Genomic DNA, 254,783 nt, shown 5'->3' on the forward strand with positions numbered 1-254,783 from the left:
ACTACTATATGCCAGGCACTGTATAGAGCTCCTAGAATCAGCATTGACCAAAGCTGGGGAGATCCTTGAGTTTTGTTTTCCCAGTCTGACAGGGAGGGCAGAGGCTGAACAAATTTGGTAGGTGGAATGTTGAGGAAGAACAGTATAGGTGCTGTGGGAATGTGTGGTGCTTCTGGAATCTCATCCATTGAAAATATGAACCAGGAGACTGAGTTCCCCAGGGAACATCTCTCTCAGGACACTTGCCTCAGTCAGAAAGGGAATTAATCCTCTGGCCAGACTGATTTATGCCCTCGATTTAATATTGCTCAATGGCATCCCCAGAGATAGCCTGATGGAATTTCACTTGTATTGCTAATCAAGGACCTGTCTTGTAGATTACTTAATAACAAGTCCCACGCTGATTATTTCTGACCTGAAGATGAATGTTTTAGGCCCAGTTGAAGTCCAGGAAATTAGTTTCCTGATCCTGAAGTCTGATCCTTATAAATCACGGGGATGGGAGCAGGGTGTGTTGGTGCATGCTTGTAATCCCAGTGACTCAGGAGGCTGAGGCAGGAGGATTGTAAATTCAAGGCCAACCTGGGCAACTTAGTGAGATCCTGTTTCAAAATAAAATAAATAGGTCTGGGGACATAGCTCAGTGGCACCAGTAGGTTCAGTCCCCAGTACCATATGGACAAAAAAAGAGACTCTTAAACAAACCGGAGAAAGATAGGGATAATTTTGACCACCCCATGGATAGCATCAAGAGTCTCTTCATCAGGCTGGGGAGATAGCTTAATTGGTAGAGTGCTTGCCTTGAATGCACAAGGCCTTGGGTTCAATCCTCAGCACCACAAAAAGAAAAAAGAATCTCTCTATCCTAGTGTTGGATATTTCTACAATTTTGTAAGATAACTGTAGGATCTCGAAAAGCTGTTGCTGCTATTGATGCATAACATATTGCTCTTATTGATCTTTTTATGTAAACATACACATTTTATAGATAGATAGATAGATAGATATACAAACACACACACATAGATATATGACTATAATCTCAGTGACTTGGGAGGCTGAGGCAGGAGGATTATAAGTTCAAAGCCAGCGTCATCAACTTAGTGAGACCCCTGTCTCAAAATAAAAAATAAAAAGGGCTGGGGATGTAGCTCAATGGTTAAGTGCTCCTGAGTGCAATTCCTGGTACAAAAAAAAAAAAAAAAGGAAAAAAAAAAAAAGAAAGAAATTAACAACCATATTGGTCTAGACACATTAAACCTAAATTTTTTCCCATTTGTAAAGGGGTAACTATATTAAATATGTAAAGTCTTATCTATATGGGTTTGATTATAGAAAATAAGAATCTCTCTACCTCTCAACTCAGCTTCTGAGCACATGAACTGATTTTCTCAGGCTCTGCTCCAGGATCATGGACATGACCATCTGCACCCTAAAAGGGTAGAATTTTTACAGCTTTTGATCCACAGGAAGAAAAACTGAGTCAGTCTCTCCCTGGCTCCCTTCTTCCTCTAGGGAAGATAATTGATAAGTCCCATGTGTCAGTTGTCCATCCCGAGGCCAAGACCTGAAAGCCGGGGTGGGGGGGTGGGGGTGGAGCCATATGATTGGCAGACCTGGGACACACATACCCTGCTCTTATGGCCCAGAGTGAGAGGAAGGGTAGCTCCCTAAAAGCAGCTGGGTACTATCACTAGGAGAAGGGGAAAGGAATGCTGGGAAGACAAATCCAACAGGTTTTTCATTACAGCACATACAGAAGGCTTCATATACACATTTAAGGACTGATTCCTTTCAAGCTGACTAAACTTTTAGCACAAATTAATCTCTTTTATGCATTAAAGCTTTGGAGACTTCATATATCAGTAAAGATTAAATTCTACAGGCCAATATAAATCATTTAGAATTTTCCATTCTACCCACCTCCCCTGATCTCATCCTTGACTCCTGTTCCTTCTCCCCTTCCCATTTTTTGGTATTGCATATTGAATTCAAGAGCACTTTACCACTGAGCTACATCTCCATTCCTTTTATTTTTTAATTTTGATACAGGGTCTCACTAAGTTGCTGAGGGTGTCACCAATGGCTAGGGCTGACCTTGAACTTGCAATCCTGTCTCAGCTTCCCAAGTCACTGGAATTCTGGGATTACAGGCATGTGCCACTATGCCTGGCATCTCCAGCCATTTTTTAAATTTATTTTGAGATGGGGTATCCAGCAAGTCACACATCTTTCATTACTAGGACATTGGCTAGATGTGCCCTTGGGCTCCTGTTCTCATCCAGGTGCTCTGTCCAGCATCTCATCCTTGCCTTGTGATCTATAGCTCCCATCTTTTTTTAAAATTTATTTTTATTGTAAACAAATGGGATACATGTTGTTTCTCTGTTTGTACATGAAGTAGAGGCATACCATTTGTGTAATCATACATTTACATAGGGTAATGGTGTTTGATTGATTCTGTTATTTTTTCATTCCTCCCCACCCTCCCACCCCTCCCACCCCTCCCACCCCTCCCACCTCTCTTTTCCCTCTATACAGTCCTTCCTTCCTCCATTCTGTGTCATCATCTGCTTATCAGCGAGATCATTCGTCCTTTGGTTTTTTGAGATTGGCTTATCTCACTTAGCATGATAGTCTCCAATTTCATCCATTTGCCTGCAAATGCCATAATTTTATTATTCTTTATGGCTAAGTAATATTCCATTGTATATATATACCACAGTTTCTTTATCCATTCATCAACTGAAGGACATCTAGGTTGGTTCCACAATCTGGCTATGGTGAATTGAGCAGCGATGAACATTGATGATTTTAAGTCCTTTGGGTATAGGCCGAGGAGTGGGATAGCTGGGTCAAATGGTGGTTCCATTCCAAGTTTTCTGAGGAATCTCCACACTGCTTTCCAGAGTGGCTGCACTAATTTGCATCCCCACCAGCAATGTATGAGTGTACCTTTTTCCCCACATCCTCGCCAACACCTATTGTTGCTTGTGTTCTTGATAATCGCCATTCTAATTGGGGTGAGATGGAATCTTAGGGTAGTTTTGATTTGCATTTCTCTTATTACTAGAGATGTTGAACATTTTTTCATGTATCTGTTGATTGCTTGTACATCTTCTTCTGTGAAGTGTCTGTTCATTTCCTTAGCCCATTTGTTGATTGGATTATTTGTATTCTTGGTGTAGAGTTTTTTGAGTTCTTTATAGATTCTGGAAGTTAGTGCTCTATCTGAAGTATGAATGGCAAAGATTTCCTCCCACTCTGAGGCTCTTTCTTCGCATCGCTGATGGTTTCCTTTGTATAGCTCCCATCTTGATCCTATGATTCTTTCACTGTGGCCTAACCCTTCCCTGGGGTCAATAAGATACCATTCTTATAGAAAATTCTCACATTTCTTTCTGTAACTGCTCCAAGTTCATTCTTTAAAGTGAGGACACATCCTGTCCCAGCTACTCACAGCTCAGCAAGTACATCTCCAGGGCCATCACTTTTTCTCACCCTTTGGCTCAGTCACTTATAATTAAAATTTAATGATAATTTATATTTTTCAGTTTACAAAGCTCTTTTCTATCCATCATCTCTTTCAGTCCTCACAGCATCTGTGAGAAGGATGTGTGTTTTCATTTTTTGCATTTTCCAGAGGAAGAAAACAAGGCTCCAAAAGGCAGCAGCAGTGTCTTGGGCCACATGGTTAATACAGGCCAGAGGCAGATCTCCAGTTCTGGTCTTCTGGTTCTTATACATGAGGAGTAGTGCATCCGTTCAGACATTCTTCTATAATATAAATAATACAACACGCAAGTTCTCACTTTTGGAGGAATATAGGTAAGTGATTTAGGTCTATTTTGATTAGAAGAACAACATAAATCAACTCACAAAGCATGGTGGCATGTGCCCATAGTCCCAAGAATTCAGGAGACTTGAAACAGAAGGATTGGAAATTCAGGGCCAGCCTGAGCAATTTAACTAGACCTGGTCTCAAAATAAAAAATAAAAAGGACTGGGAATATACTGCAGTGGTTGAGTGCCCCTGGGTTCAATACTCAGTACAGAAAACAAAACAAGGGCTGGGATTGTGGCTCGATGGTAAAGTGCTTGCCTGGCATACATGAGGCACTGGGTTCGATCCTCAGCACCACATAAATAAATAAAATAAAGGTACTGTGTCCATCTACGACAAAAAAAAAAAAAAAAAAAATTAAAAAGGAAACAAAACAAAAATCTAACTTGAAGCAGTTTAAATAAAACTGAGTTTATTGGCTCATCTCAAAAGAACAATCCAGAAGTATGATTGGACAGATCTAAGTGTTCAAACCTGATTTCTTAGTTTCGTTTTTTTATTTATGTTATTTATTTGTTATTTTGGTACTGGGAATTGAACCTAGGGGTGATTGAACGCTGAGCTACATTCCCAGTCCTTTCTTTTTCTATTTTGGGACAGGTTCTGACTAAGTTGTCCAGGCTGACCTCAAACTTGTGATCCTCTTGCATCAACCGCCTTAGTCATTGGGATTACAGCTATGTACTACCACACCCAGCTTCTTAGCTTCCTTCTGTGTAGACCTTATTCTTACACAAGCTGTCTGCATGGGGTTTCAAAGGTGGTGCCCAATAGCTGCAGCTTACAACAAACCCACCACAAAGAGAGCACCTCTTTCCTGTGAACTTCAACAAATGACCTGGCTAGAACTCTCAACTATGTGGCCTGAGTTGAGGACCAAATCTAGAACCAATCATTGTATCCAGAACAATTTAGTATTCTCATTGCCCAGGCTTGATCATTTGCTCCCTCTGGAAAGAAGTATGGTGTGTTTATGTGTGTGTGGTGTGTACCATCAAAACCAGGGACTGACTAAGTGAATGAGGAGGAAAGAAAAATTCTTTTTTTTTTTTTTTTTTTTGGTGCTGGAAGTGGAATCCAGGGCTGAGCTACATCCCCTTTATTTTTTTATTTTTCGCTATTGGGGATTGAATCCAGGGGTGCTTCACCAATGAGGTATGCTCCCAGACCCCTCCCTCCTCTTTTTTAAAAAAATTTAAGACAAAGTCTTGCTAAATTGCTGAGACTGACCTCAAACTTGAAATCCTCCTGTCTCAGCCTCCCAAGTGACCAGGATTACAGGTCCATGTCCCTGCACCTGGCAGGAAAGGAGATTCTTCAAAGGAAAAGCACTGTTATCAGAAGTGTTATGGGTGGATCATCAGAGGGCCTTTGCTCTGCAGAGAGAAACTGGGGGACCATCTCAGCAAGAATTCACTGTAGATTTTCTTGTGTGTTTTTTTCCAGGACTACCTAGCTTGGCTCAGGAGGCTGGAAAAAGCAATAATTCATGGCATAGTAAGGACTAAAAGTAAAGAGTAACTTGGTATTTTGAGAGAGGCGTGCAAACCAGGAGCATACGTAATAGGAGACGTGGAGATGCTATTTGAGGATGACTACTTTCTGTCCCTCTTCTCAGCACCTTCCATCTCCCTCTTGAAGCTGTGAGCTCCACATGTCTATTTTACCCACTACTTTCTCCCCAGTGCATGGTGCCTGTGTCCAGAACATCAAAGGGAACTCACATATTTTTCGGATGGATGAATAAATTAATGAATTAGGTAGGTCAGTCTGACAGGCTACTTCTCCCCTCTGGATTAGTCAAATTTTCACTTGTAAGGTGGCATAAAGTTTAGAACAAGACTGTTTCTCCAGCTCTTCCTGCTCATGATTCTGGGATTGCAAGGCTCACAGGAATCAGCAAGATTGTCCTCTCCAACGAACCAACAGAAGGGAAACCAAATTTATTGAGAATCCTGCATTCAGACCTTATGTAAGATGAATTCAGATGAGTCTGAGATTATGGGATTTCATGGACTTAATTTTTTTGAAACTTGGAATTGAAATAAGTCTGCTTACTTCTTATTTTGCCAAATAAAGTCGTTAAATGAAAAATAAACTCCCATTAACTATCGCTACCATAGTTTTTTTCTTTCATTCTTTCATTTTTTTCTTTTTCTTTCTTCCTGCCTTCCTTTTCTGGTACTGGGGATTGACTCTAGGGACACTCTACCTCTGAGCTACATCCCCAGTCCTTTTTATTTTTTATGTTGAGACAGGGTCTGACTAAGTTGCTGAAGCTGGACTTGAACTTGTGATCCTAGTGCATCCTCCCAAGTCACTGGAATACAGGTATGTGGCAACAAGTCTGGCTATCACCACTGAATTTTTACACTAAAAAAGAAGTACATAATCAATTCCCCTCCCACTGAGAAAAAAGACATTTGTAATTTAACATGAATTTTCTTTTTTAGATAGATGTAAATTTCAACAGACAGACCAATCCCTCTGTGGGGTCCAGTGCTTGGGACTCACTAACGTGAATTAATTGACACACACACACACACACACACACACACACACACACACACACTCCTTGAAAAGGGTGTTTAATCTGTTCACTTTAAAGATGGGGAACAGAGGATCAGAGAGCATAAGTGAAAGGTCTCAGAGATAACAAGTGTTAGCTACTTATTATCTGGGTTGTGTGGGTTCCAACCCAGATCACCTTGACAGATCCTATGCCAAAGGTTGTATTCCAACAGGAAAAGAAATGATTCAAACTGGCTCCTCCTAGTGCCCCTGGGGTGTTCTCAGGCCGAAACCACAAGACTTAACTTTGCTACTTTGTTCTTTGACAGATCTTTGTGGTGAGTTCTTTTCATGCCAGGCACTGGGCTGAACGCTGGGGAGAGAGAGAGAGTAACTAATAATTTTTCAGTCCCTTTCTTTCCTGTCCCTTGGTCCATTTCCCCAGGCCCAGCTCCTTGCTCTGGCGGCCAAGGAATCCCCACCACAGGCGTGGGTTGCTAACAGTTTAGGGGGTTCCCTCTCCCAGGGGTGTTGGCAGTTTCCTAGGAGACTCGGGGAACCTTCAACGCCTCCAAGACCCAAAGGACTGGAGCGTACTGGTGTGACTTCAGGCACTGCAATAGATTGTAGGGAAAGTAATTTGGAAGCCAGGGATTCAGTTTAAACCCTATCAAAAAAATCCCGTTAGGCCCCTTCCGCATTCCCATGGGCTTTGTGGGGACACACAGACCTACAACTCAGACTGGAAGAAGAGAGTCCCTGAATCAAGGGCCCTGTTGCAGAAAGGGCTTGATGCTTTGGCCGAGAGACCCCAGGGACAGTGCCTGCGCCTCCCTCTGGCTGCCAGAACCAAGAGGGCCCCATCCCCCGTTCCGCCCTGCTTGGTTTCGCACGCCCGCGCGGGAGTGCGCATCTACCGCGCCGAGCCGGTGCACGAGAGCGCGCGCCTTGGCGCGGGAGCGCGCCCCGGGGAAAACCCGAGCAAGATGGAGGCCGCGCAGAGGCCGCCGCCTGGGCCCAGGCAGCCGCTGCTTGGAGCGACGAGCCCCGGTGCCTAGGCCGTGCCAGTCCCGGACCTGCTGCCCCGGACCGGGCCCAGGTTGGTCTCCCCGCATCCCTTCCCTGCGGCCGCAGCCTCTGCGCGCACCCGGCCTGGGCGCGGGGCAACCACCCCCCCAATCCTGGCCCTGCCCGGGCCCTGCTGCTTCCCAGCGTCCTGGGGACAGCCCCTGCCCACCGCCTGCCCTTCGCGTCCCAGTATGCCTGCTGGCCCGGGTCCCGGGTCCCTGTAGCCTGGAAAGCCCCTCTCTCCAGTCCCGGCCCGCCAATCCTAGGCTCCCCCAGCCAACATCCAGCCCTGGCTTCTGAGGAGCATCCTCTGCCCCCCGCCCCATGCCCAGATCCTGCGGTCTCAGCCCCGACACCACTCTAGCCTCATCCCAATTCTGCCACTTCCACCTCTTAGACCTCTTACCAGCCCCCATTTCCTGCCCCGGCGCCAGTATCAGCTTCCTGGTCCCCCACTACCAACCCCATACATCCTTTTCTTCCCGGTGATAAAAGCGCCTATCCTTTCCATAGCCCCTTTCTAGCACCCAACACCGACCTCTTACCTCTAATAGCAGCCCCCAGATTCCCTCCGAGCTCTCAATATACGGACCCCCAGTTCATCCTCTAATTTTGGCCTCCGGCCTCCAGTCCATCTCCCCACGGTTCACCTTACCCCCAATACCAGTCCCAAAACCCCCTCCCAACTCTCCCATGACCACTTTCTAGCCTCCCCCTTCTTCCAACTCCCATACTCTTGTCCCAGCCCCCCCAACTTTCACATGACCGCTTCCTAAGCCCCCAAATAGGAGATCCTTGCCAGTTTCCCTAGACGCCGCCCCAACACTCTCATGACCCCTTTCTAGCTTCCCCATACCAGCTCCCGAGCCCCCCAGCTCCGCCCCAGGCCCCGCCCTCGCGAGTTCCTTGACTCAGGGCCGCTTCTCGCGTGCGTCCCCAGCTCCCGCCGGCAACCCAGCGGTCTGTCCCGGGCCGGCGGCCCCCGCCTGCCGCCGCCGCCGGCCCCGCCCCCGGGCACCATGCTGCCCTCGCAGGAGGCCTCCAAGCTCTACCACGAGCACTACATGCGGAACTCGCGGGCCATCGGCGTGCTGTGGGCCATCTTCACCATCTGCTTCGCCATCATCAACGTGGTGGTCTTCATCCAGCCCTACTGGGTGGGCGACAGCGTGAGCACCCCCAAGCCTGGCTACTTCGGCCTCTTCCACTACTGTGTAGGCAGCGGGCTGGCGGGCCGTGAGCTCACCTGCCGGGGCTCCTTCACCGACTTCAGCACCATCCCGTCCGGCGCCTTCAAGGCGGCCGCCTTCTTCGTGCTGCTCTCCATGGTGCTGATCCTGGGCTGCATCACCTGCTTTGCGCTTTTCTTCTTCTGCAACACAGCCACGGTCTACAAGATCTGCGCCTGGATGCAGCTCTTGGCAGGTAGGGGAGGGGCGGGGTTGTAACCCCCCAGAGCAGGCGTCAAGGATGGGGTCTCCTTCTTGGAAGAGTCAGAGAGGGATTCTGCTCCTCTGTGCTGAGATACATCCTTGCCCACCTTCAGCAGCTACTGGGGAGGAGATTCAATGAGAGACACCTTAAGGAAAGGGGGAGAGCGTTAGAATCGGGTGTTTGGGTCCACATGAGTGGATATGTGCACACTGCATTTATTGATGGGTTAGCGTTACGTTAGGGCCTGAGTCTCTGTTAGCTGTCTTTGTGGAAATATTTTTCTGAATCAGGGCTTCCTCTAGGTGTATTCGATTTCCATTATGCTGAAAAAAGCATGAGACACAGAATCAAGAGATCCAGCTTCGACCTTAACTCGCTGACATTAACTTGAGTGTTTCATTTTGTTTCTCTGAGTCCTGGTTTCCTCATCTGTAAACAGTGGAGAGGATTACAGAGGACAAATCAGAGAGTATCTGGTAAACTTGAAAGTTCTGTATCAAGGGGAGGGGGATGCTGTCTGTGGTGTCTGTCCAGTCCTGGATACTGGATAATTCATAGCATCTAACAACAAGGGTCTCTAGAGAGAAGGTCTCCATTCTTTAAAACCCCCACACCCCCATGCAGGAAGTGTTCTGGTGGCATTACAGATGGAAATGAGTCCCTGGGACACTCTGACATGTTTGGCTAAGACAGTCATCTTGCCCTAAGTATTAGCAAAGGGACTTTTGGGAATGAGAAATGCTGAGACAGTTTTCCAGGATCCATTAGAGTCTCCTGTCCCCACCCACCTTTCGATTCAAGGCAGATTTTGAAGGTTCAGCAACTTGGGCATTTGCCTAATTGCAGACAGGGAAGAGAGTTGGGTGGGGGAAAGTGGCACGAGGGGGACTAGATGGGGGAGGAGGACTGGTGAAGGTTAGGATAAAGTTGGAGCCCTCCAGGGATGAGAAAGAGAAGAGAAAATGTGATAATCATGAATCAGAGTGAGTTTTTTACAATAAGTACCTCAAAACATTCAACAAGTGTTCAACCTTGCAAAAGAGACTACTTGCTGGAGATGCTCAAAGCATTTGTAGGAAGTTGGCTTTGTAGCATGGGGTGTATTCTCTTGAATATCTCCTTTGAGGGGGAATCTCCATCTTTTAAAGAAGGAATGTGATTTTTTGGAAATGACTGGAAGTCACTCAGGGTCAGGTGTTCGGAATATGATGGGGGATCAAACTAAGCATTGTCACTTGGGATGAAAGCCAAGATATGAGGACAAGGTCATAGAGCTGGTTTCCTTACTCTAGAGGACTTAACATGTTGGGAGGAATTACTGCCCCTTTGGAAGAACTGTCCAATCTCCTGAGAGGACTGATTTGAAGAAGACAGTATATTTGAAGAAGATAGTATATAGTATAAATTCAGATGTAGAATTTTTTTTTTTTTTTGTAGTACTGGGGATTGAATGAGGGCCTCTCTCATGTGAGGCAAGTACTGTACCACTGAACTACATCCCCAGCTCTTTTTATTTTATTTTGAGGTAGGGTCTCTCTCACTAAGATGCTGAGGCTGGCCTCAAACTTCTGATCCTCCTGCTTTGGCTCCTGGGTCACTGGGATTATAGACATGGGCAATTGCGCCCAGCCCAGGTGTGGACAGTCTAATGACTTGCTTCAAATCCATCTTACCACACTCAACTTCAATGTGGGGTTTTTCCCCTGATACTGGGGATTGGACCCAGGGGCACTCTATCATTGAGTCACAAGCCCAGTCCTTTATATTTTTTTACTTTTTTATTTTGAGACAGAGTCTTGCTAAATTGACAGGCTGGCCTTGAACTTGTGATCCTCTTGCCTCAGTCTCTCAGGTAGTTGGAATTACAAGTGTGCACCACCATGCTTGGCTCTTTTCAAATCTTTGAAGAGAGGAAAATTGTAGGATATATGGGTATCTCTCTGTATTTCTTACTGGTACTCATGCAGATGATATTTTGTGTTTCCATTCTATAAGTCTTCCAAAGGCAAGCTGGAAGACTATATATTCAGCTGGAACCCCCCGTTCATCAGCCTAAATGTGGAATCTGCAGATGAGTTGCTGACTGACCTTCAAATTCTCTGTAATCCATGTGGGTTTAATCTTGGGGATTTGATGAACTGTTCAACAACCCCCACATAATCATTGAATTTCAGGGATCTTAACAATCCCTTTATTCTACTTTCCCCTCCCTGAGAGAGAGGAGACTGAGTGTAGAGAAATGAAGGTCTTACAAGGCCAGCAAGGGAGTATATGGGATCTAAGGCCTTGGGATTCTTAACTCCTGACCCAGGGCACTTTCCCTTGTGTTACTGTTTCATTCCTGAGGGTTGAGAAGCTGAGTTGAACAGTTTATTCCATTTTGCTCAGAGACCTCTGAATTCTCTTGGTAAGCGACTCATTCATTTTGTTTAATCAGGTGACACCAGCACAGAGGCCAGAGCACTGTACTATGAGTCATGAGAATGGAGCTCTTGCCTGTGTCTCCCCAGTGTTAAATTTTTTTAGTTTAACTCTCAGTTTTCTCATCTGTACAAGGGGGACATGGGGACAGTTAGATTAGTTGATTTAAAGTATCTTTTTCAGCTCCTATACAACTCTTCCACCAAGATCATTCCATTTGGATCTACATCCCCAGCCCTTTTTATTTTATTTGGAGACAGGGTCTCACTAGGTTGCTGAGGCTGGCCTCAAACTTGCGATCCTCCTGTTTAAGGAGGGGAATCCTGCTGAAGTGAGAAAGTGAAAGATCTGTCATCTCCAGAGGATCTGCAGAGAAGCACGGGGCTTTATTTATGTCATATGAGAATTAGAATGCCAGGGGCTGGGGTTGTGGCTCAGTGGCAGAGCACTTGCCCAACATGTGAGGCACTGGGTTTGATGCTCAGTACCATATATAAGTAAATAAAAAAATAAAAGATCCATCAATAACTAAAAAAAAATTAATAAAAATAATTAGAATGCCTGTTATGTGATTCTTACTCCTGTGAACTTTTTTTTTTTTTTTTTTTTTTAATTTTAGTACTGGGGATTGAACCCAGGGTTGTTCTACCACTGAGCTACATCCCCAGCCCTTTTACTTTTTTTAAATTTTGAGACAGTGTCTTGTTAAATTGCACAGGCTGGCCTCCTGCCTCAGCCTGCTGAATTACTGGGATTATAGGCATGTGCCACCATGTCCAGCTTCCTGTGAACTTGTATTTTGTGTTTTAGAATCTTCTAATGCAGAGCATTGGCCTCTGGGAAAATACAAAGAGATATTTCTTTGTTTATCCATCACCTGTTCTGTGATCATCCTGGTGCCAGAGGCTGCAATACTGAAATACATAAGGCACTATCCCTGATCCCTAGGATCTTAAGTCTATGAAATGCAATCTCTACTCTCAGAAAGTTTATGGTCTAGTTGGTTCCTTACATTGGTCAGTAATCTTGCAATGACAACTGACAAACTCAACTCAAGCTGTCTAAATAAATTAAAATAAAATGAAGAGGGTAGAGTTTATTGGCATACATATTTTGGGAGTCAAAAGTATCTGGCTTGCTGAGTGTGATGGTGCATACCTGTAATTCTAGCTACTCTCAGGGGGCTGAGGCAAGAGGATCACAAGTTCAAGGCCAGCCTGAACAACTTAGTGAGAACTTGTCTCAAAATAAAAAGGGCTAGAGATGTAGCTCAGTGATAAAGTACTTGCCTAGCATGCATAAGGAAGCCCTGGGTTCAATCCCCAATACCTCACACACACACACACATACATCCACAATATCTGGCCTTCCAGGAATGGTGGCATACTCCTGTAATCCCAATGACTCAGGAGCTGAGGCAGGAGGATTGCAAGTTCAAGGCCAGCCTTGGCAATTTAGTGAGATCATGTATTTAAATAAAAATTTAAAAAGGACTTGGGAGGTACTCAGTGATAAAGTGCCCCAGTACTAACCAACAAACAAATAAAAACAAAACAAAAAATCCCACCAAAACCCAAATTGAAGCAAAAAAGTCAAAATAGGAGCTTCAGGCATGAATGGATCCAGATGCTCAAATAATGCCATAAAGAATCTGTCTCATTTCATTTCTTGTTTCTCTATTTTGGCTCACTTTAAGTCCATTTTCCTCTCAAAGGTGGCAAATACTGACAACTCTGGATTTACATTGCTTCAGCTTAGCCATGCCCGTGGAAAAAGAATGATTATAGCAAAAGTTCCAGGGCAATTCTTCTTGGCCCAGCTTTTGCCAAATATCCACCTTTTTGTCATGATGACTTTTTCTAAGGTCTGAGCATTTGTCTGTCCCTGGAAAAATAAGAGGACTGCTGGTGGAGAAAGTCAGTTCCCACAAAGGTAAATCAAGTGTGACAGCTGTAAGAGGCAACCATAGGTAAGAACACTACAGACAGAAGCTCCTTCTCTGGGCAGTCTGAGCCCTAACACATGCCAGACTGTGCTGTGGGAACCCAGAGCAACAGAGGGAGCTACAAGTTAGTCAGGAAGTGAGACAGGAGCTGGAGAGGGCGTTGACAGGCATAAGGTAATGGACAGCATTCAGAATAGACAAGAAGATCATGGTGGAGATGCAGAGCTAAGGAAGCCATGTTTGTCTTGAGTGTGGCATCCACATAGGGGAGCAGCAAGAGATGCCAGGAAGTAATCATGAGGGTCACTGTGTGCTGGGTTAGGGAATTTGCACTTTAATTATCAGGCAGTTGGGTGCTACTGTGGCTGCTACTCTAGCTCAAGAAAAATGGTGCATGAATCCTTTACTCTGCATCAGATGATGTGTTATACATTTCATGTGGATATGATTTCACCCTCATAACAATCCGATGGAGCAGGTAGCATTATTCATATTTTATAGATGAGAAAACTGAGCCTCAAAAAAGAAAAAGTCGGGCTGGGGATATAGCTCAGTTGGTAGAGTGCCTGCCTTGCAAGCACAAGGCCCTGGGTTCAATCCCCAGCACCGCAAAAAAAAAAAAAAAAAAAAAAGTCACTTGTCCAAGGTCACACAGGTGGTAAAGCAGTGGACCCAGGATTGTGACTCAGTCTAAATCTGTCGCCTGTGAAGCACAAGCTTTTGGTTAACAGCGAAAGAGTGGTACAGATAGAGGCAGGAAGTTTCTGCTGGAATGCTTGTTATGGAATGCCGACTCAGTTTCTCAGGGATTCTCAGGATATCTCTGCCATTCATTTACCTGGTTGTTTCCATTTACTGAGAACATACAAGGATCCAGCTCTGTGTCTGACATTCCCACATTCAGTGTGGTGATTTGCATCTGTTAAAATGACTTGCTCTGAGCTGGACGTGGTGGTGCGTGTCTGTAATCCCAGCAGTTTGAGAGGCTGAGTAAGTAGGATTATAAATTTGAGGTCAGCCTCACCAACTTAGTGAGATCTTGTCCTTTAAACAAAACAAAACAAACAAAAAAATGACTTGCTGCAAGGTCACACATCAAGTAGAAGGTGGAGCTGGAACTCAATGCAAGTCTAAATGGATCTAGACCCTGTTCTTGCCACTGGAAACCTGGGAATACAGAGATTACATATTAGAGCTGTAAGCTTTCTGTACTAAATGTTGCAGATGGGCTGGGTGAGGTTGGCAAAGATGAGGTTCCCAGATGGGGTAGAGACTCCAGCTGAAGTATGGTCAGGGCTAGAGAGGGCAGTCAGGTAGTTGTTTAAAAACAGAGGACATAGAAGCTGCACCCTGCCACTTCCCAGCTGTGTGGCTTTGGATCAGTCAGTTTGCCTCTCTGAATCTCAGTTTCTAGGTGTGTAAAATAGAGATTGTTACTATATCTTCAAAGGGTGATGGAAAGAAATAGCTGAAATGATGGGTGTAAAATGCTAAGTATAATTTCTGCTCTATAATAAGCACTCAATAAATGGCCGCTGTTATTCTTATGAAGAGCAGTCTGGGAGGAGTCCCTGATGCTCTGAGTTTGCCCTTGCTGGGATGATCAAAGGGCTTGAGAAGTTGCAAACTAAACTGTTAGTCCTACCAATCAGCTTGCTCAACTCTCATTTTACAGATGAAAGACCTGAGTCCCATAGAGAAGAGACAAGTTCATGGTCATGGAGTGAGACTTGAAACTAGGCCCCTTCCCTGTCCATCAAAGGGTGATGATTCTGACCGTGTTTTGCTTGATATTGAGTGCTTACGATAGGCCAGATGCTGCCCTGATGTTGGGATCACAGCAGAGACCAGAATGTGTGAGGTGAGGGCTTGGAGATGTGGCTCTTACGGGATGCTGAGGATCAAACCCAGTGCCTCACACGTGCAAAGCACGTGCTCTACCACTGAGCTCCAGCCCAAGCTCCAGCTCCATACTCCGTTCCTTTCTTTCTCACATCAACCATTTACCAAAGGCCTCTCAGGTGTGCTAGTTCTGGGAATCCTGCGTAAGAGTCATCCTCCCAGGAGCCTCATAGTCTAATGGGAGAGATAAGAAAGAAAAGAGATCATTGCTGTGTGGTGCAACACAAAGAATGATTGAATCTTACACAGGGTAATCTGGGGACACGAAGGGGACTTCTAACACAGTTAAGGACAGCCAGGGAAATCTTCCAAAAAGGGCAACATTTAAGACGAACACCCCCCTGTTTTTTTTTTTTTCCCTCCCCTGTGCTGCGGCTGGAAGCCAGGGCTTCAGGCATGCCAGGCAAGCACTGAGCTATACCCCCAACCCCAATTTGAGCTGTATCTTAAAGGATGAGTGGAAAGAGAAAGGCAAACCTTTCTCAGTATGATCAAAGACTTGGAGGTGGTGGCAGCCCATGAGTTTTGGGAGCTACATGCAATTAGGGAAAGGAAAGGTAGAAATTGGGACCAGGGAGGTGGGCAGGAGCTGGATCATAGTGAGCTTGTAAGTCATGGAAAGACTTACTTCGGGTACAGGCAGCAGATAGTTGAAGTATTTTTTTTAATTGTTAATTTTTTTTAATTTTTTTTTTTTAGTTGTAGATGGACACAATACCTATATTTTATTTATTTTTATGTGGTGCTGAGGATTGAACCCCGTTCCTCATGCCTGCTAGTCAAGTACTCTTCCACTGAGACACAACCCAAGCCCTAATTGTTAATATTTTCCAGACTCTTACGATTTGCTAAAGTTAACACAACACTTGATAAACAAACTGAAAAGTAAAAAGGATATACAGTTCTACATGACTCCTTCCTCATCTCCCATTGTTTCTTCTAGAGACAAATTTATCTGTTTCCAGGAAGCTCCGTAAACATACAAGCTAATGCAAACTCTTGTTTTATATATGCCCGTATGTCAGCATTACATATGCTAACGTTGTATATGAGTTATCTATTGCTGCATAACAAGTCACCCTGAAACTTAATGGCTGAAAGCAATAGGAATTTATTCTCTTTGTTTCTATGGTCACAGGAGTTTGGAGGAGCTCAGGTGGGGGCGGGTAGATCTGACTCAGGGTCTCATAAAATTGCAAGCAAGACCCGAGCTGGGGCGGTCGGTAGTCATCTGAAGGGTGACGAGCCTGTTCCTGTGCGTGTTGGCAGGAGACATCAGAGTGAGATAGAGGAAGAAGCCACACCACCTGCCCCTTCACCCCATTTTTAGTGACAATTTAGATATTGAGATTGAATGCTTATGTCATACCATTTATACATACAAAGCAAAGAAGTCAGTGGTTTTTAGTATATTCAGAGTTGTACAACATCACCACAATCAATATCAGGATATTTTCATAATCTCAGGAAGACACCCTCTAATTCCTGACTTTTTATTCTGCCCAGCCTCAACAACCACACTAATTTACTTTCTCTGTAGACTGCCTGTTCTGAACATTTCATGTTCTCCCCCCACCCCCCCGTTACTGGGGATTGAGCCCAGGGATGATTTACCACTGAGCCACATCCTCAGTCCTTTTTATTTTTATTCACTAAGTTGCTTAGGGCCTCACTAAACTGCTGAGGCTGGCCTCGAACTTGAAATTCTCCTGTCTCAGCCTCCCAAGTTGCTGGAATTACAGGGTGAGTGCCCCCGGGCCTAACAGGGCATTTCGTGTTATGTGGTCTTTCATGCTGGCTTCTTTCAAGGCTCATTCATGCAGTAGCATGTATGAGCACTTCATTCCTCTTTGTGCCAAATAATATTCCATTGTGCGGATATATCACATTTTGCTTATCTGTTCATCCATGGATAGGCATTGGGCTTGCTTCCACCTTTTGACTATTGTAAAAGATGCCGTGCACGTTTGTGTACAAGGTTTTGTGTAGACACATGCTTTCATTTCCGTTGGGTACATACCTTTAAGTAGAATTGCTGAGTCAATGGCAACTGCATATGTGACATTTTGAGGGACATCTAGATTTGCTCTTCAAAGTAGTGGCACCATTTGACAGTCCCAACAGTCGTATATGAAGTTTCCTTTCTCTGGATACTTTCATCCTACTGAGTATGAAGTGATGTCTCCCTGTGGTTTTGAAATGCATTCCCTTAATCATTGGTTGCCTAAACACCATTTATTGAAATGTTTTCCTGTACTTATTGGCCCTTTGTCTATCTATCTTCTTGGCAGAAATGTCTGTTCATATCCTTTGTTCATTTTTATAGGTTATTTGTCTTATTATTGAATTATATGTTTTAAAAATATATATTCTGGATAGAAACATCTCTTTTTTTATTTTTAGATTTTGAAACAGGGTCTCACTAAGTTGCCTAGGCTGGCAGAGAAGCTGTGATTCTCCTGCCTCAGCCTCACCAATTGCTGAGATTATAGGCCTGTGCCACCACACCCAGCATATTGATCATGTCCTTTGAAGCATAACAGTTTTAAATTCATGCAAAGTCCAGTTTGTCTATTTTTTTCTTTAGTCTTTGGTGTCCTAAGAATTCACTGCCACATCGAGTGTAACAGATTTACTTCTTTGTATTCTTCTAAGAGTTTTGTGGTTTGGATTCTTACATTTAGGTCTTTGACTCATTTTGAGTTGTGTGTGCATGTGTATTTGTGTGTATTTGCATGTGTGTATGTGTGCATGCCTGTGTGCATTGGGGATTGAACCCAGGGCTTTGTGCATGCTGAGCACACATTCTACTACTGAACCATACCCCCAGCCCCTTGAGTTAATTTTTTTGCATGGTAAGAGATATGAGTCCATCTTCATCCTTCTGCACCTGGTTATCTAGTCATCCAAGCATCATCTATTGAAAAGATTTCTCTTTTTATTTTTGTACTAGTGATTGAACCAAGGTGGTTAAGGTGTGCTTAACCACTGAGCCACATCACAAGCCCTTTTTATATTTTAATTAGAGACAGGGTCTTGCTAAGCTGCTTAGGGCCTCCCTAAATTGTTGAGACTGACCTTGAGTCTGTGATCCTCCTGCTTCAGCCTCCTGAGCTGCTGGAATTACAGGCCTGTTTTGTGGTGTCCAGCTGATTATTCCTTCTTCATTGAATGATCTTGTTACTGTTGTAAAAAATTGACTGCTGGGCTGGGGAGATAGCTTAGTCGGTAGAGTGCTTGCCTCGCAAGCACAAGGCCCTGAGTTCTAATCCCCAGCACCGCAAAAAAAAAAAAAAAAAAAAAAAAAAAAAAAATTGACTGCTGGGCACTGTGGCTTATACTGGTTAATTCATCTACTCAGGGGTTGAGGAAGAAGGATCATGAGTTGGAGGCAGCCTGGGCCTCCTTAGTGAGATCCTGACTCAATATCAAAAATAAAAAGGACTGGGGATGTAGCACCCCTGGGTTCAATTCCCAGTACCTCACCCCTGCCTCAAAAAAAGGTCCCAGTTCCCAACACCTTCATTATTAGGGAACAGGTTTCCTACCCATGAACTTTTCAGGGACACATTTAAATCACAGCAAATAAGTAATCACCTCATGCAACTCTTTAAAGATTAATTATGAATATATATACATACCCTGGCACAATGGGCACATTCAGTAAATGTTTACAATTATTATTAGTTGTTGTATGATCCAAATCAAATCAGTGCTAGAACAAGGAAGGAGCGGCTGAAAAGGGGGACCGGTTAGGGGGTGAGCCTGCAAAAGTAATTAGGTCCTGCTATGGAGAGCCTTGGGAGCTGTGCCTTGGCATCTAGGGTTATCCTTAGGCAGTGCAGTCATTTTTGGATGTGGAACTGAGCAGGGCCAGCTGTGGGTTTGGAAAGATGGCTCCAGCAGCCTCAGTGAAGAATGCACTGGATGGAGGCTTGCTTGACTGGTGGCAGGAAATCCAGGAAGAAGCCCGTGGCAGTGGTCCAGGTGAGCCATGCTCGGGTTGGGGGCCGGCAAGCAGGAGAAAGATGGGAGACCTGTTTAGGAGACTGATGGGTGTGTCCAGGGTGAGGGCGAGGCAGGTGCTGTGCGTGACACCGGATTTCCTGCATGGATGATTGGGTCTCTGAAGGGACATTCACAAAGGCCTCAGGAGGAGGACCATGACTGGGAAATGTTGAATTTGAGGTCTGTGTGGGCTATGCAAGAGGAAAGGCCCAACAAGCAATTGGATGTTTGGGGTGTGGAGTTGAGCAGACAGTTCTGGGTGGGAGATGGACACCATCGTAGTGAGGATTCACCTGAGTGAGGATGGAATCGCCTGGGGAGAGTGTGTGGAAGGAGAAGAGAAAAGAGCATAAGAAATCAACCCTTGTGGGGCAGGAAGAGGAGGAGCCAGAAAAGGAGAGGAGTCAGAGCAGTAGGAGGCAAACGAGCAACTGCGAAGGATGGCTTTAAGGGAGACTACCTGTTCTGAGCAGAAAAGGGTGGGCTGGGAAGGAATGGAATCACTTGGAATGTGGGGGAAGGCAGCAGAGACTTGGTGCTGGGGATGGAACCTGGGGCCTCAAGCATGCTGGGTAAATACTCTACCACTGAGCTACACCCCCAGCCCTAGAATTTCATACCCTGTGAAATGATGCTTCAAAAGTGAAGGAGAGGCCAGACACAGTGGAGCACGCTTGTAATCCCCGTGACTGGGGAAGCTCAGGTAGGAGGATTGTAAATTCAAGGCCAATCTCAGCAACTTAGTGAGACGCCATTTGAAAATGAAAAATAAAAAATAAGAAAGGACTGAGAAGTAGCTCAGTGGTGGAATGCTTGCTTGCCCATCAGGTATGAAGCCCTGGGTTCCATCCCTAGTACTACAAAAAACAAAAAGGAAAAAGCTGATCACTGCAGCAGGTGCTCATAATCCCGGCAACTCAGGAGGCAGAGGCAGGAGGTTGGCAAGTTTGAGGCCAGCCTGGGCAACTTAGCCAGATCTATCTCAAAATGAAATTTAAAAAGGGAATGGAAGCTGGGCAATAATCCCAGTGACTCCAGAGGCTGAGACAGGAGGATCAGAAGCTCAAAGCCAGCCTCAGCAATGGAGAGGTGCTAAGCAACTCAGTGAGATCCTGCCTGTAAATAATATACAAACAAACAGGGCTGGGGATGTGACTCAGTGGTAGAACACTTGCCCGGCATGCGTGAGGCACTGGGTTAGATTCTCAGCATCACATAAATAAATAAAATAAAGGTATTGTGTAAAATAAAGGTATCTACAACTAAAAAAAAAAAAAAAAAAAAAATTAAAAAAAGAAAAAGGAAATGGGAATGTAGCTGAGTGGTAGAGTGGTTGCCTAGTATGTCTGAGGCCCAGAATATTCAATTCCCATTACCCCAAGAAAAAAAGTTAAGATAAAAATTTATGTTGCCAGGCACAGTGGTGCACACCTGTAATCCCAGCAGCTCAGGAGGCAGAGGCAGGAGGAGCTCGAGTTCAAAGCCAGTCTCAGCAAAAGCAAGGTGCTAAGCAACTCAGTGAGACCCTGTCTCTAAATAAAATACATAAATAAAATAGGGCTAGGGATGTGGCTCAGTGGTTGAGTGCCCCTGAGTTCAATCCCTGGTACCCTACTCCCCCGAAAAGTTACACACACACACACACACACACACACACACACACACACACACACACTAACAAATAGTTTGTTTAAAATTATAGCAACAATGTATTCAAGAATACATATGAAGTGAATGATAGCAGTGAAAGGGGCACAGATGGAGGAGTTGGGGTTATTTTGTTATTAAAAGGTATTCACACTGCCACAAAATGATATAGTGTTTTTTGAAAGTGGATTTAGAACTGGGTGCAGCTGTGCAGTCCTGTAATTTCAGTGACTCGGAAGGCTGAGGCAAGAAGAGCACAAGTCCAAGGTCAGCCTTAGCAACTTAGTGAGGCCCTAAGTAATTTAGTGAGACCCTGTCCCAAAATCAAAAGTATAAAGATCAGGGGATGTAGCTCAGTGGTAAAGCACCCAGGGGTTCAATTCCCAGTACCATGTATATACATACATATATATATATATATATATATATATATATATATATATATATGTGTGTGTGTGTGTGTGTGTGTGTGTATACACACACAGACACACACAAACACACAATATTCTAAAGAAGGAGAGAAAATGGAATTATATATGATAGTACATTTGGTGTTCAGTTAAAATCAAAAGAGGCAGGAGAACAGAAGAGAAAAACAGGAATAAATAACAAAGGCAACAAACAGAAACCAGTAACAAACCTGGTAGGCAATAGTCCGGCAGTATCAGTAATCATTTTGAATGGCAAGGCTTAAATGCACCTGTTAAAAACAGATTGTCAGAATGGATCAAAAAACAAGACCCAGTTTTATGTTGTCTTTCAAGGAACACACTTTAACTCTAAAGAAGCATATGGATTAAAAGTAAATGGATGGGGCTGGGGAGATAGCTCAGTTGGTAGAGTGCTTGCTTTGCAAGCACAAACCCGTGGGTTTGATCCCCGGCACGGGGAGCGGGGGGGGGGGGGGGGGGGGGGGGGAAGTAAATGGATGGAGCTGGGCACTGGGGCACACACCCAAATCCCAGCTACTAGGGAGGTGGAGGCAGGAGGTTTGCAATTTCAAGGCCAGCCTCAGCAATTCAGTGAGGCCCTAAGTGGCTCAGTGGTCAAGTGCCCCTGGGTTCAATCCCTGGTACCAAAAAAAAAAAAAAAAGGAATTTGCCATGTTGTTTCTTCTCCCTCGCAAAGGCTCTGTGAAATGGGTAGTGCAGCTGTTATGAGCCTCATTTTACTGGTGAAGAAACTGAAACCTGGAGAGGTAAAGTGACCTTGCCTAAAATTGCAGTGTAAAGGATGGAGCTGAGCCTCCTGTGGAGGCAGGAGGCAGGACAAGGTGGGATGTGTTCCTAAGTATGGGACATGTTCAGGATGGCACCAGGCACACTGTTCCATTTGCATTCCTTTATAACTTTGGAGAGAAGGTGTTGGTTTGGCGCTAATGTGTCTTCAGCTCCTCTCACACTTACTAATAGTCCTTTAAACAAAGAGATCAGCCCTAGGGCTCCAAGCATTTCTCAGGGAAAAGTGTCTAACTAGAAACTAAGAACATCATTTTGGTTTCATTATATTTATAGTGTCTTTCTATTTATGGCAAATGATTTGGGTTTCTTTTTCTTTGAAAGTGATTAAATTTACTTATTTTTCTCCCCATACTGGGGATTGAACTGAGGGGTGCTTTACCACTGAGCTTTGTCCCTAGCGCTTTTAATTTTTGGGGGGGGGGGGTGGTACCAGGGATTGAACTTGGGCACTCGACCTCTGAACCACATCTCCAGCCCTATTTTGTATTTTATTTAGAGGCAGGGTCTCACTGAGTTGCTTAGGGCCTCGCCATTGCTGAGGCTGGCTTTGAACTTGTGATCCTCCTGCCTCAGCCTCCTGAGTCACTGGAGAGGCATGAGCTACTTGCTCTTTTTTTTTTTTTTTTAATTTTAGTTGTAGGTGGACACAATACCTTTATTATTTTTATTTATGTGATGCTGAGGATCAAACCCAGTGCCCCATGCATGCAAGGCAGGTGCTCTACCACTGAGCCACAGCCCATAGACTCACTTTTACTTAAAATGTGAATGGAATCCCTGGTACCCTGTATCACAAAAAAGTGAGTCTATTAAAAGAAAAACACAAAGGACCTGTCTAGACTTGAATACTGATCCCACCACTTACTGTGTGACACTGGATAAGACAGTGAATAAATTCCTCCAAGCCTTGGCTTTCTCAGAAAATGAGGGTGATATTTTTCCCATATCACAATTTTTTTTTTTTAAGATTAAATGAGATGCTGACTGTTAGGAGTTTAGCAACCTGGCACATAGTTAAGCACTCAATTTAAAAAAAAATTTCTTCCTTTTCTCCTCCTCCTCCTCCTCCTCCTCCTCCTTTCTCCTCCTCCTCCTCCTTTCTCCTCCTCCTCCTTCTTTCTCCTCCTCCTCCTCCTCCTCCTCCTTTCTTCTCCTCCTCCTCCTCCTCCTCCTTTCTTCTCCTCCTCCTCCTCCTTTCTCCTCCTCCTCCTCCTCCTCCTCCTTTCTTCTCCTCCTCCTCCTCCTCCTCCTTTCTTCTCCTCCTCCTCCTCCTTTCTTCTCCTTCTCCTCCTCCTCCTCCTCTTCTTGGGTATGCCGGGAGTTGTATCAGGGCCTTGAGCATGCCAGGCAAGTGCTTTACCACTGGGCTACACCCCCAGCCCAATGTTAATATTATTATTATTTTTATTTATTTATTGTTTTTAGGTATACATGACAATAGGGTGTATTTTTTTCTTTTTTTCTTTTTTTTTTTTTTGGTGCTGAGGATTGAACCCAGGGCCTCATACTTACAAGGCAAGCACTCTACCGACTGAGCTATCTCCCCAGCCCAATAGGGTGTATTTTGACTATTGTACATACATGGGATGCAACCCATTACAATTTTGATGCATTCTTGTGGTTGAGCATGATGTGGAGTTACACTGCTCATGTATTCATATGTGAGCATAGAAAACTTATGTCCAAATCATCCTACTGTCTTTTCTATTCCTCCCTTCCCATCCCTTCATTCCCCTTTGTATAATCTGATGAACTTCTGTATTTCCTCTCCCTACCCTCCCTTGTTAAGTGTTAGCATCCACATATCAGAGAGAACATTTGACTTTTGGTTCTTGGGGACTGGCTTATTTCACTTAGCATGATATTCTCCAGTTCCATCCATTTACCAGCAAATGCCATAATTTCATTCTTCTTTATGACTGAGTAATATTCTAGTGTGTATATGTACCACATTTTCTTTATCCATTCATCTGTTGAAGGGTACCTAGTTTAGTTCCATAGTTTTGCTATTGTGAATTGAGCAGCTATGAACATTGATGTGGCTGTGTCACTGTAGTATGCTGATTTTAAGTCCTTTGGATATAAACCAAGGAGTGGGATAGCTGGGTCAAATGGTGGTTCCATTCAAAGGTTTCTGAGGAATCTCCACACTGCTTTCCATAGTGGTTGCACCAATTTGCAGTCCCACCAGCAATGTATGAGTGTACCTTTTCCCTCACATCCTCGCCAACATTTATTGTTGCTTGTGTTCTTGATGATTGCCATTCTGACTGGAGTGAGATGGAATCTCAGTGTAGTTTTGACTTGCATTTCTCTAATTGCTAGAGATGTTGAACATTTTAAAATATATTTTTGACCATTCATATTTATTCTTCTGTGAAGTGCCTGTTCAGTTCCTTTGCCCATTTATTGACTGGGTTGTTTATTTATTTATTTTTGGTGTTAAGTTTTTTGAACTCTTTGTATATCCTGGGGATTAATGCTCTATCTGAGGTGCAGGTGGTAAAGATTTTCTCCCATTCTAAAGGCTCTCTGTTCATGCAATTCCCATCAAAATTCCAATGACTTTATTCATAGAAATAGCAAACACAGTCATGAAATTCATTTGGAAAAATAAGAGGCTTAGAATAGCCAAAGCGATCCTTAGAGAGAAAAACAATGCAGGAGGCATCACAATACCAGACCTTAAATCATACTACAGAGCTATAGTAACAAAAATGGCATGGTATTGGCACAAAAATAGAGTTGAAGACCAATGGAACAGGGTAGAAGACACAGAGACATACCCACATACATACAGTTATCTCATGCTAGGCAAAGGCCCTGTAAACATATGTTGGAGGAGAGATAGCCTCTTCAACCAATGGTGCCAGGAAAACCGGAAATCCATATGTAGTAGATTGAAATTGAACCCCTATATCTCACCCTGCACAAAGCTCAACTCCAAATGGATCAAGGACCTAGACATTAGACCAGAGACCATGCGCAGACTAGCAGAATAGGCCCAAATCTGCATCCTATCAGCTCAGGAACAGACTTCCTCAAAGGCTCCAGGATGGAAGTGTCCGGGGTCTCCTGAGCACTGATGGCCTTCAGATCTGGAGTAAAAGCTTCAGTGGCCGTCACGACACACATTCTCAGGAATCGTCTTCCTTTAGACACTTCACAGGAGCTCAGTCACCAGATAAAGAGCTTCGTGTCCCTATGACCTCTTCACTTTTGTTCCAGTAACCCGTCCAGCAGATTCCTTACCACACCACCGGGTTCTTCTCAATGAGCTCCTGGTTGTGGGGTATGCGTTCCCTTTCTTCTCTGATGTTACTCAGGGATGGAAGTGTCAGGGGTCTCCTGAGCAGTGCTGACCTTCGGGTCTGGAGTAGAAACTTCAGCAGCTACCATGACCCACATCCTCAGAAACTGCCTTCTTCAGACATTTGATATCAGTCACCAGATGAAAGCTGCTGGCAGGACCCTGTCTACTCACCAGAGCAAGACGGTCTCCCCAATATTAATGTTATTAATCTTAATTTTGCTATAATACCTCCTGCTTGAAGCAGGGAAAGTCTGTGGTCTGTGGTGTGTGGAGCTACTGGAGGGAAATGCCTCATCCTAGGACTCCTCTGCCTACACTCAACCAAGGATAGTCACCCCTCAGGGGACATTTACCAATGTTCAGAGACTTTCTTTCTTTCTTTTTTTTTTTTTTTTTGGCGGTGCTGGGGATTGAACCCAGGCCTTGTGCTTGCAAGGCGGGCACTCTACCAACTGAGCTATCTTCCCAGCCCTGTTCGGAGACTTTCTAAAAAACATTACAACATGGGATTGCCACTGGGATCTAGTGGGTAGAGGCTAGGGACGATGCTAAACATCTCAGGGTACACAGGACGAGTTCCCTGCCACAAAGAATTCTCCAACCTGAATTTGGAAGATGCCGAGGTGAGAAACCTTGCCCCACCGCATCCTGCATCTGTGTCTGTGCCACAGTGGCAGCTGGCTCTTTTTTTTTTTTAATAATAACTTTATTTAATTTTGTATGTGGTGCTGAGGATCGAACCCAGTGCCTCACGCATGCTACGCAAGCACTCCACCACTGAGCCACAATCTCAGCCCCGCAGTTGTCTCTTTTGCCAGCTCCTAACCTCCAAAAGACACTTGAACTTGGAACCCAAGGACCTCAGCCTGTTTCTTCATCCAGCAAATGGGAATGCTGGAGCCTGTCTTGTCTATGACATTGCATCTCTTGATGGTTGAGCTTCTTGGGCACTTTCCTGACCTGATCTTTTCCTTTCTCCCTCCAGGTTCAAGGAAACCCATCTTTGTGTGTGTTTGCGTGCTCGTGTGTGTGCTGGGGATTGAACACAGAGGTGCTTTACCACTAAGCCACGTCCCCAGCCCTTTTCATTTTTATTTTGAGACAGGATCTCAATAAGTTGCTTAGGGCCTCTCTAAGTTGCTGAGGCCGGCTTCAAACTTGCAATCCTCCTGTTTCAGCTTCCTGAGAGGCGCATACCATCAGACCCAGCAAGGAAACCCAGCTTTAACTTTTCTTCTTTGGTTTGACTTCTGGGTGCTTCCCATTCTTGGAGTTGCTTTTTTGGCCCCATGGCCACCATCTGAAATCCTACGGAGCAAAGGATGACAAGGGAATGCTCCAGCTTTCTCCGACCACCTGTGTCCTTCTGGGTCTTGCTCCTAGTTGGTTTCCTGTGAAGCACTCCTTGACGTGTATACTGATTCTGTTTGTGTGTTAACTTGATTGAATTTCAGAGCATGGGCCTCAGACACTGTGCTTATCCCCAGCATGCCGCATAGTGAAGGGCACGTGACAGGCACTCAGAAATTTACTTGTGGAATGTATGAACTGAGATGAAGGAAGGGAGAGGGAACGGCGTGAGGGGATAAAGAGGGAAGAAAAGCAAAGAGGGGGTGCTGAATGAATGTTAAATGTTGAGAGACATAAACGGAAAAGGGAGAGTCTAAGCTCAGATTTGAGCACAACCTCAGGGGAAAGAAGGAGAGGGAAAGGAGGGAGAGAGAGAGAGAGAGAGAGAGAGAGAGAGAGAGAGAGAGAGAGAGAGAGAGAGAGAGAACCAAACAATGTACAGGGAAGGAACCCCAGGTTTCCATGCCCGGGTTGCAGAGGGGAGAGGTCTGCCTGCAGTTAAGATTAAGCTGCAAGTTGGAAGGCTACAGTGCTGGGATACAGGAGCAGTTTCCATGGAGACAGGGATGCTCCAGGGAGCGAAAACAGAGTGTGTGGCGGTGGCCTGCCACTGTAGCACTCAGGGAGAGGAGGGCAGGAAAGGAGATGGACAGGCAGATTGGCCATGTCGGGGCTTTTCCCTACTGCCTCTTCCTGGAGATTCAGAGGGTGTCAGGGGAGGCAGGAGCCCTTGCGTAGGGCCAGGGAGACGCTGAGGGCTGAGTGCAGTGCAGGCACTGAGACCACTCCTCCTTTCCTTGCTCCTGTGTTTGAACCTCTTCCCCTCTCCATTAGGGTCTCCAGGTCTGGCAACGTGTCCGGGGTCTGTGGGCAGAGGGGTGGTCAGTCCTTCCCGGTAGGCTCCTCCTCTTCCCGCACTGTCAGTGCAGGAGTGCCCGAGGGCCAAGTCCTGTGCCTTCCCTTGGGTCTCCACGACGTCCAGTCTCCAGAATTTAAATACCCACAACTGCCCGCAGCTACCAAATTTGCCTCTCCAAACTGTTCCCGAGGTCCAGACTGGCTCTCCACGGGGGTATCCAGCGGTCATCTTCAGACTTGTTTAATTCTTTAACTTGCCCAGCTCATTTCTGCCGTAGGGCTTCTCTATTTTCCATTTCCTTTGCCTGGAACTCTCTTCCCAGTCTTTGAGGAGCTGTGAGTGCCACCAGAGCAGAGAACTGCCTTGGAGGAGGCACGCGTTGGAGTGCAGAGGAAGCCCCCTAGAATGCGCACATGCGCATTCTGGTTACCTCTGGGGAGCCCTGCATCAGGATGAGGTGCACGTGTGGGGAGTGGAGTAGAATCCCTGCAGCTTCTTGGGGAGGAGGGGCCCCACTCTGCTGGAGGTTTGAGGATCTGGGGCGTGGGGAGCGCTTCCTTGCACAGGAGATGAGGAAGTGGCAAAGCTGAGGGCCCACTTCCCACCCTGGGCACCGGGTGGGCCACATAGATCGTGGACAGAACTGACCACCACCCATACTTAAGTCACCGCTGACATCTGAAACGCAGGTTAATCACCCTCTGGGCCTACCACGGGGTCAAGGGCCCCACACTTCCAAACACAGCCCTGCTCAACCTTCAGATCTCAGACATGGTGACCCAGAGGCTGGCGAGACTGACAGATGTTACAGGGCAACAAACCTTCAGACAGAGCCAGTCCTCCGAGACCAAGTCTCCACGTGGGCCGACTAAGTCCCGTGGCTCTGATTGGCCTGTGATGCAGCATGTGCCTCTCTCGCAGCCAATCACTGTTACAAGGAACTGATTGGCTCAGGCTTGAGCCAACCCAGTCTAAGTGCTGGAAGAGCCCGCCCTCACCGCTAAGGCTGGGATTGGCAGAGGTAGGTAGGTCGCTTAACCCAAATCAGGTGCATGCCAACCAGGGAATTATTTAGAAGTCCCCTCGGCCTCTTCTCCTTTTTTCTGTCAAGTCTCTCCCTCCCCACCTGAAAACACCCCCACATTATTTATTTGCATAATTATTATTTTAATCATTATGACTAGTTTTACTACTAACAGCTAACATTTATCCTTTACATTTAACACTTACTGATGCAAAGCACTTTACTTTGTCATCTCCCTGTAATCGTTATAACCGCTTGACGATATCCTCCCCGTTTTATAGATCTGTAAACTGAGGCACAAAGGTGAAGGAATTCACTCCAGGGCACACATCTAGCAAACAGCAGAGCCTCAGCCCTCTTAACCATTTTGCTATAATATTCCTCTCCTCCACTGCAAGCTCCATGGGACACAAATCCAAGTGCCCTTCCCCTAACTCATCTGGCCTGGCACACATAGGCCCTCAAGAAATACTGCCTACGTGAGTGCCTGCCACTACCCGATGTGTCTTACAAGAGTTATTTCACTTAATCTTCCTCATCACCCTGTGAGGTAAATACTGTGCTTTCTACTGTTTCAGCGGAAACAGACCCATTCAGCCTCTGCAGCACCCGCAAAGTCGCACAGCTAGTGAGTGGAAGAACTAGGTTCAGCCCTGCAGTTGGTACTCAGTGGCTTGTTCTCTTAGTGCAGTTGCTGGGATGGGCAACTCCATAAACGGGAATGCCGGGACGGGAGTGACTCCATAAACAATAGTTGAATGAAAGACAAAACAAGAAGAAAACGAAACAAAAACAAAACAAAACAAAAAACAAGGGTGGGAGAGGGTAAGAATTTAAGAATGGCTAGGATGTTAGAGGGACCTGGAAGAGGTTGTGCTTTGCTACTTTCTCTTTTTTATTCTTATTTTTTGGTACTAGGAATTGAACCCAGGGCGCTTTACCACTAGCGCTACATACATCCCCAGCCCTTTTTAATTCTGATTCAGGGTCTCCCTAAGTAGGTGAGGCTGACCTCGAATTTGCTATCTTCCTGTCTCAGCCTCCTGAGCCGTCGATGGGATTATAGGAGTGTGCCACTGTGGCAGCTTGCTATTTTCTCGTGTTTCCCAGAAGGTTTTTGGAGGAGTTGATTTTATGGGGGGTGGGGAGGAGGGATAAGGCATTGAGGGTTCCAGAAAGTTCCTTGTGTCATTATCTGTCCTTGGAACCTACAGGACAGTTAACAAGCACTCGCATTGATGGGCTTAGCAGCAACCCTGAAGCCCAGACTGAGGGGGGACTTCTAGTGTCCCCAGGATCTAGAGAGTAACCATCCCTTCTCTCTCCCTTCCTGACCATGGCGGTGGGCCCGGCTCGCGCCGCCAGCTCTGTGCCTCGTTCTGGGCTGCATGATCTTCCCTGACGGCTGGGACGCCGAGACCATCCGGGACATGTGCGGGGCCAAGACGGGGAAGTACTCCCTGGGGGACTGTTCGGTGCGCTGGGCGTACATCCTGGCCATAATCGGCATCCTCAACGCCCTCATCCTCTCCTTCCTCGCCTTCGTGCTGGGCAACCGGCAAACAGACCTGCTGCAGGAAGAGCTGAAGCAGGAGAACAAGGGTGAGTGCGGCCGCCAGCGGGGCGGGAGGGCGAGGCCTTCGGCCCGGGTGGGGGCAATTTCAGGTAAAATAACCAGTTATGCAAAAATTAGAAACGCTACAGACAAGACCGTCGGCTTGAAAACAATTTGATGAAATCCCTCAGATCCGATCATTTTCATGCCCACCACCTAGCAAACCCACCTCGGGCTACAGCCCCTTAGAAAGCAAAGAATGCAGGTTCACAACGGACCAGCGGGTGGGTCGGTCACATCGCTAAGTAGTTCACAGCTGTGAAAAGGAACGCGCTTCAGTTACCTGTAACAGAATGGATGCAGCTGGGAAGCATAATATCGACAGGAAAAAATAAATTCCAGAAGATGACAGAATGATATAATTATTGTGCTCAAAACCACGCAAAACGAAGCAATGTTATTGTTTAAACATATGGTAACAGTATGTGTTTTGTTTTTTTTTAAAGCAAAGAAATGATAAATACAAAAGGTAGGATGGTGGTTATCTGTGGTTGGGATGGAAGGGGAGGAATCTGGAGCATGAGATGGGGGCATGTAGGTATATTCAAATTATTGGTAGAATTATAGGTTTTTTTTTGTTGTTGTTTTGTTTTTTGTTTTTCTTACATACTGGAGATTGAGCCCGGGGCATCTACCACTGAGCCATACCCCAGCCTTTTTAATTTTTTAGTTTGAAACGGTTTCACTAAGTTGATGAGCTGGCCCCAAACTTGTGCTCCTTCAGTTCTTTTTTTTTTAAAAATTTTTAGTTGTACATGGATACAATACTTTTATTTGTATGGGATGCTGAGTATGGAACTCAGTGCCTCACATGTGCTAGGCAAGTGCTGTACGATTGAACTACAACCCCAGCCCTCCTCCAGTTTTTGAATGGTATGGTTCTCAGGTGGTTATTACAGTATGCTATATAATTAGTATATCATAGATTATATTAGTGTAATATATGTTAGTATAAACTTTTATATATATCAAGTAACAGTAAAATACCATATAGAAAAAATTTACACATAAGACCAGAGTCTCAGGGTAACTGCTGTTGTCAGACCCTTTTCTGTGCAGGTACACACATCATAATGTAAGAGGAAGGAACTGTAGTTTATTTTACTCTCTTTTCAGGAGCTATCGCAGAGGTTTTCAGGTCTCTGCTGTTATTGACAATTTTACAATGAACACCTTTGTTCTGCCTTCTCATACAGATGTTCAATTTTTTCTTGGAATCTCAAGAAGTAGAATTGCATGCTTAAAATTTTTAATTATAAGTTGGGCATGGTGGCACATGCCTATAATCATAGAGATGTGGGAGGCTGAGGTAGGAGGATCAGCCTCAGAAACTTACAAAGATCCTCAACAAAACTTAGTGGGACCCTGTCTCAAAATAAAAAGGACTGGGAATGTAGCTGGGTAGTAAAGTGTCTTTAGGTTCAATCCCCAGTACCAAAACAAAATGAAACAAAAAATGATAGTGTGAGATGATTCTTTAAAGGGGTGGTATCAAGCAGAGATTTTTGATCCAAAGGTCCACCTGCCCCCAGAGCTGGGAGAGACTGCATCAATGTGTCTGTCAGGGTGTTCATTCTTTACTCTGAAAATGGGAGTAGTAATTTTCATAGTTCCCCTCTTCCTTGAGCATGTGCCAGATCTATGTGTAGCACTTTGCATGAATTATACTCATCTCTTGGGGGGTGTCTCTCCTCTCCTATACAATAGAAACAATGGTAGTGAGGATTAAATGAGATAATGTATGCATCCTGCTACTTCATTTGGCAGGAGATGACAATTAGTATCATGGTGGAAGTCTTAGACTGTGAAGGCAGATTGCATTGGAAGCAGTTTGATCTTAAAAATTACTTAACCTGCACTCCATAAAATGAGGTTGAGGAGAATACTGCCACCTCCCAGGGCTGTCATGCAAAGAAGAAAGACTGCTCCTGCAAAGAGGTGAGCAGGGTCTGGCATATGGGGAACCTGCTCACCAACACTGTCAGTCCTCACCCAGACATCATGACCACTTTTACCGAGAAGAAAGCAAGCCCACGTTTAGAGAGGTGGAGTAATTTGCCCAAGGTCATCTAAGTGGTGCAGTGGGATTTTGAAACACAGGCCCTAGTCCAAAGTCTAAGCTCTACTCTGCTCTCAGCCTGGTGAGGCTCTTCTTCTATCCCCTTTTCAGGACCCTCTTGGGACAGTGATCTGCTAACCTGTCTTGAGAGTCCAAGGGGTTTCTGTGGTCTTGGTGTGAGGTCAGGGCCTGCCCTCTGGTGGCAGCTTCTAGAAGTGCAAGACCAAGACTGCTGTGGGTCTTTTGTGAGGGACTTTGGGCTATGACTAGGGCCAGGTGAGCCCACTAGTCTTTCTTCCTAATGCTCTTTAACAGTTGACAAAGAGGAGCCCTGTTTTGCCTTCATTCAGTGCTTGGGATCTCCATCCCTCATTGGGAGTTCAAAATGAGCCAGCTTTTCAGTTTAGTTCTGAGGAACAAAAATCAAAACCAAAATACATTACCACAATTTCCAAGATTTACTATGTGCCAAGTCCTTGGCTGACTTTTTGTGTGTGTGTGTGTGTGTGTGTGTGTGTGTGTGTGTGTGTGTGTGTGTGTGGTGGTACTAGGGATTGAACCCAGGGAACTTTACCACTGAGCCACATCCCCAGCTCTCCCCAGTCCCCTTTTCTAAATTTTGAGATAGGGTCTCACCAAGTTGTTTGGGTTGGCCTTAAACTTGGCAATCCTCCTGCCTCAGTGTCTCAAGTCACTGGGATTCTAGGTGTGCACAACTGGGCCCAGTTGTCAAGTGGCGTGTCACCACTCTGTGAAGTAGGCTGTTATCCCCATTTTACAAATGAAAATTGGGGCTTAGGGAGGTTGGATGGGGTGTGGAAGGGCATCCTGCTAGTCAGTGGTTTGGTTGGCATTTCAGAATCTGCGCTGTGTCCCCTCACTTTTGCCCTGGGGAGTGGCCACGGGGAGCCCTAATGGCCCAGTGGTCTCTGACTTTTTCCGTCTCTCTTTCTCTCTCTCTCTCAGATTTTGTGGGCTCTACAGTAAGCTCTGTGTTGCGGCCAGGGGCTGACGTATCTGGATGGGGAGTCCTTCCCTGCCCTGTGGCTCACTCACAGGGACCCTGAAAGCCAGGATCACAGCCCAGGGATTGGCCTGACCTCAACTTGTCCTGTCTCCTGCCCTCTCATCTGTCCACTCAGGCTCCGAGGGAAGACCTGATCTCAGACTGACTTCTCACCTACGGCCAGCCTTTGAGTTCCAGGCTTTGAAGAGAAGATGGGCCTGTCCATACCCTGGCAGAGGGGAGAGGCACTCTAGACCCTAGGAGGGCCTGATTCAGGCTCCTGCCTCAATTTGACCTAAAGGAGCCTGAACGCCACCGTCCCTTGGGTTTCTCCTCTCCTCTCCAGACTGGCCTGGAAGTCCCTGCAGATCCCTAGGGGATGGAGGCGCTGTGGTTCCAGCTCTCAGTCTGGAGGGCTGCTGCCTGGCTGTAACCTCGCCTCCCTAGTCCCTGTCTACTACAGAAATTTATTGAAGACGCTGCCCCAGGTGGGCATGTGGGCTGGACTTTTCCTTCTTCTTCTTTTTTTTTTTTCTTTTCTCTTTTTGCCGAGGATGGTTCCACCATGTCTGCCACAGAGCTCCAGGTGCCAGGTCTCCTCTGCCTCAATTCTAGCCTGCTCCCAGCACTCCCAAAGGAATCTGAGCTGTACCAAGGGAGAAAGCACAGGGCTTCCCTGTCAGCCACGGACTGTGGCCCTGGTCAGCCCAGAATCTGAGAAAAGACAGGCTCTGGAGGCAGCTGGGGCTCATGAGCTGCCTAACCTGAGCCTGGCCTGGCCTCTGCTGGCATGTCTCCTCGGTGACTGGACCCTTGACCCTGGCCTGTTTTGTACAGCACAGACTTATGGGCCCTGTGGTCGGGGTTGGGGTAGGGGAGGGGGGCCTGAGGTGGGGAGTTAGGGGTGCATTGCCCCTTCTGCCCCTTCTCATGCCCCCCACACCCTGGGCATCTGCCAAGGGCAGAGACTGTCTTGCCTCTTTGATACTTTTCTGCATAACTTGAACTTGCAGGTCACCTCTGAACAGGGTACCCTTGTCCCCATCCCTAGGCCTTGTTACCCTGTCCCTGCCTCTTCCTCCTCCTTGCCCACTTCTCGCCTTGCAATGTGCCCAGGGTCTGCAGCCTGATGGGCAGTGCTTGGAGCCGAGGCATGAATGAGTATATGTGTGTGCGTGCGTGCGTGCGTGCCTGTGTGAATGTGTGTGTGTGCGCGCGCGCGTGCGTGTGAATTGGGGAGGGGCAGATGAGAAATCTTCACCCTCTCCTCCCACTGTGGGGGCTTGGCAGGGAGCGAGTGAGGGACTCCAGGTGTTTTTTGGACATCTCTCATTACCTTGTGGATTTTGTGGCAGAACCATCTAGCTTTGGGAGTCCTCCACCCTGGGGCCTGGACCACCCCTTTCAGCACCCAGTCAAGGGCAGCAGACTAGCTAGTGTGCCGGCTCCTATTCCCACTGCCTGGTCCGCTGCTGAGAAAGATCGTGGCGCCCCCTGCAGGCTTCACGGGGAAGTGCATTATCGTTTAGTAATGCGGCTTCAGCTAGAGGGGAGGAAAGCAGCTGGAGTGCCATATTTACCACCCTTGTGTTCATTTCAGTAGGATGTGAACCTGAGAGGATTCCCAAGAAGCCACCTGTGCATGGCTCCTTCCTCTGGACCCAAACTGGAGTCAGATGCTGGGTCTGGGAGGGTTCCTGATACCTGGAACTTTTCAAGTCCTGACCCTATCTCTTTACTAACTCTAGGCAAACCCCTCTCCCCAAAAGCTCTGGGCCCTGCACTGTGTTCCCCCCACCTGTTCTACACCACCCCATTCCCTGAAGCCACACCACAGGAGCCTTTCCGGGTAGGTGACCTGTACACCAGGGTCTTAGATGGGAGGGTGAGGGAAGGAGCCCCATGGGAGGAACTGGGGTTGGGTAGGAGTGGGTTCCCCAAAGTCAAACCAAAGCCCCGTTTTAGAGGAAGAGGGCAGAGTTAGGGAGTGATGGGAGGGTCCAGGAGCAAGTGATTGGCAATGAGAAAAAGAGGTGAGGAGAGGGGGAGGTGCAGAGGTACTGGAGACAGAAGACAGAGGGAGAGAAGAGAGGAAGATGGAGAGGTGCAGAGTGTGTGTGGAGGGAGGGTGGGAGGGTCTGAGAGACGTGCAGGGAAAGGACTAGGGGAAAAGCAAACAGACGATTTGCAGGGGGCACACCTGAGATGCAGGGGAAGAGAATGGGAAGGAGAGGACAGGAGAGGGGGAGAGAATGGGAAGGGGGCAAGATGACGGGGAACAAGGAAAGCAGCTGTGTGAGAAAGTGGGAAAGGGGGAGCTTGTTCCTTCAAGGACAGCTGCGGCCCTGGGGTGCCACCAGACTCTTGTGCTCCTGTGGAGAGGTTAGAACTGACTTCCTCAGATGCCAAGTAGCAGGAGGTCCGGGGCCCAACAGCCAAGACCCCATATCTCCAGGGACTGGAGTTGGGGGAGCCACACCAGAAGGGAATGAATTGAGGCAGTCCTCTCAATAGGTTGGCACTGGGTGGTAGGGAAGAAGGCGGCTAATTCCCTTTGGGGGTGGTCTGACGATGATCCCATGTCACCCTCCATGTAGCCAGCCTGGGTAGAGCAAGAGGCGACCTGGAGATGCACCAAGGAATTTGGGGTTAGGAAAGCAGGGTTGGGTGGACTGACGTCTGGCATGGGAAGGGTCAGGTTGCAGTGGGGACCAAACTGCGGCCTTGCCCCTGAGAGTTCAGCAGAGGTGGGGGTAGATGCTTCATTCAAGATCCCAGGAGAGACCTGGCCAGGCCCAAGGCTCTGATGACTCTCCTGGGCAATGAAGGCCTCAGGGGAAAGGCAGGCCTCTGCGGGCAAACTGGCCTTGGCCTTTGGGAGGTAACAGTTTCTGACCCCAGGAAGGCCTCTGACCAAGAGCCTTCTGGCCTTGTGTCCCTGAAAGAGTCCTCTGTCAGGGGGTCTGGCAGCTTTTTCTACCCTGGGGACTCTTCCAAGGAGAGTGAAAGCAGCCACAACCTGGAGGTGGTTCAGTCTCTGGCCCAAGGGGCTGGTCAGTGAAGTCCTTCTAGGCTGTGGGATGTGGAACTGGAACCTAGGGAGGAAAACTTTCTGAGGGGGTAAGAATGTGGGTAGGGTCAAGATCCTTTTCAGGCCTGGAACAGTCAAGAAGATGAGAGTTTTTAGATCAGCCTAGAAAGAAAGAGTCCCTGGCCTTGAGATTCTTGCTTGAGACCAGGGGGAACTGCCCTCCTCAAGCTTCCAGTGTGAACTGAGAAAGGAAGACCCTGTCTTTGGAGAAGCTGGGGTCTTCCCAGCACTAGAAACTTCCACAGGCCCCTGTCTGGTTCAGGACTAGCTTTTGGGAGGGACTGGAGTTTCCTGAGAAGGGAACGGGGAGCCATCGTCCTTCTCCTGGGCTCTGACTGACAGAGCTCTGAGGGCCTGTGCTGTGTCATTAGGGTAGCGTGGTGTCGTCTACACCCCATTAGTAAGTTCTGTCTGAATGTGTCCTTGCTGTTCATTGTCCAGTTTGGTACCATTTATTTTGGTCCTGACCCCTTCTGCTGCTGCTGGGTTTGAGCTTCAGTGCAGGTGGAATGACGTTCAAATAAAGAAACACTTTATATCACCCATTCTGACTGCTGCTTCTGAGTCCTGCCCCAGGGGCTCCAGGGTGGGGCCGGGTGAGATTAAAATGGACCTCTTGGCTGCCTATGCAGGGCCCTCCTACTGTGGCTTAATGAGACAGATTATTTTACCACGTTTTATGTCATGGTAAAATAAACTAAGCTGGGCATGGGTGGCACATGCCTGTCACCCCAGCTACTTGGGAGGCTGAGGCAGGAGGATTACAAGTTCAAGGCCTGCCAGCCTGGGCAGCTTAGTGAGACCCTGCCTAGCCCCCCAAAAAAGTCAGAGCATGACCGATAAGGCCCACAATGTTATTGGGAACCCAGGCTCCTATTTTTCTGTGCTGTCATTTTCAATCCTGGCTTTCTTTCCTCAAGAATACCTGATGGCCCAAGAAGACTACTGAAGCTCCAGTCACCTGGTCCACCTGAAGACTTCTGGAAATCCCATAGGATTGAGTCCTATGCATACTGTATTATGTGCAGCTATAGGGAAAATGTTAACTAGGTGCAATGTTAACCTAAATAAAACTGGGGTTCCTTATAAAGGAGACTAGATGGAGTGGGCGGCTGGCAGTATCTGCACACTCCTGATTGCTCAGGCTTGATTCTGTATTTGGGACTCTGACTACAACAAGGCTCCACCCTTTTCTGTCCATGTCTTGACCTCTTTCTAAATCCCCAGTGAGTAAGGGGAGATAACAACAGTGACTGTCTCACAGGGAAGAGGTAATTAGGGAATGCATGTAATTTGCTTCACGCAGTGTATGGTACACTTATTGTAACATGCACAACAAAGACCCTATTGTACAAGGGCGAGTCTGGTTGTGGAGATGAATATATACAAATAAGGTATAACTTGCTGGATGCAGGGCACTCTGGGTGCAGTTGGTAGGGTGGGTAGACTAGGAGAAAGTTTTGCTGTTCGATGAGAAGCTAGGCAAGGGTTAGGAAGGCCATGATAAAAGAGAGGGCAGCTTGAGGAGAGAGACCAAAGTCAAGAGGCAGAAGCGTACATGTGTTGATCTAAAATGATGCAGGAAATCTGACTTCTGAAGTGTGAGGGATGGAGGGGTCATAGATGGGCCTAGAAAGATAAACAAGGGCAGATCCTAAAGCAGCTCAGAAGCCACGTATAGGAGTCCAGAACTAAGAACACTGGGGAGCTACAGAAGGATTTTGAGCAGGAGAGGGGGAACAACTGAGTTCATGTTTGAGGAAGATCACTCAGTTTGTGGTGTTAGGAGGTTTGTGGATTAGAGAGAGACAATCTCAATCAAGGGAAATGAGAAGTCTGGTGCGAAGCAAGGTGGTGGCAGTGGGTCTGAGAGGAAAGAAATTCAATATTCAGGGAATAGAACTGAGGATACTTGGTGACTATGGGAATAAGGAAAAAAAGTGGTATTGAGAAGACTAAATTTTTTTTTTCTTGAAAGAAATGAAAGATTTGGAGAATTAAGATCTAATTTTGAGATGTGCTACATTTAAAACATGTGTGGGACACCCTAATGGATGTCCAGAGCCTTATGGAGTTGGGAACTCAACAGAATCATCAGCATACAGGTAATGATTGTCATCAGAGGTGCAGGTGTAGCTGGGTGCAGTGGCCCCGCCTGTGATCCTAGCCACTGTGGAGGCTTGAGGCAGGAGGATCTCAAGTTGGAGGACAGTCTGTTCAACTTAGCAAGAATTCTGTCTCAAAATAAATAAAGAAGGGTTGGGATGCAACTCCACAGCAAAATGCCCCTGGGCTGCATTTCCAGCACTGGGGAAAATAAGGAAAAGTGTGAATGTGACTGCCCAGGGTGACTACATGGTGTGAAAAAAGCAGCGGTTATGGTGTGATGGCAAATGCCTGATGCAAAGGAGCGGCAGAGGAAGAGATGGATGTCCATAAAGGAGAGGGTGGAAGTGTCAGAGGGCTTGACTTGGAAATTTGAGGATTTCAAGTTCAAGGATAGGTCAACTGGTTAAATGGAGCAGAGAGGTTCAGTAAAGGGGGCTGAAAAATGTGTCCAGTGGGTTTGGGGACAAGGAGGCCACATTGAAGTCTTTTGAGGGAGAGAGATGGAGGGGACAGAGTGACAATGAATGAGAAGTACAGATGGGGAGGAGGAAGGGGGAGGAGAAATTAGTGACTGGAATTCATTCAGTAAACAAAAAATACAGAAAGAGCCAGTAGTGGACAAAGCTCAGCACATTACTTCCAGTGGGCTGTGGAATCTCTTTCCTTGCATATTAGAGTGTCCTGAGTATCCACAGGTAGGAGCGAGTTGGAGGCTATGAGGAACAAGTCTGGTGTGAAGGGTGAACCACTGACCCAGGATGAAAGATAGAGAATCTTGAATACAGGGGAAGAGGTGGGGAGATGGAAAGATGTCAGATACTTTTGAGGAAAAGGAAGTGCAAAGTCTAAGGAGCACTCACCTCATGACATCCATCTTTTTTTTTTTAATTTATTTTTATTGTAAACAAATGGGATGCATGTTGTTTCTGTTTGTACATGGAGGAACAGCATACCATTTGCACATTCATACATTTACATAGAGTAATGATGTTTGATTCATTCCATTATTTTTTTCCTTCCCCCCCACCCCTCTCACCTCTCTTTTCCCTCTATACAGTCCCTCCTTCCTCCATTCTTGCCCCCCTCCCACCCCCCATTAAGTGTCATCATCCGCTTATCAGTGAGATCATTCCTCTTTTGGATTTTTGAGATTGGCTTATCTCACTTAACATGATATTCTCCAATTTCATCCATTTGCCTGCAAATGCCATAATTTTTATTCTTTATAGCTGAGTAATATTCCATTGTATATATATGCCACAGTTTCTTTATTCATTCATCAATTGAAGGGCATCTAGGTTGGTTCCATAGTCTGGCTATTGTGAATTGAGCAGCTATGAACATTGATGTGGCTGTATCTCTGTAGTGTGCTGATTTTAAGTCCTTTGGATATAGGCCAAGGAGTGAGATAGCTGGGTCAAATGGTGGTTCCATTCCAGGTTTTCTAAGGAATCTCCACACTGCTTTCCAGAGTGGCTGCACTAATTTGCAGTCCCACCAGCAATGTATGAGTGTACCTTTTTCCCCACATCCTCGCCAACACCTATTGTTGTTTGTGTTCTTGATAATCGCCATTCTAATTGGGGTGAGATGGAATCTTAGGGTAGTTTTGATTTGCATTTCTCTTATTACTAAAGATGTTGAACATTTTTTCATATATCTGTTGATTGCTTGTACATCTTCTTCTGTGAAGTGTCTGTTCATTTCCTTAGCCCATTTGTTGATTGGGTTATTTGTATTCTTGGTGTAGAGTTTTTTGAGTTCTTTATAGATTCTGGAAATTAGTGCTCTCTCTGAAGTATGAGAGACAAAGATATTCTCTCACTCTGTAGGCTCTCTCTTCACATTGCTGATAGTTTCCTTTGCTGACAGAATGCTGTCCCAGTTGTTGATTCTTGCTTTTATTTCTTGTGCTATGGGAGTCCTGTTAAGGAAGTCTGATCCTAAGCCAACAAGGTGAAGATTTGGACCTACTTTTTCTTCTATAAGATGCACGCATCCATCTTCTGTGTGCCCCAGGGGGTATGAGAGGAGCCTGGAAGTTTGGAACAGTTGCTAATGGTTCTAAAGATAGAGGACCACGAATCTGTCATCACAGAGAAGAGAAGGCAGGCTGGAGATTGACAGGTAGGCACAAGGGAAGGTGAGGGTCCTGAGTGTTTTAGAAATCTACCTTGGGATCTCAGTTGGGTGTTGAAGTAGATTTTGGAATGGGGCAATAGATGGAGGAAATGGAGTGACTAAGGGACTAAAAAGGAGCTGGAAGGACAGGAGATTGTGAGTAGAAAGCTGAATATTTGACCTGCATATTTCTAGGAATAATTATTATTAGGTACTAGAGATTGAACTCAGGAGTGCTTAACCACTGAGCCACATCCCCAGACCTTTTTTTGTATTTTATTTAGAGACAGGGTCTTGCTGAGTTGCTTAGGGCCTCGTTAAGTTACTGAGGCTGGCTTTCAATGTTATCATGTTATCAGCCTCCTGAGCCACTGGGATTACAGGTGTGTGCCTGTGCCCAGCAGTTTCCAGGCATTCCTGAAGATGACTGAGACAAGAAGCACCCTGGTTATGCTATCCATACAAATGGTGGGGAAAATGGCACAAGTTGGAGTGGAGGGGGAAAGATTTGCCAAAGCTGTCTGAAAATTAGAATAGTGGGAAAAACTTGAAAAATGATAACAATGAAAGAGGTCTAGCAGATGTCACAGGAGATTGTGAGCACCTGAGGGACAAGATGTAATTGTCTGGGAAGATTTGGGGAGAACCTCTATGCAATAGAACATGAGAGAATGAGCAGCTGCTTGATCAGTCTGCAAGGGAGGTGGTGGTGTCTATGGAGGAAAACAGAAGGAGCTCGGAGAACACAGTAGGAAGGCTGTGAGAGAAGGAGGAACAGGAGGGAGCTGCAGAGGTTGACTACAGAGCACTGGGGAGGCCAGGAGATAACATCCCCCTTTTGGAAGTTTAGTCATGGGGTCAGGAGTCTGAGTCTGGTGAATTCTACCAGACTCAGAAGTTTAAAATGGTACTCTAGTTTGAAACTCCTTTCCAGTTCACTAAGAGGAAAGAACTAATACTAGCACCTAGATCCACCCTGAGAATGCTGGCTGCTTCTCCAAATTAATTCACTTACTGACTCAACAGTGTATTTGTTGAATTTCCACTGTGGTTAGGGGTACTGTGAGGCTCTAGGACTACAGAAATAAATTAGGTTAGGCACAGGCTTGGTAAATCATCTCAGGCATATTTCTAGTGGCTAGGTAAGATCGTTTTTTACTTGCTTAAATATAACACAAATACAGAAAACAGTGTAAAACAAATGTACAACTTAAAGTATTATAAAATGCTCTTCTAATCACCATCAAGGAAATAGAATCTTGCTAAGCACCCCAGAAGTCCTTCATGTGCTCCCAGAAAGCGCCCCTACCTCCTGAATGTAACCACTCTCTCTCTCTCTTTTTGGTAGTGGGGATTGAACCCAGGGGCACTTTAACACTTGAGACACACCCCCATTCCTTTTAATGTTTTTTTTTTTTTTGGTGCTGGGGATTGAACCCAGGGTCTTGTGCATACGAAGAAAGCACTCTACCAACTGAGCTATATCCCCAGCCCCATCTTAATGTTTTGAGACAAGTCCTCCCTAAATTGCCCAAGTGTCCTCAAACTTTCAATCCTCCTGCCTCAGCCTCCCTAGTTGCTGGGATTACAGGGATGTACCACTACACCCAGCAGTAATGACTATCTTGATTTTTATGGTGTTTACTTCCCAAACATTATTTGTATTTTTCACCTAAGTAAGCATCTCAAAACAGTTTAGTTTTATATTTTTCGATGTCTTTCCTCAATTCATTTTTTTTTATTCGCAATATATTTGTGAAGAAACAGGATCTTTTCTTTTTCTTTTTTTTTTTTTTTTGTAGTGCTGGGGATCGAAGCCAGGGCTTTGTGCTTGCAAGGCAGGCACTCTACCGACTGAGCTATCTCCCCAGCCCAACAGGATCATTCTTTAAGCAGTGTTCCACAGTGGGATTTGGCTGGCTTCATTCTTGCGGGGTAGTTGAATAGTTTCTCTGTTCTCTGTATTTCAAGCAAATTAGTAATCAGATCTAGTTGCTTAATCAGATTCAGGTTTGTGGGTATTTCACATTTTAACCTCCCCTTCCCCCCCATGGTACTGTTGTAATTCACGTTTTCATGACTGCTTAATGGCTATTTTATTTTGGTCAACACATGTAAACTTCTTGCGTTGTAGGAGATGTTGATGCGCAATGCTTAGATCTTTAACTCATCAGAGGCTGCAAAATGGTGATTTCCAATTCTATCACTCTTCTTTTATTTGTGGAAATACTTTTATAAAGGGAACATACATGCTTTTGCTATGTAATTATCTTGTGATGACTCATACAGGAAAGGCAAGACAGATGTTGGAGCCCTCCATTATTTACCAGTTTTCAAAAATAAAGGGTTGGTTTTCTATCCTCCAAACTTGGTATGATCCAAACAATCCATGAAGAATTAATGGATTTGTTTAATGTACTTAATTGTTACATATATTATCCTAATAACACTCGAAGGCTCCCATTATTGATCATCAGAATCCTCTTTAAGTTGGCATGAATGCTTTACACCCAACCCTAATTATCTTTTTTAAAGTATCTTTTTTAGATGTCAATGGACCTTTATTTTATTCATTTATATGTGGTGCCAAGAACTGAACCCAGTACCTCATACATGCTGGGCAAGAGCTCTACCACTGAGCCACAACCCCAGGACCCTAATCATCATTGATAAAATTCTTGAGCACTGGTATGACAACATGTAACAGGTTAATCTTACACATCTGATGTCAAGCTTGGAATCAACCATTTCTCAAAACCAAAACAAAACAATCTCTGTGCCTTTCCAGTTGACAGAGCTGACACATAATCTATAAACAGGGGATTTTTCTTTATCACTTAATATTGAATATTGACCCATGGCCTTGGCTACATTGCTCTTACCTTAATATCTCTATTTTTCCCCTACACTGAGAATTGGTTCTTAAGGACAATGTATTTGTTAGCTTTATCCCTCATTAACAAATTCAGATATAACACCATATGATTACTGAAAACATATTTTTTCCTTTTTTTGTTACTGGGGATTGAACCCAGAGGTCCTCTACAACAAAGCTCCTTTGATTTTTCTTGGAGACAGGGCCTTGCTAAGTTGCCAAGGCTGGCCTTGAACTTCTGATCCTTCAGTTTCAGCCTCCAGAGTCACTGGGATTACAGGTGTGTACCACTGTACAGGGCAGCCTAAGCCATTTTATGCTACATTTTTAAAATTTTTTTGCTGTATTGTCTCATAGCAAATTATTTGCTATACTGTCTTATTCCTCATTTAGTCTTAGTTACAGTAAATAACTACATATAATACAATCAGACATTACATCAGTGTCCCTCAAGACAGATTGTATGCTTGAAGCTCAGTCAAATAGAATCCTAAGGAGTTGTGTATGAAAGTTTTTGCATGTGAAGTTTGTTGCCATTATTGGAAAGTAAGGTCAGTTGGTACAAAACTTTTTGCCTCAGTCTCTTTCCTTTATTCCATTTTTCTTTCACCATAAGTGTTGTTACAGTCTGACGCTAATTGTCACATGTGTGACAAATGTGTGCACATCTATATCTCCTATATATTCTAAATGCCTAGACTTTTTTCCTTCTCTTTAAAACCAACAATTTTACTAGAATGTCTTTATATTGATCATTTTGAGTTGAATTTATTAGGTATTCAATATGATCTTTCAGTTTGTATTTTAAAACATCTTAAAGTTTTCTCATACTACAACTTTTGTATTTGTTTTGTTATTGTTTGGTATTTGTATGTTTTTTCTTCTTGGGAGACTCCTATTATACCTGTGGCTGTGTCTTCTTTAGATGACTTCTGTATTTATGACTTAAAAAAATACTTTTATTTAAAGCAATTTTAAGTTCATAGCAAAACTGAGTGGAAAAGTACAGTGTACAATGTCCCCCTCTGTCAACATCCCACATAAAAGTAGTACATTTGTTACACTGAGATCCGATGTCATTACATCATTATTACCCAAAGTCCACGGTTTACATTAGCACTCACTGTTGGTGTTCCATACTGTACATAATTTGACAAATATAGGACGCCCATCTGCCACTTTAGTATCATACAGAAGTTTCAGTGTCCGCCAAATCCTGTTACATCCTCACTCCCCCACTAACTCCTCATCTTTTTTCTGCCCGCACAGCACTGCTTTTCCAGGATGTCATATAGTTGGAATCATACAATACATAGTTCCATTGGATTGTCATTTTTCAAACAATAACATGCACCTAAGGTTCCTCTGTGCCTTTTCATGGCTTGATAGATTATTTTTGTTATTGTACTGGAGATTAAATTAGAGGTCCTCTACCAGTGAGCTACATCCCCAGGCATTTTTCTTTTTTTATTTTGAAACAGGGTCTCACTAAGTTGTCCATGCTGTCCTTGATTTTGTGATCCTTCTACTTTGGGACACTGTACCCAGCTATAGATCATTTGTTTCACTTTCCCAACTTTGACATATTATTGACAAAGAAATTCTACATATTCAAAATGTACAATATATTTTGATAAACATGTACATTATGAAAGTTAACAGATCCATGATCTCAAATAGTTAGAATTTTTGTGGTTGAGAAAACTTAAGATCTAATCTCTAAAGCAGATTCAAGTACATAATACATGATTAAGTACAGTCACAATACTGTACATTAGGTCTCCAGAATGTACTCATAACTTCAAGCCCATACATTTGACCAACATACTCTCAGGTTCCACTTCTCTAACCCTTAGCAGCCAGTCTTCTACTCAAGTTTGTTTTTTAGATTCCACACATAAGATCTTAATTCATTTGTGTCTGGCTTATTTCACTTACTACAATGCCCTTTAGTTTCATCCATGTTGTCACACATAGCAGAATTTCCTCTAAAAATTTTTTTGTAGTTGTAGATGGGCACAATACCTTCACTTATTTTTATGTGGTACTGAGGATTGAATCCAGTGCTTCATATATGCCATGCAAGCGCTCTACCACTGAGCTACACCCCCAGCCCCAGAATTTCCTTCTTTTTAAGGTATGGGCTGAATATTATAGTATTACACATGCACACTTTACTTATTCATCTGAAGGACACTTAGGTTGTTTCCGTATCTTGACTACTGTAAAAAGTACAATGTTGGAAGAGAGGATTATTTGAGATAGTGATTTCATTTCCTTTGGCTATATAACTACAAGTGTAATGGCTGGATCATGTGGTAGTTATACATCTAATTTTTATTAGAGAGATTTTCATATTGTCTTCCATACTGGATGCACAAATTTACATTCTCACCAACAATATATAAGGGTTCACTTGCTATTTTTTGACTTTTTGGTAACAGACTTAACAGGTATGAGGTGATACCTCATTATGGTTGATTTGCATTTACCTGGTAAATGATGCTAAGTATCTTTTCATTACTTGTTGGCCATCTGAATGCCTTCTTGTGAAAAATGTCTACTATGCCCTTTTTTGGCTTTTAAATTGGGTTATTTTTTATCTATTTTTTTTAGTTGGCAATGGACCTTTATTTATTTATATGTGGTGCTGACAACTGAACCCAGTACCTTGCACATGCTAGGTAAGGGCTTTGCCACTAAGCCACAACCCCAGTCCTAATTGGTTTATTTTTTGCTATCATGTTGTGTGAGTTCCTTATGTATTTTGGATAATAAGTACTTACAGAAACTTTATTAGTTTGATGGAATCCCTCTTTTTTCTTTTCCCTGTTTTTGATGCCATATTCAAAATTGCCAAAAGCATTGTTGTGCTTTGTTCCCACTGTTTCTTTTCTTTCTTTCTTTCTTTCTTTTTTTTTTTTTTTTTTTTTTTTTTTTTTTTTTTTTTTTTGCGGCGCTGGGGATCGCACCCAGGGCCTTGTGCTTGCAAGGCAAGCACTTTACCAACTGAGCTATCTCCCCAGCCTCCAATGTTTATTTTATTTTAGAAATTTCATTGTGGTGTAAGAACATAAATTCCACTTTTTTTGAGGGGGAGGCATGTTGAGATCCAATTTTAACAGTACTTTTAAACTTCTTTTGGAGGTACTGGGGATGGAACCCAGAGGCACTCTGCCACTAAGCTACATCCCTACCCATTTTTTAAAAAAATATATTTTTAGTTTTCAATGAACCTTTATTTATTTATACGTGGTGCTGAGAATTGAACCCAGTGCCTCACACATGCTAATCAAGTGCTCTACCACTGAGCCACAACTCCAGCCCATCCCTATCCATTTTTATCTTTAAATTTTGAGGCAGGGTCTCACTAAGTTGCAGGCTGAACTCGAACTTGCAATCCTCTTGCCTCAGCCTACAGAATAGTTGGGGTTATAGATATGTGCTCCTAAGCGTGAGCCTACAGAATAGTTGCGGTTATAGATATGTGCTCCTAAGTGTGACAACACTGTATTTTGGAGTCTATTCTTCCCAGTGTGATTTTTTTGTGCTTCTGTCAAAGATTAAGTGCTGCATGAGCATATGCTTCTGGGTCCACTATTCCACTGATCTACGTGTTTGTTTTATGCTAGTACTAAGTTTTTTTGATTACTATGGTTTTCAAATAATTTGAAATCATAAAGTGTGAGGTCTCCAGCTTTATTCCGCTTGCTCAAGATTGCTTTAGCTCTTTGGGGCTTTTGTGGTTTTAAAAGAATTTTAGGATTTTCTATTTCTGTGAAAAAATGCCTTTGGAATTTTTATATGGATTGCACTGAACACTGTAGACACCTTTTAGTAGTAAAGGTGTTTTGACAACATTGATTCTTTTAGTCCATGGATATCCATTAATGTGTTTCTTCCACCAATGTTTCAGTTATCAGTGTACAGATATTTCACCTCAATAGTTTATTCCTAAGCATTTGTTTCTTATACTACTGTAAACGGGATTTTCTTAGCTTGTCAGTGTATAGAAATGAGTTTTAAAGCTGATTCTGCATTCCTACCATAAGTGAGAGTTTCTGTTATTACATACTCTTTATCAGTAAAGGTGTTTGTCAGTTTGGGATTTTGGCCATTCTAGTAGGTGTTCAGTGTTATCTCATTGTTTAAATTTGTAATTGCCTATGGATAGGTACTGCTGAACATCTTTTCATATGCTTAATTGCCATCTGACCATCTGCAGATGGTTGGTTCAGATATTTTGCCTGTTTTTAATCTGGGTTCTTTTCTTATCATTGAGTTTTCAGAGTTCTTTGTATATTTTGGATAATGGTCCTTTATCAGATGCTTTTGCAAATACATTTCCTCCACTTTGTGGTTTAGTGGTTATTTTTTTTTTTTTTTTTTTTTTTTAACACAAAGCACATGTTTTAAATTAAGAAAACATGGGGGCTGGGGATATAGTTCAGTTGGTGGAGTTCTTGCCTCACAAACTCAGGGATCTGGGTTCAATTCCCAGCACCACAAAAACAAACAAAAACCAAAAAGGAAAACATACCTATTTCTCTCTATATCTATGAACCTGATTCATAGTTTCCAGTCTGGATTAATTTCCACTTTCCTTTGTGTCGACCTCCAATTTGTGGTACAATATACAGCCAGTTATTCCACTCCCACCCTCCGCTTCTCCTAAGACAGGTGTGTCTTGCTATGTTGCCCCAGAACTAATCTTGAACTTGAGTTCAAATGATCCTTCTGCCTCAGTTTGAAGTAGATGGCACTATGGATGTGCAACACAGTGCCCAGCACATGTTTTTAATTTTAATTAAGTCCAGCCTGCCAAATGTCTTCCATGGATCATGCCTTAAAACTGTTGTATTTAAAAAGTCACTATCAACCAAGGTCATCTAGATTTTCTATTTTATTTTCTAGCCAGCCCTGTTAATAGTTTCACTTTGTATGTGGATGTGCAGTTGTTTCAGCTCCCTTTGCTGAAGAGAATATTCCTTCTCCACTGTTTTGCTTTTGTTCCTTGTCAAAGGTCATATGACTGTATTTTTATGGGTACATTGCTGGCCTCTTATTCTGTTCCAGTGATCGATTTGCCTACTGTTTTGCTTACACTCCACCATCTTGATTACTACACCATCTTGATTACTAGTAGCTTAAGGACTGAAGCTTTACAGTAAATGTTGAAGTCAGGTAGTGTCAGAATTAGTTTAAAATTTTGGAATGAGTTTGTTGATTTCTGTTTGCTTCCTACAGAAATTACAAATTTGTCCCAAATTTCCAAAACTGTCAGTTTGGATCTGCTTTAACTTTTTAAAAAAATTATAAAATGGGAATGAATGAATGAATGAGAGAAATGAGCACATAAATGGGATAGTTCTGGAAATTGTGAAGTAATGTGCCACTGTTATGATGGTTTAGTTCCTTAACATTGTTCAGCTTTTCAGGTTTATATCACATGAAAAGGAAAGCGCTTAGCAACAGGTATTCAATAACAATAGTCAACAGACCAATTCCTCAAGGCAAGTTGATTGTCATACCTTCCTATTCTCAGTGGTCCCATAGAGCTTAGCACACAATGGGTATCCTGTCAATGATTATGAAAAGGAAACAAAAGCCTTCCAACTGGGGCAGAAAACAGACAGGTCTATTAATTGTCAGCCGACCTGTGGTACCACAGAGTTGAACATGGCACTAAGCCTCAACTCTCATCTGTAACTTGTAGCTTCGGGCTTGCTTTCTTCACAGAATTATAAGGCAAAATAAAATGAACACGAAGCTACTTTTTCTCTTCACCTCACTCAGAATTTGGGTAGTTATTTCTAAGGCATCTTCTCCATAATGCCCCAGGAATTGATTACTTTTGAAGGTCCTTAAAGAAAAAAATAGCATTGTCATCTCTGAATCTCTTATGTACTTATAACAAAACGCAGTCTATCATAGGTACTCAGTAAATAATTTTTCAAACAAATGTTAGAGCAAAATACGGCCAATCTAATCCACTGGCAAGTCCCACTGCATAACTGTAAAACTTACCTTGATTTCAACTACTTCCTTTTATCCCCATTATTACCATCTTAGTAGAAGCCACAACTGAATTGTTGCTTGCCTGAACAGCTGCTATACTTTTCAAACTGGTTTCCCAGCTTTTGTCTGTCCTTCCAACAGGATCAAATCGAATTAAACAAACAAACAAACAAACAAAAAACAATTAAGCAACCTGCAGACCATAAAATTAGACCATGTCACTTCTGCTTAAAATTCGGCAGTACTCAGAAGGCAGATTCTTTAAATTAACCCTGCAAGGCTCCACATTAAGGACCCAGCAACTTGCCAAATCCAACTTGCCACCTACCTATTTCTGTAAATGCAGCTTTACTGGACCACAGTCACATATTGTCTACAGATGCTTTGTACTGCAATAAAAGAGTTGAGTAGTTAAGACAGAGATCATATAGCTTGTCCAGCCTAAATATTTACTATCTGGCCCCTGCTCTATATGATCTGACCTCTCTCTCTAGTTTTATTGGCTCTTCCATCCTGTTTCTCAGGTAGAAAACCAAGCCTTTTCTACCTTAGAGTCTTTGCACATTATGATCTAACTGCCCAGGATCATCTTCACTCACATTGTCCCATGACTGCTTTCTTATCATTCAGGTCTCTGTTTCAGTGTAGCTGACCGACCAGACTGGAATGGTCCTTTCAACTACCCTAGTCACTTATCTATTAAAGGTTCTGGGGATTGTCTCCAGGGTCTTGTGCATGTTAGGCAAGTATTCTACCACTGACTAAGTTACATCCCCAGTCCTGGTACTTAAAAACATTTTTATTTAAAAGATTTTTTGGAGACAGGGTCTCAACTAAAATGTACATTTAGAATTAGCCAGTTGGATTTAGTTTAGGTGAGTCCAATTTTGCTGGCAATATTCCAAGTATTGTAACCAGGAGCTGAACATATTTATTTCTTCATCAGGTCTTATCTGGTATTGATCTTGGTTGGCACTATCAATGTCATAGAGTTTCTTCATAGGCTGATTAATCTGGTGCTGTTGGCCTTGATACTCAAAATGAACACAAGCATGCTGTCATCTTCTATCTTCTTCATGGCAGACTCAGTGGTCAGAAGAACTTGATAGCATAGTGGCCAATCTTGTTTCTGCTAGTGGCACTCTGCCAGGGGTATGTGGGCTGCCTCTGGAGCCATATTGTCACAGGTAATGTAAGAATCTTCTTTTCTGCTGTGGATGCCTCTTATCTTAGCACTACCTTCTAGGCCTTCAAAGCGTTTGTTTTGGATATGGCTTTGGCAAGGGCAGGAGCTTCCTTCTTTACTTTAGATGTCATCTTGGTAAAAAGGGTCCAATACCATGGTAAAGACTATTAATTATGTACTAGTTTAGTTCTTTCCATCATTAGAATATAAGCTTGAGGAAGAGATCTTAATTTGCTCACCCCAACCACTATTTTAATCAGCATAATAAACTTAGCACCACAAATCATGCCCAGTCTTGTTTTTGAATGAGAATGAAAAAAGCCAATTAATATCTGCTAAATAGATGAGGTAAAGGCCAGGAAAACCATGCCAGCTCAAGGATGATTCCAAGTCAGCTCCAATGTGGCAGACTTGCCTTAACACTGGCCTGACCTCATCATAAAAGGTCAGAGGAAGATCAGTATTCCTGGCCCCATTATGGGCAAAACTCTTACTGAGCGCATATTCTCCTGAATGTGGGTTCACCTTGCTCTTATTAGGTAAGGACAACACTGGCAAAACCAGGCAAGGTCAGGTGACAGGACTAACAAAGAAGTTCTCAACTTTATTATGGTTAAGAATTTTATTATCAAAATTATTACATCTCTTGTGAAAGTTCAAATGTTACAGCAAGGTGTAAACACTCCACTTGAGAAAGAAGTGAAACTTCTTCCCTTCCAAGAGTTCCCCCCACCCCCCGCCCCCACCCCCCCTAGAGGTCTGGTCTTGACAGCACCCTGCCCACACAGAGTGGCTGGGGTCTCTGCACGTGCCAGGCAGGGTGAGGGCCGCCTGCCCGCTGGCCTCTCCCCTTGGTTAATAGCCAAGGGGAGAATGCAAACCCCAGCCCAAATGGAGAGACATTTACATACGTTTTATATAATATACAAAGAAACCGGCATCCCAGGCAACATGATTTCCACTCCCAATGCTCTCCCAGACTGATGGGTTTGTGGGGGAAACAAAAAGAAAAGTACTCTGCTGAGCTTTCAGCATTGAAATAAAAAAAAGATCTCCCCTCATTTGAGCAAACACCTGATTTCAATTTTGAAAAGTGAAATTTTGTAACAGTCACACACAAAGAGAGAAGACTGTGCATATGATAGTTGTAGGACAGATAGAAAAGAAAGGGATGCAAGAGGCTGGTTAAAAAAAGGAAAAAACAAATTAGAGGGAAGGAGGGGGACTCACAGTATTATCTTGTCCAAAAGAAAAGAAGTAAGGTCCACTGCAGCACCAGGGATCACACCTGTCATATACTCACTACCCCTACCATGGTTATAACTGAATACAAAATTAGATAAATAAAAACACGCCGGATATTACAGTAAACAAGTGAAAGAATAAGCTGGCAACCGTATGGAATTTTAAAAGATTGTGTACCCCACCTGGGCTGGCTCCAGGGCTCCTCCAGGGGTGTACAACAGGCACAATGCACTGATGGGGAGAAGCCAGTCTGCTCTCGTCTCTCATCCAGAACAGTGTTAGGGCTGTGGGTGGCTTGCTAACTCCCTCACCGGCCCACTCTCACATAAGCATCCCCCAAAGAAACGTGGGGCAGGCCCACACACAATCACAGTCCTGTCGGTGCCACTCCACAAACCTATCTTCCCATTCTTACCCTGCAAGTCACAAGTGCGTGCTCCCCAATCATGGAGGCGGTCCTGCTCATGGGATCGTCAACTCCTGATTAGTTGGGAGTAGAAAAAAATAAAATTCAAAGAAATCCCAGACCACTTGGGATTCTTCCTAATCAAATCTATTGCCAAAAGCTGTTAAGAAGCAATGTAATTGGCCCATCTCACTTCTCATTCCGCTTCTGTCTACTTACTCCATGGTTCCTAAGCTGTGTAACAGCTTGGGAAGGAGGAATAGGAGATTGTCTGCTCCCAAATAATCAAGAGCTGACCACAAGCTTGTCTTCAGAAAGCCAAGCATCCCTCAGTCGGAGCAAGATCCAAGCTTTACTATCCCTGCCTATTTTCCTGGTGATTTTAAGACAAAGGTAGGGAGTACACTTGGTGGACATACCTTGGCCAGATATCTGCTTTTGGAATGGTTGTCTTAACATTAACATTAACATACCTACCTTTATTTATTCTTAAGTGCATAAAACCCTAACACTATTCAGATGGCTTGGGGCTTTGAGATTGGCTCTTTTCACTTTTTTTTCTTTGAAACAAAAACTTTTTTTTTTTTTTTTATTTAAAAAGATGTCCTCACTGCACAAGTGACTACAGGCTACAGGCAAGGATGGGAGACAGAGGCTTCAACACAACTCATTGCACTTAGAACCGTTACTAACCAAAACACCATTTGCTTGTCAACAATGTACCCTTAACAGCAGGGAGAAACTTCTTTATAGTCTCTGCTTCAGACAAGATTTACATCTTTCTCCAAGGCCAGAGGCCAGTTGCGACCACAAGTCTTGTTTCTTGTTGACCAGACCCAATCCTCTGGCATCCTGTACCCCCTCCTCCAGCAATATGCTCGGCCCAGGTTCCAGAGGCAGCTGGAAGGAAGCAGCTATGGGCTTGTTCAGTTCTGTTTGCCCATGTCCAGAAGCCCTAGGAAAGTCCTGTCTGAGTCTTGACTCCTGAACCCTGCAGTGGCTGGAGTCGGTACTGGTGTACACTCCCACTCCCACGGTGTGGGTAGTGCTGTGAATTGGAAACCGCAGATACCCTGGAGGCCTGGTAGGCAGCGGACTGCCCAGCACTGGGCAGACTGATAGTCCGTAAGTCTGATGGCAATGACGACCTAGAGTTCTGAGGAAAGGAGGTGGAACTCAGAGTTCCTGTGCTGGACTGAGAAACCGAGTCTGAGGTTGGCGAGTCTGAGGGGCCCTGTGGGGTAGGGCTAGCAGCACTAGAAGGACAGCTCCTCCTGGGAAGATTGCTGCCAGTGCTGTTTCCAGAATGTGGCTGGCTGCTATAATACCCTGGTGTCCCTGTAAATGGGGCCAACGAGTCTGTGGACACAGGGTGGGCAGGGCTGGGATAGGACGCAGAAGAGAGGGATGATTCAGAAGAACCGTGAGAAGGGGGGTTTCCAGGTCTCAGTGCAGTAGTTCGATAACTGTATCCTGGAGATTGGGTGGGATGTCCTCTAAAGGGAGAGGAACTCTGTTGAAGGAGACTTTGTGATTCTGTCCGTGGACTATCACACTGCAGGAGCTAGAAAGAGTTGGGAGGAAAGCATAAGGAAGTGAAAAAGTCTCTTCAATGGCTTGTGGTTATTCACATTTTTAACCTTTTATGGGGGGGGGGTACTAAAGGCAGTCAACTGGCGGTCTCTGATCACCTTATTTACTTTTCTGGTATGATTTATACCTGAGGGAAAGCAGATGACAACTTACTTCCAAGCCTGCTGAGATAATGCCAACACACCAGCATCTCCTGTACAGGATGGCTTGGATCACAAAACATTCAGAAATGAGAATATATTCCTTTACCCAGAGATCAGCACTTTCTCAGCTTACCTGGTAGCTGTATCTGGAAGGGCTGTAAACAGTTGCTCCTTTGGAGAGCGCTGAGCTCAATGTCTCTGAGCCTTCTCCATCTGCAGGGTCTAGAAGGTATTATAATATCAACTTGGCTTCTCAGAGCAAGAAAGAAAATAGCCAAATCACCAATGCCATCACCAACCCATGCTGCTCTCTATGACAAATTGAGTGAGTGCAGCATGCCAGAAGGGCAAAAGGAGTGGTTAATTATGGGCTATGTTTTAAATGCCTGATCTGATTCCCGTCTCCTTCATTCTCTTCATCCTTCATCGAGGTGGAGATCCAGGAATTTGGAGAGATGAGAGTTACAGAAAGGTATCCCTTGGGAAAAAAGAGCAGACAGAGAGCAAGCAATGCTAGACCTTATAAATGATGTGGCCCTAAAGAGCAAGACTGAGCTGGAACCTAGCATACAGCAGAGCCCAACTGTGTCAGAAACTGGCTCACCAAACCCTAGCATTTGGCATAAATCGTGAAGAGCCTAGCTCATGTGTCCTTCAACCTGACTGACAGCAGGTGATCATGGGCTCACCTGAATCTTTCTCAGTGATATTACTTTCCCACGTGGGAGAGGGCTCTCCCTTTTGGGCCACCCTCACACTGCTTCGGAGGACCTTAGGGATGCTTCCTCCTTCTCGAAGTCTTTCTACTGATGTGGGAACCATCCTGCAAAGGTAAGAGGGGCAAGTTTAATCCAGAGGACTTATGAGACAAGAATCTAAAACAAATGAAGTTCTCACATAGGCTGTACAATATATCCTCTCAAAACATCACTGCCTCAAACCATAGTTAAAAAAAAAAAACAAAAAACAACAACAACAAAAAAAACTTTAAGGATGAAGAAATAAAGGGAAAAGATGGTTTAAAGATATCAACTTTTAAAAATCTCCATTTTGAAATGATAAATTTTCTCCAAGAAAACATGTGCTTGACAACTAAGTAGCAGGTTTCTTAATGAACATAATCATTTGAGCCACATTTTTTTCTTTCCCAGACTCATTTCTTCAATTTAAGATGTCTGTGTTTCATTCTCCATTTTACTCTGAGATTCAGATATTGTCACCAGTATTATTTGCTACCTTTTTTTTTCTTTTTCCCCATACTGGAGACTGAACTCAGTGGTGCTCTACTACTGAGTTACATCCCCAAGCCCTTTTAATTTTTTTATTTTGAGACAGGGTCTCACTAAATTGCCCAGGCTGGCCTTGAACTTGTGATCCTCCTGCTTTAGGCTCCCAAGTGGCCAGAATTATACATGCTTGACACCACACCCAGCCTATTTCCTTTTCCAGTGCTCTTCCCTAAACCAGACGAGTTCTTTTAGAATGTTCTGTTGCTCTGTATATGCTAGCTGCATGGAACAGAGACATCTGTTGTTAATTCAAATGGAACTTGGCTGGACGCCTTACTTACCTTTTGTGTGAACTGAGAAAATAGGAGAGGCAGTGTTAATGCCCACCAAATAAAATAGTTTATGGGCATCCACAACTTTATGTTGTCCAAAAGTGCTTCTCCATAGGCTTGCTGGTAATTCTTTGCTTCTGTATGGCTAAAGGATATAGCTAACACTATTAAATTAGCTGAGCAGGACAGATGGCACTCCTAGCTATACTCTTAGATAAAGTGCTCCCATATACTTAATGTCAAACTAGGAATGATCCTAAAGGTATACTCCCCTCCTGAATTTAACTATAAAGTATCAAATATAAACTTACCACCTACTACTGATATTCTCTTGAGGTCTGCAGTGAGATGAAGTGCCTCTGGAATCTGATGGGCTTACTGCCTCCAAATGGGACATCGAGGAATGAGATGGGGAGAATTTTTTATGAGGGGATGATGGGGTTCGGGTTGAGGATCCCTGCACACCATGGACACCAGTGTCAGAAACAGAGTTACTGTTGCTTTGCCCAGCTCCTGCAGACTTGCTTTTGCTCTGTGCAGAGTCTCCTCCCCCACCAGCAGAATTCTCCTTGGCTTCTTGTTTCCGTTTTCGGTACTCCAGTAGGGATACCTAGAAAGAAAGAAACAGGACTCTAGCTGGATACCATTAGTGGAGCACTAGCAATGGGGAAAGAAGATGGAACCCCAATAAACTACTGGTCAAGCCATCCAAATAAAGCAGGCACCAACCCTGTCAACTTTTTCCAGGTGTGACAGATCTGAGCACAGTTACAGATTTGAGACAGAAATCAGTAAGGGGAAGGGAACATTCTAGAAGACACCATTTTTGAAGAATAGTATTTACCAAGTAGACTGCAACTTTTTTAAGGAAAACTTGTGAGATTACCACTACACATCACAGAAGTGTACTATCATAGTTATTTGCAACTATGGGAGCACCTAGTAAAGGGAGAGCAGACATGTGGAATGCTTGTGTAGTCTGAGAAAGTCTCCCAGGTGATCTTAAAAAAAAAAAAAAAAAAAAAAAAGAAATATATATATATAGCCATGCTGAGGACTGAACCCAGGGCCTTAAGCAAGCTACACTCTACCACTGAGCCTCATCCCCAGCCCCTTTTTTGAGGTGCTAGGGATTGAATCCAGAACCTCACACATACCAGGTAAGCACTCAACCAGTGAGCTACATCTCCAGTCTTCCAGTCTTTTATTTTTTATTTTGAGACAGGGTCTTGCTATGTTGCTGAGGCAGGCCTCGAACTTGTGATTCTTCTGCTTCATCCTATAGCATTGCTTGGGATTACAGGCCTGTGCCACCGCACCAGATGCTCAGTCCTTTTACAATACTAGTGTGAGGCATGGTCTTGCTAAATTGCCCAAACTGGGGATTCTCCTGCCTCAGATTCTGAAGCAGGTGGTATTAAAGGTATGTGCTTCCCAGGGCCCTGGCCTTCCAGGAGATTTTTTTTTTTTTTTTTTTTTTTGCAGTTCTGGGGATCGAACCCAGGGCCTTGTGCTTGCAAGGCAAGCACTCTACCGACTGAGCTATCTCCCCAGCCCCTTCCAGGAGATTTTGATGACTGTTGTTCACTGACTATAGATCTGGAGAGATAGATGTTGACGAAATGTTCCAAGGTTTTAAGTATGCTCAATTTTTCAAGACATACATAGGGATTTAGTATTATCTGTCTCACAGATAGAGACACTAGAATAAAAAGAGAAGAAATTATTTCCAATTTATAATTTAGTCAGGTTAGCTCTAGAAAACTTACACATACTTGGAAACTTCTCCAATGCCCCCATCACCTGCCTAATCCTTACTCATTCTTTCTTGACTGCCACAATAGATCCCATTTCCTGCCTCCCTGGCACATTCCTCTTTGCTGCTGCACCACAACATGCTTATGTCATGTGCTATATAGTGCCTTGTTTATTCCTGAATATATCTTAAGTTTTATTATGGGAAAGACCAAGTTTATTTGGCTATTAAACAAAACTTTTTTAACAGCACAGCTGAGTGTGTTGGTGCATGCCTATAATCCCAGCAGCCTGGGAAGCTGAGGCAGGAGGATCACAAGTTCAAAGCTAGCCTCAGCAACCAAGTGAGACCCTGTCTCAAAATAAAGAGGGCTGGGAAGTAGCTCAGTGGTTAAGTACCCTGGGTTAAATCAGTATAAAAAAACAAAAAACAAAACCCCCAACGCAGCACAAAAACTTGACATACTTCAGGTGCCCAATACATTTCAGAAATGTTTCTGAAATAATAATTATTTCAATCACCTTTGTGCATAATAAATAAATGCAATCAGAAGTTCACATTATTTTTGTTTCTGATTGTCAATGCTGTTCATGCCACAGTTTTTGAAACCCATTACTTTTTTTTTTTTTTTTTTTTTTTTCAGGGCTGAGGACCGAACTCAGGGACTTGCATGTGTAAGGCAAGCGCTCTGCCACTGAGCTAAATCCCCAACCCATTACTCTTATTCAAAATTACCTGTTTATGTTTCCTACTCCTTCTATTCCCTAAGGTCCAAGTGTAAAAACAGGAACAGTAAAGATAATTTTATACATGCTTTTCTATACATAATCTTACAAAGAAGCCAGTAATAATAAATTCTGATAATGTGCATCACTGTAATAAAAATGTAAGAAGCCACTAAGCTAAATTGCAACAATCATATACTTTTGCCACACAGAAAATCCAGCATCATTAGCCCTGAACAATAAATTCGAGTTACTATGAAAGCCCCAAAATACTCCCATGCATTTCCAAATGCAACTAATTGAGAACCACTGATACCAAAAACACATTTTAGGTTTGTGATTTCTAGAACAGGCATTATGTACAAGTCTCAACCCATCAGTAAGCTCTCCTGGCCCTGCCCATCTCATTACTTTCCTCCTGGCTCTCCCTACCTTTTATCTGATACCACAACCACATTCAACTGTTTGTACCACACTGCACCCCTGCTGGTGGCCTACTGGAGTGTCACAGATTTATTTGTTCTGCTCATTCTACTACATCTTTACCCTCATTTGTTGGCTGCCTGACTCTTGCTTCCTATTTGAGATTTAACTCAACCAATAACCTGCCATTTCTCACTCTACCTCCACCCCTAAAACAGGTAAAGGTCTCTTGTCTGTTTTCAAAGTACCTTCCTCCTATCAGACTAGGTCAAGTTCCTCTGCTAAGGTGCCTCTTACTACATGTGACTAATTCCTTTGGAGCATCCATCTCCACTGTAATTTGTCATTTTATTAATTAAATTATCTCCTAAAGCTCAGTCTCACTTAATATAAGCAATTAGGGAAAAACCTAGGCAATCTAGCAAGGTGGAAACATGAGCATGCAATTCTGGAATGGAACAGACCTTGACAGTGTCTGGTTCTTCCATTTACTACATGTGTGATCATGGGCTAGTTTTTCAACTTAATTTCCTTATCTGCAAAACGGGAAATCACCTAACTCACGGGACATGGTTAGGATAAAATCAATGTAAATTGCTTAACACCGTGCCTAAAACCCGGGAAATGCTGAATAATTTAAGTAATTTTCCTTTTCACTGGGCTAGCCTTTCAATTGTGTAGCACATAATGGGTATTTAAATTTGTTGGGTATTTATTAATATTTTTTTGTGCTGGGGCTAGAACCTAGGTCCTCATGCATGCTAGCCAAGTATTCTATCACCAAGCTATATCCCCAGCCCTGAATACTTACAATAGTCACCAAAATGTACTAAAACTGACTCTCACTGGACACAATAGAGACTAGGTCTTACTTATGTGAGAAGTGTGAGCACCTGGAACTTGGTAAATATCTACTGAAATATTTGGTTAATGTTCTTTGAAGTTGGGGTTTAGGGAGGCTATGTAACATGAAACACTTACCTTTTTCCTCTGTGGTGGGTTCTGGGGGACAGATGGGGCCCCTTCACAGGTCCTTTCACCACCAGGTGACATGGATCCACGAGAGAGGTCTTTCATAAAGCCATGTTCATATCTGCTTGGGAACCCTTCTGCTGGGGAACAATATCCCCCATCTAAATGTAAAGGCTTCCTATCCCCCACTAGGGGAGACCCTCTATATAATCCATCTGCTCGAGGCATAGCATTCAAAGGGGAGTAGGCATACATCAAATTGAACTCTGTCCGAAATGCCTGGTCTGAGTTTCTCAGGAGGGTCTGATGTCCATCTCCAGTTCTGCTTGGGAAGCCAGTCTCTGAGGTGGGCCCAATGGAGGGATGAGAAGCCAGGTCAGAATGACCCGAGTTGAGCAGGGAAGGTCTGTCAGCACAGTTGTTAGTGTTGGAATCAAGGTATCCTACTTTTGTCAAATCCAGGTCTTTTCGGTGACAAAGCTGAAAGAACAAAAATCAACGGAGACATGGGGCAGGGGAGAAAGGAAAAAGTCAAAGGGCAGAAAGGGAGGTGAGAGGGGCAAAGGTGAACAAGGAAAGAAAAGAGGGATGGAAGTAGAGGAGAGAAAGCCATTAACATTGGTAAAAGTCCCACACAGCAACAGATACAGGCCAGATTACTAAAGAATCCTGGCCTTTCCCAAAATGCTTTAAAGTCTTTCTGGATGAGAATACCGGGAAAGTCAGAATTAGGTAACTGGCCAAATGTGATTATTTTGCCTGCTTAGCCTTTCATCAGGTTTGCTGAGTCACTGTGTACTATACTATAAGGGACTGGTGGTACAATTAGGAATTTACCTGAGCCCCATGCACACTACAGAGGTGCCTTAAGATTAACTGACTTTTGGTGTTATTCATTTTTAATACTGATGGAAGGTGGGTGTAGGGAAAAAGGTGGAGAAAAGTAGAAGTAGACGAAAAGGCAAGTATTTAAGTTACTGGTTCAGTAAAGGAAAATGGCATTAAAGACATCAACCAACCAGTTCTTCATTCACTTTCACTGTTAAATAAGTGTTTCTCATCTCATACAACTTCCTGGCCACTCAATTCTTTCTTTATCCTCTAATGTATGCCAAACATATCACAAGACCACAGATGCTCAACACTGCAGAGCATGTGAAATGCTGAAATGTACCAAAAATAAATCTCACCTACAATTTGGTTATCATTAGCTCTAACACCAAGATTTTCCACCACTAGGTCAACTGTAGCTTAACTGTCTACAAAGCATGATACCAGAAACCCAAATGCCACTCCATGTCAGTCTCCAAATTATGTTATCTTCGAATCTTTTAACAGCTGAGGAGAAAGCGAGTGAACTGTACTTTCCTAACAAGATATAGCTGAAACACCTGGTATACTAGTAGAATGCAACCATTTCCCAGTTTCATAATGATTTATAAAATCTGACTGATTCAGAATTTGGCTAACTCTCATGGAGTTTAGCCCTAATTTTAAAATTGGAAGTAGATAGGGTTAAAGTTCAGTAAATTCTGAAAGGTTATTAGACGTTTCCTCTTCAAGAGGAAAAAGTTTCCATGTAGACTAACAGGGTTAATAATGACTACATTGAGCCAAATCTTATAATAAAAACTCTAGCACTAAAATCTGAATTTAGCATCTCAGTAGCAGCAGGGTTTCTGAAAAACACACTCAACTGATATTCTAAGTGATATCACTTGTACAGCAACTATATCCCAACCACTGCAGAATGGAGGGAGGCCTGTGACACAGAAGCCATGGACTCAGTTTCCTTATACAACTCATTAAGAAGCTACAGAGAAGATAAAAGAAAGCTGTGAGACAGAATGCCTTTCCTAAGGAAGCTTCTTAATCTATCAACCACAGCCCCAAACGTCTGGTTACACAGAGCTGTCAGATTAACCCTGGAACAAGGCATAAGTCACTGTCCAACTCTTCCAATGTATGGTACCTAAGAAAATAAATATTAAAAGACAGCTCCTACCAACTTTTGATTCCTGCCAACTTTCCTTATTTGTTTACAAAGAGACCTTATTTATTAATGACTTTAACAAGGCTCCTATCACATACTCAGCATCCATTAAACTTCTAGATTCTGTTCCTTCTTTAATGGAACTCTTCAGCCACCCCCTCCCCCGAACAACAAAGATCAACCCCATCACATACACACAGCTACTTAATTTTCCTCCGTCTACATGGACAGTCCTGTGTAGTCACAGTCACACAGGAAGAAAGATTCATTCAACTTGCTGTGACTGATCGGCCGCCCTCCAGCCCGTCTCCCCATTCACTCGGACCCCCAGCCCTCCCCATACACTCAAGAACACACTCATGCACACTCACTCTCAGCCTCCAAGTGTGATTGAGATGGTGTGATAACTACCTCGGGTGACAGGGACTCGGGCCTATGCGCAGGGGAACTCTCAGGGGAGGATATGTTCTAGAGGAGGGAAAAGCATCTTGTTATTCATCTACTCCAAGTCAAGAAGCAAAACAAAACAAACAAAAAATAAAGCAAGCATAGATGTTAGCCACAACTTTGGGGGGGGGGGGTGTTGAATAAGAATGCATAGGGGAAATGTTTAACTGCAGAACTCATCTCAATGGACAGAATGACTTGTTAAAATGCTTCCTGGGGTTTTTGAAAGCATTTCAGGAAAAACTGGTTATAATGTTTCATGCTGTAAGTAAACACTCAAGCATATTATCAGGAAGGAGTTAGGTGAGATTTTACAGGGTTATATATTTCTTTGTATTTCAGAAGAAAGTTTAGCAACCTCTAGTACTTGTTACTGAAGGGCATCCTACCCTCTATTCCTTCTTAGAGGAACCTTGTTCATATACCCACATCCTTCCGATCAACCCACTTCTACATTCTCAAATGAGAGTTCAAGGAAGTGTGATTGATGGAATTCCTAGCTCACAAGCTGGATTTGGTACTTGGCACAATCTAATTGGACCTGAGCACTTCTAACAATGTTATCTTAGTTAGCATCCATTTTACTTCTGGTAATAGTAAAAAAAGAAAAAACACGTATGTACACTTGGAGTCCCTGTGTGCTACACAGGATTGGACTCTCACCTGAGGCAGCATTCCCCTAACGACAGGGGCTAAGCAGTGAGCTTGTCATGGGTAGATGTAAATGACAAGAAGTAAAGTTATGGTGCCAACTGTGACAGCAGGATGCAAGGGTTGAGGTAAGGAAAGGATTCCCAACATCGTAGACTCTAGACAACCATGGCCCGGGGGACAGATCTATGCTGTGGTAGGTAGGATTAATGAAGCCATTTTCAGCAGAGCAGGCTTTCAGCTGTGAATTTTGTTCAGTGGAAGGTGGCTAGTATCTGTGTGTGTGTATGTTTTACAGTGGACTATGGATTTGAGAGCAGGAAGAGAAGGGAAGGGTTATTTTAGTGCAAAGGAGAGGTGAATTAAGCTTGCCTCCCTTATTGCTTTCATTCCTTTTTCTTTTTTTTTTTTTTCATTCCTTTTTCTAGACACTGTCCCCTCCTGAAGATCTTGTTCCCTTCAACTGCATATATACTCCCTCAGTACTGGAGTTTCCTCACCTATCTCCTGAATATATTTCCTTTTTCAAAAATATTCTTCCCCAAACTAAACTGGTTTTTACTAATGAAATCTTTTGGATATTTCTCTGTATCATATTTTTTCAAGGACAAAGGCTATTTATCTATACTAGAATATACACAATGTGGTCATTAGTATGATGATAAGAATGTGTAAGGGAGGCGATTTTTTTTTTTTTTAATGATGAGAAAAGGCTAAATTTTCTTAGTTAAACCATGAATTTACAATAGTGGAATGATGCACTGGAATTTTTGCTATTAATAATACTTTCTTTCATTCCTGGTATTCTGTTTGGACTAAGCTTCGGTAAAATGATTTTTGAGTTTTTAAATTTTTTAAATAAAAAACCCTTGCATTTGTAAAGTGTTTCACAGTTACTTCAAACAATATAAGGGATACAGAATGCACTGAGTGCTTGTTTTGGAGGAAAACTTACCTTCTAATTTCTGTAATTTTGCTAAATAATGTAAGTTGTCTTGATAAGCTATGCAACTGTATTCGTATAATTTGGTGGCCTCCAGAGAGAACTGTCTCTCATGATACCTGTTTTTTCTTTTTAACTTGCAGATGGACATGTCTTTATTTTATTTATTTTTATGTGGTGCTAAGGATTGAATCCAGTGCCTCACACGTGGTAAGCAAACACTCTACCACTGAGTTACAACCCCCCAGCCTCTCTCATGATATCTTATTCAAATTGCTAACTGAAAAATCGACTGCAAGTAGTACAATTAAAAAGGTCTGAATTAGCTGCTTTAATATCTGCCTAACAAGAATATCATAAGGAATTTGATAAAGTGGGATTTTCCTAGAAAGGTCAAATATAACCAGGAGGCTTTTTTTTTCCATCAGAAGGAGGTTTGTTCCAAAAAGACATAATGATCTAAAAATAGGTACAGAACAAAGCTATGCTTTCAATGTTATTAGGTCCTTCTTTCTGAGTATACAAAAATCCAGGTTTTTTTTTTTTTTTTTTTTTTTTTGCGGTACTGGGGATCGAACTCAGGGCCTTGTGCTTGCGAGGCAAGCACTCTACCAGCTGAGCTATCTCCCCAGCCCAAAAAATCCAGGTATTTTTAATCACTCTCTCATAAAAGCTGAATAGGGAGGATGGGCTTGGTTAGAACACTTAACTTTATCAAAACAACCTCTAGAGAAGTGAAAGCTGATTATGTTTAGTGATCAGAAAAAATTTTTCTAAGAAGAGTGTCCATTTAATTTAATTACAAAAGAAAGCAACATGCAAAAGATGAGTTTTTTTTAAAAACACGCATGGATTCTATTCAAACCTGCCACCCAAACTTGAATACTAAAATGATTCAGAATTACATTTTAAAACAGCTGAGGTCTAGATTTCTAACTTAATCCAAAGAGTGAATGTAACAAATTTGTCTTTTATAAATGCATGTTGCTAGCCTCTTGTCCATTTTTCAATCCTAATGCATTGAAAACAAGAAGGGAAAGTAACCTGGAGTGGAAAAAACAAAAACAAAAACACATTCACCATAAGCCATTCTCCAATGCTTTCTAAATCTGTTCACTGAGGCTACAATGAAAATACCAAACAACCTGGCAAAGACACCTCACTCATTTACATGGAGACACAACCCATCAGTACAATCTAAGCTCTCAGGCTGCTGCTAATAATGGTTACTACAGGCACCTAGAAGCCTTTTGACCAAGTATACAGTAAAGATAAAAGATCCAGCATGCTAATACCTAAAGTTAAGGAGACTGAGGAACTGCGTGCCAAAGAGAAATGAATGGGATCTACAGTAGCACTGTTCCTATTCTGAGAAGTACAGGGGCTGCCAAGATGAGAGGCTACCAGGTAACAGGCCACACTGACCCTGAGATTTTCCATTCTCTTGGTGAGATAGGGAAGGAAGACAGTAAAGAAACATTTGAAATGATACTATATTTGAAATGAAGAGGTACAAATGATTTTTCATATCTAGCACACCCCCAAAACAAACCCAAATCACCTCAAACTGCAGAGGAGTGTTGCAGCGACTAGCAGTAGTAAGAGACGTGATTGGCGAGAACATGAGGCTGTATCCATTTCGACACTCCTCTTCTCCTGGGTGAGTCTGGCCAGGTGTGGTCAGCTGGGGGCTCTTTGAGCCTGAACTGGAAGGGGGTGGTGTGACTGGAGACAGAGGCCGAAGTAACTTGGTGACATTCTGCTCCATCAGATACCGAGACTTCCATTTCTTTAATGGGCTCAACAAGTCTGTGAAATACAAAGCTTGGATGAGAGAAGAACTACAGCTTAATGGGAAGCTCTGTAGTCAAGCCATTAATCTCCAACCTACAATGACTTGTCTCTCTTTTGCCTCATCTCATTAAATTAACTCCCGCAATCAAACATAAACTCAGAGAAACTCTTAATTACAACTGCACTGAAAATAAGCCTTAAAGCACTCTCTCTCAGAGAAATTCAAATTAATCTGACAGTTCTTTCCTTTTAGAGACACTTAGGTCTTGCTATGTTGCTCAGACTGTGCTGCCCACCATCCTGCTGCCTTAGCCTTCTAAGGAACTGGGGTTACAGATGTGGCCACCACGCCTAGCTCTGAATCTGATAATTCACATGACTAATAAACACAACTATTCCAGAGCAAAAGAGAAATTTCTTTCTAGGTGACACCAAGTTTCCAGTAATTTTAAATCTGTTACTTTGTTAAAATCACCCTCTACTTAACTGCCATATCACTAAAATACTGGAATGACAAATGCATATGCCCTTTAGCTTTTCATATATATTTGTGCCTCCTTTCAGTGGTTCTTTCTGTAATATTTTGAGTAGAAAGGTACACATGGTTCCTTAATACAGATCTAATCCCTAGTGTTAGAGAGATGAAAAGTATGTACTGATTTTTATAAATATTTCTGTCAATCATTAAAAAAAATCTAGATGTTACTATTTTTCTCATTTGGCTAACCCCACTTCCTATACTTCTTTAGTCTACTGAAAAAGCAAATTACTATACACACACACACATCTTAGTCATCAATGGCCTTTATTTGATATATTTATATGTTGTTGTGAGAATCAAACCTAGTGCCTCACACATGCTAAGAAAGCAAGCACTCTACCACTGAGCCACAGCCCCAGTCCCTATACTATATATTTTAATGACCATTCAGGAAAAAGCACCAACTTACTTGATTCTTACTGGAAAAAATATACTTCCATACATTGATCGATTTAATAATGGTCATAAATTTACTTAATACCTACTATATGGAAAACACTGATATGGGGAAGTGGGGGGAAACAATCATCACGTATTCTATTTTCAAGAGCCTAAGAACTCATAAGAAAGCACATATAACACATGTTTAATATGTTTGATGACACTGCCATATGTTAAAAACAATAGTTGAAGTCAAATGCAATAGTATGTACCTGTAGTTCTAGCCACTTGGGAGACTAAGGAAGGACTGCCTGAACCTAGGAGTTCAAGGCTAGCTTGGGCAATATAATGAGAACCCATCTCAGTGGGGTGTGTGTGTGTGTGTGTGTGTATTTTGTATACTCGACACTGTACTATGTGTCTTTTGTGAAATACCTGACTTTATGTTAACAAGTCTATAAATACAGTGGTATTATCATCCTAGGTTAAACATAAGGACTCTGCTATATATACAGAGATACCAAGTAATATAATTCCTGTCTACATTTTGATCACTATGTTAATTATATCCCCAAAGCTGGGTTGAAGGAGTGATATTATACCAGGCCTTCAAGTAAGTTTTGGGTTAGCAGTTTATGATCAGAGCTGTAGTTCAAGAAGATTAAAGGGGTAGTAGTAGTAATGGTTAGAATAAAACTGGTAACTGGGAAACTATTTGGAGTTAAAAGAGCAGTTAATAAGAAGAGGGGTAAGGCACCGATTTGGGTAACATTTTAATGCAGAGAGAAGAGTAAATGCAAAAATACTGGAGATGCTTATTTTTCTTTCTGGTATCTCAGAACTTTTTATTTGCCTACATTAGAAGTATATTCATATTTTTCTTTTTTTCTCTCAGATACTAAGCTTTCTCTCTTCCTTTTAAAAAAGTACCTAGGTATTAAAATAAAAAAAGAAAGAAAGAGGGCTGGGGTTGTGGCTCAGTGGTGCAGTGCTTGCTTAGCGTGTGTGAGACCCTGGGTTCAATCCTCAGCACCACATAAAAATAAAATAAAGGTATTGTGTCCACCTACAACTAAAACAAAACATTAAAAAAAAGAAAGAAAGAAAGAAAAAACAAATGTAACTCAAAGATTACATTCAGAGTGTCTTAAATATTTCAAGAAACTTAAATACTAAATCTTTTAAAAGTCCTCTGTTCCATCAGGTCCAACACTAGTAATTATTAAAATCAAGTAAGTAAAGTGATAAAGTTCATTGTAGAAAAACTAGAAAATTTGGGTTAAAAACTGCCACCTGCAAATTAGTCTACAGGGAACGCATTTAACATATTTACTGAGTACTTACGTGACACTCTATTGAACAAAAGAGACCTGACATCTTCCCTTATGAAGTTTATAGGCCAGCAGTCTTTGATTACTTTCCTTCCCTATTTATTTCATTTATTTTGATGCATATAGTTGTTAAACTTGTATGGTCAAATCTATTAGTATTTTAATGTTCCCTAAAACTTTACTCAAGTACTTCTCAAGGGCTGGGGTTGTAGCTCAGTGGTAGAGCACCTGCCTGGCACATGTGAGGCATTGGGTTCGATCCTAGGTACCACAAAAAAATAAAAATGAATTAAAAAAAAAAAGGTATTGGGGTTGGGGTTGGGGATTGGTGGTAGAACGCTTGCCTAGGATGTGTGAGGCACTGGGTTTGATTCTCAGCATCATATATAAATAAATAAAATAAAGGTTCACTGAAAACTAAAAAAAAATTTTAAAAAAATTATATATGTAAAAATACACACATAATTTGAAATACTCACAAATTAATGAACTGCATTAAATTCTTTCTTAACATGGTCTCAATGACTCCTGTCCAACCCACATTGCTTAATAATTACTTTTACTCAGAAACACATGGTAAGAAAATCTTTCTATGACAAGAAATAAAAATCTCTAATTCAATTTTTTAAGGGCTGCATGGTATTAATACTACCAAAATTTTACTGGCTTGAGTATTTTTCATTTTTTTGCTATTATAAATATACTCCAATGAACGAAAATTTTGCTCCTATATATTTTCTGCATTTCTTTTTTTTTTTTTTTTTTTAAGGACAAATCGCTTTATGTAGGATTTTTTAAAAAAAGAATGTTTACATGTGCTTACTAAAATTTTATTTATTCTTGTGTGAAATGTCTGCTCATGTCCCTAAGCCTGCATTTCATTGGTCTGTTTCTTGATTTGTTAAGGGCTCTCTAAATAATACTGACCCCTTGACAAAAATGTTTCAAATACAGTTTCTCATTTTGCTGTCTGCCTTTAAATTTTATTTAAATATTGTCTTTGCTGTGTAATGTTTTGTTTTTATTTAGTCAAATGCATCAATCATTTCCTTTATTTTCTGCCTCTGATAATCATGAACATGTGTCTCTGCCACCCCACCCTAAGACTATAAAAACACCAGGCAATTCTCTATCTCCAGGTATAATTGTTTAACATTCATTCAGTGTGGCTGGGGATTGAAGGCAGAGCCCCACACATGCTAGGTCTACACTGTTTCCTAATTTACATTTTATTTCAGAAAGAACATACTGTAGTTTAAGTATGTTCCTAAGTACAAAGTACTTGGGGCTAAACAGCTAGCACCTTCTTCCAAAATCTTCTGTAATTACTAAATCTTTTATAATTATAGGATAATTATAAATGAGCATCCACTGATTTAAAATACTACATTTACCCCACTAGATTCTTAAATACACTTTATTTCTGAGTGCTATTTTGTCCATTTAAAGTATGATATGAAATTAATATTGACACAGTTTTTAGTAAAACTATTACGGCTATTCTAGTTATTATTCTTTAGATCTCCAAAATATCCTGGCAATTCTAGCACACATTTTCATGTGATGAATTGTAGTAATCATTAGTCAACCACATGTATCCTACAAAACAAATTAGAATTTGGGGACCCATCCTCAGGAACACAGCATCATCTTTCAGTTATTCAAGCCTTGATTTTATGTCCCTCCTCGCTGAAATGTGCCATACTTCTAATCAGGTTTATTTTCTAGTGCTCTCTCTTGCTCTTTTACTACTGTGGACAAAACACACTTCTCCATTTGTATGACCTCTAGTACTTTTTTTGTTTTGGTACTGGGGATTGAACTCAGGTGCACTCACTCACTGAGCCACATCCCAGCCGTATTTTGTATTTTATTTAGAGTAAGGGGTCTCACTGAATTGTTTAGCACCTTGCTTTTGCTGAGGCTGGCTTTGAACTCGTATTCTTCCTGCCTCAGCCTCCAGAGCGGCTGGGATTAAAGGTGTGTGCCACTGCACCCAGCTTCTTGTACTTTTTAAAGTTAATTCTCCTGGGTTTTCTTAGGCAGATGATCATATTATTTGTAAATGACAATAACAAAGGCACCCTCTTTACCAGTTTTTTTACCTGTTACTGTTTCTTTCTTTTTTTTGGATAGCCACTAACAGTTCCAGGATATGTTAAATAATAACAGTGGGATAATTAGATAATCCATCTTAGGGTTTAAGTGGTTTTCACAATGAAGATCATAACTGGCAACTGTTTTTACAATAAAGATCATAACTGGCAACTGTTTTTACAGTTTTTTGTTTTAAAGTTTTTTTTTTTTTTGATTTGTAGATGGAAGCAGTACCTTTTTTAAAATTTATTTATAGATGGTGCTGAGGCTAGAACCCAGTGTCTCATACATGCATACATGCTAGGTAAGTGCTCCACCACTGAGCTATAATCCCAGCCCCTTTACAAAGATTTTTTTTTTCAAAATCTTAAGCATGTAATTTTATTATTAAATTTGTAATAGCCAATGTGTTACTACTTTCTATTCCCCATTTGACTTACTAACGAATTATGTTTTGCCACTGAACTATACCCTAGGTCCAAGAATAAAAATTTTAATGAATAGTGTATACTAGTCCACCAAAACTAAATGCACACAGCAGGAAAAATGACAAATTCTACCACTCCTTTATTGTATTTTTGTGATTGTTAACAATTATGACTAATACCTTCGTATGTAAAATTTTGGTTTTCACACCCTTTCCGTATACTAGTACCTATCTATAACAATGATGACCAAGTTCAGGACTACAAAAAATTTTTTTGAGGGGGAGTACTGGGGATTTCACCTTGAGCATACTGCATAAATGCTCTACCATTGAGCAACATCCCCAGTCCCTTTTTATTTTTTAGTACTAGGAATTAAACCTAGGGATGCTGTTTAGTTCATTAACGACATTTGTTTTTGTGTATTTCTCCTCTATTCAGTGATTGTATTTAACTGCTATTAATTCTAAAATTTTCAGTTGATTATATAGGTGCTCCTAGGAATCTACATCATTAACAAACAGTGAATATTATATCTCTTCCCTAAAGGTAATACCTTCTATTTCTACATAATTTTAGCTTTTAGGAATTTAGAATCTTTAATGTAATTAGTATTCATGTTTGACAAGAAAGAGTACTCTGTTTAGAGTAACAATTATGGGCCTGATACTGTATAGAACATTTTATATGCTATTCAATCTCACATTAGTTACATAAAGTAAATATCATTACTCCAATTTTACACATGAAGCTCAGAAACATTTAGTAACATTGTACAGTTGGTACTCAAATAAATGTCTGAGTCTTTCCATTATATCCATGTCTTCCTTTCTAGATTAATGTCTCCTTGGTATTCCTGAAAACAGCTGACAAAAAACTGTAACAAATATAAATCCTCAGGATTTACACTAACTTTAGAAATATAAGTCACTCAGAGGTGCTTAACCACTGAGTCACATCTCCAGCCCTTCTTTGACAGTCATAATTCTCCTCTAAACAGGGCATGTAGTAACAAAGGCACTTTCCCTTTAAGTCTCTGCCAAGTCAGGACATGAAGTGCAGTATAATCTTCCTTCTCTAATTTTATTTACACACCTACATAATACACACAGTAGACAGAGACACACATGCGTAGTCCATCTCACCCAAGTTATTCTAACTAAACTTCAAAAGCTACCAGTAAATTGGTAACACTGATGGAAATCTGCCACAATGATTTCTTTGTTATTTATCTAAATCTCCCTAATCTTTCATGAAGAGAATAAAATATTTTAAATAAATGCTATCACTGAATTTTATTATCTTGGGTTATGCATACATTAACTTATAACTTATAAGGTATAATCCAATCCACAGTGAACAATAAATTAAGTCAATAATTTAAAAAGTAGTGGCCCAGTTTTTCAACCCTAAATTAAAAAATCCAAATAGAAGCATAATTTTTTTTGCGGGGCAAGGGAATGGAGTACTGGGGATTAAACCCAGGAATGCTTTACTATTGAGCTACATTCCCAGTTCTTTTTATTTACTTTGTAACAATGTCTTACAACGTTGCTAAAGCTGGTCTCAAACTTGAGATCCTTCTGCCTCAGCCTCCTGAGCTGCTGGGATTATAGGTACCTACCACTGTGCCCATCTAAAAACAGACTTTTAATATAAAGCAAACGTTACGAGTAAAAGTTTATTTAACTAGTTTATAATTATTCATCAAGTTTATGAATATAAACAAAGGTTTTTAGGAAATCTAAAATATCATGTGAGCTATATCTAATTTATTTTGGTATTTTGTTTTGATTGCATGATATTCAGAAAACATATAGAGATAAACTTATGAAAATCACAGAGAAACTTTCCCTTTTGTGTTGGTGCCAGGTTATGGCAAAGGTTAAAAGTACATGCTCTATTACTGTTATAAACCTGAAATATTGTTCAGTTGACATTGACAGGAGAAACTTTGGTAAAAACACTGTTCCAAAATAAGTTAACATGTTACCACATGTTAATATGCCAGTGCTTTCAATGGGAACCCTTCCAAGAGTCATTGCAAAAGCTAGTAGCCAGAATTTTCATAGCAATCTGGTTTAAAAACTCATAAGGAGTATAAATTGAACTCAAGTCATGTCTTCTTAAATATTTTATACTAATTGTAACAGTTCATTTGAAAACAACCAATTTATTAACAATTTATTTCATTTAACCCTTGCCCCACTCCACCATGCCCCCCAACTCCATCATTTACAATTTTATTTTTTTCCTGAATATTAGTATTTCACTTTCTTGCCTTCCCCCCCTTATAAATATGAATATAGATTCCTAAACTTACTACTTTAAATGTATCTAACCTTTTTTATAACCATTTCTGCTGTTATCTGTACACTGTCTAGTTCCTTCTTTGTCGTCCTTGGAAAACTGATCCCTGACTTGAGATCTCTCTCTTCCTCTGAAAAGACAGATGTAAAGTAACTATTTAGAGAACATTCTATTTCTTTTTTTATATCAGAGAACTAATACTGAAATTTTGTATGTGGACCTCAAATAATGATTGATCACGTATTTAGAAAGGTTTTAGATACGCACCTGCATTGTCTTTGCAGATACTAGAATTACTATTCTCATTACTTTGGTATAGGTGCTGAGTTCTAGTCTCTTGGGGTACAGGTGTTTGAGTCATCCCTTCTTCCAAGGCTTGCTTTATCCAGCGCTATAACGGGAGAAAAAAAAAAATCAGAGAATTATCAACACCTTAAAACTTTTTCAGTACTTACTTTAAATGCATTAACTAGGTCATTTTACAACAAATGCTGGGAGAGGCAATCCAACACATTCGTTCAGTTCCACAGTCAAATCACAACCTCCAAAATAAGTTTTGTATGTCACCATATTAGAACCCTGCCCAATCAATTCCTTCTACCAGAAGAAATTGAGAAGATCTGGATCACACATGAGATCTCACCAAAAAACCAACACAAATAAAAACTTACTGGTGTTCGACTTTCCATACTACTTAGAATAGGGAACATGGGAAGAATTAAGAAAGAAATCTTAACATTTTAGAAGACTCTACTCATACAGAACAAAACTAATACAGAAATATATGACTACAAGGAAGATAAAGTTTGATCTCTCATGAGTTGCCTGCCCTATGCTGGGACATCTGAAGAAATAAAAGATTCACAGGAGGATTTTGGATAAGAATAAAGAGCTCTTCACTACAGGTACCAAAAGACTTCAAAAGATTGACTCAGCAAAAGACTTCAAAAGATTGACTCAGAAGTGGAATAACCTATGAGCGTCTCCCAAATCAACTAGTTTGGTTAAATTATGCAGGAATAATGCAAATCACTAGAAAATCAAAAGTCAAAAGGAAGACCTCTCCAATCAGTTACTTTTTTTGGTAGTGAATATTGGAATCTAAACTGATGAGAAATAAATTTAGGTCAGACTATAAAGCCTACAAAAATTAGGACAGTAAGAATTTATAGCCTGTGGAAGAGAGAACATATCTTACCTGTAATTATTTCTCTTAACACAGTTGTAGGCTGCTCACTGTTCTGTGGTTTCCCTGCCCTGACAGAAGACAGACTGAATTTTGATAAACATCATTTTCAGAGTCAGACTGTCCCTCAAATGGGAAGAGCAAAGGTGAATCAATTTCACATCTTTAGAGAACATGTATTACAGGTAAGCAAATATTCTCTTCATCAAAGAGAACAATTCCGACAAGATTTTCCCTCCAGAAACTTAGGAAGTAAACCAGGAAAATTCTGCCAAGAAAAATCTTACATTATGTAAATGATGTGGTCTGCCAAATGAAAGCAAAAATAAAACTGTGAATGTGAGGCAGTAAATGAGTATATAAGAAAGAGATCTCAAGGGTCATTCGAATCTCATTAATATTCTGGGATATGACCAGGTCCCTGAAAAGACACGACCAAGAACTCCCTTAACTAAAGAATACTGAAATATGGTCAAACCATAAATCTTTAGAGCTGAAAAAAGATCTAGGAGTCATCCTATTTAAAGGATTCATTTAACAGAGGGGAAAATTTGGCTTGGGAAAATATGAGTGAAAAATCGTTTGTTCTAGATAACTTTAGTACCAGTTTTTCTTCTCATCGAAGATGACAGTACTCATTGGTGGTCCCTGAATTTTCCTTTGGAAGTTAGTTTTTTATATATCTAGTGTCAAGTAGATGTACCCATAAAAAAAATTTACATTCTGGATCTGATGGCCACAAAAGTGGAACATAAAAGAACAGGGGCATTCTAGTAATAAGATGCTGCTGCAGTTGGCTAAGGTTAAACATAGTAAATATGATTAAACTCATTCTCCCTTGGCCTACTGAAGATCCTTACAGTATTTCAGGACACACACATATACACATATATACATATACATATATGTATATATACGAACATTTCTTTGTAGCTAACAAGTTCCAATCACCCCTATGTAACAATTATAGAACCTTACCCAACCAGTTCTATCTAGTTATTAAAGTTGTAAGAACATTTCTCCTCTGAAAGTATATTAAGGAGAAAAGTTTAAAGAATTTAGTCAGTCTTTTTTTTAAAATATTTTTAAGTTGTTGATAGACATTCATTCATTTATTTATATGTGGTGCCAAGAATTGAACCCAGTGCCTCACACATGCCAGGTAAGTGCTCTACAACTGAGCCACAACCCCAGCCCCAAGAATTCAGCCTTTATAAAAAATTTTTATTTATTTTTCTTAATGTGGTGCTGAGGATCAAACCTAGTGCCTCACCCATGCTAGGCAAGCGCTCAACCACTAAGCTACAACCCCAGGCCGAGAAAAGGTTTTTTGTTTGTTTGTTTTTAGGAGAGTCAAAGATAGGTGAGAAAGGGTAGAATTATTATGGGGAAAGAACAAGGAAATAATAAGTTTTGGAGTTCCAAAACACCTGGGTTGAAATTCAGCTCTGCCAATTTACAAGTTACCTTAACTTTGGGCAAGTTATTGAATCTTTCTGAGCCAAAGGTTCTGAATCTGTAAATTGTGGCCAATAATCCCCACTCCACAGGGTTGTCATAAAGGTGAGATGTTGTATGCAAGTTTTCAGTATTTTTTTAACAAAATTTCAACATATATTTAATGACATACAAAATAATAACTCTTCAGACTACACAATAAAATACTAATGCAAAAGAGTAAAGCATTTAATTAGTCTGGCAGGTTTTTTAAGAAACTGGGGAGACCAAATAATCTACACATTTTAGAGAGAACAATGAAATGTATAAAATTACTCAAGGTTTGTTGGTCATTTATAAATGCTTCTTTTCTAAAATAACTGTTAAAATGAAATATTAAAAAAAAAGATAAAATCATAAGATATCTTTTGAGAACTATGGCTCAATTTAATTTAGACACTCCAGGAATATCAATAAATGTTCTGATAAATACCTTAATAATCCGGGTACAAATACATAAATCAGACTTTTGTCTTATACTATTTTTAACTTATGAGGCCTATGTTCTTTAACCATACATTAAATAGTGGTCCTATTAGGAACATACATTGTTCTAATTCCATGGAAGGTTAGTTTCTTTCATCTATTCTTTTAACTTATACTCTAAGAAATTTTCAAAAATTTACTAAGATTTGGTTTAGTCATGGACATGTTCTTAGGTCTTGAACTAGATGAGTTCTTTCTAACCAATCTAAAAATAACTCTTTTTCATCCCTACCTAGGATAAAGATGACTTCAATTTCTAGCTAAAAGATTCAATTTCATTTATTTTGCCCACAAAAAAAGCCGCATGTTTTGTAACATAATCTGTATTAGTTTATGACAAATATTAAAGCAGTGATTTAAACTTAATTCAGATCTAAATAAATAATTTCAAGAGCCAATTGCTATGATAATTCAATGTATATAAATCTGACGTTTCCCTAAAGAATGATCGTGACACACATACAGTGCTTATGTATAGCCTATATAAAATGAGACTAAGGATGAAGGCTGGGACTATAGCTGAGTGGTAGAGCACTTGCCTAACATGCATAAGCCCTTGTTTTCAATCCCTAACACCTCAAAAATTAACCAGCCAACTGGCTGGCCAGCCAGCCAGTCAATCCACCCACCTACCCACCCCCCCGAAATCAAAGAAGAGGCTCAAGGATGAAGACAGTCAGATGCATTTGGAGAATATGGATTTGAGTGAAATGGGATTTCTTTCTCTCTTTTGTCAGTGGAGATAGAAAGACAAGTTTACAGATTTAAGTCTTAAACCACAACCAGGTCAAAAGAGCTCAAAGAAATGGATTTTCTACTGAATGTGAAGTCACAGTTCTACATTTCAGTCTTTATAGGCTTCTGCTAGTTGGAAAAGTAAGACTTTAATTTGTCTTTGAGTCCAAGAGACTATATCCTAGCATCAGAATTAGCAAGAAGGCATTTTAAGAAGCTAGTTAATATTATTTACCATGAAGTCTTTATTAATAATAAATGCCAACCCTTCTTAAAGACCAAACCAAGAGATTCAACCAACTAGTTTGAAAGAATGTTTTAAGTCAACATCCTTAGAAATCTGTACAATGTCCAGCCAAACAGAACAAAAGAAAAGTTTCTTTCAAATATATTAAGCCATTTCTCAACTTGCTCCTCATTTAAAGACTGCATTTTGAATTTTCAACACTCCTCATAAATGTATTTATGATTCTGAGCTTTAATCTTATTGAGGGACTGAGCAATCAAACCCAGGAGGAGGATCAGTTCTCAGTTTTGTATCCCTCCATAGAGCTAGCAGCTTTCTAATTCTTACAGAAGGTAATCATAATGCTTTTTACATGGCAAACTATTTTTCTTCTCCTCAGATAATCACTCAGACCCAAGATAAAGAATATTTCTTAAGTGACTTGGTATAAGAAAGTTTCCCTGGAGATCCAACTCTCCTTCATTACTGAGGCAAATTTCCTGTACAAAACAGCTTTTCAGAGATTTTCTACTACTTTGTTTTTTTATAGAAAGTTGTCATTGCTTTTATTTCTGACCCCTGAAAGTCACTCTTGTTACTTTATAAACCTTCTTGGCAAGGATCTTGTGATCAAATTTCTCTTTAATTTCTTCTACTTGGGATTTTCCCCAAACCAAGAAGTACTGAAATACTTAGGTAAGATGCACAATTAAGAAAAGATTGTGCAGCACATGCTGCTCATCCAGCAGTAGTGCCCTTCCTTTATGTACATATTCCTGTTGCCCTCCTCCCCTCCGTAACCCATAGTACTTTGGCTCATCTTTCACTCCCCCCACCCCCAAGAAATAATTTCTGTTCTTTGGAGAAAGAGAAAAGCTTTAAGTTTGGAGAAGTCAGGGAAGACCTGCCTGGAGTTGGAGACTTCATCACATCAAATAATCTACATGCAGCATCCTCATGTACGTGATGCCAGTGGAGGAGGGCAATGGCAGACACTGAGGAAGGCAGCCTGATTCCAGATCTGAGGATAAGAGAAAAGGGTGTTCCAGGGAACAGAACTCTACCTCAAAGAAAGACCAAATGAAAAGGTGTCCTACACTTCTAGAAACACTGACACAACATAGTAAGTATGAGGGAGTGATCTAATCCTGAGAGACACCTTTGAAAAATATGTAGGGCTTCTGGGAATTAAGAAAGCACATTCCCCAAACAACCAACCACAAACACTACTGCCACTAGATCCAAAAAAAACTAGAAAGAGAGAGAGGTAGAGAGAGGCAGAGAGAATCTTTTACAATAGGTTCCATATTCTCTAGGAATAAACAGTCCAACCTGTTGTCATTTGATCAAGAAACAGGAATTACACCAATCACAACAGGACTTTTCCCTCTAATCTCCTTCAAGTGATAATAGTGATTGAATTAATTCTAAACACAATTTGATCAAGTTTTACTCATTCAATAGTGCTCTAAAGTATCTGGGGGCCAACCACACAATAATCACAAATGGATATATTAACCAGTAACACAAGAGCACAGACAGAACATAGCTCTCCCTACCCAATCAACTGCTGTGTGCTCTTACAAGAACCTCAAAGGCTCCCAGAAGAGGCAACAGTGAATATTCACAAAATTGAGAACGAAAACTACAGTATACATTCCACTTTAGTTCGACTGGCTCCTGATGCATCAGTATTTATGCTGAACAATTAACTCATTATCAGTTCACATGGGTATAGTGGCTATCTAGAGTATGTGTTAAGTATATATCATACTTTTAGGCACCCTGCCTTAAAAAAACAAAACAATTACCTAAACACAGACATACCTTCTTACAGGAGCTGAATGTGCCATCAGGCAGAAGGGGTCTCCGACGCCTCTCAGGCATAAAGGGTGAGCCAAAGCGAATGTAGTGTTTGGGGGTGGTGCAAATTAACGGGGAATGAATAAGACCCGGTAACATGTTCAGCGTTGTTGCCAGTACAGTTGGGTCCGTGGTGATACGTAAAGGGCACTCAACAGGGCACTCTTGCTTCTCTGCTTTGTCATTCAACCATTCTGTAACTAGATACTATGGTTAAAAAAAGGAGAGATCATTAGTTAATGCTGCAGATGTAAAGTCAGAGGCAGTAGCGCAGTTCACAAAGACAAACCTCATCTAGAAACTAGGACAGATGCCACAGCTGCAGTGAGAATGAATTGGGCATTCAGAACACAAGTGTATCTTCCCTCACCCTCTCTGTGTCCACTAAGGAGGAACACTTTCAACTACCAATGATTTAAGTTCTGTCTAAAAATAAGGGAACAAAAAGTAGTAGAATGACTTGAGACTTCCTCATTAAAGGATTTTATCTAGAACTTTTGATCTAGCAAACACTGAGGTTACTTTTTTTCTGGAAATTACAGGTTCTCTTGTTTTATTAACACACCACTGGCTACACTAGACTGTATTCATGACTTACCTTTTTGGTTTTGGGGTACTTAGATGTAGCACGGTTGACATGAGATCCAGTAACTGATACCACAGTTGGGTCAGATCCTGTTAACTGCCTGTTTTCTCCTGAACTGTCTATACTTCCAGCTTCAGTGGGAGTTACTAAGCTGTTATTTCCTCCCTCTTCCAAGGCAGCTTGTGACAACTCTGCCTGTTGTGCGCTGGCCTGCTTCTGACGTTTTAGTCTTTGGGCTGAACTGGTCCGGTATCGAGAAATTCGACTCTTCGGTCGGGGTCTGGAAGGCTTTGCTGGAGGTGGTTTGGGCACTGGTTTTTCTGCAGCAACATCCTGTAACAATATCAGGGTCAAATGCTGACCAAAAATTCTTATCAGTAAACATTCTATCCAGTTTCCTCTTTACTTTAAGCATTCCGAATGCCTACTGGTGAAAAAGATAAGGACTTGGAAACAGTCATTTAAAATGTATTCTTTAAATCAGTTAAAAGAGATTGTAGACAGATATCTGGGTTAGTTATTTCTATTTCTGATAAGCATCTATAAAATAGGTCAAAAGTCAGCTAAAGGGAACCACCTAATTTTAGTGTTCTTAGCAGGAAGAAAATTCTTCCTTATAGTTCTTTCCCAGACAATGAGGTCTCAGCTTAAGGTTTAGATTCATGGCTAGGGGAAGGGAAAGAAGGGTTTATCTTGAGAATCCTATGAAAGGTCAGTTACATAACTGGACTATATTAGAAGGTCCTTGAGAGAAATCAAGTGGGTTTTGGTATTTGGTGGTGGGGATTGAAAACAGGGCCTCACACATGCTAAGCACTCATTTTACCACTGAGCTCCACTCCTGGCTCAGAAAAAAAAATGATTTTTATAAACTCACCACCAACAGTTTATCTCGCAGAAACAGTAACAAGTTCCACTGCAGCATGAAGGTGTTTAGTCTGAATTCTGAATTTACCTGTCTCCCTGAATCCCATTAATCAGCTGATGAAAATGTTAAGTGCCTTTATTTACTATGATATGGGATAAAGCTGAAAATATGGATTTTAGCCATTCCAAAAGATAAAAGTAATTGGCATTAGCAAAAGGAAAGATGCCTAAGCCCTGAAGTCTTTTCATCTCTTACCCCTGCTTGGGAAGACCTCCGGGTGTTCACACCAATACTCTGTGGGATGCTTGGGATGGAAACATTTGAAGCAGCGTGGCTAACTTCAGATTCAGAGGCTTCTGCTTTTGTCTCTTCTCCAACAGGAATCTCTGTGGTGGTGGTGGCAGTAATCTCTACATCAGGGCTGCTCTGTTCCAAGGGCTGATCTCGCCGTTTCTTTCTTTTTTCTAAGTTTTCAAAAGCATGCATAATGGCTTCGACCTTCCTGTCCTCTCGAGTCTAGAAAGAAATAGCATTGGTATAGAAGGAAACTTAAACACAAAACAGAAGAATATCAATTCAGAAGTGTTATTAATGCAAATTTATAGGAATCTACTAACCACTAGCAACATAATACACACCTTTGAGAACATAACTAAAAATAAACACTTTTATTTATTTTTAAAAATATTTATTTTTTAATTGTAGGTGAACATGATACCTTTATTTTATTTTTATGTGGTGCTGAGGATTGAATCCAGGGCCTCATGCATGCTAGGCAAGCTCTCTACCACTGAGCCATAACCCCAACCCCATCACTTTTTATATGTTGTCAACAGCTGTAAAAGAAAGCAAGGCCAAACTAAACTTTCTCTCAAAAAGCCAGCTGAGTTTTTTATTTTATTTTTTTAAATTTTTAATACATAAGAAAAATAGTCATCAAAACCAAATATTCTGTGTACTTTCAGAGTTCAAAAATGACAAGTATATTGTCCTTGAACTGCTCATGAACAAAATAAGTATGACTGGTTTCAACATAAAAGTAAACTATTTCAACCTGTATGACTCAAAGTGTAAAAAAATCCAAAACAAACAAAACAAAAAAACTCCATAAAAACCAAGGAAATTCTTAAGTCAGAGCAAAACAGCCCCAGTGCATTTTGGTTTTGATCAGTTTTGGGCTAACCAGATTATTAGAAAGAAATCTCTTCAGCCAAGTATAAGATGGTCAACAGACAACTGCTCCACACGTGCATGTGTTCACCTATGTGTAGAGAAAGAAAACAAGCAAAGTGATGTTAGCACTCACCCTCCTGCTCTGAGCTGCATTCTCCTGGTCATCTATAACCTCTTCTTTCTCTTCTGGTTTTTCTTCTGGATTGTCTACTTCCTTTAAATAGAAGCAATATTAAATTATATTCTTAAGCTTTAGCGGGGCGGGGGAGGGAAGGGGGATCAATCCATTTTATTCTGGTAGCTTAAAATTCTTTAAAAATAATTTCTAGAACTTTAACATAACTCATGTGAGGCCACAGGGTAAACACATGATAAGCCCCATTCTTTGGATGGAACCTGGACAGTAGCTAAAAGGATTTTTTTTGGTGATGGGGATTAAATCCAGGGCCTTGCACATACTAGGCAAGTGCTCTAACACTGAGCTATTGAAAGGATATTCATAAGAAAATGAATGAATGCAAATGTATGTTAATATAAACAGTCATTAAGTGTTACCACCACTTCCCTAAAATGAAGGGAACATGGGACCAACTTCATTTGGAGAGGAATGATAGATACATCATTTGACCAGAGGAGATTACCTCATGATCACTGGATGAAGTTATTTTTTCTGGAATTTCTTGTGGTTGCTGGTCATTATTCTCCTCTGAAGCTTCATTCTGCTGCTCCATCTCTAGCTCTTTCCTTCGTGCTTTTCTACGTCTGGTCTCTGCCCCGATGGTAGGTAGGGTTGGAGGAGGTGGGAGTGGCAGTTCTGCAGCATTTGGATTCCTTTTCTGTATAGGGCAATTCCGGTTTCCCTTGTGACATGCACAGTCCACTTTATAATTACTGCTCCAAAGAAACAACAAAAGTACCTGTCTCAGTATCCTTAAAAATCAGGTTTATCAACCATTCATTCTATTGAAACCATCAGCAGAATAATTTCCTTTGGAACTGTCTTTGAATGAGTTAAAAGAAATTAGAGGGTCCCTAAGAACACTTTAAATATCTGTTTCTCTCTATATTCCCAACTCTACTCCTATGTACAGCCTGTAGAAAGAAAAGAAAGTAACCAGTAAATTTAATTCTCCCAATTGCTTTTATACCATTTGATAGTCAATTAGGAAGACTCTGAAATGGACAAACTTCTTGTATGCTCTTGATTGATTCCCTACTTATTATTAATATTCTTTTTTCTTATTCTTAGGCTATGTGAGTGTACCATATAAGCTCAATTAAAAAAAAAAAAATTTTTTTTTTTTAGTTGCTGATGGACCTTTATTTATTTATATGTGGTGCTGAGGATCCAACTCAGTGCCTCATACCTACTAGGCAAGTGTTCCACCACTGAGCCACAACCCCAGCCCATATAAACTCAATTTTAACCAAAACAATCAAGCAAGAAAAAGCATCTACTTTATAAAACCCATTACATATTCACCTATGACTTGTTATCTGTTTGTTTTTGTATTGTTAGCTGTGGTTTGAGTACATGAGGTGAATCTTTTTAAGTCTAATTCTGTGTGGTTCCTGACACAAGTGCTCTGTGCACACTAACACATGCTACTGTAGCTTCCAGGAGTGTCTCACATATACCCTTTTTGTTATTCTTGCTAAAGAGCCATAAGCTACCACCTTTATTAGGTGATTTGTGAAGAGTACCACACAAAGAAAATATCAAACTCTTTAAAAAAGAATCTTATTGGTCTTCTCCTTCATAGGCAGAAAATGTATTTTTTAAAAAAATTATATTTTTTTTAGTTGTAGATGAAACACAGTATCTTTATTTTTCTTTTCTTTTCTTTTTTTTTTTTTTTTTGCGGTGCCGGGGATCGAACCCAGGGCCTTGTGCTTGCAAGGCAAGTACTCTACCAACTGAGCTATCTCCCCAGCCCTTCTTTATTTTATTTATTTATTTTTATGTGGTGCTAAGAATCAAACACAGTGCCTCTCATGTGCCAGTTGAGTGCTCTACCACTGAGCCACAACCCCAGCCCCCAGGAATTGTATTACTTGTGAAAAGACTAAACCAAAAAATGGCAAGGAATGAAAGCAGACTTTATAAATAGTGTCAAACTGCTTAATATCTAAGATATGGTCATTCATATTAGGAAGTTTTTGGGGTCTTACCAGTTACTATACTCATAATCAAATGCAATGGTGACTTCAGCATCCTTGGTGATGGCAGAAACAGCGTAGATACACAGGTGAATCATCCCATCTGCAATCATGTGTCGCACCTGTATGAACACAGCACATGGTTGAGATTATCACAGACTATTATTTTTTCATAAGAGGAAAAGCACTTTTACCAAATAATTTCACTTAAGAGTTACAGTATTGTTATTAAACTTCCATTATTTCATATGAAATTATTATACAGTAAGGTCCTGAAAACTCATGATACTTCTTGAAATAAACAAAGAAACCTTGAGGTGTTAGAAATGGAGGGGAAGCAGGGATCACTGCTTTTTAAAGTTGTTTCTAGTTCCACCAGGCAATTAAAACTCCTCAGCCTATTAATTAAGCTCTGTGGATTTTCTTGCTGCATTTGATGTGGTTGTACTGAGTAATGAATTCTAGAAATGTCCAAAATCTTACAACACTGTTTTCTCAAATCTATAAAAGTGAAATCAAATAGCTTAGCTGATCCTAATGATATCTTTCCCCATTTAACCACTTCTTCAACATAATCTAACTGATTTCTTATCCAATCTACTTTATTCTTCTCAGGAAATGCTAATTTAATTTACTCTTTCTCATTTTCCTACTCTAAAGAAAATCCATTCTTTGCCCCAATCCCACCAAAGTAAAAGTAGTATTACTTTTGTTTTTCATCTCTTGCAATTAAAGATTACAACTATTAGCTACAGACCTTTATCTGGGTGATTTTCAGAATGCTTCTTCAGTAAACTTGTCCTTTGGTCCTTTCAAATGGATGTTGCTACAGATATCTTACCTCTGCATTTGGTGTACATGATCTTCTGATGAAGCGAGCATCATTACCGAAAGTACGGGCATCCACACACATCTCTACACCATTGAATTTTGAGTAGAAGAGCACAAAGGGATATGGTCTAGGGATATAATTAAAATTCCTGTAATTCTCAATACAAATAAAAGGCCACCCCATGACTCCAAATATGAAACATATGCTGACAGAAGAAGCAGCAGTCCTTTGCAATGCTTAAACTTGGAAAACATCACATGCCTGTCTGCTTTTGATTAAAGAATAAGCACAAAGCAAGGAATGCTGGACTTGGAAAGGAGTCATCACCACTTTATACATTAAACAATTTGCAGGTTTGTTTGCATTTCACTATGGATAGCAAACAGGCATGAACTTATTTGAATTGTTATCTTTCTCCCCCAAGAGCAACCTATCAACCAGGATGAGTTTTACAGCAATATTGGACAGCCAGAACCATGTTAGCCCTCAATGCTCAACAAACCATGTTCTTACTTTTTGAAGAAATGCCCATTGACCTCAAATTGTTGCCGTAACATGACTTTCCCGCGGTACTCTATTATAAGAGTATCCAAAGCCAAATCTCTTGCAGCCCTCAGGATTTTACGGTGCTTTTGAACCCGAGTGACTCTTCCCAGCTGTAACTAAATAAAACCAGAGTATTAACATTAAACAATAGCAACAGCAGCTTAGTAGACAAATTTTTGAATTAATACAAACTCAATTTTTCTAGGAAACATGCTCCACCTAGTGAGCCTGCCACCCCAGAGAAGGGAAGAAAAGATCAAAGAAATACACATGATTAAGATTTTATTGGCTCTTTCTCTAATATAAGAATGAGGGTTAGCTTTCTATAAATCTTAACAATTCTAAGTTGTATAAAATTTCCTAACCCTATTTTTGATTAATAAAGATAACTTAAAAATATGTATCCAGATAGTTTCAGTTTCTAGTTAATATAACCTGTTTTGGGTTAAAAATGATCAATAAGGGGCTGAGATTACAGCTCAGTGGTAGAGCACTAGCCCAGCATGTGTGAGGCACTGGGTTCATTTCTTAGCACTGTATACAAATAAATAAAGGTTCATCAAAAAAATAATAAAAAATAAAAAAAGATCAATAATATAGTTGGCTAATTTGCTATTCTATGGCTTTTTACATTTGGAAGAAAAAATAATTGCAATCCATGCCTTTTCTTGGATTCTAAAAAAATCTTCCCTTCTTTAACCTTTTGTTCCTTACCTGCATTTGGGAACCAATAACTGTATTATTACAGGCCAATTCGGTCTTATTAATAGTGTCTAAAATAGCAGGTTTGCCCACAAATTCCTTGCTAGAATGTAGATGTTGTTCAAGGGCGTTCTGTACATCTGCACTGTACTGATTAGTGAAAGCTTCTTCATACTGATCAGTCCATAGTCTTATCCGATTTTCCCAGCCCTCAGTTGTATTCTCATCTAAATTCTGTGCTTCAGAGGGAGAATTCTGCAGAGAACAAAGGTCAGGTAGGTTAGTAGAGTCCATGTATAAAAATGCTTGGGGTTTGGGGGTGGGGAGTGGGCAGGCGTGTGGATGAACAGGCTGTTTCCAAAGAAAAAAATTTTTGCTTGGCAGTTCATGTGGCATAAAAGAAAAACGGTCTGGGAGCCAGCGGATCTGGCTTTTATCACAGTCTTATTCACAATGAGTCGTAAGGTTTCCCCACTCAAAAAGTAAGAAATTAGTCTAAATCACAGTTGCAAGCTATCACTTATTTTATGACCATTTTTAAGTTATAAAAATTGAATATCGGGCTGGGGATATAGCTCAGTTGGTAGAGTGTTTGCCTCTCAAGCACAAGGCCCTGGGTTCAAATCCCCAGCACCACAAAAAAAAAAAAAAAATTATAAAAATTGAATATCTTCTTATTGAAAAGAATGACATCAAGTTCATGAGAAAATCTTTATAAAAAGGAACAGTACAGACACCTCAAACTATCATAATGCTTAAATTTCCAGTACTTACTTAACATTTATTTGTGTTTATTTATTTGTGATAGCACAAACTGGTTTGTTTTACTATTCTCTGGATGATTCTGTTTCTGTGTCAATGTTTTCATTATAAAATTAATAGTTGTTCATACAAAATGTACATGTGATCCCAATCAATCACCATGCTACCACCCACAGAAAAAGTCATTTTGTAGTATATCTTTCTAATAACTCTAAACAGTTTATATAGTCACATTCTAAATAATCTGAAAAGGAGAAGTGAGAGGAGGGAAGTGGGCCGGGGGAATATAGAAAATATCTGAGAGGAAGGGACTTTTCCATAGTCCTCCAGGAAAAATCATTGCTTTCTATGGTGACTGAGTACTGAGAAAAGATTATTACATTTCAGCAACAGATCCTGAAATATATATACTTGAACTACAGAGACACAGCTTAAGTATGAAACGTCCTTCTTCATGGTGTTTAAAATTTGAGGTGCTGACAGAAAACAAACACACTGATAGTGATGATGCCATGCCAGTGATGATTAGAAGGAAAAGATACTGGAGTGGCTAAAGCTATGTGAAAACCCACATCTACACTAAACTTCCCAAAACAGGCATAACAAAATTAAATATACTTTTCATGCATGGTATAGAACACACTGAAGCCTACTACAACAATCGCTTCCTTCGGTCACTTTTGCAAGACTGCTGTTGACGGGCTTTCCACAAGGAACAGGGAAATGTAAAAACAAACAAACACAAACATTATGATTTTCTATACTTTGCACTAGAGTCCAAAAGACCAAACAATATACACCTGAAGAAGAAACACCTAAAGCCAACACACTGTGAACAGAAGTATCATTTGCTTGACATTATCAACAGTAGCAGCTGAGCAAAAGTATAGTGGGAAATTTGACTAAAAGGTGCTTTTAAGACTGGGGATTAAGGATGCCCCAAAAGTATTCCCAGATTTATGCATTCAGTATCAATCATGTATCAATCACTAAACTTACAACCCAATAACTTACTGTATTTTGAAAACCTTTGCTACAATATTAGCTGCTGTTCACTAAGCCTGACTCTATTTACTCTGCTCTCCCATCATCTTTCAAGGTACTGGCGGAACCCACCTGAGTGAGTTTAGAGTAGTGGTTCTCAACTGGGGCAATTTGCCCTTTAGAGACATTAAACAATATTGAACACATTTTGGTCATCACAATTCTCTGTGTGTATATCTGTTTGTTTTACTGCACATACTAGGTAGATGCTGGGGTGCTGCTAAATATCATATGATACAAAGGATAGTCCCTTCTATGACACAGAATTATTTTATCTAAAAAGTTCACAGCATCAAAGAAATAATAGTTTAATGTTAAGTCTCCAGTAGGAAAGCTCTTGACTTTCAGATTAAAATCCAAAGATAAAAATTTCCCCCTCCAACAGCATCTGTCCACCTGGATCTTTGGTGAAGTCATTAATTCTGAGCACAAAATTTGTAACTCAGAAATATAAGATAACAAAACAAATGGCACTGTTTTTTTATTTAAATTTTAACTTGTATGTGGGGCTGTTAACCTCCTGAAACTATAAGCAAAATTTGAGGCTTAAATCTACTTCTCTGGGTGAGCCAGGCAAAAGCTTTCAAAGGTTTTTAAGTTGCCGGGCATGATGGTGCCCGCCTGTAAACCCAACGGCTTGGGAGGCTGAGGCAGAAGGATCCAAGTTCAAAGCCAGTCTCAGCAAAAGGGAGGCACTAAGCAACTCAGTGAGACCTTTCCTCTAAATAAAATATAAAAAAGGGCTGGAGATTTGGCTTAGTGGTCAAGTGCCCCTGAGTTCAATCCCTGGTAACCCCTCCCCACCCCCAGCCAAAAAAAAAGGTTCTAAGTCTCAGAAGGTGAATTACAATACTTGGCTGACAAGAGAAAAGGGCTTTGCAGCTGGGACTACAGATTAAGTCTGCCCCAAATGTGTATTTAAGATCCCTCCTTCATAAATGACTCAAGTGGTTCCTTGTAGGAGGTAGGTCTAAGCAAGCAAATCATTATTAAGCTGTGTCCCAAAACATATTTAAAGTCTCTGATAGTTTGTGGCTTTAAGTCCTCTCCCATCTATGCTAGCTGAGGCCTTAAAATTTTAGATAAATGTCACCTATAACCTTTGATATAACATCAATTATACTGTGCTACACATAAATTAAGTAATTCTAATGAAGCTCATCTTAAGGCTTTAATGTTTATGCTATATAACAGCCAATAGGAAAGATCCTGCTTTTACATCATTTACGCATCTAGGAATATGAATACTTATGGATAGATTCTAAATAAATCCTTTGAAGCCATATTGGATAGATAAAAGAAGATACTAGACAGTATAATCAAATCTCCTTACAGCAAACTATTTTTGTCCACCAGTACCTAAAAGTCCTCTCAAATAATTTTGTCCTCCAATAATAATTTTGTCCTCCAAACTCTTTATAAAATCATAAGTTCTTTTACTTGATAAATGAAGAAAAGCAATACAGTAGCATCACAAGTCTTCTCCAAATAGATAAGCCAAGAAAAAAAAAAAACAAACAAAAAAAAAAAAAACAGTTCAAAAGTAAGACATTCCAACAAGATCAATTTCTATCAACAATACATCCTTGCTGCTAGTGACAAGTTATTCTTCGAACTGGTGATTAAAGCCCATTTGCCAGGGTGGATGCACAAGAAATCCTCTATCATTACCACAAAACCTCACTCCTAAAGTTCAGTCCAAACACTGTGACAAAATGCACCAGCCTTATTCTGTTTGGCAAAATGTCACTTACCCCCCAGCAAAGCAGCTAATGAAAAACTAATAAATGAAGGCTAATTACAGAAAGGGAAAATATTTCAGAAAATGACCAAGAAAATCTACTTTGGAGAAAAGCTCTACGAAAACTGAATGGCAACAATTACAAACTAATGAAAAGCAGACTCCAAGATTCCCAGACCATCAATGTCAGGAAAAGAAGCTGACCAAAATGCAAGATCACAGTGAAGTAAAACACAGCATCAGGGAAGATTACCCCTTACCTTCATCCGCAAGGACTTCCGGGATCCCTCTCGAAATGCCTATCCCAAAGAGGAAAACAAGTAGAACAAAACAAAACTTGGTACCAAGAATGACAGTTAAACCTATTTGAGATTAAAACTAAGGCATGAACTAGTGTTCTATTCTGCCCCCTTTTCTCTACCTAACAAATACCATGGAATTCCCCAAACTACTTTCAAGAATAGGGGTAGCTCAAAGCCAATGAACTCTGAAACTAATTCTGATAATTTCTATTGTGGAGCTAGGTAACTAACAGGGAAGAACATGCACCATTTAAATCCTATATGCACCCTTGACACTAAGAGAAAAAGTAAATAAAAGCTACAGATTTACCAGTTTTGAAATTAAGAAGGAAACAAAGACCAATCCCCTTAACAAGGGGTGGGCAAGTCACCTATGAGCAACGAAGTTGCTATGATGGGGAAGAAAGCAAGCAAAACAGAAGAGATTTCTCCTGGAAGCTTTTTATTTGAGAATATAGGAAAGTGACCATGACACTGAGGAAGCCTAGACATTCAAGAGATGTTTCCTGATTTTAGTTTATTTATATATTTATTTTAATGAGGAAAACCCATCAACCCAATGACATGAGGTGGGCATGTAAACAGGACAAGAATTTCAGACTCCTTTGGGGCTGCGAGTCAGGGATATTGTAAGGAGAGTGGAAACCTAGCCTTAAGGCTGCAACACATGGGCTTGTGCCAGGGAGGGCTGGAATTTCATACCTGGGATGGGGGTTGGTGTAGAAGAAACTTTGAACCAGTGGTGATGGCATGATGTAGTAGAAAAGAGGCTGGTCTATATGTACATAACACAGATTAGCTGATTTTTGCAAGCAGAGCAAAAGTGGCCCTCTAACATTTGGATCAAATTACTTAAGAGTAGTTTGGTGCATTTTTGCTCCAAAAAAATTTTTTTTCTTTTTTGCTCCAAAATTTGAGCTACCTTGGAAATATTTCTATTTAGAATATTGTTACCATTCATACCTTGATTTTCTTCGTCTTTGGTGCTGCACGACCCTTTTCTGGACTCTTTTTCCGCTTCTTGGGTTTGGTTCTTCTAACAGTTAAGGTGATGCTTGTAGGTGTGTGCTGTGTTGCTGTATACAACACAGTGGAAGGAGAAAGCTCCTCATCCCAGCTTTCTGTTGCACTGCTATCCCCACCTGAAGAAAGGTGAATTCATAGTTCAGATACCACCAGCCTTAGAGGTACACTAACAGCAGTTTATTTCTTAGGCATGTACTCTATCATTTCTAAATAAATATAAATACTCATCTTCCTTATGAAAACAAGATTCTCTCTCTGTCAGTGGCTTTAAGCACGTATACCCTGTTCTATATGGAACCTATTTCTCTCTCTGAATATAAAGGGAGACAGAATATAGTCACCAAGCTCCACTGGCTCAATCTGTAATAATTTAAGACTGGACAATTAAAAAAAAAAAAAAAGAACTTTTTTAGGGTGGGTGGGTGTGGCTTACAAAAAATACTTTAGATTGCTACAGGACTTAATGTTGTTTCCACAATAGAACTATACAGTAGTCTTTGGAAGACTTATATCTCTTTCCACAAAGAGAGTTGGGGACCACAGGAATTTATAAGGAGAATCACTGAGAGAACACTTAAATCACAGAATATTTACATGTCAAATATGGATACAACCCATCTTCTCCTCACCTGATATGTTGTCCTGCTTCCGCCGATGAAGTCTAATAACCTTCCCCCTGCTCATTCCCCTAAAGAGGGAAAATAAACTTAAAGTAGTCCTTCCAACAGCATGCAGCACATCATAGCACACATGGGAGAAGAGTCTCTGCATAGACTACCCCCTCCCTCCCACCTACCAAATGTTTCCAGGACATTAAATTTCATATCAAATTCAATAGCTTTAACATCAATCTCTCATTCCTTGTTGTCAGCAATTCTCACCTAGTGCAGAGAATTCGAGCCAAGGAGCACTAAGGAATCATCTACATTAACAAACACAAGAAAGAATACTTTGAGCTTTTCCCTACTAATAAGAAACCCTAATCCCAGCAACCCAGGCTTGAATTTAGATGGAACAGGATCTTACCTGCACTTGTCACAGTTGAGAAGGAAGCCATCCTGAGAAAGACCACAAGGACACCAGGTAGGAACAGTCTCTCCTTCAGAGTTCGGGCTGTCTCCACAGCGTTCCTCTACGGGCGACGGCAGGCCATTCAGGTCAGAACGAGGGATGATCGTCTGGACAGGGGGAGAAGCAGGAGGTGTCGGAGGAGGAGGGGCTCCGTAATTATGATCCTGAAAATAAGATTTTTTAAATCAACAGTGTCCAAACACTGGCCCCTCTCTCCCCTAAAGTATGGTACATATGGAAAGAAAGAAGAAAGTAGTACCCTTCGTTTTTTGGCTTCAACCAGGAAAGTGATAAAACAAAATGCCAAGGTCAACTGGGACATAAAAACAAGAACAATGATGCAGGGCTAGACGTCCGCTGGAGGCAGGGAAGTGCAAAAGGGGCAACTTCGTCATGCTGCATATAAACATTTCAAGAAAGTCACAATGTATAAGAATGGATTACACTCCAGGAAGATCACTGCTCTGGAGAGAAACAAATGCATACTCACAGCATAAGGCAGTCCTCGACACCCATGCCTCTGAGTGGTCCCATAATTATGAGTGGAATACACGCTCTTCTCATTAACTGCTGGACTAGCCTCCACAGATTCAGGGCTGCACAAAGGCGAAAAGCAACGCATGATAGCATAACACCTAATCTTCCCTCAAACTAACAGTTCACTTCCCAGTCTAACCCCTCCTCTTTCCACAACCACCAGCCACTAGAATAAGAGAGAGAACTCAGTGAAATAATCTGATTAACATGACTCAGCCTATAAATAACAGTAGGAGTGTTACTGAATGTGGATTTGTGTGTAACATGAAGCCAGTACAGGCAGATGTCTCAAGGCAGGCACCTGGGATACAAGGTGTCCCTAATGACAAACACAAACGTACCAGCTGAGCGGGGAGTTTCCCCTAGAGAAGCCACTCTGGGCTGGTTTAGACTCAGAACTATTCTTCTTAATTGGATCTCTTAATACTTCCATGAAACCTCACATGACATTTGCAGTGAGTGAGATGATGAAAGTGCCTTCTGCACTGCCCCAGGGACCAGGCCCTCTTCCATTCACTACCAAGACAGGATACCCTGAAGAAAGTACAGGTAAAAACAATGGCATCTTATATTTATCACACCTCTCATCTCGAAGAACCCCCAAACACCTTTCACATATTAGAGTAATAATTTCTCATCCACCAACGACATGCAAGCATATCAAGAACACAATTATTTAACAGCTGCATGGCAATACCCTAGGACTTCAAAATAATCAAATCTAAACTCAGAAGTTACGTTAGATTGGTGACAAATAACAGTAACATCAACTATTGTTGTAATTTGCTGAACACATTTGCTTTACACGTTGATTCATTTAAATTCTGAAACCACTAAACTTGGTGAACAGCACCCCATTTTTGTAGAAGAGGAAGTTGAGAAGGTAAGATTACATGGCTTCCCCAAGGTCTTGGGTTGACAGAGCCAGAAATGAAAACAGTGCCTGACTCCAAAACCTGCACCCTCCTATCCGCTATGCCTTTTTTGGAAACAAGAATAACATTTTACCTTTTAAGAAAATTATTTGAGACCTTTATTGACCAGGCTTAGTGAGAACCCTGGTTTAGGATTTTTCTGTATGAGTGAAAAATATTCAAGCACAATTTGTTATTATTAATGAATTAGGAATGTATTCAAATTTAGAAATTTAGTGGAAGCCTTTACTTGATAAAAAAAAAAGGCACAGGTGGTCAAGGATAAAATAGTTTTTTTGAGGGAAAAAAACCTTCAGTTTTAATTGTTACTTGCTAAGATTTAGGGGAAAATTGAATAAATAGGGAACATAGTTGTATGACTCAGCAGAAATCAAAATGGACAGTCTATAATTTATATTAATTAGAACAGAGATTCACAAAATATACACTCCAAGGACTAGAATAACTCAACCTTAGAGATCAATTGGACTTTCAGGGAATCAAATAATGTATATCATCTGCTTCAAATAATAGACATTTTTCCTGCCTCAGGATATACAATGTATGATACTTGGCAGGAAAAAAAAAAAGTATGCAGTCCAACTTGGCACATTAGTTGAGAAGTGAGGGATAAAAGAAAATTCTGAGATATGTATCCAACTCACCCAGTTTTTTGCTCCAAAACTGTGAGAAGGGATCTTATTAATAACAGCAAAGGTAATTTCTAGGTGAAGAAGAACTTTAGACATAGGAAAGTATTCTCTGTTAGTGAACTGCATGCATTTCATTATTCAACAGTGTCTGCAAGATGGGAACTGGGGGCGGGGTGTGGTACATCAAGAATGCAGGTCAGTATTCTTGAGAAAAAGATGATCTGAACATGGCTCACTGAGAGGCAATCAGCTCTGAGTATTAGGAAACAGGTGGGGTTTCCTAAATGAAACCCAAGGCACACAAGCATTAATAAAATGAAGGCAGAATTTAGTTCTATGATGGACAGTTAAAAGAAAATAATGAATTTATACATAGTTAATTTACTAGGTACATTACTTGACAAACAAATATTTCAAAGAGTCGTACAAATTTCATATAGGAGATTTTGTACTATTAAACACATGGGTGAAACATGACAGCTGTTCATTAGAAATGGATTTTTTGGGGGGGGGGGGACAGGAAAAGGAAAGTTGCATGAAATAAAAGATGGCCATGGAGATGGAGCTATGTTGGTTATATCTTACCCATCTCCAAACTGGGTAAATATGAACATATGCACTTCATGTGCAAGTCTAGGGAATAAAAATAAAATGTATATTGTGGAGGTTAACAGGCCATCCTACTGCACAACACTTTCTAGTCAAGCACAGCATTTAATATATTGCCATGCATATCAAATCTAAAATTTAAACTCATTTCATTTGATGAGGAAACTATGCAATTTCAATACTGGTTCAAGTTTAAATACAGAGTGAGATGTTAATGGGAAACTGCAGGACTGTCTAGAATATTCCCTGACATATACATCAGTTCTTAACTATATTTTAAAATATAGATTAAAAGTTTAGATTATTAGGATTGCATCTCTTTATTAGCCAACCAGTTCATGCAAATACAATTGTTGCCTTTCTTTTTCAGTTAGTGATTTACTTTAACAGTTGGGCACATACAAAGAAAACAGGCTGACAACAGATACACTCCATCAATGGTGTTCTAAGCATAATATGCAACCTGCTACTACTGGGTCACCTTTTGGAAAATGGTTGAAATTACATTTGGGAAGTGTTGGAAATTCAGAAAAACCTTTGCACCTTTTGTTACAAAGTTTTCCTACAAATATTCAAAACAAAACAAAACAACAATACCCCCCACACCCCCCCAAAAATTGTATATTGCTGCCATCAGATTTCAGATTCCATGAGGTGAGGTCTAGGTCTTTTATTCATTTAAATATGTTGCACTTAATACCAGGTTTAATCTCAAGAACGTGTAGAACAGTAGGACAGGCATGGTGAAACATTGACAAATGTTATTAATAACTGAGTAGAATAGTACAAAAACTAATTAGTGATGCACTCTCCCTTTGTACACCTATGAAAGAGTAAGTATGAAATCAGTTGTGATCACAGTATCAGAAATCTGTCTGAAGATTATGGCTGAAAAATGTTCAGAAAATCTTAGTACATGACACTGCATTCAAATATATAGACCAGAAGTTTTTTCTTTTCTGTGATCATCCTGGATTCCCCAGCAACATTTGTAAACAGTTATCTTTATACTCTGGGGAAAATATCAGTTGTAAGAATAACTGCTTTGCATCTTTTTCTTATTTACTAACTCCAACTTAATGGTTTTGTCTTTTTGTTAAAATTTCTCACAAATGTCAATGTTGTCTACTTATATACAGTCTATTATATTGTAGCAGGTTAGTAGCTGCCTTCGTGAAAAACTACAAATTTTATACAACTGAGCTATCTACTAATGCAGAAAGACTTTTAAGAGCCTTATTTGGGGAAATAATTATAAAATTTAAAGTCTCAGATAATGGAATAACTAATCTCTTTGGCATGCAAAAAACAAAAAACAACAAAAAAAACCAACCAACCAAACAAAAAAACCCAAAAAACCAAAAAACAAACAAAAAAAAACCAAAACCAAAACCAAAAGAAAACAAAAATTAAAAAAAAGCTCTAGAAGGAACACAACCCACTCTTTCCCACCCCCACCCTCTTTCATACTTTTTACATAGGAACAGACTTGAAAATTGTTTTCAATTCCAGACTACCCCATATTATTATACACACTACTTCTTAGGGTAGCTTTATTTTAACTCTTCTTCTCCCCCCCCACCCCCAGAGCTGGGGATTGAACCCCGGGGTCTTGTGCATGCTAGGCAAGCACGCTCTACCACCGAGCCACATCCCCAGTCCTTAACTCTTCCTCTTTTAAGGAACTCAGTAAACAGACACGTTAACAGTAGGTGGCTTTGTAAAGAAATACACATGCTCTTTAATAATATTCTCAGTTTTAAGGAAGAAAACCACTACTAATGAGGGATGCCGTTCAACCCAAAATTCTGGTACAGTTGCTTTGCTTTGCTGAAAGGGGAAGAATCCCCAGGAACTATGAAAATGGCAAGAGAAACAGGGGAATTAGAGCAACACCCACCTCACTCAAGAAGTGGCTGTGGGATCAAGAGTCTGAACTGGACCTGAACATATTCAAAACACCAGGATTTTTCCAGCCCAGACCCTAATCCCTGGTACTGCCTGGAATAGACTTGGCTTCTGGGGGTGTGCTGCCCCCTAGGCCCCTTGGGTCTCTTTCGCTGGACTTTCACATCCTGGTGTAGTGCCACTTCGTCTTGAAAGGTAGGGGGCTTCCACTTCCTTTCTGTAAGCAAGGAAGATTGGGTACAAGGGAGGTAAAAGGACAAGAGGGGAATCTGTGAGCAGGGGGAATCTTGGACAACTTAAAAGAGAAGGGATACAAAAGGCTAAAATTTAAAAAACTGTGATATATAAAGTTGTATAATGAAGGCCTACCTTCATTGTCATTTGGCATTTAAATTCTTCAAGAATTGAGAGTCTATTTTAGGGATTGGGCTTTTCGACAAACTCTGAATTCCTAAAGCTGCTCTTAGCTGAAAAAAAAGTTTGGTACCACTGATTTTGAAGGTCCTCTTTCTAGGCAATGAATATTATTTAAAAAACCCCAGATGATATTGCTCTCCATATTTTCTATCCCAAAATCAGAAGGTCTAAGCAACCTGCCCACATAGTTTCAGTCCCTTTACTCTAGAACAATGCAAAGTACATAGGAAGAGGCCTTCAAAGGAAATCAGTTGGAAAGAACACCTCCTTATCTCCCTCCATCAGAATAATCATTAACTCTATAGAAGCAGGTAGTGACACCTACTTTATTTCAATCTTCCCCACCCGACAAAACGAAAGAAAATGTAATCACTACTTTGCAACTTTGATTCTATTAATTATTTACCCGAAATCCCTCCCTAAAAGCTCCTTTCCTCCCCCTTCTAATTCCTTTTTCCTCCAGCTTCTAGGGGAGAAAAGGGCAAGGTCTTATGTCATTTACATGGGATACACTTTGGTTAAGAAAATAATACATATATCTTATTAACTGCCATAAAAAAAACTGTCTCCATACAAACTGGTAATGTACCTATTATCTAGGAAGTAGCACTTACTCTGATCCAGCAGCCATATCTGAGTAGGATGTATCTGGTGTGGTGACTCCCAGAGGGATTGCAATGCTCATGACGTCCAAAACAGCAGAGAATGGAAATCACGGGATCCAATTAATGGAGACTGACCACTCTGAGAGTGGGGGTGAGCTGCAGAGCCTCAGCCAACATGTTATGGACATGAGGAATCCTGCCACAGGAAAGAAAAATATCTAGTAACTAGGTAGTTCTTTAAATTTATCCTAAATGCTACTGAATATTTTTCTATATTATTTTGATAAAACCTTTTTTTTAATCAGTCTAGGACCTAACAAATAAATTTTAAGATATAGGATGGTTATTATAAATATACTAGTTTAAATAAAATAAACTCTTTAAAAAATTCAAGGTCTTCATTTAAAGTCTTACACCACAAATAAAGAGTTTTGTGGGTAGAAAAGATAAATTTGTCGTTTGTATTTGATTGGATACAGTTGTTTCTTACTGCATTCTTTTGTCACAGAACACTTTCTTCCTTCTTTCAAACCATTTTATTCCAATTGTTATTTGGGAGGAAGGAAATTATCTTAAGGACTGTGTTTGGGAGATAGTACACACTACTAGATATAAATAAAAACAAACCATGGAGAGGCTATTCATGTGAGGATGCAGAGAATAAATGGAAAATCTCTGTACTTTTGGTTCAGATTTGCTGAGAACTTAAAATTGTCATAAAAAGTGTGTGTGTATCTTCTGTCTGTCCATCTCTCATGGAGACAACATAAAAAAAAAAAAACTGAACTACAAATAGTACAGTTTCATGACAGAGACTAGAGAATTCTGTATGGAAAAGTACTGAGGACTTGATGACCATAAACCAGTGGAATGTGGGAGGAGAAAGATTTTCACACTACTGAAGAGAAAACAGAGAAAGTAGATTAAGAGACTTGGAGGTATGATACAACAGGGGAAATTAGTATTATTTTACATTAGTGGTTCTATATCAATGTATAAAACCATTAAAAGGACAAAACCACAGAAGTGTTTTATGGAGGAAAATCAATGTGAATATAGAAGACCCAGGTTAACAAGGATTTTTGTAAAAAATAAATAAATAAATGACTACATATTGATTCATGACTAATATGACAGAAGAAAAGCACAACAATTATTACTATCCACAAAACTATGTGGAATAAAAAGTACATAACGCTGAATGAACTGTGGGAGTTAATGTGAATTCTCAATGGTAAGTTTATCTGAGATGTCAGAATCTTATTTTGATTGACATGAATATGAAATCTAAATGTGAATGAGGCAAGATTTTTAAGAACATTATGTCTGAGCCATTAGTTTGGAATGCTAGAATAGCTACAAACTAAGAAGTTCTCTCTTATACCTAGTAGGCTATCAAAGAGCTGGCTCTCACCAATTAACCCAGGAGTCTCCAAATCCAGGTGTTGCAATACCTGTTCCTACCAAACTGGAGGTGACACTGCTAGATTGAGAACTAAAATGCAAAGGAGGTCAAGTTTTTCTATCTACTGCTTCCTTATGGTTCACAATTGGAAAATGACTTATTTACTTTCTGCCTTTGGGGCAGGCTTACACATAAATGTTTCCTTTCCTTAGCAATACATCCAAACAGATTGTGGCGGTATATCCTCCAAGCCACCGGGAAATTTAAATGAAAATCTGCAATGTCAAAACAGAGACCACTTATCAAATGAGCCCAAAAGGGCATAGTTAAAATATTGGGAATTGTTGGTTATAATCCTACAAAGATAAAAAGGGTGTGTGGGGGGAAGCTCCAAAGCTGCCTTACCAGATAACCAGAATAAAGTCTGATATCAATCATACTTCCCCTTGACCAGTAAAAAGAATCTGAATCATGTTATATTTTCAGAAAAGGACATTTAAAAAAAGAAGGGTACTCAACACCAATAAAAAACACATTTGTCACAGTATTTTCTTATGCCCATTAAAAACGGGACAATTTATAAACCTAGGCAGGTAGATGTTTTTTTCTGACATTAATTTTAAAGACATACTAAAAGATAGAATTAATTCACCTAATATTTCCTTCAAGAATGAATAAATTATTTCTCCATTCCCTAATGAAATTCTACACAGTGATTTTCAATACTTGATAAGTAATTTTTAAAAATATTAAGTAGTTAACTATGAATTTCTTTCATTTTCCTTTTGTTTAGTTTTACATGACCGTTCCTCCTTTCTGATGAAGGAAATTCTAATAGGCTAGTTTGGCCATCTCCTTTCAAATAATGCTTTCATAATGATGAGGCTTAATTCAAATTCTGGTAACTACCTCAAATTTCTCTTATATAACATTGAAAATAGTTCCTTCTCTAAACAACTGGGTAAAATGCAGCTATTAAAATGCTCACTAAAGGGGATGTGGTTGTAGCTCAGTGGTAGAGTGCTTGCCTAGCATGTGTGAGGCACTGAGTTTGATCCTTAGCACCACATAAAAATAATTAAAATAAAGGTATTATGTTCATGTACCAAAAAAAAAAAAAAAAAAAAAAAAAAAAAAAAGAGACAGAAAAATCACTGAAGATTCTGTAACAGATCATTTAGGTGCAATAATACCCTAATTTTTATATACTAAAACAGACTCCTTCTACAGTTTATCAAGCTCATCAGTTATAGCAATTATTAATCTAAAGCACATAATTTAGAGATGTGTACTGGAGAGTGGTAAGAATTAACTCTGCTTCTAGGTGGAACAATTTCAAGGTACATTCTTCTTACTACTGTCTCTTGCTACCAGAACATAACTTGCAGGGACAAGGATTTCTGTCTTTATCAATGCTGTATTTCCAACTGCCAAAACTGACATATAAAGAGGGTTCAAGAAATATATGATAAGCAAATTAAAACCACCACTACTGTATCATGACATCATTATTCATTAAATGCAAGAAATACAACAAATGAAAATAATCTGGGTCAGTCACCTTTATATAGACCTCTGAATATGAAGTTCCCCAAAATTATCTGCCGGTAGCTCTGGAGACCTAGAAAAAGTTGAGACAAAAATTAGCATAGGAAGAAATAACATGGATGGACAGAGAATGGAATTCTACAGACATATTAATGATAATTTTGTTTCATTTATGTATACTGTTCCCTCTCTTATTTACCATCCTCCATTTCATCCAATATAAAAATTTTGTCCTTTAACCTGCACAACCCATTTTCCTGTAAAACCAGAAACTAAATAAAGGATGGGGAAGGAAATTATCTTCATTTAAGAAGTGGTAAATACTTATTATGTCATTGGCTAATCCTTCTCTTTTCCTTCAAATTAGAATTCTCTTCCATTTCCCAAGGGATTGTTTCTCTCTCCTCTGCTGACCTATTCCACTCAGCTTTTTAAAACACCGTCCAACTTACTCTCCAACCAGACCAGCCTATTAAGTTTTAAGTTCATATTATGACCCCTTACTTCATCCTCATTCCATTCCATCTATCCTATAGAAGAGTGATAAAAGGGAGTCAGTTGTACTTGTAGTGAACGCCATGATGGAAACATGCTGAAAAACTGAACTTTAATTAATTTTCTCAAAGGGGAAGGAAAATAAATGAGCCATATTTTTGGGGGGAAAAATGATCAGTGCTCCTTAAAATTTCAGTGTTTTCTCCAAAGAGTCAAATTTAACATAGCCAGAACAAGTTATTAAAACCTGAAATGTTAATATATCAAAAACATGAAAAGAGCTTTCATGGTACTCCAGGTGCTAAGCAATGGAGGATATTCACTTTATTAATCTTATTTTATGGATTTGATTTTTTAAAAAATAGAAAATAAACCATTCTTTTAAAGGCATACTCAGGAAGAAGTAGACTCCTTCAGCAATAACAAATAAGAGAAAGAACATGAGGGAAAAGAGAAAATTGTACAATAGTGGAAAAATGAATGCACCAGAATTTCAATTTCTTATTAATCAATAATCCATCAGAATGTACAGAACACTAGTAAATTCTTGGATTTATAAACAAAACTAGCTTGTCTTTCAGTAATGATTACTCTTTTAAGTAGTTACCATTTACATGCAGCTTTTGGGGAAAAGGATATTAAATAGAACATGCCAGAAATGGTTTATAATTACCCTGTCTTTTTAATTGGGTTCAGCAATCTTTGTATTATCATTACGAGAGTCTCTTTTTTATATGATTTGCTGAAAGCCCAAGGCCCATATAATCTGTCTGGTCACTTTCACAGAAGGCAAACAAAAGTATTTTAAAAACAATTCCAACAGAGATTTCAGAAGAAAAATTGCATCAGACAGGTGAGCCGGAAGCAGCTGGGAGACAAGAGTCCAATAAACAGCCAATCCAATGAAAGAAATTCAGAACAAGTCTGCTTCAGTAATCCTGTGAAGAGGACTGGCAGGAAGAGGAGTGCCGCTTCAGAAAAAGAACAGGCCTCATATGCTTCAGACAGTCTTTGTACTGAGGCTGTGGACCTTGGCCATTCTCCCAGAAATGATGCAATCCTGATGAACAAGATCTGCTGCCAGAGAAACAATTGTTAACAGCCTATGCAGACAGCAGCTCAGCCAAGAAACAATTTCTGATCAACTTTCTCCATAAACCAGGAGAACACCAAATCTCTTCCTCAATTGCAGTCTCTGACAAAACATAAGTAAATATATGTTCAGATCTATAAGAACAAGTAATTTTCTCAAAATGTCCTTTTCTTTTTAATTCCTTTGGCTCTGCAATATGTATCCACATTGCATTTAAAACAAAATACTGAGCATTTTTTACTTTTATAAATGTAATTCTTCAAGCATATATATTAACAGTAAAGTCATTACAAAGAAAATTTACACTTCCAGTCCTCACTCTCATAAGAAAACCTTTTGGGAGGTAATGGTTTCTCTAAAGTTTTCAAAACTGTCCTGAAACCTTGTACTCAATTATGAGATTTTAAAATAAAGACAAATATACATACTAATTCTGGGTCAGAGAGGTATATTTCATAATTTTGAAATTATACGGGATTTGATGTTAAATACTGGCATCTTAATAGAGAAAAAAAGATGTATTGTTAGATTGACACAAAAAGCTCATTTCACAATGACTGAGGGGCAACAATATTACAATATTACTTCTGATCTTACTAGAAGGTCAGTGATCATTTTTTCATTTTATTAACCACAATTTACTTAGAATCAAACTTTAAAAAGAAAAAAAATTCCCTATTTTAAAAATCTTCTCAAGGGCTGGAGCTCCAGTAGAGTACTTGCCTAGTGTATGCAAGGCCCTGAACTGCAAAAAATAAAGAAAAAAGTAAGTAAAAATCCACCCTTGAGTTCTCATTTCTAGGCCTGTTTTCCAGTTTTGATATCAGGATTTTCACACTGTATTGTTAAAAAAAAATTACGGGGCATTTTTTTCTCACTTTTTAAAGACCCTATGTGTAGCAAATCTCAATTCACTAAACTCAACTAGCCAGAAGCCACAAACAACCAAAATTTATTTCTGAAAGCAACAGTTCTTAAACAGAGATTTAATAACACAAGCATGTAAGATATATCCTGAAATCAATATACTCAGTCCAAAGGACTATCCCTATATATCTGGGACTATTAAATAGCAAAAATTAATAGGTACTCTGAAATAGATCTTAAATAGGGTTTTAAATGAATAAATTTTCCTCAAGAAGAAAAAGAAATTTCACAAAATTTCAACAAGGGTCAAAAAGCAGTCATTAATTTTAATATCAAATTTTTGAACATGATTATTCAAAATTCTGCTATACATGTAAAGCTGAATTTTTTCTTAAATATTTTTATGCTTCTTCAGTTCTTATTTTGAATAATTTTATAAAATAGTAAAAAGGAGGAATGGAGAAAGAATATTAGGAATTTTTCTGAACGATGACTTTTTACCCTCAATTTTAAAATCATAGGCCAACTCAAAGTGCAATAAATATAAAACTACATTTTACCTACATGATATCTTGTTTGAGAACTAATTCATCAAATGCACAAATTACATATGTTTATTTTCCATCTCAACCTAAACTTGGAGCAAGGAAAAACAACATAAAGCTTTTTAATTTGGGAGAAGTGTTATGGAAGAGCTAAAAAACTTGAGTTTTAACCTACAACTTCATTTGTCTGGTGACCTCAGAAAAATCACTTAAAACAGATGAACCCTAAATTCCTCAAAGTAAACTCTTTACTGCATTTCTTTCTACTTGAAAATTTCTGGGTATCCTGGCATTGCCAAGTGGCTTAGACAGTTTATGTAATGTCTCTCGTCTTGGTTTTCTCATGTGTACAACAAAGGAATAATAACTGACTTGCTCTCCGTAAGTCCATAAGTGCACATGGACTAGCATTTGTCACAAATAAGAATATAAATGGCTTTGTCTCTTTAAGTATCTGAAGAAAGAGGAGCTGTTAATAACTTGAATATGGCTAAAAATGATTTTCACTCTTCTCCAATGCCATGTATTTTAATTTTGCTAGAGCAAACAACGTGGGAAACATGAGAATAAAAGCAAAACAAAATTACATGAGAGAGAGGTGATAAGCATTAGAAGAGAAAGACAGGAATTATCAGAAATAAGACATTAAGAAAAAAGGCACTGAGATGCAGTAAAAAGTTCATGCAACTGATACAGGCTTACAATCTGAAGCAAGTGAATGCAGGTGAAAGATCTAGGAGTTCAGGGCTGAAGAGAGAAAGAAGAGAGAAACACTGATTGGGGTAAACATTAAGAGACTGAAAAAACATCATGATTTAGTAATTTAAAACCAATATAAAATTTTCGTTGTCTCCCACCTCTTCTCTCCTATGCCAACAGTTTATCCTTTGGTTCCTTTGCTTGAATTATACTCTCTCTAGGGGCTACTGGGCTTGGCATAATAAACAAAGGTCTATAAAAACTCTGGAGTTTACTACCATAGAAAATAATTAAGAGCCAATTAGAAAACTCACTCTATTCCACAGTAAGAATTTCTCCATGAAAAATTTCATTTATAATGAATATTATTGAGGTCAAGTTGTACTTAGTAGTACCTCAAGAGACAAGTATTGGTAAGTATAGTGTAAGATTGGTAGTGTAAGACTATATACTACAAGTAACAGAACTAAACACCATGATCTTGAATTATTTTGACACAGAAGAAATAGAAATATTTTATGTTCAACACAATAGTGAAAAAACAGATATTTACTGCTAAACTAATCAATAATGTTCAGACTCTTTGTATTCTTAACAAAAATCAGAAAGAAGTCTTCTAATTATCAAATACAGATGATTCCCTTGAAGAAATTAGATTTTTAAAATCCTTAAAGAGCTAAGAATACATCCTGTATCCTCTGTATCAGAGCATGTTATGGAGACTTCTTATCAACAATGTACCTCACTAGAAAGGAAGAGAACCTTCATACCTCTCTACACTTGGCCACCTCTGTGAATTTGAACCTTTTTCATTTTCAAACCCTGAAATGGAGATCATTTTTACTTACAAAGGAAATTATGTACATTTATAGGGCATTAATATCCATTACACTTTCATTAATTTAGGCGATGGCTTCCAGAGTTTTATGGTTTAGAGTATAATTCATTATATTATGGATGAAGAAAGAGACTATGAAAAGATTAACTTGTGGGGTTTGGGGTGCAGGTCAGTGGGAGGGCACTTACTAACTTGTAAGAAAGTTAAGATGATTTTTATGTTTAAACTTTACTAAAGCAATTACTACTTCAGATAACATCTGAATTAAAACTAATTGTTTTTATTTCTTGGTGCTGTTAGATAAATCTTAAAATTCCTGGCTCTCCTGGGACTTAGATAAATTTGAATTGTTTCTGCTGTTTTTTTGTTTGTGGTACTGTGGATTGAATCCAGGGGTACTTTGCCACTGAGGTACATCCCTAGATCTTTGATTTTATTCTGAGGTAGGGTCTCAATAAGTTGCTGAGGTGGCCTTGAACCTGATTCTCCTGGCTCAGTCTCTGTAGTCTGTATTACAGGCTTGTGCCACTGTGCGTGGCACCTTGCATTTATATTATGTAGATTTGCCTTTTTAAATTCATTGTTTCATTCATTCAACAAACATAAAGTAATGACTATGCATATAAAAACTATGTTAAGTGCTATTTTAAGATGTTTCTTTTATCCAAAGTAGGTGAGGGTAAGGCAATTTGGAATCTCTTTAGGTTTGCCTATGTGCCAAGTATTGCATTTTTATAACCAAGAAGGGGTAAAAAAAAATAAAATAAAAACCCTAAAATGTGCCCTTATAACTGAGTCAACTCCTTCGACCCAAAAACCCTAACCCACTTCACAGTTTATCAGTGTAAGAGTCTCTTACAGAAACAAATTCTTTTCAAAATCCCTAATGCTGTTTAGACAAAGCTCATCACTGACTGGTCTCCTAGAAATTTTTATGAAGGATGAACCAAATAAGAAAAAAATTTCTTCATAATACAGAAGAAAAAAACTGACCACGCATGTTCTGTGATTCTTGGTAGATCAAGTGGCAAAGAATGTAGCAGTAAAGAAATGTGAAGCTTAATTCTGATATGCTCAATAGTCCCCCCATGGCTGTGTCAATAAAGTTACTTAAAATTAACTTATAAAAACAAATGTAAAAATAGAACAAAAAGCAGAAATAAAATTCTTGAGTACCTCCCTCCCCCAAGATACAAGTAACCTTATAACCTGCTTTTTAAATTTAAGCAGTATTTCTGACATCTTTATATCAATATGTACACATTTACTTCTCCTCCTTAAATTACGCTAAAGTATTTTCTTCTATCCAACCTCTTAAGGTAGATGTTTAGATTATTTCTAATTTCCCATACTATATAGAGTGATGTACTGAACATTCAGGTACTTAAATATATTTTTTTGGTGTGGTGTGAGGGAATGAACCCAGGGCCTCATGCATGCGAGTCAAGTGCCCTACCATTGAGTTACACCCCCAACCCCTATCCTTTTCTTTATACATGTGCACAAACATTTCTTATCTATTTTTTTGTGTGTGCACAAACATTTGAGGGTAAACTCCTGTATATGGAATTACTAGAATAGCATAAACATGTTTATTAGTACTGAAGAAACTAACGACCCTCCACAAAGTTAAAACCATTTTACATTTCCATAAACAACTGAGTTCTTGAGTGATAAGGGGAAGGCTAAATTTCATAAGGTCTAAATCTCAATTCTAAATTTCCTTGTACAGTTCCCCCCCCCCCTTAGAAGATCCTCTGCATTCTAAAATAAAATTAGCTGCGAATTCTCCACAATTATGTGACTCGCTTTTTTTTTCTTCCCCTTAGTGCTGGGGATCAACACAGGGCCTCACGCATGCCAGGCACGCACTCAACCTCTAAGCCATACCCCCAAGCTCTGTGATTCACTTTTAAGACTACTGCTAATTGAGTAGGGCACTGTGGTGCATGCCTATAATTCCAGTAACTCAGGAGGCTGAAGCAGGGATAATACCAAGTTCCAAGTTCCAGACTAGCCTCAACAACTTTAGCCAGACCCTGTCTCCAAAACAAAAAGGAGTGGAGATGTAGCTCAACGGTAGAACTGGGTTCAATCTCCAGTACTGCCAAAAAACCCTCCCAAAACAAAATATGTTCAGATGTGTTACTTTCCTCTAAAATTCTTACATAATAAATAGCAGATCTCATTCCCTCCCTAATTTTGTTGGAATCTTCAAAATAAAGTTAGATGAAGCAATATTTCAGAACCAAGTCTTTTCTTATAGTTGAGATAACTTATAATCTTTTTAATAGAATGCAATCAGTTCTAAATTTCTTCTTCCAGTAATGAAAAAACAAATTATGCTAGCCATCTGTAATCTAGCTGGCATCTGTAGAATTCTGACTGAAAAAGCAAGTACACTAGAAGATTTAAGTGGTCGTTTTCAAACAGATTATCAAGATTCTGTTCTAGTGGTTCTGCCACAGGGGCATAAAATATGCTTCATTTTTAATCACCTTTGGAAAGAGAAGAAACCCTGGAACTGTAAGAAGCTTATCTGTACTGACTGACTAAAGGACATAGCGCAAATATTGACCTAATTTTTACCTAGCCACAAATTCATTTAGTATACTCCTCTATGACACCTGACACCTCCATGGTTCATGTCCTGGCCAAAAGGACGTGTGTGGGGATCCTCCTTTTTGTTGTGATGGCTGGAGCACCTGACTGAAAACTTGCTTACAGAACTACTACTTTCCTTTGAAATGTTTCAGAAATCGTCTTACAGCAATCCATTCACTAATACTTCTCAACTTCTTGTAATGATTTCAAGGTTGCATTGTATCAATGAACTGGTCTCACTCCTTCTAGATTCTCAACCTTCCAATCTACTCTACATTCTTCTATGTTAACCCTTCTAGAACATATCTTCAACTGTGATCATTCCATCTCAGAAGCCTACAATGGCTCCCTTAGTACTTGCTGGATTAGTTCAAACTCCTCTGCTTAAATGGAACAAGACCTTCTTTGTTAGTTATTAACGTGTTTCCTGTCCTCCAAAATTTTGTTCACAGTATTTATCCTGCTGGATGTTTCCCCCATCTTTAAAAAAAAAAACTTTTGTATTACGAAAAATTTCAAACAAATATAAAACTCCAGACAACTCTGCAATGAACTCCATGTTCCCTATCTTTAACCAACAATCTCAATTCATGGCCAATTTTATACACTTTCCCCCTGCCCAGAATTGTTTTATGGCAAATTTCAAAAATATCAGTTGTGGGCTGGGGAGATAGCTCAGTTGGTAAAGTGCTTGCCTCGATCCCCAGCACCACAAAAAAAAGAAAAAATATATATATTTCTATATATATCAGTTGTGCATATCACATTCTTTTGCAAGTTCAGATGGACTACAAACCCATGCAATTTAATTGCTAGCTTTTCTAAGTATTGTTTAGTTTGATGTGTATACACTTAATGATTATTAAAAAATGTCTCGGTCACTGAAATCTCCTAAGAAAAATCATGAAAACAATCAGTTTGTTGATAAAATTCCATGCATTATTGGGAATGCACATTTCTCTTTATGGCAGGGCTAACTATAAGTATGTGTCAGAGGCACAAAACAGCATTCCTATATGCTATGTCAACATATAAAAATGGATAAAGTATGGGAGAATCATCCCAAAATAAGGCAGAAAAAGGAAGTGTGACATTTCATAAACTCCTGCCAGAAAGACAAAGACTGATTAGAAAACAGATGTGATGGCTTGCATTTTAGGTTAGCTCTTCTTATTTTTAGAGGTTCTCTTACTGTGACACAAAGTAAAAAGGTTCATCTCCTCCACTGAGGTACACTTTTCTGTGAAAAAATAATGGTACTGAAGCTGAGTATCACAGACTAAAATCATTTTGGATATTCAGATGATTCTTATTTGAATTACAAAGTATTTAAATCTGAAAGTTCAGTTAATTGAAAAATAGGACCAAATCACCATCAATGCAAATATACAACCCTATACAATCTATTACCCAAGTAAATCAACATAAATTGTATTGATAATTAGATTAAATTTATAATAACTTCTAATTTAAAAAGTAACAACACACAACTTAAACACTGATATGCACTGGTAAGTTTTGCCTGAGTAAAACACTAGCCTATATTTACTCATACAGTAGGTTACTGAGTATTATGCAACTTTTGGAATGGTGAGCACATTATTTCCCTAGAAGTCCATGAACATGGATATCTCTGTTAAACTAGCTAGTGACCTGTATGAGACCCAAGACCTTCAAAGGTTCCAATCATCCAAGCATCAGAAATATTTAAACAGGGACTGCAAAATTTCTCAGTACTTAATGTAAAAAATGACTTAAAAGCTTTGCTACAGATGCTCATTTTTGATCCAGTTTCAGTAAACTTTTCATCTGTATTTGGGACTCATGTCAATAATTACTATTTAAGTTAAGTTAGCCCCAGGAGACTGATAAAATAATACTATTTGGTTAATAAATACAAGTGGCAGAGTAAGTTGCTTCAAATTCTTATACAAAGCATAAATACCACCATATATCATGTTTTTCCCTGTGATTTTACTGTCTTTTCGAGTGACCTCTGTTGGTTTTCTCATCACAGCAGAGTTTGAACCTAGGCAATGCCCAGAATCTAGCACTGAACTGGCAGAGTAAAACACAAAGTATCCTAAGATTTCTATTCATGATCCATTTTCTTTTTTCATTAAAACACCTTCTATTTATTAACTCGTTTTTTTCCTGGGCAAAATATTTTCAATTCTTAAACATTACTATTTCTGAACACTGTATTATCTTCCTCTTTCAACACTTGGTAACCAATGTAAAAACACAGCCTTAAAAAATTCCATGCTCCACACTTTATCTAATGCCTGATAGGATCACCATTACTAATTAAAAAGTAGTGGATCCCAGTATTTTTGGGGAAAATGAATTTTTTTCCAAGCATAAAAAATTTTATCTGTTGATTAGAAAAACTCTAAAAATTATATGGAAAGTTAACAATACTTTTGCATAGGATCATTTTATTATATGTTCTTAAAGACCATTAACAATTTATAGGTTGGTAAATAAATCACACTACAGGTGACAAAAGGGAAAGAAGATCCCTGCCTCAAAAGGTGTCCTACCATTTACCTACTGGGTTCTAGTGGCAAGCCACCATGAAACTCTTCTGTAAAAGCAACGTCTTTATACATATTCCTGAATTCTAAATAAAATTACATGACCAGCGAATTTAGGATTTCTTAAGAATCCACGAAGATTCAAGATCGCTTTTAACATTTTAAATTCCAACTATTTCTCGAATCTGTATATGAAAATAAGGAAACCCCATTAGTCTTCCATTTGTTCTAGTACCAATATTCCAAGATTAATCATGGGTGTGACTGGCTTCTTATTGTTTACTAACAGATTTCAGACTCAAAATACTTCTTAGCTAGTATGTTAGCACACATACACCTCTGAATTCCTACCAAACATGCTTTGGTGAATTGCTCAAAGGAGACAATATTTGCCTTATCTTAGCAATCAGCCTGATATATTACAAAGGCACTAACTCATAAACCATTCCTTACTCTCCTGAAATACAAATTCCTTTAGGAAGTCTTTCCTAACTTCTTAGATCTGTTATTAATGCTTTCCTTTCTTCACTTCCTTAAAAAAAAATTGAGCTTATCAAGGACAATAGTGTGCATCTATATCAAGTCTATACAAGTAAGGTAAGTAGGCCTCAATCTCTAAGTAGCAAAATTATTTGAATGACAAAAATAGCTTAATTCACAAATCATTTCTTTGATTAAAAAAACAAAACAAAACAAAACAAAACATAACTGCTTTCATAGGTGGGCTTCATAGTGTTTTGCAGTTTGTCCCCAATGGTCAAAGCCAGTCATTTTTCAGGCCAATCAAGAATTAAATTATGGTACGACTCTACTTCATGTACAACCAGAGAAACAACAGTTGTACCCCATTTGTGTACAATGACAATCAATCAATAAATAAATAAAAACAAGAATTAAAGTAACTGACTCTGGCACTTATGCTATTTTAGGAACCAAATCCTAGGATAATTGTAGTTTTTCTTTTTGTACTGGGGATTGAATCCATGGTTTCCCACTAAGCTATATCCCTTGTCCTTTTTATTTTGAGAAAGGGTATTCCTAAATTGCTGAGGATGTTTCCAAATTTGTGATCTTCCTGTCTCAGTCTCCTAAGTCGCTGGGATTATAGGTGTGCCCCACCTTGCCAGCTTGATACCTATAGTTCTTAATCTTATTAAGGAGTAATCATAGACATCTCTAAAGATCTGATAAAGACTATAAACCATTTCCTCAGAAAAATGCAGGAAAAAAATTTGATGTGACACTTTTAGGAATTCTTAAGCTTCTGCCCTATATTCTTCCCTCAACTACAGTCAATCTGGGATAAAGGAGACTCCAAAGTGACTGAATGGTAAAGTAAGTGTTCTTGGAAGAGGCCTATTTCAGAATTTACAATCACTTCAGTAAGAACAACTCCCAATAACATACTATCATTTCCTTCTTTATCCATATCCTAGGATCCAGAGACACTTGCAATTTAAGTAAAGTATCCTAAAGAAAAAAAGATCAAAACTACAGGCAGGTAGCAATATCCAAAGTCAAAAACACAGGAAAGATTTTATCAGTAGAGTTTGTGAAAGGTCCTAGAAATACAGTAGGAGATATGGTATAATGAAAAGACCTTGGAATCAACCAGATTTGGCTTACCACAGGATTCAATTTGTTTACACTGTAAATCACCTAAGAGCACTGTTCTGAGAATTAAGCAAGATAATGTTCATAAAAGAACCTAGCAAAATATTCAGCACATTTCAGGCTTCTAATTTCAGTATACTGCATTAGAGAAAGAGGGGAGGAATAGAACAGAGGCCATGATGAAGGCAAATAAGGAACTACTACCTGCTTCCAAGGCAATCCTATCAAGTGGAGAAGAGGAACCTTTTATAAGGGGTCTTGTAACAACCTGCTACTGAGAGTTGCTACTAGCTGAAGAATAATATGCATCCTTACTCAAGTGTCTGGTTAATTTTCCTAGGTAAATCATCATCATTGGGTATCAATCTAACATTTTTATAAGACATCTTTTCAAATATTCAACCATTTCATAAAATGAGATCTACTGTAAGCTGCCTATAATGTTAATTAACTAATTTGCTTCCTCAACCTTCTGGTCAGGAATGCTTTCCAAAAATCTGCATAGACTTTTTAAAAATATTAAAATTTAATAGTCTTTATGTATCTTTGCAGGTAACTTTATTTTTCTGTTCACTGTAAATATGTGATGGTCAGGAGAGGAAATGGGCTCAGAGGGAAGCAGAATCAAAAAGAGAGACTGAAATATCTGGTTATGTTCATCGCTGAGGCCTGCTTTACCAGGACCTACCACAGTCACATCCATGGATATTTTTATTTTACATTTACAATTTTTTATTATGAAAAATTTCAAACCAACACAAAAGTAAAATTGTATAGATAATTTCATTTAATTACTATCCAGTTTCAACAATTACCAACAGTTGATCTTGCTTCACTCATTAACTCCTTCCCACTCTAAAGGAAATCCCAAGTGGGGGGTGGGCAGGGAAGAATGAAGGAACTTTGGATTGTACAGAGGGGAGTGAGGGGAGGGGTGGAGCAGGTGGGGATGGGAAGGTCGGTAGATTGAGACAGATATTATTACTATTTTTACCCTATCTACACATATGAAAAGAATTTAAAAAAAATATTAACCACTGTCAAAAAAAGTTAATGAAACTGAATAAATAAATAAAAGTTTAAAAAAATAAAGTAAGGAGGCTGGGAGATAGCTCAGTTGGTAGAGTGCTTGCCTTGCAAGCACAGGCCCTAAGTTTAATCCCCAGTACCGCAAAAAAAAAAAAAAAAAAAAAAAAAAAAAAAAAAAAAAAAAAAGTAAATCCCAGACAACCTTTCATTTCATCCATAAATCTCTAAAAGATAAGGTATTTTTTAAAAAATGTGCATTTTAGATCCAGGCCTTCTTTTGGGGGGAAGGGGAAGTCCAACATTTTGTCCTTTCCTACACCTTGTAGTCCCATATCTAAAATACTATGATCCAATCTGAATTCATTTTAGCACTACTCAATCGCGCCCTAATCTCAAAGTATTAAAAAAAACAAAAACCTGAATTCACGAGCAATCTGGTCTTAAATAGCTTTATCAGAAGGCACTTAAAAGGCAGATGCTAATAGCATACAATTAAAATTCTATAACTGGTCAATATACATGGTACCCTTAAAGCCATTTTAAATAATATAATTTCTAAATCTGAAGAATGAAAAGGAGCCTTATTTCATTAAAGTTCCTTTCTCTATTAAATTTTTAAATGTGATTATATTTATATTGTAAGCCCTGGCATATTTATAGTCAGAGGTCTCAAACAAATTTCAGTGAAATACCAATTACCCCTTTGTTAATAATTAGTTCTTTTCATATAACCCATAGAGCCATGAAAATCAGGTACTATTTATAGCATGAGGACATTATTTATCCTAAGTAAGATTCACATAGTTTAGAGGAGTAATCAAATATTCATAACAATAATATCAACTACCAAAATAAAAGTTAACATTTACTGGATGCTTATTTTATACCAGTCAGTTTCCTCAATCAGTTTACATACTGTAGCTTATATAATGCCTATAACAATTTTATGAGGAAGGTATTAATTTCTGTTAAGTCAAATAATTAAACTTAGCAAGAAACTAGAATAAGAAAATCAGAGCTAGAATATAAACCATCCAATTCCAGAACTCTCACATTCTTATTAATTGCTATTTCTTCATCATTTGTCATATCCTGATTTAGTATTTTTATCCTGTATACATTGCTGAAATATGGTACTGTAACTTTCAGATGTTATAGTTAGGGGGTGGGGTTACAGCTCAGCAGTAGAGTGCTTGCCTAGCACATGTGAGGCACGGGGTTCGATCCTCAGCATCACATAAAAATAAATAAAGACGTAATAGAAGACAGCTGCCATCTACTCCGAAACTTTTTTTTTTTTAAAGATGTTATAATTAACAAGAATAAATCAGATTTTATGAGATTAAGCCCAGTGCAATGGCACATGCCTGTAATGCCACTTACTTGAGAGGCTGCTGTGGAGGATCCTAAGGGCTGGAGAAATAATTCAATGGTACAGCCTACCTGGGTTCAATCCCCAGTACTGCAAACAAACAAAAATAATTTAAAATATTTAATTTTTTATTTGATGCAGGGTTGGGTGGCACATGCCTACAATTCCAGCTACTTGGAAGGCTAAAGTAGGAGGATCCAAGTTCTAGGTCAGGCTAAGCAATTCAGCAAGACCCTGCCTCAAAATAAAAAATGAAAAAGGCTGGGGATATAGCTCACTAGTAAAGCACCCCTGGGTTCAATACCCAGTACTGCCAAAACACAAAACCAAAATCAAGTAGTTTAAATTTTACATGACAAAATAAAAAAGAGATGACATTCTTTTTTTTCTTTGAAATTTGTAATTCTCCTGCCTTAGCCTCCCCAGCTGCTGGGATTACAGGTGGGAACTACTGCTCCCAGCTAGATGACATCCTTTCTAAATATATTTTAGGGGTGAATTATTTAAGATATATTAATTGATGAACTATCTCTATTATGAGTACTGCCATTTCCCAGGTATGCCTAAAACACAGGAGAGAAACATGATCTAGCATTTCAAGAGAGAACTTACTAGAGAAAGGATTTCTTATCTCAAACTGATTTATTTAAATCAAGAAATACTGTTTCCTAAAAATGGATTAAAAAATCCACTGCTCCTCTTTTATGGAACAAAGGTACTAGTTACTAAAAAATCCAGGAAGAGATAGTTTTAAGTAAACTAACTAAAATGTTTCTTGTGTCAGAAGTATGACAAAATATCATTTTGAATATTCAAGATGTATCTGTAAATTTTACATATAGGAAAGGGAAAGAACATGGTGGAAAAAGTTAGGAGAGAAGCTAGATTTTTCTGACCATATCCAGTTTTGTAAATTGCACTTGGTAATGATTTAAGGATTTTACATACTTGCAAAACAAAAAGTAGTCCCTGATAAATCTCAAAGTGCAGCTATTCTTTCTTGTATATCAAACTGGTGGCAAAAACACAGAGAACTATTCCAAGTGATTTCAAAACACAGTAATTTGAGTGAATATCTCTAAAGGGACTTAACCAAAGGGCAAAAAAAAAATTGCAAACAAAACAAAAAACTACTTTTCAGTAAACATATTGTTCTACCATTCTAAACGGTTTAGAGTATATTGTGGTACAAAGAAAACTTATACTGGTGTTAGTGGAAACTAGGATTTGGGGCGTAAGGAAGAGGGAGAAAAATCAGTTTACATAAACATCATGTAGTACTGAATTTGAAATGGAAGTTATCATGTACCAACAAATGATATTTTGAAAATAAAAGAAAACATTTTTAAGGTTCTGACCACTGAAAATGTCTAGAAACAAAGACTGACCCAAGAGCAATGAACATTTCTAGTACACAGACTGTGGTTTAAGATTCTCTTAAACTAGGAATTTTTGCAGAAAGTCAGTTTCAGGTTTGGGGTGGAAAATATACAAAGTAATCCTGCAACACCTTGCCATACTCCAGAGCAAAGAAACAAACAAGTGAAGAAACTACTAAGAATGAATCAAAACGACTTAAGAGCCAATAGTCAAAGACTGGACAATCTGACTGACAAAAATAGTAACAGCAAGAGATTATAACATATCAAACATGTTTAAACCATGAGTATACAATAACACTTCACAGATCACCTTTGGTTGGTGAATTACTGATCCCTTATTTTGAAAACTGGTAAATAGAGTGGGCTGGGGAGGGTAAGACAAGCACTTATCTTGCCTTCTATAGCCAAATAATATGTGAGGGGGAATATTCCAGATAATAAATGTAGAAGAGATAAAAATATCACCACTTTGCAAGCATAAAGGAAAAAATGGATCTAGGCAGTGATCCTGATAGTGTGGTTTCAGAACTCCTTGAAGTCTTCTAGATTCTTTCAGGTGATATGTGAGTTCGTCCCTTTTTAACTATATTATCTGTACAAGGCCAGATTTTGTTCAGTCTTTAATCAAAACAATTTATCACATCTTAGAAGCAGAAGCCGTTATGGAAAAGGCAGCTGTCTTCTATCAAGTCTGATACTAAAGAGATTTGCAAAGATGTAAAACCATACTATTTAAAAAAAAAAAAAAAAAAAAAAAAAAAGCCAACTTGGCTGGGGTTGTAGCTCAGTCGTAGTGCATTTGCCTAGCATGTATGAAGTACTGGGTTTGATCCTTAGCACCATAAAAAAATAAAGGTATTGTGTCCATCTACAGTTAAAAAACAAAAACAAAAACAAAAACTTGAAATAAGAGTTTTCATTTAAAAATGTATTACTTATGTTAGCAGGGCTTATCACTATTATTTTAAAATTAATAGTTTAAATTTACCTTTTTAATATCAAATGTTTAATCTTCACAGATAAAACCGACACAAAAGCTCTATGGGATCTCAAATGTTTAAGACCATAAATTTTGAGAATGGCTGATTTAGGCAATGAATATTGACAATTGCTTAACATTACACAGACAGGTAGACACTATGAAACTCAATGGAAGAACACAATACTATTATTGCAAAGTATGTTTGTAGCCTAACGAACCACTAATTTACATGAAGTATAGGTAGGAGCGGTCATCTAACAGTGGACTGTATTAAACGACAATCTAATCTTTAAAATCCAAAGAGTAGAACTCTACAAACCATACATTTCTTTAGACACACACACTAGGGAGAGGAAAGGTATAAAGAATCAAACTTGGGCTGTGGCTGTGGCTCAGTGGTAGAGCACTTGCCTCACACATCCGAGGAACTGGGTTTGATCCTCAGCACCACATAAAAATAATATATAAAGATGTGTGTCCATCTACAACTAAAATAAATAAGTAAAAATTTTAAAAGACACAAACTTACCAAATAACTTAAATGTATATAGCCTTTATCTTAACCAAGTGGATTTACGGGGTGGAGGGATAGATTGCTGAGTCCAGGGCCTCATGTTATTAAGCACATGTGCTAGCACCTAAATATATACTCAGGTCTCTCGAATGTACTTTAAACTAATATATTAATAAAATCCAAAGGAAGTGTTTTATTTCAATTGAAATTTTTTAAAATATATTTTATAAATACACCACATGTATTTACTTACATGTGGAGCTAAGAATCAAACTCAGTGCCTCACACGTGCCAGGCCACAACCCTAGACCTATTTTAATAGAAATATTTCATAACGAAAATTTAAAAACTAATCAAATCTGTATCAGTCTCTTGCTATACAGTTGACTAAAAGGGGAAAAAAAAGGCATTCTAAAAATTGCCCATTTGGAAATGGGCAAGAGATAAATCCTAGCACAGAAAAGACTCCAGAATCAGAACTTCTTCATGAAAAAAACTGGATTGTTAAGTAGGGACTAAAAGTTCCATGACCATCTATAATTAAGGTAAGCATATAATTTATGGTCCAAACTGGGACGTATTTTAAGAGTGAAAGGGGTGCTATTACTAACTATGTGAAAGCAGCAGGCATAAACCAGGACTGTTCCAGGGAAACTAACACACGTGGTCACTGTACATAAAAGTTTTTTTTTTTTTGCCGTGCTGGGGATTGAACCCAGGGACTTATGCTTATGAGGCAAGCACTCTACCTACTGAGCTATATCCCCAGTCCCATAAAAGATTGTTTTTAAAAATAATTTTCACAGGGCTGGAGTTGTGGCTCGGTGGCAGAGCACTTGCCTGGCATGTGTGAGGCCCTGGGTTTGATCCTGAGCACCACATATAAATAAATAAAATAAAAAGATCCACTGACAACTAAAAAATATTTTTAAAAAGTCATTTTTACAAAAGATATCCAGCTCAATCCTTTAGGTAACTATTTTCCCTATAAACACATTACACGTGAAACAGAATTAAGAAAAAACTAAAGTATACTACAAAAAAATCTGACTTTCCATCTCTCTTGGTAGGCACACAGTTATTTCATAAAGTAGGGATGTCCACTTCTTGCTTATTGTACTCTGCAAACTTCCAGTCACTCCTTTTCGTACCAACAGTTCAAGATAAACTGTAAGAGGAAGGTTACACCTACCCAGAGCCTCACTTCTCTAAAAATACATGTCTTCCCAGGGGACTCCACAAATGGCCTACCCAGACTCCTACTCATCTTATGAACTGATATACTATTTCTAGCAACACTTCACATTTTAATGGTGTAGGGATTAAGCAAGGAAGAGTGAAGTAAAAACATATAGGTCAGGTCAACCAAATCCAAGGTTCCAAATGAAGAGGTCTTTATTACCTACTTGTTCTAAGTGGTAGAGCTACAGTAACTTTTAAGCTCTATATATGATGTTTACATAAATTTCATTTTAAAACAATTTTGACTAATAGCTGGGTTTGGTAAAACTTATGTAATGTGCCACTAGTAAGACCACTACTTGTGTAATCTGTAAATATTTTATGCCACTTTGTTTTTAATGATGAATAAACTTTTTAATTAAAGGAGCCCAAATATGAAAAAGTGTAATAATCTGGCATATCAACCTACAATTTTTAGTCTCATCTGGAGAAATGCACTGACATGGTCAACCTTACCCTTACTTTGTTCTAGTACTAAGTTATGAATTAAAAGTTTTATTTGTTACAAACTAAATTTGTCTAGACAAAATATTTTTAAAAGGGCTTCAAAATTTTAGATGTGCTCCTAAATTTTCTTCAGCTGTTTTTTTAAAATCATTTTTTTTTTAGTTATAGATGAACACAATACTTTTATTTATTTTTATGTGGTGCTGATGATTGAACACAGTGCCTCATATGTGCTAGTGCTCCACCACTGAACTACAACCACAGCCCAGACCTGATTTCTTTCTTTCTTCTTTTTTTAAAAGGCATTCCATTTAACATTTCTCAGGCTGTGGGTATAAAGATGTATTTACTTCCATGGTTATAGTAGTTTATACCATAGAAACTGAGAAAATATAAATTTATGCATTCATACAATCTAAATGCTATATTCAGCATGTCATCAATCATACTGCCTCAAAAGTCCTTCTCTTTGTTCTGTTTTTGAGCTTAAGTGCTTGTCAAAGTTTTTTAAAAACTGTGCCCTTTTGATTCTATACCAAATGTTATAATGAACACATTAAAACAAAACAAATCTGCCTGTGGTTCTTCCCTGTTCTATTTCTTCAAAAAAAAAAAAAAAAAAAAAAAAAATTGACTCCCAACAGTCCACAACAAAAGAAAATGTAATATAAATGCAGTCTAATTATCAACAGGTCCTTCCAGGTTCTTCCTCAGAAGTAATTCCTTTCTTGTATACCAAGAATGCCCCAACAGTTGATTATTAACTGTAGATCATCACAGAAGCTGTGAAAGTACAAATTTAATGTGTTATGGCATACACAGAGGATAGTGGTAGGAAATAGAAAATTTCAACACAGCCCAAAGATCCTAACAGGAGTTAAAAAACAAAACAAAACAAACAAAAAAATCATGGAGATGGAGGGGGAAAATCCAAACATCCCAAGCAGCAACAAACAATGGGTACAATTATTAAACAATGAAACTCCCCTGAATGTGTATTAAAATTAACATGAGATCATTATTCTATATGCTAACATGACACTAGAACACCCTAATCAGATCATTATATCTATTACATCTAAGAATTATGAAGTAATTGTCTTGCAGTGCATAAACCTTATTAGATTACTGGGTTTGGAGTCTTCCCATTTCAGGAGCAGGGAGGGGAAAATCTCAGCATCTGAAGGCAGAATAATGTTTTGAGGATAGTGTAGGACAAAGAAGGCTGGAAGAACAATTTATGCAGTTCGAAGAACTTAGAGGTATGAAAAATTTATATTCCAACAGCTAATTAATTTCATCCCTACTAGGGTAAAGGGGCCAACATACAGGTTTAATTTTTTTTAAAATCTTATTTTGGTCATAAATTCAGGTTATACAAATTAGTAATTTCCAACACAAACTGCAAATATTATCTTAAAAGGGATTCCACTTTTCTTCAAGCTAATAATACAGAGGTATCTGGTAGTAATGATGATGTGAAGAGCCAATGGAAATTAAGTATGCTTAAAACCTTTCTTTCTGCAAGGTTAAGAATCTCAAATGGGGGCTGGGGGTGTGGCTCAGTGGTAGAGGGCTTGCCTGGCACGTGTGAAGCCCTGGGTTCAATCCTCAGCACCACATATAAATAAGTAAATATATGTCCACTGACAACTTAAACAAACAAACAAACATATATATATATATATATTTAAGAATCTCAAATGGTTTATCAAGAAAGTGGAGGGCACCAAAGTTATAAAATTTCTACCACAGACTTTTAACAATAGGCCAAATTAGCTTTATATTTATGTACATAGAAATAAATCCACAACTTAACTATAATAAAAATCACATTAGCCCATCCAATTTTCCCTCTTTTGTCCTAGTTTCTTTTTTGATGGGAAGAGGCATAGTGGGATAATAATAGCAGGAAATAAGGTGGAGCAGCTGTACAGGCAAGATGAGGTATAGTGTGTTTCACCTCCGTTCTAGCCTAATGCTGGCTAGGTCTTATTGAAAATGAGATGAGTTGTTTGGGGAGCCATAAGTTTTTAAAACCTTTAGAATCAATATGTGGTCCCCTATTTTCTCACTTTGCCACCAACTTTTTAGGGCCTCTAGCAAGATTTGGTTAATGGAAGCCATGCTGAAGAAATTTTAAATTATTTGGAAAGATACAAAGGATGTGTACCCTAACGCTAGCAATAATTGTCTGGCACAGAGACTGGCGCTTGAATTAAATTTTTAGTACCAGAAATCTATGGAAATAACCCACAGAATTATAAAGAGAAGAAATGACTACTCCAAATATCTGTAGTAATATTTAACTTCATTTTAATGTTATTTTACTAAGACACTAACTAATGGAAGTGATAATTACTCAAATTTCCTTTTTCAGGTCAAAACATTATAACTGCCAAGACCAATAAACTTTGTGAGGTTTGATGAAGAGAATAACAGATATTATAAAGACAGTATTTTGGTTATGTCAGATTAAAACAATCTCTGCTAATGCATTAAAAAGAAATTAACATCCCAATTCCCTCTATTGTTTCATGAAGTATGTACAGTAGGGAGAACTTAAGACAAGTTTAATAACACTGCAATACAGGTGGTACCTCATTTAAGCAACAGATGTGCTTTTGGAAACTAATCTCAAACCAGTCTAAAAATCAAAAAATTTTTAAAAATACATCATGTGTTTAAAAAAATCTCATAACTGGCACACATGTACTGTTTGACATTTATTTTAAAAGTAACTAAAAGGATCAGGTCACTGATCCTTTTACCATTTTAACGAAAACCTCAACAGTAACCAGAACTTTGAAATATTTCATGATTTTGCTTCAAAGGGTCAGGTAACCTACAGGTTTCCTGACTCCACGATTCATATTAAGACTAAAGAACTGGATGCAACCAACCTATCCTTAAGATGGGAGTTTAACACAAATATTTCAGACAATGTTAAATCTATACTAAAGGGTGGGGGGAGCAATCCCCAGGGAATATGAGATTCTCCAAATAGGGATAAGCCTGAAACAGTAAGTAGCCTTTTCTTTAGTAAGCATTTTACATGCTGGCAACACAACACATGAAAGGTAGACAATGCTTTCCATCTTACTGAAATAAAACTAGAGCTAACAATATGCAACTATTTCACAAAGGGAAACAAATTATTCTTCATGTTCTGGTCTAATCTCAGCCCCAATAAACACAATGTATGTACTGAAGTAGGAGTTTTACTCAGGATATTCTTTTCCATTTTTTAATAGAATTCAGCTAGCAGATGCTCTAGAGCTTGGCTGATCAGGAAGTGACCTGTATTTGAAAGGGCAGACAACATGGGATGGATTTTATTTTAATCTATACAAAGCTTGATTTACTTATTTTTCTTTGGAAGACAATATGGGTCCCTATCAGATATTCTGGAGTATGTGAAATTTGGGGTTGACTATATATAGTTGGTATAAATTCAGTGCTGGAGTGGGAACTAAAAATGATTTAATTGTGTACCAAAGTGAATGATCTCCCAGGAAAAAGAACCTCCTTCTCTCCTGCCTTTCCTACCTCCAGCCCCTCCCCCACCAACACTGCCTCCCTGCTGTGCAAAGAGCCCTTTGTCCTGCCCCGCACTTATCTAGCTGTTTGGCCATATTGACAGGCCTACTGGAGGCATAATAAGGGAGTCAGTCTGACATAAGCAGCTGGCAATTTGAAACAAAAATCTTCCTTTTCTACTCAGACCAAATCCTGCAGCAGAGGTCTCTGGCTCCTCCCATGCTTCCATCTATTTCTCAAACAGAGCAGCAAGGATTTCGGTATTTTTCCTCGTTTAGATAGCACAAATCAAAAACTTGATTCCCCAGACAGAAATCAATTCTGTATGAATTCCTATAGCCACTGCTTTTTCAGTGAATTCATGACATAGGCCAAAACGCATCTTCCACTCTGGGTGTGCATATGTAACTAATAAGACACCAAGGAAACAATTATTTCTTCAGTTTGCCATCAAAACTCTGGGAATCCTTGAAAGACAGAAAAGCACAGAATAGAAATGAAGCAACATACATGTGCACCAAGCCAAACTGGCCAGTAATCTTAAGTGTTTAAAAAATGCTGAGATTCCAAAAAGCAAAGAATTCATTTCCACTTCTTCATATCAAAGATACTTAATATGACCTTACATTAAGGTATTCCCCCAGGTATTCGGCAAATATCAGCATGATGGAAAATCTGAGTGAGGCAAGATGAGATTACAAATTTCTTGCACAGTGAGTGACATAGACCAAGACTTAGCTTCATTGTTCCTTTATTATGTCGCATAGTTCCCATCATTAAGTGTTAATAACACATTTTATCAGAATAAGAGAGTCCTCTAAAGTGATGCTTTCTAACAGCACCACCCTTCAAAGTTACTGGGTAGTCTTTCCCCAATTTATAACTTAATAAACAACAGAAAAATTTTCACAAGGCTAAGTAATACAACAAAATAAGTGTAGATAGGTGAAGGAATGAACATTTACTCTGCCTTTTATGACCTTCCTGTTAGAGAAATCAATCATTACATTAAGTGATAGGTTAAAATCCCATTTTACCACATATTTTGGATTTTTAGCAATAAAGAATCCCTATGATGGCTATGTTACACTTACTTTCTGAGCAATGACTCTGAAAGGATATTTTAAAATCAAATTGTAAATACCAGTTATATTACTATATATGTTATCTCACACATTTTGCAGAGCTAAAATGTTTTGTTTTAAAACATACCTATCAAATTTTAGTTTTCAATAAATGAAACAATTTTTCTAATCAAAATTCACTCCTATGCCTTTAAGTTTCAAATTAAACTGACAAATCATCAGAATTCAATCAAAAGTTATAAAAGATTCGTATTTTACTGATGATCCAATTTTTCTCAGATAAGATATATCCAAAATCACTAACTTGTCAAGTATGGCCTAATATTTCCTGTGTTATTTCAGTAAGAGGAAGATAAAGCAAAAGTGGCTAACAGCACATCTGCATTTTATACCATATTTTACATTCAAAGGTAAAAATGAATTAGCCACTCCTCTTGAAAGGACCAGAATATTTTCTGAAAGCAGGTTGTCCCTGGACACCAAACACCATCAAAAGATATTAAAAAAAAAAAAAAAAAAAAAAAAATACAAGTATACTTCAATAAATTCTTCTGTGAAAATGTCCTCTATGGATTCTTCAGAAAATGATTAAGACCACGGTAGGCTCCCAAAGCCAGGAAATACAAGTGAAAAAGCAATTATTTATAATGTACCATGCATATTATTTAGTAATTTACACTAAAAACCCTTGCATTTTCAACAAGTCAAACAGAATTAGTGAAACTATATTGATCAGACATAGCATCTTATATATGTGGTATTAAAAAGAGAATCACCTAAAATATTATCCATTAAAGGCTCTGTTTTTACCACAATAAAAGCAGGAAAACAATATGAGCCACATTTGTGAATGACAAAATGCTTTCCATTCTTTTTGGTTCCCTGCCACAAATGCCACAATCATACTACAAATTATAGATGTTTGTGGGATTTAAGTACATTTATACAAAACTGAACAAAATCAAAATTGTGAGGGACAGAGGTATAGGTTGCAAGCTGCTGGGAGTGGTCAACACATGGGCATATGTTAAGTACTGCATGTAGCCAGTGCTATATTTGGGTGGTGGTTCTCCTTCAAGTACTTCCATATTTGACAGACTGTTCTGCTTAATCAGAGATCATCCTAATGTTCAGGAGCTGTGGGGGAAGGGAGACTACGTCAGGGAATCAGGCTGTCTTGGAGTATTCAGAACTGGACTTACTCAATTTTTTAATATTCCTTTTGGTTTATCTTATATTTCAGATGGATTATAGCCAAAGATTATATCCCTGTGATGTCCAACATATATATAATGAATCAAATTTATAAGTTAAACACTAGAAAATATATAACCTGGAGATGTCTACATATGAATAAAAATTTTTGAAAATTTATATTTAGAAAAAAACTCCAAAAACAAAATCTCATTTTTTAGAGTTTAATATTCCCAGTTAAGCAAAATGTCTAGCAAAACATCTATTCAATAAAGTAAAAATGGCCTACTCAACGGAAGGAAGGAGACACCCAACAACAAAAAAAGAATCAAAACTGAGTCAATGATTAAAGAGACGGTCAAAAAACACGCCAGTTGCGGGGGAGTGTGGGGGGGAACATCTGCCTCCCACCCCCATTCTCAGGAAGATCATTTTTATTTTAGTTTTAAATGGATTAAAAAAAAAAAAATCAAAACTCTGATGGAACTTTTAGTTCCAAACAAGCATAAAATCCCAGGCTAAGAAAAAAATCTGCCCCAACCCCCCCCCAAACCTAAAACCAAACAAATAAACAAACAAAAACAAGAAAGTCTTTAAGTATGATGCAATTTCCAGATGCTGATATCCATAAATGGATAGGTTATGAATTACTAAATTTCCATCTCCCCACCAATAAAAGGCAAACCAGCTCAGCAGTGAAAATCCCCAGGAAAGCAAGGTTTCTTCTCAGTCCTGAGGCAGCCATCGCCTAAGTGCAGCTCCCTGCAGCCAACAGCATTAATGGACGCTGCACTGCTGTCCTTCCCTGGAGACAGCAGCCAGCACTACTCAAGCTTCTCACGTAGCAACCAGAGCTCCAGAGCCAGCAGCTGCTGCTGCCTTGTATACTCACCCCTGTGATCCAACATAGGAACAACCTTCTCTTTACCCCACCCCCACTCCACACACTTTTTTTGGGGGGGAGGGGGGAGATGCTCCATGATAGAAGGGCTGAAATTATGCTTTTGGAAACAATCCTAAGGTCACCCTTTTAAATTGAGATCTTTTATTGGGGGGGGGGGGGATCAACATTCACCAAATTCCAAATATTCATTTTAATTAAGCCAGTAATTTAGGAGTAAAGATTAGGAGTGTAATCTTTAGAAGGCCAATTTTCCAAGCACTCCAACAGTCAAATTTAAATTTGCAGCTAGAGACAGAGCCTTATGTCATGTCCTACCAAAGGACATAATTCATTTTTCTACACATAATGACAGTCTGAATAAACCTTAAAGACTCTAATCCCATAACAGGCCAGAATTTTTGGCTACAAAAGAGAACTAATGATCCTCCTGAGAAAACTGGAAGAAATCCAAAAAAAAAAAAAAAATTCCTGTGTCCTCCAAGAGGCCCAGAAACCTCTGATTATGTGAGAATTCTCTGCTTCAGTCCTAGCTCAGATTGCCTTTTAATTCTTCTCAGTGACCTAAAAACATTAATATGGAATTAACCATTAAAAATACCTTTCCCCAAATGCAGAACATACAAACATTATCCTGAAAAGCTCCTAACACTCAACTCAGCTAGATCCTTCTCTATCAAAAGTATAGCTATGAAACATGTCCAACGAAGAAACGTAAATATGACCTTGGCCACAAATATGTCATCTAAAAACAACTTGTTAAACCAAGGGATAAAGGAAATTAGGAGAGAACCTGGTGATTCAGTACTACGATCACAAGGAAAATTGGAGCAATGAACTCTGATATAGACAAAGCCCAGTGGAACCCAGAGCTCTGGACAAGAAATGAGTACTGGTGAACACATTGCACAAGTAACATGAGAAAGCAGAAAATGCAGGTCATACACGAACCTCTGACCCAGACCAGCAGAGCTGGCTGCAGCATCAGTATCCAGGAGAAAAACTACTTATTCCTAAGAAGCGACACAAGCAAAAGAACTCTATACAATAAATTAGCATAGAAGGGGCTTTCCCAGCAGCCAAAACTTTCCCTCTCACGCGCCTCACCTACTAAACCAGGGTTTGGTTTCCCACCACCATTCACTTCACATCTTGACTTGCGCGCAGAGGGAAACAGAATTCATAAAGGGTAAATTTTTCTGCCTTTAAAGACGTTCTAAAAAGATCGTTTTCCACGCCCTAGGCAAGGAAAACGACAAAATCTGGCTAAACTCCAGCATAGAACCCAACAAATTCAATGGGGGAATATCTGAGGGGGGGGGGGTTACGCCACAGGGAGCCCAAGAATGTGAGGTGGGGGTGGCAAATGTAATGTCTTTAGTGTGGGAAAGAAAGCAGTCATCGGAGGTGGGGACCAAAACCAGAGGCAAGGCATCCAGGGAGACCATGGAGGGGAGATCGGGCCCCCCCAGAGCGATGAGAGTTGTCACAAGGCCGCGGGAACGGGGGTGGGAGGTGGGGGCTCGCGGACAGGAGGGGGAAAAAAAAGTATGCCCGTGTATTTTGAGAGCAGGGCAGCAAGAGGCCTATGTTCAAGTAATAGGTAAACGTGGAGTAGGCAGTTCCCAGGAAAAGGGGTGAAGAGGCGTGGGGGGAGGGGAAGCGTCCTGACCCAGGAAAGACCTGAAAAGGGTAGTGGGGTCGACTCGATCACACGGGGAGCCCTTCTCCCTTGGAAAGAGGGGTGCAACGGTGTACAGGGGTGGCGAGGAGAGGAGAAGGGGCAGCATCCTCCTGCTATGTGCCGGGGAGGGCCAGGCCCATGTCCCGAAAAGAGCGAGCCCGGGGAGACGGAGGAGGTGACCCTTCCTCCCCCAGGGGCCCGGTGGTGAGGGTTGGTGTCTCTTCTGTTGGACCCTTACCTTGTCCCAGGCGCTGCCGGGGCCTGAGCCCGGGCTGCGGCGCACGGCACTCCCGGGAGGCAGCAAGACTCGAGTTAGGCCCAACGCGGCGCCACGGCGTTTCCTGGCCGGGAATGGCCCGTACCCGTGAGGTGGGGGTGGGGGGCAGAAAGGCGGAGCGAGCCAAAGGCGGGGAGGGGGAAGGGCCAGGGAGGGAGGGGGGCCGGCACTACTGTGTTGGCGGACTGGCGGGACTGGGGCTGCGTGAGTCTCTGAGCGCAGGCGGGCGGCGGCCGCCCCTCCCCCAGCGGCGGCGGCGGCAGCGGCGGCGGCAGCTCACTCAGCCCGCTGCCCGAGCGGAAACGCCACTGACCGCACGGGGATTCCCAGCGCCGGCGCCAGGGGCACCCGGGACACGCCCCCTCCCGCCGCGCCATTGGCCTCTCCGCCCACCGCCCTGCACCCATTGGCCAGCTCGCCGCCAATCAGTGGAAGCCGCCGGGTCCGCCTAGAGAAGAGGCTGTGCTCTGAGGCTCCGGCTCCTCAGAGAGCCTCGGCTAGGTAGGGGAGCGGAACTCTGGTGGGAGGGAGGTCCGGTGGACTGGGTGGAGGGATGGGTGGATGAGGTGGCCCGAGTCTGGCTGGAGAAGTCGTTTTCTCCCGCGAGATGCCGGGAGTATAACGTTTGTACGGCTGGAAGTGGTAGGAGCTGGTCGGTCGGATTCGGACGGGAGGGCGGCCCGCCCTGCGGCAACCGGAGGGGGAGGGAGAAGGGAGCGGAAAAGGTTTAAAGCCGGACGGAGCCATTGCTCCTGTAGAGGGTGGAGCGCTTCCGGTTCTCCTCTTGTCACTGATTGGCCGCTTCTCCTCCCGCCGTGTGTGAAAACACAAATGGCGTGTTTTGGTTGGAGTAAAGCCCCTGTCAGTTACAACCTCGGGAGTGCGCAGCCGCCTGTTGACTCTCGCGTTGCCCCCTGGGTGGGGAGGGGAGGTAGGTGGGGTGAAGAGAGGTGGACGTGCGGGCGCGGTCGGCCTCCCGCAGGCGGAGGGGAGGGTCAGTGAAAGTGGCTGCTGTGCGGGGTCCTCCCACCCTCCCCTTCTTTTAGGGGAGTCGGTTTACCCGCCGCCTGCTTGGCTTCGTCATCTGATTGGCTACTATTGCTGGGAGAACGAGCCCTTGCTATTGGCTCGAGTCCCAAATGAACGAAACCACTGCGCGGGCCGGCGGGGGTGGCAAGGAGGCGGTCGTTGGTATGGTCCTCCCGGAGGCCCAACGCCGCAGTGTCTGGCCCCGCGCCCCTGCGCAACGTGGCAGGAAGCGCGCGCTGGAGGCGGGGGCGGGCTGCGGACCTAGGCTTCTGGGTGGTGGCCACCACAGCTCCGCCCCCGGCCACCGTCGCTGGAAGGGCGAGACAAGCCCGACCTGCTCCAGACACCCATAGGGGTGGGGGAAGGAGCGGGGGTCGGTCCGGTTGGTTTGTGGGCGGGAGGCGCATGGTCTCCAAAAGTCGGCGGGCGCGCTGCAATCCTGAGGGAGCTGCAGTGGAGGAGGCGGGGAGAAGGCCGCACCCTTCTGGGCAGGGGGAGGGGAGTGCCGCAATACCTTTATGGGAGTTCTCTGCCGCCTCCTGTCTTCTAAGGACCGCCTTGGGCCTGGAAGAACCGCCCTGGGCCTAGAAGAATCCCTTCTCCCTTCCCCCCTCCCTACAGCTTGATCTCATAATCGCCTCCATGTCGAGGCGCTCCTCAGTTATGGGCGGGATTCTTTTGGCCAGGCTGAAGGGCTGATCTGGTGCCTGGGCGTTGTCCTGCTGGGGAATTGAGCAGGTGTAAGATTTGAGGGGCGAGTCTTCCCACGGATTTGAGTTTTGTTTCAGGAGGGAGTTATTCTAGGGGAGAAGGTGGGAAATGGAGCCTAGGCATTCGCCTGGGGTTATTTTTATTCATTGAGATTGCAGGTTACTACTACTTAAGGTCTTTCTGGAGCATTATTCCTGGAGATAGATTAAAGGTATGATCGCCCGAGTTTTTACTCACCACACTTGAGACCCTTTCAACACCATCAGAGTACAGCTTCTCGGATTAAATCTTAATCGTGAAGTTTTAGCCATTGCTTCAAACCCAGTGCTTCCCTCCCTTCTTCCACTTCTCTCCCAGCAGGCATTATAGTAACTCTCACTTAGGCTTTGGTCCCATTTATCATTATACTTGCTCATCCAGTCTCCAGACACACCACTGGCTTTCTCTCTCTCCTGATCTTGGGTAGCCTGGTGAGTCATGAAACCAGACAGATTGGTTCCACCACTAATTTAGGCTTGAGCTGGGGCCTCACTCATGCCAAGCAATGTTTCTATTCCTCCTTAATGCATTTACTTGGAATGTTTACCTTCATTTTACTTTTTTTTCTGTTGGGATTCTGCCCCTAGGCCTCTTCACAATTGATGTAATTTGAGTACTACTTTATTAAAAATTGAACCTGAGGCTCAGCATGCAACATTTGCCTTCTCCTCTTGAATACCACTCATTCCTTCCCTTTATATCTGTTCTCATTGGTTAGTTACAGAGCTCAGTTGCCTGTATATTAGCCTCCAAAGTGGTGTGTCTGCCTGCACTACCGTCTTCTGGTTCATCCTACATGTTGCTAGGATGATTGTTCATGCTAGAACATGAAAATGAGACTTGAAACTCTCACTTGCTGTTTTCTACTACAGAATGAATTCCATTCTCATGAATGTGATACACAGGGACCCTCTGTGAGCTAAGTTGGACTTGTATTTGCCATAGTGGATATTGAACCCAGGGGCTTGTGCATGCTAGGGCACTGTAGTGCATTCCCAGCCTTTTCTGTTTTTTAAATTTTTTTTTTTTTTTTTTAAGATATGGTGTTGCTAAGTTGCCCATGCTGGCCTTGAACTCGGCAGTCATTTTTCCTCAGCCTCCTGAGTTTCTGAGATTACAAGTGTGTGCACCACTGTGCCTGACTGCTAACCTCATTTTTTTTTTTTTTAAGCAGCTTTTTCAATTGTCACCGTTTTCCACATTCACAGATCATACATTTTTTTTTTTTTTTTTTTTTTTTTTTTTTGTGGTGCTGGGGATCGAACCCAGGGCCTTGTGCTTGCAAGGCAAGCACTCTACTGACTGAGCTATCTCCCCAGCCCCATACATCTTTTCTTAAAAAAATATTTTTTAGTTGTAGATGGACACAATATCTTCATTTACTTATTTTTACACGGTGCTGAGGATGGAACCCAGTGCCTCACACGTGCAGGGCAAAGCTCTACCACTGAGCTACGACCCCAGCCCAGAGGTCACACATCTTAAGTTGAACAGAAATGGTTGCTCTTTGCCCAAGTCATAAGGACATTCTCTGCATCTTGGTAGCATGTCTCCTGGAACATTAGTCCTGTTCCACTTTCCCCTTCTAGATTGTTAAGAGTCACATGTCTGGAAGGATCTGTTATTCTATGAGCAGGACTCCCCTAACACCCTTTAGCATTTTATACTTGCTTGAGTCATAGCATTACTTGTATTGTCATTGCTAGCTTGAACATGATTACCTATGCTGAGCTTCTTGAGGATACAATCTCTTGTTAGGTCTTGTACTGCTAAACTATTACATTGTTTGGTTTTTAGCCAACCCTAAATAAAATGGGAGTGGGCAGCATGTAAATATTTTTTATGAAGTTTGATATTTTATTGGCCTTTCAAGTGCTTGTTTGTATTTTTGCTAGTACCTCCTGAGATTAACACTCTGAACTTTCTGCAATGATGGAACATTCTGTATTTGTGCTGTTCCAGTATGGTAGCCACTAATCATAATTTTAAGCACTGGAAGTGTGGTTGGTATTAACTAAAAAGACTAAAATTTAAATTTGTTTAAAGTGCCACTGTGGACAGTGTAGCTGTAACCACCAAAGTTAGTTTGATCCAGAGGAAGTATAAATTAATGCCATCATATTTTAATATTCAAAATTTTTTATGTGCTAATATGCATCTTGTAAATTTCATTTGTACACTGTAAGACACATTGGGGGCAGTTACCTTACTTAAAATTTCTCTTTAGGACAGTGGTCTTCAAACCTTCAATATACACAAAGATGGTTGCCTTGCTTTCTCATTGCAGATTTCTGTTTCACATGCAAAGATGGTGAATTCTAGGGCAGTCCAGCCTGGAACTACAATTCCTGGGTTTATTTGGTTATTTGTTTGTTTTTTTGTATTGGTGATTGGACCCAGGAGCACTTAATCTCTGGGCCATATTTCCAGTCCTTTTTATTTTGAGACAGGGTCTCCTACTAAGTTGTTGAGGATAGCCTTGAACTTGTTGATCCTCCTGCCTCAGCCTTCGGAGCTGAGGTTATAAGTGTGTGCTCCTGCGCCCAGCTCATGTTTATTTCTTTACTGCAAATATAACTTCAGGTAACTTTTTACCTGCAGAAATGATTACATGTTTACCATATACTTTTGTCCTCAAAATTTTTTCACCTAAACTGTTTATCCTCCACCCTGCCCCACTAAAGGAAAACATTTTGAAAAGCAAAGAATGGTAATTCTTGCAGACAGATTGTTTTAAAGGATACTAAAATAATCCGATTTTGGGGGTGGGGGAAGCAAGTTAAGATGTTTTCATGTTTCTCTCACTAAATTGCATTCCTTAAGGATACATCTTTGATTCCCCAGTGCTTAAGTACAGAGTTGGGGATTCAATAAATGTTGGTTTTATTGATTCTTATTTGTGAAATTGGTTTTCAAATAATAGTTGAAACTCATAAAACATTAGAAGCAAGGCCCCTTTTATTTTGAAACTTTAGGGTCATACTTAATCACAGAGGAAACTGATGACATGTGGTCTCTGAATGCATTTGTCCACCATTCAGCTCTTCCTTGGGTTTCCTGTACTAACCATAGCAGTTATCCTCTTCCTGTGCTTCATTTCCTTTGGACTTGTTAAAATAAACCAGCTACCTATCTCCTTTTGAAGTAGTGCTATACTGTTTCCTATACTCTTAAGACAAAAGCTTATTAAATTGTGAGATACTTGGACTCAAATGAAAAATGGTGAAAGTTTTGTGGGGGCTTGTGGGTTTTTAAAAAAAATTATTGGAAAAATTTGAACTAGATAAGGTTTTCCTTTTTTTTAAGTGAATGGAGGTTTGGTATAGTTTCATAATTATTGTTTGCAACTGTTAATCCAGGATATGATAGGGATCAGCTTCACAAAGACAAGACTAGCTTGACTGTTCGAGGCCAATCTTAATTGTAGATCACAAATCTGGGAGTCAGGTACTTGACTTTATAGGTTGAGAACTTCTGATTTTTTTTTTTAGTTTATCCAATAGTATATTAGTTTACATTAGAAGACATACTTCTCCAGAAGATTTTGTTATTCATGACTCCCCATTCTTGATGGAGTAAGAAATTAGGTTATTAGAGAACAGTTAATGAGCATGGAGTCAGTGTTCATGTTTATCTAGGTCAGTATTAAACCTGATGAATTATTGCTGCTTTGTTAGGGTATACCTTCTTGGAGACTTAAGACTTTTTCTGCCCTTCTGATATTATCTCAGTCATGGTTACAATAATTTTGCTTTTCAGCTTCTTTCCTAGTGTCATCACTGACCTTTTGTTTGTCCTGGTACTTGACCATCCTCTTTTCCAGTTAGAGAAGTTAAAAATTATATATGTTTTAAATTGGCTCTTCCTGCTGACAACAGGAACACATTTTAAGATGTTTGTGGAAGTGGTAATTTTTCTCATTATAGTCAACTCAACAGTCTTCACGGCCTTTCCTATTTATATACCTTTCGTTGTTGTATCCCAGACTTCAGGTATAGCTTCTTACAACAAATAATAACAGCATATTCTAGTGTGGATGATAGATAAAAGCTAATGGAAACATAGGTAGATTAGAAGCAAATGAAGTATATGAAGTGGTGTGCTGAATTATTTACTAGTGTGTTTGGTGTGGTTATCAAATATAAAATCCTATTTTTTTGGAGTAAGAAACTGAAGCTTATGCTGAACAACTTTCTCATGGATAGACTAAAGAGTTGGAAGCCAGTGATGAAAACTCTGGTCCGTCTGATCATTTGTATTCCTAATTAGCTTGTACTACCTTGCTCTGATGGAAATCTTTTGGGAAATTTAATCTGGCTATACGATACAGGATGGGTGGTAGGGATACAGACATTTGAAAGCAAAGAGACCACTTTGGAGGTTCTCCTATAAAGCTCAGAGGTGAAGTGAGATAAGATCTGGTTTAGGACTGATGGCAGGTGCAATGGAAAGGAAGAGGGTTTGGTAACTAATTGTCATTAGGAAGAATAATGGTCTTAAAACATTGATTTTTAAGGGATGTAGGGTGGGGGTGTTAAAATTGATAAATTTGTTTTTAAGTCTGGATAAGCCACAATGAAACCCACCATTCTGTGTAATTGAGATGTGCCGATAAAGAAAAAAATGACTTCTCAAGGAAACCTTTGATGCCCTCATTCCTACCAGATTTGGCCTTCCCCTCTGAATGTTATCAAAGCTCTTCTTACAATTTTAATTAAGAGAGTAACTTGTCCCCCCCTCCCCCTTCTTTAGGTTGCTTCTTGAGGGCAAACCAGTGCTTATTTATGGCTGTGTCCCTGTTGCCTCAGCGAAGGGAGGTCCACGAGGTCAAAATTCTTTTCGTAATACCACAGTGTTTGTAAATTGCTCCCTCATTCTTGAAATTATGCAGTTGCTACATGGTGTGTGATGACATTGTCACTGATAATGAATGATGCTGTTTGTACATGAATTTTCTAAGGTAGCAGGTAGGTTTAGGTATGAATTTTTATTTTTAAAGAAATTTTTAGGTTATATGTTCTATAATTTGCAACCTCAGTGTCATGCAGTTGTGTCGTTTATTGGTACCATACAAAATCCTGGCATCTTTGCACATTGTGCACATTTTAAAATTTGGTATACATCTTGTTTTCTGCATGTTTTAAATATTTTCTCCAAACTTCCAAATTTTAGAACTACAGCTTTTTTAGAATTTAGTAACTTTAAAATAAATTTGTACTAAAAGAATGGCTCATTAGCTTAAAAAAGGCTACTTGTTCAAACCCATTTCTACCATCTGTGTTTTAAAATACTATATAAATTAACTTGTAGGGGAGAGGAAATGACCAAAGAAACTACATGAAATAAAAATATGAAAGTTGCCTTTTGTTTGGCTTTAGAGATAATTTAATGTAGCATGTCTTATGAAATAGAATAATTTGTAGTGTTGGTGCCAGCTATGCTGTGGAGTCATTTTGAAACTAATTCAAAAGTATTGTAGGGGTTTTTTGTTGTTTTTTTGAAAGGTATTGAATATTTTAAATGTTGACACATGATACTCCCTAAAAGAAAACAAAAATCATTAAGAGATTTCAAACCAGAAGTGAAAAAGCTACTGATGTAAATTACTGCATTATATTGGCTGAAAAAACATAAATAGCTGAGAAACTTAAGCCACATAGTGCAAATTGCTAATTATCTGCTAGATTATAAGCAAGAAATAATTATAGTAGTTCCTCTTGTACATTATAGCAGCTCGTCATATTAAAAGATTTGTGTGCAGATGTGAATTCTAAATCTCTCGTGGAAGTGTACTTACTTTATGATGGATGGATTTACAAATGTGGCTCAACTTGTTATTTTGCTTGTATTTGCTGGACATCAGCTAATCAAAGATAAACTTTATGTGGAAATGGGGTAATAAACACTGTCCTAAAACAGTTCAAGTGTGGAATGATTTTTTAATCTCCTGCTTTATCCTGAACAACTATCTGTTGACATTTGCACTATATGGTGGGAAGGCAACACTGAGTAAAACTGTGGGTACCTTAGCACAAATTAAAGCAAGCAACTGCATAAAACTTTGGTGGTAGTTCTTCACTGCCGTGCATCTCTAAACCAAAAGGATTAAAAAGCCAGTTTCTGCAGGCATGGTGTGGCATAGCCTGTAATCCCAGGAATTTGGGAGACTGAGACAGAAGGATTGCAAGTTTGAGGCCAGTTTGGGCAACTTAGTATCAGACCCTGTTCTCAAAAATAAAAGGACTGGAGATGTAGCTCTGGGGTAGAGACCACCCTGTGTCAACTCCCAGTATCTTCCCTCCCCAAAGGGCAGTTTTCACACAAAAACAATAAAATAGTTAAAAGAGCCCTTTTTTAAGATTCTTATTTTAACAAGTTGCACAGGCTGGCCTTGGATCTTCTTACCTTGGCTGCCCAAATAGCTGGGATTATAGGTGTGCACAACCAGCATAATTTGTCAGTATGAATGAGGAAATGGAAAGCTGGCATACAGTACTTTGGAATAGTGGTTCTCTTTAGAAAAACCACTCATGCAATAGTGTTGCAAGCTCAATTTGTTTTTCTCGGAGCACCATTTTTACTTGAAAGAATGACAAGTGTTATTTGTAGTTTGCTATTGGGGAGATACTTTCTCAAATAGGAAGAAGTGAGCCTGTTCAAGAAACAACTGACAAATTACATTCAAACTTTGAAGAGAAAACTTGTCTCTACTCTCAGCATGACAGCTTGGCTTTTATATGCTGATAGTGGAGGCATCAGATAGTGTATAATGAAATGGGCCACCTTCTGGGAGTTTCCATAATTCAGCCTGTATTTTCCAGCTAACCAATACAAAAATAACAAAACTGCAAGATAAATGTCTCAACAACTTGAATGCAGAAAATCCAGCTGCTTTCCATTAAGCCATATTTGTTAGAAACTTAGTTACAAAAAATGTAAAACAATGCCACTCTTATAATTATTTTTGAAAAGTCATTGCTTTGAAAAATCTCAATGCTGTAATATTATAAAGTTTTTGTTTCAATTTCTAATGGTAAAATATTGATAAATAAAGCTGCTGAGTCCTTCAATTTTTAAGAAAGTGGAAGGATCCTGCCTGAGACCACACAGATTGAGAAATGGCTGTTCTAGCATATAATACACATAGTGAACAAATACATAGATGATTGGTAATGGGCATGCTAGGACAGGGAGCAGGTTTCTGTGGAGAAGAGTGTTGTTTAAGGTGGTAAATACAAGGCTAATAGCAATTACAAATTCACAATTTAGGGCTTGCTTGAGAAAAACTAAGCACCATTCTCCTTCCTAGTAAAAACTGGTTCTTCTATACATCTGTCATTGAATAACTTCACAACTGATTAGCAAACACATTAACCCTGGGACAAAAGGGTCAGGGATGACATGGTAGGCCTGTTATGAAGCATCTGACATTTTTTCACGTTGCACATTTTAAAAATTTGGTATACAGATATGTTCTTGGTGTTTCTTCTGAACTTGTTTTTTTTAATGTACCAAGGTGCAATAATTAAATATACTTTTTTCTCTCGGTTGTCACTTTCACCATATACCCACTGAACTTCATGCAGTGACACCTCACTTGAACTTGGAAAAGGCTATGCTGAGAATGGACAAATAATTTTCCCTTTTTTATGCCTCTCACTAATGCATATTATGAAGAATTCACAGGTTTATTATACTTCTGGTACTTAATAAACCTTTCATAATATTTCCCTATTTCTGTCTTGAATTTATCTTTAGATCCCTGTGGTGGAGACCTGAGCCTATATCTGACATTCACAGGGTAGGGCCTATAGTTTTGGCATTTTGCTGAAGAGTCTTGTTAAGTGGTTGTATTTTTAACCACTCTAGTACACTATCAAGTCTTCAGAGATAACCATTGTCTAGATTTGTAAAGTCTTAATATTTGCATTGTTTTTTCCCCTCAAATAATATTGACATTCCCAATAACGGAATATCTGTTGTATGACTCAGTCACTTCATCTTCAGGTTATTATAGGTTTCCTTCCCAGTGTTCACATTCCCAAGGTCATCTATTTTTTTCTTTAAACAATATTAAAAACCAAGGTGATCATACAACTAGTGGGTGGGTGGCAATGTCGTCAATTCCAGGCTTTCTGAATCCTGCTCAGTCCATTCCTTATTCTGGTCACCATATAACAAAACATACTGGGGAAGAAGGTGGCGTACTATTGCCTCCATGTTTGCACCATCTTAAAAAAGCCTGGTCATGTCTTTACTGCAGTATTTAACAGAATTAAAGCTATGATGAATCAAGCACGCAACTGATGTGTCTAAACTATGCCAATATGCAAAAATATTTGTTCAGCAAATATTAAATGCCCACTCTGGCAGGAACTTGGTAAACAGTGGTGAAAACAGACATTGTCCTTGTACTTTCTGGTTCTATGGACTGCTGACCAGTTTAGTTTGAAATTTAAATGGTTTGTCACAGGTGAAAAGTTATTAATGTTCAACCCTTTTGTAATGCAGCTGTGAATTCTTGATAATGGTAAAATGCCAGTATGGGATACATAACTTTTTTATAATATAAATGTCTTACTTCCAATTCAAGAATAAACAGACTAGGATTGTTGGCTACATTGCCAGTGTGAACTCTGTTCTTTCAAAGAATACTTGTCCTTTTATTCTAAATGGAGACATCAAAAGGGAGTAGTATTATCACATTACTAAAATGACACTGAAAACATAAGCTGAATGCAGCCAGATACTTAAAAATAAACTGCACACTAAAAGAATTCCACATAAAACTTCAATTACTTTTTATCCCAGGAAAGCATCATTTTACTAGGATTGACTACTGACCTTCACTTTCCACAAAACTCACAGGAAGAACTTCCTGCAAGTGGAAAAGCAACTAAATGTGAAAAATGATCCATGAGGAAATAATAATTAGATGGCCCCAAAATTTTTTCATTAGAAGATAGATCAATTTTTTTCTCTTTTAATAAAGTACTGAAGATATGTTTATGGTTGCCTTGAAAAACAACAGAGACTTGTAGAATGAAATAAAAAATTTCTTTTGATTTAGCTTGTAGGTCCCATACTTCAGCCATCAATGTTTCTGGTGCTGTTAAAAAAGGTTATAAAGTATCTTTGCAATCCCTTTCATAAATTCACCCCTGTTTTAGTTCTATATGGTAATCTGTATAACATGCATATTTTAATTAAGGCAGATGGTAAATATTCCTAATAGGTGTAATTCCATCTTGTCATTGGGCAAACACTGTTCACAAATATAACAATGCTTTGTTTTTCTAAGGTTGAGTTAAAGAAAACTGAGCTATTGAATAGCAAAGCTGCACAGGTAGTAAGATGTAGCCTCAGATATCGACACAATGAAAACAATGAAATTAAAACATTCTAAAACCTAGATCCTGGTGTACCTTAGTAGTAGGCTTTTTCCTAGTCATCTTTAAAGCATTGTAAGAAAAATACTAATTGGCCAGCTACCCTTTTCAAAATAGCTGCAAGGAAATGTTTTCTCAAAACTTTTAAAATTATATGACATTACTTTGTATCTTGCTAACCAAGAAGAAGAGCTTTGGACTTGTTTAAATAGTAGACTGTATTTTTGTTAATACTATTTTTCTCTCAAGTTCTTCATGCTGACATTCCCAGTGTTGAAAAGTAAAATACTGTTTATTATCTTCATCCTATGCATTACCAAGGAGTTCCTCTCTCTCCATCTTGTTCCAGAGGATGAACAAAAGCTTGGGGTGTACGTTTCAGAAGATAAACTGCAGCATGAAGACCCCCTATGTTCACCCAGACAGTATGCACTTTTCGCCATACATGTCCCATTCCAGATAATGCCTGTGTGCACACAAAAAGCATAAAAGAATCAGGCTGACAATCTGCTTTTAAACCAGTAAGGGATCTTAGCTGCCGGTTAAGAAACACTAGGGGAAGAGAAAAAATCCTGTTCAAACTAATATCCCAGGTTTACTTAAAAAGATCCTAAAGTTGCCACAGGCTGAGACTTAAGCTTAATACACGGCACCTTGGTAAAGCATTTCTTGTCCTGAGTAAGTAGAACAGCTCGGCCTGTCCCAGGTCTACAGACACGGCTCATCTCTCGCAGGCAAGCTGGATAAAGATTCCAGTTTCGTTTCTTGGAGCCCATCCTATAGAAGAAAGTCTGATAAGCCAACCATTTACTGTTGTAAAAGATAACTATTTAAGACTACACTAAAAGAACAAAATTTCATGGATATTGAAGCATGATAGTTGCCTTTTAGAAGCCAGAGCTTTACCATTACATGTATAAATGAGTGAATAACTTTGAATTGTACATATCTTCTAGGTACAAGAAAAATTTTTTTATACTTGTCTTCTTAATTGGTATATTAAGCAAACTATATAAATCAAACTAGTGATTACAGATCATTTCTCCTGAGGGACAATCAGAATTGAGTCTTCCTTAGCCTTTTAATATGAATATGATTATGTAATTCAACAACAGGTAGAAAGTAAATTATAGGTAATTTTTAAAAATGAGCCTCCTGTGATGGGCAGCATCAAAATGTAGTTATATATATTTCTCAATTCTCAGAAGAAACAAAATGGGTAAGTCCATCATTAAAATTACTCAGTTAAAAAAACGGCACCTCTAGGTCTTAAAAGGAACTGAAGATTTTTATTCTAATTTAGAATGTGCTCAAGTTGACATTTAGGAGATAAATGAGTACTACAAAAAAAGGTGAAATAAAACATTGTGGTGTGTATGTGTATTGGGGATTGAACCCAGGGCCTCAATACATGCGGAGCAAGAGCTCTATCACTGAGCTATATCCTTAATTCTTTAAATCTTATTTTTGAGATGGTCTCAGTCACTCAGGCTGGCCTTGAACTTGTAATTTCATGCCTCATTTCCTCCTCCTCCTCATAGCTGGGATTACAGACATGCACCACCGTACCTGGCAAAACTTGTTCCAAAAAACAGTTCCTACCTTTTCCCAAATGGCATATCTGTAACAATAATGTCCACAGAACCAGTTCTCAATGGGAGATTGCAGATGTCCCACTGTACAGCATCAATGGGCAAGCCCCAGGATGATTTGCTGTGGAGACAAAGGGAACAGGTGCTTCAACATATTTTAAAATAATGAAATTTTTTAAAAGAAAAACATTTTTGAAGAGACTGCTATAGCAAGTATAAAAATGTTAAGAATAACAATGAGAACATCAACAATCAAAATCTTAAAAGTAATGTACAAAGAAAGCATATGGTCATAAGATAGAGCTATTATAAAGACTAGATGGAATAAAAAGACTGAAATGGAAGAGTCTACAAGTAAATTTTAAGAATGGTTAAGACTGATTTTCAAAAAATGTCGACATCTGTTTCATCTACATTTCAAAAAAACAGATTGGGGAAAATGAGTTTGTCACAAAGAACTGCGAGAGACAAATTTACAGAGTTGAAAGCATTAAATTACATAACTGATAAAAGTTATTGATGAAACAGATACACTGGGAAAAAATTACTAAAAAGATTATGAGTTGACATCTGAAGAATAAAGTCTGATTAGTAGTATTAGATATAAACATAAAATTGGTACATATATCAGTAATCATAATTATTTAACAAAAAGAAATTTATCATGCTGTATTTTAAAAATCCAAAGAGAGGTAAGATTGAAAACTTGATGGAAGGCAGAATGAATATCATAATAAATATAAAAGATTTAAATCCTCCCCATTAAGATAAAGCAAACTTTTAAGAAACTGTATACAGTAGGCAATAATGCACAGGCTAAGAATTAAAGGCAAATCAAAGATTTGTGGCTCAGTAGTAGAGCACTTTTCTAGCATGTGTGAGGCAATGGATTCGATTCTCATCACCACATATAAATAAATTAAAGTTCCATCGACAACTAGAAAAAATATTTTTTAAAAATTTATGAGCAGGAATTGAGGGTTTTTAATAAGAAAAATTTACAAAAAATTCAATAAAGGCAAATCTACGTAATGAAAAAGTAGTTATTGAAAATATGAGTTATAATCAAAAGATTGTAAAAGTTAAGGCAAAATTTATAAAAATCGTATAGGCTGAATCAATAAAAAGTCAAAGTCCAGAGGATCTGAACAACAAAATTTTCAGAAATTTATAAAGAGAAAATATTTGTTTAAAAATGTTTAACAGTCTGAAAAAACCCAAACTGATTCATATACTTAAGCATCAAAACCTAATATGAAACAAAATGTAACATAAGAATCCATTCTTGGGGTCTGGGGTTGTGGCTCAGTTGTAGAGCGCTTTGCCTGGCATGTGTGAGGCTCTGAGTTCAAATCTTGGCACCACATGTAAATAAATAAAATAAAATAAAGGTCCACTGACAACTAAAAATGTTTAAAAATAAAAAAAGAATCCATCACAACAAAAGTTAGTATTTTAAGAAATTCAAAACCTTCCAACTACTTTTATGTATAAAATGATCTAAACCCTTGCTACTTCACAAGTTGGTATGTAGATGAACAGCATGAGCATCACCCAGGAACTTTCTAGAAAACACTCAGGCCTCATTTCACATCTGCTGAATTGGAATGTTAACAGGATCCTCAAGTAATTCATATATACATTAATGTTTGAAAAGTACTCAAATGATTTGGGAGACAAGTGTATCACCACTGATTGGAAAGTAGTAAAAGGAATTATAAAACTATAGGATGAGGTCAACATTAGTTATCAGAATGAAACTAGCTTGAATAAAAACTTTCATAATTAAAAGAAAACATGAACAGCATATAAGTTAAGATTTGGGGAAACAAAACATGTAAATGTGAAATAGGGATAAAAATCAAGCACTAGCATAAAACCAAAGAATGACGGAGGATATAGCTCAGTGGTAGAGAGGTAGTCTAGCCTAAGTCCCTGGGTTCTGGCCCCTGTATCAATAATGTTAAAAATAAATAAATAAGACAAAGAACAAATAGTGTACAAAAGAACAAAAGACTAGCAAGCCTAATCAAAAAAGGGAAAAAAAAAAAAATCAGACAAGGGGACAGTCAATATAAAGATATAAAACCATATTAGACGTATACCATGTGAGTACTAAATAGGAATATTTGTATAAAATGACCATGTTTAAAAAAATTGATTTCTATTTAGAAATATAAGCCTCACACTATTAATGGAGGCAGCTGTTTCTGAAGGTCAATTGTGGGATATAATGACTGACTTCCTGTGTGATATCTTCAGGATGTGCTGACCAAATCTGCTGACCATTACCTTCTGCAGTTTGTATCAGAGAATGAAGGACACTCACAGAAGAGATCACAGAAACAGACTATGATGAGGCCTCTGGTAAAAAACTATAGACCAAGTGATATTACAACTAATTCTTCCCAAAATCAGCTAAGACTTTCAAAGGATAATGAAAAGTTGACATAGACAGTATTAAATGGATTTGTAGTAGTAGATTAGGCCTTCAAGATCCTTAAACAACATACATCTCAAAAGGATAACCAACAAATTTTTCCAAAGGCAAATAGTCTTCCAAACCAAGGACATCAAAGGTACATGGTTTAGTAAGAAGCCCTTAACCAAGAACCAAATGTGGTTGACACCTTGATCTTAGATCTCTTAGTCTTTAAGAACAAAGATGAATACGTTTATGTTAAGGAGGGGAAAAAAGGTATATGGTTGAAGGGCCTTGGAATATTTTGCTAAAGGAAGAGAGGATTGGGGCGGGGGCTGTTGCTCTTCACATTTCTGATTTGTTTTGATGTGACATTGAGATAATTTTTTTCTTAACGGACCCAAATGGGAGAATAAAAGCAAATCCATGAAAGGTAGACTGGGAAACATTCACTAAAATAACTAGTACGTGGCTGTACAAAACAATATCAACAGCCTTCAGGGGCAGAGTGATTAGAGGTATTTAAGCAGGATAGAGGAGCACTAGTCAGAATCTCCTGACCATTTAGAAATCATGGGGAGGAGAGCTGAGAATGGCGGTGCGAATGGGTCATACCAGTGTCTGGGGAGGCTAAGGCAGGAGGATTTCAAGTTAAAACAGCCTCAGGAATTTAGTGAGGCCCTAAGCAACTTAGGGAGATCCTGTCACAAAATAAAACATAAAAAGAGCTGGGGATGTGGTTAAGTGCACCTGGGTTCAATGCCTGGTACCAAAAAAAAAAAAAAAAAAAAAAAGAAAAAAAGAAAAAGAAAAAAAAGAAAAAAGTCAGTAATAGAAATCATGGGGATGACTTTCAGTCATTTTTCAACTCAAATTCTCTTTAAGTCCCAAATAATATGTAATATGTACACATAGTGAAACATTATGCAGTCATTTAAAATAGACTGTAAAAGCACAAAGTATTTAAAAATTTGAGAAAATGAAATGAATCTACCACATTAAAAAAAAAGAATTACACAATAGTCTGGGAAAATATATGTATGAATAAGGAAAGAAAAAGGAAGACAGACATAAAAGGATGGAAAAGGGTAAGGAAATCAAATAAAATGTTTTCTGAGGGGCTGGGGGCATAACTCTGACAGAGCACTTGCCCCTGGGTTCAATCCCCGAGCACTACAAAAAAAAGTTTTTTAAAATTTAAGTAATTTTCAATAAACTTTTAAAAACAAATAGAATCTCACTATATTTTGGTTATAATGTCACAATCCACTGCAGGTATTCTTAATTCATTATGAAAAATAATTACCTAGATGCTATAAAATCTTGTAAATTAAAAATTTTACCCATCTTTAATCTGGCTCTTGGTGAGTAAAGATGAGATGTTATTTGCTGCTCTTTTCACAGCCAGGGGATTATTATCACCAGCAATATGATAACAGTCAGCCCATTCCATTGCCCCCTAAAAAGACAAGAGTGTATTATAAAATAGAAGTAACAAACACAAAAAAATATTAAGGGGAAAATTATTTCAGTCACTTGTCAATAAACAAGACAATCCAACCCAGTGCTTTTCTGAAGTGGCAAAACAAAGCTTGTTGTTAATTTTGCCATACCCTTTGCTAGAAATGCCTCCTGTTCTTTCTCTGCTTGCTGAACTCCTATTGATCTTTTAAGACCCAGTTCAAACGTCACAACCTCTGTTATCAATCCCAGCTTCCCAACTATCTTCTCATGCTCCCCTATAAAAGCATTCTGTACATACCTTTATCACAGTACTTGTTTCATTTTTAATTACTCATACCTGTTTACCTCCCTACTAAAACTAGTAACTCCCTCAGGACAGGACCAGTGTTTTATTCAATCCCTCACCCAGCAGTATCTGGCAAACAGAAAGGATTATAAGCCCTAAATGAATATGGTGTTAAAAAAAAATTAACCAATCCAGGTGCAGTGGCGCAGGCCTGTAATCCCAGCAGCTTTGGAGGCTGAGTCAGGAGGATCACAAGTTCAAAGCCAGCCACAGTAAAAGCGAGGCACCAAGCAACTCAGTGAGACCCTGTCTCTAAATAAAATACAAAATAGGGCTGGGGATGTGGCTCAGTGGTTGAGTGCCCCCAATTTCAATCCCTGGTACCCCCATCTCTCCGCTCCCTCCAAAAAAATTAACCAAATAGAACTGGCCAAACCCATAACTATTTTGGATTGTAAGAGTTAATACAATCTTATCTATTAAATATTTAAGTTTCAAAATAAAGTGCCATTACCAATGCATGATATGCTTTTTGAGTGATAACCACTCTATCACAAAGAATTTTGTAATTTTTAAATTGAAAACATGTCAGCAGAACATGATATTTATACACCAAGCTGTCACATATCATTTGTGGAATGAGGTGACATACTACCCTAGGCTGAAAAAGGTTTCTGTGCAAATTAACAGAACATAAAAACAGAGAATAGTTCTGCCCTCTGATTAGGGATGAGTAACGAACACCACTTCCTTTGTGAATAGAAACACACCTCCCATCCATGAATACAGCACTTTATAACTTTTTATTTTGCCCAGACATTTTGGAGTCATGACAACTCCAGTCTGTAATCCTACAATGACTTTAAACAAAAGAGATGTTGAAATATGCCAGAATTTGGGTGGGAAGGGATGTAAAAGGAACCTACAGAGTCTGATAAAGTCTCTCACATGATTATGACTACACAACATATTTTTAAAAAATGAATTTGGATTTTCTGCTTCAGAAGAAGATGCATTTTATAGTACTTCCAAGTTTTAAAGCAAATATTCTAGATCAAATAATTTCATACTTTGGTGAACAAATCTACATACATACCCTGTGAATTCCTTTCACAATTTTCATTTTGATCATAAGTCAGCTTAGGTTTTCCTGTCTTGGTACCTTATGTCTCCTTTTACATGGAAATGGCTCAAAAAAAATCTTTTTTGCCTTTATTTTAATTCTGTTCTTTAGCTCTATAGTACATTTCTTGACCTACAGTGGCCTCACCTAATTATTTCATAGACATCATGGTTTATTGCTATATAAGAACATTGTCTTGTTTCAGATTTTTTTTTTTTTTTTTTTTGTGGCATTGGAAATTTGACCCAGAGGTGCTCTACCACTGAGCTACATCACTAGTTCTTTATTTTTTGAGACAGGCTAAATTGCCCAGGTGGGCCTTTAACTTGATTCTCCTGCTTTAGCCTCCCAAGTATCATGCCTGGCCCACAAATTATTCTTGACTACAACTGGTTTTCTCTGTGCAGGTCTCAAGAGTAACTTCTCTAGTTGTCACTAGCAGAACATACAGTCACGTAAACTCCTATGATTTCCTTCTTGGATTTTAACTACCAGATCATGGATGTAATTTTCTAATTATTCTAATTTTCTAATTATGTCTGGATTATTCTTCCCTTTGTGGGTTGCTTTGGACTTGATCATCTGTCCAGTTTCTGGCTACTCATAGAATCTGTGGAATCGTCCTGCAGTTTTTACCCACTGGCTTTTGGTATACAATATGGAAGAACTTACTATGTTTCACACAGATTAAATGATTTTACTATGAGCTTCCTTTTCTAAATCTTTTCTAAATGCATAAATGATACTCACTGAAACTGTTAAATGTTCTCTACTTAGAAAATACCTTTCCATTTCTTGCTTTGCTTTATGTGGTTTTTATGCATCCTCTCAACATCTCAGTAATTGTGAAAGTTATTTAAGAGCGTTTAGTATACAGTTTTGTCAGGCTTAGAAAAATCCAAATAATGCTTACAGATATCCCTGCTTCTCATATTACCCACAACACTGGGGCTAGAACCAAGGGCCTTGTGCTTGCTACAACCCCAAGTAGATCTCCCCTTTTTTGGGAGTGGGTACTGGGGAATGAACTCAGGGACACTCAACCACTGAGTCACATCCCCAGCCCTATTTTGTACAGAGTCTTGCTGAATTGCTTAGTGCCTTGCTAGTTGCTAAGGCTGGCTTTGAACTCATGATCCTCTTGCCTCAGCCTCCTGAGCTGCTGGGATTACACATATGCACCACCTGCCTGGCTAGATCTTCCTTTTTACAACAGTACTTACTCCCTCCATGAACCTAAATAGATTAAAAGTAGAATCTTACTTACCATGTAGAGATGAAAAATGCTTTCCTCCACTTTATGCTTATGCTGTCAATGATCCTTTCCTGTGCAATCTACTGACTTATCTATTACAGAAAAGTTGCTCACCATCTTGTAATTTTCAGCCTTCTCTGTAATCCAGTCAACAGATATCACTATCTGGTCCTTTGGTGCTTGGCTACTTTAAATAACATTCTAGATGGATTGTGTGCTTCTCTAAAAACTAAAGAAAAGTTATTACCTCTATTGGTATTGCCCCTGTTCCACACATTGGATCAATTATTATATCAGTAGGTTGAGGTGCACAAAGCCTGGAGAATAAAAACAAAACAAACAAACAAATAAAAAAAACAGCCTATGTGAAAAAGTTCAAGCAAAAGGTAAGGCTTCCACAATGATGATTCCTAAAGCCAAAAGATCAAGGATCTATCACACTAGCTTGAAGGAATACAATCTACATTAAGTTTCTCTGTTCTCTTGTCCTTCTAATCTTTTCATGTTCTGTGATATTACTTACCTTATACATACTAATTATCTCCTTCCTAAGACAGCTTCCTGGGTGCAGCTCCATCTCCTTGTTCCTATCTCTCAACACATTGCAACAGACACCTTGGCAACTCTCCTGGGCTAGTAAGCAACCATATACTCCTGACCATTGCTAATGGGCCTGGGGTGAATACTTGATGGAAAGTACATCACTCAAATCCTTTCTTCCATGAATTTGGAATAAAGAGTAAGAAGCCCTAGGTAATACAGGCTGGTCATTTGAAATGGGAAATACATGTATTTATATGAGGGAGCAGTGACGTGAGCAGAGACAAGAGCCCACAGGCTCTCAGAAGAGAGAATAGCTGCCTAGGTTTCTGGTGGTTTTCCATGATCTAGCTTCTACCCTTTAAACATGGCTATTTGTGTGTGTGTGTGTGTGTGGTTTCTACATTACTTCTCCTTATCTTTCTAACTACTGCCCCTCCCTTTGTATAATCATCACTCTATCAAAATTAGTTTACTTAAGTTCCTAATATTTGCACCCAAAATAACTCTTGTATCCCTGGCTCCTACAATAATGCCTGATGGTAGATAATGTCTGTTAAATGAAAGAAGGTTAGGAGCTCTTCCTTAATCAGATGGGCCCAGTTTTCTGATATGATATGTTCCAATTGTGTTGAAATATGACTCTGCAGATGAGCAGAATAAAAGAGGAATCAAAGGATGGAAGGGAAGAACATAGAGTCATTTAATCACTAGGCCATGCCAGGCACTGTACATAATAGGTATCTTGAGGTCTGGGGACATAGTTCAGTGGTAGAGTGCTTGCCTCGCATGCCCTGGGTTAGATGTCCAGCACAGCAAAAATACAAAAACAAAACAAAACACACACTCACACATACACATAATGGTATCTTGATTATGTTTCTGTACTTAATCTTCATTAATAATTCTTTAAAAAGTACTCACATCAAACCCATTTTGCAGTTTCAAAATCAGAAGCTTAGAAAAAATAAATGTCTGAGTGATGGAAGGAAGCACCCAATAACAGAGAAAAGGGCAAAGGAAAGGGGTAGTAGGTCTTGCACGCTGAAAACTGGGAAATTCCAGGATGATTCCTGGATTGCTATGAGAATAACATTTAAAAATATGAATAAGGGACTGGGGAGATAGCTCAGTCGGTAGAGTGCTTGCCTTGCAAGCACAAGGCCCTGGGTTCGATCCCCAGCACCCCCCCAAAAAAAAGAATAAAATTTCTAGATTCACTTACACATTATATACATTTTTAAAATCTCTGCTTTCATCTGCTTCACTGCACATAAATGAAATAGCAAAATTTGCTCTGTCTCCCAACATACAACATATCCTTTCTAAACAGAAATTTGGCTACACCATTTAAGAGACAGATGAAAACTGTCACTCATTTAACAATAAGAACCTGATTATATTATATTTTCAGTATCACAAGGAGTCAATATTGGATACAGAGGAAAGAAACAGATTATTAGGTGTTTTTTTTTTGTGTGTGTGTGGTGCTGGGGATTGAACCCAGGGCCTTGTGCTTGTGAGGCAAGCACTCTACCAACTGAGCTATCTCCCCAGTCCTAGATTATTAGTTTTTTAATCCTTTTCATTATCTACTAATTCCAATACTTTACCAAAAGGAAAGAAAAAAAAAAATCAGTGTTTTGAAGGGAAAATATAAAGGAAGGTAGGTGCCACTTTAATCTGGACAGCAAAAAATCCACTCCCTTACCTGAGCATCCCATAGGCAAGAGTAGATCTAAGAGTTGTAGGTCCAAAATGTGTAATATTTCTGCGGTGGAGACTCTCCTCAGTCAGTGCAATTCCCACGATAATTTCATTATCATGGATATTCAAGAGAACCTATAATAAAGTTAGGACAGAAGGTAAGTTTTAGGATTGTTCAAACTGTACTTTTACTAAAACTTTTTTTCTTCTTTCTTTGGTGGCACTGGGGATTGAGCCCATACCACTGAGCTACACCCCAGCCCTTTTTTATTTTGAGACAGGGTCTCACTAAGTTGCCCAGGCTGGCTTCAAACTTGTGATTCTCATGTCTTAGCCTCCTCATTGGCTGGAATTACATCAATGTGCCATAATCCTTGGCTTCTTATTACTGATACTTTGAAGCCTTTTATACTTTTTTCTTGAGGTATATACTCTGCGCACTGTAAAGTACATGAATCTTAAATATACAGCTCAATGAGTTTGTATTACATATATATATACACTACATAACTGCTATGCTGATGAAAATAGAGAATATTTCTCACACCCTAGGAAGCTCCCCTTGTCTCCTTCCCAGTCAATACTCACACCAAAGGTAATCATTAATTGACTGCTACAACTACAAATTAGTTTTAGCATTTTTTAAAATTTCACATAAATGAAATAATATAGTATATACCAATTTGTGATTAATTCAAAAATTTATTCTTTTCATTCTCTGTATTTATAAGTTGACAATAAGCAGACTTCCCTTCAATTTTATAATGTTTACATATTTTGAAGGCTTATGCTTTTAAATATAATTTAAATTCCTAACTTTTTTGAAAAAAAATTCAAACATACAAATATACAGAAGTGCTACAAGAAGACCACTAGCATAATGAACTCCTAATTATATTCTTCAGCTAGATTAATCAACCATTAACACAGTGCAACATTTGCTTTATAGTTTGTTTCCTTAGTATTTTTAAAAATCTAACTCACTTAAGCAATATCATCTCCAACATAATGGCTTTTTTTGGTCATATTTCCTAACAAACTACAAATAAAAATAAAATGTTCCCCAATCTTTCACCTAAACTTTTTTCATTTCAATCTTACCAATAGCAGCAGCTGACACTCCTATGTATAAGGCACTACTCTATACTATTTATATTCATGACCTCATTTCATATTCATCCCTCCAACCTAGATAAGGAACCTGAGGCACAAGGACATCAGCTCACTTGCCCATAGTCATACAGCATCTGAGATGGGATTTAAAACCAAGCAGCCTGGTTTCAGAATTTGTCCTCTGAGCCACCTTGTTATGGACACCATTCTTCTAGTTAGCCTATTCATACTCATGCCAGCTTTTTGAGGAAAAAAAGAAAATGGAGAATTGTTCTCTGACATGCCAAAAATAAACAAACAAACAAACAAAAAACCCACTACAAAGACAGTGAGTGACTTGCCCCAGATTCAAATGTCCCAAAAGCAACAGAAACTGACATCCTGGTAAAAAAAAAAAAAAGTCAGTTGTTAGGGGCCTTTTAAGTTGTCAGAGATTTAAAGGCTCCATTTCCTATTGCCTGCACAGGAATTACCCACTGGTAATTACAAGGAGATGAACCATGCTAAAAAGAGTGTTGGGATTGGGGAATCCAGCAGAATTTAAGAAAAGAGAGCTGGCTCTAGGATGGGTGCTATTAGTCCTGATGTTGATTTGAGGTCAAGGTTTATTTTAAAACCAGACTTCACTTTTTTTGTGTAGCAAAACTCTATAACCAGATACACAAAATCAAATTTTTAAAATCTGAGTTGACTTTTATAATCTGATAATCCACATGATGGAAGAAAAAGTACTAGATTGGAAATTGGAAAACTGAGTCTTGATAACTTCTTGCATCTAATGAGCAATAAACATATACCAAGGTATTCCACCAAATACTTTACATGTATTATCTCATTTAACCGTCAGTATAATCTTAAAGGTGCATTGGCTTCATATGAAACAAGCTCGGTCTTATCCAATGTTACATATTTTGTTGGAGTCAGAATCTGGATGTAGATCTAAGGGTCTCCACAACACATGCTCTTTGTAATCACATCCTTCTTGCTCAATTGTCCCACTTAATTCTCCCTGATAGTGGGGTTTGTGTTCGCACAAATCTATGAAAACCTTTTTGAATCTTAACAATCAGAGCCAGTACCTACCTCCACATCAAAGTTGGTCATATCAGCCTTCCACTTAAAATAATCTTGAACAGCACCCCCAAAATCTCTTGCAGCCTCATTTGAGGTAAAGCAATGTTTCTCTCCTGCCCTGTTGCATGTGACTCTAAACTTTAGTGCTTGAAGTTCAGTTTCTTCTTTTGAGTCTTCATTGATCTCATCTTTGCAAGATGCCAAGTCATCACCTACTAATGTTGATACCTCTTCTTTGATGGCTGGATTTTCGTAATAGTCTAAGATATGTGAATCTAAATCATCATTGATGAATTCTTTATCATCTCTCTCATCTAACTTGTCTCCTTGTCCATTATCAATCTTCCCTTTACTGGAATTTTGATTTATCTTCTTGCGTTTTGTTTTTTTTTTCTTGAAACTGGTGTTAATTTTCCATACTTTTAAAGGTTCTGACCATGGGAGTTTTCCAGCCAAGTCTTCAAAATCCTTTAGAACTTCTTCCTATAAATGATAAAGAATGAAACCCATTCATTTCTCACCAGAGTAAATAAAATAATGGCTACAATTAAGGAAATTCAAATCTCAATAACAAATAAGGAGACATATATATTAAGCCCCTAAATAGTAGATCATAAGTAGGGCATCAAGATTAAAAATTTTTTAAAAATATTTTTTAGTTGTCGATGGATCTTTATTTATACATGGTGCTGAGTACAAGCCAGGCAAGTGCTCTACCACTGAGCCACAACTGTGGTCCAAGATTAAAATTTAAGCAGTAAAAAACTATTAAAATTAATAGCTGTGAGAAATTATCTTCAAAGAGTAAAGATAGGTGGACAAAAGGATAGGGTAAGGGATGACACTTCCATTTGGATCTTTTGAATTTTATGTTGTATGTATGTATTTACTTTAAAAAACAAAGATTTTTAAAAGGAAAAAAAAGTGGTTATAAAATGTATCTGTCCAATTTTTAAATAAGAGTCAACTTTTTAAACAGTAAATGTAGCAATATGCCCTTCTTGCTTAAAGCCCTTCAACAGCTTCCTACTGTAAGAAAATCTGAATTTACTACAAAGCCCAACTTAATCTGATTCCTATTTCTTTCTTTTTTTTTTTTTTTTTTTTTTTTTTTTTTGGCGGTGCTGGGATTTTGTGTGTGTGTGTTAACTGGGAACTGAATCCAGGACTTTGTGCATGCGAGGCAAGCACTCTACCAACTGAGCTATATCCCCAAACCTGTCTATTTCTCTCACAACATTTCAGGATCAACTCTCTCCCTACCTCTGCTTGTAAGATATTTGCTGTGCACAGTCTCTTTGCATTGTAAGCCTCTTTCTCATTACTTAAATTTAAAAGGCACATCCTGAGAGGCTTGTTCTCAGGACTTTTAAAGAAGTCCTTATAAGTCATTCTCTTATTGCTTTATTTTCTTTACAGTGCTGAGCATGGTAAAGATTACTAGGATTATCACCATAAGGCTCCACCCAGAATGTAAGTACACGATGGAAAGGACCTTATCTACCTTGACCTCTGCTATAAGTCACACACCTAGAATAGTTCTGGTATAAAAAAGGTGATCAATAAACACAGCTGTTAAATTATATGTGATTTAATATCAAAATGGGAAGTACAGAGTAATGCTGTGCAACAGGGCGGCCACTAGTCACATGCAGCTACTGAAATTTAAATGACTTAACAGAAAAACACTCAGTTCCTCCATCATGTTAGCCACATTACACACACTAACATCTAGTGGTTAGCGTGTTGGACATGCAGATATAGAACATTTCCATCAGAAAGTTCTATAACACAGCACAGATAGGTTTTGTTGTTGTTCTTATTTTTTGTTTTTATTTTATAGGAGATGGAACCCAGGGATACTTAACCACTGAACCAAATTCCCCAACTCTTTATTTTTTATTTTGAGACAGGGTCTCGCTAAGTTTCTTAGAGCTTCACTAAATTGCTGAGGCTGGCCTTGAACTTGTGACCCTCCTGCTGTCTCTCAAGCCACTGGGATTACAGGCATGTACCACCATATCTTGCACTGTACAGTTACCAAAGATCAGAGTAGAAAGAAATCAGTGTTGACCACTGCGATTTGGCAATGCAAGTGAACACTTTGTCACTACTTGAAATCTGCTGACACAGTATCAAACTTCAGGGTTAGTAAGGTCAATTTTATTTACAAATAACTTTCTTATTATAAAGGGACTCTAGAGGACTGTTTGGTTTAACATGGTGACAAACTAGAAATTTTAGAAACTTTTTAAAGAAAAAAACCAGAAATATCAACTCTTATCTTAAATGAATCAATACAGCATTTATAACCGTGAACTAAAATGTAATGATTTTTAAGTACAGTAAAGATGAAACAGAGGTACAGGAAGACATAGAGAGTGAGGAGGTCTACAGATCTCAGTCAAAGGGTAAAGCATGGTCTACAAAAGTAGCAAATAAACTTTGTTTGAAATTACAGGAAAGAAGTACATGTACTTATAGAGGGAGCTTTCCCAAACCCCCTTTGAACCAAGCAATAGCAGGGGAGAAAAATGTTAGCTGAATGAGGAATCTCATAGACATGTAATATTTGCTGACAACAGTCTGATGATGAGGTAGAGCCAGGGAGATGAACAGACATCCCTTGGTATTTGTTGGAATCTGGTTCCAGGAGACCCTGCAGATACCAAACACTGCAGGAGCTCAAGTTCCTCATGTAAAATGGCACAGAATTAGCACATAACCTATGCATAGCCTACTGTACACTTTAAGTCATTTCTAGCTTACTTATAATACCTAATACAATATAAATGGTAGGTAAGTAGTTGTTATAATTTACTGTTTGGGGAAAAATGACAAGAAAAAAGTGTGTCATGTTCAGTACAGAACCCAATGTTTTTCAACTATTTTCAATCTATAGTTGGTTGAATCAAACTGGATACAGAGGGCAATTGTGCTATGCTTATGAATAACACTGAGGTTGCTGATTCCTTGAAGTTAAGGAGAAGGTTTAAAAGCTTATTTGATGGAATGGAAATTATACCTCAATAAAACTATACATATATATATATATATATATACATATATTAAAAAAAAAAAAAAAAGGGAAGAGGAAGAAGAAGAAAGAACTCATTTACCCATTTATCTCTCTGTGCCTGACCAGAGAGATTTCCCTCTGGCCTGGAACACCTACATGGCTTCTCCCACCACAAGAACTTCTTACACTCTTACACATAGCAGGTCCAAGAGGAACTCCCTCACAAAAAGATGAGCCATTATCAAAACTTATCAACTTAGGACTTATATGAAAGTAATAAAAGGAAAAAGGAGGAAACATGAAAAGAAAATAAACAGTCAAAAGCAATAATGCCACAGAGCAGATAAAAACTGATAAAACACAATGACATCACAATTAAAATGCACAAATAAAAAAAGTGGGAAAAAATGACATCAAAAACATAAAATAAGGAATTACTCAATGAAATACTGGGGTTGTGGCTCAGTGGTAGAGCATTTGCCTAGTATGTGTGAGGCACTGGGTTCGATTCTCAGCAACACAAATAAATAAGTGAATAAAATAAAGGTCCGTCAACATCTAAAAATATATATATATATTTTTTTTAACATGGTGATATGGAAACTAGAAATATATATATATAAATGAACTAGAAACTAGAAATATATATATATAAATGAGGAAATACCTTTGTAAATAGAGCTCAAAACAGAGATGTAAAAGCAGAAAGAAAATGAGGAGAGCCACCAGGAGAAAATGAAACAGGAACTTGTGGAGCTCAAAGAAAATGGAATAAAAAAATAAAACTACACAGACCACACTGAAAGTAGCACATGTAAGATACTGCTGAAAACACAGTAAAGGATGTGGAGGAAAGCAAAGCAAATAAAATGACAACGAGCAAAAAAGTTAAAAAGAATTAGAGAGGGGGCTAGGGTTGTAGCTCAGTGGTAGAGTGCTTGCCTAGCACATGTGAGGCCCTGGGTTCAATCCTCAGCACCACATAAAAACAAATAAAATAAAGGTATTGTGTCCACCTACAACTAAAAGTATTTACCAAAAAAAAAAAAAGAGAGAGAAAAATGATAAATATGAAATATAGTCAAAAGAGATCCCATATCATATATAACTGGTTTCTTTAAAGAAGGGATTTAAAATGATAAAACAAAAATTTTTCAAGTAATTCAAGAAAAATTTCCAGAAGTGTAAAATCGGTATGACCTGATAAGGAATTATCAACAATGAGACATATTCCAGTAACTTATCAGGCTCTGAAGAGAGGGGGAAAAAAATCTGGTCTTCAAAAAGCAAAGAAACAAGAAACCAGGGGAAAAAAAATCAGAATGGTACATACTATGTTTGTGTAAATAAGTAAATGAAATACATATAGTCATAAAACAACACAAGAAATTGGTAATCATTCTTGCTGAATGTTCCACTGAAACATTTAATGTCAAAAAGAATGAGCACTGACCATAATATTTTTAAGAAAGAAAATTCCTAATTTTATACCCAAACTATTAACCAAATATAAGGGTGAAAGACAAACATTTCTGAACTCATGCATTCAAGAGATAAAAATAAAAATGTAACTAAGGTTAGGAATGCACCTATAATTTATTTAACTATAGGACTAAAAAAACCCAAAAAACAAAAGAAACAAGTGTAGGGAATATGACTGTAAAACAAGGTAAACATTATAAACTGGCATGTGGTTGGAAGGGAAAGGTGAAATAAGATGAGAATAATTTAAGCATGTTGCTCTCCTCATTTTATACAGAGAAGTTACAGAAGTTAGACCTCATATATAAAATATGTTTAAAGGCATACAGGTCAATACTAAGAAAAATAATAAAGATAGAAGGCAGAGGGAAAAGAAACATAAGGCGATTTCATCTTTACTCTTAGTAGGGAATCAAAAAAATATGTGAAAATAGTAGATTAAGTACATAATATCAGGTTGAAGTTATAAAAATAACAGCTTGGACATAGATAAGAATATTCCAAACTATTAGAAAACACATGCATACCAAAAAAAAAAAAAAAACAACACAAAAAAAACCACACAAAAAAACCCAAAATGCAAAAAGAGATTAAAAAACAATAGAAAGGAAAATGTATAATGTAAATGTGACAAAACTGTGGCCAAACAGTATGTATGCTATGCTTTCATTTCAGTAAATAAGTAAATGAAATACATATATTCATAAAATATCTCTAGAAGAATACCCAAGAAATTGGTAACAGCAGTTGTCTATTGTGAGGAAAGTGCATGGCACGGGGATAAAGGAACAAAGACTTACTTTCCACTGATATTCTTTCAGTCTTTAAACAAGTTCATTCTAAGTTCATGTATTAACTAGTTGTTACAACTCATATAAGGCCAGGTATGGCGGTGCACGCCTGTTATCCCAATGGCTTGGGAGGCTGAGGCAGGATCACGAGTTCAAAGCCAGCTTCAGCAAAAGTGAGGCACTAAGCAAATCAGTGAGACTCTGTCTCTAAACAAAATACAAAATAGGGCTGGGGATGTGACTCAGTGGTTGAGTGTCCCTGAGTTCAATCCCTGGTACCCCCCCCAAAAAAAAACCAAAACCAAAAAATGAAGACTTAATAAATCGTAGACTTGTTCCTCTTTAAAAAACAAAACAAACAAAACAAAACAAACAAAAAAACACAGGGAGGGGCTGGGGACAAGCACTTGTTCCTCAGCACCACATAAAAAAAAATTAATAAAATATAGGTATGGCGTCCATCTACAACTAAAAAAATTTATTTAAAATGGGGGAACTAAATTCATGATATCTGAATACTTAGAGAAATTGTGATTAAACTAACAGGCTGTTTTTAAGACAAGGGAAAGTATAATGATACACCTGTAATCCCAGCTACTCGGGAAGCTGAGGTAGGAGGATCACAAGTTGGAAGCCAGCCTCAGCAACTTAGCAAGACAGTCTCAAAATAAAACGAAAAGGGCTGTGATACAGCTCAGAGGTAAAGTACTGGCCTAGCATGTTTCATCCCCAATACTGCAAAATCAACAAAAAAGAATAAGCTCAATGGTCAACAGAATGAAAGCTGAAAGCACATGTTTAAAACGAGGTTTTACCCAGGCATTTTGCGATTTAAGTTCACAAAAATGAAGGGCTTGATAATATTTCATGGTCAGACACTGAAGTTTCCTTTGCACAGATCTGAAAATTTGCCTTCATCTTTACTGCTCTTCTTTGGAGACTTCTACCAAAAACCTTTCCTGCAGTTATTTACAAGGTAACTCTGCAAAGTGAGCTCATGTAGAATATTCCAAAATAATTAAATTCACCTCCAATTAGAGATCCAAATGACCCAGATTGACACAAATTTTAGGATGGCAAAAATGAAGGAATTTAAAGATTTCTTTAAATTATTATTTAATAATTCTCTAGTAAGTTATGTGGAAACATAAGATTTTCAAAAATGCCTGTTATGAGGCTGGGGATGTTGCTCAGTGGAAGAACACTTGCCTAGCAAGCTTAAGGACTTAGGCTCAATGCCCTGTACTGCACTACACAAACAAACAACATGTATGTATGTATAATATTGACTATTAAAATTTCAAAATACTTAGCAACAAAAATTTTCTATACATTATCTATTATTCATTAGTTTCATAGGTATGCTTCAATTGGCAATGATTATCTGAAGTCTGAAAGGTACTGAGATTTATATTGGTAGTTAATAACATTTTAATCTACTTTCAGTGTGAATTCTTTAAGATCTGGCTTTATTTTTCCCATGCTGTGTGTTCATATCAGTGCGATTGGTTTTTGATATGTACCAGAACAACCTGTTGGAAATAAAAACTAGAGAATTAAGCATCATATCCCAGTTGGGTTTCTGGTTTTTCTTGGGTACTGGGGATTGAACTCAGGGGTACTTGACCACTGAGCCACATACCCAGCCCAATTTTGTATTTTATTTAGAGACAGAGTCTCACTGAATTGCTTAGTGCCTCACTTTTGCTGAGGCTGTCTTTGAACTCTTGATCCTCTTGCTTCAGCCTCCCCCAACCACCAGGATTACAGGTGTGCACTAATGTGCCAGGCCTCCCAGTTGGGTTTTTGTGTACGGACTGATCACAGGGTGCTCTACCAATAAGCTATATCACCAACCTTTTTTTATTTCTTATTTTGAGATAGGGTCTCACTAGGTTGTCCAGGCTGGTCCCAAACTTCTGATCCTGCTGCCTTAGCCTCCCCAGTGGCTGAGATTACAGATGTGCAACACGATACCTGGCTCACTGCTGTTTTAAGAAAGATTGATTCTAAGATATGCAATAACATTGATTAAAAAAAAAAAAGTATTTAAGCATCTGACTCTAAACACCTGACCAAAAATGAATGTGGAAAAAAAATCTAAGGCGTACTGCAATCTATTTTCAACCTTCAGTTTAATCAGCAGCTGAATATTTAGGACTTAGATGCTAAATACATGTTGGAGACAAGGCAGTTGTCCTAACAACTGAAGGAGTGTTTAAATATTACTTTGGTTTTATTTTAAGAAATGAAGTTAGAGAAGAAAACAGGGAAAAAGCAGAATAGTGAGGAAGTATTATTTGTAGATGGTACAAACTATCACTTGTTCTTTAGTTCACACTGTGGAAGCAATTTTATTTTGGAAGTGTGTGTGTGTGTGTGTATTAGCAAAGCTCATCTAAAGTTTACATCTTGAGTAAATCAAATAATTTTTCAGTTCTGATTTTTTTTTTTTTTTTTTTGTGGTGGGGCTGGGGATTGAACCCAGGGCCTTGTGCATGCAAGGCAAGCACTTTACCAACTGACCTATATCCCCAGTCCTCAATACTGATTTTAAAAAGCAAACTTTGGGATGAACTGTCAGTAAATATCTGAATTCTTACTATAAAAGAAAACCTGTCAGTGTTTATTATAAAAGTAGAGATAGGGTCACTGATATAGCATATGCTTAGCATGTGAAAGGACCTGTGTTCAATTACCAGCACTGGAAAAATAAAATAAAAACAAAAAGCAACAGTAATACAAACTGTGAAAAGTAGAAATAATGTCTTTAAGGAAGATGGAGAAAATCAGTTATCATGTTTGGGATAGCTTACCTTTGTATTTTTGAACTGGTAATCTTGAAACTCCTGAACCACCACAAATAAATTATCAACTGATCTCAGACAATGAACCTGGGGAGAAAAAAATGTTAGAAACTAATTTCTGAGAAAGCTTTTGAGTTACACAAGCTATGAACAATTGAATATTTAAAAATTAATACAATGGTTTTAAAGCACTTGATATCTTTATTTTTATTTTAAAAATGCCCTATCTTGGGCTGGGGTTATGGATCAGTGGTAGTGTACTTGCCTAGTATGTGTGAGGCACCTGGTTCGATTCTCAGTACCACATATAAATAAATGAATAAAATAAAGGTCTATCAACGTCTAAAAGTTTTTTTTTTTTTTTTTTTAAATGCCCTATCTTTTCTTTAAATGCCCTATCTTTTTAAACTGTCTTCCATCTGTTTAGTTACCCACCCTGGAGAAAGAGAAAACCAGATCAAAGAATAGAAGCTTGAATTGTTATGTGGGCAACATGAGTTTGAGGGAGAAGGGAAAAATGAAGAAAGTCAAGTGGAGCTTTGTAATATTTCCCTCATGGCTTTCTATGGTACACCATATATTACAGTGGCTAAGAGCTCCAGCTCAGGAATGACCAGTTGAGTGTGGGTAAATTACTTAATCTTCCTAAGCCTAATCATGAGGTTAACTACAGTACCTATCTTCATGAAGCTGTTGAGGGTATTAACTAAAATATTAGATGTAAAATCCTTGCTTGCCAATTCATCCCACAAACAGTTCCAGGATTACTACTACATACCAGGCATTAAGTGCTTGGGACATACTGGTAAAAAATCCCCAGACAGCAATCCATGCCTTCATGTTGCTTGTGTGGTAATGAGATGTATCATGGTTTTTGTTACAGCAGGTGAGCAATTTGCTGACCTTCACTTCAGTGAAGTGATTCTTAATTACTTTTGAGCAAGAATATCTTTGATGCAGGGCTTTATCACCAAATTTTAAACCTTAGCTAGATGCTGAAATAAATAAAAAGTATAGTGGATACTCAGAATTTCTTCCTAAGGCCCATAGGATTCTTTTCAGTGAATTCAACTATCAGGAACTGCTACTGCTACTTCTAAAATTTTAGAAAACTGAAACATATTTATGCTTAAATTTTAAAGTTTTTATATTTATAATTATATTTATAATTTAGTTTTATATTTAAATGTTATAAATATATAGAAGACAACAAACTGAAAATATAGTCTAACTCACAAATCAGACCTAATAGAAAATGCGGTAATACTTTGAAATCACCTAATCTAGACCAGTGTAAAGAAAAGCAAAAGGGATTCCACAGGGGTCTATAAAGTAGAAAATAAGTATAAAATGACCAATTTAGAAAATGACTTTAAATACGGCTTCATTCGAACCTGAGCCAGACTCTCCACTGGAATGTCAAAGTATATCTTGCCCCGGTCTTTGCTGATTTTGCACGATGACCTCAATTTCTCTCTTACTTCATCGGCAGCTGTCTGCTCAAAGCCAGTAGGTACAGTGGCTCCAATAGTGACATGGAGATTCTTGGGTTCACTTCCGATGTCACTTTCTGTCACTGGTATAGATCTCTGGTTGTCATAAACGTTCACATCCAGGAGCTGGTTAGTAGCTTCTTGAATGTCAGACATGTCAGCAATGATTCCAAAATCACTAATACAATCCCTTTAAAAGCAGTACAGAAAAAGAAATAAAGCCCAAACATAAATCATCTTGTAATTCAATTGCAATTAAAAACATCTGCTTTGGAGGGTAGGAACAACAAGGCAACACACCAGATTAATTTACCAAAGTTAAAACAGTTGAATACATAATGGCATAGTGTGCAGGTTGTAAACCTTGATATCATTATTAAATAAGCAATACAGAACCATGGTAGAGGAGACAGACAAGAGTATTTCCACAGCATGCAATGTTTGGTCTGTGGTCATCTGGGATGATTAAAGTCATCTCATAACTACATTAGTTAACAACAGAAATAGAGACTGCTGCAGCACATTGAAATATACTTTTGCATCTTATCCTTTGTTTTATTTATTTATTGGTACCGGATGATTGAACCCAAGGGTATTTAACCAGAGACACATCCCCAGCCCTTTTTATTTTTTATTTTGAGACAATGTCTCACTAAGTTGCTTAGGGTCTCACTAAATTGCTGAGGCTGACTGGGAACTTGTAATCCTCCTGCCTCAGCCTCCTGAGTTGCTGGGATTACAAGCATGCACCACCACACCTGGCTCAATTTTGTCCTTTAAGCTAGCAATTACAAATGTAAGGCTTCGGAGTTTCAGATGGACATGGTTTGAATTCTTGCCTCCACCATTCATAGGCTGAATGACCTAAAGCAAATCAATTGTCCCAAGTCCATGAGAATTAAATAAACTCTCTCCTAAACTGTTGGGAGATTTAAGTGAGAGTAGCACAATGTAAGGTCAATGATTAAAACCTGTTAATAAGATACCTATTGTCTCTCTCTTGTGAAGTATGTGGTGACCATGCATTAAAAGATTAACTGCACTTACTAATAACAGCAAATATTTGAAAGCCTACCACATGCCTGACTCTGGGGTCCACGGATAGACAGCAAGAGAGATCTCTGAAATATCTGAAAAAGTAAATCAAATTAACTGTACTTGAGCATCTGCATAGGCTAGGAGGGCGAAGGAGGAGTTAGGGATCAATATCTCTCATCAGATTCTCAAAGGGTTTGTGGACTCAAAACAACTTAAGTTGACAGACCATTTAGGCTTTGTGCTAGATGTTTAACGCTAGGAAGTCAGTTCCTGCCCTTAAAGAGCTCACTATTACTGTGAATGGGATCTGCAACTTCTACCTAAAAGACAGCTGAACCTAGCGAAAAAACGTCCTGTCAAAGGTCAGAGGGCTAATCAGTGGCGCTGAGCGGAATACAACCCACGTCTCTCTACTCCCACCCTTCCGGCCCGCGCACACGAGTCCCGCGGAGGGGTAAAGGCCCAACACAAGCAGCAAGATGGACTCCGACCAGACGCAGGACTGAAGTTCGACCCCCGCGCAGAGGATGGCAGGTCCTCCCTCTCTCCCTTCTTCCCTCCCAAGGCTGCAGGACCAGAGGCGCCACGCCCGGCCACTCCCACCCGCCGTCCGGTTACCGGCCGCTGGAACAAACCCTTCCGGCTCCGTCACCCCGCGGCTCCTACGCGCTCAGATCACGCCGCCGGAAACCGCCTCATCTCCTCCGGAAACGGAAGTCAGGCTGCGGGTCACTAGCTAGGGGCGGGAGCCAGCACAAGATTCCAGAGAAGACGGTCGCGCGCAGAAAACTATGTGCGGCAGGGAACCGGATACTCTGTAAACTGAGCTGGTAGAACTATGGGCCCTGTCTCCTGTCAGAGCAATAGGTACCGTTTGCGGAGTTCTTTGTCATGCTGACGCTGTTTTCGTTTCACACACGCCATCTCTTTAGAGTCAGCCATTGTGAAGGGGTGTGGGCTGATTCCCGTTTTCATGCCGGACAAACTGAGTCTCGAAGACGTTAAATATCTTTTTCCCCCACAAATGTCACGCACAACAATTTAGAGACAGAGCTAGGACTTGAACCTAGGTGATCTGACTCCAGAATTCGTGCTCTTAATTCCTTAGTGCTGCTCAAACTAGTTCCTGATTTCTATATTTCCTTAACTGTTTTTACAGTGACGGTATTGTTTAATTTTTTTTTAAAAATTTAAAAGTTAGCTCATTTTTTCTTCCTTTTTTAAAAAGAATTAACCTTATTTATTTATTTGTTTTTAATGTGGTGCCGAGGATTGAACCCTGTGCCTTACCCACGCTAGTCAAGCGCCCTACCACTGAGCTACAACCCCAGCCCCCAAATTAGCATATTTTCAAAGGACACTTTTCCACTCCACAACAACAGAACCCAATTAAAAACTGGACAAAGGGGCTGGGATTGTGGTTCAGTGGCAGAGCACTTACCTAACATGTATAAGGCAGTGGGTTCAATTCTCAGCACCACATAAAAATAAATAAATAAATAAATAAATAAAGGTATTGTGTCTGTCTGCAACTAAAAAAATTAATTAAAAAAAACTGGACAAAGGATTTGAATTAGATATTTTCTAAAGATACACAAATGACCAACAAGCGCATGAAGAAATGCTCAACGTCACTAGTCATTAGGAAATAAAAATAATGTAATAGCTGTTGGAAGGCTAAAATTGAAAAGCAAAATTTGGAAAATTCCAACTCCTAGTGAGGATATGGAGCGGTGGAGGAACACAGAGATTACTGGTGGGAATACAAAATCTTCTACATTGGAAGTCAGTTAAGCGTTTTGTCAAAAAATTTAACTTAAATCTGGTTCAGTGGAACAGGCCTGTAATCCCAGCAACTGGAAAGTCTGAGGCAGGAGGATGCAAGTTCAAGTCTAACCTCAGCAATTTAGCAAGACTCAGCAACTTAGTGAAACCCTGTCTCAAACTGAAAAATAGAAAAGAATTGGTGATGTAGTTTGGTGGCAAAGCACTCCTGAATTCAAGCCCCAGTTGGGAGAGGGCCATTTAACATAGAGTCACCATATTATTCAGTAATTCTACTCGTAGGTATATATACAAGAGAACTGGAAGCAGATGTTCAACCAAAAACTTGTATACAAATGGGCCCATTAGCTTTATACATGTAGCCAAAAAGTGGAAACAATGAATATATACATGAGCTGATGAATGGACAACTGTTGTACATTCACACAATGAAATTATCTAGTCGAAAGAAAGATTAAAATACAGGTACATGCCACAGCATAAATGCACCTTGGAAACATTACGTTATGTGAAAAGAGAAGGCATATGCAAAAAGACCACATACATGTCTTCATTTATATGAAATGTCCAGATTAGGCAAATAAAAGGAGATAGAAAGCAAATTAGTGGTTGCTTTGGGTTGGGGGCATTTGGGAGTACATAGCTAAAGAGTATGGAGTTTTTTTTGGGATGATGAGAATATCCTGGAATTAGGTATCAATGATGGTTGGACATCATTGTGAATATTAAGAAATACTGGCCAGGCACAGTGGCGCACACCTGTAATCCAGTGGCTCTGAAGGCTGAGACAAGAATTGCAAGTTCAAAGCCAGCCTCAGCAACAGCGAGGTGCTAAGCAACTCAGTGAGACCGTCTCTAAAAAAAGTACAAAATAGGGCTGGGGATGTGGCTAAGTGGTTGAGTGCCTCTGAGTTCAATCCCCGATACCAAAAAAAAAAAAAAAACCCAACCAAACAAAAAACCCAAAAAAACTAAATTATATACTTTAAAATATTTAAAATAACACATTTTCTGTTATGTGAATTTTATCTCAATAAACAAAAAAGGAAACTGGTGTCAGAGAACGCTTTATCAGTTTTCCTCATGTGCAAAATACTTCCATCCTAGAATTGTTGGGAGATTTAAATGAGATTAACACATTGTCAAGCACATATTTAAAATAGATGGTACCCTTAAAAATAAATAAAATGAAAACAAAACAGTTACTAAGTTCTGGCCAGATACTGTTCCTGCAAAAGGCGCTTAGTAGGCTCTAAAACTTGAAACCTATTCTCTATTTTTTAAAGATAAATCATCAAGCCCTGAATAGTCACACGCACACCTGAAATCACAGCTACTTGGCAGGATGAGGCAGGAGGATTATAAGTTTGAGGCCATCCTGGGAAATTAAGCAAAACTCTACCACACTAAGATATTTTTAAAAAGGGCCTGGGGGCTGTGGTTGTAGCTCAGTGGAAGAGCATTTACCTAGCATGTGTGAGGCACTGGGTTTGATTCTCGGCACCACATATAAACAAACCAAATGAAGTCCATCGACAACTAAGAAATATAAAAAAAAAAAGGGGGCCTGGGATATAGCTCATTGGTAGAGTACTCAATCCCCATTACTGTACCCCCCACAAAAAGATAAATCATCAAGATAGCATTAAATGAGACCATTTTGACCTAATGAGAGGAGTTAAAACATCAAAAATATTCTCTTGATCAGATTCAGTGTAAGTTAATGCACACCTTTATACTATCTAAAATCATGTCCCACAAACAGGTCTCACAGTTGGAGAAATGTTGCATAAAGACACATTATCCACCACTAGTATTACTTTGGGTCTGTCATTTAATCAACAAAATTTGTTGAAGCTCTGTTATGTGTCAGGTACTGTTTTAGGAACTGGGGATAAGCTGTGAAAAAAAGAAGTCTCAGAGAGTCTGAACTCCTATTCTAGAGCTTATATTCTAATGAAAAAGACAGTACAATAAACATGTATGTTTCTGTGATAAGTTTTAAGGGGGAAAACTAAGCAAGGTCGTGATAGAGGTAAAGTGCTAAGGATATGGATGAGATCACTTGCTTTATGTCATCAAAAACCTTTTTGATAAGTTGACAAAGTTGAGCCTGAAAGAAAAGAGAGCAAGCCATTTAGATCTGAGGAATATTCCAGACATGCTCAGCAGAGTCTAGTAATAGCTGAGAGATCTGTAAGGCTGGGAAGGAGTGAGTGAGGGAGATAGACATAGAAGATAAAATGACCTCAGATAGGCCAGTGTTTTACAGATTATCACCATGCCTTACAATTAAAAAGGATCACTCTGGCTCCTGTCTAAAGAATGGCATGGGACAGGGTTTGAAGCATTTATAAGCTATTTCAGTGATCCAAATGAGAATGATGATGGTTTAAACTAGAATATTAGGGTTGGGTGTGATGAAAATTGTCAAATTCTGGTGTATTTTCAAGGATTAGCTGGTTATTGCTGATGAATTGGATGTAGGTTTGAAAAGAAGGTAAAGAACAGGAAATTTGAGGGTCAGACCTTGGAAGATTTTCTGGTCCAGAGTAATCAGATTGATGCATGCTAAAGAACTCGGGCCAAAATGCTACAAAGGCAGTGTAAATGGACATATTTGCTCATTAGGGTTTATTGCAAAGCCTAATAGTATTTTAGTTTAAATCAGGAAGAACCTAATGATCTGTTGTGAAAAATTGACTAAAATGGATCCTTGGTTAAAAAAATGCCAGTTTTGCCTTGTAAGCACAAGGCCCTGGGTTCGATCCCCAGCACCCCCCCTAAAAAAAAATGCCAGTTTTGGACAAATCTTAACACATGTGGAAATGGAAACCCCTAATTTCTTTATGACTCACAGTAGTGGTTACATAAAGCTGAAGTGGCCCCCAAGAAAACAAATGCTTAAATTTCATAATTTGTATTAGATGTAAAGATGTAGTGACACAAATTAGAAATTCAGTGATAGCTATTCCCATGGACCTAGATATCTATTTTACACTAATATCTGTGTATTTTTTTTTTTTTTTTTTGGTGTGTGTATGTGTGTGCGTGTGCTGCTGCTGCTGGGGATTGAAGCCAAGGCCTCAGACATGCTGTGCTCTACCACTGAGCTATATTCCTAGCCCAGCCCTTTCTTAAGATAAACGTGATCATGGTTTAAAAATCACATTGTACCGCCATTCCCCTGCCCAGATCTATCTTCCTTCTCCTTTTCTCCAGAGGCAAGGACAAATTAGCTTTTGCTTTTAGTTCATTTGGTGATTACCTCCCTATCTCCAAATAACATGCTTGTAGTACTGTTTCTGCTCTTTCAATTTTAGTTATTTTCTATGGACTTTGTTATGGTACTTAAGGTTTTGCCTACTAACTTTACCACATTCCTATCTTCCCCTTCCTTCTCCTGCCATTACAGTTACAACCCAATGCAATTTGTTCCTCTGCTTTAAATTTATATGTGAAAGTGATAGGTTAAGCATCTTGTTCTGTCAACCTCAGACAGCATCTCTTGGTCCTCCACAGCAGTATATGGTTAGGGTTTTATTAGCACTCCTGGCCTTTCCTCTACCTCTCCTCCTTTCTTTGTGCTTTCTAGTCTGTTTTGTTAGAGGATCCCCTTGGCAGGTTGGATTCTTTTGGGGATGTAATTAAAGAAGGGATGTCACTACACCTGCTTCTCTCTCAATAAGCTACTGAAATTCCATCTCCCTCTCCCCCACAAACCTTTTTGGAACCTCATTGGGAAATGAGTGAGGTGTCTACAATCCTATTAATGAAATGATAGTCTAAGAGCCCATGAACCTTTAACCCAAAAGACCTTTGTCCTGTGTGTTGTTACAACTGATTGTTGTAAAACAATCAGCTTTGGCCATGCCCTGAACAAGTGCTGGTATTTACTTTTCCCATGCTCTTTTAAGCTACTGACTGTAAAAAGTTTAGTAATATAACCCCTGTGAGAGTTCAAATTGTAATTAGTGACATTACAGTGAATTTGAGAAAATTCACTGGAAATTTATTGGTTCTTTTTGAATTGCATATTGATAAGTTGATTTTTTTTAAAAAGCAACTCATTCATTTTGAATAGAACGAATTGAGATCACAACTCTGAAAAGAGAAGGAAACGAGCTCGGTAGCGAAACACCCCTGCCACCTAGTGGTTACTTATGCTGAAGCATTGTGGCTCTTTCAAAGCACAGAAAACATAAAAGGAATTGAGTTAGTATAGGACACAAATCCAGCCAATGTCCTGAAGCTGGGAAGCTTCCATTACCTTCTCCCCTTGTATAATCAGAAGAACTAAGAGAACATTAGCAAGGAACAACGTTGCAGATAAATGTAGGCAGCCACCAGGTCTTTATCATGAAATGGCAGCTGCAAAAGGAAGCAGGAAGTAGAAGTGCAAGAACTGAGCAAAGGAGTGTCAACAGTGGGGGTCATGCAGCAGTAGCATGGAACCAGAGGCAAAGCAGGATCAGAAGCAAGGCTAGAAGGGACAGTGATAAAATCACAAAGGCTCAGAATCATCAAGCTGTGACAACCCTGGAGACCATTGTCTTGGCACTGTTATAGTGCTTGACTTAAAGTAATGAGCATACGCAGATCAACAATAGTACTCAACGTTTATAGAACACATACAATTGTCCTTAGGCCTTGCAAGGGATCTCTTCTAGGACACCCCAGGGATACCAAAATGCAAAAATGCTGAAGTACCTTACATGGGTTGGGCATAGTGGCACATGCCTGTAATCTCATCAATGCAGCAGGCTGAGGAAGGAAGATTAAAAGTTCCAGGCTAGCCTCAGCAAAGCCCCAAGCAACTGAGTAAGACCCTGTCTCAAAATTAAAAATAAAAGGTCTGGGATATAGTTCAGTGATATATAGTGATATATCCTAGAGTCAATTCTTAGTACTAAAAAAAAAAAAAAAATCACAAACAAAGCCATAATATTTGCATATGACCTACATATATCTTGTTATATACTTTAAATCATCTCTAGATTATTTAATGCAATGGAAATACTGTGTAAGTAGTTCTTGTGGTATTGTTTAGTAACCAGAACAAAAAATTTGTAAATGTTTAGTACAGAAACAAAAGATATTTTCTTTCCATGAGTGGTTGAATCCATGAAGCATAAAGCACAGATACAAAGACGATTATCTTAGGTCCTTGCAGAGTTTTATGTGTATTATTTCATCATTGTCCTGTTGGTAGATACTAACATCAGTTCTATTAGATAAGATTCAAACACAAACCAAAGCAAATTGACCCTAGTTTCCGCCCTGGGAACATGGGGTTCAAACCCTTCAACTCTACTGATCTTCATGTTGAAGGATTGTGAATTGGAACTCTGAGTCAGTTAAGACCTGATCCTAGATCTGCCACCTAATTCTTGGTAGATATCAAACCTTTCAGGAACTAGTTTTCCTTGTTTATAAAATAGGGATAAAATGATTACTGTCTTAATAAGTTGCTGTGAAGATTTACTGAGATAATGTAAATTTTCTACACATAGCAAATGAACTAGGTGACCTACAAAGATAGTTTCTGATAGTTCTTTTCATTGTTCTAAGTATCCGTACTCCTCTCAGCAAGAGATGGAATCTGGGCTGGACCTATCACTTGCTTTGCCCTATAGAATGTGCCAGGGTCTTTTTTTGGCAGAAGGAAGGGGTGGGTTCTGGGAATTGAACTTAGGAGCCAGTGGCTGAGCCACATCTCCAGCCCACCTTTGTCCTCTTTTCTATATTTTCCTTTTTCTGTCCTTACACATCTATTCTCATCTCTTCTTACTTTTCTTATTTCTCTCTCTCTCTCTTTTATGCTGAGGATGGAACCCAGGGTCTTGGCATGAAAAGCACATGATCTACCCTGAGTTACACCCCCAGTCCCCTTGCCTTTCCTATTTCTATTCCTTACTGCAATAACTCATATCCTCCATACAGAAATACAAACTCCAAAAAGGAGGAAATTTTCATCTACTTTCTTCTCTACAAAATATTCTTTGCTTCAAACCATAACAACACACAGAAGTGTGTTATAAATATGTGTTGAATGAATTAAATAATGCATGTAAAGCTCTTAGAACAGCATAGTGTAGATGATGCTCAACAAATATATTGCAATTGAGTATTGTAATAAGATCATTCACATTTATCTTTCAAAATGTTTGATCACTTTTAGCCTTTTTCTCTTTTCTTTTTACTTTTTGCCCCCTTCTTTTCTTTCTTCTTCCATCACTGTGTAATCTTTCCTATCTTTACTGAGGTCTGCCAGGGACCCTCATAGATGTTGCTTTGCCTTACATCAGAGGATGTGCAGAGAAAACTTTCTGAAACTTTGTCTTGGACTGAGTGTAAATGTCTGTGATTCATGACTGATTTAAGATTGCACATAAAATTCTGCTGTTCAGGTGAGTCCAGTTTGATGCAAATGAATATTTTAATCAGAGTCCTAGATGAGTGAAAATTGCACACTAATTAAACCTAACAAATGCCTGACTGTACATGTCTGTGAATGTGTGGGTGTTTCTAGTGTCTGTTTGTGAGTAACCATGCTGCTCTTGGCAGTAGAAATGTGAGCAGAATCATACAGGACTAATTTAACCAATCTTCTTTTCTCCTCTTTCTACATTAGGGAATGGAAATGTACTAAAATGCAGTGGTCTAGTTCTTTCTCAGGCTGATAACATTACAGAATCCCTGTTGAAATGCAAGCTAGGCTGGTGGAAATCAGACTCCCATGTCCTCTTACAGGTTGTTTGTCGAGGTAAATTCCATACATTTCGAAAGCAGGACTTCCCAGGGCTAAATGGAAAAATAAGCTTTGACTCTATCACTGGAACCAATTTTACAGATGTCTCAGTTTCCTTGTTTAGTAACTCATATAGGAAGATTTGGCTTCTCTTTCCTTCTAGTCTTTCATATTCAAATCAGGAGCATTGTGAATCTTCTGGCCCCTGGCTTGGTAGCTTGGGCCCAGTACAGAACAGTATTAATGCAGTTCTCAACACAGCCTTGTTTATGTTTAGGTTATACTCACAGTTAGCTCAGACTTCTTAACCCTGTTGATGCTTAACAGAGTCCCGAATATATTCTTCTGTTACCTAAGACTAATATTTTAAAAACTGAGAGTTGGAAGGAAAAGGGGTGCATCTTTGAGTCACCCTGTCATCTTTCAGGGTGTTTTCAGCTCATTTCTCCCTCTAAGCATCTGATCATCTTACAGGCAGTTATTTACTAAGCCTCTTTACTGGTAAACCAAAATCATAAATCTAGTCAACTAAACTGAACTAGGGAAAGGAGATTCTGAGGCATCAAGACTATTTCCCTGTCGCCCCCCCTTTCGCCCCCCAATCTTCTGTGGCTGCTTTCCCCAAGTATGGCACAGGGCCTCCCCTCACTATGGCAGCAGCCAGGCACAGCACGATAGACTGCGTGCTCCGTGCCAAAGCTCATGGTGAGACAATTCTAAAAGGCCTCCAATCCATTTTCCAGGAGGAGTGGATGACAGAATCAGTGCATACCTGGCAGGATCATGGCTATTTAGTAACCTACACAAGCAAAAATGGCAGCTTTGCCAATTTGAGAATTTATCCACATGGATGGGTGTAGTTGGACCTTCAGAGCTATGACAGTAATACATAGGGCAAAGAAGGAATTGACAGTCTTGTGAACAAAGTAGAAGAAAGAATGGAAGAATTGAGACAGGACAGTACTGGACAAGTGAAGCGATTATCACCCATAGTTTGAGGAGGGGCAATCAACAGATATTGGCTTGCTGCTGATCGGCACCTGGTTGAGTGCAGCATAGATGAAGTGGTATATGAAGAAGACTCGCCTTATCAGAACATTAAAATTCTACGTTTGAAATATTTTGGAAATATTCTTAGTGTTGATGTTAATTTGGCAGAGAGTGATCTGGCATATACCCAGCTCTCGTGGGCAGTGGCAAACAAAATTACACTGGCAAAGATGTGCTGATTCCGGGAGGCAGAGATGGGGGGATGGTTATGTGAAATATTCAAACTGAAACCAAAGATGATCACTATGGCAGAGACTGACCAAATGGTGATGGACAGATGTAAGAAATATATGGGAAAAACACATGGTGACATCTTAGACAATCTTAAAGGAGAGTGCTAAAAGCAGACTGTATTCCAGTACTGAAGAGGTATGTCAAAGAAGGAAGAGAGTTTGATTATGTGATTAATGATTTGACAGCTGTTCCAATCTCCACAACTCCAGAAGAATATTCCACATGGGATTTTCTCACATTGATTTGTTACCTCTCAATGAAAGTATCGAAATGGGATGGAAAGTATTTTACGCAGGGGAACTGTGTCAATTTGATGTAAGCCCTGTTGCTCTATGAAGAACCGCTCAGGCACATCTATTGTCCTATGGAATTCTCGAAGAGACTGTGTCCCCTCATACTTGGAATTGTGGGTATTTTACACTGTTTGGAAGATGAATATCCCTTAATCACGTGTGCTGCAAACAGCTTTCCTGACCTCCGAATGCTGTACATGACATCAAAATGAGCTGGGCAATTGATTGTGAATTCCTTAAAGTTTTCTTTTAATTATTATTTTTAATAAAAAAAAAAAATGAGAGCTGGGGATATAGCTCAGTTGGTAGAGTGCTTGCCTTGCAAGCACAAGGCCCTGGGTTCAATCCCCAGCACCGCGAAAAAAAAAAAAAGAAAAATGTATACTTTAATGAGCTAGGGTGTTATTTTTTGAAACTCAGCTGAAAGGCAGTTAGTACAGCAAAGACTACAAAGTGCACTGACCCCCTAGAATTTGATTTTTGTTACTTTTTAGTTATGTGTGGGTTTTTCCCCCTCCCCATTTTGGTTTTAGTAGGCCTAAATTTGGATGTTTGGAGGAATGAACATTATTGTTTTGTTCTAGAGGGAAGTTCTTGATGGTGATTTCTCTTTCCCACAATGGATTTAGATATTAAAATGGTGCTTATAAGAGAGTTAAAAAATGAATAGCAATGCTTCAATTAAAAATGATAAAGGAGACAAAAAAAAAGACCATTGGTTCTCACTTAATTGGACCAAAGACCCCAAGATACACCTATCCTATCCATTCTGCTTCTAATGGGAAAATAATTTCATGATAACAAAAAATGAGAGAGAAACAGAATAGCAACCCTAAACAACAATATTGTAATAGTTATGCAGGAACAAAATGATAAAAAATAGAAAAACAAAATTACTTGACATGTGACATAACACAAGAGGGCTGCAGTTGAAACTCAGAACACTTTGGAGTTCATATTGAAAATTGTGGAAACTCCAGCAACTTATGTGCTCACATGTGCAGCAGGAAGTTTGCATCATTGCCAAACTTTCTGTGGAAGGCAGAGTTTTCAATAATTGGCAGTACTGTACTTTTTTTGTGTGTGTGAATATAAAATTTTAATTATCCTTAATAATTAATAAAGAAAGCTATTAAATACATAGTCATAGGTAAAAATACAAGTCCTTAGCCTTGCTTGGAATTTGCTTTAAGAATTGAAGAAAACATGCATTTTTGGATCTTTTCACAGTTCATCCAGAAGATTCTAATGGGTCACAACTCTGCTTGGAGACATTCTGGCCTAAATGACTGTAACCTACCTACCTTTCTTTTCCTTTTCCCTCCCCTCCCTCTCCTTCCTTTCCTTTCTTTCTACTGGGGACTGAACCCAGAGGTGATTTACCACTGAGCTATATCGCCAGCCATTTTAAAATTTTTTTATTATGAGACAAGTTTTGCTAAAGTGCTGAGGCTGGCCTTGAATTTGCAATCCTCCCGCTTTAGCCTTCCTAGTTACTGGGATTACAGGTGGGCACCACTGCACCCAGCTGGCAGCTTTGTTCTTGAGCCTCCTCCAATTTTCTGTACTTAAACTTGTAACTATCTTTTTTTTTTTTTTTTTTTTTTTTTGCGGTGCTGGGGATTGAACCCAGGGCCTTGTGCTTGCAAAGCAAGCACTCTACTGTCTGAGCTATCTCCCCATCCCTATCTTCCAAATCTTTGAGTAGCAATCTGATTTGTACATTAAAATGACCACTCTACTATTAAAAGTTTAATAACTAAATAAAACCCTTTTGGGGGAATATTTGGCAAGAGGTTCAAAGTCTTAAAAATATACAGCCTCCTTGACCTGGAAATTCCAATCCTAGAAAAAAATTAAGATATGTATACAAAGATGTTTATTACAGTGTTTTTTTTTTTTTTGTTTTGTTTTTTTTTTTTTTTTGGTACTAAGGATTGAACGCAGGATCACTCAACCACTGAGCCACATCCCCAGCCTTATTTTGTATTTTATGTAGAGACAGGGTCTCACTGAGTTGCTTAGTACCTCGCTTTTGCTGAGGCTGGCTTTGAACGTGAGATTCTCCTGCCTCAGCCTCCAAAGCCACTGGGATTATAGGTGTGTGCCACTGTGCCTGGCTACAGTATATTTTTTAATATTAGGAAATATAGAAAGAAACCTGAAGTTCCCAGTAATAGTGGATTAAAGAAATGTTATTTTCATCTAATAATATATTATGTTTTCATTATAAATAACTATAACAAGGAGACTTAATGATATAGAGAAATTGTTCACAAGACTAATTTTTAAAATTAGGGCATATGTGTACACATGATATAATGCTTTTCATTTAAATATATATGCCATTCATAGAAAATGGCTTGTAGTATAAATAAGGCAATGCTAACAATAATTATTTGTACTATTAAGGATATTTCTGAAATGTCAACAATAAAAGTATATTCTGTAAAAAGTATTTACATATGCTTGAAACAAAAAAGATCACTTTGACAGCAGTTAGAAGAATATGAACAAAGGAGATTAGATGAGAAATTATTGTAGTGGTTCAGGCAAAAGACAGTGCAATTAAGAACTAAGGTCATGGTGGTGTGGGCAAAGAAGGAAAAGCCGATGTAGACATATTCAGAAGTCCTTGAGGACAATAAACATACACCACACCTTCACATCCAATAAAACTGGTCTTTCAAAAGAGCCAACGTGACTCATTCCTACCCTTGTTATGCATTTAAAGAAACTCAGAGTCAACTCTGATAATAGCTTCCTGGCTTGTTAGCTAAATTAATGGAGACACAGCTGACCAAGAAAAAGAATTCAAGAGGAAGACTGGATTGTGGAAGGAGATATATTACATTTGGAGATGGGCAGTTTGAGGGGCTTGAGGAAGCTGTGCTATAATATGCAGTACATGAGTCTGGAGCTGAGGTGTCTGGGCTAGAGATACAAAATAGGAAAACATTGATGTTAATTATCAGTATTTGTCATTGTTAAAACTGGGGTGGTTGTTAGAGCTGTTGGATAGTAGACAATAAAGAACTGGGCAGGGCATGCTATGTGGAGTTCAGGGGTGGGACAAGGAAAAGGAGGCTCCTAAGAAGATTAAAGAGGAGTGGTGAGCTGTCTACACATAGTAGGATAGTCTGGGTTCAAAGTCAGCAAGAATGACCAGTTGGACCAGTTCAAGGTGGCTTTCATTTCTGCTTATTATGAAACCTGCAAATAAGCCATGCAACAGGCATAGCAAAGGAGGAAAAAAGCAAAGGAATAGATTCTGGAGTTTCTTTTGCCTCCTGGTGAGTTGTGACCAAAGTTCAGGAATAAATGCACCTCCCTCAAGTCTGACCCTCAATTCACTGTTTCCAATTGGGGAAGTCATTGAGTTTTCTAAATTATCCTTGAGGCAGTTCCTTCCCATGCCACAGCACGTACTCATTAGTTTTCTTTTCCTCGTCCTCTCCATCTGTACCATGCTTGGCCATGGCATACCAAAAGTGTCCAGAGAAGTTTAGAGTAAAAAGGAAATGGAGGTGAAGATGTCAACAATATTGTCAACAATAAAGGAATTGTAGACAATAGCAGGTGCTAAAAAAGCCAAGTAATGTAAGTGCTGAAATGTTCCTGAAATTTGGCAATGTAGAGGTTCTTGGCAGCCATGTATAGGATCCCACCAAGCTCAGATTCCTGCAAAGTCATTTTCATTCTCATAAACTATAATCACAATATCTATTTTAGCTTTTAAAAAAATTTTAGATTGCAGCGAAAGCTACTACTATTGTTAGCAAAGTGTTAGGTTCTCAAGCAGCTTGGAATAATAGGACTCCATGAGCGTGTATGCTTGGTAGGATGATAGGAAAATTCAGATGGCACAAAAGTCCTCTGGCCTTCCTAGCTGGTGAATATATGTGTGATATTTATAGCCATAATCCATGATTAGAAGAAAGCCTAGTCTTTTTCCTGAGGGGCTTTGCTCAAAGGATTCCCTCTAGGAAAGGGGGTGGTTGTTAGAGCTGTTGGATAGTAGATAGTAAAGAACTGGGTAGGGCATGCTGTGTGGAGTTCAGGGGTGGGACAAGGAAAAGGAGGTTCCTAAGAAGATTGAAGAGGAGTGGTGAGCTGTCTACACGTAGTAGGATAGTCTGGGTTCAAAGTCAGCAAGAATGACCAGTTGGAAATGCAGAGGGGACCAAAGGCTCTCAGATGCCATCAGAGCTGCAACTCTCCTGGGTAGTGTTGTTGCTCTTGCCTTTTTGCCTCTTTGACTACATTGTGCTCCACTCACCTTTCCAAGTGTTATCAGCTCTCTTTCTTTGGGCCACTGCTTTCCATGTTGTATGCCAGCTTCCTCTAGGTGACAGTTTACACATTGCCCGTGGACTACAGCCTGCGTTGCTGCCAACCTCTTCTCTCCCAGCAGCTCTTCCCTAGAATGCCATTCTCCTGTGTTTTTTCCATCTCCCGAAGCACCTGGGAAACACTTTTCTTCTCATAAGCCCTAGTGATACAGTTCTCTGTGTTATACTTTAGATTTTTCTTTCCCAGAGCAAAAGAGTACTTGAGTGTGGAGGGTGGGAAGGGTGATTATGACTGGGGTGGGTAATAATCAGGCAACCATAATATCCACATAATGCTGCTCTGTATGGTCGACTACTAAGATTGAATGCGCTCAGCCCCCGCTTCACCCTTTTTGTATGTTGAAGCTCTAATCCTCAATGTGACTATATTTGGGGATAGGGTCTCTGGGAGATAAAGGTAAATGAAGTTTTAAGGGTGAGGCCCTAATGCCATAGGACTCTGGCTTTATAAGAAAAAGAAGGTTCTCTGTCTTTGTCTCTTTCAGCTCTGTGAGGACACTTGCCTTCTGTAAGCCAGGAGGAGAGCCCTCACCAAAATCCAAACATGCTGGCATCCTGATCTAAGAATTCCAGTCCCCAGAATTGTGAAGAAAACAATTTCTGTTATTTAAACCATCCAGAGTATAGTATTTTGTTATGGTAGCCTAGGTTAAGTAAGATACCCTGCAGACTCCTTCATTTATGGCAGTTTTCCCTTGATGGCCCTATTGTCTCTTCTGACAGTCCTGCTACTTATTTTTTATTTTTTAGGAGTTCCACAGTCCATTGCAAAAGGTTGTATATCCCAGTTGTGGGTTGAATTCATCATTTCTTCTATAGGACTCTTGTGTCCTGTGCACATCAAGTAATGGGGCTGGATACCGTGTTGATTATTTGCACACCTTCCAAAAAGGTGAAAAGACTATTGAATGTGGGTCTTCCCAGAACATATGATGGAATTCTGGACTGACTAAGGTCTACTAGGGTCAACTCTATCTTATGGAATGCTTAGTTACTGTCATGTGGCTGAATACAAGAAACACTTTCAAGGGGGATATGAGTCTCTTGCACACAATTATTATTACTGGGATTTATAAATTAAGATGAAAGACTTAACAATGCTTAGACTCTTCTGGAAGGGTTGAGGCATCTCCAGTTTTGTCTGTTAGGTTAGCTTCATTTAAAGCCCCATACTGAAGCAATATCTCTATCTTTTTGCATCTGTTGTTGTTTATTGTTGGTTTTCCATCTGCCCTGTTCTAAATCCGGAGGGGGAGGAGAGGACAGAGGGTAATTGTGAGCTCTTCAGGGAAATGGTGCCAGATATGAAATCCATAAACAAAACAGATTAAACTGGAAAGAATGAGTCAGAGAAGAAGGAAGCAGGAAAGTAGTGAGTGTCACACTGGGAAAATATCACCTCAAAGTGCTGAGTGAATGTTCCTGGTGTATTTGGGATTATCCCTTCAATGGACACCTTTAAATCCCATGAGCACAACTGGGTTCCTGAACTGCAAATGCCTCCCTGCTCCCTGTTGAGCATCTTCTCCTTATTTCCTCATATCTAGCCCTTACTGTCATTTCCGTGATGCAAGCTGATGGCCCATGGTGAGATTTTTCTTTCCTCTGGTGATAATAATCCTGTCACTCCAGGTTCCTGTTTCAGCAGAGCATGAAGAGAATTAGGCTGATTGATTGAGACCAAGCTGGAGTGCAATAAGGATTTCACTTGAGAGTCCATTAACCTTCCTATATAATGTCTCAGAGAATATTTAAACTGGGAGTTACTTGAATGCCCTGCCTTCTCAGGTTTAGCTTGCAAATTGGCATTCCCTCCACCAGATTTTTTTCTCCCTCAGTACTGGGTATTAAAACTGTTCTACCATGGAGCTACATCTCTAGCCCATATTATTTTTATTTTGAGACAGGTCTCTTACTAATTTCTGAGGCTGGCCTGAAACTTGCGATCCTCCTGCTTTAGTTTCCCAAGTTCATGGGATTATAGGCATATACCACCATGCCTGGTGATCAGGTGTATTTTATTTGGCCATCCTGGGTTTGAAATTAGTTCTCAACATTTTTTTTTTTTTTTTGGTTTGGTACTGGAGATTGAACCCAGGGGCACTTAATCACTTAGCCACATCTCCAGCCCTTTTAAAAAATTTTATTTAGAGACAGGATCTTGCTGAGTTGCTGAGGCTGGCTTTGAATGTTTGATCCTCCTGCCTCAGCCTTCTGAGCCACTGGGATTACAGGTGTGCACCACCATAGATGCCAACATTTAAAGATAGGAAAATTTTTTTCCAGCTCCTTGTTAAAAACTGGAAGAGTCCTGGACCTGCATCCTTTGGAATAGTTGTCTGATGCTGAGTGAAGACAGTTAGTGAAGACATGAGCTCTTCAGGTCAGATTTCCAGGGTCCCCACTGCTGCACATGTTTATGATAGCCACTATAAGCACTTGAATTTGTGTCTCCTGGTTTACAGGAAAGAAAAAAGCATTTATTAAGTGCCTTCTATACATGAATCCTGTACCTTGTAATTTTCATATGTTATCTCCTTTGATTTTTCCTAAGAACCTGGTGAGATTTAAGCTCCATGACTGCAGGGATCGTGCATGTGTTTTTTTGACACTGTAAGAAGATACAACTCCTGGCATTGTCATAGGTACATGATAGGAGTGCAAAAATACTTGTTGAATGATTGCATGCTTAGATGCATAAATAAGTGAATAAGGCATTTTTATCCCATTTTTGTAGATAAGACCACCAAGGCCCGGGGCAGTTAAGCAACTCATTCAGAATTCATGTGGCTGGTAGCGGGTTGCAGCTAGGATTCAAATATGTCACTGTGTGACTTTAGAGATCCAACATGGAAGAGAAAGGAAAAAAACTGCATGTTTCCTCAGGACTCAGTATGCAGAGTGTACTTGGTAAGTAACTGCTGAGTTGATTGACAGTCATACTCAACATATTTTCATAAGTACAACCATCCAAAAGATTGCAAGCATTTATTTTAGCTTATGAAATTTGTCATAAGCTGCTGGTGTGGGATGCCTTGAGCGTTGGTGTTATATAATATGGAGGCACTGCAGTGGAGGTTACTGTTGGCATGCAACACGTACAGCACGATGTGTCAGTGAATGGTTGACTTGTGCTCCATAAATGTGGGGCAATTCCAAAGGTAATTCATGTACATCTCAGGAATGCCTTCCAAGGCTTAATTCCTTAAACTTCCTGCTAATGGTGCTTGGCTACCACCAAAGAGCTCAGAGTGGTGCTCAGGAATGAATATAATTCTATGCTTCTTTCTGAGGCTTTTCAAGAGGACCTGAAGCTGACTGAGAAGCATTCCTCCCCCAGAACAAAGCCCTTTTTAAAGAGAAGGAATTGGCCTGGATGAGGGAAATGGAGAAGAGTGTAATAGTGACTTAGTTTCCACATCTATGCTGATGATTCCCAAATTAATCTAAAATTTTGATGACTCTTACACAATCTTAGAATTCCAAAAACTGCTAGATATTTCTTATAGACCCTCTGTCTATCATGATTCCAAATCCAACACATTGAGAACTGAACATATTTCTTTGTGTATGGTTCTGGGGATTGAACCAGGGCCTCATGAATGCTAAGCACATGCTGAATCACTGTGTTAGTTAGCTTTTTGTGGCTGTGACTAAATTATCCAACAAGATCAACTCAGAGGAGGAAATGTTTAATTTGAGTTCACCGTTTCAGAGATTTAGTCTGTGGTCGGCAGACTCTATCACTTGGGGCCTGAGGTGAGGCTTTATGTCATGGTGGAAGAGCATGGCAGAGAAAAGCAGCCCAGGATGTAGCAGGAAAGAAGGGGAGAGCAGTCAAGAAGAGGAAAGTGCTCAGAGACCCACCTCCTCTAGCCACACCCTACTTGCCTACAATAACCACCCATTCATATTAGGATGAACTGAAGAGTGCTCATCAACTAATCATTTCACCTCTGAATATTCCTTCATTAGTAGGAGCTTTTGAGGGACACATCCAAACCATAACAATGACTGAGCTATATCCCCAGCTTGACATATGATATTTTTGTCCCTAAACCAGTCTTTCCTTTAATTTTTTCCCCTCATCACTGACTGTTTATTCTTTCACTTATCAGGGTTCAAACTTTGGAGCTTTCTATCATTATTTTCTATTTATAATCCATTTATGCAAGCACTTTTCCATAAAATATTTCATTATCTTCCTTTTCTTCCCCATTCCCACTCAAGGTCAAAGCCTCTGTCACCGTAGACCTTCACTGCTAAAGTGAAGGTTTCTTAGCTGGGCTCTCTGCTTCTAGGTTCTCACTCATTTTCTTTGTTTTTGTTTTTGTTTCTTTCTTTTTTTAGTCTTGGGGATGGAACCCAGGACCTTACACACTGGTAGTCGAGTGCTCTGCCACTATGTTATATCCCCAGCTTCTTTTCCTCCTTTAATATCACTACACATCAAATTTCTCCTACTGAAACCTTGTTTTCATAACCCTTTCCATATTCCAAATCTATATTATCTTTTTATGGCTCAGAGTCGCACTCCCCACTGTTATGTGAAACTTTGGTTCCATGGGAAAATAATAGGTGTTATGTAAGAAACAGGTTCTGTGAGCAAATGCCAGGGTTGACAAAATTATGAACTTTTTTTTTTCTGCAAGATGATTCATAGCTTTGAGATGTTAATTTGTCTTAGTATGCAGTATTTCCCAAGACTTGTATTTTCACAGAACCTTTTTGGTGGGGTAGTTCATTGGCCTAGGTCTTCATGAACCACATTTGGAAACATTGGTCTACAAATTCTTGATTCCTGAGCCCCATCTCAAGAGTGAATCAGTAGGTTTGGCGTGGGAATAAGAATTTGCATTTTTAACAAATTCTCAGTGATGCTGATGTTTCTGATCTGGGGATCTCACTTTGAGAAGCACTGTCAAGGAGGATGAGGACTAAGGAAGAGAGAGCCCAAGTTACTCTGATATGGCTTTCTGGGACTGAGGAAAACCTAATAGAAGGCACACAGAAGTAAGGGCCAGCTGAAAACATTATTTTACGTGGAACTTACTATTGGTGGCCCAAGCACCAAATCCAGTCCATAGGTGTGTTTTTTTTTTTTTTCTTTTGGTACACTCACACAAAATTTTCTGCTTAAAAAATTAGCTAATATTTAAAAATCAAAGATTTATACATGCACACTCATACATACTAATCTTTTGATTTTTCTTTTTTAAAAAATACATATTTTTAGTTGTTGATGAAGCTTTATTTATTTATTTATATGTGGCACTGAGAATTGAACCCAGTGTCTCACACATGCTAGGCAAGCACTCTGCCACTGAGCCACGATCTCAGCCCCTCTTTTGATTTTTTGAGGGAAATAAGGTGGCAATAGAGGCCACCTACATAGCAACATTCGACATCACCCAACAAAACATAGCTGTCCTGCTGCCCCAAATGAGCTCAGGTCCCAGTCAGCCTTCCAAATGAAGGTAGCTGTGTAAGTTAGAGAAACTACCCAGTAGGCAATAAAATAGTGAAAAGTAATTTATAATTGTTGACCTAAGCTAGTAGGTTGTGGGGTGATTAGTTATATAGTAATAGCTAATTGATACAATCAGCAGAGTCCCCTTAGTCAATTATGTTACCTCCCTGGTCCCTGTAGGCAGGCAAATTTCTAGCCTGGGCCTCACCTTGAAGAACACTGGATAGACTTCAAAGCTTTTCTCATATCCATTATCCCAACAACTTTGTAAGTTTAGCTGGTGCAAATTTCCTTTTTGTAGGTGAGGAATCTGAGAACCAGAGAGCTAAGGAACATCCTAGAGCCACGTAGTATCAGAGCAGGATGAGAACCCAGCACTTCTCACTTCTAGTTCAGTGTTTTCCCTCTTCCAGTGGCACAGTCACTGTTAGTCTCCCCAAGCCATTAGACCTGGCAGCTGCCAAAGCCAAACTCTGTAAAGTAATGAGTGGGATATTTTTTATGAAGGGAAAACCTCTATTTAGTCTTTATTTTTGAGAATATTGTCTATAAAGTACCTAATATAGTGAATAGTACATTAATGAAAGATGGTTACTCATATTATTATCCTCTGTTTCCATAGCATCTTTTGATGTTGCCATCCTTCTTTCCCTACCCCTCCAACACACATGCCTCTGATTCATTTCCTATAGATCAATCAGTATATAACACACTATATTATATTTCTTATGTGTCTGCTCCTCAGACCATGGGTGCTTTAGTTTCAGGGATCACAGATTTCCTATTTATTTCCAATTTCTATAGCCCAGGATCTGAGTTAGTGCTGATTGAATGGAATTGAAATTTAATTGCATAGTTGCAAGATTCAATTACATTAAAAAATTCTTTTAACTTTTTATTTTGCAATAATTACAGACTCACAGGAAGTTGCAAAATCAAAACTACACACATACACCCTAATTTGACCCCTATAGCCATAACCCTGTGAAGCAAGTGTTATTGATATCATTAGACCCATATTAAAAATGAAGAAACAGAGGCTCTGTACCCTGAGATTGGTGAGGCTGAGGTTGTGTCTGCCAGGTTATCCATAAAACAGTTGGTTATTATTCCTTATCATTTCTGCTGTGTGTTTTCCTGGATGGCAGAGCCTAGGTCTTATGTTGAGAGGTGGCAGATAGTATATATGTTAGAAGCTATGTTGAGTACTACTCTAGGGAAACATTTGAAAGTACCATTTAAATAAAAGTTGTCTATGTTTGGGACTGGGTGTAGTTCAGTGGTAGAGCCTTTGTCGAGCATGTGTCATGCCTTGGATTCCATGCCCTGCCCAGGGAAAAAATTGCTTAAATTTTTGATTAAAAAATTGATTAAATCTACTTTCACTTCATTTTACTAGTAATCAAACATACCCTCACTCTTTTATTACAATAGATCGGATGTTTGCTTGATGGGGTAGGGAGAAAGAGAGAGTTACTTTGAGAAAAGAAGGACATGGGAAATTGCTGAGTAACCTGACTCCTGTCAGAGAGAGAATTCTCTCTTTGTACTTCCTCCAGAAGAATGCGGGCTGTCATGTGAGGAGCAGTTATGCTCTTTGTGTATCAGGTAAGGCAGAAAGGAGAGGACTAAGGTTCAAGGAAAGGAGGAATTAGAAGGGGGCCAAGCGATTGAAATCAACACAGGGAAAGGGCCAAGAAATATGAGAAATGGAGAGGAAGGAAGGCAGAGAGGCTGCTGTGTCCAAAGAGAGCAGAATACAAAGTCACCTGCTGTGAAGGAGCCCCAAGATACCATCTGGATTCTTTTTCCTATGAGACCCTTATGCCTGAAAAGGATTATCATCATCCAGCCCTAGTCACCTTCACATTGTTTTATTGGTGGTGCTACTTTTCATGAGTTACATAGTTTTATACCACTGAGTTTGATGGCTTTATTATTGTTTGTGTTCTTTCTTTCTAATGGTAAAGAAAAGCATTTTTGAAAGTTGACAATGATTTTATTTTAAGAATATTTTGATTAATATGTGCAAATATTCTGGAATTTTATAAAACAATAATATACTAAGTTATCCTGTCAATAAGTAAGGACATTTTCCCCTTACCATCATGGTTACTGATTTCATAGGGTATTACCCACATGCAAGAGACATCTGGTATTAGTAGCGGGTTCCATATCATGTTTTGAGCTAATGTGATTTTCTGGTCCAGGGCCATTTGTGTCTGGATAAAAATGACAACTGTGGTAACAATTTGTCTTATTCTCCTTGCAGCAAGTTCCTTTTGTTCATGAGTCCATTATTATCGAAGAGTGTTTAGTTGTAGGTAAATGACCCTTGCCTTCTGTCTTAATTGAAACTCAGCCTGCCACAGTTAATGTTTCATGAGTCAGTAAATCTTGGAAGAAAACCTAATGTGTTGTAAAAGAAAAGAAAAAAACATTGATTGGTTTCAGCACACGTTTTCCTATGCAAACAGTTCCTTGCTTTCCTATAGAAAGAGCTCTCTTGACAGTCTTTTTTTTTTGCATAATCTCCTGCACTTTCTCACTGGCATCTATAGTTGCATATAGTTCTGTTTTGCAAAGAGGAGACCTTCAGTCCATTTGGAAGGGAGTGTGACATCCATAGTCACTCTGTGGGTGTGGAATTTGGGTTTGATCTGTATACTAGGAAAGGAGGTATAAGTGAATCTTACTGAAAGGGCTTGCCCCACATTACATTATATTAGTAGTCTGGGTCAAGCACAGGCATCTCAATGACTTGAAATCTTCTCTCACCTGTAAATTCAAGTTGTATCAGTTAGCTTTTGCTGCATAACAAATCACCCCACAATTACTTAAATCAATGACTACTCACCACTTAACAATGTGGGTACATTCTGAGAAATGCATCATTAAGCAATTCTGTTGTGTGAACATCATAGAGTGTTATACTTACATAAACTACTATGTCACTAGGTGATATAATTTTATTGGATCATCATTTTTAAAAAAATTTTTGTGGTGGGGGAATTGAATCCTGGGCTTCTTTACCATTTTATTTTTTACTTCAAGACAGGGTCTTGCTAAGTTGCTGAGGCTGGCCTTGAACTTGGGATCCTCTTGCTTTAGCCTCCTGAGTTGCTGGGAGAAGAGGCATGAGCCACTGTGCCTCACTATGTGGTCCATTATTGACAAAAACATGTGATGCATGTTTTCACTATATTATGAATTTTCTGGGTAAATTTTCTTCTGGTTTTACTTTTCACTATTTTTGGGGTTTTCTGGGTTTTTCTTCTAATTTTGCCAGGTCTTGCTTATAGGATCTGGGCTCATTTGGGATAGCAGGATTGTCTGAGCCTCTATTTCCATATGGTGTTTTATTTTGAACTTCCTTACACCGTGGGGGTGAAATCAAGTCCTCGGGAACTTGCAAAGTGTCATTTCTGCCATATTCTATCAGTCAGAGTAAGTCTCAAGTCCAACTCAGATTTGAGAAATGGGGACTCTCCTCTTGAAAGAAAGTGCTCCAAAACAGTGTAACCAAGTTTTTTCAATCTACCACATAGCTAGTTGCCTAGGTGAGAATAATTGGGATATATGGAACTGGGGAAGATGGTCAGATCTGAGTCCTTAGAGTGTATGTGAGGGTAGCTGGATGTGTGCATGTGTGTATATATAATTGTATTCTAAAGTCAATCTACACCACATGGTTTCAAGCCTCATTTTTTCATCTTTAAGATGGGATCAGTAATAGTGCCTCTCATATAAATTGTGAGGATTAAATAAGACAGGAAAATACTTTGCATAGTACCTGGAACATGGTAGGTATTTTAATTTTTAATTTTTGGTAGTGCTAGGATTGAACCTAGGGCCTTATACAGGCTAATAGAGTGCTCTACCACTGAGTTACATTCCTAATCCAAGTTTTCTTGTTTTTAATTCTTAGCTATTTGTGATTTTGTTTTGTAAGTGATCTGTATTCCTTGCAAAAAAAATTTGGAAAATATAGAAAAGCAAAAGGAGAAAAAATATTTCAAGTTACTCAGTATCTTTCCATTCAAATTTAACTACTGTCAATCTGTTGGTAAAATCTATTTAGAGTTAAGACTTTCTTTCAGTGTTTAAGCACAGATTAATAAGTGCGTGCATATGAGAGAAAGAGAGGAGAGACAGAGGGAGAGAGAAAGAGAGGGAGTGATATGTATTTGTAGTTAGATATATTATAGACTTTAAGAAAAAAGAAAACCAGAAATGCCCATTACTTTTTGTTGTCTGGACCTTCTCATCCAGGGATGTTTAGGACACAGAGACTGTGATGGTAAGTAGTACCCAGTTCACCACATGTCATTTTAGTCTTCCCTCTATTTTAGACATCAAGGCATGGGCTCACATCTCCTGCTAGCTTAATTTCCCATAATGAATCTAGAAAACAGTAGAATTTTGAGATGTTCTGAGAAAGAAGATTCCTTGTCAAATAAATTATAGAAATGCCGCATATTCTCTTCCAGTCTTTGAGAATCACAGATGCTCATTAGCATATTAAAGGTTCTGAGAAGTCTATTTATAAAGAATCCTATTTTATAGTTTCCTGGGCTAGGGAACAACCCTTAACAGGTCTTTGGAGGGCATTTCCGATCCAAACCATGACATACAGCAAAATTAACCTTCTGGGGTATATAGGTCTATGGAATTTCATACATATGTAGATTTACATCGCCACCAACACAGTTCAGATATACAACAATTTCACCTGACACCAGAACTCCCATGCTATCCCTACCCCTACATCCCTGGCAGCCATCAATCTGTTCCCTACTACAATTGTGTTTTTTCCCCTCCCAGTCTAAGAGTGTCATATGAAATCATAGAATTCATAGATTTGTGACTGTGACTGGTTTCTTGTACTCAGATAATACCTTTGAGACACATCTGGGTTGTTTTATGTATGAATGGTTAGGTCTTTTTTATTGCTGATTCATATTCTATTGTAGGGATGTACCAAAATTTGTTTATCCTGCTGAAGGATTTTTATATTATTCCCTGTCAGTGTTGACTATGAACAGAATTGCTATAAACATTTGTGTTCACATTTTGGTGTGAATTGAAAATTTCACTTCTCTAAGATCAATACCTGGGAATGGGGCTGCTGGGTTATCTGGTAAATGTATAGAAGCAAACTTTATTTGCGTAACACTGTCAAGATTTCACATAACCAGTATATCTTTTCTTTTTTTTTTTTGCGGTGCTGGGGATTGAACCCAGGGCCTTGTGCTTGCGAGGCAGGCGCTCTACCAACTGAGCTATATCCCTAGCCCCATAATCAGTATTTCACAGAGCATAACTGTTAACATCCTATGGACCTACTGTATCTCACAGAATGCATTTTGGGAAGTAAAGCTTTGGGAAGGCCTCAAATGCTGTCACTTAATGCTGTTTTTGAAAGTCAGGTCTATCTCAAATCTGTCTCACACACCCAAAGATTGCTTAGGCTCAGCCTAGAGTCCCACCACACTCCACTAAGAACCTAAAACCAACTTTTGTATCATTATTTCATTTAATTTACCCTTCATAACAATTGATTCTATAGATGAGGAAACTGAGGCCCAGAGAATTTAAATGACTTGCTTAGTGTTCATAGCTCATGACTGAGACTTGAACTGCTGTGACTTTTTTAAAATATATACTAGAGATTTAGCCCAGGGGCATTTTACCACTGGGCTATACCCCCAGCCCTTTTTATTTTTTATTTTGAGACAGGGTCTCACTAAGTTGCCCAGTTTGACATTGAACTTGTGATCCTCTTACCTCAGACTCCCGAGTCTCTGGGGTTACAGATGTGCACCACTGCAGCAGGCCCATTGTGTCTTATCTCCAAGTCAGGGCTTTTTCTGCTACCCCCATTATCTGTCTTTTTCTCCCTTTCCTTCTTTGAACATTTTATTGGGTCTGTAGTTGGTTGTCTTAGACCATGGCTGGCAAATAAAAAATACAAGTACTGTTGCTTCCTACTTCCATGTTCAGCTCATGGCAGATATTATAATTTAATTCTATCTCCTCTTTTTCATTCAGCTCCCATGCAACCTTCTACAACTGTTAGTTGATCTGACTTAGCACTTGGGCTGATCACCATGTGCTGTTTTGGTCCTGGACTTTGTGTTATCTACTGATGCGGAATAAATTAATTCCAGAATAATTAATAAATTAATTAAACATAATGCTTAAAAATAGTAAAAATCACTTTGATCTCTTATGATGTCTGTATGTCAAGAACTCAGACAAGGTCCTGCTGAATAGATGTTCCTACTACCCCATGCCAGGCTTATTTGTTCACTTGTCTGATGGCTGATTCTGGGTGTTGGTGGAGGGTCTACTGGGGCTGACCTGGGTCTGCTCCATGTGGCCTAGGCTTCCTCATGGTGTGGTCCCAAAGGCTAGCATCTCAATAGAGTGAGAAGCAGGTGGAAGTCACAAAGCAGCTCTTCCACCAAGAAGTGAGTCACTACTTCTGGTCCATGTTCAAGGGGCAATAAATTAGATACCTCCATTTAATGGGAGGAGTGTCAAGTAATTTGTGGACATTTTTAAAAAACTACCAGCTGTTAAGCACATATTGGACATAGATGGTAACAGTCTTTGTGTGGGCCTTGTACAGCATTGTGAATAATTAAATATTGGAATTAGGTTTTTAAAATTTTAATTGGTCACATTGGGAGCTAACATTGTTCAGAGCTTATATACAGCATACCCACACTGAATATTTGCTGACTGGAGAGAATTCTCCTAGAATCCTAACCTCTGTCCTTTGTTGGGTCTTAAAAGACCATTTCCCTTAATCAGTGAGCAGTTTAGCAAGAACCAAAGATGAGACTTATGATAGCAAAAACTGAGTGGATGCTCAGTTAGCATCCACTGAACATTTCACAAAACATTTTTTATGCCTAGAGTGTCCTTATTTTCGTTATTCAGGGCAAATTTTTATGCACAGTGAAATTAGCAAAGACTCTTTCAGAATGTGACTAATACTGAACCACAAAAGGGAATTCATGGGTTCACTTAACTGAGATGTTCCAAGTAGATGACTTTGTTATAATCACATCCAGGGCCTCAAGGAATGTTCTTAAAATACAGTTTCCCTGTCTTCTGGTCTCCCTCTATATTTTAGCCTCATTTTCTCTGCTGTTGGCTTTATTCTCAGGCAAGCTCTTCCTGGGAGATATTCCAGACCGATAATACCTGCTCCAAAACCTTCTATGCCTCTTCCATGCCCAGTGGACCAAGTTGCCTCTTTTCCTGGAGTTTAGAAAAATGTTGAGATTCAAACTGATTGCCTAGCCCTGGGTCACATGCTCACCCCTGAACCAATCACTGTGATGGAATCCAGGTGGGATCAGTAGGCTGTCAGTCCCTCTTGAACCCATAAACTAGGCTTGGGGGAATTTGTTCCCTAAAGGATGAGATGGACTTTGTGATCAGAAGGCATGTGAGATAAAAACAACAGATGTCCACTGTGCACAATGACATGCATTTTGACTCTGAGGACTTTGCTCTATGAGGAACTTTCCCCTCCTCACTCTCACAATTGTGTTCCTACACAATCTTGGAGGCCAAGTTTCTCCCCTAGAGGACAACATAAAGAGGAAGTATACCCTCTCTTAGTGTAAGGTCCAGCTCTTGACTACTGGTGCCTGAATTACCTCCATGACTCCCTAGATTCTTGACTCCTGTCCTGGTCAGTATCTGTGAGCCAAAGATCCCTCTGTGTGTGTGTGTGTGTGTGTGTGTGTGTGTGTGTGTGTGTGTGTGTGTGTTTTAATGTGAGCAGTTTTTTTATTCTTTTTAGTTATGCATGACAGTAAAATGTTTCTTGACATACTATACATACATGGAATATAACTTTCCCTCTTTTTTTAAGAAAAAATATATATTATATAAAAATATATAGATATATATATTTTATTGTTGATGAACATTTATTTTTCAATTTTTTTTTTTTTTGATGCTGGGGATCGAACCCAGGGCCTTGTGCTTACAAGGCAAGCACTCTACTGACTGAGCTATCTCCTCAGCTCCTTCAAATTTTTAAAAAATATTTTTATTGTAAATAGACACAGTACCTTTATTTTATTTATATTTTATGTGGTGTTGAGGATTGAACCAGTGCTTCTCATATGCCAGGCAAGTGCTCTACCACTGAGCCACAATCCCAGCCCCTATTTTTTAATTTTTTAATTTTAATTTTAATTTTTAAAATCTTTTTTTTAGTTGTTGATGGACCTTTATTTTATTTTATTTATTTTTATGTGACATTGAGGATTGAACCCAGTGCCTCACAATTCTAGGCAAATGCTGTACCTCTGAGCTACACCCAGCCTGAACCTTTATTTTTATCTACTTATTTATGTGTAGTGCTGAGACTCCAACCCAGTGCCTCGCACGTGCTAGGCAAGTGCTGTACCACTGAGCCACAACCCAGCCCCTCCCTCTGGTTTCGATCTTAATTTTCTGCAAGCCTTACCTTCTCTTACAATCAAGACATGATTATTCCTTGGCCTGTGGCCTTGGCTTTGGGCTTGTTAACTACTTAATCTCTGGCGTTTACAAACCTGTTAGCATCTTACTTCCCTTAGCTCTATCTCTTGGTTTATTTTATTACTCTGCCTTGATATCACCTACATCTTGGCTTCACAGTATCTCTTGGCCCAAGTAATTTCCTAACATATATCCCCTGATCAGTGTTCTAGGCCACACATTCTGCATTGACATGCCTCCCTCTCTCCTTTTCCCTTTTGGAGGACAAACTGAGGTACAGTGGACTGAGCCTTGGATTTAGAACCTGGTTTTAAAATCTGGCACTATATGACTTTAAGCAAGGCTTTTAAATCTCTATGAGCCCCAATTTTCTCATCTACAAAATGGGAAGAATAATAACTACTTCACAGAATTGCCTTGAAGATTAAAGAAGAGAATGCAGGTATTGCAAGATAGAACTTTTAAAATGCTGTTATGTGTGTGAGTGTTTAAATCATCTCTCCTTTGTTCAGTTTTCCCTATTCAAGCAGGCAGGCCATTCTGTGCTTATTGACTCAGGAAAGGAAATGTCAGAGCAGACAAATCAAAATAGAATCTTTCTGGCTTTGGTTTTCAAAAGCTTAAAGCCCTCAGGAAACATCAAGAGCACTTGGACATGGCTAAAATGAAGAGGACAAGGGGTTTGAAGGGAGAGAAAAACTCTCCCTAACACTAGCAAAGATTCCACTGTTCTGGGCAGAAAAGGGTACAGGTAGAAAGAGAGTCAGAGGGTGTGATGAATGTAGAGATGCAGCCAGTCCCAGAGAGAGGGGGCTCCTGTGCCATGCTTCCTGGGTAGATTCCTGAGGAGAAAGGACATGGCTGGATAGTGAACCAGTGGATTCGGTGTTGGCAGTGTGGCCTGGAAAGGTTGCCATGCTGGAAGAGGTCAGGTGGCCTGGGGGTGAGGGACACATCAAGTGGTGATCAGTGAGGACTGATGCCTATGGGCCAGACAAGCTGATGACAATTTCACTAGACAACTGCATGGATAGAGGACAGCAAAGACCAGAATACATCCCTCTCCATTTTCCATAAATACTCAGAACCTAGAGGCATTTTCTGAAAATGGAAAGACTTCAAATTAGCTGAGGTCATATTTTTGCCACCCTGGTCAGATATTAAGTTGAATTATATAAATATTATGCTTTTGTGCATACCTGCATGATAGTCTGAGAACCATAACCAGTACCCATATAAAGCATTTAACCTGTGTTTGTAGGCGGCTACCTCAAAATGTAAGTCTGAATCCAGATATTATTGAGGCTTTGACTATATCTCATGTCTTTCTTTATGTCTGAGGCCTGAGGTAGCCATTCCCTTTATCAGTGGTTCTCCAGGTGTGGTCCCAGGACCAGCATCAACCTTACTGGGCACTTGTTAGAAGCCTTATAGGCCCCACACCAGAAGTACCGAATCAAAAAGTCTTCCGGGTCTTTCTGAAACATGCTAGAGTTTGAGAACCACTGTTCTACTTCATTTTCTGTTTTCTTATTCATACGTTGAGTTTTTCAAGCTTATTCTCAGGCTTAAACACAGTCAAATTCCTGTTGGGCACTTGACTGGCTTCAGCCACACATAGTAAGTTTTTCTTATGAAGACAGGAGAACTTGTGACTGCCCCCAGAATTTTCCTCATAAACACCATAGCTTCATTTCCCCCCATTGAGATTCTAGTTTTTGGAAGGAAGGTAGAGAAAGATAAGACCCTTTAGTAAATAAACGGGGTGAAGGAATGGCAGGCAAATGTGATCTGAACCTTTACCAAATCTCCAAGGAGCTGGTGAACTCCAGAGGGAACAATTTTGTGGCCAGGCAAGCTCCTAAGGAAATTGATGGCTGAAGCATTTCCCTGTTTCTGGGTCAGGAAGTGATAGCACACAGATGGAATTTACAATGGGAGCGTGAATGGAGTCCACTCTCGCCAGCAGCTCCACCAAGGCAGCTCTGCAAAGGCCCTTTCATTGGCTCTGTTCCGGATATAATGAGTGCTCCCCAGGCTAACTCACTCCTGGCTGGCCCCTTTTTCTTTTTCCTCGACTGCTTTCACTTTTTCACAGAGGACTGGCCCGTTGTGGTCCACTTGGGATTGGTGTGAGCCTTGATTTGGCAGGAGAAAGGAAGAAGTACACTGCGGCCTACAAAATTGAATTACTGTGCCTCCCTGGCCCCTTGCCTCAAATAATAGGCCTTTGTGCTTTAAAATGCAGGGAAGTCCCAGTTTCTCAGGCTTAAAAACAAAACAACCTTCTTTCAACCTCCTCTCCTGCCTTAAGATGCTTAGCAGGGAGTAGTTGAGGGGCAGAACAATGAATAAATCAAATGTTGCTTTATTAAGTTTAGAAATTGCTTGGAGAGCTGACTTTTAAACAAATATATTTAATGCATCCCTTCAGAAGTATAAAAATTTTGGCTCAAAAATTCAGCTTGAAGAAAATCACGTGGGACAAATTGCTTGATATATGGGAGTGGGACCCATCCCTGAAAACCAAAACACAGTTTTGGGCTTAGCTAAGACTCGATTTCATGAAATATCTGATAGAGCAAAATTGCATTACCAAAAAGGAGTTTAGCCTTCAAAATCTGTTAAAGTAGGTTTTGACCACAGACATAACTTAGGTCATTCATATCTGTTTTCCTGTCTCTATTTTTCCTTCTCTATTTTTTTGTGCTTTTTCTCTCATCTTTTTTTTTTTTTTTTTTTTTTTTTTGGTGCTGGGGATTGAACACTCAGGAGCACTCGACTACTGAGCCACATTCCCAGCCCTATTTTGTATTTCATTTAGGGTCTCACTGAGATAGGGTCTCACTGAGTTGCTTAGTGCCTTGCTTTTGCTGACACTGGCTTTGAACTTGCCATCCTCCTGCCTCAGCCTCCCAATCTGCTCGGATTGCAGGCGCCTGACTTTTTCACTCATCTTTTAAAGGTGTATATTAATAACCTTGCATTCTATTTTTTTTTTTTTAAATCTTGTAAGTAAATTATATTGAAAATCCTTTTCATCATTTAGGCTCTCATATGTTTCAATGTACATTTTGTACCTTTTTTTTTTTTTTTTTTTGGTACTGGGAAGTGAACCCAGTGTACTTCTTCTTCTTCTTCTTTTCTTTTTTAAGTGTAAACCTGCTGTTTTATTATTTTACTGAATAAGCACCATTACTGGAACGTTACTGAGGAAAGTCTGGCTTCTCCTCCTGTCCCAAGGGCTCTACCCTGGCCTGCTGCCCTGTGGACAGCCCGGCCCACCTCCTGTACATGCAGACTTTTGGAAAAATATGGAACGCTTCACGAATTTGTGTGTCATCCTTGTGCAGGGGCCATGATAATCTTCTCTGTATCATTCCAATCTTAGTATATGTGCTGCCGAAGCAAGCACCCAGGGGTACTTCATTTAAAATTTATTAATTTTACAACAGGTTCTCTTTAAGTTGCTTAGAGCCTTACTAGGTTTCTGAGGCTGGCCTCAAATTTGTGATCCTCCTGCCTTGACTTCCTGAGTTGCTGGGATCATAATGTGTGTGTCATCACACCTACTTTTTTATACATCTTTGATATTCACTTTATCATAGAGAGTATGTTTTCAGCATTTATTTTTAAATTTTGTATAATGTGGTGGAAGACAAAACAATTCTGCAATCCAGGGCTATTATTTATCTTTTTGAGTTAGGGCAGGCCAGCTTATGCAACAATAAATTTTGTATGAGAGTTTACTGTTTCCTCCTCCCCAACCATTGCTTTTTCTCCCCCTTCCAGCCCAGATTTATGTTTTCTCTTCTTTTCAGTCTAGTGTGATCTCGGCAAGACTTTTCTCTTTTTCTACTTGAACATGTGATCCCCACCTGGCCAATCAGGATGTCAAATCTACCATGGAGGGAGAGAGGACCACAGTGATTGGTTTAGGGATGGGCACATGACACAATGAGATGCAGTGAAACTTTTGTGGGATTGGTGGGAGAGAGGAAGGTGCCCTTTTCCCATGGGTGTGTCAACCTGGGAGAAGGTGGTGCTGGAGGGACAGCATCTCTTCCCAACCTTGAGGTGAAATCTGACACTGCTGGCAGAGACTGGGGTTCATGGAGGAGCCTGGCTGGAAATTGAGCTGAGAAATGAAGAGAAGTACAATCTCAATGGCATCATTTAAATCAAGAGCCCAGGGGCAGCCCTATCACTGGATCTTATATTATTATTATTTTTAGCTAATACATCTCTGCAGTATTTTAACCAGTTAGAGTTGGATTTTCTGTTACTTTCACTGGATAAGAACTGCTAATAGCTCTGGTGCTTCCAAGGCAGTTCTGGAATCCACAGGGGCCAGAACTTTGCCGAGACAAGGCCCTAGGCACAGGGAAAGAAGCTGAATTTGGGTTATCAGAACTGGGGACCCAGTGCCAGGCCCCCATCCTGGCTCTTGCTGGGAAGAGAGGGAACTCAGTGCTGGTTTCTACATAGGGGTGCTGGAAATGCCTGTGGTCAAGACCTCTCAGGTCTATACCAACCTGGGGACTGGGAGCAGAACCAGATTTGGAGGTGGGGATCAGAGCCCTGTAGCTTCAGGAAGAGGACAGGCTACAGTGAGGTAAAAATCTCCATACTGTTAATACATCTCTTTCATTGAATGGACACTTTTTTCCCCCTCTTCTGCTTTGAGTGCCCTTTAGAATAGGAAATATGTCTCCTTTTGGTCTCTGCCCCAGACACCTTCTCACTCTGCTTACCTTCCACAGCTGGGTTAGACTTCTCTCTTAGGTATTCCCCTGTGTTTCTTTATTCACTGTTAATCACAATTATCTCCCTCTATTTCTGTTAACTAATTAATTAATTCTCAGTTGACATCAAGTTCTTGTGATGTGCCAACTCCTGCTTCTGGCACAGAGGTACAGCAGTGGAGGAGACAAAAATTCTGCCCTTATAGAGTTATATTCTAATGAGCAGAGATATACAGTAGACAGAAGTAAATTATTTGTATTCAAACTGGATAAATACAAAGGGGAAAATGGGGAGAACCTATGGGGAAAATGCTTATAATTTTATCAGACTAATGAGGAAAGACTTCATTGAGAAGGTGGTAATTAAGCAGACTTAAGGAGGTGAGTGAACAAGCCCCATGGGCATCTAGGGGAAAAACTTTCCAGAAGAGGACAGTAGCAAAAGCTAAGGCCCTGAGGTTTGAGGAACAGCAAAAAAGCTTGAGTATGGGAGGAGTGGAGAAAGAAGTAGTGGTTGGGAACGTGGTGGGTTGCAGGTTACCTCAGCCTTGTAGATGGGGGCAGTGGAGGATTTTCAGCAGAGGAGGGACATATGTTCTTCTCTTCTCTACTGCTATACAATACCACAGACTGATAATGTAAACAATAGAGTTTTATTTGGCTCATGGTTCTAGAAGCAGAGAAGTTAAAAACTGGGGCACTGCATCTAATATCATAACATGGTTGAAGACATAACATGGTGAAAGAGAGAGGGAGAAAAAGAAACACAGGAAAGCCAAATTTATCCTTTCCAGGAGTTAGTCCTATGGTATTGACACTTCCATCTACAAGGCAAAGCTCTCTTGTCCTAAGTACCTCTTACTACTGCCCTCATGGCAATTAAATTTCAGCATGAGTTTTGCAGGAGGGGACATTCAAACTATAGCAGGACATGACATCTGTTTTCTGTCTTAAAAGATTCCTTGGGGCTGGAGTTGTAGATCAGTGGTAGAGTACTTGCCTAGCACATATGAGGCACTGGATTCGATCCTCAGCACCGCATAAAAATAAATAAAGGTTATGGCAGTGTATGGGTACTCCCACATCTTTATGTTCCCCCTCTTTCCTATGAGGACCTAGCATCATTAACTTTAGGAAATCCTTCACAGCAAGGAGAGATAAACAATAGGTATGGCCCACCGACCAAATCTAGCCTGAGGCCTATTTTTATACAAGTTGCAACTACAGTTATAGTTTTACATTTTTTAATAGTTGAAAAAAGGTGAAAGGAAGAATAGCATTTAGTAATAGGTGGAAATTATACAGAATTCAAATTGTAATGCCCGTAAACAGAATTTTTTAAAAATGAGAGTATCTTTATTTTTCTGTGTGGTGATACTGGGAATTGAACCCAGGGTCTTGTGCATGCTAGGCAAGCTTTCTACCACTGAGCTACATCCTCATAAATAAAATTTTATTTGGACACAGTCATACCCACTTGTTTACATATGTTGGTGGTTCCTTTTCAAAACAGCAAAGCTGAATAGTTTTGAGAAGTTGTTTGACCTGTAAAGCTCAAAATATTTACTAGCTGACCCTTTGCAGGAAAAGTCGGCTGACTCCTGTTTTACAGTAATGTTAGTGCTTCCTTTCAATGTTGTCATTAATAGCTTGTGTTTTATGAGTGTGGAATTTTTTCTTAAGTTAATATCCTTGGATTTTACATGTATTAAAATTCATCAGCCTTTTTTTCCTGCATAATCCTAGTTCTTCACTGTTATCTTGCTAGTGTTTATTACAATTAGCTATTAACCAACTAGAAATGCAGTTATCTTTTATCAACCTGGAAGTATCATTGTATCATTCAGGAATCTTTGGTTGCAGCCAACAGAAAACCTGCTCAAGGAACTTAAACAGTCAAGGGAATATAATCTATTTTAACTGAAAAGTCCAGTGTTAGGGTTTGTTTCAGGTGAGGTCTGAACCAGCTACTCAAGTGATGTCACCAAGTTTGCTCCCATTTGCTTATTTGCCAGTAAGTTTTCTTCTCTCTTTTTTTTAAAACATATTTTTAGTTGTATATGGACACAGTACCTTTATTTTTAAAATTTATTCATTTATTCATTTATTTTATGTGGTGCTGAGAATCGAACCCAGTGCCTCACACATGCTAGGCAAGCACTCTACCACTGAGCCACAACCCCAGTCCATAAGTTTTCACTTCTACATGGCGACTGCAGTTCTCTTTTTGAGTTACCAACTGGTTGTAGCAGTTCCAAAACTTGTAACTATACCATGCTTTGGCAAAGAAGGGATGTGTTTTCCTAGCTCCTGCAGAAGTACTGCTTCCCAGAAACACTATACCTTGAGTGTCATTGTCCCTGATAGGTTTGTAAGCCCGTCCCTAAATCAATCACTGCAGTCAAATGTGGGATACCCTAACCATTTATGCCCACTAGGATCCACCCCTGGAGCTAGAGGCAGGCTAACTCCTCCCAAACTTCATAGCCCAAGACAAGAAATAAAGAAAATGTAGATTTCTTTTACCAACCTGGAAGTGTCATTGTGTGTATCATTCAGGAATCTTTGTTTGCAACCAACAGAAAACACATTTGAGCAGCAGGAAAATCCACTTAGCAGGAGAAGGAAGGAGTGTTTTCTAACAAAGAAACCAATAAATGTCCACTAGATTGGGCATTCTACCTTTCTGATTATTTATAAAAAATGATATATAGCTCAGACCCAGGGGCAGTTCTCATATTTATCCATCTTCATGTAGCAAGTACCTGTTTATTTCTACCTGTTTTTTGTGATGAAAAGGAAAACTTCTGATTTGACTTACTACTATTAGTTAGTTTAGTAGGAGAAGTGATTTACTTTTCTGGTCTTTTTTTTTTTTTTTTTTTAATCTCTATAACAAGAATGGGCTAAAAAAGTCTATGGTAGTATTAGTTCCACTAGTTTGTTAAATGAGCTTTGAGTAGATTTTAGGATCTATGATGTTCTTAAATGACTATAGTAACATGTAATAAGTGCTCAGCAAACATTTGTTGCATGAATAAATGAATAATTGATTTGACAGGCTACCTGTTCCTTGTGGTTTTATCTTGATTCCTTTTAAATTTAGATAGATGATGTTCGACTATTCTGAAGAACACTGTACTATTAGGGAGGTCAAATGGCGCAGGAAGGGACGCCATTCCTAAGGTCATCTGAAGTAGGTAAAACAAAGGAGTATAGAGAACTGACAGGAAAACAGGATTCAGAGACTCTTTTGGTATTTATTGTGACATGAGGAACCACTTCAAAAGCGAGTGGCCTAAAACAACAGTTTATTCTTTCTCCTAGTTCTTCGTTTTGACTAGGCAGTTCAGCGGTCTCACCCGAGGTTCCTGGGGCTAGGACCAGCTAGGACCCTGGGGTGACTGGCCCCTCCTCCACTTGGTTTCTCAGCATTCACTCACCTTGCCTAGCCTTTTTCCATAGCAACTAGGTCCCCAAATGGAGCATTCTCAGGAGTCAAGCCTTAGGGTAAAAGTGCTTATATAGCCTCCACTTGCTCTTGGCCACAGTGAAGTCATATGGCCATGCTGAGTCTGTGTGGAAGGGGGCCATGTACAAGGATGCACTGACCACATGAGAAGTTTATTGGGAACCACTCAGAGAGGCCTGGGATCCTGGGTGGAAACCCATGGAAAGAGTAGGGCAAGATGTACTTGATTGATGGGCCATGGGGTTAGGCTGGAATAGAGGAAAGAAGCCAGTTTGAGACAGCTGACTAGGGCTGGGGGTGTTGCTCAGAGGCAGAGTGCTTGCCTATCATGTGTGAGACCCTGGGTTCCATCCTCAGGAATGAAAGATAAATGAAAGAATGTTGACAGAATTCCTGTGCTCTAGTTGTTTCTCTTTGCCATGGGAAGTCAAGGGGTCACTCGGGGGAGATTCTAGTTCCCCATCATTTCCATCAGCTTCTGCCTCCTGGTACATGAGCAGGTGCTGTTATCTTTATTTTATTTAAGATGTATGCAAACACAGCTTCAAGACAAGGCCTTATCCTGAGTTCCCAACTAGATCACTCCCTTTGAACTCTAACTAAATATAAATTTTGGAGTTTCCACTGACCCTCTAAATGAAAGAAAATGAGATCTCATGAATCTACATTGGCTGTCTGTGACAACGGCTTCCCTTGTTCGGGATTCATAGAAACATCTTTTAGTCAGTCTCATCAGGACTGTAATCTTCCTTCTAGCTCTTGTTGCCCTCAGCCTTTGGAGGATTTCACCGCTCTTCTGATCATTTTGTTTTTCAAAGTTAAAATAGTATTATACCTTTTTAAAATTTTATAAATGATATACATTCAAACAATACAGACAAGTGTATCCAGAAGGCACCACTATTAACACATTAGTGATCATTCTTTAGCTCTCCCACAGTAAATCCATGTGCACCAATGCAGGAGACAGGAGTGTTTGCCATCCTAATTTCTAAAATCCCATTTTAGGGCCGGAGTTGTGACTCAGTAGTAGAATCTGGCATGTGTGAGGACCTGGGTTCAATTCTCCACACTGCATATAAATAAATAAAAAATAAAGGTCCATCAACGACTAAAAAAAATTTTTTTAAATGATTAAAAAAAAATCCCATTTTATAAATGTGAGAATTTGTTCAGTCCCACATTAATGGATATGAAGGTTTCTGATTTTCACAATTGTGACTAACTAGTTTTATTCTCTGATTTCAAATAGGCTGCTGAGGTTTTCTTATGCTCTCTCTTTTGGACTTATTTCTATTTTGCCTAAGGTACTATCAATGTAGGGATTTTTTTTTTTTTATCTTGGCCATTTTGATCATGGTTGTTTATTTTATTTAGGACCTCTAAGAGGAGTTTCCAAATGGTTTTTCAGGTCATGTATGATCAACATTTAAGGGCCTTTAAATCTTTTTCTAAAATGTTTCCTGCATTGGTTAACTAAGAATTCACTTCAGTCATTGTGTTGTGTTTCTGGGCCCACCATCTCTCAGGCCATTGTTAGGTTGCATTGTGTGTAACCATAGTGACCTGGCTCGATACCATTACCTCCTTAAAGTGATGTCATACCATCAGAATTTCCAGCCTCCATGACCCCTGGCTGGCCTCTGTGTTTAGAGGTTAAATTCCCTCTAGAAGTGTGATGCTCTGGCTGGGGTAGGTAGTGATAGAGCCTTGCTGGAACTATGAGGATTTCTGCCCACCTCACCTCAGAGACTTAATTCTAGCAGTGCAGTGCTCTTGTAACATTTGTCACATTACACATGCATTCTTTGTCATGTCACTGCCTCTTTGCCCCAGGTTGTAAACCTCCAAGCGAGGGATCTTTCTGATTGCTCTATGTCACCCCAGTATCCTGTGCAGTAGTACCTGGGACATGATAATGCATAGGAGATATTTGTTGAATGAATGAAAAGTGAATGAGGGCTAGAGTTGTGGCTCAGTGGTAGAGCACTTGCCTGGTCCGTTTGAGGCCCTGGGTTCAAGACTCAGCACCACATATAAATAAATAAAATTTAAAAAGATCCATTGATTACTAAAACAATATTTTAAGAAAAGTTAAATGAGTGATCAATGGAGTAAGTGAAAAAAGAAATGAAGAATCCTAGTGTAACAGCCAGGCAGTGTTTGGGTCTTGATGTAGGGAAAGTGGAGGAAGATGGAGAAAGTCAAGATAGAGTGGCAGATGGAATTTGGAGTGAGAAAACCAGGGCTTAGATCTTAACTGGGCTATCTACGCACTGTGCGACCTTGACCAAGTCACTCAATTTTTCTGTACTTAAGTCTCCTTCTATATAAAAGGGGATTGATTCAGGAATGGATTGATCCAACAAATATGTATTGAGTGTTTGCCATGAGCTGGGTGCTGGGAAATCAACTGGAAACACAAAGTCTTTTGGGACAGCCATGGATTGCTCTGCTTAGATTAGAACCTTTCGTATGAGGTGTAGGTGGCTTCAGCCTCCTGTGACTGCACTGCAGCATTCATACTGAGTCCATGCTTTCTTGGACTGTCCCCACCAGTGACTGAGCATGGGAGGAGGGCACTAGAGCACCATGGCCTAGGGCTTTTCCCACCCTCTGTTTCCTCTCCTCTCTCTCTGCATAGGTGTCATCTGCATAGGTGTCAGGCCAGCTTCAGGGTCTGGGGCTTTCCTCACCCTTTCCTGCACCTCTCCTCCATGGCTGTTTTCCCCACATGTCTCTTCCATGTCTATATCTTAGCCTTAGCTTCCTGGAAGCCCTAACCAGATGAATCTGTTCTTGAGATCTTGACAGTGGTGATGGAATAGCTCAGCCCTGTGAAGGTTGTTGTGAGGATGAAGTGAGATATTGTTGAGCAGGACTTTGCAGAAGACCAGCCCAGAGTAAGAGCTCAGTAAAAATTATGCCTTATGGTCGTCACTGTTACTATCCTCATTCATCTTATTCTCCAGGTGAGCAGGTGAAGAATGATCCCTGTGTCAGTTTCATCAGCTGGATCAGCACAGTGGACTATACCTGCATCCCTGTGTCCTTGTGTTTCTTCAGGATCAAGATGCTAATCTCTGGATTATCTGAATGGGAGAAAGGGAGAGGGGGCATTTGGACATGAAAGAAGATTAGAGGCTTTCAGTGAGCAAGTACTTATTGAGGAACCAGTGTGTGCCTGTCTCTTTGCAGGGTGCTGGTTTATAAAGGAGACAAGGACAAAGATGCAGTTAAGAACCTCAAATGACAAAGTGGGTGAAGGGTGTAGATAAACAAGTCTGTAAACAGCACTCGGGGTCCTCGGACACAGGCAGACACATAGAACTTGTAATTAACTTGACACTAGGTATAATCATTTTTGACATTTCTCCCCCTCCAGACTAAGTTAGTGCCTATACTACTAGATTTTTCCCCCATATTGTGTACCTACCCTATGAGTACTTGGTCCATGTCTCCTTTCCTGCCAAATGGAGAGCTCCATGAGCAGGAGGACCCCAAGGCCCAGGTGCACCCCAGGTTCAGCACCATGCTTGGTATATAGTAGGCAACTTAGGTTAGCTTTCTTTTTTTATTTTTTTTGCGGTGCTGGGGATTGAACCCAGGGCCTTGTGCTTGCAAGGCAGGCACTCTACTAACTGAGCTATATCCCCTGCCCCTTAGGTTAGCTTTCTATTACTGTAACAAATACCTGAGATAATCAGCTTGAAAAGAGGTAAACCTTCCAGTTTTGGAGGTTTCAGTCCATGGTCAGAGGGCCCTGTTTCTTTTGGGTGTGTGGTGGGGCAGTGTATCATGGTGGGAGTGTGGTAGGGGAAGATGTTTACCTCATGGCCAGGGGCAAAAAAGAAAGAGGAAGAGATCAGTCTTTTTCGAGGGTATGCCCCCAAAGACCTAAGACCTCTCCCTAGGCCCTGCCTCTTAAAGGTTTCACCAATTCACAGTAGTGCCACACTGGGGACCAAGCCTTTAACACATGGACCTTTGGGGGACATTTAAGATCCAAACTATAGCACTACTACAGTTTCGTGGGGTGACTGTATGGATTAAATGAGGTAATGTTTATCAAGTGCAAATTCTCTTGCAAATATCACTGTATACTTTACAAATTGGTTCAGTCTCCTGTGGACTAATACTGTGAGCTGTGCAATCTTTCTGGACCTTCCTCCATCACATGGTTATCTGGAGGATTAAGCAAGTTAATATGAATAAAACACTTAGAACAAGGCTTATCATATGATAAACACTCAAGAAGTGTTAGGTAAATCAACAAGTATAAAATTTAAGTCATGCAAGAAGCATAAGTTCTAGAGATCTGCTTTATAATATCATGCCTATAATGAATACTGCTGTGCTGTATACTTAATCCATTAAAAGGTAGGTCTCATGTTAATTGTTCTTACCACAATTAAAAACAAACAAATGTGAAGAAAAAATGTAGGCAAGAAAAAGTAAAGGCAGTGTTACAACTTATACTGTCCAGAAAAAATGCTTTATTACTTCTAAAATTACCATTTACATGAGTTCATTACTCACTTCCATTTCAAATTAAAGAGGTGAGAAATATGGGGGTATTAACTTTTAAAAATATTTTCATTGTTTCCATTTGGCGGCGGGGGGCGGGGGGTCATTTTGTTGAATCGAATTCTGAGGCTCGGAAAGTGAAAGCACCTTGCCTAGGATTGCACAGCTAAAATACTGGCAGAGCAGCCACTAAGGAAAGTCTCCTGAGTTGCAGTTGAATGCTCTGGGACATTCTTAGAACAGTTCGCCAGGTGGCGCTCTTTCCCAGGGATAGGATCTGACTGAGGTCTGCCCCTGGCATGCCTTTAAATCCTCATTTTAGAGGGAGAGGAACAAAGCTTTGAGAAAGTGTGCCTGGGGGCCCAGAGGCACCCACTGTCACTGGAGGGTGTCCTAAGTTACTCAATTCCAAACCCTATTTGCTTCTTACCTTCAAGTGCCATCCTTTACCTACCTCTGTACTGTGGCTTCTGGATCCTTCCTTGCAGATAGGCTGCTCGGGGCAGGAACCTTGCAGCCAAACTTCCTTTGTCTCAACCCCTCTCACCATTGGTGATTTGGGCATTAGTGATCCCGTGTGTCTCATCTTCCCATCTATAAAATGGGATCAATAAAATTCCATAGGGTCATCATGAGGACTGAGTTAATGTATGCAGAGTACTTACAGCAGTTATAAGTACATGGTAAGAATTGGGAAAGTATTACTGTGATGCCTTACCAGCATCCTGGATATATGAGCTTACATGGAATTTTGGGATGATTCGTCCACTTCCACTCCTATTCACCTCAACATCCTTACAATGGCTGCCATTTATTTGCAGTTATACTAGGTAGCATGCTAAACCCAGAATTTCATGATCTTGGTGAATCCACAGCTCAACCCTATGAAGGAGATATTACAGGTCCCATCTTACAGAGAGGAGGCTTAGACAAATTAAGTCATTTTACCCAGGGTCACATGGTTAGTGACAGAAGTGGACCCCCTCACAGGCCTGTCTGATGCTGAAGATTAAGCCTTTTCCTACTGCACTGTTCTGCCTCCTCTTGAAGCCATTAAAAACCATAAATGCAAGAGGAGCCATGGACAACAACTACTTTTGTTCTATCACTGCAGGGTCCATCCTTCCCAGAAGCCACCAAAGGGTGAGGTTTCTTACTGCTCTAATCCTGGGAGACAAAGGAGTGGATTTCATGTGTGTCCCTCTGCTGCCCTGCAAAGTACTTGTACCAACAAAGAGACCTCTTCATATTAGAGTTATCCACAGAGACTTCAAGGCCCACCTTCCCTCCATCTTGTTTTTTTCTGCAGCATGAGGCTGCCTACCTAGGAGGGTGGGAGACTGAATCTCAGACCAAGAGTTCACTTAAGTTCTGGGCCATCTAGAATGTGGCACAAGTGCTCTGTGACTCATACAAGCCTATCTGGAATTTTTTTCCCCCTCTCTTGGCACATGATGGAGTCTGTGTAGCATTGGCATCTTTTAGGCAAGAAAGAAACAGCAGGAACCTCACTACAATCACAGAATCACAGGATGCCAGGCAGGACTGGAAGGGATTGTATGTAGGATGTGGAAAACGGGATCCTGATGAGGGAAGGATCTTTTTTTTTTTTTTTTAATATTTTTAGTTGTAGACGGACACAATACCTTTATTTAATTCATTTACTTTTATGTAGGGCTGAGGATGGAACCCAGTGCCTCACATGTGCAGGCAAGTGTTCTACCACTGAGCCCCAGCCCCAGCCCCAGGGAAGGATCTTGATAAGGATCTCATGGAAAGCAAGAAAGGTGACCAGATGTAGGCCTTTTTGTCTTCAATACTTTCTTGGCACCCTCAGTTCCTAGAAGTGCTGAAGTGAGATGGGAGTCAAGATGGGCAGGTGGGCTCCTGAGCGTGTATTCATTAAGGCAGTTGGTGCTTCTCTCTGCCCCTCTCTGTCCCTCTCTCTTTCTCATATACTCTCATGTGATGATCCTCTAAAACAAGGTTGTCCACCTCAACATTATGGACATTTGGGTCAGAGAAGTTTTTGTGAGGGTCTGTCGAGCACCATCTTTATCTGCTACCCATTACATGCCCTAACATTCCTCAGCTACGTGACAAACAAATATGTCTCCAGATGCTTCCGGGCATCTCCTAGGGGGCATAGTTGTTATCTTCTCCCCCTTCTGTTGAGAAATATCACTCTAAAAGAAGAATCCTTTCTCCTCCCTTTCCCAAAATACATATTAAGAACTTTCTACATGACATGCTTTGCTGGCTTGTGAATATAACATGAACTCTGTCTTTAAAAGATTCAGAGTTTATTTAGGGAGACACGGGCCACACAGTGACAAAGGATGGGAAGCCCCTCCTCAGAGAGGAGAGCTAGGTGCTGGAAGGAGAACAGGGTCAGACACCTCACTTGACTGGGGAGATCCAAGAAGGAAAAAGGGTGGGTGAGGGAAATTCCAGGCAGAAGGAATGTAAAAGGCTGCAAAAATGTGACATGTTGGGGGAAATTAATTTTAGTATAACTGTGCCCTAGAGTGCACACAAGGAGTGACTGGGAAGGAGGCTGTAGAGATAGGCAGAGCAAGGGTGGGGGGGATGGTGGGGGTGACAGTGATGGTGACCATGTATTGAGCACTCATTATATGCCAGACACTGTTCCAAGTGTCTAATGTGTATTAGCTCTTCATCTACACAGTCAATTTTGAGGGAGATACTATCATTATGTCACCATGGATGGGAAAGATGCACAGGGAGATTAGGTGTATTGTTCAAGTCATGTACTCCTTGTAAACCCTAACAAGAAGTTTGATTATGAAGGACCAAAGGTTTTAAGTGAAACAGTGATGTGGTTATCTTTAGCTGCATAATAGACCACCACAAACTTAGGTTAACAACTTGCCATCCAGACTATAGTGTTTTATTTAGGTCAACGGTATAGGGACCAATGTCCTCCCCCTGCCTTTTTGCGGGGATTGGGGAGGGATGGAACCCAGGGCCTTATGCATGCTAGGCAAGTGCTCTGCTACTGACTAAATCCCAAATCCCTGTCCCCCTTTTTTAGTTGGACACAATACTTTTATTTTATTTATTTTTATTTGGTGCTGAGGATTGAACCCAGTACCTCATATGTGCTAGACAAGCGCTCTACCACTGAGTTAAAACTCCAACCCCCTTTTTATTATTGTTTGTATTAGTGCATTATAATTATACATAATAGAGGGGTTCACTGTGCCATTCATGTATGCATTTTTGTCATTTTATTCCCCAGTACTTCCCCTTTCCCTTCCCTTCTTTCTCCCTCTGATATCTCATGATTCTGTGGACTGATTGGAGCTCAGCTGGGTGGTTCCTCTCTTGATCTGGCATGGGGTCTTTCATGCAGTGGCAGTAACATGATTGGGGTTGAGTGTCTGGCACTTTGATGTTTCTCCTTTTAGCTCCTTCTCTGTAACCATTCATTCAATAGAGTAGTCTATTATTCTTGGTGACTTAGGAGCTGCCAGACCTTCTTTTATTTATTTATTTATTTATTTATTTCTGGTACTGGGGACTGAACGCAGGGGTACTTGACCACTGAGCTACATCCCCAGCCTTATTTTGTATTTTATTTAGAGACAGGATCTCACTGAGTTGCTTAGTGCCTCCCCATTGCTGAGACTGGCTTTTTGAACTTGTAATCCTCCTGTCTCAGCCTCCTGATCCGCTGGGATTACAGGCGTGTGCCACTGCACCTGACTGTCAGATCTTCTTAATGCCTGGTCTGTTAAGAAGTTCCCGGACCTTATTTCCTCTATAGTGCAATGGTCTGAAAGGTCAAAGGCATAGTTCAGATTCATGGGGAGGAGACAAACAGTGGATTTCTGTGGAAGGAGGGGCCTGTGCTTATAGGGAGAGGTGAAATTGTGTCCATCTTTGGATACTAGCTATTACAGGTCAAATGTTATTCCAGAAAGAATGTTCTGCCTGGGCATGGTGGCACATGCCTATAATCCCAGAAACTTGGAGGGCTGAATCAGAAGGACTGCAAGTTTAGGATCAGCCTAGGCAACTAAGCAAGGCTCTAAGCAACTTAGTGAGACCCTGTCTCAGAATAAAAAATAAAAAGGGCTGAAAAGGACTGGAGTTATAGTAGAGTGCCCCTGGTTCAATCCCTAGAATGAAAAAATAAATAAATGAATAAAAGGAAGGAAGAATATTTTGACAGCTATGTGGGTGGGTTGAAGAGGGAAAGATTAAAGACATGAAGATTTTAAGAAGTCATTATAGTAACTTGGGTAATTTTAGTTGAGTTGGTTACTCAGCTTCTGTTTTCACTTTTGTTACTATGGAAAGACCAGAGTAATTAAGTTAATAATAATAATAATAATAATAATAATAATGCAACAATCGTTTTATCTTTCATTCATTGAGCACATACTATGTTGCCAAGAAGTGTGGTAAATACTTTTGTGTATCATTTAATCCTCATAATAATCTCATGTGGTATGTATTATTTCCATTTTACCCTCTAGAAAACTGAGGTCAAGTGTGTTATTTCAGTAATCCTGCCATAACTTTAGCACCACAGACTAGGTGGCATGAACAACAGAAATTAATTTTCTTACAATTCTGTATGCGAGAAGTCCAAGATCAAGGTGTGGCAGGGCTGGGTTCTTTTGAGTCCTTTCTCCTTGGTGTGAAGGCCATCTTCTCTCTGTGTCTTCACATGGTCTTCCCTCTGTGCTTATCTGTGTCCTAACTTCCTCTTTTTTAAAGGACAATAATCATATTGGATTAGAGTCCACTCTAAGTATCTAATTTAACTTTAATTACCTCTTTTTTAAAAATTATTATTATTATTTTTTATTGTAAACAAATGGGATACATGTTGCTTCTCTGTTTGTACATGGCGTAAAGGCATACCATTTGTGTAATCATAAATTTACATAGAGTAATGTTGTTTGATTCACTCTGTTATTTTTTCCCTTCCCCCCTCCCCTCCCACCCCTCTTTTCCCTCTATACAGTGCTTCCTTCCTCCATACTTGCCCCCCTCCCTAACCCTAACTCTAACCCTAACACTAACCCTTCCCTCCCCCCATTATGTGTCATCATCCACTTATTAGCGATATCATTCGTCCTTTGGCTTTTTGAGATTGGCTTCTCTCACTTAGCATAATATTCTCCAATTTCATCCATTTCCCTGCAAATGCCATAATTTTATCATTCTTTATGGCTGAGTAATATTCCATTGTATATATATACCACAGTTTCTTTATCCACTCATCAATTGAAGGGCATCTAGGTTGGTTCCACAGTCTGGCTATTGTGAATTGAGCAGCTATGAACATTGATGTGGCTGTATCTCTGTAGTATGTTGATTTTAAGTCCTTTGGGTATAGGCCAAGGAGTGGGATAGCTGGGTCAAATGGAGGGTCCATTCCAAGTTTTCTAAGGAATCTCCACACTGCTTTCCAGAGTGGCTGCACTAATTTGCAGTCCCACCAGCAACGTATGAGTGTACCTTTCTCCCCACATCCTCGCCAACACCTCTTGTTGCTTGTATTCTTGATAATCACCATTCTAATTGGGGTGAGATGGAATCTTAGGGTGGTTTTGATTTGCATTTCTCTTATTACTAGAGATGTTGAACATTTTTCCATATGTTTGTTGATTGCTTGTAGATCTTCTTCTGTGAAGTGTCTATTCATTTCCTTGGCCCATTTGTCAACTGGATTATTTGAATTCTTGGAGTAGAGTTTTTTGAGTTCTTTATAGATTCTGGAGATTAGTGCTCTATCTGAAGTATGATTGGCAAAGATATTCTCCCACTCTGTAGGCTCGCTCTTCGCATTGCTGATAGTTTCCTTTGCTGAGAGAAAGCTTTTTAGTTTGAATCTATCCCAGTGGTTGATTCTAGCTTTTATTTCTTGTGCTATGGGAGTCCTGTTAAGGAAGTCTGATCCTAGACCAACAAGGTGAAGATTTGGACCTACTTTTTCTTCTATAATCTGCAGGGTCTCTGGTCTGATTCCGAGGTCCTTAATCCATTTTGAGTTGAGTTTCGTGCATGGTGAGAGATATGGGTTTAGTTTCATTCTGTTGCATATGGATTTCCAATTCTCCCAGCACCATTTGTTGAAGAGGCTATCTTTTCTCCATTGCATATTTTTGGCACCTTTGTCTAGTATGAGAAAATTGTATTTATTTGGGTTTGTGTCCGTGTCCTCTATTCTGTACCATTGATCTACCTTTCTATTTTGGTACCAATACCATGCCGTTTTTGTTACTATTGCTTTGTAGTAGAGTTGAAGATCTGGTATTGCAATACCCCCTGTTTCACTCTTCCTGCTAAGGATTGCTTTAGCTATTCTGGGTTTCTTATTCTTCCAGATGAATTTCATGATTGCTTGCTCTATTTCTGTAAGGTACATCATTGGGATTTTAATTGGAATTGCATTGAATTTGTATCGCACTTTAGGTAGTATGGCCATTTTGACAATATTAATTCTTCCTATCCAAGAACATGGAAGATCTTTCCATCTTCTAAGGTGTTCTTTAATTTCTTTCTTTAGTGTTGTATAGTTCTCATTGTAGAGGTCTTTCACCTCTTTTGTGAGATTGATTCCCAAGTATTTTATTTTTTTCGAGGCTATTGGGAATGGGGTAGTTTTCCTAATTTCTCTTTCTGAAGATTCATCACTTATGTATAAAAATGCATTGGATTTATGAGCATTGATCTTGTAACCTGCTACTTTTACTAAATTCACTTATGAGTTCTAAGAGTTTTCTGGTGGAATTTCCAGGTTCCTCTAAATATATAATCATGTCATCAGCGAACAGGGATAGTTTGAGTTCTTCTTTTCCAATTCGTATCCCTTTAATTTCTTTGGTTTGTCTAATTGCTCTGGCTAGAGTCTCAAAAACGATGTTAAATCGAAGTGGTGAAAGAGGGCATCCCTGCCTTGTTCCAGTTTTTAGGGGGAATGCTTTCAGTTTTTCACCATTTAGAATGATATTAGCCATGGGCTTAGCATAAATGGCCTTTACAATGTTAAGGAATGTTCCCACTATCCCTATTTTTTCTAGTGTTTTGAGCATGAAGGGGTGCTGTATTTTATCAAATGCTTTTTCTGCATCTATTGAAATAATCATGTGATTCTTGACTTTAAGTCTATTGATATGGTGAATTACATTTATTGATTTCCTGATGTTGAACCAACCTTGCATCCCTGGGATGAAACCCACTTGATCATGGTGCACTATCTTTTTAATATGTTTTTGTATGCGATTTGCTAAAATTTTGTTGAGAATTTTTGCGTCGATGTTCATTAAGGATATTGGTCTGAAATTTTCTTTCCTTGATGAGTCTCTGTCTGGTTTAGGTATCAGTGTGATATTGGCTTCATAGAATGAGTTTGGGAGGGTTCCCTCCTCTTCTATTTTATGGAATACTTTGAGAAGTATTGGAATGAGCTCTTCTTTAAAGGTTTTGTAGAACTCGGCTGAGAACCCATCTGGTCCCGGACTTTTCTTTGTTGGTAGGCTTTTGATGACTTCTTCAATTTCAGTACTTGAAATTGGTCTATTTAAATTGTGTATGTCCTCCTCATTCAGTTTAGGCAATTCATATGTATCTAGAAACCTGTTGATGTCCTCGAAATTTTCTATTTTGTTGGAGTAGAGATTTTCAAAATAGCTTCTAATTATGTTTCGTATTTCAATCCTGTCTGTTGTGATATTTCCTTGTTCATTCCGAATTTTAGTGATTTGGGTTTTCTCTCGTCTTCTCCTTGTTAGTGTGGCTAAAGGTTTATCAATTTTGTTTATTTTTTCGAAGAACCAACTATTTATTTTGTCAATTTTTTGTATTGTTTCTTTTGTTTCAATTTCATTGATTTCAGCTCTGAGTTTAACTATTTCCTGTCTTCTACTTCTTTTGGTGCTGGTCTGTTCTTCTTTTTCTAGGGCTTTGAGCTGTAGTGTTAGGTCGTTTATTTGTTGAGTTTTACTTCTTTTATTAAATGCGCTCCATGAAATAAGTTTCCCTCTAAGTACTGCTTTCATAGTGTCCCAGAGATTTTGATATGATGTTTCTTTGTTCTCATTTACCTCTAAGAATGTTTTAATTTCCTTCCTAATATCTTCTGTTATCCATTCATCATATAATAGCATATTGTTTAATCTCCAGATGTTGGAATAGTTTCTGTGTTTTATTCTTTCATTTATTTCTAACTTCAATCCATTATGATCTGGTAGAATACATGGTAGTGTCTCTATCTTCTTGAATTTGCTAACATTAGCTTTATGGCATAATATATGGTCTACTTTAGAGAAGGATCCATGTGCTGCTGAGAAGAAAGTGTATTCGCTCTTGGTTGGATGGTATATTCTATAAATGTCCGTTAAGTCTAAATTATTGATTGTGTTATTGAGATCTATGGTTTCTTTGTTCAATTTTTGTCTGGAAGATCTGTCCAGTGGTGAGAGAGGCGTGTTAAAATCACCTAGTATTATTGTGTTATGGTCTATTTGGTTTCTGAAATTGAGAAGGATTTGTTTGACATACATGGATGAGCCACTGTTTGGGGCATAGATGTTTATGATTGTTATATCTTGCTGATTTATGCTTCCCTTAAGCAGTATGAAATGACCTTCTTTATCCCTTCTGACTAACTTTGGCTTGAAGTCCACATTGTCTGAAATGAGGATGGATACTCCAGCTTTTTTGCTGAGTCCATGTGCATGGTATGTTTTTCCCCATCCTTTCATCTTTAGTCTATGAGTATCTTTTTCTATGAGGTGAGTATCTTGTAGGCAACATATTGTTGGATCGTTCTTTTTAATCCAATCTGCCAGTCTATGTCTTTTGATTGATGAATTCAGGCCATTAACATTCAGGGTTATTATTGAGATATGATTTGGTTTCTTGGTCATTTGGTTCATTTTTTAAATTTTATTTATTTATTTGTTTGACACAACTTGGTTCCTCCTTTATTTGACAATTCCTTTAGGATAATTCCTCCCTTTGCTGATTTGCTTCTTTGTTTTTCATCTCTTCCTCATGGAATATTTTGCTGAGAATGTTCTGTAATGCTGGCTTTCTTTTTGTAAATTCTTTTAGCTTTTGTTTATCATGGAAGGATTTTATTTCATCGTCAAATTTGAAGGTAAGTTTTGCTGGGTATAAGATTCTTGGTTGGCATCCATTTTCTTTCAGGGCTTGAAAAATGTTGTTCCAGGCCCTTCTAGCTTTTAGGGTCTGGATTGAAAAATCTGCTGATATCTGTATTGGTTTCCCCCGGTATGTAATTTGGTTCTTTTCTCTCACAGCCTTTAAAATTCTGTCTTTATTTTGTATGTTAGGTATTTTCATTATAATGTGCCTTGGTGTGGGTCTGTTGTAATTTTGTGTAGTTGGAGTCCTATAAGCCTCTTGAACTTGATTTCCCATTTCATTCTTCAGATTTGGGAAATTTTCTGATATTATTTCATTGAATAGATTGTTCATTCCTTTGATTTGTTTCTCTAAGCCTTCCTCAATCCCAATAATTCTTAAATTTGGCCTTTTCATGATATCCCATAGTTCTTGTAGATTCTGTTCATGATTTCTTACCATCTTCTCTGTTTGTTCAACTTTGTTTTCAAGGTTAAATATTTTGTCTTCAATGTCTGAGGTTTTGTCTTCCAGGTGTTCTATCCTATTGGATATGCTTTCTATGGCGTTCTTAATTTGGTTTATTGTTTCCTTCATGTCAAGGATTTCTGTTTGTTTTTTTTTCATTATCTCTAACTCTTTATTGAAATGATCTTTTGCTTCCTGTATTTGCTCTTTTAACTGTCGATTGGTGCGATCATTCAATGCCTGCATTTGCTCTTTCATCTCATCATTCAGTGCGTGCATTTGCTCTTTCATCTCATTGTTTGCTTCCCTGATCATTTTAATTATGTACATTCTGAACTCCTTTTCTGTCATTTCTTCTGCCATGCTGTCATTGGGTTTTATTGATGTAACATCTAGATTTGTTTGCAGCATTTTCTTTCCTTGTTTTCTCATATTGTTCAGGTATCAGTAGACCGCTGAGATATTGTAGGTTTCCTCTATTGACTTACAATGTCCCTGAAGATTTCTATATATATCCCCTCTTAGCCTTCAGTAGGCTGAAGTCTTGGAGGAAGTTGATAATGCGGTGCTCCACAAGGAAGCTGCCTCTCTAGGAGTGGTGGCCTTCAGGTGGGGTATAATCCCTGCTAGTGGGCAGAGGTGCCTCCACTTGTTGACCAATGGTCATCCAACGGGGAACTAGACTGCGGGCTGAGGCAAGGCCTGTTTGGGTCTGTGTCTCTGGTTTACCGTCCTTGTGGGGAAACCTCACCCGGCAGGGAAGACTCACCCGGTGGGGAGGTCTCGTTGGTCAGTTCCCTCCTAGAGGTTCCCCTCAATTTACAGCTACTGCCTGGGCTGGGCTGCCTTCCTCTGCAAAGTTCCCAGGGGCCCGGCCCTACCTCCTGGGCCTGGGAGCCTCACCCTTCGCAGATGAATCTCCTAGGCTGCCCCTCCTCAGAGAAGCTGCCCGCAGTCCTGGAACCTTCACTGCGCCCCTAAGCGTGTCTCTGTGAGGCTCTTCCACCAAGAAGTCTCCTAGATCCTGGGACCCTGCTGTGCACCTAATCGCCTGGCTATGCGGCCCCTCCTCTGAGCAGCCACCTGGGGCCCCGTACAATCGCTCTGAGTCCCAGAGACCCGCCACACACCTCTTCCTCCAGACAGCCGCCCATTATTCCGGTGTGGTCACTAGGAGTCCAAGCAACTCGCTGCGTGCCTCCTCCCACCAACCACCCGTAGCCCTGGGCAATCAATCACTCCAAGTCGAAATGACCCTCCCTGTTCCTCCTCCTCCTCCTGGTAACCCCCCGGGTATTCAGGAGCGGTCGCTCTGAGTGGCTCTGAATCCACGTGACCCGCTGTACGCGTCGCTCTGGGCGACCGCCCGGAGCTCTGGTGCGGCCACTCGAGACCAAGCGACCCACCGCGCTTCTCCTCCAGGCAGCCCCCCTGTGTTCAGGAGTGGTTGCTTTAAGTCCAAACAACTCACCAATCGCCTCCTCCTCTGAGCAGCCGCCTGGAGCTCTAATGCAGTCACTGCGAGTCCAAACGACCTGCCGCGCTGCTCCTCCTCCTCCTCTTCCTACTCCTCAGGGCAGGCCCCGGTGTTCAGAAGTGGTCTGAGTCCAAAGAGCTCGCTGCGCTGCTTCTCCTCTGGCAATCGCCTGTAGCTCTGGTGCAGTCACTCCGAATCCAAGCGGCCACGCTCCTCCTTCTTCTCCTCAGGGCAGGCCCCAGTGTTCAGAAGCGTTGCTCTAAGTCCAAACAGCTCGCCGCGTGGCTTCTCCTCTGGCAACCGCCTGCAGCTCCAGTATAGTCACTCCGAATCCAAGCGGCCACGCTCTTCCTCCTCCTCCTCAGGGCAGGCCCTGATGCTCTGAGTCCACACAGCTCTCCTCGCCGCTCCCCCCACCCGGGCAGCCACCGGAGCCCCACTGGTTGCTCCGAGTCCCAGCGCTGCGCCGAGAGGCCTTCTTTACGATGCTCCCAGTTGTCCGAGCTCACTGCTCCAGCGGGGGGAGGGGCATCTCGCCGGCAGCTCTACTTCACAAAGTTCCCTGTGTTCCGGGACCACCGTCCCATCCGGGACACCTCCCCAATGGGAGAGACTCACCTGGCTGCTTTGAGTTGGTCCCAAGTCTCTCAATATCTCCTCTTTTGAATCCTGAGTCCTGGAGCAACATGAAATGCAGCCACCCTCTAGGCCGCCATCTTGAAACCTTTAATTACCTCTTTATTGTATTATTTTTAGTGCTGGGAATTGAACCCAGGGCCTGGTACATGTAAGGCAAACATTCTACCACAAAGCCACATCCCAGCCTCTTTAATTACATCTTTAAGGACCCTCACTTTAAATACAATCACATTCTGAGGTATTGGGGTTAGGACTTCAGCATCTGAATTTTGGGGTGAATATAATTCTGCCCATAACATGATGTGTTCATGTAGATACTTGGTGGGCAAGTTGGAATTTGTCCTAGGTTTGTCCTAGGTTCCTACTATTAACTATTTCTAATGCTGTTCAACCACAATTGTCTTCAGTTTTTGCCCCAAGCAGAAAAACAGTAAGGTGAAGGAAGATGTTAAGCCTGCATAGCTTTGCATTTAGGATCCAGCTCTTTCTAATGTGAGGAGCAGGGATTGAATTCCAGTTATTTGTTTTGTGTCTGTTTGCTTATTACTCAATCATAATAATTTTTTTGGAAGGACACTGAAGGATGGCAGGGGTGGTGTATCCTGATGTAACCGCACCGGGGATGATAATAATCACTAATGCTCTAGGGATGTGCACTGTGTTCCAGGCACAATACTAAGTGCATTTATTTCATGTATTATTTCATTCTTACAGTAATTCTGTTAGGTACTGTTAAGTTTCCTGGTGTATACATGGGGAAACTGAGGCATGGTGGTGAGTTAACTTGTCCCAATTCACCCTGCTACTATGAAGTGGTAGAGCCAACCCGAGCACTCCAGCAGTTTGAATGCAGAACCTGTATTCTTAATTAATAGGCTTCCATGCTGCCTCTGGGAACCTGGTGAAGAATGAATCTACCATTCCACAAAAAGAATCTAAGTCAGGGGAAGCTCATTAGGCTATCATTTTCCCAAAAGGTTTCAATTGGAGGCATCATAGTATTTCTTGAACTATATCAAAATAACACACTAATATTACCATTTCTTGTTTTATCATTGTTAGAAATCACCTCTTAACTTGCTGTTATCTGAGATAAAATGTCTGTTACTTGCCTCCTACCCAATCTTAAAAATTTCTATAATAAAATAATAATTTTAGTTAAATCAGTATTTATTATTAGATTATGATTTTATATTTATTATTCATTACAAATCCAAAAAGTATACTGTGATTACATCTCCTTCCTTGTATAACTTTTTTGTTTTTCTGGAAGTTAATAAGGTTTTCTCCTTTTACTTTTTCATTTTACTTTATTATTTCCTATATAACTTCCTTTTTTCTCATATTAGAACTTTCATGAACCTATTAATAGTTTCTCATTCTCAATTGTATAGACTGTGACATAGGGAACTTTCTTCCTTGAAGTTTTGTTTCAGTACTGACTGATTTTTATTTAGGTCTTTTTCACCAACTTGTTCCTCTGGGAGTTGTTTGTTTTGTTTTTGTTTTGTTCGCATTGCTTTTATGTTGGAACCTGTGTTTCCTAGGTCCCTTGTCTTGATTCACTTCATTGTTTTGGTGACATGTATCCCTCTGTGATTTCTGAGAAAAGGTACATGGGAAATACATATTTTTTGAGTTCTTGCTTTTCTGAAAATTTTTATAGTCTGGATTTGCAGTTTGGCTGTATGGAATTCTGGGTCACAATTTATTTTCCCTTGGAGGCATTGTTCCATTGTCCATTGTCTTTTTGGCTTCCAGGGTCATTTTTTGAGAAGCTGAATATCATTTTTAATCTTGTTCCTTTGTATGTGACTTATCTATCGGGACACTTGCAGGCTCTTCTCTGTATCCCTGCTGTACTGAATCTTGGCATTGATCTTATTTCATTCTGTGTGCTTTCAATCAGAGACTCATGTTTTTCAGTTCCAGGAAATTTTTCTTAAATTACTACTTTGATAATCTTTTCCTTTCTTTTCTTAGTTGAATTCAGCTGATTCCCTAAGTCCTTTTATCCACATACTATCTTTAATATTTTCTATCATTTTTGCCTTTTTGTTACTTCTAACCTATTAAATTTTTCATATTGCTGTCATTTTTGATTTCTAAAGTGTCTTTTTATTTTGATTTTTTCACAGCATCTGTTTTTCTTTTGCCTTTTAATTGATGGGTGCAATATCTTAACTTTCTGGGGGTAGTACTTGCAGTTTTTATTTGAGGCTTTCTCTGTTCGTGGTGTCATCTATTTATTCCTGGTTCAATTTAGGGGATTGTTTGGTGTCTTTTATGATGCAGGCTTTCTCAAATATCTGATGATCTTTAATTATCATTTCATATTTTAGAGTAAGGCAGAAAACCTGATTGGAAGCCCTGTGCACATAGGCAGAGCTTGCTAAGTAGAGAGGTCTTTACTGTAGGGTTTTTGGTGGATGACCTTACTGGTTTGTTAGGGGAATCCCAAATATTACTATCTGTGGTTTTCTTTCCCTAGAGCAGTTCAATTTCTTTCTCTTTTTCTTCTCTCTCTCTCTTTCTCTCTCTCTCCTCCTTCTCCTCCTCCTTCACGTCCCTCTCTTCCTCCTCCTTCTTCTTCTCTTCCTCCTCCTTCTCCTCCCTTCGTTTTTGAGACAAGGTCTCACTAAGTTGCTTAGTGCTTCACTAAATTGCTGAGGCTGGCTTTGAATTTGTGATCCTCCTGTTTCAGTGTCCCAAGCTGCTGGGATTACAGGTGTGCACCACTGTGCCCAGTGCAGTTTAATTTCTTAATGAGAGCAAGCCCCTAATATTCTGCCTAGGAGTAATAAATTTTGTGTCCTGCATCCTAGGAGACCAATAAAGGAAAGGGACTAGAGTCCCTCTGCTCATTATGAACTGCCCTCTCTCTTCCTTATTCTGGGTCCTCACCTCACCCCTGGCAGGTTACTGAGTCAGTGGAACCTAGAATCTCACCAATTCAGATTACTCATGGATTAAACCTCTGTTCTCTTGGCAATTGGGACAGAGCATGTGTTTAGCCATAACTCTTACCCCATTCATCCTACCATTAAGATCTGAGGCTGTCAGAGTTTTTGTAGGCAAATCAGGTTGCTTCTCACTGGTAACCCCTCCTTGCTCTGCTAAGGTGTTACCATTCCTCTATCTGCGTGCTATCTTTTACAAAAGAACAGAAGCCAGACATGGTGGCACACACCAGTAATCCCAGCTACTCAGGAGTCTGAGGAAGGAGGATGGTAAGTTTGAGGCCAGCCTGGGCAACTTAGCCAGATCCTGTCTCAAAATAAAATAAAAGGCCCCAGGATGTAACTCAGTGGTAGAGTGCTTGCTTAGCATGTTCAAGACCCTGGATTTAATGCCCAGCACTGGGGTGGGGGGGTTGGAAGAGGGAAGGAAAGAATGGAATAAATACTAGTAAGCACATGGAAAGATCCTCAAAATCACTAATCACTAGGGAAATGTAAATCAAAACCATGAGATACTATCTCCCATCCATTACAATGTCTCTTATTAAAAACAAAACCCAATAGTTATTGACATAGATGTGGAGAAATTGAAATCCTTATGCATTGCTGATGGGAATGTGAAATAATACAGCCATTGTGGAAAATGATATGGTGGTTCTTAAATACAGAATTACCATTTTCTATTTCTGTGTATATATGCAAAAGAATTAAAATCAGGAACTTGAACAAATATTTATATACTAATGTTCATAGCAGCATTTTGACAGCCCAAAGTAGAAACAACCCAGATGTCCCTCAATAGATGACTAGAGAAACACAATGTGATATGTACTTACAATGGAATATTTTCAGCTTTAAAGAGGAATAAAATTCTCATACATACTATTATATGTATGAACTGTGGGGACATTATGTTAAGTGAAATAAGCTAGATGCAAAAGGACAAATATGGTATGATTTTATTTACATGAGGTATTTAAATAAATATTTAGAGATAGAAAGTAGAATAGTGCTTACTAGGGGCTGGGGAAAGAGGGAAATGGGGAGTCTCTTTCTTCAGTTTGGGATGATGGCAAGTTCTGGATATTAATGTTGGTGATTGTTGTGCAATCATGTGAACAGAATTAATGCCATTGAACTAAACATCTAAAAATCGCTAAAGTGGCAAATTTAATGTTATATGCACAATAAAACAAAATTTTATTTAAAATAAAATTAAATAAAAATTTAATTTTGCACAATAAAAAAGAACTAAAAAAGGAAGTGGAAATCTCTTGCCCTTTATGATATTGTTTGTATTTTCTTTTTGTAGACATTCCTTTACAATTCCTTGACTGTCATTTTAGTGGGGTATTAGCAAGAAGAAGAAATAAATGTGTGTGGGCAATCCACCAATTACAACTGATTCCTCTAACATATTTTCTGAATGTCTGCTACAAGGATGGAACTATGCTAGAAAATATAAATATGATTGGTTTCCATGTTGAAGGAAGAAAGGAGAATTGCAGGCACAATATCCTTATAAAGTTGTATGCTATAAAACACAGTTTTGGTTCTGAGGTCATTAAAGAAGAGAGGAAATAGATTTGCAGCAATATTTAATATATTTGCTGTCATGTTGGATGGGAGCCTTAAGTTGCCGTAGCAACAGACCAGAGCAGGAACTTCATTAGAGGAAGAGCTCCTTAGATTTTAACCATGTTATTCAATCAGGCATGAATGATGGGGTAGACCATCACATGGCACTCATAAGATCTTCTACTTTGATAAACTGCATAATTATCTAAATCTAATAAATCTTTGGAATGAGTAAAACAACAACCCAAATATTGCTTTTTACATCTTTTCCAGAGTCATCAGTAGTCAAGAGATTTCTTTGGAATTTCTTTGGTGGAAGTATTTAGAGCAGAGTTACCAATAATATCAGAGCACCCCATTCACAAGCAAGGGCAGGAAGGAGCACTAGCAGGTGACTGATAGATAATACCTTACATTTATTGCTATTTGACATTTGAAAGAAGATGCCTGACATATGCAAGGTCATCAGATAAAGGAATTACTCTGTGATGGTCAAGATTCAGTCTTTCTCAAGGCTAGGTGGGGAGCTATTTCTTGGAGGAGAGGAGAGTATCTGCCTAAACACCTGCCTCTACTCACCTGAAAAAGCATCAATAGCAATTTCACTGCACTATGCAGTGAATTCATATTTCAAGGGAATTTAGAATAAAATCTGGTCAGAATTCAGCAAGGGTTGGGTTGTGTTAATCACCAGAATGGCTTCCTGGAGGACAGAAGTTTTCTTTTTCTTTTTCTTTTTTCTTTCTTTTTTTTTTTTTAATGGTGCTGGGGATTGAACCCAGGGCCTTGTGCTTGTGAGGCAAGCACTCTACCAACTGAGCTATCTCCCCAGCCCCAGAAGTTTTAAGTAGAATTTTTTGGGAATAAGTCACATCTTTTTGAGGAAGGTGGAGCTGATTCATTAAGATGTTACTGTCCCCTCAAATTCTCAGTTTGTCCACTTGTGATTAAATCAGATTCAATTCAAATATTTCTCCTTTGCCAACCTTTGGGGAGGTACCAGGTAGAGCCATCAAATGCAGTTAGATCCTGGTTGGCCTGTTCAGGCAACAGTTATTTCCAAGTTTATACCACTTCTGGAAAGGCCATTGTTCTATTGACTTAGTTTTCTCCCCAAAAGGATAATTTTGGGGTTTAACCCTCCTATTTATGACACAGATCTTTTTTACTGCAAATATGCTTTTATTGGGTTGTTCCCTCCTATATACAATTGTGGTAGAATCAGATATATAATTGAAATGAGTAGTTTTTTTCTCCCTTTTTTAAAAAATAATTTTTTTTTTTGGCAGTTGCTAATTCTAAAGCCCTGAGCAAGGTATTGTATAGTTTACAAAGAAGGGTCAGATGCAGACCGTTTGTGCTCTTGAGGAACAATAATAGAAGAAACAACAGAAGATAATCAGTGATTAATTACAAAATGAGTGATATATACCAGGTGGTCCCAACCTGAGCTACCCAGGTTCCCAAGGGTCTTAGAGAGCAGTAATAAGAACAGAGGGGAGGGCTGCCTATGAGCTATTTCCACTACTTCAAAAAGACTAACCCCAAAAGCTCATATTTACCAGAGATTAGATGCACAGGCTAATTAAACTGAAACATCAGGTTTCTTTGCTCGGGGCTAGAATTATATCTACTCAGTGTAGAAACACCAGTTACCCCATGCTGACTGGACGCTCTGATTGGCAGTTACCTTTGTCTTTGATTAATAAAACATGAGAAAGTGAATTCATTATTACTTGATAAATGTGTTTTGTTTGATAGACAGAAAGTGTTTCAAAGCATGGGATTTGTGAAAAGAGAATAATAAAATATTCTCTTTCACTGAAAAGACTGGGAATCAGTGAGATGGACAATAAGTGACTAGTTTGAGAGCTTAAGGTGAGCAGAAGCTTTATGAGGGACAAGAAAGTGGGGACTCACCTAAGCAGGGTTTTGAAAGATGAGTGAGTTTTTTTTTTATGCAGTGGTTTTCAAAGTGTGGTCTGGGCCAACAGCATTGGCCCCATCTGGGAACTCATTAGGAATACTAACTCTTGTCCTCTGCCTACTGGGTCAGTAGCTCTAAGGACCAGCCCTGCCACCTGGCTTGTAACAGGCCTTCAGGGGGTTCTGGTGCATGCTGCAGTTTGAGAACCACAAAGCCCTTTCTTTGTTTCCCAAGTTTGAGGTGCTAAGGGAACAGTAGATGATTCTAAGATGTACCTATTCAGCCTGGAATCAAAACAGAAACAAAGGGAAATTACTATTAAGTAAGTTATTTCTTTCCCAATCTTTCACACTTTCTGATAACATCAGGGGAAAAAGTTTGATTCTAGCTGGTCTTGAACAAGAAACATTCAGATCTCTCTCTCTCTCTTTTTTGGACAAGGAGAATAGACTTCATGCAGTTTCAAAGCCTTGACAGGCAACAGAATTTAACATGAGTTTGATAATTTAGTTCTCTCTCGCTCACATTTGTTTTTACAGTTACCTTCTTTTTTGGCAAGTGATACTAGTTTTCCACTTGCAGGAGCAATATAGTGTTTTTCTTTTCTTCTTCTTTTTTTTTTTTTTCTTTTGGTACTGGGGATTTTTTTTTTTTAATTTAAAATTTTGAAGCTGACTATAGTAGCACATGCCCAAAATTCCAGCCATTTGGAAACCTGAGGTGGAAGGGTCACAAGTTCAAGGCCAGCCTTAGGTAACTTTCGTGTCAAACTAAAAAATAAAAAGAGCTGGGGATGTAGCTCAGTAGAAGAGCACCCCTAGATTCAATCCCCATTCCCCCCAACACACAAAAGTATTTTTTATTTTGAGATAGTATCTTACTAAATTGAATTGCTGAAGTTGGCCATGAACTTAGGATCCTCCTGCCTCAACCTCCCAAGTTGCTGGGATTATAGGCAGTATAAACTATTTTCTTTTCTTTTTTTTTTAATTTTTTTTTAGTTGTCAATGGACCTTTATTTTACTTAGTTATATGTGGTGCTGAGAATTGAACCCAGTACCTCACACATGCTAGGCAAGTGCTCTACACTAAGTTACAATCCCAGCCCAGTGTAAAGTATTTTCAATGAAAAACTTTATTTATATAAAAATGTGATTCAATGTAAAGAAAAAGAGTAAATAGTAGTACCAAAGATATGTGGAAATGGAAAACATAAGGGCATTATGTGAATGATCGAAATTTATGAAACATTTTTTTTTGGGATTAAATTAATGTTTTATTTTGGGGCAAATGAACATTCCACAAATCCATAATAATAAAAGCCAAGTGGCAATAGCAAGAAAAAATAAGAGAAATTGAAGCATTAATTAAAATCATTAAATTTCTTATCCATGTGCCAGTTTTTTTTCTTTTTTTTTAAATTTATTTTTACTGTAAACAAATGGGACACATGTCATGTTTCTGTTTGTCCATGGAGTAACAGCATACCATTTGCATATTCATACATTTACATAGAGTAATGATGTTTGATTCATTCCGTTATTTTTTCCTTCCCCCCCAGCCCTCCCACCTCTCTTTTCCCTCTATACAGTCCCTCCTTCCTCCATTCTTGCCCCCCTCCCACCCCCCATTATGTGTCATCATCCGCTTATCAGTGAGATCATTCGCCTTTTGGATTTTTGAGATTGGCTTATCTCATTTAACATGATATTCTCCAATTTCATCCATTTGCCTGCAAATGCCATAATTTTATTATTCTTTATAGTCGAGTAATATTCCATTGTATATATATATATATACCACAGTTTCTTTATCCATTCATCAATTGAAGGGCATCTAGGTTGGTTCCATAGTCTGGCTATTGTGAATTGAGCAGCTATGAACATTGATGTGGCTGTATCTCTGTAGTATGCTGATTTTAAGTCCTTTGGGTATAGGCCGAGGAGTGGGATAGCTGGGTCAAATGGTAGGTCCATTCCAAGTTTTCTAAGGAATCTCCACACTGCTTTCCAGAGTGGCTGCACTAATTTGCAGTCCCACCAGCAATGTATGAGTGTACCTTTTTCCCCACATCCTCTCCAACACCTATTGTTGCTTGTATTCTTGATAATTGCCATTCTAATTGGGGTGAGATGGAATCTCAGTATAGTTTTGATTTGCATTTCTCTTATTACTAAAGATGGTGAACATTTTTTCATGTTTGTTGATAGCTTGTAGATCTTCTTCTGTGAAGTGTCTATTCATATCCTTAGCCCATTTGTTGATTGGGTTATTTGTATTCTTCATGTAGAGTTTTTTGAGTTCTTTATATATTCTGGAAATTAGTGCTCTATCTGAAGTATGAGTGGCAAAGATATTCTCCCACTCTGTAGGCTCTCTTCGCATTGCTGATAGTTTCCTTTGCTGAGAGAAAGCTATTTAGTTTGAATCTATCCCAGTTATTGATTCTTGCTTTTATTTCTTGTCCTATGGGAGTCCTGTTAAGGAAGTCTGATCCTAAGCCAACAAGGTGAAGATTTGGACCTACTTTTTCTTCTATAAGATGCAGGGTCTCTGGCCTGATTTCAAGGTCCTTGATCCATTGTGAGTTGAGTTTTGTGCAGGGTGAGAGATATGGGTTTAGTTTCATTCTGTTGCATATGGATTTCCAGTTTTCCCAGCACCATTTGTTGAAGAGGCTATCTTTTCTCCATTGCATATTTTTGGCACCTTTGTCTAGTATTAGAAAATTGTATTTATTTGGATTTGTGTCCGTGTCCTCTATTCTGTACCATTGATCTACCTATCTATTTTGGTGCCAATACCATGCTGTTTTTGTTACTATTGCTTTGTAGTATATATAAAACATTTTTAAGATAACAATTATGTATGCATGTGCATGTGTGTTGCTGCTTGAATGGATTTGTGTTTGTCCTTGCTTGTCAGTTTTTTTTTCCTTTGAAGAACAGATCACAAATATATTCCCATTGTATTAAGTACAAGTGCAAGGAAGTAAACTATCCAAATAGCTACACCCTATGACCCATTTGTGGGAGCAAAACTCAGTACAGTGGAATCCTGCACAGCAAAGGGACCTATGTGATGCTTTGGAGTTAGTTTGTCAGAATTTTGTGATACTTCATCTCCTAAAATATTGGACTGCTGAGATGTAATGAGAACTGGAACACAGGCCTTGTAATCTCTTGAAGAAAATGAGAAAACAGTTCTTGAATAGGTGACAGTAAGCATCTCTAGGTCATAGAGATGCTTTTCATAACTCTGAGTCCAAAAGTGCCAAATTTAATTGGTTTGTGTATGCACCTTGATGTGTCCCAGTATATTATCAGTAGGGTGATTCAGAAGAATATTATACTATGTTCCTTTTTCTCCCAGTATTTTAATTATGGGCAAAGCCTGATTAGACACAATAGAAAAGGCATCCTTAAAGACAATGTCTCTGAAACTGTTTTGAACTCAATATATAAAACATAGTTTAACACAGCATGCACATACACACAGACACACTTTATAACACCTGTACAAGGGTTTCATGAAGCAACTCTCATCCTTACAGCAAGAGACAACAGAGTTTTTACTTTATTGTAGCTCATAACATAATTTTCTGATCTACCAATGGTCTCATTAGCAGATTGGAAAATGCCTCTTTGACAGGTTCTTAACATTTATTGTGTTTAAGTTTACCTACAAGTTTTGTTAAAATTCAGATTCCTGGATTTGGGAATTCCCCACTTCCCACCCTCCTAACTGAGGATACTGATTCACTGGGTTTGGGCTATGATATGGATCTGCAAGTTTTGATAGGTAATCTAAAGGATTCCGATGCAGGTAGAATTTGGAGCACATTTTGAGAAACACTACTGTAAAGGGAAACAAAAAAAGAATCCTCAAATGTTAGTATTTGAAAAATATGAATCTTGAGGTCTGAATTTGGAAGACAGATCCATTACCTACTGTGTAAAATTCAGTAGGTAATGTAGAAGGACATGTAAGGTCCTTCATTGCCTAGTTCCTGACAAGCTTTTTAGGTACACCCCAACTCTAACCTTGTTGCCCCAACTCGGTCCTGTTCCATGCAACCAAACCTCATCTGTCCATTCATCTTCTACATAGTGCCTTCTTTTATGTGTACTTTTGTTCTTGCAGCATGGCAAAATAAGTACCTTGATGGATCCTTCTGCACTTGAAAACAGTTAAAAATGCTGGATAATAGTATAAAAACTATTTTAAAAATGTGTTCACGAGCCAGGAAGTTATTAGGGTATCCTTAGAAGTCAAGCACTAAGAAAGATAAGCAGAGCCATGAAACTGGCTTTTGCCTAAAAATGTTTGCTGAACTTGATTTTTGAACTTTGATTTTTTTCATGGCCTCAATCAATAGGGTACAGGAGATGAAGTTCAGACTCTAACTAAGGTAAGGGTCTAATAGAATCCCTGTCATAGAAATATATTAAATGGTCATATCTCAGTGTAAAAGTAACTTAGTGATTGAGAAACAAACCTGTCACCTGGCAGATGAAAACAATTGCCTGTCTTAAACATTATGGCTGGATGGAGGAGCACCCCCCAAAACAAATCTTCCCTGAGGATTTGTAACCACAGACCTCTTATGAGGATCTAAACATTTGCACATCAAATAGCATTGGATTGGTAGGAGCCTAGTAGAATCAGATAAACATCTCCTTTGTGGAAATTGTCCTTCCCTTGGTCTCCCCAGGAATTCTTTATGATAAAGCTTTGAGAAACGTCAGTGCATGATAAAATACGTAAGGAAGCAAGGCAACAGGAGTATTGGTTCGTCAGAAACAACAGACAGCAGAATGAGACCCATGAAGATTACAGATAGTAAAATTATCAGTCTCAGAATACAAAGGAAGTATTTCACTATGTTTACAGAAAGAAAAATAAGAATAAAGAATTAGACCAGGAGAATGACAAAACAGATTTTACAAAAGAGATTTTCAGAAATGAAAAACTAAGGATTAAACAGTTAATTAGATACAGCTGAGGAGAGAACTAGTCATTTAGAATTCTGAAAAAGCGGAGTACAATACAAAGAGACAAAGAGATAAAAAATATGAGAGGTCAAGAGAGCTGGAAAAGAGAATGAGACAGTTTGATACATGTTAATTGATGTTCCAGAAGACGAGGAGGGAAAGAATGATGTGGAGATAATATTTGAATAAATAATGGCTGAGCATTTTTCAGTATTGGTTAAATACCTGTCCACACAATCAGGAAGTGATGTGAATCTCAATCAAGATAAATAAAAATAAATCCACACTTAGAAAGATCATAAATGAAATTACAGAAGACTGAGACACAGAGGAGATCTTAAAGCAGCCTGAGGGAAAGACAGATTAGCTTTAAAGAGTGGTAGTTTTTCAACTGTTTTGAGTTGTCTTCTCAACAGCAATAATAGAAACCACCAAAATAACTTAAATATACCAAGAGAAAATAACTAAGAAAATATCTTAAATATGCCAATATCCAGGATTGAATAGGCAATAAAAATGTTTTTTCAAAAGGAGGAAGAAATGAAAATATTTTCAGGTGAATTCAAAGAGGATTCATGACCAACAGACTCCAGACAGAGTCAAATGCCAAAGAATGGACTTCAGGCAGAAGGAAGGTCTGAAATGCAAAAAGGAATAAGAACCAAGTGCTGGTAAGTGGACAAACAAATAAACATCACCTCTAGAAGACAAAGACTGTGTCTTGAAAATTTTTAAGAATCAAGATAGAACTAGAATATGATAACAATAGATCTAAATTTGGGAAAGGAAGTGATTGAAATGAAGAATTTATAGTCCTTAGCTTTTTAAGGGATGGAGTATTGAGATGCTGATCTATTTTGGATTTTGATACATATCCATGTTAATATTTCTAAGGTAGTATGTTGGAATGGGGAAGGAAATCTTTCCCCAGCCACCACTAGGCTCCTATCACATGAGGCAGATTAATAAGAGATAGGCATACCAATTTTATTTCATGTATGTTTTATATGATATAGTCGCCCTCAGAGATGAGGACCAAAGAAACAGGGAAACCAATGTATATTTATGCTTAGGTTTAATGAAAATAGACTGTCATGAAGAATTGTGATTGGACAGACAGGTGTAATCTAATGATAAAATAGGTGGATAGAGCCAAGACCTGTTGGTCCAGATTTTTCTGTGTCCCTGAGTCTTCAGAGATAAGGGTGCTCCTTTCATCGGGTTATACAGAGGGTACCTCTCTATAAGAGTCTCTTCTGAGGAAGGTCAAGGAATTCTTTTTTTTTAAAAAAATAATAATTATATGTATTTATGGGGTACAGTATGATATTTTGATACATATATGATATATAGTGATCAAATCAGGACATTTAGCATTGATTTCTTCATATTGGAAACATTCAAGGTCTTCTAGCTATTTTGAAACATACAGTAAATTGTTGTTAACTATAGTTACCCTACTGTTCTATAGAACCCAAGAACTTATTCGTCCTATCTAACTCTATTCTGGTACATATTATCCAGCCTCCTTCTGTCCGCCTTCTCTCTATCCTTCCCAGTCTTTGGTGACCTCTGTTCCATTCTCTAACTTCTATTAAGGCAACATTTTTTTTTTTTTTTGATGCTAAGGATTGAACCCAGGGGTGCTGGGATCAACTTTTTTAGCTTTCACATGTGAGTGAGAGCATGTGGAATTGGTCTTTCTGTGATTGACTTATTTCACTTAATATAAAGTACTCCAGGCTCATCCATGTTTCTGTTAATGATGACAGTGTATTATTATTATTATTATTATTTTTGCGGTGCTGGGGATTTGAACCCAGGGCCTTGTGCTTGTGAGGCGAGCACTCTACCAACTGAGCTATATCCCCAGCCCCTGTATTATTCCTTTGATGACTAAATAATATTCCACTGAGCATCTGTACCAACTTTTCTTTGCCCACGATGGACCATTAAGCTACCCCACCCCCCCAAGCCCCCAAACCCCCAGTGCCTATTTTTAGGTCTTTTTTTTTTTTTCTGAGTAAACTTAATGGTGTTTTTCCTATTGGCTATACTAATTTACATTCTCACCAAGATCATCTAAGACATTATATAAGAGTTTTCCTTTTTTCTGTATCCTTACCAGAATTTATATTTTGTCTTCTTTTTATTTTTGGAGACAGTGTCTGGCTGTGTTGCCCAGGCAGGCCCTGAATTCATGGGCTCAAGTGATCCTCCTGCCTCATTTTCCCAAATAGCTGGGACATACAAGCACCTGTCACCATACTCAGCTTATATTTTTGGATGATAGCCATTCTAAGGGGGGTAAGATGAAATCTTGTGGTTTTGATTTGCATTTCTTTGATTATTAGTGATGTTGAACATTGTTTCATATGTTCCTTGTCATTTGTATATTTTCTTTTTGAGAAATGTCTTTTCGGATCACTTGTGCACTTTTTCTTTTTCTTTTTTTTTTGGTACTGGGAATTGAAGCCGGGGACCTTTACCACTGAGCTATATCCCCAGCCCTTGTCCACTTTTTAATTGGATTATTATTATTATTATTATTATTATTATTATTATTATTATTATTTTACTGTTGAGTTGTTAGGGTTCCTTATATATTCTAGGTATTAATCCCTTGTTGGCTAAATGACTAGTTTGCAAATATTTTCTCTCATTCTATAAGACATCTCTTCATTCTGTTGATTGTTTCCTTTGGTGTACAGAAACTTTTTTAGTTTGATATAATTCCATTTGTTTATTTTCGTTTTTGTCATCTGTACTTTTGGGGTCCTATCAAAAAAAAATTTGCCCATTTGTACTAATTGCTGAAATATTTCCCCTATGTTTTCATCTAGTAATTTCATCATTTCAGGTGTTATATGTAAGTTTTTGAATGATTTTGAATTTATTGTTTTTGGTGAGAAATAGGAGTCTAATTTCACTCTTCTGTATGAGCATATTCTGTTTTCCTAACACCACATATTGACATTTTCCTTTTTCCAGTGTCTGTTCTTGGTATCTTGTTGAAAATTAGCTGATGTGAGCATCCAGAACCATGCTGAAAGGATTTTAGGATTTTTTTTTTCTATTTCTGTGAAGAATGTCATTGATATTTTAAGATTATGTTGATTCTGTAGATCACTTTGGTAGTATATGCATTTAAACAATATTAATTCTCTAATCCATAAACATGAGATGTCTTTCCATTTCTTGGTGCCTTCTTCAGTGTTTTTCACTTTTATTGTTGAGATCTTTCACATCCTTGATTAACTTCATTCCTAGGTATTTCATTTTAATTTTTTGTAACTGTAGTAAGTGGAATTGCTTTCTTGATTTTCACCTTGTTAATTAGTGCATGGAGACAATACTGATTTTTAAAAATTTTTTATTAAAATCTTTTATTTTTACATACTGCATTTTGATTCATTATACACAAATGGGATACAACTTTATGGTTTTACACAAGGTAGTTTCACACAATTCATGTAATCATACATATACATAGGGTAATACTGTCTGTTTCATTCTACTATCTTTCCATCCCCCACCCCTCCCACCCCATTTTCCTCTACAATATCCAAAGTTCCTTCATTCTTCTCTTCCCCCAACACATAACATTGTGTTATGTATTGTCATGCACTATCAGAGAAAACATTTGGCCTTTGGTGACAATACTGATTTTTATATGTTGATTATATATCCTGCAACTTTACTGAATTTGCTTATCAATTCTAACAGGTTTTTTTGGGTGGAGTCTTCAGTTTTTTTTTTTTTGTTTTTTTAACATTGTATAATCACATTGTGTGTCAATAGGTACAATTTGACTTTCTCATTTCTAATTTGGATGCCCTTCATTTCTTTTTCTTTCCTAATTGCCTGGCTAGGACTGAGTACTATGTTGAATGAGAGTGGGGAAAGTGGGCATCCTCAGGTCAGAGAATTCTTTTAGGGTCGCTCAGGGGAGAAGGACACGAGAATGTCAGAGAGACCTCATTTCTGCTTTTTTTTCAAATGCCAAGGTGACATACTTTGGGGTAGCAAGTTCTGAGCTCATCTTTTCCTTGTGCAGTCTGCTTTTCCAATGCTGCTGGCCTTCTTTGTCCTCAGATCTTTACTTCTGTACAGTGGGAATGGTCTGCCATGTGTGGAAGTATTTTATCATTGACATTGTTTAAAATTGTCAGCGCATAATAACAACAACAGCATACCAACTTTTATGGAGTTTTATTATTGTGTTTTAAATTCTTTCTTCCCCTAACTCTTGCCACTGCTCCTCCATTCTTATTGGTTACTTTTTCTCCCTAAGCATGGACGCCTGTGAGGTCTGATCATTCTGTTGGCAGATCTCTGGCTTCTTTCACTCATTATTCTTCAGGTCATTTTCTTGATCAACAACATTACTTAAGGGTTATGGTTCTAAAGGCATAGTCCACAGACCCTGGGGTACCCGAGCTCTGTCAGTAGGTCCTCTAAGTGAAAACTACTTTTATATTAATAAGAAGACCATCATTTGTCATTTCATTATTGACCTTCGCACAAATAGTTCAAAAACAATGGTAGCTAAATCTGCTAGCCCCTTGCACAAACTTTAATAGTATAGCTGTCCCTCAGTATCCATAGGGGTTGCATCCAGGAATCCCCAAAGCTCATGGATACTCAAATTCCTTATGTAAAATGGTGTAGTATTTGTGCCTAACCTATACATATTCTCCTATAAATATTCTCCTGCATACTTTAAATTACCTGTAGATTAGTTAGAATACCTAATATGATATAAATGTTGTACAAATACTTGTTCTACTATATTATTTAGGGAATATTGACATTTAAAATCTTCACATGTTAAGTACAAGTGCAGTTCTTTCCCCCACAAATATATGCTATCCTCAGTTGGTTAAATCCATGAATGTGAAACCCTGGATGTGGAGGGCCAATTATAGTCAGTGTATTCTTCTTTGCTATTCACTTGGTAACCTAAAACAAAAACGAAAACGCATTTTCATTTAAGAGTGTCCTTGATGATGCAGCACAAATAATTCCTTTATTTAATCTCAACTTTTATGTGCACACATCCTTTCAGTATTTTGTGTAATGAAATAAGAAATACCATTAAAGCACTTGTGTTGCACACTGAAGTGGGGTGGTTGTCTCGGGAAAAGCAACAGTGAAACCATTGAGTTGTGAGCCGAACTAGTTGCTTTTTTTTCATAAAATGCCATTTTTACTTCAAAGAGTGAGTGACACAAAACCGTAGGGAAGATTTGTGCTTCAAAGGAAAACTGTGTTGTTTGATGCACATCCTTAGCTGCTTCTGATTCTGTGGGAGCTATTTTACAACTCTGTTAAATTGTAGATAACAGATAGCAATGCAAAATAATCTCTTCTATACATATGCAAATTAATTCTGCTCTATAGAGGGGCATCCTTTCTCCCTCCAGTGAGAAAGCCAGTTTTGTATCCATTGGCACCTTCCTTATAACATTCTTTTATTCCTCATAAATCTGTCTCTATAACTCTTCCTTTGAGCCGGTTAAAACATCTGCCTGGTTCCCTTATTGTGAATTAAGAAATTTTTAACGTGCTTATTTTATGTCAGTATGAGAATCATGGTTTTCCTTTTTTTTTTTTTTTTTTTTTTAAATCTTAGCTTGGGTATTTGGAAGAGAATGTCTCAAAAAGAATTAAAATGAGCCTGTCAAGGAAAACAACTGACAGTATTTGTTTCCAAAGATCACATTCAAGCTTTTCAAGTGAAAATTGGAATATCTGTCACCATGTGCCTTACAGCTTCCCAGTCCTTAAAGACATCTTATGAGATTGGTGGTGAAGTTAGTGAACATGATGTTGGATAATAAAATGTTACACTGTTTGGATATTAGCATAATTCAGTAAACCAGTATTTTCCAAATGACCAGTGGGAAATGTTACAAAATCACTTATAAGTAAAAAGTGTATTTGAAATCCATGGTAGGTGTACAGTTTTAATGTAACAGAGTGTGGAAAGTTCATTGAGGGATTGGGGATGTAACTCAAATGGTAGGGTGCATGCTTAGCATGAGCAAGGCTCTGAGGTCCATCCCTAGCAACAAAGGGTTTAAATGCTACTAATCTTTAAGAAATTACCATTTGCTGATTTTTGATGTAGTGTCAAATGCTACTGTGTCTTACTCCATAGCCAATGACCTTACTAGGACTCCATGTTACCTCCTGATTCTGAGTGATCATGACCAAACACCCAGACTTTTTGGTCTGTTTCCCAATCTGTGAAACAAATGGGACGGACAGAACTTCTTTCCCCACCATGGATCAGTCGTCCTGATCTATGCAGAACATATAACCTTTCCTTGCTTTCAGAAGATCCCTAGTTGGGCGATCCCTAAAGTCTGATCAAGCTGCTTGAATTTGCAGTTTTTACAACCAGGATTCTAAGTGCCATCCTTGTGAGTCCTGGGATTTGCATTGTTTGTGGTCATAGAGTGAGGAAGCCTGAGGGGGCCAGTCCATTAACATAGAGCAGCAAGATAGCAATCCAGCAGTGAATTCATCTGCCATTGCATCCTAGAGCCTGGAAGTAGAAACCTAAGCATAGAGCTTCCACTACTAGAGGATTTTTTTTTTTTTTTTTTTTTTTAACCCCAATTCAGAAACTGCTTTCAGCTAACATTACCTCTGCTTTCTGAGCACAAGCCAGGCTATTGTGCTGGAAATAATCAGTGTTAGTCTTATTGGAGTGGTTTGTGTTGCCATAGTTACTATTTGGGTTCTGTGCACCTAAAATTTCAAGTATTTATCAGGCAAAAAGAGTTTGATGATTTTTCTTTCTTTTTGCCTTTGGAAATCAGATTGGCGAGAACACAGACTTTTTATCCTATTAAATGTCTGTTTTGAGTGGGAACCGTCATACCTAGCATTGCAGAGTAATGGTTAACTCTCCAGTAGTGAAAAGCAGGCTTGGCCATGGCCTTGAAAAATGGAATTATCAGCATCCTGCTGAGGACCCACCATCACTGCCTGATGATGGATGGAAATGCAAGTTGTCATTGCCAGTTGTTCAGCTCAGGAAATCTCATGAGGCAGCTGGTTATTTATGATGGAGCAACACAGAACTGGTCAGCAGGTTTCTCAGTTGCTACTATGTGTACAAGGTAACTTGCCCTCCAACACTGAAGGCTGGGGCAGAAGTTTACCAGGAGCTGGGAAGAGGTTTGTGGGGCGTGACAGCAGTAGCAGTAACAGCAGCAGCAGCAGCAGCAGTGAAAGGAGCAAACTCAGCCACTCAGCACTTTGAGCAACTGAATGTGCAACCCTTGGAGACCCTGCTTTTGTAGCCATCGTTATCTATTTGTACTGCCTATTTTGCCTGTCTAGTTCACAGACTGAGTCGGCCCACAGTGGTGCCCAGAAATAGTCCCTTTTGCCTGGTCACCATGAGCCAGACTGGTCTTTATGTGGCTGTCTCCTAGGAGCCTAGAGCTATGCCACATGGCTGGAAGCTGTGTTTACAAGCTTTTCATCTATCTTCCTTAACTTGTGGTTGCTATGGTTTCCTTAGCCTGCTGGGCCTGGCCCTTGAAGGGGGAATAAGCTGTCCACTCAACCAACAGCCAGAAGCACCGACTCTGTTAGCATCAACCTTTTGGCCTTGGCCTCATCTATATCACATCACCTGTCCATTCTGAGCCCCAAACACCTCCGCTGCTGAGGCTGACCTTGACATTGGCCTCAGCACAAGTCCAGCACAGGGGTCTGCCACCTCACTACTAGTCCTGGCACCTTCCTCATTTGCTTCAATCATGGTGTTCACTTTGCTTCCCACTGGACTGACTTCTTAGTAGATCAGATGGGCTTTGTGGAGGCCTGTCCTTCTCTGTCATCCACATAATTATCTTCTTACATAACAGGATTCATTTATACCTGGAGGTGGCCATAATATCCCCTGTCACTCTGTCATGGATCTCTGTTGCTTCTGGCCTAGTGCCCATTACCCCCTCTTCAGGTAACAGGACTTTGTGTTTTGGGGAATCAATGCCCCCCACATTCCCAGCTTATAGTGGGGTCATCCCACCGCTTTTATTCCAGGGCCTAGTCAATCAGAATATTATTATATTCCAGCTTCAGTGATTAGTCCAGGGATGGACATAATGATCCAAACCAGGCCAAAGGAAATTAATTTTTTAACTTTTATTAGAAAGTTTCACTAGAAAGGTTTTTGCCCTGTGGTTCTTTAGGGGGTTGGATGTAGTTCTGATGTGCTGAGGCGGGGGCAGGGCTACTGTTTAAAGAGAACAAAACAACAAAGAGCAGAGCTAAGACATCAAGAGACAGCCTGTGACTTGACATTGTTTGCACGCCTTAACTGTAGTCCAGATACCCCAGTCAGAATAAATTCCTTTTTTTATGCAAATGCCTGTTTGAGTTAGGTTTTCTGTTACGTGCAATTGAAAGAGTCTGATACATGCCAATTATAAGGACACCAGGCCCACAGAAGTGAGATCACCTACCCAGGATGCCCAGCTGCTGTGATCTGACCCTGTTTCTCTTGGCTGCAGTGACTGTTTCTCTACCACTATACTATGCTGATTTTAAATAGCAGCCCTACACTTGTGACATCTTTCACAATAGTCAAAGTACTTTCAAGTGGCTCACCCCACCCTACCAATTCCACTGCTCCCACCATGTGCTCCCAGCACAGGGTTATTATTATTATAAACACAGTGTTATCCTGCCTGCTTTCCAGAGAAGGTCCTTGAGAATTGGCTGCAGGTGCACTTAGTTTGTGAGTGGCAAGGTGGGTCTGTGTACTTCAAGTCTGATTTAACATTCATTTCATTTCCCTACATTACTTCCTGGGTAGAAGGGAAGAGTAAGTAATTGCCCCGGTTGGTGGCCTCTTGTACCTTGCCTTTCCCCAAGGGAGCCTTGACCGCTGCATACCTTAGAGGTAATTGCTGTGGGAGGAAGCCTGACACAATGGAAAGGGTAAGGGCCTGGGGAACAGACAGACCCAACTTTAGATCTTGCTCCCACCACTTACTGGCTCTGTAATTGTCTTAGTCCGTTCAGGCTGCCAAATACTGTAAATACCAAAATGCCATAACAGGGGTCGCTTATGAAAAACAGGAATTTATTTCTTGAAGTTCTGGAGGCTGGAAGTCTAAAGCATCAGCAGATCAGGTGTTTAATCTGGTGAGATCCTGCTTCCTGGTTAAGAGAGCAGCATCTTTTTACTGTGTCTTTATGTGGTGGAGGGGATAAGGCAGCTCTCTGCAGTCTCATTATTAAGGGCACTATTCCCATTTATGAAGGATTAATCACCTCCCAATCACCTCCTGAACAGGCCTCACTTCCTAACACTGTCACTTAGGGGGTTGGGAATTCAACATAACATATGAATTTGTGGAGGTGGGGCAGCGGGGGTGAGGAACAAACAGTAACCATGAGAAAATTACTCACTTTATTTGAACTCTAGTTTCCTCTTTGTAAAACCTATGAATCAGGAAGAATAAAACTTACCTTGAGAGATTTTTGTTAGGATTAAATAAAGAAAATGCATGTTAGTGTAATAACAATATCAGCAACTAACATGAATTGAGCATTTACTGTATGTATGAACTCACTCAGTCCCCATACCAGGTTTGTATGATAGGTACTATTATTTCCACATGAGAAAACAGAAACACAAATTGGTCAAGTGACATCTTAAGGCACCTATCTCATGGGTGGCAGAGTAGTATTCAACTCAGATATGCTGGTTAAGCACTCTTAATTACAGTATTGTAAAACTCCTAGCACACTGTTAAGGGCTCAAATAATGGGAGACTCTTTGTCCCTGTCTCATCTCTCTGGAAACCTTAGTATCTAGTGTTTAGGACAGAGCTGACATCCTGGAACTAGGGTGGAAGAGGGCCATATTCAGTGAACACAGATCAATGAGGCTGGAGACCATGCTAGAGAGATAGTGATGGTGATGAACTTATGTGAACCAGAGACCAAGGCCTGGATACTGATGAGGGATGCCCACAAGACAGGTGGGTTCAAGAATTAGACCCCCAGGAATAGGGAAAGCAAGCTAGGGGCCTTCTTGGTGATAGAGGTTCTTTATTTCAGGCCTACAGCTTTGCTGTGGCTTTTGTTAAGACAGGAACCCCTTAAAGAGTAGCTCACATGGCAAGAGAAGGGGTTACAATTAGGGCGAGTTGTAACTTCTGGCAGGCATTTGGATTTTGATGTTGATAGTGATAGTGATACTCTCAATTGATTGATTGATTGATTCATTCATTCATTCAGTTTATCTTTATGAACCATTGGAGAAAATATTATTTTCTTAGCAGTAAATTCTTTCCCTCCCTTGTATCCTCTCCTTTAGGAGACCCACGTAGGTGGGCAAAAACTTGGAGCAGCTGCTTGAGGTGAGGGTGAGGATGAGTTCCTAAGCATTCATTTTGAAGAATAATAGATGGTTCTGCTCCATTAATCAACTACTGGGACTTTATTTGGCTGAGTGGGCTGGCACTCTGAGGCTGAAAGGTGAATGGTTGGGGATAATGGAGCATATACTCTAGAGGCCAAAATAGAGGAAGAGGTAGAGAAGGAGGAAAAATGAAGTTGTTGGCAGGACAGAGGACTTAGGGGAAAAAGAAGAGAAATATTTAATGGAAGTTTTATGAAGCTTTACCAAGTTATGCAAATGCAAACTTTCTTTTCTGCCTCCCCAAGAATGCCTCAGTGAAAGACATTCCTTGACTAGTGGTGGCACATACCTATAATTCTAGTGACTTGGGAGGCTGAGGCAGGAAGATCACAAGTTTGAGGCCAGCCTCAGCAACTTAGTGAGGCCCTAAGCAACTTAAGGAGACATTATATCAAAATAAAAAATGAAAAGGACTGGGTATGTTGCTCAGTGGTAAAGCACCTCTGGGTTCAATCCCCAGTACCCCAAACAAAACAAAACAAAACAAAACAAAACAAAACAAAACAAATAAACAAAAGAAAGAGCCATTTCTTATTGGTGTGTTGTGGAGTTTGATCTCTTGAGGCTGCAATAAGTACTGAGCCCCATTTCTAAGGTGGGCACTGACAAGCTCAAGGTTGCCCACCAGGATCTTCTTGGGTTTGCTTACTTTTGGAACTCCTGCTATGAAGTAGGCACTATGTAGACATCCAAAGATAACTGGGACATGATCTCTGCTTTCAAGAAGTGAAAAGTCTTTTGGAAGAGCATGTATAGAAGCAGATTAGAGTGGAAGACTTTCAATCTGGTAGGCAACATTGGAGTTATTCTGAGGGAATATTAAAAGTAGTCACTTCCATATAGACAGACAAAGAGACTAATGAAGTAGAATGGAAAGCCCAGAAATAAGTCCCTCACATATATGGTCAAATGACCTTCACAAGACTGCCAAGGCCACTCAGTGGGAAAGGATGGCCTTTTCAACAAATGGTTTTGGGAAAACTATATGTCCACATGCAAAGGGACAAAGTTCGATTCCTATGTTCACCATAAAAAATTAGTTCAAAGTCCATCAAAACCTAAATGTAAGAACTAAGTCTATAAAACTCTTAGGAAGAAATGTAGGGGGAAAGCTTCATGACATCTGACATGGCAGTGATTTCTTGGAAATGATACAAAAAAAATGTGCAACAACAACAAAAAATAAATCATCCTACATTGAAATTAGAAACTTCTGTGTATCAAAGAACACACAGTCAACTAAGGAAAAAGAAATCTACAGAATGGGAGAAAATGTTTGTAAATCATATTTGGTAAAGGATTAATAATGAGAATAAATAAATAATTTCTACAACTCATCAATAACAAAACCCAACAACCTGCTGTAGTTTGGATCTTGTGTGTTCCCAAGGCCCATGTGTTAAAGACTTGGTCCCCAGTGTGTCACTATTGGAAGGTTATGGAAACTTTAAGAGGTGGAGCATCACGGGAGGTCTTGGGTCACTCGGGGTGTGCCCTTTTAGGGGATTATGGGACCCTGACCCCTTCTTCTTCCTCTCTTTTGTACTTCCAGCTATGAGGAAAGTGGTTTTTCTCTGTCACAGACCCAAAGCTACAGGGCCAATCCATCATAGACTGAAAACTTTAAAGCTATGATCCAACATAATCCTTTTCTCTTTGTAAGTTGATTATCGCAGGTACTTCTTATAGCAATGGAAAGCTGACTAATACAACCCAATTGAAACATGGGCAAAGGACTTGATAGACATTTCTCCAAAGAAGATATACAAATGGCTAATAAACACATGAAAAAAATGCCCAACATCACAAATTACTAGGGAAATGTAAATCAAAACCACAATGAAATACCATTTCACATGCATTAGAATGGTTACTATAAAAAAAAGAAAGAAAGAAAAACTAATAAATGTTGACCAGAATGTGGAGAAATTGGAACCACTGTATATTATTATTAATGTAAAATGGTACAGCTAGTGTGGACATCAGGATAGCAGTTCCTCAAAAAAATCAAATATGGAATTATCATATGATTTAGTAATTCTACTTCTGGGTATATAGACAAAAGAATTGAAAGCAAAGATTCCCAAACAAATATTTACACATCCTTGTGCATAGTGGCTTTAGTATTAACAGTCAAAATGTGGAAACAACCCAAGGGTTCATCAACAATGAACAAATAAACAAAATGTGTTATATATAGTAGAATATCATTCAACCTTAAAAAGGAAGGAGATTCTAATCCATCCTCCACCATGGATGAACCCTGAAGTCATTAAAGAAAGTGAAATGAGGTGGTTGGAAAAGGACAAAGACTGGATAATACCACTTCTATGAGGTAGCTAGAACAGTTAAATTCATAGAGACAAAAGGTAGAATAGAGTTCATTAGGAGCTGAGGGGTGGGAGGCATGGGGAGTCTAATGAGTACAGAGTTTGAGTTTGAAGATGATGAAAAAGCTGAAATGAATTGTGGTAGTGGTTACATGACATTGTAAAATATACTTGATGCCACTGAACTGTATACTTAAAAATGGTTAAGATGATTAATCTTTCTTTCTTCCTTTCTTCTTGTGCATGCTAAGTGTGCACTCTATCACTGAGCTCCATCCTCAGTCCCAAAGATGGTAAATCTTATGTGTATTTTACCACAAATTTCAAAAAATTAAAAAAATTAAAACGATGATTTAGGCTGGGGGTTTAGCTCAGAACAACAACAAAATAAAGATCACTTACTTAAAAATCACACCACTCATTATAGTTTGGTATGAAGTATCCTCAAAAGACTCACATGTTGAAGACTTGGGTCCCAATGCAGCAGTATTCAGAGGTGGAACTTCTTTGAAAGTGATTGGCAGCAGTATTCAGAGAACTTCTTGGAAAGTGATTGGATCACGAGGGTACTAATCTCATAAATGTATTAATCCATTGATGAGTTTGTAGGTGAATGGACTATTAAGAGATAGGGCCTAGGTGGAGGAAATAGATCACTGAGATGTGCCTTGAAGGTTATATCTTGTCCATGGCTCCTCCCTCCCTCCCTCCCTCCCTCCCTCCCTCCCTCCCTCCCTCCCTCCCTCCCTCCCTCCCTCCCTCCCTTCCTTCCTTCCTTCCTTCCTTCCTTCCTTCCTTCCTTCCTTCCTTCCTTCCTTCCTTCCTTCCTTCCTTCCTCTGTGCTTCCCAGAAGCCATAAGGTGAGCAACTCTGTTCTGTCATGCCCTTCTGCCATGATGTTCTGCCTTGCCTTAGACACAAAGCAGTGAAGCAAGCTGAGCATGGACTGAAACCATGAACCAAAAAACCAAAACAAAACAAAAGAAAATAAAACCCTTTCCTCTTTTAAGTTGTTTTCCTCAGGTGTTTTGTACAGTGATAGAGAGCTGACTAACACACCACTGTAAAGACTGACAATATTTTGTACTGTGAAGGGATGGTGCAATACAGTGGGTGGCAAATGACTAGTGGGTAAGGTCATGCTGCCCAGTTAAGGTAGGCTGTGGACAGTGGCCATAACACTGCAGCAGAGTTCATAACAATAGAAACTGACTGATTTTTAGACATTTGTTTTGGAATATCTCGATGACTTTAGTTCAATCATTGAAATCTTTTGACACTGAGGTATTCAAACTCCAGAACTATTATAATTCCAGAATAGAGCAGTCTCAGACTTCCCATACATTGGGAAAATTCCACTGTAATTACAATGTGAGAAGTGCCATAAAAGTTGGAGATAGGTATAGGGTATCTGCTTATTCATTCTTAAGACATCTTCTATGGGTTTAGTATGTTCTAGCAGGCAGGACAGAGGAGTGAATTACTGGTTCTATATCCTCTGCCATTCTGTGCTTTTCCCCCTGTGTGGTGCTTTGGCTGCAGGGTTCTTTGGCTTTGTTTTCAAGGCTGCTGATGTACCAGAAACCCAACCCTGAGAAAGGACACCTCGTGTTCAATGGGGAAACCTATTATTTTAGGTTATGTTCCTTGGGGAACAGGCTCTATATTGGAGACATAAGTGCAGGCTAATGGGACTATTTGGGGCAAGGCCACCTTTAAGGGAAGAAGGTACCTCAGCCAGAATCATGGGAAGTTCTTGACATTGGGGTGGTTCTTGTGGAGTGTCCAAAGCAAAGTAAGGGAGATGCGTCTTGTACCTTGCACTGGATATAGGCTGCTGGGGAGGGTTCATAACTGGGGTTGTGCTAGCTCTGCTTGTTGCAGGACAGTGCTGGAGGTGAGCTGTAGCTATAGGCAACACTGGGCATTTGGGGGATTTTAGTCCAAAAGCTGAGACAAGAGGGAAACAAAGGATCCATGCATGGGGATCTGGGTGGCAAATATCATTCATATTCACTACACCAATCCTCTTCTTTTGTCCTCAGCAATTATTGGTACTACAAGTAGGGAATTTCCTGGAAGAGTAACACAGAATATCAGCAGCATGAGCAAAATAGGAGTTGAATTGTTTTCGTTAATCTCCTGCTCAAATAATATTATAGCAGCAAAAATAAAAATAAAATTTTATTAGACTCCCACCTTCTTTCTGGATTACTTGTTTTCATTTACTGTGTTATTATCTGGTCAGTATCCTTATGTACATACCAATTTTATATGGTTATGATTACAGGTATTATGTAGATGTGTATATACACAGTATTGATATCACATGTATATATTAATGACACCTTTTAGCTGATCAGTGACTTTTTAATATGTTAAATTGATACAGAAAAATGTATAATCTTAGGTATACAATTAGATTGGTTTTGATGAATGTGTGTGCCTGAATAACTACTACCCCAGTCAAGATAAACATTTCTGTCCCTCCACATTGTTCCTTGTGACTCCTTCTGGTAGATCTTTACCCTACAGGCAGCCCTGTTTGATATCTATCACCATGCATTAGTTTTGAAGTTTTGTGTGTGTTGTTGTTGTTGTTGTTGTGGTTTGTTTTTGAACTGAGATTTTCCTGTGTTGCCTAGGCTGGTCTTAAACTCATGGGCTCAAGAAATATTCCTGCCTCAATCTCCTGAGTAACTGTGTGTCACACCTCACTGCTCTTAAATTTTACATGAATGAGGACTGATTTTCTGATACACACATATTTAAGGACTGAGTTTTTTTCTTTCTGTAATACTATACATATTTTTGAATAATAAAGTATATTTTCTTTTATTGTCAACATGAAATAATATAGAATAATATTAGACAGTATTAAAAACATCATCCTTAGACCCCTTTTTTATAGATAACCCCTGAGTCTTGGTGTATTTTTTTCCAGTGGTTCTCAGAAGTTCCCAAACTGGCAATTTCAGCAGAACCTACACACGTGAATTTTCCAGGCCCACTCCTTTTCTACTGAATCAGAAACTCGGGAAGTGGGTGCAGGGATGGTTTCAGCAATGTGCTTTAAGAAGCTCTCTAGGTATTTCTGATGGGTCAGTATCTGAGAAGCATTTCCTACCTTTTGACTTTTCTTATAAGGATACTTATCCCACATACCCATATGACCTCACCTAACCCAAACTGATTCCCGGAGGTCCCATCTCCAAATACCATCACATAAAGGGTCAGGGCTTCAACAATTGAATTTTTGGGCACAGTCAAGTCCATAGCAGGTGTGTTTTCAAGTCTTTCAAGCCGACTTACATGGCTATGGGCAAGATTCATCTCCTCCGAGGTTCTTTTTTTTTTGTACCAGGAATTGAGTCTAGGGATGCTTAACCATTGAGCCACATCCCTAGCCCTTTTTGCATTTTATTTTGAGACAGGGTCTTACTAAGTTGCTGAGGCTGGTTTTGAACTTGTGATCCTCCTGCCTTAGCCTCCTGAGCTCCTGAGGTTATAGGTGTGTACCACTATACCCTGCTCCTCCTACCTTGGACAGAGAGCCTCCGTTCCTTGCTTCCTTCTGACCAGCGGCCACCCTCAGTCCTTTCTACATGGGTTTCTCCATCATGGGAAATGACAACCTCTCTGGTCCCCCTCCTCTTTTTTTAACCTGTGAAATGGGGATAGTTTTAGTTATCTTAGAGTTGTTGTGGGGATTCACTGAGATAATGCAGAAAATGACTTTGCCTAGAAGCTGGCACACATATTTGGGACTTCCTAACTGGCAACTCTTTGTTCTCTTATGATTTTTAGAGCACCTGGTACTCTGGAGCCTGGCTTTTATCCAGACAGTATATGGGGATATGCTCCATTCTTTATTGTAACACAAAAGCTGCCCTGGATAAAGGACAGTTTCTAAACTACAGAGAAAAGATAGCTCTTCTCCTAAGGGACTTCAGACCAAATGATGGGCACTTCTTTTTTTTTTTTTTTTTTTTGATTTAGTTGTATTTTTACAGACTGCATTTTGATTCATTGTACACAAACGGGGCGATGGGCACTTCTTAAGAGATGCACCATGGAAAATACAGAAGTCACACTTACTGTTGTCCCCACATGATAAGAGCACTACTCAGCCTTTTTTAGCAGGCCCAAGAGTTTCCTTCGTATCCCTGAGACCTGAACCCTTACAGTATCTGCTGCTTGTGCTGTGACTTAAATTTTCTGAGAAATACAATTTGAGCTCCTTTTGTGCAATTGATCTCAATTGGTTCCATTTCTTAAGCCATTGTCTCTGTTCTTTGTCTTGTATTGGTTAATATCTCAAAGCATTGGTGCCCACTCTTTTCCCATTCAGACCTGGGCACAATTAAACAGGGTGCTTTCCAAAGACCTAGGAAGCTGAATCTTTGTCAATCATCATTTGGGTCCATTACAGGGGAGGAAGTATAACTTGATCTTAGCACTATGGGATAATGTAGATGGCCTAATCCTCACTGGGTAGAAATAAGACCAGACCGAATGTCTGTTCTGAATTATCTTTCTGCTTAAACAGAGCCCAGGAGGGACCTTAACTTGCAAAAAATATATTATTCAGCCTGATGCTGATTTCATTTCCTAAAAGTGATTGGGTCCAAATAGCACTTTAATTGAATTCAGCCTCTTGACCTGACACTGACTTGTTCTCCCTCCGTGTGCCTTCCAACATTAGACAAAGGAGGAGGAGGAGGAGGAATAGACAAAGCGATTCTCATGGATTTATAGGCTGAGCCACTTCCACATTCCATAAAGCCCAAATGACTGTATAGGAAACAGCTGCAGTATTTACTGGGGCCCAGTAAGGCCTCATTACCATCCCACCTCCTCACAGTGGGTGTTGGGTTCCAAATGGAGTGCAGTGGAGGGAGTAATTGACTCTGCTGCCCTGGCACCTGGTGTTTCTGCCAAATATCTAAGGTCGGCACAACCAACAAACTCCAGGGGTGGATGGAGACTGCAGGGCCTGTAGAGAGAGTGAGGAGCAGAGCCAAGTGGAAGTCAGAGGGATTTCATTTGTTCCTGTTTTTGTTCATTAATTGCGGAAATATTTATCAAGCACGCTCTATATGTCAGGCACTGTTGTAGGCACTAGGGAGACACTCACAGACATTATCCCTTTTTAAAGCATATACCCTGAAGTGTCTCTGTCTAGTGCAGTGACTCCTAGCCACATGAGGCTCTTTAAATTTAAACTCCTTGAAATGAAATCATATTAAAAATTCAGTTCTTTAGTCATGTTTATCGTATTTCAATGGCTTAATGACCACATGTGACTAGCAGCAATTGGATTGGACAGCACAGGTATGGAATATTTCCATCATTGGAGAAAATTCTCTTAGGTATGCTAGTCTAGTGGGAGTATGTTGTAGAGAGTCTAGAAACAGTCATTAAATAAATGAACAAATACACATATAATCAACTTCAGATGTGGTCATGCTGTGAAGAAAATACAACAGGGAAATGTGCTAGAGTTGCCTTATGGGTAGGGTGGGCTGGGTCCTGCTTGAACAGCTTGGGGCATTCTAGAATACAAGAATGGCAGGGCTCAGAGTAGGTAGCAAGAAGGAAAGAAGTGTGAAATGGGGTCAGGAGTGAGGTAGAGGCTTAGTTATGTAGGGCCACAGGGGAGAGGGTACATTTACCTCCATGTGGCTGGAAGCCATTGCAGGGTGGTCATGGGAAGGTGTTGTGATCTGATTCATGTACTCACTCTGGCTCTACGGTTTACAGTGGATAGTAGGGAGATGAGAGTGGAGGCAGAAATTTATTTTCTCACAGTTCAGAGGCTTGAAGTCTGAGATCAGGGTGTCAGCATGGTTGGGTTCTAGTGAGGGCTCTCTTCCTGGCTTGTAGATGGTCACTTTATCCACATGAGAGAGAGCACACTTGCTTTCTGTTGTCTCTTCTTTGTATGGGTACCAATCCCATCATGCGGGCCCCACCCTCATGACCTCATTTAACCCAAATTTTCCCCGCAGAGCCCATCATCAAATACTGAATACTATCACATTGGGGTTTAGAGCTTCAACATATGAATTTTGGGAAGCCATACTCAACCCATTGCATACCCATGCCTTAGAATTTAAAAAGAATTAAGAAGGTATAAAGTCTTTTGTGTTGGACTTTCCCAACATATAACACCCTTTTCTTCCCATTTTAAGTTCTGAACCAACTGAGAAGTAGGTAAAGGAAATAAACAGATGGAAATTTTGTATTTAACATATGCTTAAATGGAACTTGCTAGGTTTCCCCTTCCAAATTCCCCTATCAGCTAAATTACTTTTCTTCCCCCTGAAGAGGAATGAGTGAGTATGGGTAGAGAGGCTGACTGTGCTCATATAGCTAGGATCTTGAACCTGGTGGAGGCCATGGCCTAATGACCCATCATCACTGGAAGTGAGGAAACTCTGCTGGTCATGGAGTCAAGCGCTTCAGTGTTTGAAAGTCTTTCCTCCTGTTCTTCAGAATTAGGATAACCACACTTCTCAGCCTGGCCAGTTGACCATTCCTGGAACTTTTGCTGGAACTCCTAGGAAAGATTTATCTTCCTTGCTGGGTATGTTAGCAGTCACTGTAGTAAAAGACATGAGATTATCAAATATGAAGGGGAAAAGTCTTATTTTGGCTCACAGTTTCAGAGATTTCTGTTCATGGTTGGCTGGCTCCATTGCTTTTGGGCCTGTGATGAGGCAGCACATCATGGTGGGGAGCATGTGGTGGAGGAGGCTGCTTACGAAATGGCAACCAGGGAGCAAAGAAAGGGGAAGAGGCCAGTTCCCAATATTTCAAGGGCACGCTCCCAGTGACCTAACTTCCTTTTACTAGGTCCTACCTCCTAAAGGTTCCACTACCTCCCAGTAGTGCCACTCTGGAGACCAATAGTGGGTCTTTAAGGGACATTTAAGATCATAGTATTTGTATTGCTGTACTGTAAGAATGTAAGCTTGGGGCCCTTTGCCATCTTGTGGGCAGAGTCTGCCACCCTGCAGGAAGTCAGAGTGGAGAGTTGGAGAAAGACATACAGCATCCTGTTGATCTTGTTAGAACCCCTGGATCCAGTCATGCCTGATTCGTATTGATCATGAGTGAGGTTAGTTAACATTTAATATATATATATTTCCCTTTATGTGAACTGTTATTATATCTTTCACTGCCTTTTCTGCTGGGCTGTTGGTATTTTTCTCACAGATTTGAAGAATTTATTTGTACATTTATTCTTGTGATAAAATTTGCGTAACACAAATTTTCCATATTACAGTGTACAATTCAGTGGCATTTAGTACAATCACAATGTTCTTGGAACCATTCTTCTTTACTGAGGAGACCCTGGCCTTCATTAAACAATCACTTTAATTTCCTACTCCCCATACTCCTTGACAGCTACTAATTTATTCTGATGATTTCATATAAATAGACTCATACAATATGTGACCTTTTGTGTCTGCTTTCACATAGCATCGTTTGTTTAAGGTTCATCCACACTGCAGCATGTATCAGTACACTGTTCCTTTTTATGGCTGAATATTATTCCACTGTGTGGAAATATTGGCCTTTGTTAGTCCTTTCATTCACTGATGGACATTTGGATTGTTACCACCTTTTGACTATAGTGAATAGTGCTGCTATGAATATCTGATATCTGTATTTGCTTGAGTTATGTAATAGGGAAATTAGTCCTTGGCTGGTGGAAATACTGCTTCTCAATTCACCATTCATCTTTATGACTTTGCTTATGGTGTTGTTTGCCAGGCAGCATTTTGAAAAAAATGATAGACTCTTTGACAGACTATTTGACAGACTCTTTTGGCTTTTGAATTTTGTGATACAGTTAGGAAGACCAACCTTAAACTTGAAGTTGTAAAACAATTCTCCTATCAAAGCTTCCACTTATCAATTTCTTGTCCAGGGATTCAAAATAGCCCTCCTTGCCCCCGGGGTTACTGTGGGGATTAAATAAGACAAATGATATGAAAGGGCTTTACAAAATATAAAGCGACATATACACATGAGACATGTCATCCTCACTATCTTTTGTATCCAATTCTGGCACTAACTGGCTGAGTTCCCTCCTTGCTTTCATTGTGCACAGCAGAGAGTGAAGGGCAGAATTATCCACTGAGGGGGCTGAGGATGCATTAGTTGGTAGAAACATGGAAAAATGTCACAAAATGAGTCATCTTGGGGTTTGGAGGGTATTCCTATTTGACCATAAAAATAAAATTGTCTTAAACCAAAATCTATTCTGGTCATTCTTCCTTCAAGTGGAGCCTTTTATTTTTTCCTTCCCTACCAGGAAAAGGAACCAGTTTAGTGAGTTTTGTCTTATTAGGCTGTAAATGTAATTTAAGCCTTACTAATCAGTGGTCATTTGTAATGTGTTTTCCTTCTTTTAATCCCCATTTTTAATGGAAAACTTTAGATTGAGCACTGTATTGAAACAAATATAATTATATAGATCGAAAAAATATGCTGATATTTGATTGCCATTATTCTTAACAACCGTTCCCTGGAATAGAATTGTGCACTGGGTAGTTCTTTAGGCTCTGATATTGGTCAGACCTTGACTTGAAAGTGGTTGGTTACAAGACAGTTACAAGATCTTGGGCAAATTACTTCACTACTCTGTGCCTTTAAAACAAGGATGATTATAGCACCTGCCTGGGTTGTAGCAAGAAGTGAGTGATAAAATCCCTATGGAGGGAGGGCTCGATAAATACTAATTCTCAGTATAACTCAGGAATATCTTAACAGAATTCAGGACATGAGCCTGAGAAAAATGGAATACTCCTTCCCAGAGGGTATTCCAATCCTGGAGGGGCAGGAGTGGCACAGATGGAATCGCATGACAAAGCCCTCCCCTTGCGTACCACACTTATTTGCAGAGAATCTGGTTTCCCTTAGTGCCTCGTGTAAAAGTAAATATGGACCCAGGAGCAAATGACCACACAGGTGAGGCTCTTGCAGAAGTGCAGCTGGGGGACTGGAGTGAGCCGTGAGAGGAAAGGAAAAAGGGAGGCCAGGGTGCCAGGGGACCTGTGTGGGGCACTCACCTCTTCTTTTTTTATTATTATTAGAACTTTCTAGTTATACATAATAGTCGGGTTCGTCCTGACATAATCACACAACGTGGAATTCTATTTCAGTTCACAATCACTCCCTTTTCTCTCCCATCCTCCCTCCCCTCTCCTGTTATTCTTTACTAGACTTCCTTTTGCTCATCCATTTATTAACATTTGATTGAGTCTTCTTACTTTCATGGAAAGGTGAAATTCCCTGTGGTATATTTATATATTTACATAACATTGTTTTAAAGAATTTTCTCCAGTGTCTCTCTTTTCCCATCCCTTTACTTTGCCTCTTGATCCTCCCTCTTCTATACTATTGATCTTCCCTGTGTCGTTATGACATCCTATTCTTCCTTCCTTCTTTCCTTTATTTTACTCTAGCTTCCACACATGAGAAAAAACATTTGACCTTTGAGTTTTTGGGTTTGGTTTATTTCACTCAGCATATTCTCCACTTCCATCCGTTTATCAGCAAATGCCATAATTTCATTCTTTATGGCCAAGTAGAACTTCATTGTGTATCCCACAATTTCTTAATTCATTTGTCTATTGATGGGCATCTGGGTTGATTCCATAATTTAGCTATTGTGAATTGTGCTGCTACAAATGTTGAGGTGGCTGTATCACTACAGTATGTTCATTTTAGTTCTTTTGGGAGAAGACCAAGGACACTCACCTCTTCTCAGTGGCAGAAGATTTGAGATGATGTGGGATCACTGTGCACAGTGATAGGTTTGCTGGGAGAAAAAACCCTTTTCTTCTTTTCCCCTTTTCCTTCTTTGTTCTCTTCCTTTTCCTATCCTGAGTGTCTGTGGAGCCTCAGTCCTGGTCCTTGGCCCAACTTGGTTAGGGCCTAAAAAAGAAAAGACATCCTTGAGATGCACTTCAAATCTGTGGGTACATTGGATGAGATCACTGTTATTTGACAGGTGAGGAAACTGAGACTCAGAGAAGACATGGAAACAACCTAAGGTCCCCCACACAGCTGGGATGTGGCAGAACCAGAAGGTAAATCATTATTTATCTTACTCCAGAGTCTAGCATCTTCTGATGTTTTAGCACATAGCTCTATATCATACTTTGTTTCAATTTTGTGTGGCTTCTTATGACATTTCTGTTCCTCAGTTCCTTACATGTGAGTCTCTCTGAAATATTTGTGGATTTTAAATTTTTATCATGGTGAGGAAAGCTGTGTTCCTGCCACCAACGGCACAAGCAGGTGAAGTCACCTGCTCAAGTTCTCATGAGCTTGAGGCTCATGGAAGAACAAGGAAGGAATCCAGTTTGTCATTTTGCAAGGCACATGACATTAACTATCCCCTTCCCCACTTTTTTTTTTTTGAATCTAGACTTGAGGCAGGGTGTTAATCTCTGAGCACATCCTTTTCAGGTGACACATGTGGCTTCTGCATGGCTGAGGGCCCAAGAATGCCCCTGGGAAGGGTGAGGCAGGAGGATGTGGGCTATGGCATCTATTTATGAACTCTGTGACCTCCTGTCTCTGGGCACAAAGCTATAATAAGCCTTATGATTCATCCATGGGACTTGTCCCTGTTCTAAGCAGATCCTGTGCTTACCCGTCCCACCTCACTCTTTTCTCCATTGCCTATCTGGGGACACCCATTACAGCTGCCATCTCTTCTGGAAAGCCTCCATGCACTGGATAATATATTCTTTTCTGAGGCCAAACCAAATCAGGTATTCTACACTCAGAGAAAGGTCAATGGAAGACTACCAATTTTGAGAAATTTATGAAAATTTCTTTCAGGGGACAATACATGTTTATGACAATCTTACTGTGTGAAACTCCAGTGACTAGTAACCCTATAGCATTTGATTCCATTTTTTTTTTTTTTTTTACATACAAATCTTATTCTACCTGAATTGCATGCAAATGTTTTCCTTCATAGAATGTTGGAGACCTGAAACATTTCCCTGGGTGGAATCTGGTGTTACATAGCCTGGGCTAGAGTGCTAGTGACCTTGGGCAAGTCATTTTCCATGATTCCACCCTCCTCTTGTTCATCTGTGAAAGAATACTTATACCTATGTTAGGTACTTAATACCCTAGGATAATTGGGGGCACTCATAATTGCTCCCATTCATTGAATGCTTTTCCATGTGCCAGGCACTGTGCTGAGATTGACTTTGCATTCTTACTTGATCCTCAAAAGAGCTTCCCTTTTCCTATTGTCTCCTACCCTGCAATATTTCAGGCCCCACAGCCCTTACCATTTTCTATCATATTACATCATTTGCTCTTTGAGTTCATTTTTTGTCTTCCCAGGGCATCTTGCCCTGTACATTTCCAGTGGACACCACTCACAATGCATTTGGCTATTGATGCTGTCACCAAGAATATGAGTATGAACAGTGGCGACTCCCCAGTGCCTATGTGATGTGGAGACCTGAAACCAGAAGGGCAGGTTTTTTTTTTTTTTTTTTCCCGGTCTGTTTCGATCATTGCTTTATCCCTGTGCTAAGAACAGTGCTGGACCTAGAGTAAGCTTTCAGTAAACATTTGTTGAAAGAACGAATGAAAGAGGACCCAAAGAGAGTCCATTTTACCAGCAAAGAAATTGAGGCTCAATGAGTTAGAAATCTGCCAAATCCCACAAGCCTGTTTGCAGCCTTGCTCCCAATGGAGCCAAGTTGGGTGTCCAGAAGTCCTGGCATCACCCTGCAATCAAGTAATGGCTCAACAAATATTAATGCCCTTCCCTACATGGATCCGGCCCTGTGCTAGACTCTTGGGCGGAGTGACATACTGTCCTAAAGATGTTGATTTGAGAGATTGGATTAAATTGTACACTGCAAAGAAAAGGAGGTAGCTTTTGCATAAAAATCCCTAGCCCAACTGCTAATAGTAGGAGTTGGCAGGAGCCACTCAGGCCTTGCCAGCCAGATCCTTTTTCTCTTTTTTCCTGCCTTCTTCCCTTTTGTGAGCGTTTCTTCCCCTTTTGCTTGCAGTGAGTTCTGCTCTCCTGTAGGCTACAATGTGTCAGTTGTTATAAAATCCGGGAGGCGGAGTCTAGTGACGAGGGCGGTGGGGGAGAGCTAGGCCAGCCCTGCAGGGCGAGCAGTCCAGCCGTGGTTTCACCGGAGCTTAAGCGTCGCAGCAGGAAAAACTTCCATCTCGCTCTCCTGGCTTTGATCCTCATTGGACATTAGACCAGAGGCGCCGAAGGAAGGGAGGATGCGAGATGACCGGCCCTTTGGCAACCTGACCATCTCCTTAGCAGAGCCTCCCAGAGCGAGCTGGGGACTGCCTGCACGACCCAGGAGGCGCCGCGCCTCTCAGATGTGTGTGTGTGAGTGAGTGAGCGAGTGTGTGTGTGTGTGAGTGTGGATGCATGTGTACACAACAGGACTGTGTGTAAGCGTGACTGAATGGGTGTGCGCGTGCACGCATGAGTGTGTGTGTGTGTGTGTGTGTGTGTGAGTGCTCTTGGCTATTATTTTTTTGGGGGAAGAAAAATCTTGGAAATCTGGGGCAGGTTACCGTGCTCCTAGGGTGATTCTTCTTTTTCAAGAAGAGCTGACAAGAGCAATCCACTAGAGCCCAGGAGAAGGATTTTTACCGCTGTTCTACAGTCCAGTAAAAGAGATTAGCCCCCAAACCTGTGAAATCGACCAGAGCCGTGTGATTACCAGGGCTTGAGAGAGGACTCCGGAAGAAAAAGAGAAATAAATCAAACAGCTTGTCAGTCCCTTTGGCCACGTTGGAAGATGTCATCTCAAACTAAGTTCAAGAAAGACAAAGAGATCATTGCTGAATATGAAGCCCAAATAAAAGGTGAGGTGTGGGCTGAGACTTTTCCTTTTACTCCCCATTCCCTTTTCTCTCACTCTGCCCCCTCTTTTCCTCCCTGCCGTCATGAAATGTTGTTATGCATCAATAATCTTATTGTGAGAAGGAACACAGTGGCAGCCGCACAAGTCCAGACTGGTTTCAACTGCAGATAGCGCTGGGCTGGGAGTGTGGATTAGAGCAAGGACAGCAATCTCTGCATTGCAGGTGTGTGAGGAGGATCCTACGCCCGACTTCAGGAGTGTCGCGGATACTCCATCATCTTGACGGTGACATGTCACTCTAAGGCCATTTGGACAGTCACCACCTCCTCTCTTTCCCCACCTTGGTAAAAGCTCCTTAATATTGATGTATATTTTTTTACGACCTTCCTCCTCCACCCCCGCCCCTTTGGTTTTTGTTGGTGGTGGTTTTGCCTCTGCCTCTTTCTCTGGGTTGCAATCCACATGCATATGTACCAGGAGGCAGCATCTTTGGGCGGCCCTTCTTTGTCGGTGTCTCTCGCCTGGCCTGGGTTGCCATGGATTAGCTGTTATGGGCCATATTGATCCTGACTAATGCAGGCATTTAGGCATAAAGAGAGAGCTCCGTGCAGAAAATGCATTAGCTCACAGTGTGCAGCCCAGCCATTCTGGGCACATCATTTAGGGTCCTCAGCTTTGGTTCAAAGCCAACACCTCAACGTGCAATTTGGGCTGGTAGGTGCTGCCTTGCTTCCGTGGAGCCAGGGAAGCCTGCCGGGAGAGTGAGATGACCTCTGGCTGACGGTTCCAGCTCTGGTGCCATGGAGTACACACTTCTTTCAGGAGCTGCGCCTTCAATCCATGCTGGCTGGGCGAAATAGGAAAAGAGACACAATTGCACAGCTTAAGAAGGGTGGGCAGAATTGTCATTGAGGCTAGATGGGGGCTTCTCCCACCCTCACATGGTCTAAACTTAGCTTTGGCAGGGAAAGCCTGAATGCTCCATGCACTGTGCCCCCCTTCTCAGATACTGTGCCCTAAGAGAAACCCCAGCCATGCCTCTGGGTGTCCCTCTTCTTTCTGGTCTCGGTTCTCCTTGCTGCGACACAGGGTGTGTTGTGGTCTCTCACAGATTCACACACATCTCAGTGGATGCTGAGGCCTGCCTTTGAGGTTACATAGGGAGCACTGAGCAGGTTGGTTCTTTGGGGCTCACGGGAACTGAGGTTGCCACACCTACTTATAGGTGTTGCTGCAGTCAGATAGACTCAATGCCCAGGAAGTCGAGTGGCCTGCTCCAGGCTGGGCATCACAGCTGCCATCCTGGCTTTAGATGCTGGAGAAACTTTGGGAGGGGAGTGGTCTTCAGGGGTGGGCTTTGTTTTTTCCCTGTCTCACCAAGTCTTTTTTCTCTGAGTTCTGGTCAAACCTGGGATGCTAATCATCTCTGGGTAGCCCCTAAGGCAAAATGAGCAGAGAACACTTCTCTTCCCTGGTTGCCTCTTTCTTAGTTTTCAGTTCAGTATCAAAAACAGTGCCTGAGGATGTTTCGGCCCTGCTAAAAATTTAAAAACAAGTCTGTTAGTGGTCAGGAACTTGAGTTCACCTGACTATTCAATGTAAAAACCTAGTTTCAGAGTATAGTTTAGGGAGTTTTTGTTTTCTGTTTTTGGATACTGGGAATTTTGGGGACTGAACTCAGGGGCACTCCACCACTGAGCTATACTCCCAGCCTTTTTAATTTTATTTTGAGACAAGGACTCACTAAGTTGCCAAGTTTGACCTAGAGCATGTGTTCGCCTGCTTCAGCCTCCTATAGCCACTGGAATTATAGGCGGCACTATTATGTCTGGCCAGCAGATATGATTTATAAGACTAATTGGGCTGCTGAGTATTTTGTCCCCATGAAAAATTCTGTAATTGAGAAAGGGATATTGCCTTTTGGAAAGTTTGGGTTTTGTTGGCTTTGTCTTGGTAGGAGATATGTTTATCTGATTTTTAAAGAATTGCTACTACTTGGGCTAGTCAACTTTAACTTATGATCAATTAAGCTCTAATTGCTCTTTTTTACTTTTTACCTTTCTTCTTTGTTTTAACAACTAATCAGCAAGTACCAGGTAATGTGTTTCATAAGAAAATTTGTCCAAATGATTTTGTCTTTAAATTTCTGTGCATTCTGCTTGAAGTGATTTAATTTTATTCTTTTAGAGTTGACACCCTCAATTCTTAGATCAGGATACTGCAGTGCCCAAAACCCTCTGAAATCTTTTCTTTCCAAATTCTGTTTGTTGGGCTGGGGTGTCACTCAGTGGTAGAGCCCTTGCCTAGCATGTGTAGGACCCTTACGTTCCATCCCCAGCTCCTCAAAACAACAAAAAATTCTGTTGGTTAATCGTCATAATTATTGAGGTGTGTACAGCACTCAACAGTGTCTAGGGTCCACCTCCAGACATCACTCCTCTTGGCCCACCCAATGTTCAGAATGGCTAGTTTAAGCTCATTTTGAAAGATGAGGAAACTGAGGGCCAGGAACATTCAATGACTTGTCCAAAGCGGCCAAGCCAGTTTCCTCCCAGGCTTAGTGTTCCCTGGTACATTGTTAGCCTGAACCTGAAGCTGCCCCTTGAAGGATTGATGTCAGTAGCAGATGGCAGTTTTGTGGTGGGGACTGACTGCCTCTTGATTGAGTTCCATTGTTTACCTCTTACTCTCAACCCATTGCTTTTGTTGCTTGATTCTGAAGAACATTTGAATGATGACCAAAAATAATGCCTGCTGCCAGTTGCCTTTCTTCCTGGTATCATTTGGCCATTTTGGCACAAACAGTCCAGCTAGTTAGACAGATTTTGTACCCTATGATTTTCACAAGGGGAACTTTTGATTTTTAAAAATGATGTTGCTTTCTTTGTAGATTTACCCTTTTTCTCTTTCTGAAGCAATTACTAACTCTACAAAGGAGAATGTTTTCAGATAACATTTTCTCTGTTCTAAAATTTTTTTAAGTTCATGCCTTCTCTTAACTTATCATATACTTGAATCTTTGATTTGGTACCTGCAAAGTAGTAGTAAACCACATTTGTTTATTTCCAGTGATGGAGAACTCAGCATGTCCCTGTCCCGCATATTCTGTCTGGCTCATGTGAGCATTTTTTTTCCATATGTTGCATTAAATATGTCTCTTGACCACCTATTGATTCTGTAGTGGCTTCTCCTTGGGACTTAGGATAAGACAGTTGCTTTCCCCCCAAGATTTCCCAGTGGGTGTTTGGAACCTCTGATCAATGATTGACCTCATCACTTGCTTCTATAAGATAGTTTACTACCACTTACCATCTTCATTCTCTTTTGGATCTGCTGCATCCTGGATTGCAAATCCCACTGTTTTGGGTGCTTGGCAGATAGAATAAATGAGTAAAGTTGGCCAAGTGAGATGAGTGATGGCAGTTGGTCCACCACGTCACTGAGAGCAATAGAAGAATGGGAGGGGACAATTATGGTGGATCTGAAAGCACATGTCCTGTTTAAATGGGCAGTCATACTTGGGTTCAACCAGATACTTCTATTTTGGAATTTAGACCCCACCAAATCTTTCAGATTTTCAAATGCTGGTAATCCAGATGAGAGTTTCATGTTTTTAGAGAAGTTTTTCCAAAAGCACC

At 39.7% G+C, this 254,783-nt stretch overlaps 4 protein-coding genes, 1 long non-coding RNA gene and 1 pseudogene across 27 annotated transcripts in view; 3 read left to right on the forward strand and 3 right to left on the reverse strand.

Moving 5' to 3' along the window:
* Positions 1-3,332: 3,332 nt before the first annotated feature.
* On the reverse strand, positions 3,333-8,079 carry LOC306650388. Its single transcript, XR_013760907.1, has 3 exons — positions 7,969-8,079; positions 5,075-5,220; positions 3,333-3,777 (listed from the first exon to the last, which is right to left on the reverse strand). It is a non-coding gene; the product is annotated as an uncharacterized lncRNA (long non-coding RNA).
* Positions 7,313-35,343, forward strand: LHFPL4 (LHFPL tetraspan subfamily member 4). Its single transcript, XM_079122393.1, has 4 exons — positions 7,313-7,454; positions 8,364-8,848; positions 29,933-30,169; positions 33,208-35,343. The coding sequence occupies exons 2-4, from the start codon at positions 8,443-8,445 to the stop codon at positions 33,306-33,308; spliced, it is 744 nt and encodes a 247-aa protein (XP_078978519.1). The 5' UTR covers positions 7,313-7,454; positions 8,364-8,442; the 3' UTR covers positions 33,309-35,343.
* Positions 35,344-52,818: 17,475 nt separating this feature from the next.
* Positions 52,819-127,023, reverse strand: SETD5 (SET domain containing 5). 16 transcript variants are annotated; one of them, XM_079122409.1, is made up of 28 exons: positions 126,689-127,022; positions 99,800-99,859; positions 96,843-97,029; positions 95,804-96,028; positions 93,307-93,927; positions 92,069-92,261; positions 91,681-91,786; positions 91,146-91,354; positions 90,749-90,807; positions 90,057-90,235; positions 89,052-89,090; positions 85,257-85,499; positions 84,510-84,658; positions 84,006-84,123; positions 83,177-83,286; positions 81,646-81,895; positions 81,138-81,218; positions 80,087-80,347; positions 78,976-79,296; positions 78,342-78,584; positions 72,652-72,775; positions 65,067-65,314; positions 61,876-61,932; positions 59,481-59,951; positions 55,907-56,205; positions 54,724-54,857; positions 54,168-54,256; positions 52,819-53,862 (listed from the first exon to the last, which is right to left on the reverse strand). In XM_079122409.1, exons 6-28 carry the CDS (start codon positions 92,158-92,160, stop codon positions 53,254-53,256), a joined length of 4,491 nt encoding a protein of 1,496 aa, XP_078978535.1. In that variant the 5' UTR covers positions 92,161-92,261; positions 93,307-93,927; positions 95,804-96,028; positions 96,843-97,029; positions 99,800-99,859; positions 126,689-127,022; the 3' UTR covers positions 52,819-53,253. The 16 variants fall into 16 exon arrangements, with proteins under 16 accessions (XP_078978535.1, XP_078978537.1, XP_078978538.1 ...); XM_079122411.1 differs by adding an exon at positions 96,181-96,278 and having other exon boundaries at positions 92,069-93,927; XM_079122412.1 differs by adding an exon at positions 113,491-113,569 and having other exon boundaries at positions 92,069-93,927.
* Positions 127,024-137,473: 10,450 nt separating this feature from the next.
* Positions 137,474-182,223, reverse strand: THUMPD3 (THUMP domain 3 tRNA guanosine methyltransferase). 3 transcript variants are annotated; one of them, XM_079122082.1, is made up of 11 exons: positions 161,737-161,769; positions 161,139-161,193; positions 159,965-160,253; positions 158,580-158,657; positions 150,481-150,954; positions 148,289-148,419; positions 146,285-146,354; positions 143,253-143,368; positions 139,498-139,608; positions 138,549-138,672; positions 137,474-138,361 (listed from the first exon to the last, which is right to left on the reverse strand). In XM_079122082.1, the coding sequence occupies exons 2-11, from the start codon at positions 161,141-161,143 to the stop codon at positions 138,209-138,211; spliced, it is 1,551 nt and encodes a 516-aa protein (XP_078978208.1). In that variant the 5' UTR covers positions 161,144-161,193; positions 161,737-161,769; the 3' UTR covers positions 137,474-138,208. The 3 variants fall into 3 exon arrangements, with proteins under 3 accessions (XP_078978208.1, XP_078978207.1, XP_078978209.1); XM_079122081.1 differs by lacking the exons at positions 161,139-161,193; positions 161,737-161,769 and adding an exon at positions 182,085-182,223; XM_079122083.1 differs by lacking the exon at positions 161,139-161,193 and having other exon boundaries at positions 161,737-161,793.
* Positions 170,074-171,367, forward strand: LOC306650569 (spermine synthase-like; annotated as a pseudogene). The gene has a single exon. The product of its transcript is annotated as a spermine synthase-like (transcript).
* A 68,189-nt stretch (positions 182,224-250,412) lies between the features above and the next one.
* Positions 250,413-254,783, forward strand: part of SRGAP3 (SLIT-ROBO Rho GTPase activating protein 3) — a 257,580-nt gene continuing 253,209 nt past the window's right edge. For all 5 annotated transcript variants that reach the window (XR_013760829.1, XM_079122072.1, XM_079122073.1 and 2 more), the window contains exon 1: positions 250,413-251,146. Coding sequence is in view for 4 of the 5 variants with exons in the window: in XM_079122072.1 (XP_078978198.1) it covers positions 251,080-251,146 (67 nt within the window). In the remaining variant the exon portion in view is untranslated. The remainder of the gene's footprint in view (positions 251,147-254,783) is intronic.

This window comes from Sciurus vulgaris, assembly GCF_902686455.1.
Source record: "Sciurus vulgaris genome assembly, chromosome: 19".
Taxonomy (NCBI): domain Eukaryota; kingdom Metazoa; phylum Chordata; class Mammalia; order Rodentia; family Sciuridae; genus Sciurus; species Sciurus vulgaris.

What these genes read in the sequence shown, in the direction of transcription:
- LHFPL4 (XM_079122393.1), top strand. Translation starts at nt 8,443, where the DNA reads ATGCTGCCCTCGCAGGAGGCCTCCAAGCTCTACCACGAGCACTACATG. An exon ending in CTGGATGCAGCTCTTGGCAG is followed by an intron (nt 8,849 to 29,932) that starts GTAGGGGAGGGG and finishes TCGCGCCGCCAG; the next exon opens with CTCTGTGCCTCGTTCTGGGC. An exon ending in GCTGAAGCAGGAGAACAAGG is followed by an intron (nt 30,170 to 33,207) that starts GTGAGTGCGGCC and finishes TCTCTCTCTCAG; the next exon opens with ATTTTGTGGGCTCTACAGTA.
- SETD5 (XM_079122413.1), bottom strand. Translation starts at nt 92,160, where the DNA reads ATGGAAGTATTAAGAGATCCAATTAAGAAGAATAGTTCTGAGTCTAAA. An exon ending in AGTACCCCAAAACCAAAAAG is followed by an intron (nt 78,585 to 78,975) that starts GTAAGTCATGAA and finishes TTTTAACCATAG; the next exon opens with TATCTAGTTACAGAATGGTT. An exon ending in CTTCCAGATACAGCTACCAG is followed by an intron (nt 53,863 to 54,167) that starts GTAAGCTGAGAA and finishes AACTCTTTCTAG; the next exon opens with CTCCTGCAGTGTGATAGTCC.
- THUMPD3 (XM_079122081.1), bottom strand. Translation starts at nt 182,128, where the DNA reads ATGGATAACCTGGCAGACACAACCTCAGCCTCACCAATCTCAGG. An exon ending in AAGAGCCAGATTAAAGATGG is followed by an intron (nt 139,609 to 143,252) that starts GTAAAATTTTTA and finishes TTGTCTCCACAG; the next exon opens with CAAATCATCCTGGGGCTTGC. An exon ending in GATATGCCATTTGGGAAAAG is followed by an intron (nt 138,673 to 139,497) that starts GTAGGAACTGTT and finishes TTTCTTCTATAG; the next exon opens with GATGGGCTCCAAGAAACGAA.